We start from the raw sequence: 274,918 nt of genomic DNA, 5'->3' as shown, positions 1-274,918 counted from the left end.
TTAGGGGTGTGGGGGGGAGGGAAGGGCTCGGCAGGGGGAGTCCGGGTGCTGGGGGAGTGGGCCTTGGTTGGGTGGGGGTCTGAGTGCAGTTGGTTGGGGCTCAGTGGGGGGTTCCAGGTGTGGGGGGGCTAGTCAGGGTAGTCCAGGTACATAGGGTGTGGAGTTTGTCATGCTGGGGATTCTAGTGCGGGCGGGTTGAGCTCACCGGGGGGATGGCCTGGGTTCAGGGGTAGGGCTCCAGATGTAAGGGGGTGGAGCTTGGCTGGGAGCGCCGAGTGCAGGGGGTGAGGCTTGGTGGGGGTTCAGGTGTAGGGGTCTGAGTATGGGAGGGGGGTTCAAATACATGAGGGTGGGCAGACGGGGGAGCAGCTCCCCCGACAGTGACCCCTCCCCCTACACTGAGAAGCGATGGGGGCAGGAAGCGAGGGGTGTGAGGATGTGGAGCTTCCTGTAGCAGGGGAAGATTTCTGCAGGGGGGGTCTGGCCCGGCCACTTTGCGCTCTTCCCCCAGCCACGACTGGCCAGGGCGTCCCCCAGCCCTAGGGCTGGGTGCAGTGGGGGGCTCTCAGTGTGCGGAGGTGTTTCTGGGTGAAGGCAGGTTAGGCTTGGCAGGGGTTCTGGGTATGGGTGGAGTCTGGATGCACACCAGTTGGATGGGTCTGACCCAGCACCGGCTGGGGCGTCTTCAGGCACTGTCTCTCCACTTCCCCTAGCCCACAGTGATTTACCTCTCCATCGGCTGCTCTGGGTGTCCGAAAAGATGCACCTATGCTGCTGGGGAGGGGCATGTGACTGCTCTTGAGGCTTCCCTTTGCTTCCCCATCAGAGTGTCATTTTTTTTGGCAGAGAAGCAAAGAAATTTGTGGGGGGCATGAATTCTGTGCCCACACACCACCACCAGAAGGCTGCAGGGCCCACCAAGATCTCCTGAAAAGAGTGGTCTCAGGTGTTTGGCATCCAGGCAGGAGAGGTATCTCTGCCACCTTGATTGAGATTGCTCTGCCAATCAATGAGGCAGTCATGGAGCTCATCACGACTCTGTGGCAGACACCCGTTTCCCTGGCTTCAACAGCAAAACAGGGTGAGACGATACTTCACCCCCTCTAAAGGGTATGAATGTTTTTGCAATCACTCCTCCACTTCTCTTGTGGTATCTCAACTGCCAATGCGCAGGAAAGAAAGGGTGAACATATCTCCACTTCAGAGCAAGGACTCAAGAAGACTAGATTTGTTTGGTCATAAACTTTATTCCTTAGGGAGCCTGCAACTAAGATCTCAAACCAGCAGGCACTCCTGAGTTGATGCAATTATTCACACTGGGAGAACACTGCTAAATTCAAGGACAAATTACCAGAGAATTACAAACAGGAGTTCTCTGTAATGGTGGAGGGGGGTAAATTGGTTGCCAGAACTGCCCTCCAGGACAGTCTGGATAATGCAGTTTTAGTGGCATGAACTATGGCACCAGCGATTGCTGGGAGAAGGTATTTATTGTTGGTCATCCAAATTGCCTGCCAGAAGTACAACAGCTGATACAGGACCATCTGTTTGAAGGGCCTACCTATTCTTTGAGAAAATTGATGGCGGGCTTCATAGCCTTAAAGATTCCAGGGCTACACTTAAATCCCTGTGACAAAAAGGACGCACCTTTTTGTCACCATAGCTTTGCTCCCCGTTCCCAAGATCCGCCTAGGAAAACAGAGAAGGAGCTATGGAAGGCACCCTCCTCTTTGGTGTCAATGAGCTCATCACATCCAGCTGCCCCTTCCAAACAGGCATTTTGATTGGGTAGTGAGGACATTATTCCAGTCTCCTCACTTCTGTCTGCTCCCCCTTTTTTTTGTTTGTTTACCAAATGCTTGTCCCGCTTCCTAAGTACTTGGACCCACATAATGTCAGACCGGTGTGCCTTAAGTATGGTGGAACAGAGGTATGCCATCCAGTTTAATACACCCTGTGCCTCTCTATATACTCCCGCTCCCCCAGTCAGGGACCACTCTGGACCTCCCACTGAAGGACAATGTCGAGAATCTCTTTCAGACAGATTATAGAGGAAGTACCGTTGAGCCTCAGGAGAGAAGGCTTCTATTCCTGTTGTTTCCTGATTACCAAGACAAAGGGAGATCTCATGCCTATCTTAAATCTAAGAGAGTTGAACAAATTCCTGCAGAAAATAAAATCTCACACTGTTCCTAGTGTCAATTATCCCTTCCCTAGAAGGAGGAGACTGGTATGGGGCCCTTGACTTGAGGGACACGTACTTCCATTTTGCAATATGTCCCGACCATTGAAAATTTATCAGGTTAATGCGTGATATTCATCATGATCAGTTCATAGTGCTTCTGTTTGGCTTGGCAGCTGTCGTACCAGCTCATCTTCCAAAATTAGGTATCCATGTCTTCCCATACCTGAGTGACTGGTTGATCAGAGTCGCAGGTTCTGTCCAAGATATTTACTGCTCTATCCATATTCAATGCTCTGAGGCACTGAATGTATTGAGAAAAATCAGTATGGAAGCCTGTACAGACAATAGATTTCAGTGGAGCAATCCTTGACTCTACAGAGCCAGAGCTTTTCTAACACAAACCAAGTTCAAAACTATTTGAGACCTAATAGTTCGAATGAAGGCTTACCTGCTCATAACAGCACGTAAGTGCCTCAGGCTGCTACGTCATATGGCAGCATGAACCTATGTAGTGCAGCACGCCAAACTGCCATTCAGGAAGCTGCAAACATGGCTAACAGTATATGCCCTGAATTGCTACCATTTGGACAAAATGGTTCAAGTGCCAGAGCTAGTCGTGTTGTCTGTGGATTGGTGGATGGACCCTCTAAAAATTTGCTTGGAAGTTGGCTTCCTTCCCATGCAATGAACATGCACTCTAGTCGCGCACACATCGTCTCTAGGTTGGGGGGCTCACATTGGGTCCCCGAAGACACAAGGCCTTTGGTCATAAATGTCAGGGAGTTGAGTAGTACATCTCAACTCAATTGATTCACCTCAAAGCTGCTTACCTTTCGGGGAAACAGAACACAGTGGCAGGTCAGCTGAGAAGATCCTTCACCGATCAACACGAGTGGTCATTATGCCCAGATGTAGCCAGGTTTATTTTCCAACTCTTGGGGTTTCCCCAAGTGGACCTTTTTGCAACAAGACCCAATAGAAAATGTTGCTAGTTCTGTTCCCGGGGGTCTCAGCCTAGGTCCCCAACAGATGCCTTTCTCCTATCCTAGAATTCCCTTCTATATGCCTTCCCTACAATTCCTTTGTTCTTCAGAGTAGTATCCAAAAATAAAAAAGGACCATGCTAGTCTCATCCGTTTAAAGTACCGGCATGGCCCTTTCAGTACTCGTACTCAGCTTTCCTGATTTTGTCAACAGAGCCTCCTCTATTCTTCTTGTTGGATCCAGACATAATTTCTTGAGACCACTCCAGCCTCCACAAGCGCTCCATCTCACAACATAGCTGCTTCAAGGCAGAATCCCTTTGAAAGGTCCTACTCACGAGATGTCCAGAATGTACTTCTAAATAATAGAAGACCCTAACTGGCTAAAGACCCTTACTTGGCTAAATGGAAGTGCTTCTCCATTTGGGTTAATGAGAAATGTGTATCTACTTGGCAAGCACCCCTGAATATTGGCTGGACTATCTTCTAGATCTAAAACAGAATCTGACTGTTCTGTAAGGGTGCATTTGGCTGCTATCTAAGGCCTTGGCTACACTTGCGGATTCACAGCGCTGCCGCGGCAGCGCTGTTAAGCGCGACTGTAGTTGCGCCGCCAGCGCTGCGAGAGCTCTACCTCTCCGAGGGGAATAGCTTGCAGCGCTGTGAGCGAGCGTGCAGCGCTGCAGGCGCTGATTACACTGGCGCTTTACAGCGCTGCACTCGCTGCGCTCGGGGGGTGTGTGTGTTTTTTCACACCCCTGAGCGCAGCAAGTGCAGCGCTGTGAATTGCCAGTGTAGCCAAGGCCTCAGCTTTGATGTATGGGTGGATAATAGATTATGCCCTTAAGTGCAGGTCCCCATCCCTCCTTGAGATCTCACCTTAGTCCTGGCAATTCTAATGGGACCCCACTTTGAACACCTTGTGACTAGCTCCCTCCTTCACCTTTCTATGAAGGTGGCATTTTAAGAGATTTAGTTTCAGAACCCCCTTATACAGTTTTTTATAAAGTTAAGGTTTATCTTCAGCTGCAACAAAAGTTCCTTACAAAAGTACTGTCTAGTTTTCATGTTAACCAAATGATATATTTGCCCCTGTTTTTTCCAAAACTCCATCACCATAAGCATGAAGAAAGACTTCACTCATTGGATGTGAGAAGAGCATTCGCTATCTACCTGGAGTATACTAAATCGTTCTGGACTTTTATGCAGTTTTTTGTTACAGTTGCTGATAGAGTTAAGGGCCAAGCTAGTTTCCTCCTAGAGAATCCCTTTCTGCATCCATTTATGCTACCAGCTGGCTAACGTGACCTTGTCATCTGGAGTACTGGCATGTTCTGCTAGAGCACAAGCAGCTTCTGCGGCTTTCCTAGCTCGCGTATCACTTGTTGACATTAATAAAGCACCAATTTGGTCATCAGCTACACCTTCTCCTCTCATTACACCATTGATTATCAGTCCAGAGATTATGCCAGTTTTGGGCGGGTGGTCTTGCAATCACTATTCAGATAAACTCCAAATCCACCTCCATAGACGTTTGCTTGAGAGTCACCTACTGTGGAAATTATGTTCAATAACTCGAAGAAAAAACGGTTACCTACCTTTCTGTAACTGTTCTTCGAGATGTTTTCCACATTTCCATTCCACAGCCTGCCCACCTTCCCCTCTCCATCAGAGTATGTCCAGTACAAAGGAACTAAGGGAGGTTGGGTTGTCTCCGCCTTCTTACATCACCATGCATTGGCATGGGGCGGGGGCGCTCCAGCTATCTTGACGGGTAGTGCTGAAGGGGTTGTGGGGGGGAATGACATCTGTGCACAAAGTGCACACCCACCCACAATGGAGTGGGCATGTGCAACACATCTCAAAGAACAACAGTTACAGAAAGGAAGGTAATTGCTTCTTTTGTCAGTTTATAAAGCATATAGTCTCGAATTGTATGCAAAAGACATGCAAGTACAAATTGGGAAAATGTAGACCAGAAAGATACTTAGTTTTTTCCTACCATTGTAGGTATTCAATATGAATGCACCTGTTCCTCCTGTCAATGAGCCAGAAACCCTAAAGCAACAAAATCAGTACCAGGCCAGTTACAACCAGAGTTTCTCCAATCAGCCTCACCAAGTAGAACAATCAGAACTTCAGCAAGAACAGCTCCAGACAGGTAAACTTGTTAGACAAAATTAAAACATTCTTTTAGCCTAAAAGGGAGGCTTCCAGTGGAGGATAATCATGGAGACCAAATTCCAAGAAATCTGGCAGCTGACTTAAAATTAAATGGAATTTAGAATGCGTAAAATTTTGTTCTTCGGGGGAGTCTCTGCAAAACCGAAACTCTTAATGAGGAGAATCCAACTGAGGGGAAGTTCTGCATGCAGAATAAATTTTTTTTTTTATGGAGCAGTGTCGCTGCCTCTGGGCCCTATGTTTAGCAACTTCATGGAAAGATTGTGGAAGTCACTTGAGAATGTTTCCACTTGTTTCAGGCCTGTGTGGTGTGAAGTTTTCTTTCTTTGTCGATTTAAAAAAGAAAAAAACACCAGTGAAAAGTTTAATTGTACTAACTTGAGGCCTGCTGACACTGACTTCACTGAACACTAGACATCTTGCATTATTTTAATATTGTGGAGTGTGTCAGAATAGCAACTTTTAGTTCTGCAAACCATCTGTCTTTGGGTTCGTAAACATTTACTGCTGTGCTTGATGGTACTAAGGCAGACTTGATTGCTTTAAATTGATACCTTTCAGTGTTTGGGGAACATAGAAAACATAAACTTCCATTGTTTTTATTATAGTGGTTGGCACCTACCATGGTTCCCCGGACCAGTCCCATCAAGTGGCAGGTAACCACCAGCAGCCTCCACAACAGAATACTGGGTTCCCACGTAACAGTCAGCCTTATTATAACAGCCGGGGAGTGTCTCGTGGTGGATCACGCGGCACTCGGGGCTTAATGAATGGATACAGGGGACCTGCCAATGGGTTTAGAGGTAAAAAATAAATATATATATTTTATCAAAATTTTGAGACTTTATCTGAATTTTTTTTTTCAGGATCACAGAATGGCACGAGACCTTTGTTATGTTGGCCCTATTATTGTTTAATACAGAAACATATTGGGAAGATATTTAAGCTTGTGGTGGTGGTATTCACTTTGTTCTATCTTAACAAAGCAGTTTAAATTCTAGGCTTCAGCTGGACTATCTCTGAGAACTGAATGAAGAATCATCTTTTGTTCAGTGTTTGTGTAGTGCCTAGCACAACAAGGTTCTGGTCCATGACTAGGGTTCCTGGGCATATGGTAATACAAATAATAAATAACAGATTAAACATGTGTACTACAGATTATCAGAGAAACATCCTCAGATACCACCTCCCCAGTTTTTTTACAAGGTCTTAATGAGAAGATGTAGGTTATTTTACAGATGTTTACACAGTCTGCTGGCACACAACACTTTTTTTATTCAAGTTTTTTTCTTAAAAGTCAATGAAGTCCCTCAGTGGCCTTTTATGTGTGTAGCATAACTTATGAAGACAGGTTATGTGCCCTTCAGTAAGCATTTGTATTCTAATCCTTAGGAGGGTATGATGGCTACCGCCCTTCATTTTCCAACACTCCTAACAGTGGTTACTCGCAGCCCCAATTTAATGCTCCTCGGGACTACTCCAACTACCAACGGGTGAGTTGACATTTAAATTAAAATTATAGGAATAGAAAAATCAGTTAAACTAAATGAAATAACTTGCTTAAAATAACTGGTAAGAATTCTTCTTAGAGTTTTAATTGCAAAATCTCGACAACTCCATATCAAATGTGTTTAGTTTACAAGTGAAAGTAAAGCTCCCTGCTCCGCAACCATCCAAATGGCCAGTCTTATTCACCCTGGGATTTGAAAATAAAGCTTTTTTGTGACTTCACCAGTAAAAATTTAAATTTTTTTCTCTGTCATTTATCTGTGGGCAACCCTTTACACATAGACATACTGGAAAATATACTTTAATTCTGCAGTTGGTACTTGGTTAATGATTCTGTTGATGGATGAGTCAGAATGGAATAGTTTACTTTCTTACAAGTTTTGGCTCTGCAATGCTAACAAATAAAATGTAATAACTGTATTACTAAACAGATACACTCCCTATGTTTATATTTTTATATATCTATATGCTTGGCAGAATTTGCTTTTTTTATTTTTTCAGCTGCTAATATTTATTTTTAAGCATGTTTTAGATTTATCACTTTAAATTTTCACAGTTGCACAAAATTATGGACTTTAAGCATTTTTTAGATTTTTATTATGGCTGTCAATTAATGGCGGTTAACTCACGTGATTAACTCAAAAAAATTAATCGCGATAAAATTAATTGCCATTAATCGCACTGTTAAACAATAGAATACTAATTGAAATTAAATATTTTGGATGTTTTTCTACATTTTCAAATATATTGATTTCTATTACAACACAGAATACAAAGTGTACAGTGCTCACTTTATATTATTTTTATTACAAATATTTGCACTGTAAAAATCAGCAAAATAAATAGTATTTCTTCTTCGAATGCTGTCCCTGTGGGTGCTCCACTTTAGGTGTTCATGCGCCCCTGCTCTCGTAGTCGAGACTTTTAGTAGCAGTCCCCGATTAGATCGCACATGCGTGGTCCCTATCTCATGTTGCTGCAGGCAGTTTACCGATGCTGTGCAACTAACCCCCACTCAGTTCCTTGGCTAGGAGTGGGAGCAATCAGCAGTGCCTCTTGCTACTTTGTAGTTAGTTACGGTCTGTTGTTTAGTTTCTTTATTAGCAGCTACTTAGCTTGTTTCCCTTTCTCTTTTCTCCTTTCAAACAAACAAACAAAAAACCCTCACAGCCAGGAACTTCAGAAAGACAACTGTTTTGAGGGCTCTCAGCACCTTGCCTCCAGGCTCAAAGTGCTTGTCCCTGACAGCCACGATTGGTGTGTTTGCTGCCTGTGTGTTAGTGCCTCCAATGCAGGCACTAACAAAGTGTTGCATTGCCTCAGGCTCACAGAAAGGCAGGGAGTGGAGAAGTCTCTTGGACCTGTTGGGGCATGAGGCTTGGGACACCCCCTTCCGCCCCTCACCCCCCCCCCACACACTTCGCCAACCTTGGCTTCGGACAGGAATGCTTTCCCCAACCCTACATCTGAGTGCCACGCTGGGCATCACTTGAGGAAGCACCTGGATCCCCTCCACAGGGCGGGGGGGGGGACCCCCATAGCCGTCCCACGGATAATAATAGCACCGGCTGTGCTGTTAGTGCCAGGAGCTCAGGTGGCTGAGTGCTTCAGCACCGCTGCAGACAGAGACTTCGGGGAACGGCTCCAGCACAGGCACTGAGGGGAGGTTGGAGCGCCGTGCCTGCACGCCACAATCTATAGCCGCTCCGCCAGCAGGCATCCAGTGCCGGCATCGCCTGTGCTGTCAGTGCCGGGAGCTGAGATGGTGGTAAACTCCGGCACCGCTGGAGCCAGAGACTCTACAGGAGCAGGCTCCGATGCAGGCACTAAGGGGAAATCAAAACCCCATGCCTCTGCACCGCGATGTATGTTTATTCTGCGGGCAGCCATCCAATACTGGCACCAGCTGTGCTGTCAGCACTGGGAGCTGAAGTAGCGGAAATTCCTGGCACTGCTAGAGCCAGAGACTCTACAAGTCTCTGTCACGGCTCCGACACAGGCACTAAGGGGAAACCAAAAACCTGTGCCTCCGCACCACAATCTACAAACAGCAGTGCGGTGGCGCTACAAAAGACAGCTTCTTCAAAGGTGTACCCAACACGCACAGAGGCACAGCCAGCAGCGCCACCTTCTCCTCCACAGTCCTGGCACTGACAAGGAGGCAGCCCCAGGGGCCAATCAAACCAGCAGTTCCTTAGACAGAGGGTTCTGGTATTCAGCTCTGCCCCTGATCTCCCCCTATTTGCGGTACTGATACGAGAATGATTCTCTTGGCACCAAATCTCCCTGTGTCCCCAACATCACTCACTGTCTCGCTCCTTATTTGAAGGAGGAAGATGAGGAAGAACATCATCACCATCATCGGCTCCTATCCATCAGGAGTCAGTCAACCCAGGAGTCTCTCCTGAAGCATATTATGCTGTTCCTGGGTACTTACAGTGGTATGGGGACTCCCAGGCCACTCCCATGCCAAAGGGCATACTGGACTCCATGGGTCATAGGCCCCACACAAGGGGGGGACTGCCTGCCACGGCCAGACCCAGCACACAGTAATTCCCCATAGCTTCTGTACCAGCACCCTCAGTGGTACCAGGGGAAGAGGAGGAAGAACCATCCACTTGCCATCATTGTCCACGGGGGACACGTTAATGCCTCCTCCCTCCTAATATAGGGGATGATTTCAAATTGTTCCATGGCTTATTTGGGAGGGTGGCCCTCTCTGGATATTTCCTTTGAGGAAGTCCCTGTGATACAGCATGGGCTAGTGGACTTTTTTGCATACATCCGCTTCATTTAAAAAAAAAAAAAAAAAAAATTTGCCCTTCACATGAATGAGGCACTGATGGACCCTGTAAGGGTCATTTTGTGGACCCCTGCAGCTGCCTCTCTAGCCGGCAGGAGGTCCAATGGGAGGTGTGTACCAACAAAGGGCTTGGACTTCGCATCCAGCGCCTAATTGCTTAGTGATACATGCAGTCCAGCGACGTGGCATGCAACAACAGCCCTGAAACACAACTCGTGATAAGGACTGGAAAAAACTTGATCAGTTTTGGCAGTAAGGCTTACTCCTTGCCTACCCCTCACCTCTGCATAGCCAACTATGCAACATCATCTTGATGTTCGGAGGGCATTGGCTTCTTACATAGACAGGACTAAACCATCCCATAAATCACCCAGACTGTTTCTGTCCATCACTGAATGCTCCAAAAGGAGCATCGTCTCTAAACAAAGCCTTTCCACTTAGATCCATAATCGCACAAAACTCTATCATGAGTGTAACTGCCAATCCCTCATGGGAATTCGCTCACATCCCACTAGACCCTTAGCCTCCACGGCTTCCCTGCACAATGTACCTATGACGGACGTTTGTAGAGTTGCTGCCTGGGCCTCAGCCCATACCTTTAGACAGCACTATGCCTTAGAGCAGCCCCTCCCCCATTGTTTACCAGAGCGGCCGGATGAGCACCGAGAGCAGGGCAGGCTCCCTGCCTGCCTGCCCTGCGCAGCTCCGGGAAGAGGCTGGAACGTGGGGAAGGGGGGGCGGAGGGTCTGTGTGTGGCTGTTACTTTAGGCAGCGTCCCCAGCAACTCCCATTGGCCGGGAACGGGGAACCGCGGCCAATGGGAGTTGCTGGAGGCGGTGCCTCAAGCAACAGAAACGCACAGCCCCTCTGCCCCCCCCTTCCCCATGTTCCAGCCTCTTGCGGGGGGCAGGGCAGACAGACAGGGAGTCTGCCCTGCCCCCAGTACGCATCGGGCCAGATCCTGCTCCCGAACCCTTCCTGCAACCAAACCCCCTGCCCTGAGCCCCCTGCTGCACCCTGCACCCCGACCCCCTGCCTCACCCCGCACCCCTCCTGCAACCCAACCCACTGCCCTGAGCCCCATGCCCTACCACTCCTGTACCCTGACCCCCTGCTGTACCCTGCACTCCTCCTGCACCCCGACCCCTCTCCTGAGCCCCCTGCTGCACCCTAACCCCTTGCCCTGAACCCCCTGCTGCACCTTGCACCCCTCTTGTACCCTAACCCCCTGCCCTGAGCCCCCTGCCACACCCTGCACCCTGACCCCTTGCTGTACCCCACACCCCTTCTGCACCCCACACCCCCTGGGGGCAGGGACTGGGCAGAGTTGGGGTGGAGATTTCGGGGAAGGGGTTGGAATGAGGGCAGGGAAGGAGTGGGAAGAGGCGGGGCAGGGGTGGGGCCTCATGGAAGGAGTGAGTGGGGGCGGGGCTGAGGGCGGCGGGGGTGTGTGTGTGTGTGTGAGAGAATAATGCGGCCCTCGGACCAATGTACTAGTCCTCATGTGGCCCCCATGGTCATTTGAGTTTGAGACTCCTGCCTTAGAGCAACAGGCAACATCTGACACCTCCTTCAGATGCTCTCTACTATCAGAGGTCATGACTTCAACTCCGAAGCCCCTCCTTCCATCGGAGGGCACTGCTCTGAAATCACCTAAAGTGGAGCACCCACAGGGACAGCACAAGAAGAAGAAAACAAGATTACTCACCTTGTGCAGTAACTGAGGTTCTTCAAGATGTTTGTCCCTGTGGGTGCTCCACTACCCTTGCTCCTCCCCTCTACTTTAGAGTTTTCTTATTCGTCTCTGCAGTAGGGAAGGAACTGAGTGAGGGTTGGTCACACAGCGTCGGTTAACTGCCTGCAGCAGCGCGAGACAGGGACCACGCATGTGCGACCCAACCGGGCACTGCTACTAAAAGTCGCCGACAACAAGTGCAGGGGCTCATGAACACCTAAAGTGGAGCACCCACAGGGATACACATCTTGAAGAACCTCAGTTACTGCACAAGGTGAGTAACCTTCTCTTTTCAATTAACTTCATACAAGTACTGTAGTGCAATCTCTTTATTGTTACGGTGTAACTTACAAATGCAGGTTTTTTTGTTACATAATTACTCTAAAAAACAAAACAATGTAAAACTTTAGAGCCCACTCAGTCCTACTTCCGGTTCAGCCAATGGTTAAGACATACAAGTTTACGTTTACAGGAGATACTGCTGCCTGCTTCTTATTTACAGTGTCACCTGAAAGTGAGAACAGGTGTTCGCATGGCACTTTTGTAGCTGGTGTTGCAAGATATTTACATGCCAGATATGCTAAACATGCCCCTTTATGCTTCAGCCACCATTCCAGAGGACATGCTTCCATGCTGATGATGCTCGTTAAAAAATAATTTAATTAAATTTGTGACTGAACTCCTTGGGGGAGAACTGTATGTCTTCGGCTCTGTTTTACCTGTTTTCTGCTACATTTCATGTTATAGCAGTCTTGGACGATGACCCAGCACATGTTCATTTTAAGAACACTTGCACAGCAGATTTGACAAATCGCAAAGAAAATACCAATGTGAAATTTCTAAAAATAGCTACAGCACTCAACCAAAGGTTTAAGAATCAGATTTGCCTTCCAGAATCTGAGAGGGGTGAGGTGTGGAGAATGCTCTCAGAAGTCTTAAAGAGCAACATTCAAATGCATAAACTATAAAACCCAAACCACCAAAAAAGAAAATCAACCTTCTGCTGGTGGTATCTGACTCAGATAATAAAAATGAAAATGCATCGGTCTGCTCTGCTTTGGATTGTTAATCGAGCAGAACCCATCATCAGCATGGACGAATGTCCTCTGGAATGGTGGTTGAAGATGAAGGGACATATGAATCTTTAGCGCATCTGGCATGTAAATATCTTGCGACAATAGTGCCACGTGAACGCCTGTTTTTACTTTCAGGTGACATTGTAAACAAGAAGCAGGCAGCATTATCTCCTGTAAATTGTAACCAAATTTGGTTGTCTGAACAATTGGCTGAAATGGGACTGAGTGGACTTGTAGGCTCTAAAGTTTTTTACATTTTTTTTTCAATGCAGTTATTTTTTGTACATAATTCTACATTTCTAAGTTCAACTTCTATGATAAACAGATTGCACTACAGTACTTGTATGAGGTGAATTGAAAAATACTATTTCTTTTTTTACAGTGCAAATATTTGTAATAAAAATAAATATAAAGTGAGCACTATACACTTTGTATTCTGTGTTGTAATTGAAATCAATATTTGAAAATGTAGAAAACATCCAAAAATATTTAAGTAAATGGTATTCCATTATTGTTTAACAATACGATACATTTAAAAAAAATTTTAATCGCGCGATTAATTTTTATTCAAATTTTCACAACTGTGGTAAATTATATGGGGGAATGTCAGACTGACTAATGACAGTAAACATTGAGATTCAAAAAGTTAAAGCTTTATAAACTGTTAAAACGCATTGTCAATATCCTGTGTCCAGATATACAAAGTCAATATCTGTAAATCAGCAAATCATAACTGTTTTTACTATTCATTTGCTAGTCCATTTGTAACAAACCTAAGTCAGAAGTCTGAATCACTCGATTTTGACCCTTAAGTTCTCAAGTAGCATTTTTCTTTCTTTGCCTAGCTGTAAACTTTGATTATTTATCAATATTATTCATCGGTTTGTGTGTGTACAGTGACATCTACGTTTACCAATAAAAATTGTAATCCTTCCAAGCCTAGATATGTTATGTAAAGTTTAATCACTTAGTCTGTGAAAACAGTTTAAGATGTTTATTAGTTGCTAATGAACCTAACTCCTTTCTAGTCTTGAGGCAGATTAGGATTTCCTGTTAAGAATTACAATTCTGTATTTTGTCCGTGGCATCATTTAACTGAAAAATGGATGGGTTATTTCGAAATACTCTTGAAACTTAATATTTTTAATAGCAAATATTTAACTTTCTAAGGCACAACAAATGACTGCAGTGGTTTAATGAAGATACCTTAATTTACTTCTCACTTTTACACTTTCTTTAGGATGGATATCAACAGAATTTTAAACGTGGCTCTGGACAGAGTGGACCGCGGGGAGCCCCTCGAGGTAATACTCAAATTATATGTTCCTAATTCTACTGAACTGGAGTTTCTGATGCAATCTCTTAGAGGGTTGTGGATCAGAAAACATTTTACCATATACAACTAATAGGCCACAATTCAAAAATACATTTAAACTTTCCTGGAACTTTTGTTGGAAGTTGTTAGTTGGCTATTGAATGAAGTATTTTTGTTCGTAAGAAGTTACATTTGTCTGCTGAGATTTAAGTTTATCTTTGCATCCACACTATTCAGTTGCCTTTTTTCTTACTAAAAGAAAATGAGCCCTGAAAACTTGAAAATATATTTTTTGGTAAAGCTTTGCACCCATTTCACTGCTGCCCCTACTAACCCAATTCGGAATTTTAATTTTTTGCTGACAAGATTTGCTAGAATTTTGACCGCAGGCTTTTCTTTTGTATGTTTTCTAAAGCTCCCTTGACTTCTGAATTTGTATATTGATATTTCTTCAATTTCAATAAAGATGTGTTGCGTTACTTGCAGCCTGTTGCGGAGTATTTTTTTTTTTTTTTTGGTCAACATATTTACAAATTCTGCCTTTTGTTCATTTAGTTCCTAGAGTCTGCAGGAAAGTGATTATTTTTAAAGTATCAATTCCTATAGAGATGGGTATTTTTTCCCTTTTGTAAAAATCTCCTAAAATATTTGCAGCCTTATTTGCAGCTGCACAGTGTTTTTTATTTTGAGAATGAAACAAATATTAATATATCTCTACCCCGATATAATGCGACCTGATATAACACGAATTTGGATATAACGTGGTAAAGCAGCGCTCCGGGGGGGTGGGGTTGCGCACTCCGGTGTCAAGGCAAGTTCGATATAATGCGGTAAGATTTTTTGGCTCCCGAGGACAGCGTTATATCGTGGTAGAGGTGTATATTGAAATCACTCAATCATATATGAGCTTAAACTAAATGTTTATCAAATAGCCAAAGCTGTAGTTGAGCTAATCTTTTTGCATTTGAACTTGAAAAACTATGGAAGTATTGTTGAAAAGTAATTAAACAGGCACTTGGTAACTACGTTGCATGTTCTCCATTTCTGCTGCCTAAAATATTGAAATATATAACATTAGCCAACTTGTGGAAAGGTCTGTATGCGTTGTCAAAAGGAACTGTCCTAATAAATAGTGTGATGGGAATGGGGATTGAGAGCCTATTTAATCGTGGTGAAGTTATAGCAATGCTGTCCATAAATATATTCCAAATAGGAAAGTCCAGGGCTCATTGCCAGTAAAATACAGGTAAGTATTTTGCAGAAAGCTGGATTGATTGAAGATGGGTTTTTTTAAATTGATATGTCTATCTTCAACAGAACAATAGCTTGTGATCTATTTTCAGAATGTTGTTGAGACTTTCAAGTGGCTCGATACAAAGGAGCAGGAAAGTGAAAGTAAACCTGCGACTGGCTGTTTGATAATTTAAGAGACCCTTTAGCTTAATGGCTTTAAAATAAGATTTTTTTTTTAAATGCTAACCAATTATTTTAAAAAAAATCTTAGTTTAACTTACACTGGATCTGTTATCCCATACATGTGTGGGTGACTTGTATCAATAAGTTGCTGTTGGTTAACTGAAGGGGAAAATCACTTTAGAAGGTTAGGTTAAATTCATCTAAGATTCTGAGAAAATTCTGAAAAATACAAAGAAGGGGGAAAACCAAGGAATTGATTAGATGATTCAATAGGCATACATGTGCGATTGTGTTTCAATGGATAAGGATATTGACCATGTATTAGTGCAGTAAACATATACCTATGAATTCTAAACCAAAGTTATTGAGACCAAACTTGAGTCACACCCTTTATGAACTCTAAAATGGTCTGATTTGTTACAAAATTTAAATGCTGTTTTTATTTTCTAGGTCGTGGAGGGCCCCCAAGACCCAACAGAGGGATGCCTCAAATGAATGCTCAGCAAGTGAATTAAACTAATCCACAGGATTATATTAAACGCCAAAAACACACTGGCCAATGTACCATACATGTTACCAGAAGAGTTATTATCTATTGTTCTCCCTTACAGGAAGTTCATTGTAATGGGACTTTTTTCATTACCCATAAAGACAGGACTACAGTTGTCAGCTTTATATTACCTGGATATGGAAAGAAACAACGTTTACTCTGCATGTTCTGTCCTAAGCATCATCTTGAGCCTTGCACATGAGATTCAGATTTGTTATTCTTGCTATGAGTAAAGCAAAAAAGGCAATTTCAGGGTGATCAGATCTCCATGGTTAACTGAAGTGGCAGAAAAAAACAAGAATGCCTCACTTCTGACATTCTATAGTGATGCAACAAATAAAATCAGCAAATCCCTAAAGATTTTATTCTGATGGCAGTTGATAAAATTAAACTTTCTCATGAAAGAAGGATGGAAGAAGTGAAGTGTGGTTTGGCAGAGCAACTGCATTTCAGCTTTTTCATGTTTAAAATGAAGCACTGAACAGTTTAAGATGCATAATGATGCATATATCCCTAACTAGACAAATAAGCTGACAGCCAGCTTTTGATAGACAAGACACACCCTTAGCTACAGCATTCTCCATCACCAGGCTCAGTTTACTGTGGCTAAGGATACATAAATTGCTTTTGTGTAACTGCTGAAATAATTGTATAAGGTTTTTTTTAATCCTCCTCCCTCCCCCCCCCCTCCCAAATTAGCTTTGATTGGCACTTTAAAACTTTTGCAACAAATATGGGATATAATCTGGATGGCCACTTGTATATTTGATGTGAAGTATTTAGATATCTCTCTTGAACATATTTAAGTTTCTTTGATAGCAATGACTTTTGTAAGGATTGGTATTCTCTATCATTCCTTATGACTTGCACATTGTCTGTCACTAATACTTGACCTTGCTGTATTATCACCTAAATAACTGATACAGGTACTGATGGAAATCTCTAATGGATAATCATAACACTTTTGGTCACATGTCCTTTTGTCTTTCCTGCAGCCTGAAGGTTTTAAGAAATCTCAAATGCCCGCTGCTGCTGCCCTTTTAATTGCTATCTTTTGAAAAGCACCAGTATGTGTTTGGATCGGTTTCCCCTTTTAAGGGAAATGACAGCCAGCAGTTACAGTTCTAACGGTATAAGCAAGACAAATAAAACATGTTTATAAAAATTGTATTCTGGAACAATGGTTTTCAGCTACTGATGCAGACTTCACGTGATGGGGATAGACATTTCATAAGCTTATTCTCTAATTCACTTTACAGATTTACATAAGTCTTTTGTTCCTTTTTAAATTATTCCAGAAGTTATAACTCTCACACTTATTATCCGTTGTCTTAATCCATACTAATTGGATTAACTGGGAATTTTTTTCTTTTCCATGGAGACTTTCATGTTCGTCAAGTCAACATATGGTGTAGAAGAATTAGCTTGGGACTGGGAGTTGGGAACTCATAAACCTTATCCCAGTTTTGCCACTCACTTCCGGTATGATCTTGGTCAAATTGGTTTATCTTTGTGCCTGTTTCCCTATCTAAAATGGGGAGAATACATAGCTACCTCAATAGAGGTGTTGACTACAAATGCATTTTATAGCACACTGAAGATGTAAAGTGCTATAAAGGGTCATATTAAGCAACAGCCACATTATCGAACAGAGGATGTTTAATTATGAGGTAATGGTATTGCTTTTACTAAACCAAACTGAAGGGTTTGCTGTCATTTGGAGGATATTTTATACTGTGTCATGAAGTCTGAAACTTTTTTGACTTTATTATGAAATAGTCACATGTCTTGAGTTTGGGACTTTCACTTTGTCATGACCAGACTGTCAAGACCACAGAAATTAATTACAAGTATTGTACTTACTTGGAGGCATCACAGTTTTGTGGAAGCAACGGTAAACAGTCATCTTGCAAACACATTAGTTGCTTGGGATGGCACTTTTTTCCATAGCAATTAAATGATATACCTTGCAGGATGATGGCAAGTCACTCTTGTGACCATACAGCAAACTGCTGCTGGTGCAGTTCCATTTAGTGTTGTTGCTATTTCCTTACAGTTGGAAAAAGATAAGCTTTTTAATGCTGATTTTTAGGAAAATAAGGGAGTCTTCTCAATGTTTTCCTTTTAATCTATTTATAAATAAGTAGTAGACAAATAGCCGTTCAGCTTTCTGCTGCACCCCAACTGACTCTTAAATAATTTTAGTTTTTCATTGTACTTACAAAATACATAACTGAAGGCCATTGAATAGATCCGGACATTCCATTTTCCAAAAATGTGGGCGTATCCATTTACTTCCAATGATATCATTTAAGTGAACTAATAAAATGTGGGTAATTGAGACCTGTTATTTTGAGGTGTTAGCTTGTGAGCTTGTGTGTGAGAATGGCCTTTAGGCAGTATAACCCTTCTACTGTATGCTAATGATACATAGAAATGTACTATAATCATCTGTAGTACATAAAACAAGTGCTTTGAATACATATGTAGCCTGAATGTTCACTCTAATTCCATTAATCTTAACAGATGTATTGTTAATAAACCCCTTGCTGAAAACTGACCTTCTCCATCACATTAAGGTTCATAGATGCACTAACTAGTCTTCCAGCCTGCACTACAGAAGATAGGACCAGATATGTCCCTCATTGGCATAGCTGACCACACCTGTCTAGAGATGTTACTCTGCTTCTGTTCTGCCTCCATGGTGCAGACAGGACAAACTAGAACTCTCCTGCTACAGAACTTTTCTTTTTGAATTTCATTCTGTATTTAAGAATTTCAGAGCTCTTTAGCCTCTGCAGTCCCTGATTTGACTTCAGATTTAATTCTCTCCCGAGAGAGAGCATCTCCAGTACATTCTTCACTCCTGAGGATCCCTGACTGATACACAGCAGCCGCATATAGTTGCGAGTAAGCTTGCCGAAAAGGAAAACTGTATGCTTGGCTAGTCATGCTCTGGGGTTTAGCTGTGGCCTGTTCTTAGCGGGCACCAAAGACATCCGAATGAACCAGGCCAGGTCAGGTGGCATCCCACTCCTCGTCACCATGACTGAAGATGACCTGAGCAGCAATCAAAGCTCATCTGGAGATGCTACAAGTGGCGCCACATCACTGCACACCCCAGCTGTGTTGTGTGTGATGGCATTGGTTATACTGAGCCATCTGATTAACTGTTGTCACATCAAGCTCTTAAGGGAGTAGCTGAAGCCAGTGAGGAGAGCACCGCCTGTGCTGCTACTGCATATGGAATATCAGATAAGCTTCTCCCACCTCCCTTTGGGCTATGGAGGATCGAAGCCAAGCAGTCAGTCTCAATGGATACCCTAGATGGTAGTTAATGGTTTGTGAGGCTTGACTCCCAGCTCCTAATGTACTTTCCTTCAGGGCATATATCCGCGGATCTCATATGGCCTGATTAACATGGTCATTACCCTGAAGCAAATCACCCAGAAGCTTGGATTCTATGGCTGGACCTTCTCTGCCTGATTCTAATGCCTGTTGGATTCACCTGAGCTCCTTCCTAGGGACCTGCAGCCTTTAATATCTCCTCAGAAGAATCATTAAAGGAAGCAATCCCAAACCTAATGGGGGAGTTCCTCACTCCATTGCACAGGAGACCCCTCTTCACGAAGGCTCTCTTGGGAATGATTCAGAGAGGATTTTTTAACTTGTTTCTGGAGAGTTTTCATTCCTGATCCAATTAGCCCTTGAGTGAGTGAGTATGGTGGATTTCCTTGCCAAGGAGCCACACACAGGTGAGGGGATTTGTCACTTCCTAGGAACTTTGAGGCAAATATAGCAGCCCAAGAGACCTCTAGCATCCAGACTTTATGGATTGATGTCTTGTTTAGCCATTCCTCTCTATTCAGGAGACTTCAGGTTCTGGGAGCTTCTCTTCACAAAATGGCTTTGGCCAGTCACATTTTGTCCAGGGTCTCACTAGATGGTCAGTTTCTCTCGTGCCAGGTTTGGTTCAGATTCTGGAGTAAGAACACTCTTGCTAAAATTCTCTGTTTGCACAGGATCTTAGGGAAAGTGATCTCTGAGTTGGACAAGACAATAGAAATTCTATCCTCGTATAAATCCAATATTAAAGGACTTAGTGGCAGTACGGGAAAGCAAAGTAGCCTTTAACCTTCTCTGATCAAATATAACTGGATGAACGCCTCTGACAAAGTGGAACAGACCCAAAATTCAACTGATCCAGAAGAAACTTGGACATTCTACTTCTGATTCCAAGTCTTCTGCATGATTTCTTCATAGCCCCATCTAAGCCAAGTGGTCAGTTCTAAGCCCTCGGAACTCAGAATTCACCTAGCAGACGGTTGAATTCTATTCCCCTCAAACATGTTTTTTTTTGGGGGGGGGGGGCATTAAACAGCTCACTTTATAGAATTGTGCTGTTCTTCTCAGACTTCTGCTGTGTAACCAGTGTCTAGCCACTAGAAGAACAGGGACGTGAAGAAGACTATTCACTGCTTTTTGTGGATTGTGGCAATGGAATCAGTTACCTTCAGAGATGGTTTTTTCTCTAGTACAGTTGTTTTCAACCTGAGGTCTGCATGCCCCTAGGGGGCTGCAGACTGTCTAAGGGGTCCATGAAAGGTGACTATGAAAATAAGGTGAAAACCTGGAAGTGGTGTTGCTACCATAGAAGTCCACAGTTTACTGCCCTTTCTCACGCTGTGTCAAATGCTGGGCTGAGCACTTGCAATGTTTATAGTAGAATTCTATTCAATCAGTTTTCAGCCCAAGACTTTTATGATAGGGGTCCATGGACCACAAGTTGAATTTCCAAAGGGGTCTGCACCTCCATTTGAAATTTTTTAGGGGTCTGCAAATGAAAAAAAGGTTGAATACTCTGCTCTAGAATAACAGTGGAAGCTCTGACCGATTTATAATAAATGTTAATACACCTATAGTTTCAATAGGCTGAGCCTAGTGGAGATTCTGTATCCTGGATGAATACTCTATAGTGGAACAATGTGTGTATAAAGCTCTAGAATCTTTACTTGTCCTGAAACTCAGTGTTCCTTTTGGAGGCTGAAATTACTTAGGAGCTTGTGTTTATCTTGCTGTGTGATTGAGAATAAGATCTGTCAACTTCCTCTCAAAGCATCAGATGGTCTGGACATTTGTTCAGTGAAAAAACAGTTCTAACATGAGCTGAGGGGTGAAAACATTATGTACTGGCTGGAATGCTAGGATATCTGCTATGCTCTCATGGCCTTCTCTCCACCCCTCAGAAAGATCATGACCATTATTGTCAGCTCATCTAATATGGCATACGTTACCAAAACATTCCTGAAGGAGGCCTAACTCCTATTCATCTGGCCCGAAGAATATCTTTTTTTCTAAGGGATATATATATATAAAAAATATCAGAGGGACATTGAATTCTACAGCTAATTGGCTCACCTTATCAGAAGGTTGACCTAGCAGAATAATCATTTTTCTCAAAGGTTTTTGTAGAACTGATACCAATTTGGCACTCTCCAGATGGATCTGTTTGCCTCCCGTTAAATACAAAATCTCCCCAACACTTTTCCAGAAAGTGGGTCCCAACTGTAGGGGCATCATATGCTCTGTTTCAGAGGGACAAACAGGTTTTCTGTCTGTATTTTTCCCCCCCTCTTCAAAGAGCCATTTATCTGATAAAGCAAAATTGTCTCCTCCTGGCCCAGGAAGCCAGCTCTGATCTCAGATCTGATAAATCTAATCTCCAAGTAGGGTGACCAGATAGCAAGTGTGAAAAATTGGGCTAGGGAATAGGGGGTAATGGGCACCTATATAAGACGAAGCCCCAAATATCAGGACTGTCCTTATAAAATTGCGACATCTGGTCACCCTATCTCCAGCCCTCCAATATTCTTGTCAAGGAGTAATCTTTATCCTAAGACCCTGTTGTACCTACCTGGACAAACAGAGGGAGACTAGCTAACTGGACTTTGAAGAGAAATCTAAAGAATAACATTATGATGAAAAATGCATTCTTGGAAGCAATTGTGTATACGGATACTTAGCTTTGCTTCAGATCCTGATGTAACGGAGGACGATTCCCTATCTTCAGTGGGAATGAAACATTCTCTAAGATTTCTTACACTCTAAATATGGGATTCAAGCTAGCCACCCTGAGAGTTCAAGAGGTATCCTTGTCACCCATCTTGCATATTAGGAGAAGAAAGCTTTTGTACCTACTCAGACACTGAGCATCTTCTTAGGTAGCATAATTAATATCTTCTCAAATTCACCGGACTCTGCTGTGAAATTCAAAACTGAGTAGTCAGTGCTAATGATAAATTTGAGCCTTTGAGAGAAATCTCCCTTTAATTTCTTGAAAGTGGCATTTCTAGTAACATTGTTGTCCATTAAGGAGTGTCAGAGATTCTATGCTTTCCATATCAAAGGGGATCCAGTGGGCCATTTTGGAGGCTTCTGAAGTCCCACCCCTTCTATCCTGTGGGCTCATTTCTCTGAGCTATGAGATCTTCATGCACTTTTTTTTTAAATAAGGAAATTTGTAAAGTGACAAATTATTTTTCCCTCTGTTCTTTTGAACTGGATATTGTCACATCTTTTAATGTGGCCTTTTGACATTGAATGTTACAGGCAGTGGTTCGCTAGTTGATATACATTCATATTGTAAATGGCTCACCTCAGAGTGGAGCTGCTGCTAGTATTTTATATCCCAGTTTTTCAAAAGCCTTCCATGGATGGGTAATGTTGTTAAAATTCTGTTCATAGATCTGTGGACCTAGACTTGATGAAGAACAGGAAAGTTTCTTTTGCTAACTAGAAATTTTCTTCAAGAACCTAGGTCTTCAGATCTGTGTTTGGGATGTAAAGGGGGTTGTATTGAGAAATTGTTTGGTTTGACAAGTTTAGCTATTCCACTTCTTCTGAAGTTGGGTTTATCAGAATTGGATATTGTGATACTACTACTATGTAACTTTGAATGGTAACTTTCTGTACTCAAACTGAGCAGCATCTCCAGATGGGTGTAATTAGCCCACCCCACCAGTGGTAGACAAATCTCCAATTCTTCATTATTAGTTTTTAATCATCTGGGGGTTCAGTTTATATAGTTAACTACCTGTACATCTTTACAGTTTTTCATCTTCACATTTAATGAATGAATCCGCTCATGGCCAGTGTCAAAACTTAAAAAAAAATAAACTTTTTAAAAGTACTTTATGCCATCCTTCCCTCTTATGCGCACACATTCCACTTACATTTTATAGGACTGTCTTGTTACTACCACTTTCTTGTTACTTTGGTATTATCCCGGTAATTCAATTCACTTGCTCTCACTGTACTATTTTACAGACTTTATATTGTTAGCAAAAGTGGCGCTTTCATTAGTATTCCTAGCTGCATGGAAATAAACTACACTTTTAGTGCAATTCTTTATCTAAGAAGTTTGCTGTATTGTAAAACCCAATATTTGTTTTGGGTTAAAATCTCTCAAACATTCCCAGTGGAATCTGGATTTAAATGAATCCTTTTTTGGGATGGGGATGGGGGAATGGGGAATGTAGTTTTAAATTGCATTCGTGTACAAGAAATTTAGATAGTTGGAAATTCTTAAAGCAAGGGATGAGTTAAATAAGTATCTATGATACTACAAGTTTGAGGTTAGCAGCATTGAGAATAAATTAGTGCCTGTGCAGTCTTTTCCTGAAATTGATAACCTAGAGTGTAGGTTGGTAATTTTTTTTCGTATCACTGGTCCAATATGGTGAACTTGCAATTTTTGTATAAAAACTTGACAGTTGGGATTTTATTAAATAGAGCTTAAATATTACAAGCTTACCTAGTTGTATTGAATGAGAAACAAGAGTACCAAAATCTTTTGCAATCTTATAGTTTCTGAAAATTTTATGGATATTGAACTAGGTAGCATGTTTGCACCAGCACAGATTCATTGGAATGTATAGCGAGGGATGGATGAACAATGCATCCAGCAAATCCCATTGATTTCAAGTCTCTGTATTTTTCTGTCATTGAAAAGGAGTTACTACTTGGCTGCCCTGTGAGGTAGTAAATAGGATTAAAGAGGAATGTTTTTACAGGTTTGTGATAAAGGGCTCCCTCTGTAAATGCATGCTTTTTCTTCCATTACCTGTGGGGTAGGATATCAGAAAGAATTTTGGATTAAAACAAGCCCCACCCATCTCTTAAATCTGTCTCACAAAGCTGAAAAAGATAGGGAGACTTCTGATGTAAAAACAGGGGAAAGGAAGAGGATTAGGAGTGCAGGGAGATGTTTGGCACAAATGTTTTGTGTAGAGAAACTGACTTGAGAAGACAAGGAGAGAAATTACACATAATGGAGCTTTCATTCTATTCTGGAGATGACTTAGCAGTCTAAAGATAATGCTTGAAATACTTACCGTGGTATGACCAGTCCCAATCAGGTCTAGTTGGTTTAGACTGCCATGTTCAGAATAAACACTTTTCTGGAGTTCCATAGAATTTTTCGGGCCAGAACTGAAAGCTTGTAGCTCTGTTGGCTGTCTGTGGATGTGAAGAGTCAGGTTTGCCACATCTTAATAAATTTATCCTCACTTGTGTAGTCTTCTGGCCTTTCTCAAGAGGTTAATGAAGTTGTGGTGCTTCAGATCTATTAAGTGATACACAAATTAACGATACTATAGTATATTCTCGTTTATGGGGATGGCTCCCAGAAGGTGAGTATAGCCCAATGAGAGCGAATGGTAATATTACTTAGCTGAAACAGTATTAGCATTATGTTAACTAGTGGTTGACTAAGATGCTAATTACTCTCTGGCACTAGAAAAATGATACATTGGGGTTTTTATCTTGATATTTGGATAATTGGTGTTTCAAGACTTTTTTCAAAGACATGATGTAGCTCTAAGGGAGTTAAGTGCTCACAATAAACATCTTAATCAAAAAGGGTGAGTATTTTTTTTGCTGGTTTTTACAAAGTAACAAACAAGTTATTGAATAGTTTGACTACAAATCTTTTCCCTTTGTTAATAGCACTACTTTTACTTGTTTAGTTGCTGTGATGTTACACTAGTTTTCAAGTCATACAAGATGAGAATGTCTAACAAAACAAGAAGAAAACATTTCAGGTTGTCTTTATCGAGCATAAAAAAGTTAGGTGGGGAGAGAGGAGACAGAACCCTCAATCTTCTTCCCCCCCACAGCTCACTTAATGAGCCCATACTCTAATCACAGAAGCTAGGGCTCCAGCCTAGAAGGTGATACCCTGTCAGGGCAGAGCATACAGCCCACCAGTAGGGCAAGGATAGAATAATCTGACAGGAGTGCAGAGTGAAAGGTAATTGCTATGACTTGGCTAAACCTCCACAGGAAATCAATAGCAGGTTCAGGAGTGGAAGCCAGATCTGCTGCTGCTGTGCCTCCAGCAGAAACCTGATTCTTCTTTGAGTGCTGTCGCTGTGGGTGCTCCACTTCAGGTGTCAGTGCGTCCTGGCGCTGTCGATTGGAGATTTACGGTAGCAGTGTCTGCGCGGGTAACGCATGCACAGTAGGTGTCTTGCAGTGCACAGTTAGGTGTCTTGGTGTCGCGTCTAGCACATGCAGGACCCAAGCCCTTCAGTTCCTTCTCAACCATCCTTGGCTGAAGATGGCGCTCGGTCGAGTTCATTATTCTTGCCAATTTTTTTAAAAAGAGAGCAGTTTAAATAGTCTTCAAAAACTTATAGTTAGTGTTGGTGCTAGTTTTGGGGGGGAGGGGGGAGTTTACTTAACCAGTTTACCCTCCCCCCACCGGGGTCGGTTAACGTCAGATGTTTGGCTCCCCAGGCTTTAAGCGATGCGACTCTTGCCGTGAAGCAATGCCTGTTTCGGACGGACACTCTTCATGGGTCCGATGCAGTAATCTGAAAGCAAGTTCCCGGCGTGACCGAGATCTCCACTTGAAAATTATACTAATGGAGAAATCTCTCCAACCAGAGCCAGACCAACGGCCCTCCTCTCTGGGCACCACCCTGTAGGAACAAGAGACCTGCCTTCCTCTAAAAGACTGAGGAAGAGGGTGCAGATCTCTCCACAGAGAGCACTGCAGAAACATAGGTAGTCTTCTGCCAGGTCGCTATCACCGATGCCGACACAGGCTCGGGTGAGCACCTATGATGCTCCGGGTATGTCCTGCACTGCCGAGTCCCAAACAAAGAAGACTGAGTTGAAGCACAGACAGCAACATGCCTCTTCCATGGCACCGAATTCACCCTTAAGGGACCCAGTACTGAGCATTTCCTCAGGCCCTATGCCTCTGCCCCTGGCACCAACATCGCAGTTGGCACCGACTGCACTGAATACATCGACAGCACATCTGAGGGCACTGACAAGAGCATCCCCATTGGCACCAACATCAGAACTGCCACAGAATCTACTGCAACAGAGAGACTGATCGATGGCCTTCCCAATGCAATGGGCACATTGGGAACTGTGGGCAACTTACCGGGGTCTCCACTCTAGGCTACCCACAGCTCAGAGAGGCGAGCTGAGGTCTTATCCCATCTCTCCCAACGGAGAGACTACGGAGAATAAGCATGTTGGGGATGGCACAGAAACAGCCACTTATCTGGAAGCGACATCTCCTGCTCACAATTTTTCCTCCTCCCTGGATAAGGCAATCATGCCGCCGCCGCCACCACCTACCTTGGCGGATTACTTCAGACAGTTCCTGGAACTGTTTAAGTGAGTCAGCTAAAGCCAGGACATCCCGCTGGAGGAAGTGCATACAAACCAACAGAAGCTGGTACAAATCTTGCAACCTGCATCTATTTCCAAAATCACTCTGCCCATTGATGATGCGATCTTAGAACCAGCAGAGACAGTCTGCCAGACATCAGCCTGAATTCCGCCGACATGCGGAAGGTCGGATAGAAAGTATTATGTCCCCACCAAAGGGGTGGATTTCCTCATCTCGCACCCGCCTTCCAACTCTTTTGTGGTCAATGCTGCTAATCAATGTGGCAAACTACAGTTTCGATTGACCCCATATGACAAAGAACACAAGAGGCTAGATCTCTTCAGACAAAAAATTTACTCGGTGACATTACAATTCTGAGTCGCCAACTACTCAGCCTTGTTGGCAAAATACAATTATGATAATTATGGGAAACTCAGCTTGTTCACAGCAGAGCTCCCAGAAGAGAAACAGTCACAATTCCAAGCCATTGTAAATGAGGGTCAACTCATAGCTAAAACAGCCCTCCAAGCGTCTTTGGACATCGCGGACATGGCAGCCAGAACCACGGCCACAGCCATAGTCATGCGCCAGCCATCCTGGTTATAATCCTCTGGCATACCTAAAGAACTCCAAACCAAGGTTGAGGACCTACCTTTTGACCAAGAGAAGCTTTGTGAGGCAAGTGTCTGCTCAAAACAAAACCCCCTAAGAATTTTCACCTCCTTTGCCGTTTCCTGTGGGGTGAAAGTGAAAGAGGCTTCCCTCCAGGTGTGTTTCCTCCCAGCCAGCCCAAGCAGCCAGAGCTTCCCTTTCCCTGTGCTTCCAATTGGGGAGCATAGCTCCCTATGGGGTTCCCTGATGCATATCCTGCTTCTCCTTCTGTATGTCCCAGGATTTGAGGAATCCCTCCCCCAGAGCTCAAACTACTGCTGTTACCCCTAGCTCCTTGATTTTGTTGCCTCCCTCCTCCTTCCCCCTCCCCCCCCATAGGTGGGATTGGAGAAGGAAGGAACCCCTCTCACTAGTCAAGCTGATGGGCTCCTGTAACCTTGACCCTCCCCTAGGCTTGGGAAAGGGCAGCATCTCCCTTCTGATCCAGGTATCCAAGCGGCTGCTCTCAGTCCCGGTTCCCTCTCTGCTTCTGGTGGAGCAGTGTGGCCATAGGACAGCACCTGGGTCTGAAAGGCACAGCATAAAGCTCCCCAGGTCAGCCCCGAGGTAGGCAGTTACTCCTTACAGTATCCTCTGAGTTAACTTGTAAAACACCTGCATTTTATGGCAACTACAGCATCTATTTTTTTTAAAGTAATTATCCACGTAAGCCATATATTTTAAGTATAAATGCAATTTAATATCTGAAAGACCCTGCATCCTATGACCTGCCAGTTCTATGCAGCCAATGAGCAGCATACAGACCAGTATCCGATCTGGCCCTGGTCCCAGTTAGATCGGATAAATGGGATTCTGCTATATATGGATACTGTGGGAGTGGTAACAGCAAAAGAATGAAGTTAGGCCCAGATCCACAAAAGTATTTAGGCTCCTAACTTCTGTTGAAATCAAGGGAAGTTAGGAGCCTAAATACTTCTGTAGTTCTCAGCCTAGTATAATCTAAAGGCTCAGGGAAAAAAAGGCAAATTAAAAAACTAATTTCATGTAATTTTTAGTTATATAATTCATGATTTTTGAAGTCTGGTGGTTGTAGATCTACTTTCATTAAAAGTTAAAGAAATTTGCATTTGAGAAATTTCATATGAGAGAGTATACTACCTTTTGTGAATATTTGGAAACCAAGTTCTACACACAAGGAGCGAAATGTGAAAAAGCGTAACATAATGGAGTGAGAGGCAAAATAACAGCTGAGAAATGCAATTCCCAGTGCCAGATCAAATGAAACTGAAGAAGTTTTGACACACCCAGGAAATCAGTCAGCCTTGTAGTCGCATGATCCAAAAGAATAAGCCAGCAATGTTACAAATTTTTTTATTAGAAATTGCAAATTATAAGATGGCATGTTGCACTAGTCATACTCATTGCTAAAACTACTTACAATTATTAATATTTTGTTAGCTATTAAAATAAATCGCTACAATGGCATACACATGCATAATGTTAATAAAGATAAATGGAGTCCAATTTCAGCAAATCAGAACAGATATGACAAATTTGTGAAGTGCTACGAGACTTTATGCATTCATTTAAACACTAAAAAGTATGTGTATATTTTATTTTGGTAGGAAATATGTAAAATATTTCACTGACTCAAGTCTCCATTAGCTGTTCAATATATCCTTTCAGATAGGGAAGAGCTAGTTACCTAGTCTAGGCAGTGGAACTTACTGTGTCTTTAAGATCACAGCCCTGGGAAGCAGGTGCTGAGATGTACTGTGCAGGAGGGGGATCACCTCTGCCACCCAACCTCTATTTTTGTAAATTTTGCAGAGGGCTTTGCCCATGTTTGATACCCTTTATCCCCTTTACCCCTTCTTATCCTGGGTTTTTTCCCTGCTGGCAGTGTCTCTTAACCCTGGTTTCTACCCCTTTCTGTATCCTGAGGGGGGCCCCTTTTCATTAATATCCCATTACCAGTTTAATCAAAGCATGCACATACTGACTTACAGAAATCCACAATTAGTAATTTGCTGCAAACACCTTCAAAGATAAATAAATTGCTGTTACATTTTACTCTTTTCCTCAGCCGGCTCCAGGCACTAGCCGAGCAACCTCGTGCTTGGGTCGGCATTCCGCCCAATTGGAGGGCGGCACGGCCACTTTATTTATTTTATTTTGGTTCATCGCTCCGGCTGCCCTGTAGGGAGTGGAGGAGGGGAGCGCCCTGCTGGGAGCGGGCTGCACACTCTGTCTGCCCCAGCCGGTGCCAGGTCTGTAGCAAGCCTGGCAGGGCAGCCCGCGTCCTTCCCTCCCCGCCGACTGGAGCGGCGTGGAGCCCTCCCGGCAGGTGGCGTGGCGGTCAGGGCCACGAGGCGAGCGCCCCACTGAAGCCCTGGCTACCCCCCTTTTCTCTCTCTCTCTCTCTCCCCCTGCTCCTTCCCCCGCTAGTTGAGCACGTCTGCAGTGCAGGGAGTCCCCCTGGCTCTGGCCGCACCGCAGGTTTTTTTCTCCTGCTTTGCCTTTCCGGCTGTGCTGCAGGCGTGGTTTGGTTTGGTTTTGGGTTTTTTTTTGCTTGGGGTGGCAAAAAAGCCAGAGCCGACCCTGCTCTTTTCAGTGGGTAGTGACTGGAAAAAAGTCTGTTTTTCTTACCTTGTTCATTCTGAGTAATGGAGTGCTTACTGATGAATTCTTCTGTCACATCCTTGAAGTGTCTTGCAAATGTCACTTTCTGTGGACAGTGTAGCCAGTCCTACTAAATGTTCTTGAGAAACAATAGACCTCATAAGTTTTTATTAACTTAAGCTTTGAGAAACTTCTTTCTGCAAATGCCATGGACACTGGAGCTGTGAGAAACACTCATGGAACAATGCATGTGTTTGGGTACATCAGGGGCAGACCCATGCTGAAAATGAACTGAAGTGACTCAAGTGCATCCACGGACTTCAGCAAAACAGCAGAAAGACTCTGGAGTTCATGTACCAGTTTGCACATATCTACATTCCCAATACTGTCCTCAGAACTTGTCAGAGCTGATTACAGGTTACTGCACAATTTGTTCAATTCACTTGTTAGAAAAAAGTTTGCAATGTTTTTCACATCACACACAAATCCAACCACATCCATGTGTTCTTACAATAATTCAAAATATTCTCCCAAGCTCATGAGAGCAGCTTTGCCAGTGTCTATCACAGTAGTGAAGAAGTTAAATTGAAATCTCTTCTGCATCGCCAATAACTTGATCCTCTGCTTTGTACCTGCACAATTTATTTTCTGTGGAATGTTTCAGTTAGTTTTGCAGGCACTGACATTTCTTCTATATGTTTAGCAATTAACACCTCTTCAACTCCATTTTCATGATAATTCTGTATTTGGCTGAGTAGCTTCAAGTAATTTGCTGACACCAAGACCAAGCACTGTGCTCTGACATTATTTGCCTACTATAATAATTTTAAACATTAAGTTGTGCCAAACCACAAATGAGATAATGAACTTAAATGAGTGTTCATCCACCAGTGATCTGGCTTCTCCATATTCCCCATTATCTCTTGTCATTTCTCTTAATTTCAGCAGCGCTGATTGCGGACTCCATCTGAAACTGCAGAGTACTGCCACTTTAAAGTTTGCGCACTCAGCTTGTGTTGAGGAGACCTTAATGTTTTCAAATTGGATTTCTAAACTCTCCACCTTCTGGTTGAAGCTGCAAATATAGTGTACATTCATTAAAGAACACTGAAAAAAAGTTTTGACCAGTTTAAGAAGTTTGCTGTGTCACTCAACACTAGATTTAAGGAATGGCATCCTCACAGAAGAAAAATGCCTTTTTTTTGTTCTTTTGAATTAAATGAGCTTGCACACCCTGATGCTGTCCTCTCATGTTAGATCCATTACCATATCCTTGTCCCCTGTATATAGCATATGTCACACCATGTCTGGATAACTCCTAAAATATCTCACATGATGGAGCCTTTCTCCTAGTCTCCTGCACATTCAGAAACTATAGGAAATGCTCTTCAATGGTGGTACCTCTCTTGGATCTCAAACTGACAGACATTTGTTTCTTGTGACTTATCTCAAATGTGCAATTCAAAATAAAGGATTCTTCATCTTGTTTATGTTAATTGTATCTGTTACCTTTTTGAGATCAATACAAAATATTTTTTAGGGTAGGGCTTAAGTAATGGTGTTTCTTTAGTGAAAAATGATCTTACATGTTCTTTCATCACAGGCTCAAATTTAGCCACTTACTCAACTTGGCCTAAGAGGTTTCCATTTCCACACTTGGTAAGTTTTTCCATGGATCCATGAAATGGTAGTTTTGTTCAGCTAAATGAAGAACAATGCCACAGTTCTTTGGAATACAACTTGCAGGTGTTCTCTCTTCAGTGTGGGCAATGATGGTGAAGTCTGGTCAGTTGCATACTCAGTTTTCACTCATAGTTCCAATTCTCTTCCTTGTATTTTCAGTATGAACATGGCTTTTCTTGTGAGTTTGAGTTATGTGGCTATATAGCCATTTCCCAAAACCAACACCAATAAGGTTGCTTACCAACACCCCTTAATTTGCAACAAGCACAGAACACTAGTCCACATTCCTGGAATCTATGAGCTAGTTTGTATATTTTCTCAAATTTTCTTTTGTAAACAACCTTCTGTTGTGAATTGGAAAACGTTTACCTTTAACTTGCCCTAGTTGGTGTCCCTATGGTGGTGGTTGTTTTTGTCATCTATGAATCTGGGTCCAGTTGAAGGATCACTGATGTTAAAAAGGGATGCTGGAATTAGTGGAATTATTTCTGAATTATGCCTATCCTTGCACTTGTGAAATAGTGGTGTAGTTTAAATATTTCTTGCTCATTTTTTTCATGTACGTCTAAGCTTCTTCATTGGTTTTCTGGGCTAATTCTACATTCAAAAAGCTGCCAGGAGTCCAAAAAAAAAAAAAAGCTTAAGTGTATCTTGTATGTTTCTTAATCTGCTTTTTCCTCCCCCCCTCCTCCCCCTATGGGTTAGCTGTACTTGATCTAAATTTTTTAGAACCTCCTGACACTTGCGAATCGGGGCCAAGCTGTGGAAATTGTTACAACAGGAGGACAAAAATGGGGGTGAGGTTATGCTTAAGCATGCTCCATGAAGCCAGCTCTCTTACAAATCCCTGCTACTTACATACCTTCCTTCTTCTTTACTTTTTCTCATCATAATACAATAAGAGGATATTCAACTAAATTGAAAGGAAATACATATGTGGACTTAAAAGGCATCGTTTTAGGCTCCCCTTGGGGTAAGGGGTACAAGGCCCTTACCCTCCCTCGTCTAGTGATCCTGGGTTGGGCCTAAGCATTCTGCAATCCCTCTCATAAATAATAAAAATCTTTTCTGCTACTCTTGACCATATATGCCACGGCCCTACTTTTAAACAGCAGCACACTATGTAACTACTACCTGCAACTGTGTACCAAAAAGGCAATGTGTCATATCTCTAGGGCATTCATTATGCGTGTCTAACCGGTTCAACTACACTATCCTTTCCCTCTTCACTTCATAACCGTGGTAGCACTACAACTGCCCTCTTACATACAGTTAGGGTATGTCTGTCTACTGCTATTAAACTACAGCTGCCTGTTTAACTGCTGGTAGATGCAGCATGAGCTCTGGGACTCTCCCACCTTGCAGGGTCCTAGAGCCTGGATGTCTACACTGTAATTAAACCGCGGCCTCTTAGCCCTAGCTGGGCTCAGCTGACGGGCCAGCCCTGGGTTTTAATTGCTGTGTCCACCTCTTCTACTCTGCTCTGCAGCCATTGAAATAGCCTAGAAACTGCGGCGTAGCGCTGCGTCTCTCTGTAGCAGCGGGATTCCCAGCGTGTGTTGCGCCCTTTCTATTTAATCCGCCTCCCGCTCCTTCCCCTGCCGCCAGCTGTTTGCCCCTCCTGCGCCTTCAGTGCTCCCGCCCCGATGCTGCCCTGTAGCCCCGCGAGTAGCAGCCGGGAGGCGGTACCAAGTGAGGGCGGACTCCGGGCAGAGGCGTCAGCAGCAGTTACCGAGCATGCTCCGCTCGCCGCGCAACGTAGCGTAGCCTTCCCCTGCCTGGTCCTTCTTCCCCGGGCCGCCTGTCTCCCAGCCGGTTATCCACGTGGGTGAGTGCTCCGCGCCGCGCCGCCAGAGGCCGGGGCTCTGCAGGGACAGGAGCTGCGGAGCAATCGCCGCCGGGCTAGGTGAGGCGCGGGGTGGGTGTGATGGTGGTGTTAATAATGCCCCATCCGTCCGTCTCCAAGCCCCGTTGTCAGCGCTGGTTTGTCACGTCACGTGGCGGGGCGCTGGGCAGCGGCGGGGCAGTGGGGCTGCGGGTTTGGGAGGCGTGGGTGGGTTTGCTCCTGGAGCCGTTTTTTTCTTTTTTCTTCTCCTGTCCGCTAGAGTTTTGAAAATGAAAATGTAAGACGTTTCTGCCATGTGGCTCGCATTAGTTAGCCTGGCGGCCATGATCTCCGCCCAGCACTTTAGATCCTCCCCCAACGCTTTCACACGCCTGTTTATTTTCTTGACTCTCCCCCCGCCCCAAGCTTCTCCAGTTTTTTCTTCCTTCCTCCTTCTCAGTTTTTCTCAATGTTCCTGTTTTCCCTATCGGTCTTAGTCTTTCTTTCTCCCCCTTCCCACATTCGTTCTTCCCAACCAGCCGCAGTCCCATGTCAAAGTCGGGATATTCCTGAATTCATTCCCGTACAGCTCCCCTTCCTCGTTGTTGTTGTTTGTTTTTTTTCCCCCTGCTTTACATGCGGATCAGAGGGCCTGTGTAGTTTTGCAGTCACAACAGTGGTTGTGTCGGAGGGCACCTGACATCGTTTTTGTTTTGTTTTGTTTTCTGAAGAAAATATTCTGGTTTTATGGAGGTTTTTAGTCACCTTGGAATATGAAATTTACAGCAGTGAGCAGCCGGAACAGGCAGAGGATGGACTAGGTCATGGGTTCTCAAACGGGGTCATGACCTCTCAGGGTGTCATGCGGTTATTACATGGGGGTTGTGAGCTGTCAGCCTCCACCCCCAAACCTTGCTTTGGCTCCAGCATTTATAATGTTAAATATAAAAAACATGTTTTTAATTTGTAAGGCTGGGGGGGAGTCTCACTCAGGCTTGCTATGTGAAAGGGTTCACCAATACAAAAGTTTGAGAACCACTGGACTAGGTGATCAAATAGCCCTTTTCTGTCACTTCTGCTTCAGAGAATCTTGTAAGGATCTGATGTGCTGTGCGTGCATACGCTTGGAGAACAAAGGATACAATCTTTACAATTTCAGGTAGATTCAATGGGTCTGGGAACCTTTTTGCAGCCTATCAAAACAATGTATTGTGTATTGGCTGAACTACCTCAGTGCTGCTCTTCATTGGAGTTAATATAATCCTTTAGCTCACTGAATAGAGGTCTAAGTTTTGGAAATGAACATGCAAGAACTTTCATCCATCTGGATATGATTAGCTGACAGTCATGGTCTGTGTGTGTGTGTATGTGACTACACATAGTTAAAGCATGGAATAAATATTGATCCATTGCTTATTACACTGTCCTGCAGTAGTGTTCAAAAAGCACTGCTAGGCTAATGGTCGGCGACAGGGCAAGTCCAGCATCTCAAAAAACATTGGTGCTGTATACCATTGGAAGTGAAATCTCAGTTTTTCCAGCAGCATACTTCATTGATTTTAGTTTTGTCACCCCAAGGCCGGCTCTAGGTTTTTTGCTGCCTCAAGCAAAAACAAAAAACACCTCCCGGAATGCTGCCCCTGGAATTGTGCCGCCCCAAGCACGTGCTTAGTTTGCTGCTGCCTAGAGCTGGTTCTGTGTCACCCAATGAAGTACCTACACATAAAATGACAGTTTGATTACACCTTTCATCCTTCCCAAAATATTACCAAAGTTACCCTTTTGGTAACCTCAGGAGCCAGAAAGTGATTCTGTGAACCTAATACAACTTTAATAGCCATTTCCTCTCTGAGAATTTGGAATCCTGCTTCCCACTGGAGTAAGTCCTTAATCTGTAACTAGTGCATTGTGAAGTAACAGCTGCTTAAATCTTGTGATGAGAGTGGAGGAGAAAAAAGCAACATGGTAATCAGAATAAGGTGATTGTAAGATCTAATATTTCATTATCTTAGTGACTTTGTTGGAACAATACAAATACATCCAGTACTGTTAACTTAAGGGTTGGGCAATTGGAAGGAAGGTGCTGCCTTGCTCATTAAAGATATCTATTTACCAGTGAAACCCCATGTTGGAAAAATGCTGTCTGCTTTTTAATTGTATGACAAACCATTCTGAGTTATTGCACTGTGTTAAATGTTTCTTTAAAAGTCATTCTAATGTAAACAATCTCCCCGAGAAGTTGTCAAATTACTTTTTTAAATCAGATACTTAAAAAAAAAAAAATCAAATATGTGATTGTGATTGTTGGAAGATAGTGTCAGACTGAAAAAAGTCAAGAATATCTGATGTAAAAATCTCAACCATCTCATAAAAACTCTGGGCATCTTATGTTCTTGACACCGCTGTACATCCTAAACTGAAACATGCTGTTGTAGGTCGGAGACTGGCTAACTTTTGAAAAAACTTTTCAGGCATTTTTACTAACCATGCAGCGCAAGAAGGTAGACAATCGCATTCGAGTGCTAATTGAGAATGGAGTGGCTGAGCGACACAGGACATTGTTTGTTCTAGTTGGAGACCATGGCAAGGATCAGGTAACTATCAGCCTCGGACCAGATATTTTCAGTGGCTCTTTTTAGTTAATGTACAGTCTGAGTCTAGAGTGGTGGTTCTCAACCCACGGCCCAATCAGCACACAGCTGTGGCCCATGTGACATCCTCAGGGCCGTACAGTAGTATACATATTGTGTGGATGTGGCCCACAGTGATAAATAGGTTGAGGTATAAATAACTTGCACCTTTCATAAGGAAGGAAACTAATTTCTAGAGCAGCAGAGATGAGAATCTTATCTGACAAGTAGACATTCTGTAATTGAGTTAGTATATTGTTCATTTTTAGAGAAGTTTTTCTGTGTATATACTATGTGTTGTACCTAATAAGGATGTAAATGCTGTAGAGTGTGATATTTATATTAGTACAAACCGTGAAATAATAGAAACACAAGGAATATCAATAATGCTTGGAAGGATGTAACTATTAAGCATCATCTGCTATTTTTAAAAAAGTTCAGGAAAGATGAAATAAAGCAGGTAAAATAAAGAAGAATCTGAACTCTTCTTAAAGGAAAAAGATTCTCTACTCCCTTGCAGGCTGCTGAGAGTTTCCTTCATTTAATTTAAAGTGGTAAAATTATCCTAATATTCTCCTACAAATTGTGTCACCTTTGTGACTCAAGCCAGGTGTTACCTATCCAGTTACCCTTCAAGGCTCACCACAGTAGAAATCCTACTGGAGTAATTTGTAGAGGCAACATTGTATGGAAAGACATCTCCCACACATCTTCCCCTTTGGGCTGTCAGTGGTTGCTCTAGTGAGAGAGAATGACTAGCACTGCCCAAATTCAGACACCCCCATCTACTACATAGGGGTTGAATGTGCTGCCTCTGTAATGCTGCTATCGTCTGCTGATGCAGGTTTCAAGAGACATGGGGAAAAGTTACCTTTGTTTAAAAGTCTGCCTGTGCAATAGACAGTGAAGGCCTTGTCTAAACACAAAAGTTGTATTGTTTTAAATATGCTGCTACTATATTATACTGCACTAATATAATTCAGGTGGTACAAACAGTCTCTGCAGTGTAGACTCATTTATAGCTTATTCCTGTAGAGAAAGGAGAATAAACCAGACCAGTATAAAGCACTTTATAGTGATACAATCCCTAATGTGGATGTAGTTATACTGGTATAACTCCACTGATTTAAAAAAAAAAAAAAAAAAAAACTGCACCCCGAATTGACAGCTTGTACACACAGTTTATACACCAAGCCGTTACAAACAAGTTATTTGGAAGGAGACACCAATTTGTCTAGTAACTAGTTACCCATCCTTTCTTCCTTTATGCAGTGTGTAGCTAGACATTCAGCATACATACAAAGCTTGTGATGTTTGAGATTCATCTGCTTTGTATGGAGAATGCTTTATTCTATGTCAGATATGTTTTAAAAATATGGCAAAGTGGAACTATAGAGGAAGGAATAATTGAAGCAAAGAGTTGGTAGCCCTCACCTTGCACAGATCTGCTTTAATGGCTTGATGGGTTTTGCACTGCCCATCCAGACTTTAGAAAGGATCCCCTTTCCCAGCAGTTCTGCTCCATGTTATAATCTGTAGCATGCCTTGCATGGGGTTCATGTGCTGATGTTCTGGGGGGTAATACAAGGTGCTGGATGTGAGTTGTGCCATCTCCTAACTCCTGTTGATACTGAGCACTTGTGCAATATAAGTCTATTTCTAAAATCTGATATTTTCCACTTGGGATCTAAAAAAATGTTTCACTTCATGATTGTCTCTTCTCAATGCAGCTGTTGGTTAATGTGCCTTTTGATTTGTGCCTTTTGGTAGGTGGTTATACTCCATCACATGCTATCTAAAGCAACTGTGAAGGCCAGACCCTCAGTCCTGTGGTGTTACAAGAAGGAGCTGGGCTTTAGCAGGTAAGAAGTTTTTGTCTTTTACTCTTTGTTGGGAGTCTAATTGCACTCTAACTTGTGAAGCTGATGTAAGGTAGCTTCTTGTCAGGTCAGCTGTATGTAGGTCACATGATTCAATCGAGTGGAGACACTAGGCTAAATCCTGTGGTGATTGTTCAGAAGTTTCAGTGTAATAGAACTGCTTGTTTTGACTTGAATAGTGTGGCAGAAGTATGGAGCTGGGAGCCAGGAACTGCTGAGTTCTAATCACAGTTCCAATGCAGAGTCTGTGACCTGGTGACCCTCTCTACCTTAGTTTCTACACACACACACACACACACACACACACACACACACACACACACAAAACTTCAGTAACATTTAGGCATGGTCTATACCTAAGCATAGGCTGACCCAGCTGTGTTACTCAGAGGTGTGACTTAAGCCCCAGTATATGTACTGTTAGGTTGACAGAAGAACTCTTCCATTGACCTAGCTGTTGCCTTTTGGGATGGATTAACTACAGCATGGGAAAAACCTCTTCCATCACTGTAGCAAGTGTTTAGACTATGGCACTACCATGGCACAGCTGCAGTGCTGTAGCATCTGTAGTGTAGACAAGTCCTTAAAACTGGAGGCAGACTGTAGGCCCTCATGTCAAAATCCTCGATTTTAGAGGTATCTGAATCTGTACCTACAAATTTGGGTTCAGAATCAAAAGGGTACCTGTTTTGGGAATTTCTTTCAGATTTGGATATAAGACAACTGACATTTTTCAAGATCAGTTGATCCTATTTGATTTCTGTGATTTTGGGCTGAAATCTCTTAGGAACAGTTGATGAGTTCAGCACTGTGTAACCCAGACATTACCCCAGTTTACTCTAGAGCCTGAACTCTGGAACCCTCTTTTTTAAATCTGAACCAGATCTCAAACAGCCTCCTCAGCCCAGCCCTCTTCCCATGACAACTATAATCATTTTTGTTTTTTTTTTCTAGCCACCGTAAAAAGCGAATGAGACAACTACAAAAGAAGATTAAAAGTGGAACTTTAAACCTAAAGCAGGATGACCCTTTTGAGTTGTTTATAGCAGCTACAAACATTCGCTACTGCTATTACAATGAGACCCATAAAATTCTTGGTAACACCTTTGGCATGTGTGTACTCCAGGTAACAAATTTATCATTTAGCGTAAAAAAAAAAAAAAAAAAAAATTACACTAGAATGAGAGTCTTCTTTCCCCTGGACCATTTACTGCCTTTCTAGCAATTTAAATGCCTTACAGGAGAAATCTTTGTCTTGCTAGTATTTTTCAGTGATGACGGCTCAAGGTATTTTGCATGGCTTTTTGTGAGCACAGTGGATTTGTTGGCAGAATTGTAATTAGAAGCAAGAAAACACTAATGTTATAGAAGCTTGCCTTCCAGAAATATTAGAGAGAGAGAAGGTGGGTGAGGTAATAGCTCTTATTGGACCCACTTCAGTTGGTGAAAGACCAGCTTGGCACTCTAACCAACAGAAGTTGGTCCAGTAAAAGAATTACCTCACCCACCTTCTCTCTCTAATTTCTTTGGACTGACACAGCTACAACTACACTGCATACCTCCAGAAATATGTTTTATGGCAGTTTGATTCCTGTTAGCCGATGCCAGTTGTCTTGGAAGACTCACAACAACCTTGAATTTGTTTGTTACTGTGTGTTTTATTTTCTAGGATTTTGAAGCCTTGACGCCAAACCTGCTGGCTAGAACTGTTGAAACAGTGGAAGGAGGTGGAATTGTGGTGATTCTCCTCAGAACTATGAACTCACTGAAGCAGCTGTATACAATGACCATGGTATGTTTGATTAACAAGCACCTCTGATCCTTTCCCACACAGTGGTGGTCCAGAGTCTCCAGACATAGTGCATTTCTCTTCAACTTTATATTATGTGCTGAGTCATCATTTAAGTGCCCACCCCACCTTACTGTTCTTTCTCTGCCATTGTGTGTGTGTGTGTGTGTCTACTATTAGGCAGTTCTGCTTAATAAGGTGACTTGAATTTCTCCTAGACTGAGGGATCAAAGGTGAGGACGCATAATTAACAACTTAATTATTTAGATATAGAATAAGGGTTTGATTCTTCTCTGGAACCTCAGTGTCACAAAGTATTAATGATCTCGGTCTGGGCACTATACAGGCAAATGGAATGTACAATGTTATCCTTCTTGGCGGGGGGGAGGCACATTGGCTAGAATTTTATTAACTTGGAAAGAGCTCAATTTGCCAAATTCATACCTAGTGTTAAGTAGGAGCAACTTCACTACTGATAATATCTCTGAAGTGTAACCTATTTATGCTGAATATATTCATTTTTCAGCTAGGGAGTTTCACTAGTAGTAATTGAATCGGCACTTGAATTGGAGAACCAGTTTTTTTTTCTAGCTTCACTGATGAGGCATTCACCATGGGGTATTTAGCCCCTGCATGACTGGGCCATAAATTAGACAGTATGATGCAATCACATAAAGTTCAGGGAGTAGATACGGCTGGCGTGGAAATTAGTGTGGGGAAGGGTAAAAAGGTGGTATTTTTAAAGAGGAATTTGGAGGGTTGGGGAGATGCATGGTATACAGGAAAAGGAAGTTTTATGCCAGGGAAAGGAGAGGCATAGTCAAGAATGGATGGGGACAAAGGGATGTTTGATAGTCCATATGAATTATATTCCATATAAACTGTGCTCTAGCCCAGAGATTCCTTCATGTTTCAAACTTGTGAGACTGAGTGATCTTTGTCTTGTTATTTCAGGATGTTCACTCACGCTACAGAACAGAGGCACATCAGGACATAGTAGGGAGGTTTAACGAAAGGTGGGTTGTTAGGAGCTTGAAAACCTAAGTTAAGTCTACATTTGCAAGAAAGGCATCCACAGCAGTGTCTTGTTTCAGGATTGGCACAATGTCCTGTTAACTTAGAATAATGTATGTGCCTTCTTATCACAGAAGTGGCTGCACTTTGCTGGTGGGGGAGGGGTGTATATGTGTGTGTGTGTATGTGTATGTATATATATATATATATATATATAATGTATGTATGTATGTATGTATCTCTACCCCGATATAACGTTGTCCTTGGGAGCCAAAAAATCTTACTGCATTATAGGTGAAACCACGTTCTATCGAACTTGCTTTGATCCACCGGAGTGCGCAGCCCTGCCCCCCTGGAGCACTGCTTTACCGCGTTATATCTGAATTCGTATTATATCGGATTGCGTTATATCAGGGTAGAGGTGTGTGTGTGTGTTATATATAATAATATTAAAAAAAAAACCTTTGCATATCTTACAAGGGCTATTGTGGAGCTTAATGAGTTAATGTTTGTGAAGCACTTTGAGATTCTTTGATGAAGGGCTCTTCAGAAGCACAAATATCAGAATTACGTTCTCCCAGTGTTGCAGCTCTTGATGAGACTCGCAGAGCACTTCCACAGCTTAAAAATATGAAACTGTTGATGCATAGCTTCTCTTTATGGCATTAGATCAGTCTCTTGTAAAAGCCAAGAAATCTGCCTTACTGTACTGAATAAACAGTCTTCATTGCTATTAGGATATTTAACTAGCACCATCTTTCCCCCGGGAAGAATATAAAATGTTATTTAGCATGTAGCTGGTGGATGTGTGGTCTCATGGATAAAACGGAATCAACAACCAGTATGAGTGTAATTTTAGAATTTTACAGTGATGGGTACATGTAACTACTTCCTTGGGGTCAAGAATTGCCTGTTTACACTGATATTTTCAAATTAATTGTCATGTCCTATTCTGAGGCTTTCTTGAAAGATCACCTTAAATTGGTGGAATGGAGGTGAATGTCTCTGGTTTATAGAACATTCAGATGTTATAATAACAGGGCACACTAGGAATGTTAAGTAAAAGTGGGCTGAGTAACTAACTTGTCTCAGCCCAGCTATAAAACTGTGTAAAAGCAGGACCAGATTGTAAGTGCAGCATCTGGAGAGAAAGGGAGCCAGGGTAAATAAGCTCTGTGTCACCAGTGCTGTATTTGAGCTGGCTTTGTCTGATCATGCAGATTCATTCTGTCTCTGGCCTCTTGTAAGAACTGCATAGTGATTGATGATCAGCTCAACATCCTGCCAATCTCTAGTCACATTGCAAACATAACACCAGTTCCTCCACAGTCTCAGGTAAGTGTATATTACGTATTTGATTCAAAGCCTTTTCCAAGGCAAAGATGCAAACAGTATTTTAAAGTTTGATAAAGATGAGGTGGTTCTTCCCCCACTAAATAGCAAGTATTATTCTAACCTCAGACTAAAGGAGAGCAGAGCCAATTCTAAATTCTGGACTTGAAGATTCAACTGCTTCTTATATCTGGCAAGCAGTGTCTATCTGGGCACTGTAGAGAGCAGTGTCAGTGATTCAGCAGTGGGTGCTCTTTTGAATCATTGCTGAAAAAATTCTCTAGCAATTTGATAGGAAGCATTGTGCTGCTGGCAATGCCAGCTGTCAGATGAGAGGTTGATCACTTATGATGGCTGAATATCTTTTGGCATGTTTTACCAACATATCGGGGTTTAGCTCTCTGTCCTGAGAATATTGCTGTCTGGGTAATTCTGGTCACCAAAATTCCCTGCAGTATGTTGGATGCTTCTCCTAAACTGTTGAATAATATTGCTGTTATGCACTTATTGCATTTCACTGATGAAAGAAGTGTCTGTGTATAATCTGCAAAGTTTTGGAAGCACGGGGAACAGAAGGTGCTCTAAACTTGTATATCACTATTTACAACAGAACTTTGAGTTATTTGAGTCCTGAGAAGTTCTGATCCATAGACTGAAGATGACTTACCAAAAAAAACTTTAGAAAGATATCTAGCAATAATCTCCTCTTCTGAGTTAATACAGCCTATTGTACCAGTTCTCAATAATCTAGAACTGAGGCTGGGTTGATCATTCTTTTAATCCAAGTCCAGAGAGGACTGGATTCACACCTCACCTGTCCCTCATTCTGAAGGATGTATTATATGCTGGACCCAAATGTATGCCCCATCTACAAGCCTGATCCCAGTATAGCTTATTAAATTTGTAATAGAACTTCTCTTCCTGCCATATAAAGATATGACAGGTGTGGAGGTAGCAGCTGTGCTGAAAGGTCCCTTATTAATCCTGCTTTGTTAAATTCTTCTCTTGCTTCTAGGAGGATAGCCTCAGACCTCAGGATCTGGAGCTGAAGGAATTGAAGGAGAGTTTGCAGGATACGCAACCTGTAGGAGTGCTGGTGGATAGCTGTAAAACTCTGGATCAGGTTGGCATGGTGTTAAACTGGGAATGCTGTTCTCTTGACAGATGCCCCAACCATTCATGTTTTTGTCCCATACTGTTCCTCTGAATGAAAAGTTCACGAGCCAGTGCTGCCTCCTACAGGAAAGCAACTCTCCCTTGGCTTGCTTGGAAGAGTTAACATGACGGGGCAGCTCAAAGGCAGGTGTGAGAGGCCTCTTCAAGCAGCTTGACATTCCCTAATGAAAGGAAGGGTTAGAATGGAAAGAGGCTGAGGAGTTGTACTAGCAAGTTCACTTACTGAGAGGAAATGGCATAGGGCTCTCAAAGCATCAGATTTGCGTTAAGTGGGCAACTGAGCCACATGTTCAAATAGTGGCATGAGTTGACTTAGCCCATTTTACCATCTCTGAAGGTAGCTGAGCTATTACGTAACTTATTTTGTGTCTTACATTTAACAACTTAAACTCCAAGTCCAGTCCATGGATGATAAAGATTCCCAACTCTTTCAATTGAGCAAGGGCTTGTCTTGGTGCCCTTGTTCAAAATGTCCCGATCCCTCGTGTGGTACAGAGTGCTGGTTGTGTACAGTTCTCCTTGCGAAAAGTAACTTTTCAAGCATGTGATTTGAGAAGGGCTGTGAGATCATTCTGAGTGAAAGATGCTTTGTAAAAGGCAAATACTTATTACTCTTGCTGCTATTGTTTTCACCCTTCCACAGATTAAAGGGTGTATGTGTCTCTAAAGTTAAAACAGGTCCTACTTTGTCCCTTGCTTTCTTATGATGTCCAGTTTGTAGGGTTGGTTTGGTCAGGGAGTACACTTAGTGGTTAGAGCTGAGACTGGGATTTAAGATTCTTCCCATTGACCTGGTGTGTGACCTTGGGCAAGTCTCTAAACCTCACTGTTCCTGCCATCCCCCATCTGCACAATAGATCAGATACTTTCCTACCTTACGGAGGGGTTCTGGGACTTCCAAGGGGACTTAGGTACAAATGACAGTAAGATGCTTATGAAAATCTCCTGGTATAAAGTGATTTAAAGTTCTCAAGTAAAACATGCTCTTGAAATCCACAATATAACTATAACTATCGTTCTCTTGCCCAGTCCCATTTTGAGAGCTCAGGGTGCAAGTATGCTCAGAGATTGTGGTATTAAGTATCAAGCAGTTAAAAAAAAAACAAAAAACGGTATTTGGCCGGTTTTAATGTCTCTCTTCCTCATCGTTTCCCGTCCTGCCCCCCAATGCCTGGAAAAAGGGATGTGTCAGCTCCCACTAGTGATACCATTCAGTAAATGTGGACATGGCTTTATTTCTCCATTAGACACTGCTCCTGTGTTTGTTTCCTATTCACCAGGCAAAAGCACTTTTGAAATTTATTGAAGCCATTTCTGAGAAGACTCTGAGGAGCACCGTGGCTTTAACAGCTGCCAGGGGACGTGGTAAATCTGCTGCCTTAGGATTGGCTATAGCTGGAGCCGTGGCTTTTGGGTAAGCTTAACCTCAGTTGTCCAGGCTTTTATTTGCGTTTGTAAATAATGCGAAGGCTGAGAAGGATTTGAGGTGCATTTGTGTGTCAGTAATATACATATATTACGCAATCCTTTTTATGCATTTTGATGGATAGTTGTATTGATTTCCAAATCTTTCCATTTTTATACGAACAGGAAATTTTAAATCTTTAAAAGTCAGAATAATCACATTTAAAAAAATAAAATAGGCAACTAAAAATCAGTTATCAGTTGTGTAGTGAAACCAATGAGCAATAGAAGTTGAGGATATAAGTGTGGTGAATTCTGACAGCGTGCTTGGATCTGTATGTAGCATGGGACTATTCATGGGCTCAAAGTTAAGATATTCATAAGTATTCATAGGATCAGGGCTCTGCTAGGTAAACAACGTAATACTTGTGTACATTGGAGCAGGTGTCCCAGGAAATGGAAGGGCTTACCGTTTTAATTTTTTGAATGTACCTTTTTTTTTTTTGGCATGGTGGCTTAATGTGGATAGGGTTGTAGATTCATAACATGCAGAAATGATCATATTTCACTTTTCAAGCATCAGTCATCAAGAAGTGATGGATTTCGCTAGAATTAGTAACACAGGAACATAATTCTCAAGTGACTTGTCTGTACATCTTAATTTAAATATTGAGATTTATCTTTTATCTACTTTCGTGTGGAGAAAGAATTGTACTATTGCTGTATCTAACTGAAGTCACATCCGTTCATATAATGAAGTTCACTGTCCTTTGTATGTGAGCTCGAGTTTTATTAGATATCTGAGAATATTGATTTGCTTGTTTTAGAAATAAATGCACGTAATATATGTCCGAAATAGTAATTTTTAAGTAGTCATTCTCATCCTGATATAGTGATGGGGATATTACAATCAATTAAATAATTTGCTTTAGTCACTGATTTGGGTCCGTTCATAGAAGGGTAGATAGTGTAATTCTTGTTAACAGTAAAAAGAACTTAAGGTTAGATGATGATTTATTATTGATCACGGACAAATTGCTGATAGGTACAAAATGAAGATGGTCATTGGACCATACAGCTTACAGTCAAAAAGATGAGGTGGAACAGAGAGTATGCACTGGAGACCCCACTGGGAAAACTAAATTTGAAAACACTTAGGATTCCTACTTGTGGGCATTTCAGGAGAAGTAAGTGTTGAATGCAGGAGTAGAGAAGTGTGTGCTGCTGAATACTTTGGCGTAGTGGTACACACAGAAGTATCCTATAGGTGTGGTAGGAAGAATGTTTCACTTTAATTGTTGCTTTCTATTACAGTTATAAATCTGCCTTCTATAAACTCTTTGTGGTTTAAGATGCTTCGTATATGTAAAATTTCAGTGTTTGTAATATCATACGTGCTCCGTATAATATAAACTGAATCATTCACACTGCTTTGCATAAAAGGATTTAAAACCCTGTTTTGTTTCTTCAACAGTTACTCCAACATCTTTGTGACATCTCCCAGTCCAGATAACCTTCACACACTATTTGAGTTTGTATTTAAAGGCTTTGATGCACTGCAGTACCAAGTAAGGAGAGCAGGCTTTTACAGTGGTTTCATAAAATTGTGTTTAGGTAGGGATTTAAAACTGCATTTCTCATTTTGGTTTTTATGTGCTTATTTTAAAAATGATACCCTTTTAGCTATAGGCTGTTTGCACCTAAAAGCCTTTAATGCTCTGCAGAAGTATATAGTGAATCAGAGTGCAGTGATATTTTACATTCAGTATTCGTAAATCAGAAATATTGTGAAACTAGATTTCTTTGCATAACGAAACGGATATTGCTTTTAATACAAGATTTTCAGTTAGGGCCCTCAATTTAAAGTAAATGCTAGGAATACAAGTGAAATAGATTAAATAATTGACTGCTTCATTGCTAAGAAATTGAATTTATTCTTGGATCTGCTACTCCATGAACTTTGCAAGTATTGGAGAAACCAGCTCTCTGATGGATCTCATTGAATGGACGAAAGGGAACCAAAGTACTATTATATTTTTAATACTGTTTTCACTTTAGGAGTACGGGTAGGTTTAACCAGGTTGAGGCTTTCTTTACAGAATTTCTGTGCAAATAAACTGACCCTCAGGAGTGCAAGTCAGAATCTGAATGGAAGATTTAATATTAAACTAGGAGAATGTGGTGAGAAATACTTTGTTTTTCTCACAACCTGCTGTTCTGTTAGGTCTTGCATCTTCCTTTTGTTTAATCTCTTCCTTCAGGAACATCTGGACTATGAGATTATTCAGTCTCTGAACCCTGAGTTTAATAAAGCAGTCGTCAGAGTGAATGTGTTCAAGGAGCACAGACAGACTATCCAGGTAATTAATCCGCATGTCTCTTCTCCAGCCTCGCTATTTCCCATTCATGGCCACTTGAAGTATAGCATATAGTTAAGTTTTTAAACTTAAGTGTGTACATTTTACATAATGTATAACGATGTTACACACCATTGTGTATTCAGACAGGTTAGAGGAGGCAAATTGCTTCCTGATCAATGGGTTCCACAAGGGAAGCTATTTATCTAGCTCTGTGGAGATCTTGTAAGTCAAGAATCTTCATCTGGATTTGCACGTGCTTGTTTTTTGGTATGTATTATAACAGTGTCCAGAAAAGTGTGGTGGAGGAGCACAAATTTATAGCAGACAACAAAAATGAAGGAGACCTAATCTGATACAAATAAAGTACTTTTGTTGCTCCATAGACATGACATAAAGCATATGACCTGCTATTCCTCCTCCCTGGATTGGCACTAAAGTTCACCCAACTAGTTTACCACAGTGCCTGCTCTCCATTTCTCTCTAATCAGAGACTGGCACCTTGGAAGGAAACGGTTTTTATAGGGCTGCAGCTTTGCCTCCTTTTGAAGTCTCCTCAACTCCTAGACAGTTGCTCTGGATAGGGATTACCTTAGTAAAATAGCAGATTTCAGAGTAGCAGCCGTGTTAGTCTGTATCCGCAAAAAGAACAAGAGTACTTGTGGCACCTTAGAGACTAACAAATTTTATTTGAGTATAAGCTTTCATGGGCTAAAATGGTACTTCGCTCCTTGCAGTACATACATCCCGCCGATGCTGTGAAACTGGGCCAGGCAGAACTTGTGGTGATTGATGAAGCTGCTGCCATCCCCCTTCCTCTAGTGAAAAATCTACTGGGGCCTTACCTCGTCTTTATGGCTTCTACAATCAATGGGTAAGAGACTCATGCAGGCCTGCTTGTCTGGGAAGCAAACAGCAAGGGCAGTTTCTTGTAGGACCCTGCAGATTTACTGCTCTCATTCAGGTCAGCCCTTATGCTCTTTCTGCTAGTACTGACCCTTTTACATAACTGCTCTGTCCAATGGCTGAGAGCTGCCTTTGAATTGACTGTTGTCTTCATTCTCTTCTATGGGTCACTTTCTAGTCCAGCCTCATTAATTGCCTGAGCTTGGCATGAAGACATGATCTGTTCTGTGCCTGTACAAGGAGCAAATGTTTAAGCATGATGCTGAAGTCTGTTAGGAGGAGTGAATGTGTGGGGTTTGTGGAGAGCAGCCACTTTCTGAATAAAAGGAGATGAAGAAAATTCCAGCATTGTGGCTACAGTCCAGTATAGGTTATTGTATCCTGCCTGTTTAAATTCCCCTTATATTTCTACTGGTAATTATCAGTCACTTCCTGTCACATCACTGTAGTACCCTGAAAGAGTTGCTGTCTTTCACCCTGCAAACAGCTGCATTTCAGCGTCAGGTGAAGCAGTTTGTGTGGGAATAAAGTAAGCTTGTACCAACAGTGAGGCCGCAAGGGACCTAGTAATGGCACATGGCACCAGAACACAGATAAAGCCTGCAGATAAAGTTGGATTTTAGATCCCCACACTACATCTGCAGTTTTGTTTCAGCCTCATCTTACTTGCTTCTCTTTGATCTCTAATCCTGTAGTTATGAGGGCACTGGTCGGTCATTGTCCCTGAAGCTGATTCAGCAGCTCCGGCAGCAGAGTGCACAGGTGCAAGCCAGCATGACTGCAGAGAACAAATCTACAGCTACAGCTAAACTCGCCTCAGGTACCTCCCCATGCTGACAACTCTGAATAGGAGCATCTAACCCACAGTATGACGGCTGTTGTCTTGCTGTAGAGGGTGGGGGTGGAGGAACACGCAGGAAGCTTTAAAGAAGCTTGACTTGTAACTTGCCTCTTGGCTTAATATTATGAATTTCTCACCTTCTGAAATGTAACCCACTTGTAGGGGCATGGACTCCACCTGAGCAATCGAACTACCTTGATTCTATGTGGAAATAGGCTTAAGTGTCCAATTTTGGGTGGTTTGGTGGGGAAGTAGGTGGTTTGCTACTTTCAGTCGTTTGGACCGAAGCTATTGAAGGGCCTGATCCTGTTAGTGTCTTCAATATTTGTCACTTCAGACATGTTTGTTTTTTCTTTTGAATCTCTCCTTCCAGCTCGTACATTGCATGAAGTCTCCCTCCACGAGTCAATCCGATATGCCCCTGGAGACCCTGTTGAAAAATGGCTCAATGACCTGCTATGTTTGGATTGTCTCAACATCACCAGGATCATCTCTGGCTGCCCGCTGCCTGAAACCTGCGACCTGTATCCTGGCTGAAATTAATACATGCTTTAAATAATTTACTTCCAGCTGTGGCAGGGTGCAGTGAGCTCTTCCAGAAGAGACTAACAGCGAGGCTACAGTCTAAGGCCCCAATTCTGCACTGGCCCATTGACCAGCCTGTTGATATCTGTAGGGCTCTGTGCAGATATAGGGTCCTGCTTCTCTGTGCAGGATCCAATCAAAGTGCACTCAGGCCAGTCTTCTGAGCTCGATCTCTGAGCATGGCCTTTTTTTAAAAGGGGTGGGCTGGCAGTGTCTTATTACCATTGATGAGCTTCAAAGAAGAGTGGTGAGTTCTAAGGAAGGTTTTGAGCGAGGGCCAGAGTCAAAATTATGTGACCTTTTTTTTTTTTCCCCTGATTGATATGCGTGAAAGGGCGTATGCAGATCAGGCGTGAAGACTGTCCAAAGCCCTGATGTTGCTGTTTTTTGACAGCAATAGCTTAAAGAATGAGGAATCGGTGTTCCCTGTCTGGCTGATGAAGGCGGAATATAAGGGCACTGAGCCAGCTCATACTGTGATACTACATGGAAAATCACCTCAGACTGGGATAAATCAACAGGGGACGTATCTTTTGGCTTTGGCTGTTTCCTTGATCACCATACTTAGATATTATGTGAACAGAGACACCCTCTTTTGTTATCACAAAGCGTCGGAAATTTTTCTCCAGAGGCTGATGGCCCTCTACGTGGCTTCACACTACAAGGTAGTATTACAGCCGTGTCAACTGGGATGTAATGGAGAAATCTCTGCCGTTTTAAAGAGGTCAAATTGAGAAAGCTTAGTGGACTGATAACTCAGTAGCTTTTCTGTGCCTTAACAGATGAACTCCAGGCCCAACTTCTAGCTTTGTACATCACTGTCTTCCCAATTCCCTCCTCACCCAATAGGCCCTATCTCAAGATGGGTTAATACTGATTCCTGGCTGTGAAATCCAGGAGACCAAATCTTAGACATGCCTGTTGCACTAGCACAGAGCCTGATAGCTGAATTATATAGGGGAGAGAAGTGTAGGTGGTGAACAGGCTTCAGTAGCATTTATTGCATTAAATAAGAACTGGGTTTTTGAATGGCCTTAAATTTAATTTAAAAATACCGTATATACTCGTTCATAAGCTGAATTTTTTTAGTAAAAAAGGGAAGCACCAGAGAAGGGGGTCGGCTTATGAACGGGTCTAGAGAGGGAGAGGTGGGACACAGCCCCTCCCCCCAACAGAGGGAGCAAGGAGAGGCAGCAGAGCCAAAAGGGAAGAGGCGGGACCAGAGTGTCTCCGCTTCTGGCCATGCTGCTCTCCCCCCAGCCTCCAAAGCAGCTGCAACTCGGGGCTGGCAGGCTGCGTCCGTGCCACTTGGCCCCACCCTCCAGAGCAGGCTGTGGCCGCGCTGCCCAGCCCGCCGGAGCACACGGCCGCCTGGCCCAGCCTGCTGGAACATGCGGCCACGCTGCCCGGTCTGGCCAGCCAGAGCAGGCTGCAGCCACGCTGCCCAGCCTGCCAGAGCAGTTCCAGAGGCATCCTCCCCAGATGGGGTGGGGTGGGATGGGATGGGGAGAGTGTGGGGGTCCCAGGCTAGGGGTGGAGTCATGTGGGGGGTGGTCATAGGGGTTACTCCCCAGACTCCCAGCTTCCCCCCCCCCCCCAAAAAAAAAATTTCCCCACCAGTTGCTGTCTTGGCCCCTCAGGGTAAGCTGCTGGCGTGCCAGGACTCTTTGTTTACTTAGGTTTACCTCCTTGCCTGCGGACGCTTGAGGTAAACAAACCATCTCGGCCCATCAGCGGCTTATCCTGATGGCCCAGGAGCCAAAGTTTGCTGACTCCTGAATTATAGGGTCGGCTTATGAACGGGTTATTTATTTTTATTTATCCATCTTGGGGGGGGGGGGGGGGGGGGGTTGGCTTATAAACGATCTGGCTTATGATCGAGTATATACAGTAGTAATGTACCTGTAGATTGATATTATGGTTTTAAATCTCTGATAGATAATCCAATCCAAGTAATGTAGTCTAGGAGTGATAGCCTTGAATTGTTTTGAGAGTTTCTTCAGCTATCAGTAATATACCAAGGTTTTTGCTAGATCCAAATTCACAGGAGGGAGAGGCAGGATTCATAGTAGTGTTGAACTCTAAGCAATTACTCTCTTTGTGGTAGAACTTTGAAACTCTTCCCTCGTAACTGCAGAGAGTCTTGAGGATTGTTGGTCTGCAGATACACAGCCACCCATCTCACTAACACTAACTAGTAAATGATAGCGAATTAGCGCTGTAACTTGTTTGTTTTGTGGCCCTCTAGAATTCTCCCAATGACCTCCAGATGCTTTCAGATGCTCCTGCCCATCATCTCTTCTGCCTTCTGCCACCAGTCCCACCTACCCAGAATTCCTTGCCAGAAGTACTTGCTGTTGTTCAGGTAAGAGACAGAAAGTGGAAGCATACAGTGCATACAGAACCCTTTAATAAGGATGCAGTGGCAGGATGTGTGACAGTGACTCGTATCTGTAGAACTATATAGTAGTTTGTTTTGTGTGTATTATGGTAGTGCCCAGAAGCTTTAACCGGGGCCCTGTTATGCCAGCTGCTGTATAAATACACAAGGACATTGTTCCTTTCACCCAGCGCTTACAACCTAAGGAACGCATTTGTGCTGCAGGGCCAGCTGAGAAACCGAAGTACTGGTCACAGCAACCTCTTCCCCTGGGGAGAGTTGATCGCAGTACTTCTCCAATGTTGCTTGCATTCCTGTTACTTCATAGCATTGTATAGTGCTGCACAAATATGGACTCATTAGGAGATGACTGAATTGTGGTGCATTGATATTGAACCTTCTTGCATCTTATTTGCAATTCTTAACTAACATGAGCATTTCTACATAAGTATTTCTACATAAGTATACAACTCTTCCACCTCCTTGACCCTTTAAGTACCAGTAATCAAGGTTATGATCACCAGGGCAATGCATGCTAGTAAAGTCACAATCTACAGTAGGGAACAGGCCCACCCTAAGAGGAGAAATGAGGGAAAATCTAAGAGTGAAACTGGCTAGGCAGGTGGTGGGTAGTGATTAGCTGCTGTTGACGGGCTATAGATTGTGCACATAGGTAGTCTTTGCTAAAGCGTATTGTAATTAAAATGGACAGAATTCAGTTTGTGATTTTATAATTTTGGTGGCTATTATCAATGTTTATTTTTAAGCATTTTTTTATTTTTTTTCCATTTAAATTTTCACAGTTGTGTGAAATGGAGGTGTCAAAAAATTGGGGAGTCAGACAATAATTATTTAATAATAGTAGACGCTGAGATTAAAAAATTTAAAGCTTTATAACTGTTAACCCAAACTGTCAACAACACAGATTGAAATATGCAAAGTAAATATCCTTATATCAAACTCTTATGTTCCCAAGCAGCATTTTTCTTTGCAAACTTCAGTTACTAGTGATGGAAATATTTTTTTGGCAGTTTGTGAAATCAATGTTTACAGATAAAAATCGAATCCTTCCAAGCCTACTTATAATCTTTGTTACGCTATCCTTCTCCCGTCCCTGCCTGCTTATATCTTCTCTGTAGACTGAATGTTTTTAGGTCAGGGCCTGTCACTGCTTGTACTATGTGTTTGTACAAACTCCAGCAGAAGGGGATCCTAGTATGCTACAGGTTCTCCCACAGTATAAATAGTAGGCTAGATGTCTGACCAAGTGTTTTCTATCTTTATGCTTCTGCAATGGGCAGCTGTAGTATGGGACTAAACATCTTTCTCTGTTCATAACCTTTCCTTCTTTCTCTTGGCAGGTGTGTCTGGAGGGAGAGATCTCTCGCCAGACTATCATGAATAGCCTGTCTAGGGGGAGGAAGGCTTCAGGAGATCTTATTCCATGGACTGTCTCAGAGCAGGTAAGTCATTTGGCTGTTTGGTTATGTTCGAGTGAGGGGTGTTTAAGTGCTGATTTGATATTCTGAACACTCCAACTCTTTTCTTTAATCTGACTTGTATTTCACACGCAGTTCCAAGATCCAGACTTTGGGAGCCTCTCGGGTGGACGTGTTGTTCGCATTGCAGTCCACCCTGATTATCAAGGGGTAATGTATTCCAGCATTCTGTGATTATAGGTAGCTAGCAGTGGGACCACCTCATCTGCTCTCACAAGATGACCAGAATGTGGCTTGACCACTATTTGGGTGGGAGACTTCCAATGAAAGCTCAGCTTCTGCAGCAAGTGTAGGGGAATTGTCCTCCTTAGGGGTAGTACCAAACCAGTGCTCCCAGCATCTTGCTGGGCAGCGCTTTGCTGCTGGAGATGTGATATGAAGCATTAGAGCCCGTGAATTTCTTGTGAAACTAGAGGGGTTAACCCTGGTGTCCTGGGGTCAATCTTTCTGCCTACTTATGGGTCCCATCTTCCAGACCGTACATCAGTAAGTACCAGGACTTCGGTGGGTTACTAATCTGAGAGCTGCGGGATTGAGCCCTAAACTTCTGGTGGTAGCTTCAGTTGGACAATGCATCCTGCACCTCCCCTGCTATAAGCTGTTAAGTATGTAAGCGGCAGATGCGTTTTTTGTAGTGGCTGAATGATACTAGTATAGGTCATCTGTAAACTGCCTGCGCCCTCTTTAGCGTGAAAGGTGTTTTATAAATGTGAAGCTTTTGTGGTGAATGTGATGAGATAATGAATCTTCTTTACAAAAACAAACACACAGTTTTAAGAACTTTTTAATGTATTTTCATTTGTTTTAAATTCCCTTCCTCCTTCACAGATGGGTTATGGCAGCAGGGCTCTGACCTTATTGCAAATGTACTACGAAGGCAAATTCCCTTGCCTGGAAGAAAAAGTTACTCCGAAGCCAAAAGGAATTGCCACCGTAAGCAGTGAGGTATGAAGCTCTATGTGCTCCTGGTTTTTCTTGCTGTTTTAGGCTATTCAGTTCATATTGGAATATATATGGTGGAACCCTCAGTAGCTGAGTCTCATATATCCTTCCATGTTTATAGCTTTTGAGAGATTTAATCTGCAGTCACTGTGAAGACTCTGTTATTCGCCTGCTAACTTGGCTGCACTTTTTCCCTCTCTTCTCTCCAGACTGTCAGTTTGTTAGAAGAGGCTGTGACACCTCGGAAGGACTTGCCTCCTTTACTTCTCAAACTGAGTGAGCGACAAGCGGAGAATCTAGATTATCTGGGTGTATCTTATGGCTTGACACCAAGGCTGCTCAAGTAAGAGTTTAACCATATTTGTCATCTATACCAGCGTTTCTCAAACTGTGGTCTGCAGACCCCCAGGGTTCTCCAGGGGGTCTGTGGGCCCCGCTGATCAACTCCTCCCCCTCCCTCCCAGCTCATCCTTCATGCCGGAGAACAGCTGTTCAGCGGTGAGCAGGAGGCATTGGGAGGGAGGGAGAGGAGCAGGAATGGGGTGTACTCGGGGGAGGGGGTGGAAAGGGGCATGGGTAAAGTGGGGGCAAGAAGAGGTGGGGTGGGGGTGTGGCCTTGGGGGAAGGAGTGGGTTGGGGGCGAGGCCTGGGGCTGAATAGGGTTATTGGGGGTCCATGAAAAATTTTAAATCAAAATGTGGGTCCTGGGGTTGCTAAAGTTTGAGAACCGCTGATCTATACTAAGTGCAGTTGGGGGGAGCCCCTACAGATGAATGTATCATAGCACTTGGGTCCTGATATCTGTACAGGTTTCCCTTGCTCGTAATTCTGTTTCAAAACTGGCACAGCTCCATGCCCCCTTGTGGTGGGATCTGTACTTACAGTTCAGGATGGCTGGATGCTGGATACTTTGGGAGCCCTTCAGGATAATGCAGAGCTCTCCCTCCTTTGCTAGCTCAGGAGCAAAGTCCCCATTTACCACCTCAAGCTCTGGTTCTTGTATGGCCAGACTGCCCCAGTTCCATTGCAAAGCAGATCTGTGGTGCTGCGCACGCCCAAGGATACTGTTGTATTATATTGATGAAATAAGTGGGTCCAGGAAGTTAAAGGTGTTAATATTGCACTGGCAAAGTGCAATATTAAACCGCTCTTTGTAGTTTGGGGTTCTGAGGATAGTCTAGTCTCTCCATCCTGCTTAATTCCATGGAGCAAACACTATGAAATTCATGCCAAAATCTGGAAGTTTATTGATGGACTATACAGAAGAATCCAAAATATAAAGTATATAAAATTGTTTGTGCATTATCATTCAATCTTAGTCAAAACTTAGCAAAATGCCGTTTTCAGAGAGGATGTCAAACAGCCCTTCTAATGGGGAAAAATCTCATCTTTTTAACTCAGCTGTTGGTGCTTGTCATTATTCCTGCTTTTGACAAAACAGATACGAGAAGAAAGAAATAGGATAGTGAAAGGTGGGAAAAGTACAGCTTCCTGCTAAAATTCACAAGATCCAGTGCAGCTGATGAGTCCTAGATGTGTGCTCTGGGTAGGCGGGTTGGTCATGACAGGTGCAGCTCTGGACCCTGACTTGCTTCCTTCATCTGGAATGCTGTCTGGTCCCAGCAAGTTCCTTTTTCACTGATCCTTCTCAGGCTAGGCAGGGCTATCACAGGATCAGGTCAGGAGCCAAGTGTGTAGGGGGAAAGGATAGGAAGAAGATAGTAGTTTGGGGTTGGTAGGATACTCTGGGATACTCTTGGGTCCAGCAGTGATGATCTGGTGCCCTCACTAATGTGTTGAGGTCTGGAAATCTCTGAGGATTCTCGAGGTTCACAGATGAAGGGAAGAGTCTCTGGTGGGAAGAGTCTCCCAGGAATCCATGTTTTTGTTCACTGAAATCTGTTGGGTTTTTTTGTTTCTTTGTTGTTTTTAAGTCCCAAAATTTGGTGGACAGGCTGTCCCCTTATTATTGTCAACCAATTAACCCTTATTTCTGACACATGAATCTTGTCCACTTTCTGATGTCATAATCTAATGTCATAATCTTTTTGTTCATAAGTTATTATCTAAGTCTGGTCTATATCAGTAGCCCCTTTTCACGCCCTTTTGATTAACATTATTTGTTATAAGTTTACTGTTATGCCATCTGAACTTTGCTCCACAATCAGGATAGGTCTGCTGTCACTACTACTACTGTAGTGTTAACATCTCAATAATTTCCAGTGTGTATTTTTTTTTCTCTCTTCCGCGCCCCCTCTCCACCTCACCTCAGATTTTGGAAACGTGCTGGATTTGTACCAGTTTACCTAAGGCAGACTCCAGTAAGTATCATACTGTTTCAAGTATCAGAGGGGTAGCCGTGTTAGTCTGAATCTGTAAAAAGCAACAGAGGGTCCTGTGGCACCTTTAAGACTAACAGAAGTATTGGGAGCATAAGCTTTCGTGGGTAAGAACCTCACTTCTTCAGATGCAAGATGAAGAAGTGAGGTTCTTACCCACGAAAGCTTATGCTCCCAATACTTCTGTTAGTCTTAAAGGTGCCACAGGACCCTCTGTTGCTTTATACTGTTTCAAGAACCTGATCCAGCTCCCACTGATGTTAGTGAAAGCCTTTCCATATACTCTGATAGGATTTGGGTTGTGGGATTTTTCAGAAGCACCTCAGCAAATCGTTGGGAGTTAGGCACCTAGGTGCTTTTGAAAATCTTATAATAAGTGTCAGAATTTCACTGGGATTGTATGGTCATTTTTATCTTGTGGGTTTATGGGTTCACTAATAACTGGGCTAACGTATTTTAGGGTTTGGAAGAGGAGTAGTGACCATCTGTAATATCTTTTAGCTGTTTACTCTGCTTAAAAACTCAAGGCTAATGCCCATGTATGTAACTCAGGCAAGTGTGTGCAGATAGCCAGGTAGATGGCTGGTTGGTTATTTGCCCATGCATTTGCCACACTTGTGATGCAGCTGCAGTAGTTTTGAATGAAAATGATGTGCACACGCTTCTGTGTACATAATTCACACAATCTGGACCTTAAAAGAAGTTTTTAGAATGAAGTCAAACCCCATCACCATCTTACAATTCTGCTACTCTCATATCAAAATCTCCTCTCATGAGCCAGTTAGATGGAGTTTATCAAATCCCCAAGGCTGGTGAGATGTAAATTCCATAATGATGGTCAGCAGGGGCGGCTCTAGTTTTTTTGCTGCCCCAAGCAGAACCGGGGGACCGCCCCGGCAGGGGGCTGAGGAGCCGGGGTAGAGTAGCGCTAGAGGGAGCGGAGCCCCGGAGAGTGGGACGCAGCCCCGCACGGCAGCGCCCCACCCTCTGTGGCCCTGTTGCTGCTTCTGGCCGTCCTGCCACAGTCCCTGGGTGGCTCGGGTCGCTTCGCCCAGCCCCTGCTGTGGCCCTGGGGGCGGGGCAGCTGCCCTGCGGCATCTGCAGGAGGCTCTGTGTGCCCCAAGGGGCGGCACCCAGCCAGAGTGTCCCCCGCTAGGAGCCTGCCTGGCCCAGCCACAAGGTGCGGGCACTGCTCCCCTGCAGTGCGAACCGCAGCGGCCCCATGGCGACGTGCTGCTGCTGCCAGGGCTGGCTCTAGGCTTCTGCTTGCCCAAAGCAAAAAAAGAGACGGCCAGAATGCCGCCCTTGAAAATGTGCCGCCCCAAGCACGTGCTTGGTTTGCTGGTGCCTGGAGCCGGCCCTGATGGTCAGTGACTTTTAATACAACCCGTGTCCATGCAAGAAATTGGGTAAGAGGGATCCCAGTGTTTTAATTCTATTACAACACCTGTCTTTGCTTTTGTCACTTCAGTACATAATGCAAAGGGTGGGAATCTGTCTTCCTTCCTAGAATGACCTGACTGGTGAGCACTCCTGTATCATGCTGAAGATTCTAAATGAAGAAGAGAGTGAACAGGAGCACTGGCTCGCTGCCTTCTGGAAAGGTAACAGCTGGTTGTCTGTCCTAGTGTGAGAGGAAGCCTCCGTGTATCCTTTGCACAACCGTGCTGGTAACCATTATCTTTTCTTCTTGTCCTGAAGATTTCAGGAGGCGGTTCCTGTCTCTGCTGTCGTATCAGTTCAGCACTTTCCCCCCTTCGTTAGCACTGAACATTCTACAGAACAAGAATATCAAGCAGGAGTTGCAACCACGTGAGTCTCTAGGCTTCTAAAATCCCTTCAGTGGCTTAAGATCTTAACATGGTTTATCAAAAAGGTTCTTAAATGATACCTGTGAATGTTCTACAGCCTTTAGTAGAATGCTATAACTCCCTGTTGGTCAGTTCTGTTTGCTCTCTTCAGCTTAAAAATATGCTTATTGCTGAGTGAAAACTTCCAGTACTGTCTCCCTGATAGCTGAGATCAGAGAGCTCTACTTGCTCAAAGTTTTGCAAATGCTCTGAAACTAGAGGGCTCTTTAATTTAGCAGACAAATACATAGCAAGATCCAATGACTGGAATTTAAAACTGGGTAAAGTCAAACTGTGGACTTAAGGTACACAGTTTTCACAGTGAGAGCAACTAACCACTGAAACAGTTTATCTTTAGGCTGTGGTGGAGATCTCATCACTTGAAGTCTTTAAATCTGAATTGGATGTCTTTCGAAGAGACTTTCTAATTCAACCACAAGTTATTGATGTAGGAATTGTGGCCTGTGTAATATGGGAGGGTCAGACTAGATCAGGGGTCGGCAACCTTTCAGAAGTGGTGAACCTTTCAGAACCTTCACTCTAATTTAAGGTTTCGCGTGCCAGTAATACATTTTAATGTTTTTAGAAGGTCTCTTTCTATTCGTCTATGATATATAACTAAACTATTGTTGTATGTAAAGTAAATGAGGTTTTTAAAATATTTAAGAAGCTTCATTTAAAATTAAATTAAAATGCAGAGCCCCTTGGGCCAGGACCAGGGCCCAGGCAGTGTGAGTGCCACTGAAAATCGGCTCGCGTGCCACCTTCGGCACCCGTGCCATAGGTTGCCTACCCCTGGACTAGATGATCACAACGGTCCCTTCTGACTTAAAAAATCTATGAAGGCAAACTGTGGTTTCTTGAACGTAACAAGCTCAAGATCGCTCAAGGGAGCACAGGAATTAGGCTGGTTCGGTGTTTTGTTTTTATTTAATGAAAGCTGCTTAACCCCCTGTGCCAGAGGACAGCCACAGTGTGGGCAGAGTCAGTGCAAGCTTCCTGAGCTATGTGCCTCAGCCCTTGTAGAGTAAGAGGAGGAGCCCAGTCTCCATGGTCCACTGTTTGCCTAGTAGTAGGAATCATGACGGTAGTTGTGAGGTGTCTGTCCCCTACACAGATTTTTATTTAATCTTAAAATTTATTCGGAGAGTTTGCATGACTAAACCAGTTGAGGATTCAGTTATATTCATTATTGTTTGGTTCCTATATATACATTTCAAAGCAAATATGTGGGTTGTGTTTGTGGCTGTTAGCACACAGGGAATTGATATTCAAAGTGAGCTTGATTATCAAGTTCCTGAAGAAACATGAAGTGCAATTCTAATACTGCTGTTTTTGATTTGCTCAGCGATCAGCCGTCCTGAATTGGAAGCTGTGTTCATCCCCTATGACCTGAAGCGGTTAGAGATGTACTCTCGAAACATGGTGGACTATCACCTGATTATGGACACAATTCCCGCTGTCTCCAGGATGTATTTTCTCAGCCAGCTAGGAGACACATCCCTCTCTGCCGCGCAGTCTGTATGTACCATTTGCATTCGTTACCACCTCCTCCCTTCCCTGTTGAGATCATGTCGCGTCAATATTTCTGGAGCGAGTAACTCGCTCCTATGTAACCCTATCCCTGCCTACTTCTTGGCTCTTATTTCATGCTGTTGTTTAGTCTAACTTCTCCCTTTGGGATTAAGAGAGTCTCACCTTCTGTCTGCTTTTGTATCCCCTCCTGTACTCAGAACACACTCCCACTTCACATGCCACACTCCTGTTCCTCGCCTCTTTCACATCTCCAAAACCCCCTGTTTCAGCTGACTGCCTCTTCTGCATTCCTCGCTGCGCTGTCTCCTGCCTGTACTGGTCTCCCGTGTTCTGTATTTGCCTTGACTCTGATTGTAGGGACCCTGTTCTCTTACACATGCTGCAAAGCACTACGTAAGCTTAAAGTGCTGTGTAAATACTAGCTAAAAGCCCCAAGCCAGAGCAGGAGGTACTGCTGGACTAAACATGTATGTAGTGATGCCCATCAAGAGTGGAGCAATTTGGGGGAGTTCCAATACTTCATACAAAACTCTGAACCCCTCACCTGTTGTGCTTTGTATTATTTTGCTGGGCCAATAACTTTGATGGTAAAATCCAGGGAGGTGGGGAAGAACCTAACTTTTTTGTGGGTTTAAAAAAAAATAAAAATCTTATCCTCCAGGCCCTTCTTCTGGGGATTGGTCTGCAACACAAATCTGTGGATGTGCTGGAAAAAGAGATAGAACTGCCCAGCAGTCAGCTGATGGGCCTCTTCAATAGGATCATCCGCAAAGTCGTCCAGGTAATTGCATCCTGGTTAAGCTTTGCTCTCTCAAGTTGGGCCCAACGCGGTCCCAGGCCTGAGCCTTGTAGTGTGAGAAATCTGGATCAGAATCCTGCATCCTCAGCCTGTCTCTAAGAAATCATTAGAGGCTCGTTGTAAAGAAATGTCTTCTACCTGGTGGCAAACGTAGGTGGCTGTGGTGGTGATTTCTGTTGTACACTCCCCCTTACACTATGTAGATTTGTGTTTATTTTCAAATGGTGAAAGGCGATGAACTGAAGGCAGGAGGCTTTAGGATCTAATGTCCAGTAAGCAAGGTGGTGAGGAAGCTGATACAACAGTCCAGGCTCAATGTCTCAATCTGCCTTAGAATGGTCATCTCTAGGGTCACTGCAGGACAGAGCTGAAGCCTGTAGATATCCAGGAAAGGTTCTAGGTCAGGTCTCGAGGCTTACAGCAAAGGTGTCCGCTGTGGCGGTGGATGGCTGTCCATGAGGAATTTGACTTGGGCCACCAACTCCTTTCACTTAAATCATTATCAGATGGGTAATACTTTCCTTCAGTAATAACATGGGCTCGATTCAAACTGGTGCCATAGGAATATAAGGTTCCTCATCCATTTTCCAGTCCCCTGAGCAAGTTAATGCAATGACTTAATAGGCAGAGCTTCTGCATCCTAAAATGCAAGTCAGTCGCTTTACAGATGGCTTGCTCATCATAGAATTCTTTTAGTTGACATGAAGGAATGACTAAAGAGAGTAAATCTGTAGTACTTTCCTCCACACATTAATGGGTCAGTTGGGATTGCCTAAGTGAGGTTTTTGTAAACCACCAGCTCTCACGTTCGTGCAATTGACATTAGATGACTGACTTATTTTTTTATTAAGCTGTCTTTGCTTCTGCTTTCAAGAAGTGGCCATTGAGTCATTTTTTCACACGAAGTGGCCACTTAAACCCCCCGCCCCCCAAAAAAACAAACCCCAATTCCTTGTTCATATTTCAAAGACTACAGAAGTTCCATAGTGGGAAGGCAAAATATTCTTAATTCCTTTTTAAAGCACCTCTGTGGGAAAACACCAGTAACCCCATCACGTTAATTCCTTCCTTCCTTCCCCAGTTGTTCAGCAGGATCCAGGAGAAGGCTGTGGAGGAGCAGATGGCAGTTACAAAGGAAGTTGTAATGGAGCCAACCCTGAAATCTTTAAATGAGGACTTGGTAATAATAATCTTGCTACTAAAACTTCCAATATGCACGTCAGATCACTGTGGGTTTTCTCTAACTTAAGAGTCTCGTAAGGTGGATTTCTTCCAGTATAAGGAGTGCATGACATATGTGTCCTGTTATGGTAGTTATGGAACTTTGCAAGCTTTAACTGTGCCTTTAAAGCTTCATCATTTTTGTGCTTATGTTTCTCCTTATACTGTGATGCACCTCCCAGCCTTACCTTTGCATTTATGTTATGTTAACATAAAACAATTAAAAAGGGAAGAGTTCAGAGCTTGGGGCTTTTTGTTTGTTGAGCATACTGCCTTTTGGATGGGAGGGGAGTCAAGAGTTGTAATTTCTGACCTAGGAGACTACCTTGTAATACACGGGTTACTGACATACATAAAACTTAGTGTCTCTCTGGGATGTTTCAATGCAGGAAGAAGCAGCAAAGGAATTCCAGGAAAAACACAAGCAAGAAATGGGGAAGCTGAAAGACATGGACTTTTCACAGTAAGAATTTATCCACATAAGTCTCACCACAAATATTCCTAGGCATCTAGTTTGAATACCCAGGCTCCAGGAGCAGTACACCTTCGCATGTTGGGGGTAGGGCAGTAATATCTCAAAGACCTTGTGCTCACTTTCAAAGCAGACATCTGTGTCATATTGTCAGCCAGTAAATTGGAGCTTTGTGTTAGATCAGAAATTTGAAGTCATGGTGTTTGTCAAGACACACAGGCTGAACTTCTTATTCTGCAATATCTAATAAATGCTGTTTTGTCATGTTTTTGGCACCTGGTGATTACAGATTTGTGAGACTTCTGTTAATCACAGGTAATTAATAATGGTCTCTGTTGATAAATGCCTCTTGCTCTCAAGCTAACTTTCATTTTTTAAAATTAGTTTTGGTAATAGAAACTAGTGCTCATTGGCACTGGCCATCCATCTGTACTCCGTTCAACACATGAGCTAAGATTTGTGCCTAAGCAGAATAGTGTGGACAGGAACTTTCTAGTTCGCATCCTCAGCCTCATCGCTGAGTTCTCTTATTTAGTTACCTGTGACTTTTCCTACCAGCATTATTGAGCCATGTGCCCCAGTGGTAAAAGCAAATGACTGGGAGCCAGGGTTGATTGATCACATGGTGTGCGTGTGGGCAAGCGGTTTTGGCTTCCTTTACGTCTGCCTATCCAACTGTGCAACTGGATGGCCACTAGAGCAGCAGTTCTCAATCAGGGGTCCGCGAGCCCCTTCAGTGGGGCCATAGGCCCTGTGGCTGAAGCCCCAGTGCCCCCTGTGGGGCTGAAGCTGGGAGTGACACAGGGCTGAAGCTGGGAGCCCTAGTGAACCAATCCTCCTCTCCCCCCGGCGCCCTCCTCCCCCGATCTGAAGGGCGTGGGGATGAAGCTGGGAGCCCCAGCACTTCCCGCTGGCAGAAGCTCTGAGCCCATGGGCACAGTTGGGTGGCCACAAGGCTTTTCCCCCTCAAACTGCAGTGCCTTACACAGAGTGGTGTAGTCCTGGGGGCAGCTTCCCTCCCCCTCCCCCCCCACCATCTCCTCTCCCCCGAGCCCTGCCCTCTGGCCAGGTTATAGATCAGAAGCCAGAGCCAGGCAGTGCAGGATAGCTGCTCCCCTGGCTGGTGTGCCATGGAGCAGGCAACCATGGCATTCCCCCATCTGCTGCTGGTGCCCAGGGTTGCGGCTGCTCCTCAGCTTCCAGCCCCCTTTGACTTCTCGGGCAGCTGGTAAGAGCTGCCCAGACAGGGGGTCCTGACTCCAGGGCCAACAGAGCCCTCAGGGAGCAACCTCCGCAGGGGGAGCCCTCCTGGTTCACAGCAAGGGATGTCGTCACTCCCGGGGGCCCACCCAGGTAAGCACCTCCCAGAGCCCACCTCACCCCATCCTGTGCCTCAACCCCTTTCCACACCCAAACTCTGCTGCTGGGGGAGAGAGGGGGGGCACCATGGCCCAAGACTGCCCCAGCAGCAGCCGGAGCATCTGGTGCAGGGGCTGCCTGAACTGCCCTTGGGCCAGGCACACTAGCCGCTGTAGAAGTCATGGAGGTCACGGAATCCGTAACAAACTCGCAGTCTTAATCATTAACTTCCCACAAATCATGGAGATGGTCCCACTGTCTTTTACACCAGCTTAGGACTCCTGACTTATACTTGTCCTTCTCCACTATCCTTGGCTTCAGTGAAAGCACTAGTAGAGAAGTATCCTTGTCAGCACTGACTTAATCATTCCTTTTTTACCTTTTTTTCATTTATTAACTGGCAGATTAAACCTAATGTTGCCTGAAATGTCTTTGCACAGCTGCTTGTTAATTATTGTGGAGATAGTCAACTTAAAGGCTACTGAGCTGCTGAAGCTGAGAGTCTCAGAGAACTCCAGCAAACGTTTCTTCCTTCTGAGCTAACAAGAACCAGTCCTTCCCTTTATCCTGCAAAAAACTGTTTATTTGTTCAAAAAATATTGTTGTAGCAGTGTCTTCTATTGTGGCCCTAAATCAACCAAGCAAACGCTAACAAAGCTGAGAAGAGGAATAAAAGCTTCTTAAAATCTCTGGTTATGTTGTCTGTCTGATGTGACAGACGTGGATGTACATGATTATTTCAAACTACTTTCATTTCTCCTCTTAGCCCAGTGTGGTTTGCTGCTTTTCCTTTTAATTATTTCCCCCAGACCTCAACCTGGAAAAATCACCCTTATTCGATTTTTTTGAAGCCAGATTACGGAGAAGTACAGCAGTAGAGCTGAGAGAGCTGGAAAGGCTTTATCCAGCATTAATATAAGGTTGAACAGAGGCTAACTTCTGTATTGAGACCCCAGAGGCTTGGGGTAGGAGGGAATGAGCACGCCAGTTCTGTTGTGCGGTCCCTTAGTTAAAGCTGCATGCTGTGTCTCAAACACTTGGATACCATAGGGAGGGGCACAGGACAAGAGCATAAACGGACCAGAATTTGTCTTTCTGGCCTTCCTGCTCAAAGGAAACGTTCAAGTTATAATATCCTGGGCCCCTTTCTTTTCGGTCCCCCTGTGCTAGTGCTCAGTCTTACTCCTAGTCATTAACAGCGGAATGGCTACAACACCCCAGACCATCTCTACAATGGAGCCTCTCCTGTGTGTGCCATTGATCCAGGAGTTCTCTTAATTAACTAACTTCCCCTGGTGAATACTTGCTGTATGCATCCTTGGTCTTCATCTTTCGTGCAGCACTAACTTCTGCTTCTTTACATTTAAAAACAAACTCTCACAATCCTGTAAATGGAAACTATACGTTGGACGGATGTCTTCAATGGTGTGTGTAGGTCTGGTGACAGCTGCCAAATTAATAAAAGCCATGGAGACTGAAGACCTCTCTCTCCTTGGAAGAGTTTACTACTTGGGCAGGTGCAATGCATGTCTCCTATATGCAAAGGAAAACCACTGTGGCCTTGGCCCTCCACTGGAAGGCGGGGTGTGAGCGTGTGTGTCTGCTTCCGTTCAGTTCTCTGCCTCTGTGATGGGGCTGCCATAAAAGAGCAATTTGGTAACATTCATAATATGGGCAGCTGAAGGAACACCACTTGCTTCACATCTGTTACTGAACAGCTTTTGGATGATAAGTTCTTGGTCAGCACTGACCTAGTTTGGATTTAGACCAGTGATGTAGTCATGAATCGCTGTGTACTGCATTACAGATCCCCCTGAGCCATCTGGTTCTGCTTTGAACCAGCTCTTTATTTCTGAAAGGTTCTCTTCTGTGTGGATGCTGACACAAGCACTGGCTGGGTAGCAGTTTGTGGACAGAATTAACCTTAATTGTTCCCCTTTAAACAGACTTGATTTTGTTTTGTTTTCTCCTCTCCACCTCTCACTTAGATATATAATCCGGGGTGATGATGAAGAATGGAACGAAGTGCTGACCAAAGCAGGACAGAACGCTTCGATTGTCAGCCTGAAAAGGTTGGGAAAGTGTTGTGTGGTTTTTTTTTTTTTTTTTTTTTTGGTTTTTTTTTTTTTAAATCCATGCACCTCTCTTCAGTGGATCTGTCCTTCCCAGTTTGCTTTATCTTAATGCTTAAACGTAGAGTGAAAATGAGGAGTTAAAGGCACAGGAATTGTATATCTTGCTGCTCTACGTATACACCTAACGGGATCAGAGAGGGTAAATAGCAAGTAGGCTGGGTTTTCCCTTGAGTAGAGAAGATTGTAGTGTGGCTCTGAAAAACAGTCCTCCCTTTTTATAACTTGATCCCATCTTGGCTTTTATTTAGCCAGTATGGTACATCTCTCAATCCTAACTAGCCCCACTTTTTCACCCTGGCCATGCACCTAATTTGTCCTGATTCTCTTTGGTGGGGGTAATTCTTTTAAGAGTTACTCCTGTTCCATTTCATTTTCCTCTGCACTGGCAGCAGCTGACACCAGTGGAAGCTTGTAGAAATTCATCCTCTTAATTTAGGGCCTAATCCTCTGAGATGCTGAGTGCCCTCATCTTCCTGTGACTTCCTTAGGGGCAGATGGTTCAGCAGCTCATAGGGTCAGGTTCTTAATTGAAAATGTTAATCTCCCTAACATGGTTTTCATCCATCTTCCTTCTTTCAGCTCCTACACAGGTCAGCATGGGAGCTTTCCTGATCTGTGCCCCTGAGGATTTATGGGATGGCACTGTCATACATGTTGTTTTTCTTGAGGCCTAAGGACAGGAATAAATATGTTGGCCATCATGCATCTTTATTTTGCTTTGTATGCACACGCGTTGCTTCTGTGAATCCTGGAAGCAGTAAATGAGCCCCTACACATCTTAAAAAAACATACAAGGACCTTTAAAATGTAATTGAAATCAGAGATTCCACAGATTTGTTACATTTGATCCATCCACCCCCAGCCTAAGCCCAGTGCAGGACTGTTATTTGTATGCCTATGTTTTCAAGTATCTAATGATTTTAGGGTGCCCCAGTTTCTGTGCCGAACATGAGATGCCTTCAAGAGGCTTGACTGTAAGAAGGTTCTGAGCACCAATCCTCTGAAAATCAGGCTACTTTAAGGTGGTTCAAGTTGGGCACCCAAAATCACAAGACACCAGAAAATCTAGGCCATATTCCTTAGTGCTCTCACTAGTCCTGCTTTAAATGAGCCAAGAAATGGGATCAATTCTTTCCCCCCCACACCCTCTCCTTTGGGGACCTGGTAGCCAAGGTTTCTGTGGAGGCCTGTTCCCCTGTTGAATGGAAATTCTCTTTAACAAATGTTTTGTTCCTGTTTCTCAGTGAAAAGAAGAGAAAACTAGACATGGAAAAAGGACCAAAACAACAAAAGAAATTTAAGAAGAACAAAGATCCGAAGCAGAAGTGGAAGAAATGACTTTAAAAATTATAATGGACTTGAATAACCAGGAGCAAGCTCCTGTCTAGGGACCCCCATCCCCTTTTTTTAAAGCAAGGACTTCTCTTGAAGAAGCAGTGTCTGGAGGGGAAGGGCTTAGAGGGCCTTTTAAAGACTATATTAAGGAAAATGCAGTGACATCATCAAGAGATGCTGCCCATGGGGATTTTTATACTGTGTCCCTGGAAAGCCTTGTTTGAGGAGGCACTACACAACAAACTAGACTATTACAAGGGTGCCTGAATGGCTAGGAAATGTCAATTCCCAGGGCTAATCAATCTATAAACAACTTTCCCTCGTCTTAATGGTTGGTATTTTAATTTTTTTTTATTATTATTATTTTGGGAGGCCTTTTGGAGCACTTGCTTTTATTGTGCCTTACTATGTGGTGTGTCAGCTAGCATTTTAATACACCCTTCTCTGCATCGGCTTTCCGTTATGAATGACATCAGTTTCAAGCAGCATCATTTCTGCTTTCAAATTGAGCCATGAGCTCCATTCTCTGTGTGGGGCTTTGCTATTCACTGAGCACCAGCGGCGTGTTCAGTGCCATGTAAAAGTGGCCACAGTCAGGGATGGTTACTGCAATGCAATGCTAAGGAGCTTGCAGTGTATGTTTATATATATTTCTGTTTGGAAAGCAAAGCCTACAGCTCCTGCTTTTAGTTCTCCAGAGAAAGCCCCTAATAAGGATGCCTCTGTCTCATTCTTAGTGGCTTATAGGCCCCTTATCTCTCAGGTGGCTCAGGGGTTTGCCCTATGATATGCCTGGTAGATGGTCCTAATATTTCCTTACTCCCTAAGCTTGCTGTGACAAATAGAGAAGGCCCTGCTGGCTCCATGTTGCCTGGTATACTTTCAGCTATCGCTGTCTGCTTGGCTTCTTGTAGTCTGGAAATTGTGCAGAGGTTACCATAAAATCAGCATAGGCTCCAATGCCAGGAAACCAGCCTCCTCTCCTACGCTGGCTTCTCCTCAAGCGGCAGGGGCTGTCCAAGCAACTCAACAGGCCGCTCATGATGCAGGAGGTCTCTGCTTACCTGTGGTTTCTTTTTACGTTTGGGACCAGGTCTGTGTTGCCCAGGCTCATGTCGCCTTCTGCTGGGGGGTTTCTGTGGTGGAGCTGCTCTCTTCTGTGTCTGTGCCTATCACAGACTCCCTTGAGTGAGGCAGATCTTAGCTCTTGGGGAACTGCAGACAAATGCAGCAGCTGAAGTTCCACTTCCTCCTCCCTTCCTTCCACAGAATAAGGGTTCCTATTCCACTGACCCCTGTCCCACAGCCTGCTCCCCACTTTGCATCTCATGCTCATTCCCTCCCCTGCATGTATTTTTCTGTCACCCACCTTCTTTACCCCTGCTTCCCAGCCCAAGAGGACTGGGAGCTGCTAATGGTAGGCTGTATTGAGAGCCCTATGGTACAGATGGGTGAGAGTTACAAATGGCTGTAAATCCTGACCTGCCCCTCCCTTTGCTGCTGGAAAACCTCACTAACCCTTGAGTCCCTCCTACCTCCCTATGAAATTCTTAAAAAATGGTTTTCTCCACCTGGGCATGCATCAGTTTCCTCCCCAATAAGCTATTTGGATTTGAGAGGCCTGTTAACCAGAAGGAAGGGCTATAACAACAGTGCTTGTCTCCCTTTCATTAACAAATCAATTCGAAAGAATGCTTTGCAACAAAATTTCCTTTCCAATATATCAGGGAGCTGGGTGCCTGGAAAATTTCACTTATACCCCACCCCAAATACATAGAAAAGTTGCTCCATCAACTGGCAGAACAAGGTGCTACCATCCAGGAGGCAGGAGTTGGGTGCTGGACCTTGGTTATCTGCTTCTGGGTAATAGGGGCTGGAGTGTGCTGTGTTGTGCTCCAGGGTTCCCCTGTGGCTGACTCAGGATTGTTGACTCCAGGGGGCGCTGGATCTCATTGGTCTGAGAGATGGTTACTGCAGTGCAAGACTTTGCAAGGTGTGTCACAGATAAATTGCATCCTTTAGGCTTTGGGTGGGGCCAGGAGGAGTGGGAAAGGAATTGACCTGTGCACCTAGAGTTAGTCTTAATTGATTGGTGTGGAATTGAGAATGATTTAATTGATGCCTCTGCTTGTTTTGCTTGCTCCTCCAGAAGTGTGATCTGATTGGCCACAAATAACAGCAAAAGGTGCTCGAGGTACCTGTGTGAGGTCCTTATGGGAGACTTAAGCAGCAGTTTTAAATTATTTCAGGCTGAGCCCTTTGAGCAGTGTGCAGATTATTAGGACTCATTCCCACAGAAGTTGGTGTTTACCCTGTAATGGGGTGTTCACCTCAGAGCAGGTTACATTAGTTAATTAACCTGAAAGGCTGCACCTGAGGGAGAGCCAGGGCTTGAGAGGCTGATTGATGATGGAGCTCAGCTGAGAAGGAATGGGTGGGGCTGGTAGAAAGCTGGGAAGCAGGCTGCAGTCACTCCCTGGGAGAAGGGAGATGTGTTTGGGGCTACAGAGTTAAATAGTCTACAGTGACTCCCTGGGAAGAGGGAGTTTGGGCTGGTAAACCTGGGAGCCAGAAGATGTAGGAAGTAGTCCAGGAATTGAGTAACAGGATCAGGGAGAAAGCAGGCCACAGTGCTAGATATAGGGTCCCTGGACTGGAACCTGGAGTAGAGGGCAGGCCTGGGGTTCCCTACCAGCCCCATGGAAAGTGGCACAGGCTGAGCAGTGGAGCCAAAGACTGCCTGGGGCAGTTGTTCAATGGGACTTCCCTATGTCTGGAAGGGGACTACAGTGATCTGGCTAGAAGGCCAAGACATGAGGAGAGAACACCCTGAGTCATGCAGAGAGACCGATAGAAGCATGGCAGGGTGTGCAAATGAGTGGCAGACGGGGGCATTGGACTGGGAAGGAGCTAATCCCCAGAGCAGCCAGGAGGAGATGCCCTTGCGGTGAGTTGACCCTGTGGCATACCCATTGAATGTCTTGCTGGCTGTTATACCAGAGTAATGGGGGGTTTTTCCTATTGCACATCCCTGCTCAAGACCAGGAAACTTTAACTGAAACCTTTCCTCTTAAAATGTAGAACTGGTGAAAACCACTGAGCCTGTTGTAGGAATCCTTAAACGATGGTCCTAAAGGGTTCAGAGCTGTGCAGTTTAAGAGGAAATCTGTTATAGGGGCCCATTTGGCTGTGATGTCTATCAGAAGCAGCTTGTGTTAAAGGTAAGGCTAATGGGCAGAGGGTTGTGGGGTAACTAGGGAAGTTGATATTTATTTCCAAGACTAAAAATACCTCAGATGTGTATTATAAACTGTATCTTTATCCCTGTCTCTTCCAGCTATTTGTTGTTGCTTGTCTTAGATTGCAAGCTCAGGGACATGGTCTACCTGAGTTTGTAAAGAACCTCCCATGGCTAACCCTTTAGCCTGCTTGGGGCCTCTGGGTGCTCCCCTATTGTAAATGTTACCGGTAGCATCATGGTCTCATACACAGCGCAATAGACTGGAAGTCAGGAATCCTGGGTTTTATCATCACTCCTACCTACCCTGGACTTCCTTTGTGTCTTTCGGCAAGTCACACAAATTCTCTGTACCTCTGTCTGTTCAGGTGGGGATAGTACATTGATGGGCTTAATTAATGTTTGTAAAATGCTTTGTGAGCCTCTGGTGGGAGATGTAAAATATTATTCAGTGGAAATTAAATGATGATGTAGCTTGCTAAATCACATTGTCATGTTTTTTCAAACATGCTTCATTTTGCTTTAATAGCCAGGTATTGCAGGAGTAATGTATTACATTGGTAGGTTCCCCTACCTAGTTTTCAAATATTCTTTAATTCAGACTACATAGTCACAATATATGAAAATATCGTTGGTCAGGTGACATTTTTTTGAATATATGAGTGACATACTCTTACTGTAACAACTATTACTGCCTGTGCTGTTCAGGACATGGTTGTGGAAATGCCTATTTCTGGGGAGACCCTAAAGTGGGTTTTAAATCTGTTGTATCCTGAGTGGGTAAGATTCAGCTGGATTCTTTAAGCAAACCAGCAAATTGTAAGAGAGTGGACCTGTTAACTACTCTTCATCCAACTTCTTTCTTAAGCTCTCTCTAGTCTTCTCTGGTTATAGATTCTTGCTCTATTAAATGTGCATTGGATACAACCTAATTTCTCTGAAATTGGTAAGAGGCTCACTTATGAGATTTTAACGAGTAACTGCTCTAATCAGCTCATGGGATAGATACTATTTTATCTAGTCAGAATATTGACTGTTTTGCAAGGAAGGGAGTGTATCCACAGTTGAGCTGTTTTCCAGTTGTTTGGAGTATGTAAACTTCATGATCACTAACTTCCTTTGGATCCCTCCTTCTGTTCATCAGTCACTTGTGGAAAACTGGAAAACAAAAAACCTCAAGTGCTACAATAAGTGGCACCAGATTTTTACAAGCTTAATTGAACCACATTTTCCCTGTCTGTGCTTTCGATCAGTCAAGTAGATTAAATTGCGCTTAGAATAAGGACTTGTTGAAATCCATCCATTTAGCTTCATGAGAAGCTAAAATAAGGGCAGATACTCCTCTGGAGAGTTAGTCTAGTGTTTTACTTCTCAGACATTTCCCCCAGTTCAGACTGGGGCAACTTTCTTGGCTACTGAGGCTACAATAGCACCTTTGTGAGGGTTTCCTTGCTGCCCTGTTTGTATCTCCTAGGCAGAGCCAAGGTTTCATTGTTCTCCTAGCCACCGAGTGCCAAATGTTCCCCTTTTCCGTAAGAATCAATCTTAAGCACTTCCATTGTTGTTCTGTCACTAGTGCAGCTCTCCTGTTAGCTGCTCTCCTTGCCAGTGGTTTAAATGTCCGTGGCTGGTCTGTGCTAGTTGTAGCAGTCTCCCTGCAGTCTGTGCAGGCCTGGGCAAACGTGCATTTTGGTGCCCCGTCCCCTTTTTGTGTGTGGTGCCCCCAGCTTCCCCCTCATTACACCTGGCCTCTGTGGGCTCCGCAGGCTCCCCAACCCCTGCACTCTGCCCCCTTTGCCCCTAACCCCTGCACCCCCATCCTGAGCCCTGCTGTCTGTGCTCATGTGGGGAAACTGACCTGAATGCATGGAGCAGCAGGCATTGTTATTCAGTCGCACTCTCCCCCTCCCCCATGCTGCTCCACCACACACCCCTAGGGGGCAGTGAAGGGAGGAGCCATGTCAGGGCTCCCTGGGTCACTTTCACTACCTGGGCTGCATAAGAGGAAGGCAGCAGAGCAGCAGCTTCTGATGCTTGCTGCCCAGCCCAGCCCAGGTGGGGAAATTGACCTGGAGGCAGCGAGTGCTTGGTGTTGCTCCTCTTCTCATGCCCCCTCCTCCCCCCCAGGCCCTTGGAGGAGCATGGAGGAATATTGGGGGGTGAGCAGCATCTGAGAGTCACTGCTCCCCCTTTCCCTGCAGTGTTCCTCCATTGTGAGGGAGAAGGGAGAAATCTAGGCACCCCCTACACAGTACCTCGTTAGTCAGGAGCAGCTTCTGACTCCACACAGACAGTGTGCACCTCCCTCTTGACCACGGTGTCCCGGGTGGTCACCTGGATAGACGGCCCTGCTACAATGTCTCCTCCAAAATTAGAGCCCAGGGCCTCTTTGGTCAGAAATCTGTTGCTTCACCACTATCTCTCTGCGCTTCTAAATAGCCTCCCGTTACAGTCTCTCTAGTCCCTAGCTCACACTCTTGGTGTGACATTTATAAAGGAACTTCTTTCCATTTATCTAGTGGCTTCAGAAACTCAATTCCTCTCTTTGGCTTATGCGTTTCCCTTTAAACTCTGACTTTAATGCGCCCTCTTCCTTGCCAGCACCTGGCCATTGTACCCTGGCCTATTCTGACCCTTCACCCATCCCCCCCAACTCATCTCTGAGTGCACAATAGAATGGGATCTGTTTTTTCTTACTGACAAAAGTAAAGGTTCTCTCTCCCCACTCCACCCCCTCAAAAAAGCCCTTAACATTCATATCCAGGAGCAGAGTGCTTTCCTGTTACTCTTTCTGTGCATGTGTTCACCAGTGGAGGGCGTTATGGACACCCAGAAGAATCAGACATTCAGTCCCTTTTCTGCATGTGTTTTATAGCAGAGGGCCATGCCAGCTGAACTGCACATGCTTCTCCAGTAGCCCTCCCTCCCCTTTAGTTCTGACAGTTCCTGTAATGCATTTGGTGTGAGGGCTGTCAGACCATGTCTCTATAATACCGTTAAAGCCTCAAGGCCAGTCCTCCTATGGTTCAAAGCCATTTCCTGGTGCCTTGGCCCAGCATGTCAAGGCAGGAGCTGAGCTGTTGCTGTAGATCTCTCTCCCCTGTGTGCAGCAGTGACCCTGTCAGCCTGCGATGAGCGAATGCTCTAATTGGAAGGAAATGGCAAAGCCATGTATGAACTGAGCAGCTCTCTCAGCAGGAGGTGGATAGGCATGACCTAGTTGTCAGTGGAATCAGCCTGCCTTCTTGGAGACCTATGAGCTATTTTGACAGCTGGAGTGACCTACCTGACCTCTAGGAGAGGTAGCTTGGGTGGAGAGGAAACAGAACTGGTGCTGCTGTTGTGAATGCGGGTGGTGGGTGAGGGGGGAGCTGAGGATCTGCCAGGGTGCTCCTTTGGCCTGTTCTCCAGCTACAGGAGGTGAGTCCCCATGGCCCTGAGGCCTGAATGTGAGCAAGGTGCTAGAGTAGGGAGCCCCTCTGGCTCAAATAGCAATGCACACAGTAAGGGCGGGAAGGAGGGGAAAGCATCTTTATTCTCCTCTGTAGCTGTTTTTATACCACACTCATTCCTATAGTATCTGAGTGCCTTTCAGTAGGGCGTTAAGCAGCATGGCTGCAGATCTGTGTCACGTCGCTTGGTGTCTCATCCTAGGGTTGGGGATTTGACTGGACCAAAAATAATTAGTCAATTATATGGTTAAATATTTAGAGCACTAACTTCTTAGAACAGTAACAAAAAGAGCAATATTTTATGGTCTCGAATAAGTGTAGCCTTAGATACACACTGGTGTCTAATTGCAAAAAAAAAAAAAAAAAAAAATAACTAAGTTATGTAAAATGCAAAACAATGAAACAAGTTCTAAAAAATGAAAACAGCCCCATGCTACAACTGAATGGTGGGCTCCCGCCTACACCAGCATGTTCTTGCTGGAATAATTATTTGACTGTGGGCAAATAGGGGGTCAGCTGACCCGACAGTGACAGCTTGCAGGCCTATCTCCTCCCACCAGAGGGAGACGCATGTGCATCGGAGTGCATTGATTTGGTAGTATAGGAGGGGCGGGGGGTTGTTTGATGTAAGTGTACCTGTTGGTATTGGAGAAGGCAAGGTAAAAGTGGTGAGATTTGTTGGTCCTTAAACCTCTCCTCCATCTAGGTTTTGTGATAGTGTATCCTTAGGCTCCCTGAACATTTAGACCCCATGATCATAGGGCTGCGTCTGTATTGGTGACGCACCTAGACTCGTTTTCCACAAGGTGTGTATAGCCAGAAACTATGCCGGGGTGAGAGCAGAGTTGTGGAGGCAGGGGCCAGAGGCTGGCAGTCAACAAAAAAGGGCCTCCCCTGGCTCAGAGCAAAGCTGAGCTGAAAGTGAGGTGACAGTTGAGATGTAAAATCCTTTCCCCTCTCTGGGCTGTGGAAGCCCCTGGGAGACGGAGCACAGCGAGGTGAGAATTTCACTCGGTCTAATAACCTGCCACTCCTCCTGAGTGCAGCTGTGGGGGCAATGGGCTGTGACTGCTCTGTAAACCAGGCCAGCAATCTAGCGGAGGGGCTCTAAAGGGGCTTAATGGTTGAGGTCAATAGCAGCCCTGAGGTGGCCTGAATGACACTGACTACAGTGGGGGTGGGAGGAGTTTTGTTCTGAAATCTGCATTTGCAGTCCAGTTTTGGAAATAATCCCTGTCTCTGCCAAGCTGCATGAGCACCCCATCTGTGAAATGTCAGACCAGGCACTATGGACTGGCCCTGTCTCCAAACGTTTTGTCTTCCATGGCTGCTCTAGTGTAGGAGATGGGCATTGAAGGGAGTGCTTGAGAGCCAACAGAGTCCCAGAGGATCATGTGAGCTTTGGCCCTGTAATATATCATTAGCCAGTCTTATGCAAAGGGGTTTATATTGTTATGACTAAATGGAGCATGGATGTACCCCCAACATAAGGCAACTTCTCCCTCTGCTCTCCATGGGGGAAAACATAGTGCTTCCTCACCCAATCAGACTCTTGTCTAGCTGGGTCTTCGCTTCACTGGGACAACTGATTCTAGGTTTGTCACAGTACTGCAGTGCATCTGTCAGGAATTTTTCCTTAAGTCACCATGTCTAAGGTAGATTCCATCTTTAAACAAAGCTTCCAACCCACAGGGCAAATCACCTTGTTTTCCTTGATTCTATTTCATAACAGGAGCCTCTTTAGAGAGCTGTCCAGCTGTTCCACATGTGCAAATGAGGAAAGCACACAAGGAACCTGAACTAGGCATATTCCATTTTGTTAGCACTAAGGCACCATGGCAACTGGGGTGTTTCACCTTTGTTGTGCAAAGGTTTACTCTGAAATTTAGCACAAGCTTTACTGTAGTCTGGAGAAAGCAGCCCTTGAGTGTCTCTAAGCCCCTGAAACTCAACAAAGGACACCCCTGTGAGATGTATGTTCTGTGTATTTCGTTTGAAGATTTGTGCTTCTCCAGACAGCCCATGGACAGTCCTTGATTTGCGTAGACTAGAACAGGTAGGCAGGCAACATCCTGAGGGAAATACTTGAACTTACTTATTCCATTTCCTTGAGTAAAATGGGCCCCCAGGAAAATCTGTCCATCTTCAGCTGAGATTTTCCCACTATTTCCTCTGCTAGGTTACTACAGTAATTACATACATTTGGGCTTCTAGCCAAGTTGGCTATGTCATCAAACCATTTTCCTTACAGCCTGGCTTCTGCTGAGGATTTCCACAGCATCACTCCCTGCCCTGAGACACTTAAGAGGGCTCTAAGGAGCTGAAAGAGGAAAGAAATAGCTGCTATGAAAGAAGGCCCTACCTCAGTCTCTTCCTGAAGAAAGTATCAGAGGGGTAGGCGGGTTAGTCTGGATCTGTAAAAAGCAACAGAGTCCTGTGGCACCTTTAAGACTAATAGATGAAGTGGGCATTCACCCACGAAAGCTTATGCTCCAATACATCTGTTAGTCTTAAAGGTGCCACAGGACTCTATTGCTTCCTGAAGGAAGTTTTTAGTTGGATTTTTCTTTTTACTTTAATTCCCCTTCTCCCTGTTTGACAATAACTTAAGTGCTCTAAAACTAAGTGATTCTCAGGGAGGAAAGACAAATCCCCTCATGTTACCTGAGGTAGAACCCCAAACTCCTTCCCTCTACTCCCTTTGTACCTTCTTGGACAGTGGCAGGGAAAACATGCTTCCTACACCCCATTTTCAGACCTATTCCAATCTATGAAAGGTAAATGGTACACCTGTCCCCACCCACACCCCCCACCTTGTCTTCATGGGTGGAAAAATGTTACCATGTGGTAAATGCTCCCCCTCACCCCCCAATCTAATATGCTAAAATCCTAGTCTGGGGCAAGGCCCATACTTTTCCCTTTTGTCCTATAGTGTGCTCCCAAACATGCATGTGTACACACACACACACCTCATCCCACCCCCTATAACTGAGTCAAAACACAAAGCATAAATGTTACATTGTTAGCAAAATCCTGGTACATTTACATAAATGACAATGTACAGTTAAGACAATATTACAGCAATAAAACTGGACCTATGCTTTTGTACAGATAGCTGGAGCAGCTCTTTGAAATATTTTCCAGTCTAGGGCCTTTTGGGGGTTTCTTTCAGTGATAAAGCTGGAAGAGCCTCTGGCTCCCTAAGAATAAATAGGGTTAATGAAGCTGGTGCTCTTCAAAACTGTGTATTTATAACACAAGTCAGACCAACTCGTGCTCCCAGCCAATTTCCAACTGATAGTCTATAGGCTTATGGGTCCCTGACTAGCCAAGCACACTTGTCATGCAATCCGCCTGCGACTTGCAATCCTGTGGGGGCCTTGGGTTTTGACCAATTAACTGGAGATGCTGTGATCTGCCCTTCTTTTCCCCTCCTCTATCAAACCTTGACTTCTTTTCAGCTGAGCCCAAGCCTTCTCCCCTCAGCGTGTTTAGCATTTCATTGTTCAGATTTCTAAGAAATGCTAACTGGACAATGAAAGCTTTTTCTCCCCCCCGCCCTGCAGCCTAAAATGAAGCATTTTAGCTAATGCTTTCAGTATGTGTTAACACAGACCGGGGGGAATGGTTGTAGGGGGTGTTTTATAGCAGGATGAGTGGACATCAGTCACCATTAGCTATCACCTTACATCTTTGTTTCTAAGGCCTATGCTTGTATTTTTTTTTTTTTTTTTTTAAAGTTTGATAGCTTGCAAAGAGCAGAAACGTCTAAGAAAACATGGTGAATCTTAGGTGCTAGGGTTGAAGTGTCTAGTTTTAAGTATTGCAACCTCAATGTTTCCTAGACATAGAGAGCAAAGGTGTGCAAGTATTTTGCAGTATACCCTTCCCCCTGCCAGGAAGCAGTGTAGATGAGGAAGTATCCCCATTACTTCCATCTCCACAGCTGTAGAGAGAACTGACTTGCCTAAGGCCACAAGTTTGTGTCAGCCAGCATAGGAGTCAGACCTTCCTCTCATGCATGTTTCTCTACACCATGCCACCTCCAGCATGAGAGAGTACAGCATCAAGGAATAATGAGTTGTACATTTCTGCTTGGCTTTAAGGGAGTCCAGGTGGTACACACAATACTAAGATGTAGGCCCCTCAACACAGCAATAGGTTTTACTGTATCTCCTGCCACAGCATTTTTGAAAACCGCCTCTCATTGCATTAATCATGCAGGAGTGCACCATGTGCCATTCCCAGATGATTAAAGATGGGATGACTTGGGCACTACAAGACATTTGATCAAACCTTTACAGTGTAAATAGGATAGGCTATTTTCTTTCCAATGGGCCACCACTGAACACAGACAAGTAGATCAAAACTTGGCTAAACTCTCCAGCGTAGGTGCTACTGAAAAAAGGTAAGTGTTGAGGCCTATTTTAGTCTCTCACACTTTGTAACCCATAAGGCTGAGAGAAGGTATGTCTTAAGGTGCAAAGAATTTATGGGAAATAATGCTAAACTGGTGTTTATAGCTACAGCGGTAGTCTGAGTGTACTATACGCCTTTAGTCAGGTGATTGAATGCTCAGAAGTTCATGAGATTAGAGGACTATCAACACACCCTTGTATGTACACCAGTGGTGCTTGTAGATAGATGGTTTAGATTAGCATGTTAGAAACACCCCCAATGTTAGGCCTCATTCCACTGCATCTGCACTCTGTTTCCCTAGCAGCTTTCACCTTGTGCTCATGAAAATGGCAGCGTAGATCCGCTTTTCGGGCCAGGTTCTTCAGTTGCTGCCTCAGTTTTTCCTGTTGGTGCTGTCCTGGTATCGCTCCGATGCTGTGCAGCATAGAAGAAAAAAGCCACCTCCTCGCCTTTGTCATTAGATTTGTTGCAGCACCCTAACACGCTCCCCAGAGAAATCACTACTCTAAGGGCGTCAGCTTGTGGGGACTTTCAGCATGAGCCGGTGGTTCCATAAGACCGACCTAGATGCCCTAGTGTTCCTGCTGCTGCTTTGCCCCGCCTCACACTCTTGAGGTGATGTAAATAGAATGCAGTCGACTGGCCAGTGCCGTCTGCAGGTCCCGCAGAGGGTCCAGACCCTGCACCTTGCTGTTCCTGCCGTAGATGAGCTGTCGGAATGAGTCCTGTTCCAGCAGAGAGTTCATGTGTTTGAGGAAGAAGCCCTCGCAGAACGAGGCCAGTTCAGGTGCACTGTGAATCTGTAAAATAGAACAGGAGTCAGTGACCTTCTCTGTGAGCCCTACAGATTAAAGCAAAGCCCTTTCCCTCTGACAGCTTCATTGGGCAGGATGCCTGCAAAACAAAGGACTGTTAAGGGAAGGGGTATGTACGTAATTATGTAGTTGGAAAATGCTAATGGAAAGGACACTCGTGCTATGAATGACTCTCTTTCCTCTCCCTGTGTGCATGCATACAGCCGGAGAGGTTCATCCTACTGGGATATTTTCCAGGCAATAAAGTAAATTTTTTATTTCTAATCCTCTGATCTCCTGCTGTTACCTGAGCCACAGTCCAGTGGCTCTTAAAGGAAAAGAGCAGCTGGCTGATGAAATGGCCAAGATACCTGTTTTGTGTGAGCCTGGAGTCCATGTGTCGCATCATGACACAAGAAAGGAATCTTGCCAGCTGGTATGTAATATGAGTAGCCATAAAAATATGGTGTATATGATCGAATGCTCACTCCTAGACCAAAGCGCAGAATGAGATGGGGAAGAGCCACTCTAATACGGTGCCTCAGATTGTCCCATTGGCTCTATAGCTCCTAAATAGTCTCCTTTGGTTCGCCCAGTAATTATTTACCTAGTTACATCCACTTCAGCAGCATCAGAGAAGACACAACTACAATGGGGGGAAAAGCAATGAATTTTATGCCCAACATTTAGAAACTCCCAAAAGTTTTGGGGTTCTTAACAGGAATAGATTTATGAAAGTTACATAAGGAACTCAATTTACATTAGAAAATCAACCCCCCCCCCCCAAATGGAATAGTTTCCCCTTGGCTGTTGGGAACCCAAACATAGCAGCCTTGGGCAAGTGCAGAAGATTCCAACATTGAAACTGTTTAGTGACACTAGACTGACATAATACAAAAAAGTTAACAGGAAGTAAAATTAAAATAGCATGTTTAAATATTTTCTGATGTAATCTTTAGCAGCGTGCTCCTGCCTCTCTACTACATCCCACACTCGTGCTGACTTCCAGGAATGCTGAACTGCTCCTCTATGTTCCTACTGGTAACACATGTTGGGTCATTTTATATTAAATTACAGATTGGATACAAACTCTCATTTTGCAAGCAAATTTAGCGCAGAATTGGCCCAGCCAGAGCATGCCTGCATCATCGTGCACCATGACTCTTGTCCAAAATACCACACAGCAGCAAGCATGTGAAGTGCCTGTGTTCCTAGGCGTTTGTGGGGTCTAAACAAGACAGTTCGGCCTTTACCTTTGCATATTTATAGATGTTAACAGAGCTCTCCATGCTGATGGTCTGGGCACATAAGATTTCACAGTGTCTTTGGAGGCCATCCAGTTGAAACAGGCTGGCGGCGGACAGCAGCTATTGGGACAAGAGAGACGTTTTTCAAAAATCAAACTACATTCCTTCCTCAAAGGATCTTCTAACTCCTTCTCTTGAGGGCTAGCCCTCCTGTGAGAGCAGAAAGGCCAATAAGGAAGAATACGCAGAGCATCCTCTTTTCATTATTCAGAGTATAGCTCTGAATGAAGGTAGCAAGCATCTTCCTGCATTCTTAAATTTGTGCGCCTCCTGGTTTCCAAAGGGAATGAACAGAACAGGTAATCATTAAGTGATCCATCCCCTGTTGCCCATTCCCAGCTTCTGGCAAACAGAGGCTAGGGACACCATCCCTGCCATCCTGGCAAATAGCCATGGATGGACCTATCCTCCATGAATCTATCTAGTTCTTTTTTGAACCCTGTTATAGTCTTGGCCTTCACAACCTCCTCTGGCAAAGAGCTCCACAAGTTGACTGTGCATTGTATGAAGGAATAATTCCTTTTGTTTGTTTTAAACCTGCTGTCTGATAATTTAATTTAGTGGCCCCTAGATCTTGTGTTATGAGAAGGAGTAAATAACACTTATTTACTTTCTCCACACCCATCATGATTGTATAGACCTCTATTCCCCCCCCCTTAGTCATCTCTTTTCCAAGCTGGAAAGTCCCAGTCTTATTAAATCTCTCCTCATAGGGCAGCTATTCCATACCCCTAATCATTTTTGTTGCCTTTTTCTGAACCGTTTCCAATTCCAATATATCTTTTTTGAGATGAGGCGACCACATCTACACGCAGATCCCCTTGTTCTGCATAAGCCATCTGAAGTAGTAATTGCTTCCTATTTCAGATGACCCAAAACCACATCTCACCTTCCACAATTCCTTATTTTCTCCTAAAAGAATACTGGGTATTTTAACACTTTTCTGTGTGCATAAAGCAGCCACATGACACGTCCCATAAAAACACTGGTAGCTGCTCTCATCTTTCCCAGCAGTCACTTGTCAAGCAGTATTGACTATGTGCTTTGAAAGCATCTCCTCCTTTCAAAGCTCTAGCTTCTTCTGGCTTCTACACCCCATCATCCCTGACTGCATTTGGAAGAAAACGTTCTCACCTCTAGGATATCAGCTGTGGGAATTTCCATAGATTCTGTTCCTCCATAATATAAATACTGCATCAGCATCTGAAATGGGAAAAGGGCCAGGCCTGAAGCTGTTGTCAGTCAGGACACGGAGGAATTTGAACACCCATGCTGCCCTTAGGAAGCAAACAGAAATTGCAGCTCCAGCTTCCCGTGGGTCTTGATAACAGCTTTGACATTTTCTAATGGCCTGGCTGTGCTGCTTTCCAATGTTCTTTTCTTTCTCTGGCTTTGAAAGGGGCCACATCAAGGAATTTAGGCCAAGGGTGACAATGTGTTTTTGAGCAACTGCAAGGCCCCTGTAAAAAACTCCGGAGGGGTCCTGTTTTTTGTAACGCTGTGCAGGCTAGCCGCACCCAGGAGCTGCCAGGCAGTGAAATTGGTGGTAGGCTAGCTTAGTGCATGTGCACAGTAGGGCCTGCCAGATGGTGACACACTGCCCTCCCCTAGAGCTTCCAGTAAGCCTCCCCATGCCACAAGTCCTTCAGCTGGGAGGTTTGGGGCTGGGAAATAGAGGGGTGGTTTGGCTGAGGAGATAGGCCTGGTCAGCCTTTCCTCTTCTCACCCTCCCTACTGTTCCAAAACCCCTCTCCTGCCCCTTCCCCATGCCCATTATCAGGGAACTGATTTTTCACTTGAAAACCAAGGTCATCCCGTTTACTACTATTTATATTGCAGTAGTGCCAAGCAGCTGCAGTCAGGGTCCCATCGTTCTAGCAAAACCTGATCCCTGTGCCTGCTGCTGAACGGAACCCAGGTCTCTTGAATCTGTCTAGTGCTTTATCCACTAGGCAAAATTCTCTCCCCTAAACAGTGAAAATGATACCACTTTTAGTAGGTAATCTCGTGTCCTCTAAATGTGCCCCAAAGTCTCCCCACACATCTGCTCCCTCTCTACTTCGTTAGAAGGCCACCTTTAGTGGTCATTTCTTACGGCTTTCAGTGTATTACTTTTCAATCTACCACATTGTCCAGAGAGGCAAAATCCTCTCCCTGCCCCCTTTGGTTCTATGACACTGCAAACACCACAGCCTGAAAATCATGCCTTGGAGCTTCCCAAATCACAAAAGCCCATTGATCAGAGATCTTCTTCATGCTATGTTAAGGAGACCTGCCTTAATACACTCAACTTTATTCTCTTCAGGTCCTGGGCATGAACTGCACAGCTTGGATACAGACATTGCAATTGCTTTTCAATTCAAATACAAAACATAGGAAACCCTCTTGGGATAGAGCAGTAGGGATGTTTTTGTGCTCAAATTATTCCCATTGGATGCAGAGATACTATGTGGTGATGACCATATAGAGAAATTGTGAGGGAGAAAGCCAAGATGAGTCCTAAACACTTTAGTGAAACAGTTACAGACTTTCAGCAGTTCTGCACTTTCAGATTTCTCTATTCTGCACATTTCCTTCCTAATTTGAAATGCAGATCTGGAAAGCTGGAACAATGCCTGACTATTGGATTTCACTGACCTGCCTTTTTTTTATTATTTTTTTTTTTAAACCTACCCTCTTTTCATCATGAATGAACCTCCCTCAGGTCACTTAAATATGGAAACATCAACAAAAGTAAAAGTGGAATTCTCAACATCAAGTCTTTAAAGAGAGCCCCATAGACTTCTGATAGTCTGATCTGAATTAATGTGAAGCCTGGCAGTTCTCTGGCTCTAACCAGGCTTATTTTTTTGCTTAACACAGCATGAAAATTGTGCCTGGGAACTTCCAGAACTACAAAAAAGTACTCAATAAAAGACCTCATTTGTCCTCCTTTATGAAGGAGATCAGCTGCATTTAAAAAAAAAAAAAAAATCCAATCGTATTCTTTTCAGAGCTAGGCCCAAGCTGACAAGTTTGGATGCAGATCAGAACACACCTAAAAATGCAGAGATACTTGAATTAGACCAAGTGCTGCTGTTATCGTTTATCTCTGGCATTAAAACTTGTAGCCTTTGCTTCACAGCAAGTACAGGAGGAGACAAACAGTGCTAATGGTAAGGATGCACATAATTTACATACCTTGAAAATATTGTATTTCATATCACTAATTTCAACAGTCTTACTGCCTTGGCTGTCTAGTTCTGTTTTATTGGTCATCAGGGTCTTAAACCTGAGAAAATGGAGACAGAAGTTTGCTTAATAGATTCCTGCATTTTTGCCACTCTGCATCATCTTTGCTTGGATTAGTCGTCAGTAAGCAAAGGGGGGGAACTGGAGAATCTTGGTCCTAGTGTATTTGCATTTATACTTTATATTTTCCAAAACAATCAATCAAGATGTTTCCATCATCTTTAACAGCAACTAAACTGTAAACTCCCCAGGATTGAATTCACTCCCATGTTACTGCAGCTTTAAGGTGCTCTATTTGCACTGAAATCAGTGGCATTAGATTCACATAAAACTGGAGTGACACAGAGCTGAATCAAATCCCGAGAATTGTAAACTGCATTAATATTAATTTTAAAAGCAAATAACTGATCCTATAATAGAATCAACTGAACAATATCTCCATGTGAGGAGCAAGGACAAAATATATTGGGGATTCAGAGTATTTTGTTTAAAAAAAAAAAAACACCAAGGTACACAGTGCTAAGGAGCCACATTCTTTACCTCCCTCACTCCCCTTTGCTCCTGGGGTGCAAAAGAGGACAGAATCTGGCCTTAACACTTTTGCTGAGGACTTCCCTGGGGTGAGGCAGGCTCCAGTAAGTACAGAGCTAGAATAGCTGGCTCCTACACTGTCCTTCCCTCAGCCTTGAATGGAGTGGGGGGTGAGAGGCATGGAGGGGTGGAAAGAAGTGGCCAGAGCAAGCTACGCTCAGCTGTTGAACAGTTCCTTAGAAAACATTAACCGCTAGTGCATATCAGAGCAGCCCCCTTGTTGTTCTAACCTGCACTGGGACTGGGTAGAAAATCAGGCCTTACCCCACTCTCTAATGGTCTGAGCGTAGGCAAAGAATCTGGCTCTAAAAGTTTTGTGGCTTGGGCATGTAAACTCAAGTGAGTAGCCTTAACCATGCCAGTAGCCCCATTGAGACTATTGGTGATTAAGGGCTGCTCATCTGAGTAAGGGATTATGGGCCCCTGTCCTCCATTACTAATCTTCATTTAACATAAATAACACAGCTGCAGTTACTCAGTGTAGTACATGGAGGCGGACTCACCTGTTGGAAGCAGTAACCAGCAGGACTTTGTGTGCATAAAACAGCTTTCCTTCCACTAGAAAAGTTACGTCAGACATTTCTTTATTGTTTAGAAAGTGAGGATCTGTTGGAAAAAAAGATGGGGGGGTTAAAATGCTGCAGCACGGCAAAGAGAAAAAGCAAAACCACTGTGGAAACTGAGATAAAGCTGAGTATCTCACCAAGCCGGGCTGGCAACGTCTTTTGTATTTCAGGAATGTTGGGTATAGGACTGCTGCCATAGCAGTGGGTGAAGATGGCTGCAAGCTGCTGGTTGATAGAATCATTCTGTAAGGAAGAAGGAATTTATATCATTAGTGCTTAAAAGTAGGCTCCACAGGCTGTAATAATTTGCTTGCTGTTTTATAATAAGAATCTTCCTTTGCTGCTTTTACTGTTTTTAAGAACGACTCTGTTTATAAGGGCTCTGTGCAGAGGGGCTAACTCAAGACCTATGCAGAGGGGTCAATTTCACCACAACAATATTCTCAGCGAGTTTATGGCACACATCTATCAAAGAAAAATAATTAATTTAAAAGAGCTCAATCCTTATACAGCAAAGCTCCCCCAACTTCTACACAACAAAGTCCACAGCATAGCTTATCATCAGGAAACTCTGTTCCTAATGTATCCGTTTGTTGCTCAGCACATTTAAAGTTCAAATTTTGCATTAGTTTTTAAGCAGCCACTCCCTCTCCCTGCTATCTCCAGGGCGAGTCTACAACGATATAGGACTTGATCTTACTCCCACTGAAATCAATGCAAAAACTACCATTGAATTCAATGGAAGCGTGGTCATGCCAACTTTCAAAAGAAAGAAAAAAGATTGCTATTCACTAACAGCGAATAATATTGTTCAGAAAATTCCACGAAGGTAGATGACATGCTACTGACAGCCTGAGTTCCCCAGTATGTTGCAGGTAATCCCTTTCACTACTGTAAACGCACTCAGTTCCAGAAGCCAATCACGACAGTGGGGTTTATAGAAGGATTTCCATTAAATGGAGCATCTTTGACATCGAGGAAGCAAGTATTTGATCCGTTCTCTCTTGATCCCTGGTACTGCAATATTACATGAGCTTGGGTAAACACAGCCATGGCTGTCTGTACATCCATAATTCATTGGGACCCTGACACGGGTTTACATTGCTTCTAGTACAAACACTAACCAAAATTGTGAAACTCCTGCCTGAAAGGATTTGAACTTCATATTGTTAAAAAATGAATGATTACTTTGCTGGTCTTGAGGATATCAAACATTAGCTGCAGCCCTTCGTTAACCAGCTCTTCGTTATAGTCCTCTTCCTTAATAGTCACAAACTCCCTTAAGAGGTTCTGCACGACGGAATAGCGAGACTGGTAGAAGGTTGTCCGTAATGACTCAATCCACACATGAAGCTTCCACGGGATTCCTGTAACCAGACACAAGGGAAAGTGAGGGGCTGAAATAGCAGGCAAGAGGTTATTTCTTCTCTTGTTGTAATCAGCAGCAGCAGCATTTAAGTGGCTCTTTTTATTTTGAAAGTGCTCTACACTTTATGCAACTGTACCACTCTCCTCATTTTAAAAGTGAGAAAACTGAGTCACAGGAAAGTGAAGTGACTTGCCCATGGTCACAGAGAAAATTAGTGTCAGGACTAAAGATTAGAACTCAGGAGTTCCTGGTTCTTGCCAAGCCCGCTACCCTTTTAACCATTTCATGCACTGTTTTTCTCCGCAAGCATAGCGAAGCAATCTAAATTCTGCAGATTAGCTGCACCATTACAGCATAGGGAATAGCCAATCTTATATAAACCCACTGTGATTGCTATAATTCAGTATTGCGGGTCGCTTGTTCTGATGAGCTATCTTATCTAGACATGCACATTTCAAAGTCTTCAGTCGACTACTTACAGGTGTAAGAATAGGTGCACTCTGGGTCCTCAAATCCTATGCCTGGGCATTGGCTGTCTCTGGTTTTGAGAGCTCAACTTGAAACACTTCAGAGGGGCCTGAGTTTTCAGATGTGCTGAGCATTCACAACTCAGACTGACTTCAAATGTAGTGGAGTGACGGGCTCAGCTGCTCTGATCCTCAGGTCCCAGGCTGTTCCAGAAATTGGGGCATCCTAAATCAGTGGGTCCTTTAGAATATGCAGCTGAGTGATCAGTAAACAGTTTGATGTCATTTTCTATCTAAATTAGAGACTACCCTAAGCTCCCATCAATGTGTGTCAGGTCTGAATTTGATGGTGCAGGCCCTTCTCTTAGTGACCTGTAATCCCCGCTCTCACAGAGATAGGTTATTAGGTTCTAGCTACTTCGAACCTGCCTTACCGAGTACCCTGAGCTCCATGGTGATGTCCACGTAGCCATGCTCAGCACTGTAATACATAGCCTCCTGCAGGGCCTTCATCCTGGTTTTACACAGCCTGACCTGCCCCTCGTTGGAGCTGTCCTGGCTGGAGGTGTCACTCTCTACTCCCTCAGCTAAAATCTCCTCCAGCGAGAGAACATCTCCCTTCGACTGCTGGGGCTGGGTCAGGAGCTTGCGTAGCACGTTTCTGCAGAGGAAAAAGAAGAGGAATTGCTCTTTAATAAATGAAAGGCCCACAAACCAGACAGGCCAGGCAGGGTGATTTGGGCCCAGAAGTCCTGGAAGCCTGACTTCGTGACTCATTTCTTTCCAGAGATGAACCCTTCCTCCAGCAGTGCTGGAACAATTTTTATAGTGGGGGTGCTGAGAGCCAGTGAACCAAACTGTAAACCCTGTATATAATGGAAACCACTTCAAGCCAGGGCATGCTGCAGCACCCCCTGCCCCCCCTAGTTTCAGCACAGGGGGCGGGATAGCTCAGTGGTTTGAGCATTGGTCTGCTAAACCCAGGGTTGTGAGATCCTTGAGGGGACCACTTAGGGATCTGGGGCAAAAATCAGTATTTGGTCCTCCTAGTGAAGGAGGGGGCTGGACTCGATGAGCTTTAGGGGTCCCTTCCAGTTCTATGAGATAGGTATATCTCCATATATTATTATTATTTTTTATTACCTATGCCTTCCTCCTCCCCTCAGAAATGGAGTTGGTTCCTCTAATGATTGAGTCTTTAAACATTATTATGCAGGTTAGTCAGGACTGGTTTCATCAAATCCCACGAGTGTTTACTTTGTGTGGCTTGCAGACCAGCAATCACTAGCAATGGCTTGCCTCTGTCTAACACCCGAGGGTCCACTTTAGAATGCCTGCGTCCTTGGTTTTCCTACAGATGTGAGAAGCCTTAAGGGACAGATGTTGGCTATCCAAGACAATCAAGCCAACATAAGATGTTGTGCTGAATTGCCACTAGCTGGCGCTCTCAGTGCATAAAGAACTGGATTTTACCCTTTCTGCATGAATTGATACTACATAATCTCATGCCTTCTGATCACCCTCCCACAAAAATCATCCAGAAATAGGAGGCTTAACTTCATTATTTGCACAGTCAAAACTTGTTATAGAAAGAGGACTCTTACCGTGGCACAATTAACCCATCAGATGCTTTACCATATGACATTGCACAATCAAGGATGTTAACACTGAAAAGATAAGGTGCAACATTTCACATGCTCTTGGGTCATGGAAAGTAGCACTAGGAAAATGTTTGCCAGCATATCTACATCACTATAGTTCCTGGGGAGCCAAGCCTTAATGCAGATGTGCTGAACCAATATAAAGTGGGGTTTACATTGTTGTGATTCAGTCTGGTAAATTACCAGCATGTGCTGCATTGATCTAAGCCCAGTTGTACACTGCTGCAGTACATCTAGGTTAAGGGTTTGGAATGGGTATAACTATATCAATGTGGTTACACCAATGCTAATTTCTCTGATGGAGACTGGGCTAGAATGATTTCTGGATCAGTTTACAGATAATAAAATGTTATTTCTAAATACCAACCCTGCAAACACCGCCTGGGATGGAAGAGCCAAGCTGTTTTTTTGTTTTGTTTTTTTTGATTCACACATCATCAGTATTAAAGTTTCTGCAGACCTAATTCTGCCTCAGGTTACACCTTGGCAACCCCATTTCCATTAAATTCTGCCTCCAGTATACACATGCAACCCACATCTTCGGAATCGTGCCCTGCGGTTGGAACTCAACAATTCTGATGTTGCTTCCTGACCCAGAAACAAATCCAGCTCCTTCTCTCCTAGCTGTGGTGGCTCTGTAGTGCTACTAACAGGTGTGAAAAAAGCAGGAGAAACTTATTTGCTGACTTCAGTGACTAAAATATAGATCTGCAAACCCAGAGGGATTGCATCTGTTGAATAAGAAGGTGCCAGTTTTACACAGCTATTTTGGGAATAGAACCACTTAAAGTGATAATTACTTTCCAATGCAGCCCTTCAAAAGTAAATGCAGGGTCTGGCCACACTAGAGTCAGAATAATGCTAGCTACTCTACTGCATTAAAACATGGCTATAGCTGGGAGGGTTCTAGCAACACTTCCTAGACCAGTGTGGATAGGGATTTTTGGTCTGGGAACTGTACTGTAAAACCACGCTACAGCCTGTGTGCGACGGGGGTAGCCTATAACATTGTTCTCAGGCAAGAGACCTCAGTGAACCTGTACAACAATTGTATGTGAATCCCCGCACTGAGAGGGTCTTCATTTTAAGGCTGAGCTTGAACAGAGGTTTACCTGTGCCCATGTGCGGCTGAGTGACTAAAGCAGTTCATGTCTTCGTGAAGCGATGAGGACATCCCATTGACTTCCAGCATACTCAGGAGGGGGTCTGCGCCCCTGCTCAGTAACAAACTGACCAGCTCGTAGTTCCCTAAGAATTGGCAGAAAAGTAACAATAATTCCATTTTCCAGCATCCTTTAAAAGGCATAGAGTACTTGTCCTGGGCACTTCTATAACACCCCACAAGTATTAATTAGGCCTCACAACACCCCTGAGAGGGAGACAAATATTACCACCCCCATTTTACAGATGGAGGAAACAGACACAAAGAGGCTAAGTTGCCCAGTGCCACACAACTAGTTAGAGGCACAGCTCAGAAGAGAACCCAGGAGTTCTGGCACCCAGTTCTGTATTCTATTTAAAGCACAGGCACATCTTTATATATAAATGGGGGGGAGGGGAGAAAGAGGTACATTTTACTATTTTTTTAGAAAGTTACATTTCCCTCATGTGTTTCAACATCTTGAAGTCAAACTACACTACAAGCAGATGTACATGTATCTGGCTTCAATATGGCCAGATTCTCAGCTGTCAGCTCCTGCTGAGTGTAGCTAAAAGGGGGTCCAAAAGAGAATCTGGGGGCTGCTCTAAACTGTGCTAGCTGGCTATGCTTCCCCCCCCCCCAAGGGGTCATCCTGCAGCCGTGGATAACTGGAACAACATGCATTCCAGCCACCCTCCACCCCACTGCCAGAGGCTGCAGGGAATGGTGGTGGGAGAGCCAGCTACAACAGCTTTGGGGACGACCTGCTCCCTTTATACCACTGGCACAAAAAGAACAAACCAGAGAATCCATCCCGTAATAATCAAGCTTCAAATGATGGAGAAAGAACAGAGGGAAACCAAGATAGTAGGCTGCAGGTGATGGAGAAGAATAATGATCTTTGGGCTGGCACAGGTAAGTCCTTACATGCCATGTAAACCCCTGATGTGGCACCTGCTTGGAGAATAGGCCCAAAATTTTGTTTCTTTTTTAAACAAATGAGATAAAACACAGATCTTTGTACAACCTCAGATGTTTTTTCCCAGTGTGACTCGGGCTGATGAAAGGTGCTAGTCTGACAGCCATGGAGGCTGTTCAGCTCCAGGAGAGGCAGAGGATGGACAGTGGCAGCCTAACTTTCCCAGCGCTGCCCCATGCATGCTCTAAGAGTGAAAGCACACTGCAGTCCCACTCAGCACTTGGCTTCCCTGCTGAGGCTGTTGGCAGGAAGTGATAATTAGTGGCAGTGGTAAATGTGGACTGAGCTGATTCACAGCAGCACATTTCAGGTTGGGCACCAAACAGCAGATGGTAACAGCTCTCAGATACTGCTAACCTGGGCTAGGCTTCCACTAGTGATTTTGGCATAAAAAAAGTATGATATCCCATTATCTAACCCCTGAAGCTACCTAGTCCTCCACCAGTTCGAAATTTTCATTATATCTTTCATTGTTAATTGGCTTAAAGTACAATGCAAAGTAAATCCCAACTCATGTAACTAAAATCTAAGCATCTTTGACTCACCTGCTGCTGAAGCCAGTTGAAGTGGGGTCTCAGCATAGTTGTCCTCACCACTGTTAACGGCGGAGCCCTCAACATGGGCACCAGCATCCAAGAGCAGCTGCAAAAGACCAATCAGAGACAAGAAGTTCAGACCAGAGCAATTCAGAAAGACACAACAGAAGAGCCTGTGTGTTGGAAGGGAAACCCATTAGGTCCATAGCAAAGGGTGAAAAACACAAAGGGAGCTCAGCAAAAACTAAAGGAAAAATATCCATCGCAAGGCACACTCACCTCTCACATGCATCTGTTTGGTGCTTGAGTCTGGGACTGAAGCCTAGGGACTCATGGCTAACTTCTCTTTAGAGATTTAATAATTTCTTCTCTCTTTACTGTACTTTTGTTTTGTTATTATCAGTCTAGTTCTGGTGGAAGGTATCAGGTGGACAGGAGACTAAAGGCTGCTATTTATTGTTTCCCAATGGGCACATTTTCATCTGCTCTCCAGATTCAAAAGGGTTAGATGCTTCTGCAGTGTGGGAAGTCCCTGCCATTTGGTTACATGCTGTGCAGGAAGCAGACAAGATGCCTAACAGAATTTGCCACAATAGGCCGAACTGCTCTGCCAGAACCTCAGGCACTGCAGATTCTGGATGAGGAGACTGTGTCTTTACTTTGGCCAGGAGTTCACCAGCCCAAACCCTGGGGGAACTCTTTGCAGGCGGACTGGCGCTAACCCAGCAGTAACTGGCCATGAAGGAGTGGGGACAATATCCTTTTCAAACATTTGAAGTAGCAAAAAGTATCAAAGTCACATTGACACCATCATGCAGAGCGGGGTCAACTGGCAGGAAATGGAGGTTACTTAGCTGTAACTGGAAGTTCTTTGAGATGTGTGGCCCCTAGCGGCATTTGACACGTGGTGCACATGTGTGTAAATTCTAACAAGCATTGGCCTGCACAGGCGCAGTCATTCACCTTGGGCTCCAGACTGAGGACATAGGAGGCAGTGTGGTCCGATGCCTCTCCAGTTCCTCCTCATACCGCAAATCTAGTACGATCCAAAGCAGAGGGGATGGAGGGCAGAAAGGAACCACGCATCTCAAAGAATTTCCAGTTGCTGGTAAGTAACCTCCATTTCTTTTTCGAGTGCTGGTCCCTATCTGTATTCCACATGTGGGTGACTGACAAGCAGTACTCAGACTGGAGTGGGGGTGCAAGACAGATGCTTGAATTATTGCAGTTCCCACTACTGGGTCTGCACTGGAGGCTTAAACTAGCGTGTAGTGTTTAGTGAAGGTGTGAATGGAATTCCAGATAGCAGCCTGCATATGTCCAGTAATGATATTTTGTGCACTGATGCTGTAGAGGCAGTTTGTGCTCTGGTGGAGTATGCCCTTACCCCGTCAGGTGGAGAGATGTGCACTAATTGGTAGCACGTGATGATGCTCCCAGAAATCCATTTAGAGATCCTGTGAGATGGTGTAGCTTGTCCTTACAAACACTAAGCAATGGCAAGAAACAGCCTAGGAGACTTTCTGATAGATTTAGTCCTCGGCAGATAGAACGCCAAGGTGCATCTGACGTTGAGGGGAAGGCAGCTTCCTCTCCTCGACCGAGGTATGGGGTTTTGGGGGAAAAAAACAGATAGGTGGATAGCTTGGTTGACATGAAAATCTGAAATAACCTTGGGGAGGAATTTAGGATGCTCACGAGCTTTACGGGTTCATGGCAGAAAAGAGCAACAGATGCTGCACTTTGCAGCAACATGCATCTCACCCAAACAGTAGAGACAGTGTTGGTGATCATCACTCATGGTGAAGGAGTGAGGGCAGGAGACACAGTTCTTGAATGCTGGGATTCTGGGCATAGTGCCAGACCATGGAGAGGGAGTCCCCATTATAGGGAGGGAAAGCCTAACTATACCAAAAGCTCTAACTATGCTAATATAAACTATTTACAAATGTACTTAGAGAAGAAGGATAAAAGCTGGAGAAATCTGTGGACACAGGGATTCTGACACAGGCCATGTGGCGGTAAGAAGGAACTGGAGAGGTGATGGCCTGCACATGGCTCTTATGCCGCTGGTTTTAAGTATGAGGTGAACTACTGTGGAAGTGCAGGCCAATGGACACTACTTGTTAGAATTGCCAGACTCGGGCACGTGGTGCACATGCAGACCCACATGGGAAATACATATAGGGAGCGGCACTTGAAGAACCACCCTTCATTTAGAAGAATAACAAAACAGATTTGAACATTCGTATTTCCAGGCAGGGGCAGACACCACACTGACCATGCATAGCCACAGAAGGCAGCTAGTTGGGATTCTTCCTTCTGGGACAAGCACTGTTCCTCTACTGGACAGAGTCAGAATCATAAGCCTTATACTGCTGGTAGTTGTCATAAGCTATATGTCATAAGCCTTATGCTGCTGGTAGTTGATGGAGAGTCTCCTTTTAATTCATATGGCAAGAACCTGTGTTTTGGGGGCAGGAGGATCTGGGTTCTATTCAAGCTGGTGCTACAGCATGCATTTCCGAGCAGCCATGGTACGCAGCACAATGACAATCATTGAGCCCTAGGTGGTCACCAATTTATTACGTCGCTTGCCTCAGCACAGACTGGAAGCATGATTGTGCCTGGTAATTTCACATTTACATTTTCAGCATAATATTGCTGGTGGAGGACAATGATTTTTTCTACTAACTAATTTATTTCTCCCTTGATGGAGAAGCTAGATCTGGCAAATCCAGTCATGGATATCAAGGAAGAGGCAATTCCACTGGGCTTCACTACGTTCAGAGAAAGCGGAGATAGGACTCTTTCAGTGATGATCATTGTAGGGAAGGTTTTGACATTAGATTGAGAAGTTTAAATACTTAAAACATCTAAGTGAATAAACACTTACTGCAGGCAACATAATACAGCCCAGAGGAGCAGAAGGCTAAGTTCAGTCTAAGGAGCCTTGTTGATGTAATTCTCAGCACTGTCTCCTGAGAGCATCACATGTATTATCTCACATGTAAATTAAAATTGTACAACCTTTGAAATGCCAAAGAGTGCACTGGCAACTTGCCAAGGACATGAAGGATGGATCTAATTTGCATTAACATTTGCATACATTTGTAAAACCAAATACGAACCCCCCCCCCACATTAGCTTATAGTTGTGTCTTCCTTGAGAGCTGAATAGAAATTGCTTATTGCCTCACCAGCAGCGGAAAACCTCCTGTGGATCACTTTTGAACTCACCCTGAAGTTAGAGAGAGAGGGTGGGTACATTGGAGGGCTCCACAAGGCACCCATGGCATCCAATTCTGCATTTACTCTGTGTGAATTCAGCAAAGGCCAGCAATGAGCATGCACAGAGCTTGCAGGAAGGGAATCCAAATGTACCTAGTGAGCAAAGGAGTGGCTGGAAGTAGCAGCACTCCCACTGATGATACATTCAGAACCTATTCTAGGAGAGTCCCAGCTTTTAGGGCTGGAACATGCAACTTGCAGGGCATGCAAAGAGAGCACAGGGTGCTCTGCTTCTCTAGGAGCAGGCTTTTAAGAAGGAATGGACTGGCAACTCGATTTTTGCATTCGGGCCATAGCTAATATTTTCAAGAAACATAATGCCCAAGCACTCTGCCCATACTTTCACACACTCCCCTGAAAGCACCAGTTCACCAGACACCACAGTTAGTGGATGATCCACATTGTTCTGAGTCCAGAAAAACGTAAGAAATTAATATAGAAATAGTAATTAGAAAAAAGAATCAGAATTTGTAGGATGTTTCATTGTCAAAGCCTTTCCAGAGCTTAACGAATCAACCCCCAAAGCACTCTGAAAAGGCAAGTCAGATTCCCCTCATTTTACAGGTACATGGATAATCAGTGATTTAAAAAAAACCTGTAGACCACAGCCACAAAGGGAACCTGGGTCTGAGCTGGTTTTAAAAGCTAGGAGGTCCTGGCTCTCTTTTTAGGCTCTCCTATTTTAAGGATTCGTGACAACTGTGTCTCCCTCCCCTTTGCTTACCTGAACTACGGAGATGTGTCCATGTAGAACAGCAAAGGTGAGCGCAGTCCAGTGCCGGCTGTCGGGATGGACTGAGGGGTATCGGGGATTGCTGCCAGGAACCTGGGAACACGAAAAGCTCAGTTATTGACCATTGCAGTCTCTGTCTCTCTCCCATATTCTTCGGACTCTATTGTAACTGGCATTTCCCTGGGGAATAACAACCCCTGGTAGTGACAGACTGACACCATTCAGAGAGTGCTGCCAGTGCTAATCCTTGTGATCTATCTTCTAGGCTTCTCTAATGTGCCTGTTGATTTCCCTTAGTGGCTGCTCTTTCCAAAAGGAGACCTTATTTGCTCCCTATGTCAACCATTATTTCAGCCACCAAGTGCTCCAAGGGGCTTTGGACTTTATTTCTCCCAAAACCTTGAAACAATGAGCTCGGAAAGGAAGGCCCTTCCGTGGGTCTGGTGTACAAACTCCACAAGCTGGAGCTTTTGGTTGCAGGAGAGATTTCATAACCGATCCTGCTTATTTACAAGTCAAAGATGAGCAGTTTTCCTGGGTTTGGCCCTTACTTACTGGTATATCCAAATTTGCTCCGGCATCAATCAGCATCTGGACCATGGCTTCGTCTCCAGCAGCACAGGCGTACATTAGTGGGGTCATACCCTTCAGGAAGAAAAGTCAGCAACAGTTAGCCTTTATCTACATGTCTAACAACAGAGAATCCATCTGCCAAAGGGGCCAATGGGACTGGGTCTGCACTGTATGTATATATGTATATGTGCAGTGTGTGATGTACAACGTGTGCGCATGTGCACGGTGGATGTATATGTGTTTGTGATTTCTGCGTGCTGTGGGGGAAATCAAGACATTAAAATAGGAATGTGACGTGTCCTACATCGAATAAATAGCAGATGAGTTAGCAATAATTTTAAATGGGTTATTTAAAATCCTAATCTTTGCATTGAGTCATGTTTTAGAGGCAGCCCCTTTCCTAAGGCTGCAGGAAAGGAATAGAGCTCCTTGCATCCTCCTTGGCCAGGGGAACTTAAGCAGAAATTAGAAGAAACAAACACAGAGGTGTTTACTTGGCAAACACGATCTCCACTGGTAAAACAATATTTGTTAAAGCATTTCAGCACTGACAGAACATTTCTACCCATAAATCTCTCTCTCTTGCTTTCTCTCTGTTTAAACAATGACCAGCCAGAGATTACTCATGAGCTAGACTGGCCCTATTTACAAACAAATCACTCCAAAAATAGCCAAGCCCAGGATGCTAATGGCCAAAATGCTTTCATGATGAAATAAATTAAAGCTCACATCTCAGGTTTTTTCACTTTTCATTCTCTGGGCTTTTTAAATTTTATTTGACAGAATTTTTCACAGGGGGCATCACTGTACTAATCAAACAATAATCCAGCCTCATCCCCACACAAAGGGGCCTGAATCAAACCCTGGGTCCAAATGCCAGGTGCGGAGTTTGGATCCCACACACGCTGCTCAAGCTTCTCTCGGAAAAGGCCAGAATCTGAATGCCCCCAAATCTGGGACAGTTCTGATCTGGAGCTGGAACTGCCTTCTCTGGGAATGCTTGGAACTTGGGTTTGGCTTTGACGCAGGCCCATTACAAGGGTAGGAAATTCAGCTGTGGATTCAGAGTTAGAGCTGTGGTTTAAGTTCTGGGCCATCTCTATTTGTAACTAGAGCCCTGCCAAACTCAGGGGTTCAATTCTAAGGAGTTTGTACAACCCCATCTTTCCAGTTGATTCATGGGGGTTTTGCACTCCCCTCCCCACAATTTTTAATCTGTATTTCAGGTTCAGATAAAAACCAAGAACTCAAAAGGAAACTCACCCCAAATCTCCGAGTTTTATTTTTTCCCCACAAAACCATATGAAACCAATGAGTAACGAATGGCATCCATTGGAAACCATAAATCAGCCCAAGACCTTGCCCCAAGCTCAAACCTCCGTAACCCTACTCTGAGTATTGGGGCTATTACTAGAGCTGGGTCTGAGCAAACAATTTCAAAATCTGAACCTGGTTCTGAATGGTGGAGTCAGCGCCTGTCTCACTTCCATCTGATTGGGTGGCCTTTACCAGGAAAGTTTTGTCCAGCTCTGCTTGCCACGAGTGGGGCAGTCACACCTGCCTGTAATGTCTCCGATTCCTGCCTACTGTGTAGCATTTTAAGAATGATTCCCTTTAGCCAGGGTAAGTCTAATATGAATATATCAGCTGGGCTGGCTAGCTGTCTCTCTGGTTAGTACTCCACCCTGCTGTCCAATAGACCTGGGTTCTGTTTCCAGGCCTTAAAGTCAGTTTTCCGTAGGCAGGCTGGCTCTGTTACATCCCATTACAGAAACAGGTGCCAGCTGCAAAGTTCAGATCTGGATCCAGATCCCACATATGGTAGACTTGACATCTAGGGTTTTGATTTAATCCCATCCTTAGTTGGTAATGCAGCAGAGGAAGCATGCTCAGCCCCTAGGATTCTGAGAGAAGAGAAGAAGGGTCTCGCATTGTTTCACAGTGATACAAGTGGCTAATCACAGAACAGCAATGTCTCCCTAGACATCCTCCTCCAAGCCTGGTTAGTCAATAAGATGCCAGGATGCTGGGCTGTAAATTTGGGAGCGTACGCACGAAGTAAGCACCAGTACAGCGATACTTAACACTAGTTCAATGAAATCCTCCAATAGGATTGGCTACAATATGACATCAATTGGGTGATAACGAGACTATGCTATCAACTGTTTACAAAGTCTTAAACCTCTTAACTTGTGCTGTCAGCAAAACCCATCAAAGTGCAGAGTTTGGCTGAAAAACAACCCCCCACCTTCTCTCTGGCTGAAGGGAAAAAAACCCTCAGTCAAGAGCAATGGGCTCTGGGCTGTGATTTCTTTGGTGTGAGGATAAATAAATCAGCAGGTCACCAAACAAAGCATCAGAGGCAAAAAATATCAAAGATCTGTTTTGAAAGAACAAAAGTCCTCTGGGCTTTATATCCTGAAACCACAAAAATGTGAGGGGGAAAAAAATCCCAAGTGTCAGATTTTCATGAAACAAAACAGACTGGAGCCATCTGTATTGTTTTAAAAGTGGTGCTAGTCTTCCTCCAAGCTGCCCCACAAATGTGTGCTGTTGCCCCTATGTAAATCATCTAATAACTCACCTGTGCACAACCAGCTTGCATGTACAATGACTGTAAACAAGTAATTTTATTTTTTTTGCAGAAGCAATAGGTGTATGTGCATTTGTGAAGGTGGGTCTTTTTAAATATAGTCTACAAGCCTGCAATAATGTGCAACCCTATAGATATCTCAAAGTGATATTTTAATTCAAAGTAAATTCAGTGCAAGGAAAGGTATCCTGTACGGAAATCCACGGTTAATCATTGGGACAGAGTCAGCATGGGCAATTCCAGGCTATTTGGCTCATGTGCCTCAACTCAGATCTGAAGAGACCACTTCAGAAGTGAAAGGGTAGAGAAGTCATCTGCCTGTTGAGTTCTCTGTAGAGAGTTCAAACTGGAGCTTTTTGCATGTCCACTGGGAACTGGGCTAAGAGTAGGGTGACCAGATGTCCCGATTTTATTGGGACAGTCCCGATATTTTCTTACATAGGCTCCTATTACCTCCCACACCCTGTCCCAATTTTTCACACTTGCTATCTGGTCACCCTAGCTAACAGCAGCATCTAACTCACTTCATACAGGTCACCCAAAAGCCATCAGATAGTAACACCTTTTGGTCACTCACTGACCTGGCCTGAATTTCAACTGAAGAACTAGAGGTGACAGCCACTGGCAGCAAGCATGTAGGGATCTTAATTTTGCAAACAGTTAGGTGCAAGACAAAATCTAGCTTTCATATTCTATATCCTGAATACTAATCTATCCCCCATTTCTGCCAGAGACATGCCATAAAGTATTCCAGGGAATGAAGGGGCTCAGCAAGCAATGTAGAAACAATTCTCTTAAAGAGTTCACAGGCTAACCCAAGCTAGAACTTGAGAAAAACTCAGCTACATAAAAATACCTGAGTCATCATGCATTGATTTGCCTCTATAGAAAATATTTAATTTGCTCATGCAGGAAACTGTCTCAGGGTCTTCCCATATACCTGATCATCCATTGTGTTAACCCCATCAGGTCCCAGCGCCTCTATAGCTTGGTTGATGAGATCAGTCCTTCCACAATTTAACATTCGGAAACCCAGGTCCTGCTGGAATTTTTCAGTAGCAGCCTTAGCGTCCAGTCTTCGGAAGGAGCTAAAACAGCATTCAGGCCTGTTGAGGACAAAGGCCAAAAAATGCAGCAATCATTTCAGGAGGGTTTGTGTTTTAAATTAGCAATTAGTTATAGTACTGCTTCTCCACATGGCTTTACGCTCCATTCTTGGGTTTTTCTATTTTGCCTGCAGAAATGTTTATTTGTTATATAACTGTAATGCATCAAATGTATATGAAATCGTATTCAGAGAACAAGAGGGAGAAGAACTCTGTTGAAATAAAAATTACAAATATAGTTCCATGATAAATAATCATTATGGCTCTACATAAGAGCCTGGCTATTATTCCCAAATAAGATTTTGCTTATCAAGATTTTGCCTTTTATCACCTTACTCCCACATTTTTTCATCCCTGCATTATAATGAAGATTGTCCATATCCTCTTTTGGGTGGCAGACCATTCTCAGATCCACCCCAATAAAATCAATCTTATTCCTGGGACCTATATTTATATTAGGCTCCGATCCTCCCATTCTCATCCTCTTGACAACTACCAAGCTATCTGCTTCTAAACAAGATAAAGGAGTCTGGAGATTATTGCAAGTCTCCAAACTTATCTTTTGAGAGACATCTGAATTCCGAGCCTGGGAGCCTCTCTTGTGCACTGAAGAAACATCACCAGGTTGTAGGCATTTCCTATCTCAACTGGACCTTGACATGGTCACCAACATTGTGTGATTTCATTTGCTGCCTTTTCACTGGCAGCGTGTCCTGACACGGGCTCTTGCGCAAACTTCCAGCTACTGCAGTATTTGGCTGCCAACTTCCTTTGAAAAATTAGACAACCTCAACATATTTTAACCTCTTTTGAAAGTTTGCGTGGGCTGCCAGAGAAGTAATGCATTTATGGTTTTACTTAGAAGGCTGTGCATGAAACTTACTCAGGGCCTCAAACTTATCTGGTAACTTTTCATGCTCTTGTCTTTGCAGGTGGATGACAAATGGCAGCCAGATGCCACAACAGACTTGTCCAGTTAGCAAAGTCCTTCACCTGTCTAGTGGCTGGCCTGACTGTACATGGGAGTCCAGCACAACACCACAGCCAAAACTCAAATGAGGACTTTGGTGATCTACAAGCACCAGGAACAGTAGGTGAGAGTCCAATGTGAACCTCTATCCAGTGGAGCTAAGTAGGAAGATTGTTTTGGTTTAAGACTAGATACCTTCAAGAAGTTGCCCAAGGCCACACAGAATGGCTTCTTGGGCTAATACACTGCAAGAGGTTGCCCGTTTAGTTCTTAGGTGAAAACGTGTTACAACACCCACTTGGTTGGAACACCTTGTGCTTGTATTGCCTGTACAAAGCCTTGCAACAGCATTTTTCAGTGACCCCTGTCATTTTACAAGTGTTCGTTTGCAGTGCCTGGGACAAGGCCTTCAGCTCAGGCCCAGATGAACAGGTGCCACCTACAATGGTGTTTCTCCCCATTGTGGACAGAAAACCACACTGCAGCTATGACTAGATGGGTTCAGTGGGTCTTAACTTCACCCCACAATGCAGAGACTTACACTTGAAAATCACCTCAAATCTCCTGCCCCTAGCAAGTGGGACAGGTGCTTCACAGGTTATGCAAGTGTCCACGGGCTATCCAGAGAGGTGGCAACTATGCCCAGGGCAGAATACCATCCTTCAGAAAGGAGTTAATGTCTAAGTATTTCCTAGGAAAAATTCAGTAGGAAGGTAACATTATATAATCTTGGGATTTTGTTATTGTGAGAGATTTTTCATATATTAGAGCTTGTAGTTATTACAGCAGTTCAGTGAAAAGGTATGTGTGGAGGAGTGGGCTCTCTGAATCATCAGTCACTGGACAAAGATGAGCGCAGTAGACAGGCCAATAGCTACTGCCAGAGGTAAGGTAACAGGCGAAGGACCAATGACCACTGCTAGAGGCCACAAGTGGATAAACAGTCAATCCTGGAGGTAGGGTAAGTGATTAGATGGACAAGCAGACCAAGCTTCTATGATAAATGTTTTTATGATACTATATTCCTATGTTTCCCTGAGAACAATTAGCTTCTGTCAACTTGAAGTCTAGTGGATTTCAGAAAATGAATGAAATGTATTTTCAAGTGCCGTACTGGCCTTTGAGCTGCGACCTTACTCTGCTAATTTGGCTCTACAATCACATTGTCCTAGTTTCAAAGTAAGTGCTGTTTGCAAAACAAGGAGAAACTCATTAACCAACACCAGAGAAATAGTGAAACTGACTACACACAGAGTGCTGTCAAATACACCAAGTGAGCCATCTAGAAAAATAGAGAAATACCTTTGGCTCTCATCTCTCTGTTACAGTGATCTTAGCTATGACTTGAAACAATAGGTGACAATATCTCAGACAGCCGGGTGGTTTTTAAGTTGATGGTGTCCATTTAAGCAGATACAGTTAAAGTGAGGAGTGACGATGTTTATAGATCACTTTGAAATAATACATGGAGAGCATTGGATTGAAAATCTTATAGTCACTGTCTCACAAACAAACAGGTGTGGAGAACTATTTGTCTAAGGAATATTTATCAGAAGATAGATAGATATACAGTTTCAGGACAGAGGTCATTATAACAACAGCACTTTGCCCTTCACTGCCTTTCATCCACAAATCCCCTCCAAGTGACAGAATCCTTCTGCGAGGTGGGAATTATCATCGTACTTTGAGGGACAGAGCAGTTGTGATTTGCCTAAGGTCACGCATTGAGCCAGAGGTACAGCTGGAAATAGAACCCAAGAGTCCTGACTCCCTGCCACTTGCTCTAATCACTACACAATTGCTTCCTGTAAGTGAGAAGGTCATGTCACGTGCCTTAGAATAGTGACACCTCCCTCTTTTCAACATTTTTTTCCATGCAGCATAGACAATGTTCCCAGCTCCAAAAACCCCATCATGGAGAATACTTAGGGCCTTTGGGATAACAGCTTATAAAAGAAGGGTCAGAACAAACAGCTTATGAAGCTCAATTCTGACTTACGATTTCTGCCCTCTGCTGCAAACATGATGTGCATATTTGATGCAAAGGCTGACTGGTTGCATAGAAAGATTTATGTATGTCATGTATGTCCTTGGAGAGGTTTGGTGAAAGGTGCGAGAAAATATATGGTTATGGGAAGGAAAAGCACCTGGTTTTTCTTACAGATTTTTTCTTTTCCCCTGTAATCAGAACAACATGGATAGAAACCTTCATCAGACTCCTTCCAAGAGCCAGTTATGAAACTCCCCTCTCAACAATCAGAATACAGAATTGAATTCCTGTATATTCCACATGTTGTGGCTGAATCCCTGTCCTCTTTCCTCTCCCTCACCCCATTCATTCATATGAGTATCTAGATTGCCTGGGTTTCTAAAGGTGGCTTTGTTTGGTAATGACAGTGGCCCTGTAAGGCTTTTAACCTGAAGTTTATCGGTATGTACTCTCAGCCTTAATTCTACCTTAGCAAAGTTTTTGTCTAGGAATTTCCCTTTAATTTATATCAATACACTTCTGAAATAGAACCTGAAAAACCCTTTCCTCTTTTTTCTACATGTAACCTAGAAATTAAGGAGCCATTTGTATTTTATACACAATCTCTCTCTATTGGATTTACAAAAGCCTGTGGAGATTAAAACAGCACAGGGTACCTTTGAAGTGGGAAGTCTCAGACTGTGTTTTGAACAGTTCATTCAATCTAGAGGAAAGATTGAAAAAAGAACTATGAAACTAAGATTGAAAGGAGAATTCCTGAAACTAGCAAGAGAGCATGCTGATAGCTTGCCCTTCTGCAGTGCCATGTGAGAACCTCAGAGCCTTTTACATTGTTTATTTCAGCTTTGCAACATCTTTTGAGGGTGGTAAATATTGAGGCACAGAAAAGTTAAGTAATTTCTCCTATACCACACAGAAAATCAGTAGAAAAGCTAAGAATAGAACTCAGAAATCCTGACTCAAAACCCCTTGCTGCAACCATTAGATCAACCTCCCTCCTTCACACAAAAGACCTAAAAGTAACGGTACATTTTTTCCTTACAAAGTATGTTACAAATATCATTTATTATTATTTATGTGTCCACTGCAAAGTCATCATTAATTAAATGCAATGGGATTAATTTAAGGAGGAAAAATTCACTTTGCACTAATGTGTACATTTCTGGCTGGGGAACCACAAAACAGTTGCACAATACCAAAATCAGTGCTAACACCAGTAAACTTAGCAGAACATAGACAATGAATGAAACACAAATGAGTACTAGCAGCACCAGCTTACTGTAAAATTATGAGCAATCTGTGTAGAGGAAGGCTCTCTTTAAGTCTGAGACTTTAGATTTAGGCTCTTCACCAGGGTATTTAAAGAGGCAAAGAATGATCTTGTGGTTAACACTGGGGCCTGGGAATCAGTCTCCCTATATTCTCAGCCTGTCTCTGCCACAGACGGTATGCATGACAAAGGGCAAGTCACAATCTCTCTGTGTCTGATCTGTAAGATCAGGCTAAAACTTCTTAGCCCACAGGAGTGCTGTGAGGCTAAATTCAGTGATGTTTATAAAGTGTTTTGAGATCATCCTCCCATGGAAGGTGATACAGAAGGGCAAAGTGCTTTGATTATCATAACTGACTGTAAAGATAAGCCCACATACTTCAGCTGCCGTGGTTCGCAGTCCAGTCCCGGTAAGAGCAGCCTGGCCGTCTGCCTGATATCATCGCTGTCCACAGTTAAACTGCGCCGATGCTCAGCGTAGGTGATAGCCACTCGCATCCACTCCATCAGCGGGGGCAGAAGCATGAAGGGCCTGTGCAGAGAGTGAAGAGACCCGTTACAGTCAATGCTGGTTTGTTATCTTGTACGGTGAGATAAAATGTACTCCACAGTTTCCTAGACATGACTGTTGGGATGCGGGCCAGAAGGCTCCCTGTTTTATCTCTTGATAAAACTCCTCCTGCAAAAGCAAAGTCTGCCTCTTTAGCCGAGTGCAGCTGACTGATAGTTCAACAGGTAAAAAAAACTGGATTTGGGATGAGAGTTTTGACAGCTCAGCCCTGATTATCTGAACTTCAGTTTACCCCAGACGGAGTCATGTTGAGATATGTGACAGTGCGTGAGACTGAGTGAACAAAGAATGTTGCCTCCTGGTAACTGGGCCGCAGAAGGTTAAGGGGCCTGCTACTGCTCCTAGCTACCGATGGGCTCTTTTAGCTCAAGTGGTTGAGGCTTGTGGTTTTGGAGCTGAAGGGTTTGTCCTAGCTCCTCATGTGTGAGTGATTTATATAATAAATACACTGTTGCCTCTAGAGAGACAAGGTGGGTGAGGTAATATCTTTTATTGGACCAACTTCTGTTGGTGAGAGAGATATTACCTCACCTACCTTCAGGGCCGTCCTTACCCATATGCAAATTACGCAACTGTGTAGGGCACCAGGAAATTTGGGGCACCAAATTTCCTGGTGCCCTGTGCAACTCCGTGCTGCTCCAGCCCCTGCTCCGGCTCTTCCCCAAGCCCCCGTCCTCCTCTGCCCCACCCTGTCCCTTCCCCGCCTCTTCCCGCCCCTGCTCCGCCCCAGCCCACCACCACCCCCCTGAGCTCGGCAGCATGGCCAGGCCTGCACTCACCGGCGGCAGGAATTGCAGACCTGGTCCCAGCCGTGCCGCCGGTGAGTGCTGGGGCGTGGTTCCCCATTACCCCCCAAGCCAGCCCCTCCCCCACGGAGGACTGGGGCCCACTCCCCCTCAGAGGCCTGCCCCCCTGCGGGGGGAGGGGACACTGCGTAGGGCCCCAGAATAGCTAGGGACAGCCCTGCCTACCTTGTCTCTCTAAAAGCCTGGGATCGACATGGCTATAATAACTCTGTTGTCTCTAGCACATGGGCTTTGTTACAATGATCTGACCATCCATTATGACATTGAAAATATCCTTGATTATTCAATTAACCAAACTTACTCAAGGCTCTCCCTTGACATTCAGTTAATCCATGTTTTGTGCTGTTAATATCAGTGGCTTTTCTCACTCTACATTTCTTGCACACAGAGATGAGGTCTCCATTTCTACACATTTGGCCCTCTAGGTCTCTACAGAACTGTTAGAGCTATGTGGCAGGTATGTTTTTCCACAGACAAACAGCAAACACTCACTAGGCTTCTGTCTCATTCCAGAATGTGTGGGATTCCCTCCTTTGGTGATGTGACGCCAAGGTCAGTCACAAAGTCACCAGCAGACCTTGAATTTGAAGGGCTTGTGGGATAAAAAAGTTTCCTGATCTGAGCAGAATTTTCAAAGGCTTTAAATCTCACTCCTGAGCAGGAGGTAGGTCACCTAGTGACCAAGAAGGAATGACTTCAGATTGTAAAAAAGCTGATCTAGTAAAGGGTTTGCTGGCTTGCTGGCTGCTCTTCTAATTTTAGTTGCTTTGCTCTTGTCCCACTTACCTACTTGGTAGGTAATTTAATTTAAAAAAAGGAGGACACTCCACGGGGCCCCGCCCCAACTCCGCCCCTTTCCTGCCCCCGCCCCTTTCCCAAAGTCCCCGCCCCAACTCTGCCCCCTCCTCTGAACGCTCCACCCCCTGCTTCTCCCCCTCCCCTGCTTCCCGCGAATCAAATGTTCGCGGGAAGCCTGAAACAGGGAGGCAGCAGGTAGGCTGGGGCGCGGTGTGGCCCAGTCCGGCCGAGTGGCTCCCTCTGGCGGCAGGCTGGCCCAGGCCAAGAGGCTCTGGCCCCGGCATCTCCCACCCGGCTCGGCTCAGGCCCCGGGGCGCCGGCCCCCGGCCCGCACCACCGGCCCCGGACAAGCACCCCCGGCCCAGACCCCGGCCCGGGTCCCGCCAGCCCCAGCCCCGGCCCCCAGGAGGAGCAAATGAGTATAAGTGTCATTTAATGGAGAGCATGTGACTAAGACCCGGGCCTGCTGGGAGGGCAGTCTGTGGGTCAGTCAGAGGAGAGACTCCAGTTAGAGCAGACCTGAGCATGAGTGCTCTAGTCAAGAGCAGGGAATAGCCAGGAAAAGACCAGAGAAGGGGCCCAGGCTGAGTAACTCTCTAAGGTGCTTAGGCAGAAGGCCTGGGAGAGAAACACTCAGATTGTGAGTTTCATTAACTAGGGAAGAAGGGAACATGAAGCAGCAACCAGACCAGGTAAGCTCTGCTACAGTCACCCAACAAATCAGTGGCAGATTAGAACCTCAGACTCAACTCCCAGCCCCTTGCTTTAGTCAGCAGAAAAAAACTGCTTCTTTTAATATATAGTTGTGTATGAACACACAATAATATGCACAGTGATTTAGAAAATGCAGGCTAAGACATGTTCCTGGCTCCAAAGGACTCATATTTCTTTCAAAGTCCAGATATTTTTCTCTCCAGGAGACCTAGCAAGTGTGCTGGGACAGGAAGATAGGAACTGCTATACTGGATCAGACCAGAGATCTGTCTCAACCAGTGTCATGTCTCTGACATTGGCCAGCACCAGATGTTTCTAAGGAAGGGAAAAGGAGTTGCTTAATGGACAATTGTGGAATAGACTGACCACCAAGGAAGCTTCTTCCTAAACCCCGTGAGTTTCTGGTTGGCTCATATATAAAAGCATGAGGAGGGTTTAATATTCAGTGGGTGTTATTATGCATATCAATGTCTAAATTTTTTTTTAAATACCACGAAGCTCTTGATGTTGAGATCAGAAGCAGTGAGTTCCACAGGTTAGCCATGAATTGTGTAAAGAATATCTTTTTATCAGAAGTTGTCAGAATGACCCCAGCAGGATTTTTTTCTGTAATGTAGCTGTTCTTGCAGTTTTCCCCTTGAATATGCAACACAAACAAGCTAGTCCTAGAATATCTTCAACCTAAAAGTTCAGCTCTGATCTTATTAAACCAATATTAAAACTAAACCAAAGTTGACTAGAAAACATGACAAAGTTGCTGGGTTTGTGAGGAACTGGTTATGGATAAAAAAATCCTTGAGTGTGCAGCCCACTTGCAATTTACTATAATTACATTTTTATACACTGCACCTTAACTCGAAAAAGCTCCCCCTTTCCAGGCTGAAAGCAAGCACTCTTTCTGCTCTGGAATGTGCCATGCTTCTAATTAGAAAACCAAGTCTACAACATCTGTATGCCACCAGAGAGAGGGCTCTAGCTCTCTAAACAGAGAACATTACAAAGCAAACTGTAGCTAAAACTGTGTTCAGTTTCTGGTAAACATAAGCAGAGGCCTTAAGCATAAACACTGCAGGTTATTGGCATGGCCTACTTCCACCCATCCTTCCACATGCACACGCAGTCCTGTGCTGACTCCTGGGCCCCTTTGATCTCCCCACTAGCACTGGGACTGGTAAACTACCATGAGTCCAGAGCTCTGTCCCCTAACAGTGGAAGCAGAGGGGTTTGTACCCAATTCATTTCTTCCTCCTGATCCCACTTACCCCCAGGCCCCACCCCTATGGCAACTTGAGGCTTTTCTGCAAATTGTAATGCTGATCCTGTACAGATGATAATTCTGGAAACAAAGGAATTCTTTTGTGTGACTTTGGATAGAAGTGTTGGACCAGATCTCCAGCCTTAACCTAAAATTAACATTCATTTACATATTTAATTCACCTTAGCAAGAGGCAAGTGCAACTCGTGTGGCTGAACTGTGCATCTTGTGTGTGTTAAAGTTCCACTTGTACACACCGAGGAAAAGCTTTGCCAGCTATCTACTGCCCTGACAATCTGTGCTATCCAATGAACACTTACAGCCCAATCCTGCTGGCCTCCTTCTAAAGGACTGCAAGATGCACTCCCTAATCCTGCCTCAGACTGGGCAAGTGCGTCATCAGATTGTTATTAAAATACAGGTTCTTCACAGGACAGATTAATGTCTCTCACCAGGTCAGGATCTCCTTAAACCAGTTCTGTGCATCATGACCTGACCAACTGTCCCAACTCCTATAGTGATATCACAGTCTATAGCCATGTTTCCAGTACTGGTGAGTGCAAGGGTAAGTTTCCTCTTTCTGGGTGGAGCCTAGGCAGGCCCTACCCTCAGGGATGGTTGCACTGAGGGAAGCAATGGCTGCACCTGCTGAACAGGTGAAGCAAGGGGAACTCCTCCCTCTGTTTCCCCCTTACCCCCAGGCTTTATATGCCTGAGCAGTGTTCATGAAGAGGCATAATCTCCATGCCTTCCAGACACTACTACTTTGGCATTTTGTTATTACAGCTCTAAAAGTCCTAGGTCTAAGTGACTTGCCTAAGGTTACACAGGAGGTCACTGTCCTAGTGGGGACTACAACTCCTGGCTCTCAGCCCTGTGCCTTAACCAAAAAGCTAGCCTGCATCCCCTTCTCTTGTAGATTTATTCTCTTTTCAAAACCCACAATTAACTAAGGATGGGCAAGCTGACCTGAACCTTCTTCACCTGTCCCTCAAGCCAATTCAAACCAAGAATCTGTAAACACTCTCTTCATCTTCTGCCACCCACCTCCATTTCCCCCCATTTCATGCACCAACTGGAAATGAGAAGCCTTGGAAGTCTCATGAGAAAGTCCATTTTTTGTGAGATTTCCAGGCTGGTTCTTCAGCCTAAAGGCTCTTGGGAAGTTTGGATTAAGGTCCAAAAAGCTTCCAACTTTTTGTTCTTGTTCAGACCAACCTAGCCCTTGGTGGTCCCATGCCAAAGAGTTTGTCTGTATAGCAGCTGGGAGCGAGCCTCATAGCCCAAGAAAACAGACTTGCTGTAGTGGAGCTCGTGTTAGCACCCTAAAAATAGCAGTGGAGATGTTACGGCTGCTGCAGCTTGGGCTCTCAAGTCCACCCAACTCTCTAGGCATGCGAGCCCAAGTGTTTGCCAGGGCTGGATGGCTCAGTCCCACTGCAGTGTAGACATACCCTAACTGAGTTCACTTAAGTTTCAGAGGGGTAACCGTGTTAGTCTGAATCTGTAAAAAGCAACAGAGGGTCCTGTGGCACCTTTGAGAACTAACAGACTAACTGTTGAGTTCCCTTAAGAAATACTGCCAAGTGCTACAGGTACAAAAAAATGCATAGAAAGAAAACCATGTATACATTATTGATCCTAGCATGCATGCAAAGAGATGCCTTAGAAGAGGGATGGTGCTGCACCGGCATGCTACATGGTTGCCATATATGCAGGAGGGTGGAAAGCCTAAAATGGGGTGGTCTGTTGCTCCCGCACTAGCATAGATCCTGTGGCCAGGAAAACCAAGAGCTGACTCCTATAGTCCACTCCAGAAGCTGCAGTAGAGGACTATGTGAAGACCACACTGCCTGCAAACGGTTTCTGAGATGGTCAGGGCCGCATCTATTGGGGGATGGTGTGGTTTTTCAGCATGTGACTTCCCCTTCCTGATTTTTGCCCAGTGTCATGATATCGTTCACTATAATTCCCAGGAGCACCAAAGGGATCAACAGAGACAACAAGCCTTTCAGTTGTGACTCAGAATTTTGCCAATTGTGTATTTTAAAACACATGTTGCTTCTGGAGCCAAGGACCTGTTTGCCAATTCAATTCCAGAACAGATTTTCAGGGCCCAGTTGCAAAACCCTGAAGATGGGCGATTGCCCTTCTTAATGGAAACTGCTGACAGCCCCTAAATTACAACAGTGTGAACAAAGTATCAGTAAGATGCAATTTTTTTTTTTTGCAATACTGAAATATATAAAGCCATTTCATTAGTTTTAACTGTAAAACAAACAAAGACAGTCCTGATTTAGACAAATGGTTCTGGCAATAAATAGGAAATTATTTCCAGTTAGCCTACAGCACCAGCCAGAACATAATTAATATTTCAAAAGAGAATTTTCCAACACAAAACAACATTGTATGGAGCACTAGACTGTCTGAGACTAACAGGAGACTCTTTAATTTAAAGAAAGAGGAAAGGCTGATACCAGCAATGCTTATTCCTGAAATGAAACTACATTTTTTTTTTTTTTTTTTTTTTTTAAGCATTTGATTGATGTTGCATTTGTGTGCAATGTGCTGTTGCTGCAAGCGTGGCCTTTGTGTAACACAATTCCCATTTGATGTTGATGCCAGCGTTTTCCTAATGAAAAGTTAATTTTTCGGTTGTCGATAATTAGCTGGAGTCTGAGAGAAAGAGTTCCAGAAACTGACTTAGCCTGGAGGTGTGAGCAACCATTTAACACACGCAGATGAAGTGAACAGTGTGCGCTGCTCAGTGCTGAGGTACTGCAATAGAATATGTGGACTAAATCATGTACTCACTCCACCCAGGCCTGCTACTACTTTACTCAGGCTCTGGCAGTACTGTGCTGTGGTCTCATCAAGCAAGCAGAATCCAAGCAGGCCTTTACTTGGACAGGAGACCACCAAGCTGCTGCAAGAAGTGGTGGTTATGAATCAGTAGGGGATGCTCTTCTTTTAAAGTGATGAATCAATGCCCATGTGTGAGGTTACTAATGTTACACACGGCATCTTTTTAAATGAAAAACAAGAGGAAGAGTCTGATCATTTGTGGTCATGAGTTACTATGGCACTTTTTGCAAAAAGCACAAATGTTAATGTTGGTCTCCTAGCCAAATGCCAGTTTCAAATAGATTCCATATTATTCTTCAGTTCCTGTCCTCAACTGTTGTGCAGAGTTGCTGTGCACTCTTGAACAGCTAGCTATTCAGCTTCATCCAGAGGTGTTTGCATGTCAGTGGGGAGCAAAATGATCCCTATATATACACGCCCCCTTTTGTCATGGAACTTAATTAACTAATGTTTGCCTAATGCACAGAGATAATTAAATAAATGGTAGAGACTGAGATTAAGAGGTATGATTACTATTATTAGTAGTAAGAAGGGCTCTGAATTTAAAGAGGACAAAAGCTAGGTGCCCTCTTGCTATACTTAGCTACTGATCATTCTGAGCCAAGCTTGAAAATGTAGTGATGGATTAATGAACCCCTTCTCTTCGCTACATTTAAGGCAGAAAGGAAATCTCACAATTTCAAACCCATTATGTTTGTTTCATTGTGCAACATACCTCCAGTATCTCTATGAAGGCCAGTCACAGATAGAAAGTTAGTGACAGTTTTGACAGACATAACTGGAGGGATTCCAGCGCTACAATTTCAAACATAGTAAATTTGTACTTTAAGCCTCAGACAATCAGAAAGTGGCACCCTGAGTCATAGCCACAGATTTCAGATAAAAAGAACAGGAGTACTTGTGGCACCTTAGAGACTAACAAATTTATTAGAGCATAAGCTTTAGTGGACTACAGCCCACTTCTTCGGATGCATATGATTACTTGCTGTCTCAGCCACCTTTAAGTGTATAATAAAAAATTGTATGTTACACACTGTCTTTGGACAGAGTCTTTTGGCTACTATGCCATAAGAATGTCCATAAACAGAAAATGCCGGTAAATGTCAAATGCTGGTTTTATACTTGGATGTTTTACCACACATTCTCGTGGGAGCTTTTCAGCAGATAACAGTTTGGCCTTATGAAGAATTTAGGCAGGAGACCTTCAAAGCTATGCTGTGCAGTTTTTGGCACCTATTGGATAATATGAATCTGCCACCATCTCAAATGAATTATTAATCATGATGCTTTTTTTCTTTTGGATAAATAGCATCAAAAGTCATACTCCTCAGGTTCATAGCATGAGGTTGCCAAGCTCCTGTTGTAATGAAATCTATGTGCTTCAGGCAATAGCCCCAATTATTAGATTAATCACACACTTGGGTTCTCCTCCAGCTTCTTAAACACAACCTTTTACCATTTGAGTTTAAGGAAAACTCCTTTAGCTGCTAACAGTAGCAGGTCCCTTAACCTCTCTGTGGGCCAGCACCAAGAGGGCAACATCCCTCACTCATTCACACAAAGCCAGTATATTACTAAAAACAATCAACCTGCTGGAGAAACTGTAGATAGCTCCCTCTCCTCACTCCTACTCAACAACACACGTATTTCTAGGGCACTGAAGACTACAAGCCAATCTCACTAGCTGGCACTAATGATATGGGGACTCTTTATGAACTGAATCTTGTAAATAAATAAATGACATATAGGTCCTGATCTTCAAACATGAACATGCAATTGTGTGCACCGTTACCATGACTTCTAGTGCAAATGAGGTATTTGCGCACTCAGATGCATAAGCAATAATTGCATGTGCTCCTCCTGCATACCAACTAGTGAAACTGCCATCGTTTTGTACTTCTGGTACTCTGTGTTATAGGTATGCAGATATCATGAAGAGCAAATTGAGTGAGCATAGCACTTGTAGTACAAGCTGCTCATAGGAGTGTAAAATGACTTCCCAGGCACCTCTCTATATCCATAAGCTATCTGTACCTCTGATTTTTTTAAATGTATATTTAATTTGTAGAGCCCTGCATGGATACACAAATGCGTATCTGCATTCAATTCACAAAAATTATCTGTGCATATCCGCGGATTTGCAGGGCTCTACACCAGGGGCCAGACTGAGGCTCTGAGGCACCCCCACCCCTCCAGAACCTGGTCGGGAGAGATGTGCTGGCAGCTGAAGCGAGCTGCAGGGGACCCGCCACCTGCCCTGGGCAGGGGGCCCGAGCAGCCCCCGGCCCCTGTCCCAGTCCCCCGCCCAGGGCAGGTGGAGGGACCCAGACTCCAGCTGCCAGCGTGGCTTTCCCCGACCCGGCTCCGGTGGGCGGCTCAGAGCTGCAGCCCGTCCACAGTAAGAGCTGGGAAGGCTGCTGTGGGGAGCCAGGGAGGACCCTCCACTTGCCCTGGGCATGGGGCCCGAGCAGCCCCCAGCCCCCGTCCCTGCCCCCACACCCTCTGCCCAGGGCAGGTGGAGGATCCACACCACGGTTCCTCACAGCTGCCCGCCGGCTCTTACCGTCAGAGCCCTGCAATGGATACAAAATTTGTATCCACATCCGCAATATCATCTGCGGAAATGGTCCATGGATAGAAAGTGGATACCTGCAGATCTGCAGGGCTCTATTAATTTGCTTTATTTGTTTAGGCCAAGTGAACCACCATTCTCATGCTTCCCGTGGGGAATTTCTTATACACAACTAAAACGGACGAATGATCCTTACGTCGTCCTCCGCTATCTTCACCTCCAGAAGGTCCTAACTGATCAATGCTCTTCATTCTCAAGTGTTCTAAGAGCACAGCAAAATGGCAGCTCCAGCAACGCAAGAGGCCTTCCAACCTCTGGCTAATAGATGGGCTGAGGTCTGGCCTGCGGTGAGATGAAGATGTTGGTTTCCCTTGTTGCCAAATGACAAGGATATTTTTTCCCCATTATGTCCTGTTCAATCTCAATTGTCAGAAAGCACATTTAAAACCAATGAGGCAACAGTGAGAGATCGAATGGCATGAAGTGAAACCTGTACCAATCCTGCTGCTAAACATAATACAGGTGATTTATTTTTCTTAATTTTTTAAATTTAACAATTCTGTTTTACCATTCAAAAACTCTGTACTTCTCTGCACTTCTCTGCACCATCTGTTTGAATAAGCTGCTCTAGTCATCATCCAGGTGTTTGTGTTCCAGACACAAAGAAAGAGTAAGCAATCCAATGTGTGTGGGAGATGGGAACGAGGAATTCCTCTTTCCAGTGTTGGTTCTGACACTCAGAAAAGTGAGAAAACTAAAATAAAATAAATTCACCCTCCTCCTAACCCCATATCACATCCAGCTGTGGTAGCCCGACTTGGTGGTGACCATTAATGACTGTGGCAAGAAGTGCTGCAATGTTGTAGCTAAACAGTTGGAAAATAGTGGTATGAGATAGGACTTCTGCCAGTGAGTCCTCAAGTAGCCTGAGAGTGTAAACAAGGCGTTGATCTAGTGGTACAGCAGCAATAGCTGAAGCAGGCCCAACTCCAACTAATTTCTCTGATCACTTCGTATTGCTAACCCACATCACCTCTGAGCTGAGTTACAGCAAGCTGCAAATTACGCCCTTGTGAATCACATAGGCGTGCCAATAGGTTTGACACAATGTGTGTGCAAAATAAAAAGAACTTCAATAGGGATTTAGCTGAGAAATCTGGGTGAGCCACATAAACCAGGATTTTCTCGACCAATTGCTGAGGAGGGCGTTTTATAGGGCGAATGAAAGCTGCTATACAAAATAAGAGCCTGATCCGGTAACCCTTATGAATGGTCCTTTCTGAGTCCACTACTGAGTTGCATGAACATGGGTGGCAGGATCAGTCCCTAGAATTACTTGATTACACTGAATTTCTAAATGTGTTGGGTGCCTCTCCATCCAGGACCAGGACCAGCCACAACAGCTACACTCGTCAGGTACTCTGAAGCTATCAATTATAAAAGATTTGTAAGAACCAGGGATCAAACTTTCTCACCAGAATGCCCACAGCTCTGAAAGTCCTTTCAAGAAGTCTTGAGCCTGACCACAAATGTAACTGCCTTCCTATCTTAATGTAAATCCCACCTGCTGTTTTACTTGGCCTGTCCATGATAATGAACAAAATGTGGGGAACAAAAGACAAAGAAGAAAATGTACTCAGACCACATCCGACACAGAGAGAGAGAGAGAGAGAGAGAGAGAGAGAATAAGAATAGAGTATTCTTCATGTTGCTCCTTTTCTCCTTTGTGAGATATCATAGTGATGGACTCAGTAGAAGAATACATTAGAAAGTTATATTGTATTTGTCATATGATCAAATCTTACTAACTGGTCTGTACATTCAGTTGTGCAGGAATGATGTTTAACCCCGGAGGGAAATTTGGTGCAGCCGCAACAATTTCCATAGTCAAAATATTATTAGAAAATATAAAATCCCATTTGTGGGGCATAGACATTAATGCAGAGTGCACATGGGGGTCTGAGTGTAGAGTCTCCAATGTGTGGGAAAAGGACCTGGGCAGAGGAAGTACGTGAGACTGATAGCCCCAGACATATTAGTGAAGGAATCATAGGCTGATGTGCCAGTGTTCCTGAGTGACCTGTCTGGGAAATAATTTAGTTCATTTCTTTTGAGACTGATCCTAGCTAGGCTCCTTGGCTGCTGACTGTGAATTCCACCCCTGCCAGCTGACCCATCAGAAATGCTATTTTTCTTTTCCATTTCTCAGCTGTAGTTTCCCTGCTTCTTCTACACTCTTCCGGTTCATTTAATGTTCACTTTCTCCCAGGCATCCTAGCTCTGACTGGGAAGGTAAGAGGGCGGTCTCCAAAGTTTACTCTGCCGATTGCTTAGCAGAGGGGAATTACTCAGCCTTTGCCAATGGCTAACTGCTGCACCCAACATCTTTTTGGCACTGGCAGCCTCTGCCTGCATGCATGGGAATCTGGAGGCTTGACAGAACTTCTATCAGAAGATCGTGCTGACTTGGTGCCATCAGACAAGTTCAGGCTAGATTCACACACTGCTCTTCACAGCCAGTTCTTTCTGAGGGCATTGAGTTGCATGTGTCCGAAGTCAGTCCTGGGTACAAGAAAAGAAAGCAGCCGCTTCAGACCGTAATCATTTGGGGACCCCTTAAATAGGGGAAGCCGGCCAGTTTCTGCAACTCATTGGCTGGCTCTGGCTCTTTCTCTGGCAAACATACCCACCTACTATTGGGGTGGTAACAATGTGGGGGAAAACTGCCCTTCCAGCCTCCCTCTCCAGTCATTAGATCCAAAGGGAAGGGGGAATCTCACAATAGCTACCCCATTCTTATAGGGGTGGGGTCACTGGAATGGATGGTCACATGGTCTCTTCTTTCCAGAAGCCTTACGTTCCACCCGTGCTTGGTTCTTTGTATGTGTTACAGCTGGTGATGAGATGCACTGATCAGTTTTCATAGCCTGATGGGGATTCAGAATGAAGCACTTTGATCACAGCCTGTTAAAAAGGACTCCTGCACACAAACCACAAGCTATGCTGAGTGCGCTGTGAGCATTCGCCTGTGCACTAGTCACTTAGAAACACAGTGTTGCCAGCTCCTGTAATTCTGATGTCACCAGTAATGAGATTTTTGGCCCCTGCTGCAGGCCGGCTCACCATGACTCAAGATGCAGCAGCCGCCTTTGTGTGATTTTCAGACTGCCAATTCCCACGAATTTCAGTGGGCGTGAGGAATTACAGCATTTGGCGCTTCAAACTTGCAACACTTGTTAGCTCATGTTTGGTAGCCCCCAAAAGTTTGACACAGGTCAGATCAGTATTTTCTGTTTACCATTAGATAGCAGTTTGCCTTATGATTTCTCGCTTATTAGACAATGTTGGCAGTAATTGTTGTACTTGCAAAATAAAGAAATTCACAGAACATTCTCTTGTACAATATTGTTTTTAACCCCCTCCATCCCCAAACCTGATTCAATGCCCATTAAAATCAATGGAAAGACTCCCACTGATTGCAATGGGCTTTGGAGCAGGTCCCCTACATGTATTAAGGTGTTTTAAAACTGAAGAAACACTTTTCAGCTCTGCTTCTTAGCAAGTAAGAAATAGCTAGTGTCTGCAAGTTACCCATTTGCAGTTCTTGTAACTACAATTTCAAGATTGTCAATCTTAAACTCTTTGCTATTTGTGGATTAAGTTTCCAGCTGTTCAGATGAAAATGAAAGTGTGTGACAATGAGGGAGTGCCTGGGTGACTAAAGGGCACATTTGGAATGTATTCCCAGGGCTGGTACAACCAGAAGTCTCCAATACTAGGTTCCCTTTATTGTTCATTGTTTATTATTCTACAATACAAAGATCAGCCTAACCAGTACACATCACAAAGGGAGGGAAGGAAACTTTTTAAAATTGTTGGGGGGTTATTTTACTGCAAAGACATTTTAGGGATGGCAGAAGGTGAGTGAGGTTTAGGACCCCTGGCTTCTCTTCCCAGCTCTGGGAGGGAGAAGGTGTGTAGTGAACAGCACAGGGGACTGACTGGAGTTAGTCTTGACTCAAAGGTTCTCTTCCTATGTTACTGATTTGCTAGCATGTCATTTAACCTCCATCTGCTTCAATTATTCTATAGGCGTGTGTCATGAAAGATAATATAAGAGTTTTGCAAAGCTCTATTAACTAATGTGGGTGAAGGGCATAGAGCGCTTTGGTTGAATGCACACTAAATGTAAAGAATGATGATGGAGCCAAGTTTCTTCTCTGGGCCACCCCCACAATTGCTATTCCTAATTGAGGTTAATATTTCCTATTGGAGTATATTACAGACCTCAAGTTGCAGAACTTGCCTGTTTCCTGAGGAAGGAGTTGGTCAGTGCTTAAACAATGTCAGTACTAAATAAAGGACAGTCTGTGGCCAAGTGCCCCTCAGCAGTAGTGGCTAGCAGGTTGCCTTGGCTTCCTCTTTTATTGTTAAGAACATCTTCATAACAAAGAAGGAAGCTAACAGCTAAGCTGTTCTGAAGGGTGAACGTGACTTGGTATATTTTATGACAATAGCCACCATCACCTCACTCTTTGACCCTGCAGAGATTAGAAACTAAACTCCCACTGGGGTAATCCTAGATTTTCACAGGAATATCTTTGAAAGGAGGCCCTAGCAATTTGTGCTTCACAGTTCCTTATTCATGACTGTGTGCCTCTGTGATCTGATAGTGGATTATTAAACCCAAATATACTGCTTTCATCAAATGCTTACTGTAAATGCCAGGTTAACGGTTTAAAAAAGGATATCTGCTCTGCAAGACAAATCCCACTCAAATGAGTTACATGTCTGAGTTGATTCAAATCTCCTGTTTGTGGATTACACTGGGGAGAAACCACGTTCCGTTGATGGAATATATTCTAGTCTAACATATTTGCTGAAAGGTAGGGTTACCATATTTTGTGCCTCCAAAAGGAGGACACTCCACGGGGCCCCGCCCACGCCCCAACTCCGCCCCTTCCCCAAAGTCTCCACCCCCTCCCCTGCTTCCCGCGAACATTTGATTCGCGGGAAGCCTGAAGCAGGTAAGGTGGGGTGTGGGGGGAGGAGGCGCGGCCCAGGCTGGCCTCCCCCGGCGTTTCCAGCCTGGGTCGGCTCGGGCCCTGGGGTGCCGGCTCCGGGCCCGGCCGACCACCCCCGGCCCGCCCAGCACTGCCGGCCCCCGGGCCCCCGGCCGACCACCCCCGGCCCACCCAGCACCGCCAGTCCCCGGCGGCCCGGTGCACCCGCCGGCCCCCGGCGGCCCGGCGCACCTGCCGGCCGCCCAGCACCGCCAGGCCGGTGCAACCCCCGGCCCCGGGCCAGTTCCTGGCCCAGCGGTGCTGGATTTTCCCGGACATGTTCGGCTTTTTGGGATTTCCCCCCGGATGGGGATTTGAGTCCCAAAAAGCCAGACATGTCCGGGAAAATCCGGACGTATGGTAACCCTATGAAAGGGGAAAGAGAGTGAGCCACGTTCTGCTTTCAATCCCCCCCAGTCTAAATCTGGAGTCACATCACTGAAATTCATGGTGTTGCGTGGCTGCAAATTACAGCAGGAAGTGATCCAGTGGTATCTCTGCAACTCAAATTCTTTCTTAAATTCTCCTTATCTACATTAGGAAGCATAGCTTAGTAGTTAGAGGCCAGGATTGGGAGGTAGGAGATACAAGTTCTTATTTCTAGCTCTGATGCAGACTTGTATGTCACCGGTGGCAAATCACTTACCTCTCTGTCTCAGATTTCTGTAATTGGGTGCCCAAGGTCCATGGTCAATTGGAGGGCTCGATTTTTGTCACCCCTTCTTACCTTGAGTAGTACTGTACAAGTCATTCTGGAGTTATCAGTGGAACTACTTGGATAGGGCCAGACTGCGATACCCTTACATACACTGACTTCAGTGAGACTGCTGATGGCTTAAGGAACTATTCAACGTGATTAAGAATATCAGTCTGGTCGATAGTACAATACTACTCAAGGCAAGTGGCTCAATTAGGGCCCAAGCAATTCTCTACCTACTTATGTTATGCCTCACATATATAATCATATGTAATAATTTCCAGAGACAATTCACTGATTTACCATGCAGTGTCATGGTAACCATGCCTCTAAATTCATTGTGCAAATAAACAGCTAAGCTTATAAAAAAATATCTCCCATAAATTTAAAAACAAAAAAATCTAATATTTATCAGCTTCTAGAACTTGAATGAAATCAACTCTCGAAGTCCAAGTTGAAATATAGAAGCTCTTTTTTACAATATTGTATATTTATTGGGCATATCCAAGTAGTTCCACATGCCTGAAAAATACATGGCTACAGCTACCCTTAAGCTGAAACTAGATTTGGACATAAATCAAAATAAGGCATAAAACAAGATGCAGTTTCCCAATCAGAAAGAGAAAGACTAAACTTTAGAGTGAACTATGGGATGACACACCCATAAAGCCAGTTTCTCAAGTGCTTGATGAGGCAGGCCTAGAGAGAACAGCCCCATCAGACAAGAGCTTTCCAAATGTAATTTTATTGCCAGCAATCTCAGAAACATGGCTCATTGAGCTGAATGTATCAGACTGTGTTCTAGATGGGCACAGTGAGCAACGGGACAGGGCTGTAAAAAAGAATTTGGACACAAATATCTTCATAGAATATTAGGATTGGAAGAGACCTCAGAAGATCATTTAGTCCAATCCCCTCTTCTACCTGCATTAGGGAGAATTCTTCCAAGGAGATCCAAGAGACAGCTTGTGGTTCCACTATTGCACTACATGACACTTCATGAGACCAGAGTACTTCTGTAAAAGTACTGCTACTGAGGTCAGGTCTATAAACTTACATCAGTATAACTACATCACTCAGGGGAATGAAAAATCCCCTCTCCCTCGCAAAGATATATCAATCTAAGCCTAAGACAATGCTATGCCAAGGGGAGGGCTTTTCCTGTCGACGCAGCTGCTGCCTTTCGCAGAGGTGATTTAACTATGGCAATGGGAGAAACTCATGTCAGCACAGTAGTGTCTTCACTGAAGTGCTACAGCAGCACAGCTGCACGATTGCAGTGTTTTAACTGTAGACCTACCCGGGAGGAGGGGCGGGGGAGGGAGGGAGAGAAGCCTTTTGGTAGTCAGTTGAGAACCTGTAAACATCTACCTGAGAAATAAGGTTCTCCTGAAAAAGCCTCTGCTAGCTTGATAGTTAGTGACACTTCTCAGGGGCCTTGAAAATGCATCTCCCAAAACCAAACAAACACTGGTCAGAGCAGCAAGCTCAGAAAATTCACCCCAGTAACTGTCATCAAGGTAGGGGAGTGTTCTCTAGTGGTTAGTCACGACTCCTGGGTTCTCTTTCTGGTTCTGATAGTGGATTGCCATGCAACAATGGCAAATGACAGGACCTCCTTGAGGCAAGCTACATTAATAAGTGATGATGTTCAATTAATAACACAGATTCATAGATTTTTAAGGCCAGATGGGACCTCTCTGTGATTACCCAGTCTGACCTGTATAATGGGCCATAAAACTTCACCTGCATCAAGCCTAAAACATAAATATTTAGAATGCAGTCACGCTCTTATTGGCTAGATGTCTTCTATACACAGAGGAAGAGAACATCTGCCAATCAGGTAAGAGATTGAGAGGCTTAATTGACATTATCCCTAAGCACTTCACCAATGAGGTGAAAGGGGTGTATAAGGACAAAAGTATTTTTATTTTTTTTTTGTTTCAAAAAGCAAAATGAGAAGCTTTTCCAGGTGGGTGTCCTAAGACTACAGGAGTAGCCATGCTGGAACACTGTGTATCCTGTTCTGTGTAATGCTGGATGCTTCATAGGAAGGTGTAAATTCCATATTAAGCACTTCAAGATGCAATACTATCCAGTGGGGGAAGACTTCTCCCTTTTGTTAGCACAGGTTAACAATAGTAGTGAAGATGTGGTGGCATGGGCTTCAGCACTGGATAGTCACCCCAGTACAAGCCCACTGGGGACACTGGGTACCTACCAGAGTTGCTGGCCCCCCTCTGAAGTCCATGCCACTGCATTGTTACCTGTGCTACCTAGATTAAAGATAGACATACACAAACTACTGTGTATACAATTGGCGGACCACCAAATCTGAGCAAACATCAACTTTAGGCATGTCTGGACTGTGGTTAGATTGTGGATCTGGACTTAATGACTTGTGCCCATCTCTGGTTTCTCTCCTAGCTAGTGAAATCTTGGCTCTGGCACTTTGTCAAATAAATGTCCAATTCTTTAGTAACAAGCTAAGCCATTCATCTCAATATTTAAGGGACATTTAATCCTGAGAGAAGCTAGCACCATAAAGTGCTGGTGTCTTTCCTCTGGGTTCTGGGAGCATCAGCACTGCTGCATTTCCCCACTGAACCGCATTGCAGAGCAGGCATTGCTGCACATACTCCATACAGCAGAAGGCACAGAAGGAAAACAGCTAGTCTCAACCAGTCATCCTTTCTTCTGCTGCCCAGCAAATCACAGTGTGCACTGAGAGGCAACAGATGATGGCAATAACGTCTATACATTTCTCCAGTTTGGCCCTTTTGGCAACTGAGGCTTGAATGTTATTCATGGCCGTTGGTGCCAATGAGGTAACAGATGGGAGGGGCTCCTCTCTGAAGTAGGAAATTCTTAGGTCACTTTTGAACCTGGTACATAGAGCAGCTGCCCAGCTGAAAGCAGAAAGAGCATCAGCCATTCTGAGGCATTTCAATGCAACTGGGGGTGGGGGAGATTGTTTGACTGATAGCAGCCTGGTTGGCAGTCGCTTCACAAACAGCCCCCTCTGAGTGAACAGCAAAATCTGACATAAGCATTCTGAACACCTCCAGTGGCCAGCAGTCAGAACCAGTTTCTCTTGTTCCTATGAGCTGGGCCCCTGTGTAGTCATGGATGGCTTTTTGCAGTGCTCGCAGCTTTTCCAGCCGAGAAACAGTCAGTTTCCATGAAGCTGGCAAGTCCTGAATTTTTACTGCTGGCTGAATGGGGCCTTCTCCATCAGCTCTGGAATAAAATTTTTACTGAGAGATTCAAATGCATGCAGAGACTGTGAGCCTCTGCCGACACAGAGTGTTTTATACTCTCTGTCATTCAGAATAAAATAACACATTGCAGAGAGTGTGTAAATCATGACACAAGTGCGACCTGGACAGTTCATAAAGCCCTGACAATACTGGCTCCACTGACAGTGATAATAGACATGATTCGACTTTATTTTTAAGTATTCCGAAGTGCTTTACAAAGCAGTGCTATCAAGAGACAATCACTGCAGAAAATTGGTATCTTGGGCTTATGGGTTTACATTCCACCTGAGGATCTCAAAGCATTTTACTAAGGTGGGGAAGGTATCATATTCCCTTTTTACAAATAGGGAAGTTGAAGCACAGGAAGAACATAAGAACCACCACACTGGGTCAGACCAATGGTGCATTCAGTCCAATATCCTGTCTTCTGACAGTGGCCAATGCCAGGTGTTTCAGAGGGATGAACAGAACAGGCAATCACTGAGTTATCCGTCCCTTATTGTCTACTCCCAGTTTCTGACAATCAGAGGCTCGGGACACTCAGTTGGCTAATAGCCATTGATGGACCTATTCTCCAGGAAAGTATCTAGTTCTTTTTTGAACCCAGTTATAGTTTTGGCCTTTACAACATCCCCTGGCCACATGTTCCACAGGTTCACTGTGTGTTGTGTGAAGAAATACTTCTTTTTGTTTGCTTAAACCTGCTGCCTATTAATTTCACTGGGTGACTCCTAGTTCTTCTGTAACATGAAGGAGTAAATAACACATCCTCATTCACTTTCTCCACACCATTCACGATTTTATAGTCCTCTCTCATATCCCAGTCGTCTCTTTTCCAAGCTGAAAAGTCTCAGTCTTTTTAATCTCTCCTCATATAGAAGTTGTTAACTGACTTGCCCAAAGTCACATAACAAATCAGCAGCACAATAGGGAATAAAACTCAAGTTTCTTGCATTCTACTTCTTTGCTCTAAGTCCTAGAAGATCATGCTCTCTCCCCTGCAGCAACCATTGAAGGCATGTGATAACACGCCCACAGCCTGGACACCCCATCCTCTTTTGGAGGCAGCATGGTCCAGTGGTGAGCAGACTGGCCTGGGAGCTACATGGGGCCCATGGTTTCTATTCCTGGCTCTGGTATGGCCCTGCTCTGCAAACTTGGCCAAGTCATTTCACCTCTCTGTGAATCAGTTTCTCCATTTGTAACATGGGGATGATGACACCTTTATTTGTAAAGCACTTTGAGATCTATGGATGAAGAGATAAGTATACCATAAGATCTATCATCTAAGAGATAAGTATTATTATTGTATTGACAGAGGAATCTTGGCCAGATACCAAAGTTATCTTCTACTCCTTTGAAAAACACCACACTATCTTTAAATTCCACCTGGAAAGCTAGCAGAAGTGGGAAAAGGGCCCTTGGTTTAACATGGGATAGTCCTCCTCAAAGTGCAGTGCCCCATAGTCCAACTATTAGCATGGGACATGGTCACAGAATGTAGAATGCTACCCTCCGAGCCAGTGTTTCTCAAACAATGGGTCCTGGGAAAGGTCTAAGTGGGTTGCACATGCCCCAGAGGTGCTCCCTGCCTTGTGTTCTCACTTCCCCTGGGCAGCAAGAAGAGGCCTGTGGAGCGTGATCCAGACAGCAGCAGCATGGAGGAAGCGCCTCCGGGGCGCACACAGTGGGGACAGGCTGCTAGCTGTCTGCTCCCCGGCGCCAGTCACTTCCTACATGCTGCTGCTGCCCCCTGCTCTCACTTCCCCAGCAGGCAGTGGCACGGGGAGCAGGACCCAGGCAGGAAGTGGCCGGAGTCAGCAAGTGGACAGTCAGCAGTCTGGTAGCCATGGTGGCCTGGCTGTCGAGAGAGAAGGGCTGGTTGGGGCTGAAGGAGGGGGCAGGGCTGGAAGAGCCAAGCGTGGGAGGAGAGGGAAAGCAGAGGGCTGAGAAGGGGAACAGGGGTAATGGTGGGTCTCCCCCCAAAAGAGACAAAATGCTGTTGGTCGCCTTAGTAACAAGTTTAGGAACCACTGCTCTGAGCCATACTGACATCAGCAAGGGGAAAAAACAGGGCAGGAGCTTGGGGAGTGAGCCACACCTCTGTTTGTTCTTCACACAACGAAAATATGTTGATTGCTGTGTGATCTTTGTGAAACCCAAGAGATATGAGTGCCCAGTGCATACTCATTTTTGCCAGTGACTAAGGCAGATGTGTTCTGATATGACACGCGTGAGCTCTGACGCCCTCAGGCAATCTGGGATTTGTTGCTATGCAAAGACGTTTTACTCACATCTCAGATCCTTGTCTAGTGGGTTTGCCATATTTCACAGGTGTGGCACTTTGCAAATTGCAAAACACCTCCCCAGATGTCTCATTTGGCACAATGCAGCAGACAGTATTCTGCATGTGCAGAGGATGAGGCCAAGATGGGGTTCAAAGTCAGTCATGTAACAAACATGACGTTTTCAACAGGGACAGTGTTTCAAGGCTTTTTACTTACTGATGCCTGTTTTCACTCTCCTACTCAACCTCTTCACTGCTGCCTTCTGCCTTTGGACAGGAATCAGAACATCACAGAGCCTCATCACCAGCCAACAAGCTTCCCCAGGTTTCAATGTGAAAATATACACTGGAGTCCTAAATAGGAGGCTCCTGCCACTTTGCCAACCTGCAGAGAGGCTCCCAGGCTTCTCTCACTCCCACATGGCTCTCACTATCTCTACCCCTTCATTTACTGCCACCACTTTTGGTCTCATCAATTTGGCTGCTAAGGGAGTTACTTACCATGGACAAGGAGGTGCAGTTTGTATGTTCTTGTGAATGGAGGTGGCCTAAGTGTGCAGGCCACTTGCATGGGGATTCTCACACGCAGTTTGCACTTCCCCTTTATATGTGCATTCTCGCAACCCCTCACATACACATGCATTGCACTCAGAATGAGTTGGTTATAGGGTGCTGAGTAGGGTGACCAGATAGCAAGTGTGAAAAATGAGGATGGGGATGGGGGGAGGGGTGTCATAGGAGCCCATATATATATAAAAAAAAGCTCCAAATATCAGGACTGTCCCTATAAAATCGGGACATCTGGTCACCGTAGTGCTGAGTCTGCATGTATGAGCAGCTCTGTAGTTTGGCAATATGTTTTTAGCACCATTTTGATAGCCTTGACATGACAGCAGCCATCAGGGATGGTTTTTAGGATAGTGAATTATATATTCCCCCCAATGTCAGAGGAAAGCACTAAAAAGTCCTTTCCAACCCTGATTTTGCAATGATTTTCATAGCATGCCCCTTCGTAAGTGTAACGGGTGGCATAAAACGTATTGACAAAGCACTCATCTGATAAAGCAAATGGCTAATAGGTTGTGAGCTTTGAATGGGCAACAACAATTCCCACTGAAGTAAATAGGAGTTGTAGGTGCTCAGAGCTTCTCAAAATCAGTCCTGAGTTTACATGACTAGACCTGTAACTCTAATAATCGTCTCCCTCCTTGCTAAATTTAGGGCTTTTTAAAAACATTGATAGATTTTGCATGGCAGCCCAGGAACCACAGCACAAGCAATTGCAAAGCATTTCAGCATTATTGTCCAGGTTCATGACTGAGATTTTTCATTAGAAAATAGCCCAGATTTGCAGTACACATTAAAAGCATATTCCAGAGCGACCATAAATGCACAATAGAGCAATGCAGAGTTTGAAGCTGATTTAGCACAGCTCAGTAAAGAATAAAAGGGCTGGCTACACAGCTTTGCCAAGCCAGAGTAGATGAATCAATGCCTTCATCTATCACACTGCGCCCTGGCACACTCACATGCAACCTCGACTGTCTTTTCCCTTTAGTTGGGAATGAATAAACAGACTCATGTACAAAGTGTCCCCAGCAATATTTACCCCACTAGCCATGTTAAATAACAGGGATTGGAGTTAATGGGGTATGACACATACAAACATATCCTGGAACAGATTCCATGTGGGGTTGGAAGTTAGTTGCTGTTGGTATATCTGGCCGTTTGATTTACACAGGTTCCATCAAAGTTTGAAGCCATTTAATCTGGTGTATTCAGGCTCATGGGTTTTTTCCCTAATGCCAAACTTTTGATTTTTTAAAAATTATCACTTTTAATTTCCTGTACACCTAAGTCTCGATCCGAAGTAAGTGGTGGAAATATTCCAAAAACCTGCTGCTGATGCAGCATCTAGTATTGATTTAAACATAAAATAGACATACAGCTTGCATTGAAATTTTGATATTGCATTCTCTAACCCAGCTCTGGGGATCATAGAAGGGATGTAGGCGTGGAGGAAAAGTGGAAAACTGGGACGGCATTCATGTTTTAACCCACATCAAACTCTGATCAACTACTCTGACTGGGTATGTCTACTGTAGTGTAGACGTACTCTGCGTGACCTTTTCAGATTAGTAGGACAAACAATGTGGCCAACTTTGCAGTTATTACATTTGCATCCCCTTCCCTATTTTAACCATGTAACTTTTTTCTTTATCTTTCTAGATAAAACAACTTAAAATGAAACCTGCTGCATTCCTTATTTCCTCTTATTTCTATCACAAGCTCACACTGGTTCTCTCCAGTTGCTTCTATTCCCACCAGACAGATCTTTTTAAGGTTGTAGTTTCTTCTAGAAGAGGATCAGTCATCAGTACAGGGAGAATTATTATTTTGGAATAGAGTAGCATAGCACGCCAATCAAACTGAGACCCCATTGCGGTTGGTGCCACACAAGAACGTAGTAACAGACAGTCTGCCCAGATGAGCAAAGGAACCTTCCTGACAGTCTTCTAAGGGGTAGGGTTGTGAGGGGATTCAAGAGGGAACATCTTTCAGACTGAGATGTGCATTCTGCTTTCCCCATCAGAGAGATTTATAATTTATAATTGTGCTCTCTTCATTTGCCGTTTTTTAAAATCTATAGGCTGAAATTACAGCAGTTGAGGTTTGGATAAAGTGACCAGATGTCCTTTTCCCCCCCCCCCAAGACTTCTGCATTCTGTCCTGGAAACCTGGAACCAGGAAATGGGACACCCATTTTTATGTTCAGCTTCTCCCTCACCCATGGGTCCTGCTGTGGGCTCTGCTCAGAAGCTGTTATCACTAGTGCCTGGGGAGAGCAGCTGCAGCAGGCTTGGAGGCACCACCCATCACCACCAGGGCTTGGCCAGGGGCACTGGGACCACCATCAGGCCTGGAGGAGTGAGGCCTGGCTGGCAGCAACACTCAGGCTTGCAAAAGTGCGGCCTGACAGTGGCACCAGCCTAGAAGGTGATGAGAAGGAGTGAATGCATGAAATGGGCTGCTTCGTGTCCACACTGGGAAAAGGGGGGGGGGGGAAAGAAAGTCATGAAGGACCCTGTCTGCGGGTGTGAGGAAAGGCCAATTTGTTGTGATTTATAAACTATTTTCTCTGTTAGTGTTATTAAAGTGACATTCAGCTAACTTTTAAAAATGACATTAGATGTTAAATTTGTTATTTTATTATTTTTAAGTGAGAAAAAAATTGTAAGTTAAAAACATCTCTTTTTAAATTAATGGGAGCTTGAGAGTGATAGTAGAAACTGTTTTTATCATATCGTTATGGCAGGTGTCACTTGGTGGTGCTGTTACACACAGTCTTCCAAGTTCTTAGCCTGCAAGCAAATTTTGGACAGGCTGACACGTAAGTCTTGGGAAGCTGTGCCGGGTTGTTGTTAGTTTGGATTATGCAAGGTTGAATATAGAGGCAGCTTGGGTAGACAGGGAACCGTGTGAGCAGGTGAAGAATTTGCTGTCTGCCTTGGGCTCTGATAAGAATACATTCTTGAGGCAGAGTTGCTCCCTGGGAACATCCTTGGGCTGAGATGCCTAAAAGAAGGGACTGCCCTGCATGCTGTTTGACCATCTCATCCCAGGACTGGCGAATGTGTGCAAATAAAGCAAATTTACATTTAAGAGTATATCCGGATTCCATATCACCGATTTCTCTTTCACTGGAGAACTGACCTATAAGGCCCTGGACGTCTGCTGCCACTCAGCACAAGGGGGACACTGGGGTCAGTGGAGGACATTGGTGTTGGAATAAGGGGCCGCAGTATTAATGAATCTGTGGCAGGTATCATCCCTTCCCCTGCTCCTGTGCCTGACGGATGACCTGCGTTTTCATTCTGAGAATGTGGCCACCTAGCATGGGAGTTGGAATTTAACACGTTGCAAGCCTAGGATGCTTCTCAGCCAGAGATTGCTCTCAAAGGGGGCAAAGGGAGATGCTGTGTGCCTGACTTTTTGCCAGGCTCACAATGCACCACACAGTAGAAGCCACATTAACATGTCCTGGGTACAGCTGGCCAGAAACTGGAATTCCCGTTCCATGGGACATTCAGAAATTTTAAAAAATAATAATTCCAAAACGGAACAAAAATGAAATTTCAACATTGTTTGTGGAATGTGAATACCAAAGTTTTGTTTTGCTGAAGAGCTGGGAGACTGGAAGCCCTAGCTCGGGAGCAATCCATCTGGTGGGCTGCCCCGAAACCAGGGACCCTGGGAACCAGGAACACAGGAAGCCCTAGAGGTCCAGGCTGGCAAAGAGCTGCAAGTCTAGGAGCTGGACTCCCAGGCTCCCCATCAGCCTGCTAGGTGGGCTGCTGAGGAGCTGGGTGGGTGAGTCAGCAGGAACCCAGGCAGGTTTTGAAACCTGGCTGCCAGGCAGGGCTGTGTCAGAAACCTGTGTGGTTTGTGTCAGAATTTAGTCAAAAATCAATACATGCCCACAGAACGTTCCAATTTAGACAAATCAACCTTTTCTAATTAAAAAATATTCCATTGGAAAATTTACAACCAGGTCTAATAATAAGACTACTTGCAGAGACAGGTACTGCTTGGCACGAGTAAGGGTGGCCCTTTTGTTTTTATTTGGGTATTGGCTTCTTGTGCAAGTTTCCCACGTACTAGACACGTAGCAGCAACTGAAATAAGTCCCCGGAAGGGTGGTCATAAATCCCTCTCAGGCTCTCCACTGCAATCAATCTTCCTATTCCCAAGAATGATGACAATCATTAATCAGTGGTATTGAGAAGGTAACGTTTTCTTTGGTAAGGTCTTTACTGCTTTAGGACGCCACATGCACTCCTGGCAATGGCCCTAGACAAGCCTTGCTGACTATATACAGTATATGTCTTGCTCGGAAAAGACTGTCTGAGAAAGCAGCTTGCTTCCCAGCTCCAATTCTAACACTTTGTAAACTTGGCAAGGCTAATGACACATGCTGGCTGGGCAGCAGGAATAACTGATGCCTGATAGATAACCTCCTGCAAACAAACTGCACTGCACATAAGCCCTGAGCTATTCTGCAAAAGGAGGCCTTGTTGGCCTGACTTCTTTACTGCTAACAGTTAACAGACTTCCCTACCGTTCATTGTTCAGGGTCATCCTTGGCGGATCCAGGTTGGGGTTCTCCATGGACTCCATCTGAGGACAGCGTAGGAAGTAGTAGAGGGTATGGAGGGCATCAGGGGACCAGGTAATGGGCTGCTGTTGCCTGGTTTGCCGGATAGGGCTCATGCCGGGGCGGAGGGTGGTCAAACATTGCATGTGGTGCATTGCTCGCGATACCAAGTCACCTGCACAAAAGGGGACAGGAAAAGCATTTCTGAACGTTCATCCAAACCCGTATGCTTATTTTCTCAGCCAAATAAACTCACTGGCAACTGAGAAAGCCTTCTTTGTGTGTAATTATTATTTACCCACTAAGCCAATAGGCAGGTCCTGGAGCTGCCATTTTATAGTTTATTGCAGTGGTTCTCAACCTGCGGCCCAATTAGCACAGAGCTGCGGCCCATGCGACATCCTCAGGGCCACACCGGTAGTATTGGATGCAGCCCACATAACACATTGTGGGCCACATATGTGACCCACAATGGTAAATAGGTTGAGAACAACTCGTTTATTGCAATGGAAATTTAATTTCCTTTTAAATTCCTAGCCATTAGACAATGGTAGAATTAAACTACTATTTCAGTTGCTAAACTTGCCCGTCATCAGGGATAGGTGTGATGACTTTGCATTATTTTTTTTCTTTGCTATTTCAATGCTGTTTCTTTTCTTCTGAAGCCACATCCATGGGTTCTTACCTGCCTTTGGCTAATGAAATACATTTTGTAAGATCCTATGTCAGCACTGGGTTGGGAACATAATTTATGCAAGGGGACAGAGGCAGTGTCCAGGTAGGTTGCGTGTTTTGGTTCTCCCTGTCCTCTACATGTTATGAGGCCAGACCAGTTCCCTACATTGGAGCCATCTGATGCCACCTAACTAGCCCTCAAGTCCCAGCTTTCTGCCCAGGTTCTTATGACAGAGAGAGGGAAAGCCTCTGTCCTAGCTGGAAGTCCCGTCTTGTTGGTGTCTGCTTCTCTTATCCTCCTCACTGTTCTATAGCTGAAGATTGCTTCCAAGGAGTAACAACATCCATCTCCCTTATTAAAGGGTCAGTCCTTATATTTCTAGCTCTCTGATTTTCACAGATCTTGCTGGAAGTCTCTCTCTGATGCGGATAGAGGTCTAAACCCAAGGAGAAAGCATCCATCCGAGCTGCTCAGTTCTTGGGGATTCTGAACCCTTGTCAACCTTCCTGTGTCAATACATTGGAAGACTCCCTGACCAGGCAACTGGGAGAGGGAAAGTTTATGTTACACAGCTGCTATTAAGAAGATACTAACCCTTCCCCCTCAGAACAGGAAGCTGCCATGGGTTAGCACCTGCAGAGAGCACCTTTGGCTATATAAATCCCAAGTGTTCTTCATTTGACACTTGCTTTAAACATAGCACACACCACATTACAAACACTACAGTCGCCTGACAGAATACCACTACTGTTACAATTTACAGTAGTGGTATTCCTGTAGCACTAGTCTGAACCACTACTATAGAATATTATATATGCATAGGATCTATTTATTCCCTGGGAATCTTCTGTTGCTTTATGTTCTACAGTCCTCTAGAATCCTCACAGGAAATGTTCCTCCATTGTGTTCTATGATTACAATGCTGGGAAAGGATGGAATTGAAAGAGCCACCAACACCAAGCTGGGTCTGAGATGGCGCCGTGAACTTAGCCACACAAAATGTGAATTCATCCCCACCCCAACTCCCAGTGCAGTTCTTAGGATGTTCTTAGGCTAATCCACTTAGGTCTAACAGCAAAAAGACCAAGTTTACTACGATGCCTCCAGCGGAACGCTTTAGGGATTGATATTACACATGCTGGGGAAACACATGGCTACTGTATGTCTGAGCATTATGCAGTTATTAGTGAGTCAGATCGATGGGGTGTTAAAACCTCACTTTGCAACGTGAAGCTGTGCACTCATTCTTTGCATAGTAAATTCATTTTACAAGTAGACTCCAGAGAGGAAAAAACCTCCTAATGTCTCTGCCTTTCCATTTCTGCAGCTCCTGAATCTTTCCCTAAGACCCAAACATTCTTACAAGAGTCCTATGCATCTTCTAGCTTTGGTGCTAATCCTGAATCCCACATGATCAGAAAAGAAATGCATCTGGAATTCAAATTTTCAGCAAAGAATAACATCCCACTCCCTACTTCTTTGGCAAGCTCCAGACCATATTTTAAAATCAGTAGGTGACTATATCAGGACATCCATTCACTAGACGTAATGACTAAGCTGGCCAAAGCAGGGACTAGGAAAGAGGGAGAGGAAGCTGCATTCAATCATGGGCCCATGCTACAAATGCTCCCTTGTGTTCCAGCATAAATAGAGGTGTGTTAAAAGAATTTGAAAAACCTCAAATTAAGGCAAGTTGCAAAATAAATGGTGAAACCACAAGTTCTGGGCCTGGCCAGCCCCTGATATTCATTAGCCTTCAGATGACGGGGACTGGGACAGTGGTGCCAGCAGAAATTTTGCAAGGAAAAGCAGGCCAGGAAAACACAAATCATTTTGGTTTATTTTAAAGCGGCACTATCACGTAGTTTAGGCCCAAACTCTGGGGTTTGTTCACAAAAAACAGATTTACCAAATTCATTATATTAGAAGCATTTTCAGGATTTCCCTTCTCCCCATTTTTATAATTTTCAGTTAAGCAAAAAACTTTCCCCTGAAGCATCAACTAGTGTACAACTAGAAAGTGAACTTGTGGCCATTTGACTAACTGCTGTCAATCTGGTGCTCTGACATTAGGCTGATGAAAGCCATTTAAGCACCTACATAGCTAGAAACAGATCTTTCACCAGCATTGAATTCACTAAGACAAAGAATAAAATGCTGGAAGCAGGACATTTTATGCATAAATTAAGCATAAAACATCCTAGTGGCATAATCTGATTTCCATGAACAGCACCCTGAAACAATTACATTTTACATAACATGGAACCAATGCCGCTCATGCTGAAGCCAATGACAAAACTGCCATCGACTTCAATAGCAGCTGGCCTCATATTTTGTTTAAACAAACGATCAGTTACAGCTGAAACTCACTTAGTTCTGAGATGCTTCCAACACAAGTCGCCAAGAGAGACTGTTCCAAGGTTCGGAGCTCCAGCTGGGCATAAGCATCGGCCCGTCCATCACTGCTTATGGAGCCATCATTGTAGGGGCTGAAGTAGGCAGGCAGAGACAGCACACCTGGGGAGAGCAGAGAACAGGCCTGTTACAAGTGAAATCACAGGGGCAGGGGAATACTCCACCATTCAGGGATGGATGGAAATACTGAAAGCACTGATTTCTGTTTGTAGTGTGACTGGGGAATGCAATGCATGCTGCTCACTCAGCCACAGCGCTCAGAAGGTCTTTGGAACCAATTAGTGCTGTTGATTGGCAGAAGCAGAGCAGCTGGGCTCTAGGGAGCAAATGCAGATATTGTTTGCAGCCTGTAAATGCTGGAAACAAGGAGTTTGTAAAATTATTTTATTGTAAAATTACAATAAAAGCTTTGGAGAGTCTAAAGAAGCCTTTAAAGATATGTCTACACAGTAAAAAAAAAATCCCACAGCAGTGAATTTCAAATTTGGGTCAACTGACAGGCTTGCATTTCAGGGCCAAAAATAGCAGTGTAGACGTTTGGGCTTGGGCTCCAAAGCCCTCCCCCTTGCTGGGTTTCAGAGCCCGGGCTCTCGCCTGAGTATCTACTCTGCTATGTTTAGCCCCGCAGTGCAAGCCCAAGTCAGTTGAACCAGGCTCTGATACTCACTGCTGTGGGTCTTTTATTTATTTAGCTGTGTAGACATACCCTAAAACTGTATATGCAAAAATGAGATTGTGTGCCCAGAGGCTGAACTTGCATAGCTGTAATCAGATTGTTGGATGCAATGACCTGATTTTTAGGATTGCTGAGCATAATTGCCAAGTCCAGCTGAGGTAGGATTACCATATTTTAGTTTTAAAAGAGGAGGACAGTCCACGGGGCCCCGGCGCCACCCCAACTCCGCCCCTTCCCCAAAGTCCCCGCCCCAACTCTGCCCCCTCCCCTGAATGCTCCTCCCCCTCCCCTGCTTCCTGCGAATCAAATGTTCGCTGGAAGCCTGAAACAGGGAGGCAGCAGGTAGGCTGGGGCTGGGTGCGGCGCGGCCCAGTCCGGCCCCCCTGGCCAAGCGGCTCCCTTTGGTGGCCAGCTGGCCCAGGCCAAGAGGCTCTGGCCCCGGCATCTCCCGCCTGGCTCGGCTCGGGCCCTGGGGCGCCAGCCCCCGGCTGAGCACCACCAACCCTGGCCCCAGCCGAGCACCCCCAGCCCCGCACCCCTAGCCCCCGGCCGAGCACCACCGGGCCCTCCCTCCCTATTTTTCCGGACATGTCCGGCTTTTTGGGATTTCCTCCCGGACGGGGATTTGAGGCCCAAAAAGCTGGACATGTCCGGGAAAATCCGGACGTATGGTAACCCTAAGCTGAGGTGAATGGGAACTGAAGATTCTCAGCAGCTCTGAAAACCAGGCCATTAATGATCTCATTTGGACATCTGACAGCAGGCAGTTTTGAACGCACACGTTTAGATTTTTTGTGTGTATGTGCACATTTGGGCATGTAAGATTACTCTTGGAAGCTGATTTTGAAAAACTTGCCCATAAAAGCATTTATTTGCATTTCTACAAATGACCGAAATAGAAAGTTCGATTGGAAACACCTCTCCCTCTGTCACACACACGCACCCTCTCGCTCTCCTCTCTTTCTGGTCGTTAAGCATGTTTCTAAAAACGTTTCACTTTCTTTACAAGAGCATTGATGTAAAATGACTAGTTGGGTCAATAACATAAAAGTAATTTATATAGTGGTGATCAGAACCCACAATCTGCTTTGTGTATCATTTCACAGTTCTTCCTTTGTCTATAACAAAACAGAGCCAAATTGGGTGAGAGTTTGGTGCGACTGGAAGCGAAGGGCGTGAGTACCGTTTAGAACCTGTCATAATATCGCAAGCACTGAGCGAGCTTACGCAGGCAACTCAACCATTGCACTGGAATCCTTATGTGCAGCAGCTCCCATAATTCCACTCCTGAATCTATCACACAACTTCACCATTGTATCTCAACCCAGACCTGCTGAATTCCTTGCTATTCCAGACCTGGGTCCGCATACACTTCTCTTCCAGCATACCTCAATCTTGATCTGTGGCACCCTAAGCTATTCAGTCTTTTGTCCCCACACAGCTCTGCTAATGCAATACCCCAGCTGTTCCAGTCCGAGGTGTAGAGAGTACTTCATTCTAATTCTGCAGCCACCTCCTGTCATGTCAGTCCCCTGCCTCCCCATCAAGCAGATAATTGCCAATTAACCTGCACCACATTGGGAGAGCTTTGTTACTTTGTCTTTATGTTTTCTTTTGAGATTTTATACAGAATTGATCTCTTCCTCCCTCTCCCATTCAGCGGGACACATCCTCTTCGCATCCTGCTCAGTGGCACAGCCAACGATTGCATCAAGAACTTCCTGGATATTCTGAGGATAAGGGAATGATTTATCCTGCTGTGTCTCTGCACTGTACATCACTGTTAACTAATGCAGAAAACCCTGCCAATGGTCTCTAATCTGTTTAATTAGGAAGCTCAAGTTCTAAGAATTAATAGAAGCAACATATGCAAACTGGAAGTGCCACTACACTGCACCCCTACACAGCACTACACTACCCCTATACAGAGCGTGAGCCCATTTTCCTTCTCCCAATGCTGTAAATTCAATCCATATGCCTTTAAATGTCCTTTCATAGGATTAACATGGAAAAAGGAAATGGGCTGATTTGTTAAAAGTTTCAAATGGAGCACATAACTCTACAAAGGTGGAAACAGAAATGGGCACTTACATTAATAAAATGGGCGGGGGAAAAAACGCTTTCGGAGCAGATCACCCCCCTTCCTACCCCTCCCCGCCCCCGCTTTCCCCCCAATGGTTTCAACTGAAAGTTTGTTTGTTTGTTTGTTTTACTTACAAATAAAGATTTTGTAGAATGATTTAAGCTGGGCAGACAAATCAAGCAAATTTTCTCAGCTTTTCAGGTTATGGCTTGGCAGTTGTGGATAGTCGGAAATAAAAGTGATTTATTAACTGGGAAAAGTACTTCATATCTGCCCACAAAAGATAGTAGTATTAGAGGGTAAAATATTTAGGGTCTAGTGCTTCTGCTGGCTAGGAGGGAGGTATGCCTGTTACTTAAGTGGGAGATGAGAATGAAATTAAGTCCTTAAGGCCTGATCCACAGCCCATTGATGTCTGTGGGGGTATTCCATTGATATAAATGGGTTTGGGATCAGGCCCTTAAGACACAGCAATAGCATTTATAAAGTGTGTTTCCTGTTAATCTAGCAGTGTGTGTGTTTTTCACCATTGAAGGGTACCGAGTCCCTGACAGAGTCCTGAGAACCATCCCCTATCCCCCTTTTGTAGCCTCCCCTTTCTGCAAGGCTCCATAGCATAACAGCCATCCTTCTGAAAGAGCTTCCTGTGTGGCACATCAGCACCCTTCCTTAACTGGCCAGAATAATACATCCCATTCCCCCAACAAGCAACAAGCTTGCTGGCATCTGAAACACTTTGTGGCCTGGATGAAGGAAGCGAAAGGCCAGAAGCCAACTTCAACGTAAACAACTGCAAATCCATTGACATGAATCTCCTATATCTATTGCCATATAGGGCCTGTGATACATATGTGAGCAATTCTGATTCTCTTCATTAGCGAGCAGTGCACACATGTACCCGTCTTTCATAAGGGTCTCATTTTTACTCATTACTGCATTTTACACTCACTGCATTCTTTCTTGGAGATGAATGGGTCCTGTAATGGAGAGGAAGAGCGCTTTTGCTCACAACATTTCAAGAGACTAACAGGAGTGACTGACTGGGCAGCGAGTACAATATTCGCCACAGCTTGTTTTACAACCTACTTTACTGCGTTAATTTTGGTACTCCTTCTGTAGTCCACATCACTTCATGGGAGGTAGGGAAGTACTGTTAGCCCCACTTTGCAGATGAGGAACAGAGTCCCAGATGGATCTGTAGCCAAACTGAGTCCATTAGAGTTGGACTCGTGTTACTGGGAGCCAAATTTGATCTCGTATCTTTTAACTACAAGAGTCAAACATGGTTTTCATGATGGATAGAGTCAACTGCACTGCAACACGCTATTCTAACTTCAGATATCAGAAATGTTCTGTAGCAGAGATAACAACACAGTCCCACCCAGAAGTGGAATAATTTTCTGAAATAGTGTTAATTTGACAAAAAAGCAGAAACTCAGACAGATGCTTCACTTCACTTCTCAGAGATGTGGACAATGTATAAATCTCACTCCGAGCTGGAGATGCTGATGGTGATTCTGATTTGGTAATGTCACATGCTTTTACATACCACTGGGATATGTTATTATGAATGGGTCAGACTGTGAACACCTTATTCACCTTACTTTTGTATCATGACTTTGTAAAGGTGGAAGTGGAGCATATGCTAAGTGGTTAGAAAAGGAGTTAAGAGTGGCTGTGCCACTCACTGACTGCCAACCTTGGACAACTTGCATCACCTCTCTGTGCCTCAGTTTCCTCATCTATAAAATGGGGCTAATTGTGATTACTGATGTTAGAGTAGTGCTATAAATCTTAATTAATATTAGTAAAAGTGTTTTGAGATTTGCAGATAAAAGAGAATATTTTGCATTTTTATAGTAAGTGTAAATTGTTCTGATTCAATTTGTAGGGCCTGTTTATGAATTTAGATTTGGCTTTATATATTTTTATTGATGGTTATATTGATTTTGATCAAAGCTAACTAAATAAGCAAAATATAACTCAATTAGATTAATTTGTGCCTGAACATTCTCTTTTTACTTGCAATCTGGGAGTAAAACTACAGTTGACATGAATTTCAAGGGTATATTTCCCCCACAAAACAACAACCCAAAGCAACCTTTAATTACTATGCTGCAAAGATCCATCAACAGCTCACTTTGTTGTCTAGAAAATATTTTTTTCTTGTATGGATTATGTTGTGTGCAGGGCCAGCTATAGGCACCAGCTTACCAAGCAGGTGCTTGGGGCGGCCACTTCGGAAAGGGGAGGCACGTCCAGCTGTTCGGTGGCAATTCGGCGGACAGTCCCGCCGAATTGCCGCCGCAGATCGCGATCGCGGCTTTTTTTTGTTTGTTTGTTTGGCTGCTTGGGGCGGCCAAAACCCTGGAGCCGGCCCTGGTTGTGTGACTCTCATCCATTCCTGGCCAGGCCCTGGTATTCTGGCCACAAAATTATATATATATTTTTATTGCCAAAGAGATTAAGGAGCTAATCCAACTCCCAATGATGTCAACATAAGTCTTTCTACTGATTTCAGTGTGGGATGGATCAGAACAATTTAAGCAGCAACCTTTTCTGACATTCCTGGGAGGTAGCACTACACACAGCAGCCCAACTGAAAGCACCTTCATAGTTCTGTGATCAAGGCAAGGTGTAACAACAGTAATTAGTTCCTGGTATTTCCATAGGTTTTGAAATAGCAGCTGGGAATAAAGCAAGATTTATTCTACCTCACTTAATATACGAAATCTGTTCCAGGGCTCTTAAAAGGCAGTTACTGGGTGGAGTTCCAGTAAGCAGTTCTTCAGAATGAAACTATTCTGCTAGCCTGAAGGTTTTTGAATTGTTGTCTGCAGGGCCAGCTCCAGACACCAACGTAGCAAGCAGGTGCCTGGGGAGGCCAATGAAGAGGAGGGCGGCACGTCCGGCGGCGGGGCCGTCACTCGCTCTGGGAGCAAAGGACCTGCCTCCGAATTGCCGCCGATAGCAGCTTTTTTTGTGTGCGCGCGCGCTTGGGGCGGCAAAAACGCTAGAGCCGGCCCTGGTTGTCTGTAATCTGATGCTTTTTAAAAGCAGATTGCAGAAGCATTTTTCCAGTTGAGTTGGTTCAAGGGACCAGAAAACAAAAACCGTTCACACCATTCGACATCTTGTTGCTTTTAGTGGTGCAGTGGGGATGCTGTTATAGCTGCTGGGCCGCACTTTCCAGGCAAGCTGGTCATGCAACTTTGCAGTTTCCACCTGATGTGGGGTTTGGTTCAAGCTCAAAGCTCAGTCAGGTTTGTAGAAAGGTTTGAGAACTTTGCGAGTGACTCTTGGGCTGAGTTTTGAGTGAAGCTGGGATAATTTACTGTTTGGCATCAAAATCACGTGACAATTATGGTTTGGCATCAAAAGAAGGTGAACTAGGAGGTTTTGACTAGATTTTGTTTGGAGATTTCAGGCTAGAGGGATCAAAACCCATATCCATGACATTTTATCTGTATGTTGTTACGCTCTCCGGGTTGTTTGCATGTGATGTTTATGGAAAAAGGACCCTGCAATGGGAAGATTTTCATTGTGTTTTCTGGACTTCATAGCGCTTTAAAGCAGTTGGTACAGAAATCTGCTGTAATCTAAATCTTTCGCGTTGGAGGACAGCTTCCTGACTATTTTATCAGCTCTTTGAGGTCTTCCAAATGGTTACATGATGTTTAGAGGTTAAGAGGTGGCCTTCTCAGAAGTGGTAAAGAGCCAGTGAGACTGGTCTGAAAAGCAATGGAATTTTGCCATCTGGGATTTCTTCTGGAGATTGCATAGGGCAGTAACTCTATATGAAAGATGTGACAAAGTCTAAAAAACTTGGTTCAGGATATATTAGGTTACAGAACACAGATATTGCTATCCCACGGGGCATATGTTGGGAAGTATGGAGGGAAGGAGAGGGTTACGTGTTGTGCTTGAACTTGTTTTTAGATAAAACCAATAAAATTACAATTGTTTTAAATACCTTTCCTCTGGGCAGAACAAAAATAACCTCTTTGGAACAAGGACTGTCTTTTTGTTCGGTTTGTACAATGCCTAGCACAGTGGGGTTCATGACTTCCTAGACATTACCATAACATCAACAAACAAAAACAAACATGAGATAAAGATCCATTTCAGGAAATTAAACCTAAAGATGAATTTTTGAAAGCTCTGGGAGCACTCACTAGATTCAGGATCATATTTAGCTATTTACCTATCCTTAATCATGATACATTTTGCATGAGTCACATACGCATCAAAACAAAAAATGTAAATAATACATAGGATCCATCAAGAGGATCAAAAATAAGAAAGAAAAATGTCTTCTGTCATGGGCATTAAGACAATTTTGCAATATATGGCTTGTGATTAGTTCCATACGGAACATTTACAGAGGTCAAATGTTACCTGAATCCAATAGGCTTGTAGAAGTAACATTTTAGAGACAGAAGGGTGAAATCCTGGCCCCATTGAAGTTGTGGCAAGACTCCCATTGATTTCAATGGGGCCAGGATTTCACTTAGGAAATCAAGCAGACTCTAATCCAGTGGTGGGCAACCTGCAGCCGGTCAGGATAATCCGCTGGCAGGCTGCAAGACAGTTTGTTTACATTGACCGTCCGCAGGTACAGCCACTCGCAGCTCTCAATGGCTGCCGTTTGCCATTCCCGGCCAATGGGAGCTGCGGGAAGAGGCAGCCAGCCCGCACCACTTCCCACAGCTCTCAGTGGCTGGGAACGGCGAACCACAGCCACTGGGAGCTGCGGGCAGCCGTGCCTGCGGATGTCAATGTAAACAAACTGTCTCGCGGCCCGCCAGCGAATTACCCTGACGGGCCACAGATTGCCCACCACTGCTCTAATCCAGTTGCAACTCTAATTACCCATACTGGAGTTTGGGTGGGACACAGAGACAGATGTCCTTTTTCTACAAAAAGTGCCATAAATCTTAAACATCATGAGTGGTGAGGGACTCCATTAATTTCTGTCTCACACCGCAATGCCATGCTACACTGATTCAGAACTAACTGAGAACAAAGAGCACCACTTACCAAGTCAATGCCATATCCTGGAGCCCCTTGTTTTTCTCCTTGGCAGGCTCTCATCCAAGTACTATGAAAGCTCAAGCCTGCTTGGTTTTATGAAATCTGACATCATCACAGCCATAGTCTACTGTTCCTTCTGACAGCAGAGTACACCAAAGAAAACCAGCCAGCTAAAGTGTTCCTCCCATAACATATATAAATGAAAACATGTCATGTTCTGAGATCAGGTACAGTCACGTATCACCCTGCTAGGAAGACAGGAGTTGGGAAAGAAGCTTGTGATGGGAGAAGAGTGCTTATAAGTGCTAACTAATAGGAAAGTAACAGTTTTGCATGAAGTGATTACAAAGCAGATGGGCACATCGTTCAGTGGGGCTCTGTCAGCAGTAAGAGAAATCAAAACCAGTCAGATGTATGAGCATCCACATTTAACAATCATACCTTAATTTAAAACAAATGGAGGGAAGGAGACAGGGGAAGGGAGAGAAAGGCTTAAGCACTAAGACAGAAGGGTCCCTAAATTATCTACAAGTGCTCAGTGGTGCACAGTTTACGAGCCACTGTCTTAGCTGTTCAGTTCTGGAAACTGCTGGGTAGAGATCAGATCACTTCACACACCCACACATTAAAATGAGTTTTGTGGTCTCACACGGATTGTTTGTGGCCATCTTTCCAAGCCACTCACATACATACACAATCTGGCACAACTGGCAGCCTCTTCTGAGGGATAGCCAGGGCTCCATGTGACAATACCAGTCAGGACTGTGGTGCACAAGCATAGCCAGGAGTGGGAGAGTAGGGGGTGCTGTAGTCAGGACACTTGTAGAGATGAGGGGATAGAGATTTGGGGGCTGGACTAAAATAGCAGAAGTGTAGGTCAGGATTTAGGGATGATGGCCGGGGTGAGGGGTTGGTGCCAAGATTGGAATAGTTATGGGTGTTGAAGGTCATGACTGTTTGGCAGGGGAGTGTGGGGAAACTTTTACAGTGCCCATCTGTACTACATTTAGCTCTAGGCGGAGCTGACAGTCTCATGAGTGGAACATACTTTGTGACCTAATGCACGCATCAAAGACTAATACTGGCAGCCAAAGTTTGTCTGGGCTTAAGTAACGTTATCAAGAGCCAGCATTGTCTTCTAGAAAACAATCTGGTCATTATTTACAAAATATCAATAGGCATTATATGGCTCAAGCATAAAGATGCCCCAAAACTGCAGGCTTAAGGACACCCTGAAAGTCAATTATCCCTCTGCAATAACCTGGTTCACCAGTCCCAATATTCCATAAATATGTAGAACAATCAGAGTTTACAGATTCTGCAGCTCTAGGTGAGCTATTACATTACCTTTTGGTGTACATTATGGTACAGAAAATCTGTAAGGCCACTGTCAGTCAGCACAAATCCTTAAATGCCTGGGTAATCTCACAGAATTAATCATGCTTTCTATTAATACTGGACTGTCATAAACACTAACAGGTTTTTATTTCACTCATCCTTGAAATACAATCATCTCTGGGATGGAACATGGCTGCCATGCTACATCAGCAACAAATAACTGTTTTGGGAAAGGGAGGTGACCATTGAAAATGCTGGAGTTGGGGTGGAGGTGGGAGGTATAGGTAGGATATTGGAAGCTCCATGGTGTGGCTGGGACAAATGGCATTCCAGATGATCAAGAATGGATAGAGCCTCTTTTTTACATCGTATTCAAAAGCTGACATGAAGATGGCAGAAGAGCAGCACACTACCAACAAACACAGCAACAGGGCATTGGTTATTGATGCAGAGAGAAGCATGCTACTTACTCAATCACCAGTCCTACTTCCCACACCACGGTGAGTTTTCCTTGGAGGTCTCCTGTCCAACCACTGACCTGATCCCAATTGCTGAATTTTACATAATCTGATGAACTCATATCTTGAACTGGTATTTTAAAGGATCCTGGAAAACCAGGTAAGTTTCCATAAAGTTCATCATAAACATAGTTTGCAATCTGGAGCAGTCAAAAAGGCTAATGGAAAGTTAAGAACCACTAGGAAAAGGATTGGGAATGGCTGAGCCATTACAAACATTGACTATCTCCCCTTGTAAGTATTCTCACACTTATTATCAAACTGTCTGTACTGGGCTAGCTTGATTATCACTTCAAAAGTTTTTTTTCCTCTTAATTAATTGGCCTCTCAGAGTTGGTAAGACAACTCCCACCTGTTTATGCTCTCTGTATGTGTGTATATATATCTCCTCAATATATGTTCCATTCTATATGCATCCGAAGAAGTGGGCTGTAGTCCACAAAAGCTTATGCTCTAATAAATTTGTTAGTCTCTAAGGTGCCACAAGTACTCCTGTTCTTCTTTTTACTAGGAAAAGGATAGATAATAAAACAGAAAATATAATAATGCCTCTATAGAAATCCATAGTATGCCCACTTCTTGAATACTGTGTGTGCAGTTTCAGTCATCCCCAGCTCAAAAAACACACATTAGAATTGGAAAAGGTACAGAAAAGGGCAACACAAATGATTAGGGGTATGTAACAGCTTCCATATGTGGAGAGATTAAAAAGACTGGGACTGTGCAGTTTAGAAAAGAGATGACTAAGTGGGGATATGCTAGAAATCTATAAAATCATGACTAGTGTGGCGAAAGTGAATAGGGAAGATGTGACAGGTTGGATCACAGAAACCCCTTTAGGATTGCCACCCAATGTGCCTAGACTGCCTCTGAGCCCATTTTCCCTGACAGCTTGGGAATTCAGTACCTTGTCTTGTTTGAGCCAGACACACTTGCCTGCTGCAAACACAGATCCAAGTCTGTCCCACAAGCTGCAGGCTTAACTGAAAACAGCTTAAGAAGTGCTCCTGTCTCCAGCAGTCAGATACCCAGCTCCCAATGGGATCCAAACCCCAAATAAGTCCGTTTTATCCTGTATAAAGCTTATACCCTGTATAAAGCTTATACAGGGTAAACTCATAAATTGTCCACCCTCTATAACACTGATAGAGAGATATGCACAGCTGTTTGCTCCCCACTCCCACCAGGTATTAATACTTACTCAGTTAATTAATAAGTAAAAAGTGATTTTATTAAATATAAAAAGTAGGATTTAAGTGGTTCCAAGTAATAACAGACAGAATAAAGTGAATTACCGAGCAAAATAAAATAAAACACGCAAGTCTAAGCCTAATACGGTAAAAAACTAAATGCTGGTAAAGCTCATCCTCAGAGATGTTCCAATAAGCCTCTTTTACAGACTCGACTTCCTCCTAGTCTGGGTCCAGCAATCACTCACACCCCTGTAGTTACTGTCCTTTGTTCCAGTTTCTTTCAGGCATCTCCTAGGGGTAGAGAGGCTATCTTTTGTGCCAGCTGAAGACAAAATGGAGGGGTTTCCCCAGGGGCTTATATAGACGCTCCCCGACTTACGCAAACTCAAATTTTGCATAAGTCGGAAATGCATCTCCGACCATTAAAAAAAACAAAAAATAAAAAAATCACCCTCCTATTTCTAGCTCACGGAACTTTTTCCGTAAGTGCGGATTTGCGTAAGTCAGGTCTTGAGTAACCCGGGGAGCGTCTGTATAGTCTCTCTTTTGTGGGTGGAAACCCCTTCCCCTCTCCTATGCAAGATCCAGCTCCAAGATGGATTCTTGGAGTCACATGGGCAAGTCACATGTCCATACATGACTCAGTTCCTTACAGGCCGATGCCACATTCACAGAAAAGCTCAGATGTGGATTGGCATCTCTCAAAGTTCATTGTTAGCTTAAGTGTTTCTTGATTGGGCACTTACTGAGAATAGTCTTTTCTCAAGAAGCTGACCAACTGCTTCACTGAGGCTATTTAAAATCAAACAAGTACCTAGCCAATATTCATAACTTTGAATACAAAAATGATACATGCATACAAACAGGATGAATATATTCAGTAGATCTTAACCTTTGCAGAGATGTGTTACATGGCATATCTAGCATAAAACCTATTCCAGTTATATCATATTTACACTCATAAGCATACTTCTATAAAGCATTATGGGGTGCAACGTCACAGAAGGTGTTATTTACCCCTTCACATAACACAAGAACTAGGGGGTCACCCAATGAAATTAATAGGCAGCAGATTTAAAACAAACAAAAGGAAGTACTTCTTCACACAACGCACAGTCAACCTGTGGAACTCATGACCAAGGGATGTTGTGAAGGCCAACGTATAACTGGGTTCAAAAAAGAATTAGATAAGTTCATTAGCCAAGACAGTCAGGGACACAACCCCATGCTCTGGGTGTCCTGAAATCTCTGACTGCCAGAAGCTGGGACAGGAAGACAGGGGATGGATCACTCAATAACTGCCCTGTTCTGTTCATTCCCTCTGAAACATCTGGCTCTGGCCACTGTTGGAAGGCAGGATACTGGGCTAAATGGACCATTGGTCTGACCCAGTATGGCTATTCTTTTGTTATTATACATCACCTTTTACCTGAGGCTCTCAGTGCTGTGGCAGGAGGGCCACCATCATTACCTCAATATCATAGGTGGGGAAACAAAGACAAAAAAGAGCTGAAGTGAATTGTCCAAGCTCACAGAGGGAGTTAGTGCCAGATCTCTGCATTGCCCACATCTCCTCATTCAAAACCCCTGGTTAGACCAAAGTTGCTGATATTGAATCATTGTTCTATTGTCAACTAGCCCAGATTTTAAATAAGTGGCATGGCTGTGTTTTAACTTGGGTCTGGAAAACTATGCTTACTGTTTTACAGGCTATGATGAAGTCATTTGAAAATGTGGTCTTTGATGTCACTAAAAAGAGACAAAGGAACTTTAATATTTTCCCTCAGTTTCTAGAAATGTAAATTCCTTGTAGTGCAACCATTGCAGCTACTTGAAAAGAATCCGATGTGCTGTGGGTGCCAAAACACCATCCTTAACAAACACAATCTCCAAGCGTAAGGCCATTCTCTCTAAGATCACCAGCATTCATGGCATCAGAATTTCCATGTGGAATTTGAGGGTATAATAGGACCCTGCAGCTCGGCAGTAACAGTAGGTTTTGGAATAAACCCTCTGTGCTTTTACAAACTTCTGTTTTCAGATTCCAATTAGACTCATTAAAGAGCAAACCCTCTTCAGGGCTGTAAATATCACATCGACAAACGGAGAGAAGCTTTATGAGGCACAGTATAATTTGCCACAAGCCTTCTGGAAGAAGTGAAGAAAACAGACTCATTTGCCAACAGTGAGTGCTGTCTAATGGGTAGAGCAGGAGACTTGGTGTTATGCTGCCAAGGTTCTATTTCCAGGTCTGACACTGACTTGCTGTGTGACCTTGGCCAACTTACTAGATCTCCCTGTTTCTCTGTTCACTTAACTGTAAAATGGGAATAATACTTCCTTCCCCTCCAGGGTGATTTGACAGAAGCGGCTTTTTTAAATCTCCTTGTCATCTAACTTCTTCCCTCATTCAGAATCATACATATACATCTCAGTAATGTCCCCGGTACCGACAGTAATTTTCTTATGGTCCTTTTTTAGTTAATAACATTAACATCTTTCATTCAGTTTTACCCCAAAGAATCCCAAGTGCTTTGCAAAGTGTGCATAGGGATCACCCCACCACACCTGAAATGCAGCTACCTCTGGGGTGAAACACAGTAGCTCTAACATTGCACGACAATACAAACACAACAGCTTAGGACAGGAAGAGACAGGGTTTATCCAGTTGAAACTACACAGGGGAATGAGGGAAGGTCGAATGGATTTTAGGCAGGTAAAATAGATTTTGGCTAGGACTCCGGGATTACATAGTTACTCTTACAAAACATGCCATAAGAAATTTACTTGTTATCTAGGGTGACCACCCATCCTGTTTTGGGCAGGACAGTCCCAAAATGCAGAGTTCAAGTCCCGGTTCCAGGCTGAATGACTCCCGGACAGCATTTGTCCCGGATTCCCTGCAGCACCGCTCCGTGCCTGCCCGAGGCTCAGGGGTGGCACCAATCTCTTCCCAGTGTGGGGGAGGCTGAGGTGGGCCCTAGTCCCTTGCTCAGGGAAGATGGAGGGTCCGGGGCTCCATACAGCGGCCTGGGCTCCCTGGGCATCTCTTCCCATGGCCCGGCTCCAGCTTTCAGCTTGGCCAGGGCCACGGAGAGGGGTGGGTCTCCTTCTTGTTTCCCGCTTTTGCCTTTTGAAAAGGTGGTCACCCTAATCTCATCTGAAAGATGGCAACTCCATGTCCCATAGCACCACATTGAGGCATAAGGCCAGTAAGCTCAGAAGGAACAGTGTAACACCACTTCCAGCAATCCACTTTTTTTGTTTTTTTTGGTAAATCTCCCACCTAAATACTAGTGTAGCATAATTGTAGCATAGTGTAGCATGAGGTTTGAGCAATGGCCTACTAAACCCAGGGTTGTGAGTTCAATCCTTGAGGGGGCCACTTAGGGATTTAGGGCAAAATCAGTATTTGGTCCTGATAGTGAAGACAGGGGGCTGGATTTGATGACCTTTCAAGGTCCCTTCCAGTTCTAGGAGATAGGATATCTCCATTAAAAAAAAATCTTAGTTTGTGATAGCTGGGGTGGGAGGGAGATCAAGGTACAAGCTGGCACAATTAGAGTCCCACTGTCTTTTATCCTTGTTAGCCTCTGAACCACTCCTGATTCTTCACTCTCCTTCCTGAAATAGAGGTGCTTGAATTGTGCCCAGAGAAGAGGTCTCATTAAGATCTTTGTACAATGCCATAATGATCTCACTTCATTTGGGTTTAGTTCTACATCCTATTATCTGCCAGACAGTTAGAGTTAGTTTATGACTTCCAATTCTTTTACTGTCTACATGGAGAAATTGACTGGAATAACTACTGCAGAATAAAAACTATTCCACAATAGCTGTTCCAGAATTGCTCCTTGTATAGACACAATTATGGAATAATTCTAGAATAATTAGTGGTCTTCCAAAGTGAAGGGATTTTTCTGGAATAAAGTGACTATTGAGTGTCCATGAAAGAATATTCTGGAATAGCTACTGTGCGTTAATGTATTCCACAATAGTTATTCCAGTTAATTTCCCTGGGTAGTTAGGACCTTAATCTGATTAAACTAATCCTCATTCTGTTTTTTCCTGGTTGGATTTAATATACCATCACAGTAACATTAAAAATAGATCATCTGTTAATCAACATCAAAACCATAATTACATCAATCATTTGGAATTCTCTAAACATGAGAAATAAATAATTCTGTACATCTCAAATTAAAAAACAAAGCTTTACAAAAGGATTCCCCCCCCCCCATTTTACAATTTAGAATGCACTTTTAACTAACTCCCAATATTTAGGAGGCTGTAGGTATGAGCTGCTTTAAACCACTGTAGGTTGCCACTAATGGTATCTCACTCTACACATATTTTAATACCTAATGTTGTATCAAATCCATGACCAAATAAGAACTTCATGGTGACAGAATTCAGATCCTCCTGCTCCTAAAAGACAGGCGACTACCACGTGAGCGAAGGATAATCTCCATTCGCAATATAGTCCCTATGATGCACAGTAATACCAGACAGCATCAGAACTGCTCAATACATGATACTGTCATTACAATAGATGAGTAGAAATGGGTAACATTTTTCAGACAAATAGATTGCATTTTTTGGTGAATAGTTTCAGTTCACAAAACTATTTGTGAATTTGACACAGATTTGCTAGATTTGGGGGACGAGGGGGAGAGGGAGAAGCAGCTAGATTCACAATTTGCCAAAAATGTCTGGATTCAATTTAACCTGAACCACATTTTTTCTTGATATTTTTGGAACTGCCAGTGAACTGAACAATTGGTTTCTCGCTGACCTCTGTATATGAATGAGTAAGCTCTAGCACCATTGACTCTGACTCAGTTCACCTGGTACAGTCTATGAAAGTGGACTGTGAAGGGTCAGGCTGATGTCTCCATTAGATAGTCATGTGCATGTCATATAGGTAAACACAAATGACTCACAAAAGGATGGGATTGTCAGTCATTGACTCAAGCTAATCTCTGTGTCTAGCCGACAAACTCAGGGAATGTTCATCTCTAGGGCCATTTGTTTTAAAAAAGCAATTGAAATAAATGACACATACAGTACATTGCAGTTTCACACACAGAGTTAACCTCCAATGTACTGTACTCTATTGACACTCTGACTACAATAAACAATATAATCAGGAGAGGTAAACTGGCCAGACCAGCATTAACCTGCATGCACAGCTCATTAATCACGAGACCTCCCCATCTTTACAGAACTTGCCTGGAGCTCACATTAAAATGTCTTGGTGAGCTCAAGTTTTGGAATAAACAAACATCAGCACTTCCCACTCTCGAAAGAATGTTTGTGTCTGAAAACAAAACCCATGTGCCTCTTGACAGGGTTATTTACATGGTCCAGAATAATTTGGATAGTGCTAAAGGTCTGTGTCAACTGTATATTGAAAAAGAATCCATTTGTCTTTTGATTCCGATTTACTCAAATAAATACTTGGAAGTATTTGGCAGGCCACTTTTTCTACAATATGGGATGTCATTCTCTTAATAATAATGTTTTGCACTTCTATATCTCCTCCCTTCCAATAATCTTGGAAAACTTTATCAACAAAGGCAATTACAAAAAAGGCTCACAAGAACCCCAGAGTCAATGAGAATTACACTCATGCAACAGCCGTAGGCTCAGGCCCTCACTCTGCTCTTTGATGGCCTCTCTCCTACTCTCTCAGTGCTGCCCTGACCTGTCTCCCCTTATCTACTTCCATGCTCACTCCTCTCTTTTGATCTTATTTCCCTCCATGACGTGTCTTAGTTTCTCTGGCTTTCCTGGGCCTATTGTATTCTCCTTCATTGCTTCTATGCTCTCTCCCCTCATCCACACCACACAATCAGGGATGCTGCCTTTCCGCCAGTGCCCAATATGTTGTATACACAAGAACGCCCGCTACCTATTTTTGAACAGTGCCGTTTCCCTCTAGAGACCCTTCAGTGATGATGGGACAATCAGAATTTGGCAATATCTTTAGAGCCCTGCATTAAACATCCATTACTACGCCCTGTTCTTGCCCTCAGATCATCTGAAACAGAGGCACTTTTTAATCCATAAATCCTTGGTCATAGCCATTTATAGTTTGTACAACAAGCGTAACTTGTGCTTCATCACCAACGGGCAACCCTTAGCATCCATTAGGGCTCTAAATATAACTCGTCCAAGCAGCAATTCAGTTTCCAACAGTGCCTCTTTGAGTTTTGTTTTTAAAAGAATGTTTGGACACTGTTTTATTACTAGACATTGACATTAAGAACAAAATACTTGGTTAAGTAACTGGTCAGAGATTAATAGATTCATAGTGTTATTTTAATACTCTAAATAGTTCTTCAAAAAAACCACACACACAAAACAAAACAAAAAATTCCACCAAGGGTTGCCTGAGTTTTTATTATAGAACAAAGACCTCTTTAAAAAAGAAAAAACAAAATCAAAAAACCCCCAAAACATGAAAAAAGCAACACTGCTAACAACCCTCAGATTTGACAGTTATTTAAAGAGCTTAGAATCATTACCACATCCCAAGTTGCTAACGTGCCAGATATATTAGAGACTGAGAATTAGTATCTCATGAATTTTAAAAACATGAGAGAATACAGTCTACTGCAGCCATTGTATTTGTGCACCGGCCCATTTTGGACTCAATTACTTATATACTTTGCCAATGTACCACCTTGCTGTAGTTCAGTGGTTTCCAACCAGGGGTCCGCAGTGTAGTTCAGTGGTTTCCAACCTGGGGTCCGCAGATTATGCCTAAGATTTCCAAAAGGGTCTGCACCTCCATTTGAAAATTTTTAGGGGTCCACAAATGAAAAAAAGTTGACCACCACTGCTGTAGTTTTTTCATAATGGAGGGTGGTGCTAATTAGATTGTGCTTCCTAGGAAATATATCCAGAGAGCCTGACCTAATTAGAGATTTATGCCATTGCCAGGAATTCTTTTATTGACGCTTGAAGTTCAGCTCTTTGTGGAGAGGACCTCCTTTGGCTGAGGCACTGAGCACAATGAATCAGACTGTCACATGGCAGAGGAAAAAGAAAACGTCTCTACAGGGCTAGGGCAGGACAGGTTCACATTGTAGCACAGACAGCACACAGGGAGGACAGCAGCCCCCACTGAGGAAAGGGATGGCATTCACACACACACACGTACACACCTACCACTCTGTGTCTCACACTCAGACAAAAGCTTTAGAAAAAGAGGAAGATGCCTTGGCAGCAGCGTATTGAGTGTTCCAAACACAGAGGCTACTGACCTCACAACTCTGGATGTTGATCTCTAGTGGACAGAATCAGAACTGCTGCATCCTGACTCATAGGTCCTCTACTAATACAAGATGAAGTGTCTGAGGCTTGTCCTTCGGGACTAGGAAGATCAAGTTCCATGCCCATTGTGATGTTGTCCAGTCTATATGGTTTTATAAAAATATGATAAGTGAATATAATGTAACTGGAATATGCTTCATGCAAAAGGTCTCTTGTAAGATATCATTACAAAGCTTATAATCTACTGAGTGTGATCATCTTATTTCTATAAATGTACCACTCTTGTATCTAAAACTAGAAAGATACAACTCTGAGAGCCTATTGTAATTAAGCAAAGTGTGGGCCATTAATGGTGGTTTGGAATCTTGAGGACTCCCATTAACCAGGACCATTGTCTGCAGATGGCTGTGTTTTATCTGTAAGTCTTCCTGTATGTGTGTGTACTGGCAAGTGGGTAATGAAGTCTTGCAGTGACATGTGATCATGTCACCTGAACTGGAATCCATCTTTAACCTGGTGCTTTTCCAGTGAGGGGGGGTGGAAACCCAGAGGGACAAAGGGTTCCCGCCTTATGCGAAAGATATATAAAGGGGTGGAACAGAACAAAGGGAGAGAGAGGAGCCATCATGAAGAATCCCCAGCTACCACCTGAGCTGGAACAAGAGCTGTACCAGGGGAAAGAATTATGCCCAGGCCTGGAAGGTGTCCGGTCTGAGGAAAAAACTTACTAAAGCATCTCTGAGGGTGAGATTATCTGTATTCAGTTTGATTAGACATAGATTTGCGCATTTTATTTTATTTTGCTTGGTGACTTACTTTGTTCTGTCTGTTACTATTTGGAACCACTTAAATCCTACTTTTTGTATTTAATAAAATCACTTTTACTAATTAACTCAGAGTATGTATTAATACCTGGGGGAGCAAACAACTGTGCATATCTCTATCAGTGTTCTAGAGGGCGAACAATTTATGAGTTTACCCTGCATAAGCTTTATACAAGGTAAAACGGATTTATCTGGGTTTAGACCCCATTGGGAGTTGGGCATCTGAGTGCTAAAGACAAGCACGCTTCTGTGAGCTGTTTTCAGGTAAACCTGCAGCTTTGAGGCAAGTAATTCAGACCCTGGGTCTTTGTTGGAGCAGACGGGAGTGTCTGGCTCAGCAAGACAGGGTGCTGGAGTCCTGAGCTGGCAGGGAAAACAGGAGCAGAGGTAGTCTTGGCACATCAGGTGGCAGCTCCCAGGGAGGTTTCTGTGATCCAATCCGTCACACCCATTCCTGGGTGACCTGCCTGGGTGCAACAAAGGGATAACTGCAAAGTCTTTCATGGTCATACATTTGTTACAGTATTTTCCAGTCTGATAAGCAACTTTCATCAAAAGCAACTCAGAGATCTTTGCAAATAATCATGAATTACACCTTGGAACTTGCCCTGCGATGAGACAATAGATGTACAGAAATTGAGCCACTTGCCCAATGTCACAGCAGGTCAGTGACAAGGCCCGAAATAAATCCTTGAATCTTGTTCAATACACTGGAAGCGCTACGGCAGCTGCGCCGCTCTAGTGCATCTGATGAAAGTGTTTTGCCAACAGGAGAGAGCTCTCCCACTGGCATAATAAAATCACCTCCCTGAGAGGCGGTAGCTATGTCGGCGGGAGAAGCTCTCCCGTCAAAATAGTGCCATCCACACTGGTGCTTAGGTCGGTGTAACTCAAAGGGGTAGCTTATTCACACCCCTGAGTGACAAGTTATACCAACATAACTTGTAGTGCAAACAAGCCCTAGGACTACCACAGTCCATCAGAAGAAATGAGTGAGAGGAGGGAAAGAAAAGGACTTCATTAGAAGGCCAGGTGGCTACTAATGCTGTGCACTGCACCATTGCTTCTCACTTTAGACAAAGTGTCTGCAATGCTGAGCACAAGCACCAACATGACCACTATGCAGGCATTTGGCTAGCAATAGCTTTTATAGTATTTCAGCAGATAATAAGAGACACTGAATCTTCTTGATATCCCTACAGTTGGCAAGAGAGGAAAGTAGGCTGTCGAAGGAAGATCTTTTTATTGCCAGGGATGTTAATGTGACTAGATTATTCTGTTAGGTAAATGCTTACAGCAAAAGATTCTCTCTTTAAAAGGCTACTTTATGAAATAGTCAGGTTACACTGTAAATTAAAAGTAACAGATTCCCACTCAGTTATCCTTTTGTTGATCCCCCAGTTAATGCGAGCGATGATGCTCTGGGTAGTGATCCCCTCCCAAATGGTGATTACATAGTATCCAGCACAGCCTCACTACTGATGTGCAATAAACAAGCACACCATGGAAGTGCTCCAGAACCAATCAGTAATCTACTAGATGAGAAGGTGATATCAATAGCATGTGACTGATCACCTTTTGGATCTAACTGCTTTTTCCTAGTGACATTAACAGCCCTGTCTGCTGCCAAAGAGAACTCTTAGGACTGGAGACTGCTGGGTCTTCTACGTCATGGGAAAAAAGGAAAAGCTAGACCAAGCGAGAATGCAGATTGGCTGAAGAGGTTTAAGTGTTGTGAAAGTCACATTTCAACTGACTGGACGGTCTCTGTTCCTAGTCCCAGATATTGCTCACAGTAGACCAAGATTTAATGAGAGAGTCTATGGGTTTATAATCCTAAAGCAAGGCTAACTTGGAAGGACTAAATTTTGCCTGCTCATCACTTCTTGGGTCTGATTGTGAGGTCATTCCTGTTAGCAAGAGATGAGTATTTCTGTGCACAGTACTGAATCGCAAGTGACAGGGAGAAGAGAACATCGGGGGAGGCAGTTCAGTGCAGCCATGCAAGGAAAATTGAAGTGCAGATGGAATGACTAAAGAGCTGAATTGGGCATGAACCACAGTGTTTAGGACTGGATCTAAACTTCTTTATACTTCAGAGGTATTTGGATTGGGGGTTTTGGTTCAGGTCCATCTTTTCTGGGGGGAAAAAAAGATGTCCAATGGAAAGGGGGATATAGCAAAGAGAGGATAGGAGGGGTATGGAACAGAGGGAGAGGTTCTACAGCAGTGGTTCTCAAGCTTTTTTACTGGTGACCCCTTTTACATAGCGAGCCTCTGAGTGCGACACCCCTTATGAATTAAAAACACTTTTTTTATATATTTAACACTCTTATAAATGCTGGAGGCAAAGCGGGATTTGGGGTGGAGGTTGACAGCTCACGCCCCCCATGTAATAACCTCACGACTCCCTGAGGGGGTTCTGACCCCCAGTTTGAGAACCCCTATTCTACAGGAAGTAGAGGAGAAGGAGAACAGTCGGGAGCAGAAGGAAAGGTTGCATGAAGGAGAGGTCAGTCAAAGAGCAAGTGGATATTAGGAAAGACTCCAATCAAGGGAGAACATCTCCTCTTTAGATAAGCCTGGGAATAATTTTCAAAACATCCAACTTTTAGAAAAAGTTTGCAAGGTTCTGAGGAACTCGTTACACTCCCCATCCACTAACCTGCAATGGTGCCTCTCCTTATTCCTACAGAGGGAAATCCAGCAGAACTCAGACATGCTTCATTTTAACATTGATGGTATTTGATGTGTGCTTTTGGGGCAAAGCAGTTTTGTTTGAGTCCCTGCATTTTTGATGTGCGCCCTTGTGGCTACATTTCAGAGATCACCATACTCCAAAAGAAACTCAGGCAAAGGAATCATTATTTAATACTATAACCTAGAAGTCAGGATAGGTTTGGAGCTTCATTCCTTCTGGGTAGGACAGGCAGGCAGGCATGGACAAAAGATGCTACATTCTTCTTACTACCAACTTTCCTCAACTCCCCCCACACACACTCTCTACCCCATTCCTTCTAATAAATCATTGATTTATTACAACAGCCCTCAAGGCACAGCTGCTACTCCTTCATCGCAGCGGGAGCCAAATGATGATTGAGGTGCCAATATATTAGGCTGGCCTGATTCACAGAAGGATAAGGAACAAAGCATTTGTGTAGAGCAAAGAGAAATGAATTTAAGTTGATTGCAATGCAATTTTCTGTGATGGATTAGCACCTTTCCTTTGACCTAATCATGTCATGCCATCTTTATGCTGACAGCAATTAATGTGCAAATATTTGTGCTATGTGCATCCTGTAGGAATTTTGGTTTTTCAGTTGTATAGTTATTTTCTTGGATATTCTGCTCATATGGAAACAATCAGTTTTACATTTCACCTTGAGAACTGTATGTCATTATATTGTTCTAGCTATTGCGGTTATATTTTTGTCCAAGAGTATAGGGGACATAGAGAGATCTTTCACAACATAGAAAGAGTCCTCTCTAAAATCCCCTGCTTTAGTCTGTAAACCTTGAGGTTCTGAATGACAACTAATATGCACCTGGCCAAGCCCAGGACACTAGACTTTCTTCAGTACCTAGCAGTTATATCTCAATTAGCTATAGGGATCAATGATAGGCTGACCCTAGAGAAATGTTCTACCTTCCAAAGTGATCCCAGCACATTTTCTGAGGAGTAGTTGACAAGGTTTAGAATCAAACAGATCTCCCACCTGGCAGTACTGGGTGCAATGGTCAGCCAGCAGGTTGTCCTGATACCATTATCTATATTCCTAGTTAATCAGATTTGGCATCCTCAAATCACTGCATAAACATTACCTAATTTATCCTCACAGCACCCCTGTAGATATTAACCCCATTTTATAGATGGGAAAAATGTTTGATGGTTACACCAGGCCACAATGGGTGTCAGAGGCACAGGCAGCATTTAGAACTCAGGAGCTTCTGATTCCAAGGCCCATGCTCCCCTCTACAGACCAAACAGCCTCTCAGTTAGACAGCAATCCCTCCACAGGTACCAAAAATGAGAACATGGAGGCCTACTGCATCATCATCTGCATAACTGATCACCAGGGAGCCTGCTCTCACTGAAGCCAGTGGAAGCTTTGCTAAGTCCTTGACTTCAATGGAAGTTGCCAATGTTGAAGACCTCTCAGGATTTGGCCATACGCAGTGCCAACAGGTACACTTAATTAGCGTTCAACTGCAGATAACCAATGCTATCCATTTCCATTTTTGACCAGTGCAATAGCTGTGTTGGGATTCCAATGGATTCCCAAGTAGCAAACACATCAGAGCCTGACTGCTCATCTTTACTTTCCTCTATTATCAGGCCTTACTTTTCTCATCTCCATATTCTAAGAGGTGTCATAGCTTGTCTAAATTGTCACAAAGTAGAGCAATGTTTCTTCTGTGTTTATGTTTGGTAGCTGTTCTTTCCTTATAAAAATGACCACTATTCCTTTGAAGTGTTTCAGAATGATGGGGAAATAGCCAAGCATCAATGGATTTTCTTTAAAAGCAGAGCATGCACATTGACACTCTTGTTTCTTATTTATATTGCAGTAGTAGCTACAGTCCTCAACTTGAGATTAGGGCCCCCTTGTGTTAGGTGCTGTGAAAACACATGGTAAGAGACAGCCCCTGCCCTGAAGAGCTTGCAGTCTAAATGGATGAGACAATCAAAGGCTGAGAAAAAGTACAATTATTCTCCTCATTTTACAAATGGCGAGCTGAGAAATTAAATGACTTGCCCCAAAATCACACAGGATGTCCCTAGCAGACCCAGGAATATAACCCAAATCTCCTGAGTTCCAGTCTAATGCTTTAATCAATAAAACCACCCTTCCTCTCCTGTTATACCAAGGAGTTTGCTAATTTGGGATTTACTGCATCTGCATGTCTCATGGTATCCAGGCTGATGTAATATTTTGGCCACAATAAAAAAAATGGATCATAAGACATTTTCTGGAAACATCACCATGGCCTCCACCTCCAACCTTTTCTGTTGCTTTCCTTCTGAACAACCTTTCACACTTGGCAAATTCATTTTGTAGCAGGAAGACAAAAATAAGAAAATTTGGGGAAGGAGAATGCCCCCTGTAAATTCTTCTTTTTAACTATAAAAACACATCCTTTACCTCTTGTCTCAAAAGCAAAATAAAATACATTTAATTTAGGTTTTAATTCTCTGCACGTGAGTTGCCCATTCCTGTATGTACATTAGCAGCTGTAGCCCAGCACAGCCTGACTATCAGTGCAATAAACTATGAAGGCAGTTCTAAGGAATAATGCAGGTGTTGAGCCTTCAACTCATTTTTAACGCTTTATGGATCCTGCAGAGGTGTTAACCCTAAACTATGTATCTGTATGGAATGCCTAATCTGACCCATAGTGCCTTTTAATGGAGACCTCTCATGGGGCCATTTCTTTAGAAAGAGTGAAAGGTGATTCTGTCTCCAGACACAAGGGGGTAAACTTTTCCCCCCAAATGAAAACTGAGATTCTCATGTAAACATGTAACTCCAGGAGCTGGGACCCTAGGCACAGGCCTTTAGTACCTATGCCTCACTCCGGCCTTGCTTGAAGGAGATACCTCCGTGCTTAAGTATCTGGGGTTGTTAATGCTGTAGGTGGCATTCTTCTCTTCAGCTCGGTCTTGAACTAACTCACCAACAGTGCTGTTTGGGAGCACTGGGCTGCAAACAGTCCCAACCAGCTGTGGTCATTAAAGTTTCTGTGGCACTTTGTTTCTGACTGTAGATGTGTTAATGTAACGTCCAAATTGGGCAATTAGTCTGTCCAAATAGCTGCAGTTCACAGTGTTGTTCACTTCCTGTCCTAAAACTGCTGTATATAGAGTTGCCGTGTGCTGTTAAGCAGCTGCCATGTTCTACCCCAAAGGCTGCTGCATTGCAGGGGCAGTCAATGGGGAGGTGCTGATTCTTAATTACTAACTGATCATTTTAAAATACTTTGCAATGCTTGGATTAAACGCTATGGAAGTGCTAAGTATTATTGCTACATTAAGAATACTTTATGGAACAGAAAGCTGGTCTACATGGTAAGGGCCTTCATTATGTGGCAAGCCAGGGTAAAGGTCTAGTTTGCCACACGATAACATCCTGTGTGGACAATGCTACAGTGCACTAAAAGTTCCATCAGGCATGCTGATGCACTCATTTCAAACAGCAGTATGTCACACTACACTGCAGAATTGTTTGTGTGCTGTCACATGGGACACTACTGCATGGCAAGCTAGTGTGCTGTAGTTTCACACCCCGTGCAGTAATGTGCTATGTCAACAAGCCCTGAGAACAAAGCTAGAGGTCCAAATTCTCCTCTAAACTACATCCATGCAACTGCAGTGCCCTGCTGTGGTGAACATAACAGAATATGAGTGCCTGGATTTGAGGGCTGGATGAGAACCTTTATGTTAGCGTAGGTCTTCCATCTTGATGGAATAAATGCTACTATAGATTAAATTGTTTCTTTACAAAGAAGTCTTCAACCTGGCATCCCTTCTGTAAAAAACAAACCCAAGAAACAAAAAGCAACTCTTCCACCCCCAGGGTGCAATTTGATGCAGGAAGTCCTGGAATGAGATTCCGCTCCTGATCACTTAATTCTCACGAATCCTCTTAAAACAGCTCCTGCAATCTCCCATCAGAGCTGACATTTTGAAAAAAACAGAAATAATCTCTTAAGCCTTTTGGGCTTGGTGCAGTTCAAGGATGCAAAGCTGGACTGAAAGCGCTTAGCGTTTGAGGTTGGGTTTGAGTTTAAGAAATTGGCAAATCATCAGAAAGCTGCCCTAGGACACAAAAGGCACTCCAAGTTATCAGCAAATTTCCATTCTCTATGCTTGCCAAGGAGCTTCCCCAAGTGGTGACTGAAAAGGGGAAGATGCAGATAATACTTTCAATCATAAAAAATGGGTAGCTAATGTAAAATGGAACATAGGACATTTCAGGCACAAGAATAAGTCACCCTACCAGACAAGCCAATGCTTCTGGGGTTTACATCAATCCCCGTCTTCTTGATTTCTCACCACACTCCTCCGTAGTCTTCTCTATAAGCAAAATTTAGTCCTTTTTTTTATGTGTTGCATCATTTTCTCTGTTTGTTTCCCATATGTTTTTACTGCGTTTGTAGCAGGAATGGAAGTAATTGTGCTTTAGATCCCACTGTTGGCTTTTTGTTTCCAATACCAAGAGGAAAGACGTATCTTGAGTCAAGACGGACCCAAGCTGCAAAACTGGGAGTGGGTTGAACTCTGGTTCCAAACAGGTGGGAGAGGAGGGCATTAGGACTTGGCCCCTTTTTAAAGATACGGTCCATTTGTGAATCAGATCTAGGTTCAGATTCAGACCTCAAAACAGCTTCCTCTCTAAATATGGGGAAGGATCAATCTTAGGTTTCAAGCCAAGATGGCATCTTTAGTAACAGTTTCCATCTCTGTCATAACTTTGAACATTTGTTAAGCATCCTGTGACGTTGTGCAGTCTATATGGTTTTATAAAAACATGATAAGAAGTGAATATAACGTAACTGGGATATGCTTCATGCAAAAGGTCTCTTGTAAGGTATCATTACAAAGTTTATAATCTGCTGAGTGTGATCATCCGATTTGTATAAATGTACCACTCTTGTATCTAAAACTAGAAATGTAAAATATAACTCTGAGGGCCTATTGTAATTATGTAAAGTGTGGGCCATTAATGATGGTTTGGAATCTTGATGACTCCCATTGTCTGCAGATGGCTGTGTTTACCTGTGAGTCTTCCTGTATGTGTGTGTGCTGGCAAGTGAGTAATGAAGTCTTGCAGTGACATGTGATCATGTCACCTGAACTGGAATCCATCTTTACCCTGGTGCTTTTCCAGTGTGCGGGGGAGTGGGGGGGGGGGGGGGTGGAAACCCAGAGGGACAAAGGGTTTCTGCCTTATGCAAAAGATATATAAAGGGGTAGAAGAGAACAAAGGGAGAGAGAGGAGCCATCATGAAGAATCCCCTAGCTATCACCTGAGCTGCAACAAGAGCTGTACCAGGGGAAAGAATTGTGCCCAGACCTGGAAGGTGTCCGGTCTGAGAAAAAAAAACTTACTGAAGCATCTCTGAGGGTGAGATTATCTGTATTCAGTTTGATTAGGCACAGATTTGCGCATTTTATTTTATTTTGCTTGGTGACTTACTTTGTTCTGTCTGTTACTACTTGGAACCATTTAAATCCTACTGTCTGTATTTAATAAAATCACTTTTTATTCAGTAATTTACTCAGAGTATCTATTAATACCTGGGGGAGCAAACAACTGTGCATATCTCTCTATCAGTGTTATGAGTTTGCATAAGCTTTATGCAGGGTAAAACGGATTTATCTGGGTTTAGACCCCATTGGGAGTTGGGCATCTGAGTGCTAAAGACAAGCACACTTCTGTGAGCTGTTTTCAGGTAAACTTGCAGCTTTGGGGCAAGTGATTCAGACCCTGGGTCCATGTTGGAGCAGATGGGAGAGTCTGGCTTAGCAAGACAGGGTGCTGGAGTCCTGAGCTGGCAGGGAAAACAGGAGCAGAGGTAGTCTTGGCACATCAGGTGGCAGCTCCCAAGGGGGTTTCTGTGATCCAACCCGTCACACATCCCTCAAAATCTCCTCTTTAAAACAAACAAAACCAAAACACACACAATTTTCATAACCTTTCCTCCCAGTGGTCTAAGCATCAGGCCAGAAGTACCAATTGGGTCACCTCCAACTTTCATCCTTCTGAAACAGATCGGCAACAAGTGGGAGGCTTTGAGTTAGGACCTTAAAATCCAAATGTTCTTTCCTGCTTTGTATGAACATAAGTGATCATATAGCAAGTGTTGGGTTGTCCTCAATGTCGTTGGCCACAATTTATCCCACCAAATGCTATTGTGTAATATGCTGCGTGCTAACTGGTTGCCACTCTCCTCCTCAGAGCTGGTTGCATTTCAGTGACACCACATGTGTCTAAATTATGAAGTACATTGAGATGGAAGGTGCAATGTAATATATCAAAATTTAATTTCTTGAAATTTTTTTGTCTGCCCTTTGATTCATCCTCTGAAGTTCACCCTGTCCAAATCTTTATTGGGTGACAGTGACCATATTGCCCTGCACTCAGTAATAAAGGTGGAGTCTAACAAGTGCCTTATGCATTAATCATGTCATCTCTTTCATTTTCTTTCCCTCTGTTAATACAGTCTCACTGTTTCATTTGTTTTGTTTCATTACCTCTGTGTACCGATCTGATGATTTCAAAGATTTTTCTACACCCCTCAAATCCTTTTCCAGTGCAGTGTGCTGGAGATGTTAACTTTCCCAGTTAACACACATTCCAAACTTGGCTCCCTCACTTCCAAGTTAGTGAACAATTAAATCTACATAGATTAGATATAGTGTTTGTATGTTAAATAATCCACGGAGAGAAGCTGATTTACTGTAATCTGGATGGGGGCATATGAACACTCTCCTGTTGGATGGTCAAGGCTGGGTCAGACTGCTGTAGAGTTTTCTAGCAGGGGAAAATTTAAGGTAAAAACTTGGGGCAATGAGGGGAGGAGGAAATCATGAAGATGACTTTATTCTCTAAGAAAAGGGAAACGTTCTTGAGGCAATATTATAAATCATACAACTTGTACCATCCATCATTGGAATTAGAGCCAAAAGCACATGAAAGATTGCAAAGGCAATTGTAGGAGGAAGTATGGTTTAGTACTCAGTGCACAGGACTGGGAGCCAGGAGTTCTGGAATTTATTTCTGTTTCTGCCACTGTCTTGCCATGCAATCTTCGGTAAGGCACATGCCTCAGTTTTCCATCCATAAAACAAGTAACAATAATGCTTATCATGGCGGGGGACATTATGAAGTTTCATTCATGTTTGGAAAGTGCTTTGAGATCCTTGGGTGGAAAGCAATCCAGAAGTCTAAACTACTACAGTATTTTCAGCTGTCAGCAGGAGGTAGTAATTAGACGAGGACGTGGCTCATATTAAACTCATGGCACACTTAATCTTAGCCAAAAGGCCAAGAAGTGTTAAAGTCACTGCCTTACAAGGCCAGGTTTGTTGTTCACCTAAAGGAGACAGATAGAATTCAAAGCTAATATGCTCTTTGCCTGCTCACAGCCCAAAAGGAAAGAAGTCTTGAACAATTCAGTAAACCCCTTTTTAAACAACCCCTCTTCCCCCCCCCCCAAAAGAAAGAGCAGCTCCTCCATGGAGCACACATAATGGAAGATGCTGGCAGGGTTTATTTCTAATGTGAGTTTCACCTCTTTTTTTTGCAGATAGAAGATTTTATCACACACAGTTGTTAAATGAATAAACAGCTTCACAACAATTATGAGATAAGGCTGAAATCCATCAGTACTCTCCAGCCCCTGGGAAGCCTGAGTGAAAATGGAATACAAACCTAGGCATGCTAGCTGGAGAGCAGGCACATAATTTTGTATCTCACAAGACACACATATTAGAAGCACTTCCAATTGTCAGTGAGTGACTGGAATAATCCACTGTGGTTACTGACTGAAGGATACCCAGAGAGCTTCACGCCCAAACCTCAGGTCTTACAGCAAAGGCTGGAGTGGGAGATGCTTTACCAGTCTCTGGTTAACATAAAGGAAGGATGATCTTTTAAGTGAAACAAAGGAGTATCAGTATCCCATTCCTGCCACTCACTCACAGTGTGGCTTTGGGTAAGTCACTCAGGTTCTCCATGCCTCAGGTTCCCCATCTGTAAAATGGGCAATAATAGAGCCTTCACCATTAAAGAATTCATATTTTCTAAAGCAACAGTTACCTGAGATGCGGGAATGTGTTCTCTACAGTACACTGAAAGCTGGTTTCTGCATCAAAGCAACATTCTAGTCTACTGCCTAGTTTTTATTTTGACTTTGAAAACTAGATGAATCAGACTGAGTGTGAAGAGAGCAAAAGGATAAATAGGAAGAAGGGACAAGCATGGCTGAACCAGCAGCTGGAGTGTGTATCTGATAGGAGAGCTGGTTTCTGTGGGTGCTGAGAGAACACAGCATCCAAAGAGGCTAGTTTACCACAACACTGCAATGAGTAATGAGCCCATGTGCCTTCCAGCAGGGAGCATGTGATCAGCTTGAGGGTTTGTGGGAGGAAGAGGTCTTTCTCCACCATTCCCTAATTGGATTGTTATCAACAGCTATTCAGTTGCCTAAGATCTGCTCATGTGCGCCATTGTGACCTCTTATGTGGAACCAATCCACAGTGAAATTACATAATACTGCTCACTTATCCTCTGGTTTAATTTGCTTTTGACGTAAGCTGTCATCTTTAAGTGGAAGCCGTTTCTTTTCTTTCCACACTCTGAGCCTGATCCTGCAAGGTGCTGCATGCCTTTAACCCATTGCTAACTCCAATGGCTCAGCACCTCATGGTCCCTGGCTCCATGAGCATATAGCACCTCCGGGAGAAACTGGGACTGGAAGTCTAAATTGCATCCCAGCCCTGTTCCAGCCTGAGCTGTCCTTGCTCAGATAACAGCCAAAGAAAAATGGCTTTTCATCTGAAAGTGACTGATTTTTATCTACACCGATTTCCTAACCCTTCATTAAAGGCAAGAAACTGGTCAATTCAGCTTCTTTGCTCCCTTTCACATGGTCTATAGCCATGACTAAGGCTTGGCAGGCTCACAGCCAGGCTGTGAAATGGATGAACATTTTTTTCTCTCTTAAGAAGCATAACCACTTGGCCCACTTTAATGCCTCTTTAATCTCTTTTCAATAGTCACATATTTTCCAGTCCAACTAGAAAGCAATATCTGCTGCTGGATACTGTATTATTAGTATTTAAAAAGAAGAAACAGCCCTTGCTGGTTGATTATTCAGCATCATCTGACTGATCCTGCAATATGGAATCAGAACAGTTTTTGATCCAGATAATTGAAGCCAAATAGACCAGTTTGAAATTTATTTATTTTTAATTTATTTTACAGCCCATCATCATGAGCAGCTTAAAGCATGCTGACCACAATAGCCTGCCACGTATAAAGCCTGGTTAGCTCAGGTATCTGCAAAAGAAATATACTAATCATAGTTCATGACACTGGAAAGAAAGATTCTCCCTCAGGTTATTTCCATATTTGCAATGCTCCCAAATAAAAAGATCACTTGCTCCATTGCAGCATGAAAAGACTGTTTCCATGGGAAATCATGCAAACAATCAGAGGGATTTCTTTAAGTGTTAGGTTGACTTACTGGCAGTTTCACACAACCATTGGTTTCTCTGTCTTGACAAATATTCAAGAGGAAAGTGAACACTAAGTAGAAATGTCAAACTTCTTCTGCTAGGCACAAGGAATGTCAGTCTCTTTCTCACTCTGCTTTCTAGCACTGCCCTTTTAACCTGCCACTTCCCCAGGCTGTCACGTGCAAGCAATGTTTAGGGGTCTCAGTGACACGGGCAGCTTGAGACCAGTCTCAAAAGGGTTTTACATCAATTTCAGTGGAGTAACACCGGACTTACTGATTTCACTTAGACCACTGTATCAGATTCCTTATGTCTTTTACTAACTACACCAGGCGGAACCTGGAGTTAACAGAAATCACCTAAAGAAACAGGAACTGAAGTGGTCTCTTGGAGATCCTGTTACATCCTCCTGAGAAATAACGCTGTGGGAGAAAGGTTGTCCTTTAATTTCTCATCACTGCTGAAACAAACAAAAATCCTGCTGGCACTGCAGTGCCAAAGGCCTAGCTATTGCTGATAAAGACTCAGGAAAAGAAAATCCTTCTTTGCCACAAAGGAGAGTGTTTTATTGTCAGTAAACAGAGACCATCGGCTTGAAGCCATTTAAAAAGGAGGAAGAATTTTAAAAATGTTCTATTTCCAGTGTTCCAAATTCCCCTGCAGTTTTTGTGGATTTTGCAGCCACATTTTCCTATTTTTAACAATGATCATCTCTGCCCTTTTGCTGGGGGGAAAGGCCCACACAAACAAGGAAATGGACTAAATGACATACACAGTTTCATTATTAAAAATCAACCTCACGCTTGATTGTAGAAGATATTAGCTAGTGACTAAGTTTGAAAATTCTGGCCTACAATGACTTGCTCAAAAATGAGAGAGAAGGAACAGAAGTGGGAACAGAACTCAGGAGTCCTGACTCCCACTTTCCTGCTGCAATCACCCAACACCACTTCCAGGAATTAACATGAGTAGTGTTAAGATAAAGCCCAGCCTAGCTGTGCTTTACATCTGTCTTTGGAGTTCTGATACCTCTACACTATATCTAGGTCTCCTGTCTGATACTGGAGCTGATGAGCATCCCTAGGCTGGTATCATGAAAATGCCAACACTGGCTGCAGCATCCTGCTGCTGTTTGCCAGTTCTTTCAGTTGACAGTACTGCCAGTGACACTGGACAGAAAAGCAGCAGAAAGGGACATTGTAGTCATGTTAAAGCAGCACCCACCACACAGATGAAGGAGGATGGTCCAACGATAAGGTGATAAAACTAGGTTTCCTTATTCCTAGGCTAATTTCCTGCTGTGCTACAGACTCCCATGTGTGACCTTGGGCAAGTCACTTAGTCCCCCTGTACCTCAGTTCCTTGTTTGTCTAATGAGGCTAATAGTACTGCCCTACTTCACCAGGTGCTGTGAGAAGCCACACATTAAGTGATTGTGAGGTACTCAGAAACGATAGTAAAAGGAGCCGTATAAGTTCCTAAAACAGACAGGTAGCATGGGGTCTCTAACTCAGCTATAGTTAATGTTACTAATGCAGTAGCCATACAGTTTAGACAGTGTAGTGCCAGCCAAACTCCTGTGCGCTTGTTTCTGCAATGCTGACAGCAGGGACAGCATCTCATGCATAGAACCTGCAGAGCACTTTGGAGAGAAGCCTATAGGGAAATATGGAATGCTGTCAAAAGTGCACATAACAGGATTTGAGTTAGTATTGGGGATGTGGTGCGATGCAATGTAATTGGAGTCCTGGCTGAAAAGGAAAGACAAGGCAATGGGGAGGGTATGTGTGTACACACATGCACAGGGAGGGAGGAAAGCCAGAAAAGCTTGTCATAGCTGACCGCTCTTGCTTCCCACAACCAAAGCTTCCTGCCATCCGTTTTTACTACAACAGAAACAAAACCAACGTAAGCATGGGGAGAGCCATAAATGAATTCTGTGGGCGTGAGATCAGGATGTATGAGCTATGACGTAAGCTGGTATTGCTGCAGCCTGTGAATCATGCAGGACAAAAAAGAGAAGTTCTTGCCCAGACAATACACACAGTGTTAGACTGTGTGTAGGCCACGAGTGCTGAGCTCACAGATGAGAGCTAGAAGTCCTTTACACCTACACAAAAACACAGACAAATGCAGTAGAACGAACTAAAAATGAATCCAGGACACTATAGGGTTATATATTTTCTTTCAATCATTTTATTTCCCACCAGGAAATTGGAGTCTCTGACCTCACCACACATAGCTCCTCTGCTGAAAAACTGGTCAAAAATCTCAAATATTATATATAAAATCATTGCTGTGCACTTTGTAAGATTTAAAGGACCAGATCCTCCACTATACTATAGCGCCATCAAACAGGGATTTTCCCCATGCCAAGGGCATCCCCAGGTAGCATAGCTACATTTGCCAGGTTTCTGGCTAGTTTGTACTACTGGACCAATGCAAAGCATTTGGGAAGCATGGGGCCAAGGATTCAGCCCTAAGTGCCTAAACCATCTAGTGGCCTAATATTTAGGTTAGAAATACTTTTTCTGTACCCCCTGGAACCGGACGTTTGAATCTCAGCACAAATTGAGTTCCATGTGGTTTATTACATGTAGTCCTGTCAGATAAGACCTTAAGAGCTACACTCCTGGCTGCAAGGCATGGATGTTAGCGATTCCATGGCAGGACAGAGGTTTGCCCTGGTGTCATTACCCAATGTTCACCATTCCCTTGATAGTGTACAGGGTACTGCGTGCCATTTGGCTGCTGCTTCTCCCCCCAGAAGAGTTTGTATTTCAATAGTACTGGAAGGCTGTCAAATGACATTGAGCAGCGTATATCATTTGAGGCACTGAAGCAACCACGTAGCTGCAAAATATTATTGGTACTCAGATTCTCCCCCAATCCCATAGGCACAATGGTGCAGGGATGGCAGAACAGATACAAAAATGGCCTGGCTGATGTGGAGCTACTAGAGCAGGGGTAGGCAAACTTTTTGGCCCAAGGGCCACATTTGGGTGGTGAAACTGCATGCAGGGCCATGAATGTAGGGCTGGGGCAGGGGGTTGGGGTGCAGGACAGAGTGCGGGGTGTGGGAGGGGGTGCAGTGTGCAGGAAGGGGCTCAGGGCAAGGGGGTGGGGCAGAGGTGGTGTGCGGGGTGTACAAGGGGGCTCAGAAAGGGGTTGGGGTGCAGGAGGGGTGCAGAGTGCGGGAGGGGGTTCAGGGCAGGGGGTTGGGGTGCAGAAGGGGTGCGAGATGCAGCAGGGGGCTCAGGACAGGGGGTTAGGGTGAAGGCAGGGGTGTGAGGTGCAGCAGGGGGCTCAGGACAGGGGGTTAGGGTGAAGGCAGGGGTGTGAGGTGCAGCAGGGGGCTCAGGACAGGGGGTTAGGGTGCAGGCAGGGGTCTCAGGGCAGGTGGTTGGGGTGCAGGCAGAGTACGGGGTGCAGGCTCCAGCCCGGTATCACTTACCTGGAGCGGCTCCAGGGTGGCAGCGGCGCACACCAGGGCCAGGGCAGGCTCCCTGCCTGCCTGCCCTCGCCCCAATCAGCTCCTGGAAGCGGCCGGCACCACGTCCCTGCAGCCCCTGGGTGGGGGGGCAGAGGGCTCCATGCGCTGCCCTCGCCTGTGGCTACCTCCCCCAAAGCTCCCATTGGCTGCGTTTCCCTGTTCCCAGCTGATGGGAGCTTCAGGGAGGTAGCCACAGACAAGGGCAGCACACGGAGCCCTCTGCCCCACCTCCCCCAGGGGCCACAGGGATGTGGTGCTGGCTGCTTCTGGGAGCGGCACGGGGCCCGCGGTGCCATGGGGGTGGCAATCCTGCGGGCCGGATTCAAAGCCCTGAGGGCCCGGATCTGGACCACAGGCCCTAGTTTGCCCACCCCTGTGCTAGAAGATAGGAATGCCTTTCCTTGGGCTGGCAAGGCTTCCTCCCTCATACCTTCTCATTGGCTGTGAGCCACTAAACTTTAAACCATGGTGCACACATTACCACCAGCCAAAGTGGGGAAACATCCATCCTGTTTGGGGCAGGTGAGTGACTGCCAGGATGCAGGGTCACATCTGACCTACTTTGGAGGGGACCTGTGGTCAGCCACAGCAAGCATGCCAACACTGGTATGGGGCCAGCTAACTGGACAGAAGAGACAGTATGTGTCAGATTCTGAAGGAAAGGGCCATACAGAGATGAAGTTGATGCTTGAGTCACACAGAAAGCCACCAAATCCCACCTATTTTGTGCAATATGACACTGAATTTCCAGTGGGCCAGATCAGTCCATCTTTACCATGTTTAGTGCAGTTTTACACACACACCCACACACACACACACACACACACCCCAACCTAATCACCCTGCTGCTTTGTGAGGGAGCTCAACATGACTCCATTTGGAGCCCTCTGGCTCCTCACTGGACATAGAAAGAAGGGATTATTACTCCCTTACCCAGCCCAGCTAGAAACAGAAGTCCAAGCAACTCAATTTCTCAGGCTCTTTTCAGATAAGAATGCAGATACAGGAGTTGCTTATCTGACCTCACCTGGAACTCAGGAAATTTGGAGGTTTGGAAGAGTAGCTGCAACAAATAAAAGCCCCAGTCAGAAGAGGGATTGGCACTGAAGTCAATGGGAGCGGAGGGGGCTCAGCATGTCATAGGATTGGGCTCCTAGACAGCTGGTGCTGTGTACTTGGATAAAAGAAAAACAAGTCTGGGCTGTCACCTCAGAGAAATCCTAACACCCCATGAAATGAAAGGAGGTAACACTCAAATTGCAAGGAATATGCCTGGCCTGAACTGTAAACACAACAGCAGCAGATTAAAATAAATCACAGCTGAAGCAGTCTCAATGAAAAAATGTGAGTATAATAAAAAACAGACAAGAAAACCCAATATAGCCTGGTCAGTAGCAGCCAGTTTGCTCTGCAGCATTTATTTTTCTACTATGGTGTCCCCAGTGAGTCCTACAGAATAAATCTTACCATGGAGCTATAAGAAAGGGCTCTTTTTTGTGTGGGTGAGAACCGGATTTTAGGTAATAACACAGTCTATGGTTACCAGAGAGGAAACAAAATCAGTTTTGTCAGGCTGCTTTCTCCAGCTCCCCTGTAACAACATATCAGTGTGGAGGATATGCTCCTTAACAAAACTCTCCCCAAAGCATTTCTTCTTACAAATTAAAATATACATGGACTAAATTCTGCTATTGTCATTTTTAACTGCAGAAATGGAACTCCACTCATGTCGCTGCTCTAAATGTAAAGGGCTAATTCTGGTCCCTCTACTATACAGGGACAGATGCACAAGGGGGAAGGTGTGTAGTGCAGTCAGCAGCCCTATGCATAGAGCTGGTTGGAGTTTTCTCATCAAAATATTTTTTCGATGAGAAAAGCAGTTTTTGCAAAAAAAAAAAAAAAAAAAAAAAAAAATGCAGACTAAATTTCTACAAAAATTTCCCGTGGTTAAAACCTAAATGGAAAAATTTCCAAAATGAAAAATAAAAATTCATTTGGAAATATCTTAAATTTTATTTTTAGTTTTATTTGATGAGGTTTTGCATTTTTATATTTTTACCTTACTCATGACATAATATAATAATTGTGGTTCTCAAACTTCATTGCACTGTGACCCCCCTTCTGACAACAAAAATTACGACATGACCCCAAGAGGGGGGACTGAAGCCTGAGCCCACCCAAGCCCAGTCGCCCCGGGTTGAGGGGCTAAAGTCGAAGCCCAAGGGCTTCAGCCCCAGGTGAAGGGCCCATAACCTAGAGCTGAAGCCGAAGCCTAAGCCCTTGGGCTTCGGCTTCAGCCCCAACCCCGGGTGATGGGGCTCAGGCTTCGGCTTTAGCTCTGCCCCAGTAAGACTAATGCCAGACCTGGGGACCCCATTCAAACCGGGTCCCAACCCACTTTAGGGTCCCAATCCACATTTTGAGAACTGCTGAGTTACACTATTCTTATTTTATTTTTAAAATCATTAAGGGCAGCTGCTACTTAGTTCTGACTGAAACATCTTATCTGCTTTCCTAGATCAAACGGTCTCCTGTTTGTGATGTGATCAGACAGTCTGACAGAGTATCAAGCTGTATCACACAGTATTACATAGCAACTGCCCTTAATGATTGTAAAAATAAGAGCTGAAATATTCTCTTATTTGCTATTGCATTAGATCACATTATGGCAGGTCATAACATGTAAAAATCAAAAATAAAATTCAAAATGAAATTTCAAAATTTCAAAAGCAAAGTATTTCCAAACACTGACATTTTCAGGAAATTCCATTCTGTGGGGAAACTTCAAAATATTTGTTTTTGCTCTGGTTTGGAATGAAAATAAAATTTTAAATATGGAAATTTTCTGTGGAATTTTGAGTTGCAACCCTCTCTACCTGTATGGATAGCACAGGCTGCGTTAGTTGCTCTGGGAGGTAGAGAACAAGGGAAACCTACAGGGAAATCCTGTGTCCAAAAGGCTCAAATAAACAAATCCTCTTTATAGTCATTACTGCAAGTGCTGCCTCTTTGCTACAGGAGATTTTAAGAAACCTCACCCTAACTTGCACATCCTAGTGCTTGTGCACCCTCAGTGACTGGAGAAATCACAGAGCTGCCAGTAGTAGTAACTCAAAAAGGGGCACAGCCAGGTGAGGGTGAGGCCATGGCCTGCTCTCCTCTGACATCAGCTAGCAGACCAGAGTCGGTGCTGGTAGAAGGAGTAGGGGTATACAAGCTCTGCATTCCCACCATCACTACACTCATAGTAGGCATTCTGCTAATCATCTCCCTTGCTCACTTTCGGTTTGTTACACACACTGATCATATCCCTTCTGAAACCCAGACAGTAACCTCTTTGGGACAGGGGTTGTCTTTTTGCCCGTGTTTGTACAGTGCCCACCAAAATGGGGCCCTGATTTAGATTAAGACTATTATAATACTAATAAAAAATACTAACAAGAGGAGCTGACCGTTACAGTCTACAAAGAGGGTTCAACAGAGAAGAGTGAGTGTTAGTTCCTGTCTAAACTGTAATATCTTTTACAGGAAAGGTTTTGGGCACAATCTGGTCTTCCAAGCAAGGAAGGAACTGTATCATATTTTAACAGTGTCCAGAACTGAGCCTCAGACTCAGTCCTACTAAAACATGGTTTGGTCCTGTCTTTAATGCAAGACCAAAATGTGTTTTAACCTTGGTGCTGCCATTTGCAGCTGATTCATCTGTGGTCCCACCAACAATGTAACAAGTGTCAAATTGAAAAAGGCAGAGAGTTACACCATGTCTGTGGTTGCACTTGGGACAGTGCAGAGGGGAGGTTAGAATATTCAGCAAGTGGCAAAGGACTTGATTTTCAAGAGGTGATATTTCCACAAGCTGCTGCATTGGAGATGTATGCTCTGCTACAGCAATAACTACTACCCCTGGCACTGTTATCCTGAGACTGTCTACACTACAAACTAGGGGTGCGATTCCCAGCTCGCATAGACATACACCTGCTAGTTTTCATTGAGCTAGGACACTAAAAATAGTGTAGCCACAGTAACACAGGCAGCAGTGAGTAGAGGCACGGGGTAGCCACCCTGAGTACAAACCCACCTGGATCCCATGGGTACATACTCTGGACGGCTAACCCATGCTGCTGCTTGTCACTGCCCATGCTACTGTGCTTACACTACTATTTTTACCATTCTAGATCAATGAGAGCAAAGGCAAGTATGGCTACATCTACACTGCGAGCTACAGGTGTGGTTCCCCCGCTTGGGTTCACGTGCTCACGCCAGCTCTCATTGAGCTAGCACTAGCATTAATAGCAGTGTAGCTGTGGTAGCACAGGTAATGGCAATGTAGGTAGCACAGCTGAGCCGTGCAAAGTACAAACCCACCTGAAATCAATGGGTACGTGGTTTGCAAGCTGAAAATCACACCCCTAGCTCCAAGTGGAGAGACAGCCCGAGAGGAGAAGGATCCCCTACAGGAATATAGAAACAGATTCTCCTCTTGTTTACACCAATTCTACAGTGGCATAACTCCATTGACTTAGGTGGAGTTACTCCTTATTTACACCTGTGTGAGAAGAGAATCAGGCCCAGACACTACCCAGGCAGGCAGAGGCTTTGCAAAAAAGATGGTTAATATTTGAGCTACACAGTAAAACACTACTATCAGCAGACTCCGCATAAAGCTTGAGTGGCCTCCAAATCTCTTATCTCAAAGAGTCTATAGAATCCATCTGCTTCACAGCCTGGTAATCAAGTGCTAGCCAGATAAAATAAAGATGGGCTCAACACGTGCCCTTCTTTTCTTTCAAACCAGGGAATCTTCCTAACTCACTGTGCAAAAAAAGAGAAAGATAGAAGTCTTTCATCAGTTTAGCATTCAGCCACCCCACATTCCTTGGCTAAAGTGGCCAAGCAGGTTAATACACCAACATTTTGCTTTTGATGACCCAGGTTCATCTGTCTTACTCATCTATCACAACTGAAAAAAGCTTGGTGCAAAGCAGTGAACTTTTGTTCATCTCACACAGGGTGTGGGTTAGGAATATTGAGTTGTTACAGAGGAGTGGATGCGAAGCTTGCAGAATAAGCACCGCATAACCTGTTTGACATAAAAGATCTGCAGGGGCTTTAGGTTAGCTCAAAATTTGGCCAAGTGTGTTTACAGCAAACTTAATCCATACTCATCCTTACAAGCAGGTTGTAATTCATACCAAAAATCGTACACTGAACTGGGAATTATTTAAAAAAAAAAAAAAAACACTTTTTTTTTTTTAAGACAGAATTATTTATATCATTTAAGGAAATTATTTATATGGCTTCAAACCAGCTGCTTAAAAGCCTGTGCCCACGCAACAAGCAGCACAATACTAGCTGACTGAACTGATGCTCAAAGAAGCATTTCTGCAGGGAATTAAGAAGAGCTAAGAAGAGGTACAAGGAAAGAGGAAGAAGCAGAAGAAAACTTTTTTTGGGGGGTGGGGCGGGGAAAATAACTAACCTGAATAAAAAACACGAATACTTGCTTTCTGTATGGTGTTTGGCATAGTGAATAATAAATCCCATTCCCTCGGTGCCCTTCTTCTTCCCCCCCCCGAAAACAAGGAAATTCAATCATGGATTTCTCCTAACACTGAGGGCCATTTGATCTGAACTTTCACTGCTACTCTGTGGCAGAAGAACCCCAAGATTGAATTACGCCCTTGGATTTCCTTTGGGAAAACTGCATGGTTATCTGACTTACTTTTTCAACTCGAAGAGCAAAAGGGCTTGTGCTGTGCTTTTGCCGAATTTGAATCCACAATTATCATGCTGATTGGGAAATGACTGAATAGTTACAAATGTCAGCATAGATACAGGAACGGATTTAACCCTATGAATGCCAATGTGAGCTAGGTCATATTTGCTTCTAGATATGCTTTTCTCTCCCCCATATAGCAGAGCCTGAGGAGAGGCATAGGCTTTTGGCCTTTACACAGGACTGGGAGAGCCTGGAACTCCACAATTCTAATCCCAGCTGCAGCAAAACCACAGAACAGCTCTAAATCTATTAGTTTTCAATTCTAATCTTACGAGACCAAGTTTTTTTTTTTTTTTTTTTTTTTTTTTTTTTTATAAATATAAAGAGTAGTACTTTTATAGACACTTGATACTGGGTCAGATTTACATTGGCATAGTATCTCTTTAACGGCAGAAATACTTGACATTGCATGTTACGTACACGTGAGCAAGGAAGGTAATTTTTTTTTCTGTTTCATCAGAGATCCCTGAGGCACTTAAAATGGATATAAATCATCATGATAGAAAAACAGGAACAGAGAAGTGAAGTTATTTCCCAGGTTCACTAAGCAAATCAATGAGAGCCAGGAATTAACCAACGAGTCTCGCAACTCCCAGTCTCCAGGTTTAATTACTTGACCCCACTCTATCGCTAAAATGAGCTTCCTTTCCAGCTGGGTGCGGTAATATCTTTTATTGGACCAACTTCTGTTGGTGAAAGAGAAGCTTCTGACCTACATAAGCTCTTCTTCAGGCCTAGGAAATGTACACAGTGTGTCACAGCTAAATACAAGGTAGAAGAGATTGTTTAGCATAAGTAGCTAACATATATTCTAAGGGACAATTCAAGGCCCATTAACACCACTGCAGTCATAGGACAAGAAAAAAAAGGGGAGGGGGCACGGCTTAATGGGTTACAGATTGTTGTAATAAACCATAAATCCAGTTTCTTTAAACCATGGTTTTACATTTAAGCTCCCAGGCTCATCTTTTGACGGTATTGTGCAGGTTTCCTTTGAGGACGAGGACTGAGAGGTCAAATATGGAGTGATCATTTTGTGAAAAATGTTGGCTTGCTGGTGGTATGATGTTTTTGTCTTGTGTCATTTTTCTGTGTGAGTTCATTTGACAGCATAGTACTTGTCTGTTTTCACTCAAACAGTTGTTATTGAGGCATTTAGTGCACTGGGTGAGGTACACCTTATGTTGTGAAGCCTGGGTAAGATCCATGAATCTTGAAAGGTATGTCATGGAAGATATTGATCATTGTAGCAGTGATGTGTCTACAGGATTTGCATCTGTTGTTCTGGCAAGATCTGGTACTGCTTTGAGTTGGTGTGTCCTGGGCTGATGATGAGCTTGGCTAGGTGGGGGTGTTGTTTGAAGGCCAGAAGAGGGAGTCCAAGAAAGATTTCTTTCAGGATGTGGTCCCCATCTAGTATGGATTGTAATTGTTTTATGATAGCTTATGTGGGTTCCAGTGTGGGATGGTAGGTGACAATTAGGGGTGTGCAGTCAGAAGTTTTTTTGTTTTTCTGTATTGAAGCAGATTCCTATGAAGCCAGCAATGATTAATACCCCCCACAACACAGCTTTCAAGATCCACGGGTCCTATTCATGCCTATCACACATGCGGTGTACCTCATCTAAATGCCCCAACAACAGCGATGTGCGTGACACCAGACAATCTCAAATGAACTCGCACAGAAAAATGATACAAGACAAAAACACCATCTCACCTGTGGGCAAACATTTTTCACAAAAACTATCACTCCGCGTGTGACTTCTCAGTCCTCTTCCTCAAGCAAGCCTGAACACCACTTTCAAAAGATGAGCCCGGGAACTTTATAACTTTGCTAGACACCAAAAATCATGATCTGTAACCCACTAACCCTCCTTTGTCCTATGACTGTAGAGGTGTTAAACAGTCCACTTCACCTTGAATGATCTCTTTAACTCTATCTGTTCCACCCTTGTATTTAGCTGTGACACACTGTGTACCTTTCCCAGACTTGAAGAGGAGTCTGGACAAGCTCAAAAGCTGCTCTCTCTCACCAACAGAAGTTGGTCCAATAAAAGAGATTACCTCACCCACCTTGTCTCTCTAATATCCTGGGACCAACACAGCTACAGCACCACTGCAAATAATAATGGGGTTTGTCAGACTGACTAGCACTGGCAATTTCATATCAGAGCCATCAACAAGTGATGCCTTCAATCTAAGGAGGAAGACAAAACAAGCTTTACCTCAGAGAGCCGCAAAAAGGAATAATAAAAAGGAGTTAAGAGATTAAATCAGCCCAAATCGATAATAAACTCCAGGTTTGTTTTGAACTGAGCTCACTCCCAAACTGTGGCTTTTGTGTGAAATGATTCAGGGGATTGGCTGAACCAGGAATGTTTTGATTTTTACATTCTGGATTTCATTATCTCCTTTGGGAAAGTGGATGCATCTGAAAGCCTGAAAGTTCATTTGTAAAAATCCTGCCATAGCTAGACAAGCAGGAGTGAAACCAAGCAGGATCGAGTGCACGCTGGTGCCTTTGAGGCAGCATTCAAGTCCTGCTTTGCTTCAACATTCACTGAGTCTGCAATGGGGGAGCAAAGAAAGAGGCTTTAATTACAGCAACAACACATCAGCATGTTTGTGGGGGGCATTTTCTTTGTCTCACCTTTACATTACACAAAAAGAAGAACAGGAGTACTTGTGGCACCTTAGAGACTAACAAATTTATTAGAGCATAAGCTTTCGTGGACTACAGCCCACTTCTTCGGATGCATATAGAATGGAACATATATTGAGGAGATATATATACACACATACAGAGAGCATAAACAGGTGGGAGTTGTCTTACCAACTCTGAGAGGCCAATTAATTAAGAGAAAAAATTTCTCTTAATTAATTGGCCTCTCAGAGTTGGTAAGACAACTCCCACCTGTTTATGCTCTCTGTATGTGTGTATATATATCTCCTCAATATATGTTCCATTCTATATGCATCCGAAGAAGTGGGCTGTAGTCCACGAAAGCTTATGCTCTAATAAATTTGTTAGTCTCTAAGGTGCCACAAGTACTCCTGTTCTTTTTGCGGATACAGACTAACACGGCTGTTACTCTGAAACTTTACATTACAGCATGTAGAAGAAGCTCATTCTGTAACACAAATTCCTCTGTTCCTCACCTTTGCCTCACCTTCCCTATCAGCTGGTGGCAACTTCTGAGACCTCAAACTGAACCAGGAGAGTGTTTATACCATTCCCCAGCCCCCATGGAAAACTTGTTGCTTCAAGCCCACCACAGTTAACATTCCTCCTGCAGAGGCTCAGTAGTTCATTTAACACCATGATAATTACACTACATGGGCTTCCAGAGACAAGGGTGTACCTCCAGGGAATCCCTCACTGATATTTATCTGAGTTTTCCCCCCATGGTTAGGACCGAGAAGAAAAAATAGAGCCAGAACACATTAGAGATAACACTGCCCAGTCAGAACACCCCTGAGGTGTGGAGCACTGGAAAGCAGGATTGAGATCCAAATGTCACAATGAGATCTGTGTGATTGATGGGTGCATAGACAGACAGAAATCTACATTCTGCATCACATCACAGGCCAGCCTCTAAAATTGACTCAAAGAAATAATGTTGCAGCTATTTATCTACTCCTTAGAGCCATCATTTCTCAGGGTGCTCAGATCATTGATAATGATCACAGAGGTGTCCCTGCACTAGTCAAAAAGAGGACAGGACTGACAACAAAAACACTGAATGAGCGCTCTCCTTACACAGGATTTTACATCTGAAAAGTATTTGGCCCTGTAAAACATGAGAGGGAGATACTTTTCTCTGTCCCACCATGCCGAAGCTCCATACCTACTGCACATTGAAGTTGTTTAGGTTTCAAAGACAGCTGACAATAATATTCTCATTTATAAAGCATGTACCCCCCATCCCCAGCAAGGGACTCTGGGTACTGCGTGAGCAATTACACTCAGTCACAATAATACAGTAGACTAAAAGCTTAATTAAAAGATAATAAACATATGACAGGAATTGAACAAACACTTTTGAAAAAAGGAGTGTTGTCTTTCCTCTAGCAATTTCTTTATGAAAGCATGTTTCGTAGCTCTCCTTATCAATGCATTTTGCATATTAATCATTTGGCTTAGAGAAGTGTTATTATTTCCTTTTTTACACGAGGCAATTGAGGCACAGAGATACCTGGCCAGATTTTCAAAAGAGTTCAGCACCAAACAGTCCCTATTGTTTTCAATGGGAGATGCTGGGTGCTGAGCATGTTTGAAAACCTGGCCTCTTCATTTAATTACCTAAATGGAAGATGGGCTGTTTTGAAAACATGGTTCTGTGGGTATGTCTACACTGCAATTAAAAACCCATGGCTGGCCCGTGCTGGCTGACAGGCCTTTTAATTGCCATGTAGACATTTAGGCTCGGGCTGGGGCCTGGGCTATAGGACCCTACAAGGTGGGAGGGTCCGAGAGCCCGGAGTTCAGACTGAGCCCCAACATCTACACCAAAATTAAACAGCTCCTTAGTCTGAGTCCTGTGAGCCCGAGTCCAGCCACAGGTTTTTAACTGCAGTGGAGACATACCCATTGTGACTTGCCCAAGATCACACAGGAAGCCTGTAGGAGAGCTAACAATAGAACCCAGATCTCCTGACTCTCTGCCTGCTATTTAAGCCCCAATATCATCTTCCCCTTCTCTTCAACAACCCAAATCAAAGTAGTGTCCATGAACAATCTATAACGACCCTGCTGTGAGAGTATTTTGGTCAGGTGGTGTCTGAGACCCCTTCATTGAGCCTGTCCTGACTAGTCTCTGCACTCTGGTTCCAGCCACCTTTTAGGGTTTCCATCTTTGTGCCTTGGCTCAGCCAATGACCTGGGTTTTTGCTGTTGTGGCTGCTAGGAAGTGTAAGTCACTCCTACTGGAACATCTGCTCCAGCCCATTCTTCTCCTCCCCCGCATCAGTTTTTATACAATATCTGAAAAAAGTATCATTACTGTTTTCAGAGTAGCAGCCGTGTTAGTCTGTATCCGCAAAAAGAACAGGAGTACTGGTGGCACCTTAGAGATTAACAAATTTATTTGAGCATAAGCTTTCATGAGGCATTGAGGCCTAGTGGACAGGGAACTGAGCTGGGATTCAGGACAGTGGGGTTCCATTCCCAGCTCTGCCACTAGGCTGCTAGGTGACCTTGGGCATGTCACTTCTCTGTGCCTCAGTTGCCCCATCTGTAAAATGTAGATGATACTGACCTCATTTGTAAAGCTCTTTGAGATTTAGTGATACAAAGAACTAAGTATTATTATTATGTGGACTTTCTAGACACTCGTTTCAGAGTCACAAATCCTTCACAGCCCATTCACTTAGTTTTTTGGGGTTCAGACTAAAATAGCTAATGACTAACTTACTGAATAAAGAAATGCTACTGTACTCCTTGAAGTATTGCTTCCTGTGCCTCCTCCCCCATCCTCAGACATGTGTTAGTAGTTAGGAGCTGTTTGCTGAAGCTCAAAGTTTGGCAGGGGTGGGGGGAGAACTATGATCAATGGTCAGAACACAAGAGTACTAGTAAAAAAAAAAAACAATTCTGATGAGAGAGACATACAAATACTTTGTACATTTGTACTTGGCGAAACAGAAACAATGACAGAGAATTTAGATCTTGATAACAGACACAAATCTGCAGCAGAAATGAGACTGAGCCAGTATGACATGGCACTCTGTACCCCCATTTCTCTGGGGGTCCTTTGGTTTGTGCAGGATTTAAACAAACAAAACACTTTTGAATATGACCTGATGCAAGGCAATGCAATTCCAGAATCAGCAGACAAAGAACTTGAAACACAAGCTGAAAATTTGGAAGGGCCTCATAGGGTTAGCTCTGAGCTGTCAAAATGATAATGTAAATGTCAGCATGGTTAGCTATTTTACTGATAATCATTCTACAGCAATATCCTGCTCTTATGCGACAATGGGAGGAGCTGAAGCAGAATACTGTCAACTCCACCTGCCCTGAGCACGTACTGGAATATGACACAAGCATGTCTATAACACTGAGGATGCAGGATGAATCCCAGCTTTTGGGTGGCAAGTGAATGTCAGTTATCATTCATGTACCATTGGAATGTAGATACAGGATGAAGAGGCTGTGGCCACTTCTTTTTAGCTCTATGGAAAAAAACCACAACCAACAATGAAACCAGCAACTTCTCTGCATCCCCCAAATCAGAAAATAGCCAACAAAAAGTTAAAATCAAGGCCAAACAATCCATAGATACCAGTCTTTAAAGCATCCCTTCCTCCCTGATCCCTAGAAAAATTGATTAACTTTGCTGTGCCCCTTAAACTTTGACAAAGTTGGGGCATTTCAGTCCAAAGTGGAGCCTCCTCATAGAGAATGCCTTTCCAGCAGGGTCCTCTCTTTCTCTTAAAGTGAAGTGGCTCCAGCTCGAGATTGGCATTTCAGCCTGGGGAGACAGATACTCTCTCAAGTAGGCAGGTTCCAAGCCATTGGGGGCTTTTAAAGTGCAAACCATGTTATCCTCGTTTGGTCCAAGAGGATTATATATTTAATGGAAGACTTCTGTGTCTGTTTGCTAAAGTTTGCCAAGTACCTGATTTCGAGTACCAGCAGGGACTGGTATACAGAAAATAAAATATAGACCTACAGAAACTTAAGATAATGCTAAGTTTCCAGGCAGGATTGTTCCCTCTAGCATATTTGAGTGACTTGTCTAGTCTTGCCTTAAAAGTCCCAAGTGATGGAGACTCCCACACATCCCTAAAACGACTATTCCCCAACCTAATGCATCTCAGTGTCAGGAAGTTTTACCTATTGTTCATATTTTTCTTCGCGTCATCCTATTTACTTTTCAGTTATACCTTCTTTCTCTTCCCCCCTCCACTCCCGCAATAATTCTTCCCCTTCATTGGTGTTACACCCTTCGAATATTTATACTGGCAGGCTATTACGTTGCCTTCTTTGGCTTTTCTTAACCAGGCTTCTTTAATATTTAGCTTCTTTAATTGTTCTTTATCATTCAGCCCCTCCAGTGTCCTGATAATTTTTGCTGCTTTTCTTTGAACTCTCTCCATTTTTTCTATATCTTTTTGGTATTGATGTGGTGCCCAGAAATTAATGCAATATTCTAGATGCACTAACACCAGGAGCCATATATAGCAAGATTACTGTGACGGGTTGGATCACTGAAACCCCCTTGGAGCTGCCAAGCAATGGACCAGGACTACTTCTATTCCTGCTTTCCCTGCCAGCTCAGGACTCCAGCACCCTGTCTTGCTGAGCCAGACGCTCCCGTCTGCTCCAACACAGACCCAGGGTCTGATTTACCTGCCCCAAAGCTGCAGGTTTACCTGAAAACAGCTCACAGAAGTGTGCTTGTCTATAGCACTCAGATGCCCAACTCCCAATGGGGTCTAAACCCAAATAAATCCGTTTTACCCTGTATAAAGCATATGCAGAGTAAACTCATAAATTGTTCGCCCTCTATAACACTGATAGAGAGATATGCACAGTTGTTTGCTCCCCCAGGTATTAATACACACTCTGAGTTAATTACTAAGTAAAAAGTGATTTTATTAAATACAGAAAGTAGGATTTAAGTGGTTCCAAGTGGTAACAGCACAAAGTAAGTTACCAAGCAAAATAAAATAAAATGCGCAAATCTATGTCTAATCAAACTGAATACAGATAATCTCACCCTCAGAGATGCTTCAGTAAGTTTTTTTCTCAGACTGGACACCTTCCAGGCCTGGGCACAATTCTTTCCCCTGGTACAGCTCTTGTTCCAGCTTAGGTGGTAGCTGGGGATTCTTCATGATGGCTCCTCTCCTCCCTTTGTTCTGTTCCCACCCCTTTATATATCTTTTGCATAAGGCGGGAACCCTTTGTCCCTCTGGGTTTCCACCCCTCCCCCCCCAATGGAAAAGCACCAGGTTATAGATGGATTCCAGTTTGGGTGACATGATCACATGTCACTGCAAGACTTCATTACCCATTTGCCAGCACACACATATACAGGAATCAGAGGGGTAGCCGTGTTAGTCTGAATCTGTAAAAAGCAACAGAGGGTCCTGTGGCACCTTTAAGACTAACAGAAGTATTGGGAGCCTAAGCTTTCGTGGGTAAGAACCTCACTTCTTCAGATGCATCTGAAGAAGTGAGGTTCTTCTCATATCTGAAGAAGTGAGGTTCTTACCCACGAAAGCTTAGGCTCCCAATACTTCTGTTAGTCTTAAAGGTGCCACAGGACCCTCTATTGCTTTATATACAGGAAGACTCACAGGTAAAACAGCCATCTGCAGACAATGGTCCTGGTTAATGGGAGTCAGCAAGATTCCAAACCACCATTAATGGCTCACACTTTGCATAATTACAATAGGCCCTCGGAGTTATATCTTTCTAGTTTTACATACAAGAGTGGTACATTTATACAAATAGGATGATCACACTCAGTAGATTATAAGCTTTGTAATGATACCTTACAAGAGACCTTTTGCATGAAGGATATTCCAGTTACATTATATTCATTTATTATCATGTTTTTATAAAACCATATAGACTGCACAATGTCACAATTACTACCTCCTTCATGTAAGGATGCCTTTGCATTTAGAACTGACAATTGCACTGGAGTTTTTTGCAACTATCTCACACTGAAAACTCAGGTCTAATTTGCTTTCCACTCTCACCTCTACAGTAGAACTTTCAGCATTACTGCTTCCCAGATTTCTCTTCCCCTACTAAATGTAAATTTGGAGTTCCCGTCTCAAAGATAATTAGCTGGTTCTAGCAAGGTTAAATGAAACAAATGTCATGTTTAAATAGTCCATATTTGCTAAGACAACAGGATGTGACTATGACCTATTCAGGGTCTCTCCAATGCCTAAGTTTTGTTGCAGGGCTGATGGGATACAAAAACTCAATCAATATGAAACCATAACCAGTCATAGCTTTATCTCAAAAACTGTCACATTGTTACAATAGTAGATTTTTCTGAAAGCCTGCCAGACATTCCAGTTTACAAAAGGGGCTTTAAGTTGTTGGAGCTGCTCCCTGTGCTCCTATAAGGGACATTATTCTCCACTCTTGAGAGCTCTGCTTGAACTCCTCCTCACAAATACATGGAACCAGAGTCTGATCTCAATTACACCAGCATAAATGGGGAGTAACTCCACTGAAGTTAATGAACATCAGGCAAAACATATGTTCTCATCCTCTGAGTAAGCTGGATGGTGTGGGTAAGTCATTAAGCTTCAGATTTGGAATCAATTAATTCCTTTGACCAAATTTTGGACACCCTTGTTTTTAGGTGCCCAACTTGAAATATTTTAAACCCAAAATTATTTACCCCCACTCTCCTGCCCATACACACATTATATTTAAGCCAAACTCATGATATTGAATGCTTGTGGTTGGCAGTATTGGAAGTGTGTCCACTACACCATCACTGAGAAGAGTGCAATGTGCATTTTCTGCTGTGTTGTCTGGCTGCAATTGTGCCTGGCCTCTGGTTAGCTCCTTGCACCCTCATCTTCCATTGCACATCCATGCAGTGGCCAGACACTCTGCCCAGGATTTGTAAAGCACTTTAAGTTGTACAATGACCTTGAACTGTCAGCCAGCTACTTTGCAGATCAAGGATTTGAAAACTATAAACCTCTCTCTCTCCAACTATCACTGATGTGGTGATCTTGAAGAGCCAGTGTACTTTTATTGGTTTTAGGACAGCATGAAAAATGTTTACTTCTTGAAAAATGACCAAATAAGTGAGTGAGAATCATACACGTTGACGCAACATTTTTTAGCGTGTGAGTGAGAACGTGGAAGAAATGAGCAAGCAACGTGCAAAAGGAAGAAATGGCTTTAAAAAAATATAATAATCAAGCCAAGGCATGTTCTATTCAGCATCTGGCCTCTTTCCACAGCTGCTGCTCCTCCAGTCAGGCATGCAGCAAGCTCACTGCCACACACCCTATGAATTCGGCATCACCAGACCGTCAAACAACACTGTTTCCAAAACACAAAGCATGAATTGAGCTAGAACCAAATGTTGATGCTTTACAATACTACAGAGATTCTATTGAAAGTGAAGAAAGGTCCTGCACCAAGTCTGATCGATATACAAACCTCTTTTCAAATCTGCACCTCTGAAGACTAGTTTCTAAAAATCATTTTTCTTCCATCCCAGGATTTCTAAGCATCTGAGAGGTATCCCAGGTTCTTCAATTGCATTCTTGGACATGTCATGTGTTGATAGTTGCTTCATGACTTAAAGTGATCTGTGCTCCAGAGGGTCATAGGTCTGGACAAAATTTCAGGGGGTGGTGCTGCACTGTAAAATGTATTTGAACAAGCCATCTGAACCCTCACACCAGTGAGGAAATAATGAAATTCCACTGCCTGCCTGCGAGAGACCTCACTCCTACCTCTCCATAACAGTATAAGGAACACAGTTTGCAAAGTAGTCAAATGGAATGTAGGATTAGGGATAGAATTAGGATACACCTGGGGCTAAAATCACTCTCATTTGAACATTTGGGCTTCAGACTTTTTATAAGCAAGGGAAACGGCCTAGTGCTCTGACCACAACATTTACAGCAATGAAAATTCTGAGTTCTAATCTCTGCTCTCACACTGACTCCCCTGTGGCTTTAGGCAGGATACTAAATTTCCCAACCTATAAAATAGGAGCTAGTAATACTTACTTCCCTCCCTCCCAGTGATGTTGTGGGGATTAGTTCATGTTCTCAGAGCACTTTGATGTGCTCTTGTTCTAAAGTGTTTACAACGGGATCTAATTGTACAGATTATTTTACTCGATAGCTCAGGAGAGACCACACCTAGAAGTTGCCTTCAGTTGGGGGAACCTGAATCTTCAGAAAGATTCTAACAGAATGGCAAGAGTTCAGAGAAGAGCAACAAAACTGAGTAAGAGGCTGGAGGGATTGTTCATAAAAGTAATATTAAAGGAAATGAATATGCATGGCTTGGTTGAAGGCCAGTCAATGGGGGATGTGATAAGTATGTTTGAATATTCAAAAGGCATAAATATTGAAGGAAAGAATTTGCTTAGGGTAATCCCCTGGGGTGTAACCAGGTAATTGGCAGAGAGATAAAAGGAAGCAAAAAAAGAGCCCAAATTTCAGGGGTGGGTGAGGGAAAATCCTGACAGTGAGATCTGCTACACTGTGGATGAGACTTGCCAGGAAAACAGTGAAATCCCCAACATATGGGACATAGAAAACCCCTTGGGGGTGGGGGAGACTTATTGTAGGGAACTATCCTGAACAGACAGGAGTATTGACTAGATGTGACCTAATAGGTATTTTCTCTCTCTATTTCTTTGATTCCTCCAGAAAGCTATAAATATATATTTGTTTTGCAAGTAGCACCCAGGGGTGCCAAACAGGGGATCAGGTTTCCATTGTGCGAGGCTCTGTACAAACACACTAATGCACTCATATCTATCTTTCTAACTATATTATAAAATCAGTGGCATCCAACCGTCTGTCCTGGTAGCTGACTGTATTACTTCAAAAAGTCAAAGGGACACAGTCACTACTTTGGAGGGAGGCAACAAAGAGTCCTGTGGCACCTTAAAGACTAACAGATGTATTGGAGCATAAGCTTTCGTGGGTGAATGCCCACTTCGTCAGACGCAAGGAGGGGATTCTCTGCCCTGTTCCATTCTTTTGGAACCACTCACATAGCAAGAAAGGAACCTGCTGGGGAGAACAAAAAGTCAGGAGTGGCTCTGCCACTGCAAAGGCTGCAAGAGAAACTCCTTCTGCCTCCTCCACACAAGAACAATTTTGGGTGTAGCTCAGGGAACACATTTTCAATTCACGACCAAGTGCAAGTTTTCTTCTTAACACAGTAGCCTTTGAGGGCCACAGGTTCGACACAGATCTTCGAGATATAGAACTGCATCAAAAATTATCAGAGCGATCCAAAGCTATGGAGAAATAGACCAGGAAGTGGTGTAGCTGTGTTGGTCCCCAAATATTAGAGAAACAAGTTGGGGTGAGGTAATATCTTTTATTGTAGTAACTTCAATTGGTGAGAGAAGTGACCTGAAGAAGAGCCCTGTGTACGTTCAAAAGCTTGTCTCTCTCACCAGACAGAAGTTAGTCCAATAAAAGATATGTCGGAGAAAAACAGAAAATAAAAAGTATCTAATTTGCTGCACCCAACCAAAAAAGTGAGAACTCTGTTTTTCTCCGACAGATATTACCTCACCCACCTTGTGTCTCTGAGTCATTCGTTCATGAAAAAAAAGTGGAATTTTCAAGGTCATTGTGCAAATCCACATCGCTTCCTTAAGTGTTTTGTTTCTCAGTGACCATATTAGCTCACATACCTGTCATGAAAACAGTTGCAGCAGAGACTACAGAAATATTTGGGCTAAGGCAATTTTGCCAAGTAGGTAAGGGCGAGCCTAGGCACCTGATGGAAGCTCAGACTAAACAAAAGTGAGTTCCATTTAGTTCTGGCAGGTGAAGTCCAAGCTCTGGACTTTGGGATTAAGCAGAAGGCCTTAGACAAGCTAAAGGCCATGACTGAAGTTAGGGCGGAGTTTGAATTGAGGACTGCTTTGAGTTCCTCTTGTGAAACAAAACAACTTCAGAAACTCGACTGATTTGTAAGTCTCTAAGGTGCCACAAGGACTCCTCGTTGTTTTTGAAGTGAGAATGTTCACAAAGCCATTACTATATGGAATGGGAAGTGCCTGCTTTATTCCTGTGGTTAGGAGCATTCATCTGTTTGGAGAAGAGGCTGAAGAAACTATTTGTCAACTGTTTTAAGTTTAATGTGGGAAGGGATCTGCTCCATCTAATGTCTGCCTCATTTAGCGGGAAGTTGACAAGCTGCTGCTTTATCTGAGAAACCAAAGGACATCTTTCACTATCATTTTCAACAAGGCTAGGGAAAATCTGTCCCCCACAAAAAACAGGAAGCCTGCCAAGATCTTATGCATACTGGGTAGCCACATGCTTACGTCATCTCCTCTCCTTCTGGAGAAGCACTTGAATTTATGGCCCAAGGGATTTTTCCTCAGAACACGGTAATACATGGCCTCTCCGAGGGTGATTCAGCCCATTATTTGGGCATTTGCAGATTTGTGCACAGGATAGTGCAACCCAGGGACTGTGCAAGATTTACCCACACATTTGGAACCCAGCACTTCAGTACCAGCCTGCAGCATCCACCCCACTACCGATCTTGCCCTACTTCCCTTCCCCATCACTTGCAACAGCACCTCATCGCTAACCTACAGCTCTGCTATTTTAGTGCTGTGCCACTCCTAGGCTGAGCTGCCAACTCTGTCAGCCTGTGCAGTGATTTTGTCTAGTACGGGGTCAGCAACCTGCGGCTCCGGAGCCACATGCAGCTCTTTGGCTGCCCCCTGCCTCTGGCCAGGAGCTGCTTACCACAGGTGGCTCCTGGCTGGTGGTGCAGCAGGGCTCTGGCCCCACACTGCTCCCAGAAGCGGCTGGCTGCTGGCATGTCTCTGCGTGCCTCTTGGGGGGTGGAGGGCAGCGGGTCTCCGTGCGTTGCCTGTGCCCACAAGCACCGCCCCCACAGCTCACATTGTCCAGTTCCTAGCCACTGTGAGGACGGTGCTGGGGGCACGGCAGCACGCAGAGCTGCTGACCCCCCCCCCCCCCCCCCCAAAGGCACGCAGAGACGTGCCAGCAGCCAGCCACTTCTGGGAGTGTCGTGCAGCCAGGGCAGGCAGGCAGCCTGCCTGAGCCCTTCTGTGCCGCCGGCCAGGAGCCGCCTGTGGTAAGTGCCTCCCAGCCAGGGCCTGCACCTCACATCCCCTCCTGCACCCCAGCCCCCTGCCTCAGCCCAGAGCCCCCCCCCGCACCCAAACTCCCCCCCCCCCCCCCCCCCCCCCCCCCCCCCCCCCCCACACTCCAATCCCCTGCCCGGAGCCCCCTCCTGTTTATATTCAAATTCAAATGGCAGAAGTCGCATTAAAAATATTGTTGAATAGTAATAACTTTAATATGTTCAATTATTATTAGTTGATGAATTCTAACTCTGCAATAAGCTTTGCATGTGATGTGTGTCAAAATATTTTGGTCAAAGACAAAAACAAAAAATTGGCTCGTTGAAAGGTTGCCGACTCCTGCTCTAGTGGAACACTGTACTTGGTAGAGTAAGCAGAGACAAGACCAGACAATTCATTTTATCTTGTGAACTAAAACAGATTTTCATGCAACTCTTCACATGTGTAAAGGCTACAAATAGAGCTACAAGGATTCTAACAAATGCAGGCATTTTGCTATCTGCCTGCAGCAGTCTGAACAACCTTTCTGCCTCTCTCCTGGAAGTACCACCTCCTGTAGGCCATATTTCCAAATGATATTGGAATCAATAATCCTTGTTTATATAAAAGTTGTATCTTAAAAATGTTTTATAAACAGTCTTCACAACTCCTTTGTAAAGCAGGTAAGTTAATATCTTCGTTTTACAGGTGAAGAACTGAGATACAAAGAGATTTAAGGCTTCTCTACGCGGAGCAGAACTTTGAATTTGCACTATATATGCCAGTCAGTGGGCAACACATTGGTGCACTTTAGAAATTACTCCCCTTTAGTGAGCATTGCTGCTCCACGTAGACAAGCTGTAAGGCCTGTATTTAATAAATGAACTACAGACATCTCAGTTTTGGGGGACTGAACTTGAGACAACAAGAATTGACCAGCTGAGGTACTGCACACCCACAGCTCCCATTAAAAATAATTGGAGCTGCAGCTGCTCTGCCAGAACCCCTCAGTCCCAAACTACAACCTCGTGCTGTTCTAGTCCTGGGTCACCCCAGTAAACGAACACTGGGCACCTTCAAATAACCCATGTATATCAATAAGCACTGTCCATGTGACAGGTTACAAAGTAGCAGCCGTGTTAGTCTGTATCCGCAAAAAGAACAGGAGTACTTGTGGCACCTTAGAGACTAACAAATTTATTTCAGCATAAGCTTTCGTGGGCTACAGCTCACTTCTTCAGATGCATAGAGTGAGAGAGAAATGTGTGATCTGGAGCTAGGTATTCATCTACCAGAGTCCCTCTGAAATTATGCATCACAGAAAAGCTCCCGAAATCATTATTGTAATGCTGGCAGACCAACTACCAGCTCATCCAAGGACCCTAGGTCTCAACTGAACACTGTTAGTATTGTTAAAACTGGTATTAAAATTCTAAGAATGCGTTTAGACTTTATGAAACGCTTGTAAGTTGGGGCATGCATTAGTCTCATTTACAATATCTGTATCCCAAGGTTAATATTAAAGTGTTTGCTCTGTAACTGTAAATTACCAGTGGAGACCGAGGAATTAGTGTGAAATGCTGGTTTACAACAAAAGTCATCTCCTGCCCAGCAAAGAAGGCCCATCAACACCAGACAAACTATAGGTATTGTGGAACATCAGAGAACAAAAGGCTTTGTTGATTGCTGTCCCTTCCCTCCACCCCCATGAAGAGAAGACGTACAAGTGAATTCCTCCCATCAACTAAGGGCTCGTCTACCAAATTGCTACAGCTGCACATCTGTAGTGTTTCAGTATAGACACTTATGCTGACAGGAAGGGTTCTCCCATCAGTTTAGGTAATCTACCTCCCTGAGACATAGTAGCTAGGTTGATGGGAGAATTGTCCCGTTGACTAGCGCTGTCTGCACCAGGGGTTAGGACATTTTAACTGCGTCGCTCGGGAATGTGGATTTTTCCCACACCCGGAGTAATTTCCTAGTGGAGATCAGGCCTGAATTTGCAACTCAAAGCAGAAGAGAAGAGAGAATAAAAAGCCCCAACAAGGAGAAATGGAATCTCTCTGCTGCTTGGACTCTCAAGGGCAAGGTTTTCTAGGCATAAGCAAGAGATCACCAGTGTTTAGCCTAGGTTAGCCCTAAAGGGATCTAAAGAGCTTGCTTATTATAGCAGCTTCTATTTCCCTTTGATTCTTAAGACTGGAACTCATTTGTGTATGTAAGTTTGCCTGCTTTAACCTTGTAAATAACTCCTATTTCCTTTTCCTAACTAATAAATCTTTAGATAGATTATTATAGGACTGGCTACAAGTGCTGTCTTTGATGTGAGATCTAAGATACAATTGACATGGTATAAGTGACTGGTCTTTTGGGACTGGGAGTAACCGGAATATTACTGTGATTTTGGTGTAAGGGACCATCGTTCACAAAGGCAAGCTTAAATGGGTGGCAAGATAGATCAAAGTACCCAAGGGAACAGTTTGTGACTCCATGGCTATTATAGTGCCTGAGGATTTTATACTTGATAACTGGTTGCTGAAATCTAATTATAGAACTCACAGCTAATTTGGAGTTTGTGCCCTGCTTTTTAACAGTCTGCCCTGAGGTGGGTACTCATGCTCTTGAACCACTGCAGGACAGCTTGACAATTATTCCTCTTAAAATTAACTCATTAAACAGCCCAGGATAATAATTGTGGGGGTTGCCTAAACTGCTGACTTCAGGTTCAACCCATGGTGAGCAGAAAAAAATCTGTTTGGCCCTGATTCAAACTACATTCAGCGTGACAGTGCTGTGTCACAGGACACCTGTGAAGGAGTCAAGGCAGTGACAGCTGTTCTCTCCAGACTATTTTAGCTTTCCTTAACCAGTCATTACCATTTGTACATTGCAATACACCCCCTGCATCTCACAAGTAGCACTATTCTGAAGTGAGGAGATGTGATAAGTAGTAACAGGGCTGCTCCTTTAACAAGATAGTGTTATCATTAAACCATAGTCTATCGGAGTTGGCTGAATAAGTGGCCTATGAGCATTAAGCCAACAACTCTGGCACATCCTGCAAGAGAGATTTCCAGGGAAGTGAATAGGATAAGGATCCTGTTAGCTCACCAGTTTGCATCCAGGGGGATAGTGACCAGAAGTTACCATCATCTGCAGTGACCTATGTGAAATTAAGTGGTGTCCTAGGGGACAGGTGTCCATTGTAACAAGAACCGTGACTGCAGTTGATCCCCATGCTGGCAGTCTCACAGAGAAACCAAAGACTGAAACCAACCTATCCTCTTATGCCTAGAACTAGTCCCACCAGAACAGTAGGAGGCACATTGCTGGGGGACCCTTGTACAGTGCTGATGCTGTTCTGTGGCTACAGAATTTCAGCAACTGCTTCCAGCTGCCCCTTTGCAACAACACTAAATGCAATGAAAAATAAAGTGTTATAAAAAATACATAAGGGATGCTATGTCTGATGAGAGGCTCCAGAACACAACTGCTCCTATATTCATAGATTCATAGATTCTAGGTCTGGAAGGGACCTCGAGAGGTCATCGAGTCCAGTCCCCTGCCCGCATGGCAGGACCAAATACTGTCTAGACCATCCCTGATAGACATTTATCTAACCTACTCTTAAATTTTTGAAGTTGTGTAATTTAGAACAGGAGCAATAAATACTCCAAGCTTTATTTTATTGAAAAACAAAAAACAACAGGCAATCATGTCTGTTGCTGGAGAGGGCTGGAAATCCAGTTGAGGGGATTTCATTTACGCTGGAACCAAACCTTTCTCTGGGGAATCTGCTTCACTAAATTGAATACAATACCTCTATTCATTCATTGCTTTTGCCATTAGCCGCCTTGCTTTAGAGCATCCATTCTCTGCACAGCCCTCACTCCCACCCCAACACCACACTCTTGTAACTATCACATGGTCACTTTGCAAGCTGTAGTCCTTTCTTTCATTGTTATCCTTGTGATACATGTTTTATATGCTTGGCTTGCAGAAATGACGTCTGTTTAGATTAAAACCATGTTGTAATTTGGAGGAAAACATCCACAGCCACAGTTGAGCATGACAGGAGGAAGCTGCCCCTGATTTTGGAAGCAGCAGTATCTCCCCATTGGGAATACTCTAGTACCACGTTTATTGCTTTAATCAGGAACAGGGGAAATGGCTGATGTTTAGCTGACCTTTCCACCCAATACAGTGCGGAAGCCATTGCTCATCCCCCAGCTATATGGGGCAACCATTTTACAGGTACTCTCATTTCTACTTAATGTCTCTTCCATTTGTTCTAATGGCTCTCTCTACTTCTGGCAAGAGCATCATTTATGGAATCCACAAAAACGAATGGATTACACAGTTAATGAATGAATCAAACACACCAAGAAAGGCCAGATCATATGATTGATTAAATGGGACAGAGTTATTTAAATGGAGCTTCTGTTACATGTATTTTACAGTTGCTTACACTGTAGTTTCAAAGAGGTTGAAGCTGGACATAAATTGCATTACCATTAATACCAGGAGTGTACTTCAAATTAGATCTGCATCCTGTAACATCTTTCAGCAGTGAGTGGTCTCAGAGTGAATTAGAAAAATATAGTGACTGTTTGGTGATGGCTCACACACTCCTTTGGACAGAAGAGCCATGGGAATGTTCTGTTTATCTTAGAAATTCCTAAGGCACCTAACATTTTAATTTAGAAGCCTCTCTTGGATTCTGGGGTTCTATCTGCTGCTCTTTTCAATTAGTAACTTGATCTTCCAATCTGGCTGTCTAGGTCAGCAAAATGTTCATTAGCTCTTTGTGGCTGGCAAGGGTTTAATATTTCCTAGCTGACCTACAGCAGCAGAAACTCTAGAGTGGATCCTGTCTTCAAGTCCCACCTGGATACCTATGATGAATACCTGACTCCAGTGTCTATTCAGTACTTAAAAGGGGAAGCCCCCACATCATAGTAGTATCTGAGCACCTCAGACTCTTGTAAGGATAATACACAACACCTAGGGTGACCAGATGACAAAGATGAAATATCGGGGGGGGGGGAGAGGGGCCCCCGGTGGAGGGGGAAAAAAAAGCTACCTAACCCCCCTGCCCCTGCCAGGCAGCACAGCCCCGTCTCCACCCGACTCTATGGTGGCCACAACAGCTGAGTGCGTCCCGGCCTGGAGCTGCCAAGCCCATGTGCTGCGCTAAATCCCCGGGGCAGCCTGGCTCGCTTCCCGGCCGCCCTCCCCGCCCGGGCCGGGCCGCTCCATGAGCCATGGGCGCAGCGCAGGAGGCCCAGGCCTGCCTCGCCTTCTACAGGGGGCTCGGGCGGAGGGAGCCGCTGCGGGATCTCTGCCAGGCCGTGCTCACCTTCCTGGAAAAGCTGGACTGGAGCAGTTCGCAGGGTGAATGCTGGGGGGCACCCCCTCCCTCCAGGCTTGTGCCATTATACAGCTGATCAGCGCAAGCCTGGGAGGGAGGAGGAATGCGGCGTGCTTGGGGAAGAGGTGGGGATTTGGGGAGGGATCCAATGGGGCGGTGAAGGGGCGGGGCTGGGGGCGGGGGCAGGGCCAGGGCCAGGGCAGGGATTTGGGGAGGGATCCAATGGGGGAAGGAAGGGGTGGGTGGCAGCAAGAGCCCCTCCGGGCTCTGCCTGTGCGCCGGAGCAGAGGGCAAAATTGCTTGTTTGTCCAGTGTCCCAACCGAACATCAGTCGGGACGCAGGACAAACAAGCAAATATCAGGACAGTCCCAATAAAATCGGGACGTCTGGTCACTCTAACAACACCCCTATGAGGAAGGGAAGTACTGTTATCCCCGTTTTATAGATAGAGGATTGAGGCAGACAGAGACTTTGCCCAAGGTTACACAGCAAGTCAGTGACAGAGTACAGAATTGAATACTGGTCTCTCAAGTCCCAGACCAGTCCCTTAACACTGGACCATTATTTTTTTCATTTTTCTCCTATTGTCAGCATGGCTCAATTAATAACACACCTGCCTTACCAGAGGCAGGAGTGCTTTTAACTGAACCACACTGACACTTAGGGTTGAATAGCATAACTGTCCTAACGTGGGGTCCCAGAAGTAGAAGAGAGTAGTTCTGATAAATGCATTTTCCCCCTCATGCTGTTTCCCTAAAGTTACGTTTGTGTGGTTTTTTTCCCTTTGACTTCTGATTTTTAAATGAATCATCAATTACAAATGAGCAAAGCCAGAGTGTAGTTTTGGTTTTGCAAAACCTCATGATTCAGGTTTTGGTTTTCTATAATCAAACCCAGGGATGATTCAGATCCAGCTCTCATTTTATTCAAATGCCCAAGGTAATTTTTTGGAAACTGTGGCGGTTTGATAATAGTTCCAATTCTGACACATTTTTACAATGCAAAGGTGGTGGACAGTTTAAACAAAACCAGGAAGATTCCAAGCCCTGCTTCATCTTATTCGATCACTATCATCTGGTCCAGATCTATTCAGTTTGTGTTCCTAAAACCAGTGTTTACTCAATACTCTCCTTTTTGTAGAAGAAAGGTTAATACAACACCAAAGGGAGTGGAGGGAATTAATTGCAAGTTGGAATCTTAGTTACCATTATAATCTTCTAAGCTCTGACACTGAAGAGAATTAATGTTGAAGAAACAGAGAGGTTGTTGCTTATTTGTTAATACTGTTTGTAAAACATAAGAACAGCCATGTTAGGTCAGACCAATGGCCCATCTAGCCCATTATCCTGTCTTACAACAATGGCCAGTGTCACAAGCTTCAGAGGGAAAAAGAGAACAGGGCAATTGTTGAGTGATCCATCCAGTCATCCAATTCCAGCTTCCAGCAGTCAGATGTTTAGAGACATCCAGAGGACGGGGATTGTGTCCCTGACCATCTTTCGATTATCTAAATCATGGAAGACTGGAAAGATTCCAGAGAACTGGAAAGGGGCAAAGATAGCACCAATCTATGAAGAGGGAAATAAGGACAACATAGGGAATTACAGACCAGTCAGCTTACCTACAGTACCCCAAAAGGTAATTTGCCAACACTTACAAGAGAATACAGTGATAAGTAACAGTCAGCATGTATTTGTTAAGATCAAATTGTGTGAAACCAACCTAATAGATTTCTTTGACAGGGTAACAAGACTTGTGGATGGGTGGAAAGTGGTAGATGTGGTATATCTTGACTTTAATAAGACTTTTGATATTGTCTCAGATGATTTTCTCATAAACAAACTAGATGACGCCACTATAAGGTGGATCCATAACGTTCCCAGAGAGTAGTTATCAGTGATTCCAAGTCAAGCTGGAAGGGCACATCAAGTGGGGTCCCATGGGGATCAGTTCTGTTCAATATCTTCATCATTGATTTAGATAATGGCATAGCGAGTACACTTATACAGTTTGCGGACAATACCAAACTGGGGTGTGTGTGCAAGTGCTTTGGAGGATAGGATTAACATTGAAAATGATCTAGACAAACTGGAGAAATGGTCTGAACCAAATAAAATGAAATTCAATAAGGACAAATGTAAAGTACTCCACTAAGGAAAGAACAATCAGTTGCACACATTCAAAATGGAAAATGACTGACTAGGAAGGAGTACTGTGGAAAGGGATCTGGGGGTCATAGTGGATCACAAGCTAAATATAAGTCAACAGTGTCACACTGTTGCTTAATAAAAAAAAAGCAAACATCATTCTGGGATGTATTAGCAGGAGTGTTGTAAGCAAGACATGAGAAGTAATTCTTCCACACTACTCCACACTTATTAGACCTCAATTAGAGTATTATGTCCAGTTCTGGGCACCACATTTCAGGAAAGATGTGGACAAATTGGAGAAAGTCTAGAGAAAAGCAACAAAAATGAAGGTGTAGAAAACATGACCTGGGAGGGAAGACTGAAAAAAATAGGGCTTGTTTAGTCTGTACATGAGAACAGTTTTCAAATACATAAAAGGTTGTTACGTGGAGGAGGGATATAAATTTCTCTCATTAACCTCTGAGTATAGGACAAGAAGAAATAGGCTTACATTGCAGCAATTGCAGTTTAGGTTGAACATTAGGAAAAAATTCCTGTCAGGGTAGTTTAGCACTGGAATAAATTGCCTAGGGAGGTTGTGGAATCGCTGTCATTGGAGATTTTTAAGAGCAGATTAGACAAACACCTGTCAGGGATGGTCTAGATAATACTTAGTCCTGCCATGAGTGCAGGGGACTGGATTAAATGACCTCTCAAGATTCCTTCCAGTCCTACAATTCTATGATCTTGGCTAATTGCCAGTGATGGACCTATCCTCCATGAACTTATCTAATTCTTTTTTGAATGCAGTTATACTTTGGCCTTAACAACATCCCCTGGCAAGGAGTTCCACAGGTAAATTGTGCATTGGGTGAAGAAGTACTTCCTCATGTTTGTTTTAAACCTGCTGCCTATTAATTTCATTGAGTGACTCAAGGATCTTGTATTATGTGAAGAGGAAAATAACACTTCCTTATTCACTTTCTCCACACCATTCATGATTTTAATAGACCTCTATCATATGCACCCCCCCTTAGTTATCTCTTTTCCACGATGAACAGTCCCAGTCTTCCTCATATGGAATCTGTTCCATATCACCACTCATTTTTGTTGCTCTTTTCTGCACTTTTTCCAATTCTAATAGACCTTTTTTGAGATGGGGTGACCTGAATTGCACACAGTATTCAAGGTGTGGGTGTACCATGGATTTACGTACTGGGATTATGATATTTTCTATCTTATTATCTATCCCTTTACTAATGGCTCCTACCATTCTGTTAGCTTTTTATGACTGCTGCTGCACATTGAGGGGACGTTTTCAGAAAACTATCCACAATGACTCCAAGATCTCTTTTTTGAATGGTAACACCTAATTTGGACCCCATCATTTTATATGTATAGTTGGGATTATGTTTTCCAATGTGCATTACTTTGTACATTGAATTTCATCTGTCATTTTGTTGCCCAGCCACCCACTTTTGTGAGATCCCTTTTTAACTCTTTGCAGTCTGCTTTAGACTTAGCTAGTTTTGTATTATCTGCAAACTTTGCCAGATAATCTACAAATATTTCGAATAGCACTGGCCCCAGAACAGATCCTTGGGGGACCGGCTATTTACCTCTCTCCCCTATGAAAACTGATCATTTATTCCTACCCTTTGTTTTCTGTCTTTTTCTCTTATCCCTTGATTGCTTACAAGACTGTGGTGTGGGGCCTTGTCAAAGTCCACATACACTATATCAACTGGACCACCTTTGTCCACATGCTTGTTGACACCCTCAGAGAATTCTAATAGATTGGTGAGGCAGGATTTCTATTTTTAAAAAGCCACATAGATGAACATGATTTGTTGGGGAAGAGTCAATATGTCTGATCATTCTGTTTTTCGCTACAATTTCAACCAATGTGTCTGGTATGGAAGTTAGGCTTACTGGCCTGCAATTGCCAGGATTGCCTCTGGAGCCTCTTTTTTTTTTTTTTTTTCTTTTTTTAAATGGCATCACATTAGCTGCCCTTCAGTCATCTGCAGAGTCCTGCAAACCTGCAGATATCTGCTTTGGTTTTGTGCGAGTAGAAAGTTGGCAACCCTAACACCCTTGCCCTGGGTGAGGGCTCTGGTTGGGGGTGTGGGCTCTGGGATCGGGATGAGGGGCTTGGGGTGCAGGTGAGTGTTCCAGGCTGGGATCAAGGGATTTGGAGGGCGGGGGGAATCAGGGCAGGGGCAGGGGCACGGGCACGGGAGGCGGTGCAAGCTACGGGAGGCGCTTACCTCAGGCGGCTCCCGGAAGCAGTGGCACAGCCAGGCAGCTCTGCACGCTGCCCCGAGCACAAAGGGAGCTGCAACAGGAGCTGCAGAGCCAGTGCCTGGGGTGGGGGCAGCATGCGGAGCCCCCTGGCTGCCCCTATGCCTAGGAGCAGTGGTGAGCTGGAGCCGGTTCGCCCTGGTTCACAAGAACTGGTTGCTAAATTTAGATGCCGGTGGAGAACCAGCTGCTAAAGGGCCAGGCGGGTGGGCAAACAACTCTGGTTCATGGGCCACATCCGGCCCGCGGGACCGTCCTGTCCCCCACCTGAGCTCCCACAAGTCCCAGCTGAGACCTTCCCCACTTCCCCCCATCCCCCAGAGCCACAGCGTGCCGAGCTGCCGGCAGCTCAGCTCCCCAGACCTGCTGCCTTGAGCAGCCACCAGCAAGGTAGGGGGGGCTGTGAGCTCCAGGGCCGCCCGGGGGAGGCAAGTGGGGCAATTTTCCCCAGGCCTCAAGGGGCCCCCACGAGAATCTGAGGCTCCCTCCGCCTTCCCCCCCCACCCCACCTCCCCCGTTCCCTGTCCCCCGGCCCCCCCCCCCCCCCTCCCCCCCCCCCCCCGCCCCGGCCTCATACCATGCGGCTTACCCCCGCCTCCCCCCTCTCCTGGAGCCTCAGCGCGCCACGTCCAGGAGCAGCCCTGGACAGTGCTGCAGCGGCATGGTGGCTCCAGCGGGGCTTAAGTTCCTCCCGCTCAGAGCCGCGTGGTAAGGCTGGGGCGGGGCTGCGAGCTCCGTGCCAAGCGGCAGGAGCTCAGGCCCCGCTGGAGCCACCACGCCACTGCAGCGCTGTCCAGGGCCGCTCCTGCTTCTCTGTAACAGCCTTGTCTTCCGGCAGTGCTGCTTTTTGCACTTCAATCATCCAGTGGCCCCACTGACTGTTTGATAGGCTTTATGCTTCTGCTTTACTTAAAAAGTGTTGGTTATTAGTTTGTGTTTTCAAATTCAATTTTTGGCCGCCAAATTATACTTTTACTCTTGACTTGCCAAAGTTTCTCCCCTTTCTATTTTTCTCAGGAAGTCTTTTTGCCTGTAAACACCTCTTTTACTCTCTTGTTTTTAAGCCATGATGGCATTTTTTGGTCCTTTTATAGTTATTTTTATTTGGGGTATACATTTAGTCTGAGTCCATTACAGTGTTTTTAAAATATTTTCCATGCTGTCTGCAGACATTTCACACGTGTGACTGTTCCTTTTAATTTCCATTTAACTAGCTTCCTCGTTTTTGTCACATTCCCAGCCTGGACACTGAAATCCACATCCCCCACAGGACAAATACAGCACAGATAGCAGCATCAGCAGTGCAAGCTTCCTCGTGCTACTCCTTTAGAGTCCCTTAGCCCTACTCCAGCAGGGTAATCTTTTCAGGCACCAAGTTTATTCAGTCCTTGGCCTCTCTGTTGAGACTACCAACAAGGTGGCCAAACAGTGGCCATTTTGGTGGCGGGCTGTGTGATGTGAACGTATGGCTGAGAAAAATGGGATTAGCAACTCAACTCATTTCACACAGGACACTGGTGAGAGGGACTCTCCACAGGTCGGTACTGAAGACCCAACTCAGCAACTCAGCAATGGAAGGCTCCCTAACTTATTACAGTCCCTTGAGTCACCTTGTCTCTCCAGAAATAGAAGCCTTTTCAATTGTGATACTCTGTGCCTCAGGGGAACACCCAGCAGCCCCATGTTCATCCTTTTAAAATGATTGTATAGTATCCAAGGGAAAGTTTGTCATGTTGGGTGTCTTCGGAAGGCTCATGATGCACTGAGCATCATTGTTAGTTACAGTAATGTTATAGGATGTACGTTCACGTATATAGTTATGAGGCTGAAAACATGTCCTCATGGCTTTAAAGAAGCCCAGGTAAAAACTTTCCAAGAGCAGAGAGGCAGTTTACACCTTGTCAGGGCATGTATGGGACAAACCCAGCCCAGCCTCACAGGAACAAAGGACACTGGCCTAGGCAGAAACAAAGGATCTGTTGGACTGAGGGAGTCCCCCCTCTTCCTTTGGTCAGTTTGGGACTGCAATGATGTAATGCTCACCTGACTCTGAAAGGGTTGGGGGGGCAAAACCAAGAGGGAAGAAAGAACCTGATAAAAGGGAGAGATGTTTGCCATGCTCTTCCTTTCTCTTCCACCTCCTTCTACAGACATCACCACCAAGCAACTGAAGCGCTGATCAAAGTGGAGAGCCTGGCTGAAGAGCAGCCAGTCTATGGTGAGAAGCATCTAAGTTTGTAAGGACACCGAAAGTGTTAAGATCAGCTTAGAATGTGTTTTGCTTTTATTTCATTTGGCCAAACCCGACTTGTTATGCTTTGACTTATCAACACTTAAAATCTAGCTTTGTAGTTAATTCTGTTTATTCTACCTGAAGCAGTGCGTTTGGTTTGAAGTGTGTCAGCGACTCCCCTTGGGATAATAAGCCTGGTACATATCAATTTCTTTGTTAAATTGACAAAACTCATAAGCTTGCAGTGTCCAGCAGGCATAACTGGACATTGCAAAATGGAGGTTCCTAGGGTTGTGTCTTGGACCGGAGATATTGGCTAGTGTCATTCAGTTGCACAATCCAAGGAGCAGCTTACATACCCGACGCTGTGCGTGAACAGCCTAGGAGTGGGGGTTCTCACAGCAGAGCAGGGTAAGGCTGGCTCTCAGAGTCAAGGATTGGAGTGACCTATCAGATCACCGGTCCAGATAACACCAGGGGATCGTCACAGTACCCAAATCAGCAACCCAGCAGTGGAAGGCTCCTTAACTTATTACAGTCCCTTGAGTCACCTCGTCTCTCCAGAAATAGAAGCCTTTTCAATATCAACTAAATCTCTCATTAAATAAAATATGTCCTGAAGATCAGTTACGACAAAATACTAAAACTCACTACTTCCCACTTGCATTGATACTACAAAAAAATATTTCTATTCTCAGGGGCTAATGTAATTTATGAAATCCTACTCTGTAGTTTATGCCACGTGGAAAAGTGGCAAAAGGTACTCTTTCCCCTCCCCCCAAGTCTGACATTTCATTTCATCGTGCTGTTTTATTGGCATTCACATCTGGATTACATAAATTTAAAGCACAATTTTTAATATCAGTGTTGCTTAAGGTTACAGTATTTGACAAATCCTGTTTACCAGGCTGTCAAATTGAATTAACATGGGAAACAGAGGGGGAAAATAAAGAATCAAGAGATTGAAGCTCATTTTATTCCTTTGTGTTCAGAAAGGAAGACAAAATTAACCCTTATAAGGTAGGGCGCTGAGCCCCAGAGACAATTCTGCCACTATATGGTAGCTGGCAGTCTCCCAGTAACACACAAGAAGGCCAAGATTGAACATTTGCAGTCATCCAGATTAACTGACCTTTCAGGGGCCATCAGATTCCTACAAAGAGAAGCCATCCTCCAACAGGAAGTCATTTTTTAAAGACAGCAATGTTTGTTTCTCTACTATCCGCCGGTTGTTGATTTGTTAATAAAATATAAAATGTGTTTTATTCAGGACGATTCTGTACCACCAGCCTAAAGGGCCTCTTGTATTCAAACAGCAGCTTCTGAAAGACACTGTGCGCTCACCAGAAGGCCATAAAGACTAACTGATCTCACGCTTGCTCAGCTGACATAGGCATTTTAAACTCTCCAATGATGCACTTCAAATCAGCCCTTTGAAGATTCTTCCCATGCAGTCGCCCACACTGTATCTTTTTAATCTTATCACTGAGATTCCTTCCTGATGGTCTTTATGCTGAAGTCATGCATCAGTAACTACAGGCTGGAATGATTAGTCATCCCTCTCTTCCCCCCAACAGACCCACTGCACAACACAAACCAGTCAGAAGTCAGACAGCTGATCTGTGCAAACCAGCTCCATTGATCAGATTTGCTCAAATCCAGCAAAATGCTGACTAAACAGGTGGGCAAGATAGATAACTCTCAACTAACATGAAGCAATCAGCTATTTAGCATATTTGTAAGGAACAAATCCTGGATCACGAGGTGAGCAAGTGGTGTGCTGAAGATCTTTGCAGGGGACTAAGAGGAAGAAATCTTGTCCTCAGACTACAGAGCAGCTCCACGGACACTACTGCAGCTCTGATGCTCTAGAAGCGCCTTCAAGTCCTAGGCCTCCAGTGGTGGCCAACAGTAAATCCACCAGCCTGATCTCCACTTCTTTCCCAACACCACCTTTATATAAACACACAAGGAGCACTTGTGGAACTGGGATGTAGATCTTTCTCCAATTCTGCTATTTCCCATGCAATGGAACTGTGGAAGTTCCATTGTATCTGGGGAGAGTCACACTGGGGTGTGGTGGAGAGGGAAGAAGGTAGTCGGGGAGGCAGGATATGACCCTAAAGATGTTAGTGGAGAACCACTCCAGGTTCTCTCTAGATCATCAAAACAAAATGGCATGATTTCAGAACCTCCACACTTGCAGATGAAGGTCCAACATCAAATGTTTTGTCTTACTGTACAAACTACCCTGTACCCTGGTTCCCCCCACCCCCAACAACAACAAAAAATACAAGCCAAAGTGCAAATCTAAAAGGACCAAATCAAATAGGTGGTTCACTTTTATGCTGTTTTGTACCCGCCTCTTCAGGAACAAATATATATATATATGTGGCCTGATCATTAAGAGTTTATTGTGGTTATCGACACAGCAGATAGACATGCAACTGTTATCTTCTTGCAACTTCAAAGATCTAGTGAACTTTCCTTGGCATAGCCACTAGTACCGTTAAGTAACCTAGAATATTAAAAAGTAGCCCACACAGTGCATGCTGCTATCCTGCATCACACTGAACTGATGACACTACAAGGAAAGAAAGCAGGCAATAGAGTGAGGTGAGAATGGAAAGAGGCATTAGTGCAGAAGGTAAATGTGAATGAGGAGAGTATGCAGTGTTGTTGTAGCCGTGTTGGTCCCAGGATATCAGAGAGACAAGGTGGGTGAAGTAATATATTTTACTGGACCAACTTCTGTTGTGTGAGAGATTTTGAGCTACACAAAGTTATTATTCTGGTCTGGGTACCTTTCAACCTGTGGAACTCTTTGCCAGAGGATGTTGTTAAGGGTTCAGAAAAGAACTAGATAAGCTCATGGAGGATAGGTCCATCAGTGGCTATAAGCCAGGCTGGGTAGGGATGTAAAACTATGCTCTGACGTGTCCCTAGCCTCTGTTTGCCAGAAGCTGGGAATGGGCAACAGGGGATGGATCGCCTGATGATTACCTGTTCTGTTCATTCCCTCTGATGGCCACTGTTGAAAGAAAGAATACTGGGCTAGATGGATCTTTGGTCTGACCCAATATGGTCGTTATTACGTTCTCTGTGCAGCTCAAAAGCAACATAAGTTGGTCCAATAAAAGACACTACCTTATGCACCTTGTCTGTCAGAGGGGAATGTCAGATATGCACAATATACCCACAGATCTTTAACAGGATTTGGGGCATTAGTTCCATGAACAAGCTCTCAAAACTCTTTCTACTCAGTGTAATGTTAAGAGAGGCAGGTGGTACAAATAAGCATGTCACAGAGAGTTGGACAAACTGATCAATGTTTTATTTTACTGGTCTAAAGGAATCCTTCTCAACAACATTATTGGGCCTATAAAACACTTCTATACTTGGCTAATTAGGACAGAAACAAAGAGCGTCAGTGCAAAAAATAACTAACCACATGAAAGGAGGAGATAAACTTGACAGCGGGTAATAGATCACTTGGCTGAAGTGCGATCAAAACTTACTCCTACAGTGCTGGCCTGTGCTGATGTTGCTACTTAATGGTTTCAGAAGTGGTAACAGGCGTTTGCCCATCCTGATCACCTGTCTATTTATATTGTAATCTCTTTGGCGCAGAGATGGTCTCTCATTACATGCTTGTACAGTGCCCAGCACATGGGCACCCAATCTCAGTTGGGGCTTCTAGGAGTCCTGGCATACAAATAAATATTCAGTAGGTGACAACTGGAAACGTATTTCAGACTTATTAAGAAGAGGAGATTTAGTGACAGATCTTTGCATGGACTATTCTTGGGTTATTTTATTTCCCATTAAGAACCTCCACTTTATTGTAGATCAATCAGACTAGAGATTAACCTTTTCCAAAAGTTACGGGAAAGAGATGGAAGCTCTGTTGTGCGGTCCCATCAGATAGATCAAACAAAGCACCAGACAAACATACAGTGGTAGATAAAAAAAAAAAAAAAAAAAAAAGCAGGGCATCATAACAGTAAGTTGCTGTTGCACATTTTAGAAAGCTCTCTCCAAGACTAGTAGAAAAGCTGGCCCTAAGTGCTATTTGTTATACTCTGGTCCACCCCAGAACAATCCCAAAACACAAGGAAACAGAAGCCACACATGCAGTTAGATGGTCAATCAATGCATGTAACAACCATGAACTAGTTAACAACAGTCCAAATCACAGGTAAATAGCAGCAGACCCAGAGTAACTGCACGTGCGCGCGCACACACACACACACACACACACACACACACACACAGTTCAGGGAGCAGGAACCAGGACAAACAGGAACAGGGAGCAATAAGCAGGAAGTCACCACACAAGTAAGAACACTATTATACCTAACTTATCAATAAAAAACTAATATAAAGAATGGACTAAGCAGGACAGACGTATAAATAGCCAGAAGCCTGGGCCACACCACATAGTGTCCTCTCTGTGTCCTCTCCCAATATAACAAGGCCAGTTCTGCTAACATGGGATCCTACACATTTACAGAGGAGGGGGCAAAATTTACTCATAAGTGTCACCAATACTGACCTTTACAGTATATGGGGAAAATTAATAAACCATGGATCCAAACATCTTGAACGCTAGAAAAGTTCTGATCCAGCCAGTTTTTGTAATCTGGGCCCACCAGTAGTGAAAACAAAAAGACCTCACACCATACCAGGAAAACACCACACAATGAAACAGTGTTAAAAGAAAACAAAGACACTATTTCATAATGTTCCCTGAATCAATTGTTTATAGTATAGTACACGGAAATGAAATGAAAGTACAACTCCATTATTCTTTTCATATTTATCCTAGACATCAGCTATTTAGGTATCATTGCTCGTTTATTGTTGTACAGTGTTGGCTCAAGGCTAATTTTCTCCGATTGCCTCAAAGGCTCTGCATGGCAATGAAACACCTCCCCACTAAAGTGAGTGCTGCAGTGTACACTGTAATACTCCATTCTTAAATAAACAGACATGAAACAACTATCCTTAGGGGGCACAAACTCGCCTTCTGACAGCAACAACTTTCACACTTCTCTCCAAGTTTTTTCTGCTTTTCTCCATTATATTTTTGTATCTATAGCAGCAAAGATCCAGACTAACACGGCTACCCTTCTGATACTTGTATCAATAGGTTATATTTTGATAAATCAAAATGATCATTTTCAACTTCTAAGATGTCAGAATGTGAAACTAGAAAATCTGGCTTGTAAGTAACAAACATAGAAAGACAGCTGGTTTTCATAGAAAATGAGAGTTTGGCACAATAATTAGCAACGTTTTGCAAATAGTGTAGCAAGATTTTCAAGTTCTGGTAAAAATCCAACATATTTGTGAACACTCCCAATTTTCTCCTGAATGAAGGACCAAGGAAGATCTGAATTTCATATTCCCCTCCAGATTGTTCAAGGTTAGATTCAGATCTCATATTGTTGTGACACCACACATTTAGGTGGAGTTACTCCGGATTTACTTTCATGTAAATGAGCAGAGTCTGGCCCTCAAACTTCTCTCCCTCCTGCTTTTCAGACAGTAATACTATATTGAAAACATTTTCTATGACATCTTTAATCTCAGGATCCCAAAACAACTTGCAAACATTAATGAAGCCATGTGAGGCAGTTAATTATCCCCATTTTATAGATGAGGAAACTGAGGCACAGAGATGATTTGACATGTCCAATGCCACATAACGAAGCTGACAAAGATGGCAGTGTCACTCTGGTTCCCTAGGCATACACTGAGGTAGGCACTGTAGACTCTAATTTCTAGTGCATTATATCTCCTTGTAGCAGGGTGCAATCTGGTCTTGCCCTGACGCCCCACAGAAACAGACTGAGCAGACTCCACCAGCTGTATATCCATTATGCCATTCATTTGAGTTCCCTCCACCAACACCTTCACAGTCCCATGCCACAGTACTATTTAGAACATCCCCTGTGCTTTCAGCCCTAAGAAGGGTAGAGGTCTCCCTTCCCTAAGGCCACTGTGACACTGGGCTCAGCTAGCCCTGTTCCTCTCTTCCTGGCACTTCCTTCCTGTGCCTCTTTACCAGTCTCCAGCTGATGGGCTAATTGGCTTGTTAGCTCACCCAGCCTGATTAGATAGTTTTTTTTAGTTACCCCAATTAGCTTTCTCTGGGTGAACTAACAGATGTCAGGGTGCAGGCTCACCAGTTCACTCCCTGCACTCTGTCACACACCTCCCCCACACTTGCCTACCCACGAGGCTATTTTTCCCCCAGGCCCTCCCTTCTTTAGAGGAGGTGCGGGGCTCTATTTCTGCTCACACTCGCCCACAGGATGATTGTCCGTTCTCCACCCACCCAAAGAAATCACATTTTGTGGGTAGGGTTCACTCCCCTAACTCCATTTCTGCCCACAGGTCCTCACACCAAGGGCAGCCTGTTTTCCCCACTCCTTTTACCCTCTCATCCTTTGGTTTGGGGTAGAGCCCACTACAATTCCTCCTTTTGTTCCTCCACTGGGGACCCTGCCTCCCACAGCCCCACAGACTGGTCCCAAGATTCCTCCTCCCACTGTTCTGATGGTGATGTTTTTCTGATCTTTGTCTGCAAGCTGGGGTTACTATTTTCTCCTACCTCTTGCTCTGGGCTGAATGTTTCCTTCCTTCTTCACTTTACCTAGGGAGGTCCTATTTTCCTCCTGGCATGTGTCCTTAGGTCTCGGGTTTCCTGATTTTTCCTATATCTTGCCCTTTGACCCAATTTCTTGTTAACCCCGCTTCCAGCCACAGGGGATTCCAAAGCCCATTTTCCTCTTATAAGGGAAGGGGCTCCTATCTGTCCCTATAACAACTGGACGAGGCAGCCCATCTACCATGCTGACCTGCTTCCACTTAAACTTCCCCTTAATCTCTAGGGATCTCTCGCCTTGCTGTGGATATATTCTAATTTTAAGCTCCCACCTGGTAACATCCAATGGAGTGTCACACTTCACCAAATCACTTCAGACCAATGAACTGAAGCAGTGTCCACCAGTCACCTCTTCCCCACCTTTACAGGGATGATAAGGATTTTCTTTTTCCACCTACAAAATTCTGTGAACCCACATTCCATAATTGGTCAGTCCCACTTCATGTGACCCGGTGCCCACACTGGTAGCAAGGCTTGCCCTGGTTACCTGAAGGAGTTCCCCTCATCTCCTTTTTCTTTGCGGTTGTCCTTGGTGTGGCAAAAGTCACCCCCTTCCCTAAGTCCGGTCCCTGAAATGGACTGACTGCTTTCTTGGGAAAGTCCACGTCCACAAACTCTCCTGCAAGCTTTACCCCTTCCTGTGGGGTCACTGTGCTTTTGGGGAAGCTCTGGAGAAATTGCTCCACTTTATCATATCTGTTATTTCCCACACATTTTGGGCATCTGGCTTTAGCTAGCAAGTCACCCAATCTGTTAATTTTTGTGTGAACGCCCTGGGCTGCACATCTCCCATCCATCTAGCGGCCAGAAATTTCTGTCCATATTTTTCAAATAAGAGGCCACCCACCCTCCTCTCCATCATAGTTCCAGGCCTACTCTTCACTCAGGGCCATATAGGCCACCTGGGCTTCCCCTGACAAATAAAGGGACCACTCATAGGGTTCACAATCTCTTATCCCATTTGGCTCTCATTACTACATTAGAAGTTACTAAAATATGTCGGGGTCATCTGCTGGACCCGCTTATGCGGGCTCACCTCATGTCCTACTGCTGTTCCCTGTTGCAGGACGCACCATACCTCATATCAGTTGCTACTGCCCCTGCGCCTGTTCCTTTACGTACTCTTGCAGGCTCTTCTGCTGCTCAGCCTGCCACACAAGGAGGGACTATCTTTCCATCTGATGGGATTCCTATGACAAATACACAGGCTTCTGCATCTCTTTTTCTTGCTCCACCAGCCATTGTAGAGCCTGCTCCATTGCCCAAATCCTCATACCAGCTCCCCTGTCTTGTCCTCAGCCACCACGAATAGGGGAAATCACAGTCTAGGACAAGCTTCCACATATAGCAGGGCACGGTCTGCTCCTACCTTCTAGCCCCACAGAAACCATCTCAGACTCCACTGGCTATGTATCCACTGTGCCATTTGAGTCCCCTCCACCAACACCTTGACAGCACTATTTACAATATGCCCTGTACTTTTGGCTCTCTCCTCAGGACCTGAGAGGAGTAGGGGGTCTCCCTTCCCTGATGCCTCTGTGAGACTGGGCTCAGCTAACCCCATTCCTCTCTCTCCTTAGTACTGTCTTCCTGTGCCTCTTTATCAGTCTTGAACTGATGGGCTAATTGTCTCATTAGCTCACCCAGGCCACCACCTTTAATTACCCCAATCTGCTATCTCTGGGGGATCTAATGGGTGTCACAGTGATCAGAGTGCAGGGTCACCTGTTAACTCCCTGCACTCAGTCACACTCCTGTTTGATAGTGACTTCAGTGCCAAGGAGTGAGTGTTTAACAAAGGCAGATGTCAGAACTAGCCACAAAGCAGGGTAATGCAAGAAAGCCCTATTTATTGGATTCTGTAATCAAGATCATTGTTGGAATGTGCTATGATGCCCTAATGCACAGCAGGAGTTTTTGAAAAAATCCTGACAGCCTTTTTTAGATTTTAAGTGGGCATTATCCCGGTCTGCTTCCTCATGGGAAGGGATAAGGTGAGATTAATACAGGTAATATTTATAGCAGGGCCTTGCTCGTAAGTAGTTTAACTTACTTGTTCCCATGCACTTTTCTTGCAGTATCCCTCACTAGCATAAAATAATGAATGCAACTTATGCCAACAAACTGTTACTAATTCTAACCTCTCTGCAACCCTTGCTTCAGTAAACCGCCTTACCATAGCCTATGGAGTTTTTTTCTGGAGCCAGGCCTGCAAAAATCAGGCCCCATAGACATTGTGCAATTAAAAGAGAAAGCTGTGCCCATTTTACCATCAATGTAAATACAAGAAGTTTAAATTTCATCCTTTACATCCTGCATATGCAGAGATCAACACAAAGAATGTACAGGAGGCACTTGTGAATTTCAGAGATGCTAGATACTGTGGGTAAAGGAGAGCTTGGGTATTTGGAGGTGACGCAGGGCATCAGGAGACCTTAGTTTTCTGTATCAGGCTCTGCCACTAATGCTGCCCTACCCCCTCAGTTTTCCAATGGGTAATATCAGTACAATGAGAGAGTCAAGAACTTTGATTGAAATATGTGGGTGAGAAACCCTACCAAAAAATACTAAAAATACAAACTGTATTTAGTATCTCTAAAATAAGGGAATTTCCCTCATTTTCTATAACACTGTCCTTGGAATCTGTTAAAAGAGATACAATGCATAAGCTATTTTAAATTGCGATGCAGGACACATGAAAGACAGACCCAAATCTATCCCTGGGATAACTTAGTTGATGTCAGTGACTTTACACCAGGGATGAATGTGGATCCCCAGATTAGAAAGGCTTTAAATATAGAAGAATATTGTACCAAAGACCATTCTGTAGTGCTGGCAAGCAAATGCTTCGGGTGTGAGCCATGAGTACTTGAGTGGTCATAGTAAAAGCTGGGAAAAAGAGATTTGGGGGAGGGAAGAGCTCAGGATGAAAGGAGGGGAGCAGTGTGGAAGGAAGAATAATGTAAGAAGCTAGAAAAGGTGATGTGAGTGTGAGAGGAGGAGATGGTACATAGCTACAGTCAGATTGATTGTAGGAGAGTTAAAGCCTAGACAAGTAAAGGGCTGATGTAATATAATGTAAAGTAACAATGCTAATGATTAAAATTACCATCCTAAAGTTTCTCATATTCATTCTCCGAAGAACCATAAATGGAAAGAGTAATAAAATTCTCCCAATACAGTATTTTGTGCCATGTAAAGGATGAAGAGAGCAAAATCCCTTTTAAAAGGTCCACACAGGAAAGCAGCAATCAACATGATCCTTGAAAACCAATTCTGAAGATCAGATGTAGCTTTTGCCAATATTTCCAGTACCTTCTGTGCTCAGAAGAATTTCTCATTACAACTTGTATATTAATGAACTTCTAATCTAAGACAACCCCCACACAGGTCCCCGCGGAAAATAGTTTTAGCATTGACAATGTCTATATAACCCAGCATATTAAGGTAACAATAATATCGTTTCCATACCAGCTCAAAAGACACTTTGATGTTCTTACTCTAAACTGATCAGCTTTAGTACTGTTGGCTGACCTCACACATTGGACTGATTAAATCTTGTGTATGTAGCATATTTAATAGTTACTGCAGTGGGGGATGTAATAGAGTTATACAAATTCCTAGGCTAGGAAATAAGAACACATACTACAGCTTTATCAGCTGGATAAATCTGTAATGTATCCAGTACTTACATTGCCAAATTCCCCAATAGATCTCTGCAGAGCAGCAACCTTGAAGTTACAAGCATGCACACCCTTATGTGCTCAGAAATAGCAAGTGCCTAATGAGGAAAGACAGCACCCTCAATTTTTATTAACATTTCTTAACAAATGTTAAAGAACATCCTAGTTATGACTGCATGTGGCCTGATTTTGATCCCATACACACCGTTTTTATGCCACTATAACTGCATTGACTTCAGTGGAGTTACTCCTGATCTACACTGGAATGAGAGCAGAATCAGGCCCATTGGCTTCAATAAAAACAAGATTGGGTCTCTCAAAAAGCTTCTAGCTGAGATACAATCTAAATGCGGGGTCCATTCAAATGTTTCACATTTTTGTAAATCAACAGATTTAGAAAAGTTTGAAGAAGTCAAGAAGACAAAGCATTCGTATCCATTCTGGACACTGGCATAATCAGCAGGGGACCAAAGCAGCCAGCTTAACAAGAGAAGCATTCAGCCAGAGAGAGCTCTCTATTTAGGGTAGGCAGCACCAGCCTCTTGCTGGTCTGAGCTGAATGAAGGTGTTAAATGATTTGGTCCACACACACTGACAAAAAGTTATGGCCAACTGTCCTGTGCTGTGGGAAAGGTTTCGTTTTCATGCTAGAGAATAAAAAGAGAGGAGCATGATGGACCAGCTCTGTGCTGCAGGGTAATTGCATAGGCAGTGAGTGATTCAGAGACGCTAATGATGTTATTTAGCTATTCACATGTCATTTGTTTCAGTGGCACAATGTGCGTAAAGGCTCCTATGCCCATCTAGAGTATTTACTGGGCAGGTTCTATGTTATTAGAGATGATCCTATTACATAGCTGACACCTTTTAGAAATAGCTTATTGCTCTATAAGTAACAGACTCTGGTTGCTTGTTTTCAGCAGAAGTGGGAAGATTCTTTAGCTTCTATGACAGTGGTTCCCTAGCTGTGGTCCGCAAAGCACTTACTCATGGTCCACAGAAAAAATGTCTGATCAGAGTGTGCTAGTTCCTCCTCCTTATTTCCAGCCACTAAATCTCATTTAAAGAAAGAAGCAAAACAAAACAAAACAAAACCTTTTCGAATATAGTTTTTCTCATATCAGCAATTACCATAGTTGACACAGAAATATATGTGGTGAGACATGGAGGAGGTCCAAAGGATTGTGACTGGAGGGTGTCCATGAAATAATCTCTTGATTAAGATGTAGCCCATGCTATGTAAAAATTTTGAGAACCTCCCCCCCCCAACATATGCCCTAACTGGATAAAAACAGGACTCATCCAAAAGCGTGCTGTTTCACACAGAGGGCTCTGAGCAGTATTGTAAAAAATAAAAGCAGTGTTGCCAATTCTCCCCATTAGATAGTGGGTGTTGGATACTTGGTGTTTTCCTAAAAACCTCAGCTGTTGGAGTCATTTAATTATGGGAGAACCTCTGCTTTAACTAAAAAATAAAATAAAGGCTTCTACTCTTCATGGTTGAGGGGAGAAGCTTGAAAATATAAACCCTAAAACTTAAAAAAATTATAAAGCCAACCTCCTCCCCCAAATTTATTACTTTAAAAATCTCATTCTTTTAAACCAGTCTCATGATTTTGGGGGCCTGACGTATAATTTTTAAATACCTGCGTTTGGCAGTACTGAAAAAATAGAAGTATCTGCTCCAAAAAGTTAAAGTAAATCTAATTGTAATAGTCTACCAGGATTTGCCATTAGGATCTAGGCACTCCAGTTAAGCCAACCAACTGTATATTTTCTGTTAATAAAAGTCATTCTAACATCAGTCAGATCAGAGAATATTCATTGATAAATCTATTATATCATTAAAAAACAACTCAAAACATAAACCTCTCATATTAGAACTCCTTTTCTCTGTACTAATCTTTTTATAAAACGGAAAGAATTCTAAACATTTAAAATTATTTTATACCACTTATGCTATGTATTTATTACTTTTTATTTTTTGCACTTCACTGGGTTTGGAAAACAAACCTAGATTTGACTTGTCAGTTTTGCTTTCTGGTTCTAGTCAGTTTCATGTTCCTCCTCTCAAGCAATAGCAGAAGCTTGTTAAGATTCACAACTCTGTTGTGGAATATTGAAATGCTTCAAGTATCCCATTTCTATGTTGTTTTTCAATTGGGTTTTCAAAACCTTCTCTGGACAGAAACATTTTTTAATTTAAAAACAAACAATCTTGATTTGGGACCTAAACAAGTTGACAATGCCCTAGCCAAGCCTGAAGAAGAGCTCTGTGTAGCTCGAAAGCTAGTCTCTTTCACCAACAGAAGTTGGTCCAGTAAAAGCTATTACCTCACCCACCTTGTCTCTCTAATGTCCTTTAAAAAGCAGAAGTAAATCTTGAATGTGTTAAATGACTTTCACATTTATCTGTTCTCCTTTTACCACAGACAATAGCATGTAAAGCTGCCTGAATTTAAAGTAGGCATCTAATTCCCATTATAATGGACATATCTTTCTAGCAGATGTTGTTTGGAATATCTAGCGATTATAAAATCTACTGACCAGAAATGATTAATTAAAATCATCTGAGTAGAGGAAGAAAAAGGGGTGTTTGATTTAAATTTTCACAGGTTTAGTTATAAACACTACGCACATCAATGCAGGGAGCCATTTGTGGGACACCGTTAAAGCTTAAATTCTAGATGAGCAAGGAAGTGCTTGACATTATTGTACAATCTGAAATTATACAGATTTAGTGAACAGACCCTCTGATCTCTGGGCCAAGATTTCTCAGCATATTAAGTTTCCTTATTTGGAAGAACTGCTTATTTAGAAAACTGTGGCAACACTGCTGGAAAACCAGGAAGACAGTTGTTTGAAAAAGCAGAAGCTGACTTGGATTCATCTGAGTGCCAGAGCCAGAACTTCATCTGCTAACTGTAACATTTAGTAAGCAGTCTGGAGAGAACTCACAGAATTTATAGTAACAACTGCATGAGTACTCAGTTGATTTGGCATTTGCTTAGCCTTTGGTAGCCTCTACCTCTCATTGGGCATGTTCAGAAGTTTAACATAGGTTTTGGAGATATCCTATCTCTGGAAGGGACCTTGAAAGGTCATCGAGTCCAGCCCCCTGCCTTCACTAGCAGGACCAAGTACTGATTTTGCCCCAGATTCTTAAGTGGCCCCCTCAAGGATTGAACTCACAACGCTGGGCTTAGCAGGCCAACACTCAAACCACTGAGCTATCCCTCCCCCACCACAGTCCATCCCATAGTAACATTATCTAATTTGCATAACCTCTCCCATTTTAGTAATTTAGGTCCTAATCCTCCATCAATTCAAGTCAATAGCAAAGGTCTCATTGACTTGGACTGTGAAGGGTCAAGCCCTAGATTCCTATATCCCCACTCAATGATTTCACTCATCTGCAGGCCAAACTTGACACAGAAAGTTTGAGGTAGTTCATATAAGGGTGGGGGGATTGTTGTTCATTTGTTTTTTGCCACACTATGGAAAAAAATGTACTTTTTTTGTATTTTCTCTCTTTTTAAAAAAATTTACTTTTCTTCTTTTTTATAAAGAATAATGGGATTCCCACTGCCCCACTTCACAGAGCTGACTGCTTGTAGCTTTTTACCTTAGGCTCCACCACTGGGCAATCATGCAGAAAATATATAAAGCTTGGCATCTCCTCTTAATACAAATATATAGCAAATAAAAACAGGTTGCTGAGTTAGGAAAAGCAGGATGTCTTTCCAGATTATTCAGAGTTAGTGAAGCATGCGGGGTTTTTTTAATTGCTTTTGCTAGGAGCGATCCATGTTCCTGTGATAATTAATCTTTGTTTAATATTAATTCTGCAAACCCTCTCCTCCAACTGACTGTGAATACTAGAAAATTAAGAAACAAGTCACAACCTATTCTTGAGTTCAAAGTGACTTAAAAAAAAAAAAAAGACTGAACTCAGCTTTGGGGAGTGGGAGAAGCCCCAAAGGCCAAAGCCGTGATCAGAATAAAATGAATGTGCATCAAGTATTTAACAACTAGATTTCAATTATAAAGCCCAGAGTTTAATTGTTAACTGTCCTAACGCATCAGGAGTTAAAAAAAAAAAAAAAAAAAAAGAGGGCAGAAACTAGCCTTTGATGGTAGCATGAAGGTTCCTGAGCTATTAATCATTGGTTATCAGTTTGCCTTGAACAACTAAAACTCATTAAATATAAATGAGAACCCTGAAAGGATCACATTAGTATGCTATCAATTTGTTTCATAATCTATAGTACTGAAATAGCTACATAAAGTAAAATACTTTAGCTAGGCAATATCACACGGTTCATGGAAGAATAATTTGGCACTACACCTCTACCTCAATATAACACTATCCTCGGGAGCCAAAAAATCTTACCGCGTTATAGGTGAAACCGCGTTATATTGAACTTGCTTTGATCCACCGGAGTGCGCAGTCCAGCCCCCCCGGAGCACTGCTTTACCGTGTTATATCCAGTCGCATTATATTGAGGTAGAGGTGTATTAATTTTACTCAGCTGACTGTCAAATGTAACAGAGAATGATGGATGCACAAATCTTAGCTCTAGTAGCTTCCCCCCACATTCCCTTTAATTTGTTTGTTTTTCCCTATCCAGAATCTGGTGTTTGATGAATCAACCAACACAGCAAACATCCAGATTCCATTTTAAGAAAGTGGAAGGTGGCTATTCACTAATGCTTGGTAATACTTCCACTGACATCTCTCTCTCTTTTGATTATTTCCACAGGCCATGATATTCCATTTTGAAGCCTTTCAACTAAAGTTGCTCAAACTGGACCTGCTTCCACTTCCACTGAAGTTGGTGGAAGCTTTGGGAATTCCAAGCAGATAGAACTATAGGCCTTCAGCAATGTTGCAAAGGGCAGCTCAGTCTGAGATATGTTTTTTAAATTACTTTTCCTTTTCAATAGATTTGCATCTCATCAACGTATAGCAAGTTGCAAATATTTCCTATTATTGTATTACTTTTCTGCCCTTTAAAGTTCATAAATAAGGACTTTCCCCATATTTTTTTTTTTTTTTTTAAATACCGAGCAGGTAAGGATTTGACTGTCATTGATCATTTACTAAAAGGCAGACTACTAAATTGTGTGCAACACTTCTGGGCAAGATTGCCCAACTGTCAAACTTTCATTCCACGTGGCACTTTTGTGCTTGTTTTTGGCAAACAGAAGAATGCAGAAGTCTTATGCAATGAGAGCACCCTGTAAGAGAGTTTATACCAAGTGCCTGGTGTCCCCTCACTAGGATGTTACCAGATAACAGAGAAGTACAAACAGTTGGGTATTTCATTAACGCTCCTTTAGTCTGTTTGAAGGCTAAATACTCCAGAAATAACCCCCAGCAAAGAGAAGTACTGATGGGTTAATGCACTAGTGTCGGAGAGCAATATTCTTGTTCGCTTTTTTGGGTAGCTGTGGTCTAGCGATTAGAGCATATGCATGGAAGTCAGGAGACTTCCTATCTTCCCACTGAATTGCTCCCTTAGAGGTCATTTTTCTTGCTCACTCTGCCTCAGTTTCCCCATGTGTAAAATGGAACTAATAATACTTAATTATCTTTGTTGAGAGCTACAAATTAAAAGCAATACATAAAGGTTAAATATTTTACTATTTAAAGACTACTGGGCCTGATTCTCCTCTCATTTACATTGGTGTGGCTCCATTAAATTCAGTGGAATTATTCCTGATTTATACCTGTGCAGATAAGGAGAGACAAGTTCATTATTTTTAAAAAATACATTTTTTCGCTTTACAGAAAAGTAACATTAACTTTCCCCCTCCACTCTTAGAGGAAAACCTGTGAACCAACAATCATCAAATTCTGCAAAGTTCAAAGGACTGCAAAATATCACTCAGGCAGGACTTGCTTAATGCTGCACTATTTTCGATTTGGATTACATGAGTGCTCCTTTAAGCCCTTCCATACAGCTCTTTCACTAGACACATCAGCATCTTGTGTGTATTATCCTTTTGGGGGAGACTCCATCTTAACAGTAGTTTTGAACAGATAGTACAAATGCTTATTAGTAAGGCTACGATTTAGTCATGGGTATTTTTAGTAAAAATCATGGACAGGGCACAGGCAATAAACAAAAATTCACGGTCCAAGACTGTCCATGACTTGTACTATACACCCCTGACTAAATCTTAGGTGGTGGGGAAGCCCTGCTTTGAGGGGTCGGGGGGGGGGGCACTGCTTGGGGTGGGGTGGGGAGGGCAGGGCAGGGGTCAGCAGCATCAACTGCCGGGAGCCACTGAGCAGCAGCTTCTCCCGCCACCCCCAGGGCCACTCACCTGCCGCTGCTCCTACCAGCCCTAGGACCGCTGGTTTCGCAGCCCCCAGGAACAGCCGCACTGGCGGCTGCTCGAGCAGTCCCCAGGGCCGGCTATCCGGGGTCACCCGAGCAGTGGCCAGTGTGGCTGGCCCCAGGACCGCCTGAGCAGCTGGCTGCGAAGCTGCTCCAGCAGTGGCCAGTGTGGCTGGTGCTCAGGGCCAGCTGCTTGAGCGGTGCTGGGATCAGCCACACCGGCTGCTGCAGAAGTCACGGAGGTCACAGAAAGTCATGGAATTTGTGACTTCTACGACCTCCGTGATGGACATGGAGCCCTACTTATTAGTAACTCAGCATGGACACATTCCCAACCACTACATTAAACAGTGAAAGTGTCTAGAATCTAAAGAACTGATACTGCTGCTCTCACTACTTGTGTTACCCTGCTATCACAGGGGCCTTGGTTGCCTGTTTTTGTATGTAATTGCCAACAGTAGTGTAACTTTCAAGGACATGCCACTAAAACCAAAATGGAGCTGTCAGGCCCAAAATCTTTCATGGAAAAAAAAATACAACTTCCAAAGAAAGAGGTAATAAAAACACCGAGATCTTATATAGCACTTTTCATCCATAGATCTCATGGCACTTCACAAAGAAAGTTAGTATTATTACCCCCATTTGACAGATGGGAAAACAGACCCAGGAAGGGGAAGTGATTTGCCCAAGGTCACCCAGTAAACTGGTGTAGACTAAAACACAAGTTTTCTGACCCAGTGCTCTATCCACAGACTAGACCATACTACCATGTAATGCTTTCCACTTTCAAATTATCTTCTTCCGTTCAAAGATCTCAGAACACTGACCAAATTTTAATAAAGTAAGCCTCATAGCCTGCCTACGAGTGTACTATTATCCCCATTTTACAGATGTGTAAACTGAGGTACAGAGAGAGCTTGGGGGAGGAGGGTGGTTAGTGCTTGGCCAAGGTCACACAGTCTGTGCTTGAGCTGAGAACAGTCTGTAGGTCCCCTGACTTCCAGTCTGCTGCTATACCACAAGATATTCCTTCTTCTCTCTCTCTCAAGGGGAAGTCCAGTTTCAATATTAATATACAGGTAAACCCCAATTAACCGAATGTCTCAGGAGTCATATGAAACATTGAATCAGATGGAGTTATATGAATTAGAGTTACAGAGAAACAAAACCAATTTCTAGATGAAATCTGGATTTGGGGGCATGTTCAGAATTCTGGTGTCATTTGTACCAGAATATCTTGATCTATCTTGCAGTGTTTATTAAGGGCCTGGTACAGTAAACCCGTAAGCACAATTGACTTCAATGAGACTTAAGTGTTTTGCTAAAAAGGGACCCATTTCTCCCAAACTCTGTTTCCTATTGCAATGGCATAAATCTAGAGCAGGGGTTCTCAAACTGGGGGTTGGGACCCGTCAGGGGGTCACAAGGCTATTACATGGGGGGGTCGTGAACTGTCAGCCTCAACCCCAAGCCCCGCTTTGCCTCCAGCATTTATAATGGTGTTAAATATCGAAAAAGGTGTTTTTAATTTATAAGGGGGGGGGGGAAAAATCACACTCAGAGGCTTACTATGTGAAAAGGGTCACCAGTACAAAGGTTTGAGAACCACTGATCTAGAGTAACTCCGCTGCTTTCAGAGAAGTAACTGTGGATTTACATCAGTGAAATGCAGAAGAGAATTTAGCCCCTCCCATTCCAAAGTTTGATATTGAAGGAGGATATTTCCTGCAGTGTCTGAAAGGACTTCAGATAGCTCAGTGGTTTGAGCATTTGCCTGCTAAACCCAGGGTTGTGAGTTCAATCCCTGAGGGGGCCACTTTTAGGGATCTGGGGCAAAATCAGCACTTGGTCCTTCTAGTGAAGGCAGGGGGCTAGACTTGATGACCTTGCAAGGTCCCTTCCAGTTCAAGGAGATAGGATATCTCCATTAATTTATTTAATACCACCTCTTCCATCAGTTCTGTTAAGGTCTGTTTTGCTTGTTCAGTTATTTTCAGGGATAAATGAGAAGAGGTGAAAACGGAAGGGCCTGAGAGGAAGGGGACACATTACATTCTATCCTTAGTGCTGACAAATCCTTTCACAACATCGCAATAGCAACACCATGAAGTGGTAGTAAAGCCAGGCTAATCGTTACCACCTGACCGTTTGGCAGAAGTGTCTACCTATTAACAATAAAGCTTTTACATAATTGTCTGACTCTAGGGGGCCTTCTGAAACCTGCCTTACTTCCCACATATTTATTAGATTAAACAGAAGAACCTTAGCATATTCACACATGTAGTGTCCTTTGGAAACTGCACCCTGATAGACAGGAATTTGGTTGGGAATGTTCCTTGGGGAAAAAACTGATAAAAAAAAATGCCCCACCAAAGCTGCATTCTAATTCAAAACGTTAGGGGATGGTACTCTCTTCTTCCTTCCGTTCAAATGTGATCTTCACAGCCACCAAACCAAGAACCTATTTCCATTTTCTTCTTGGCTCACTAGGTTTTAACTATCTGCCCCTTAATAAAGCTGCTCGGGACTCTCTCGACCGGGTCCTGCGAGAGGAAACGCCCCGCCCACCCTCCACTCCGAGCCCTCCAGACTTTTTTCATCGGGCCCCTGCCCCGTGGACCCAACCGCACGCGCCCCCCATCCCCCAATCCCTTCGCCATGAGCCAGCTGCACAATTTGCAGCCCGTTCTGTTCCGGACCGCGCCAAGGAAACATCTATACACGCTCGTGCTCCATGTTCTTCATGTCCTCACCCTCGCGTCCCGCCCCAATACGAAGTGGCGGGACCTTCTGCCACCTCTGGAGGGTGAGGAGCCCCGGTGGGCCAGCCTTTATTCTACTCTGATCCCGAAGCCCACCAGGGACATCAGTTGGCGGCTCCTTCATGGAGCCATGAGCACGGATGTGTACTTGGCGCGGTTTACCCCGTTTACCCCATCCCAGACACCTGCCCCTTCTGCGGCGTGAGGGAGACCCTGGCACATGTTTACCTGGAGTGCGCCAGGCTGCAGCCCCTATTCCCGCTCCTCAGGGATATTTTGTTAAGATTTTGGTTGCACTTTTCTCCTCACCTTTTTATTTATGCACTCCCTATCTGTCGCCCCACAAAGTCACAGGACCTCCTGTTCAAACTCCTCCTGGCCCTAGAGAAACTGACCATTTATAAAACCAGGGAGAGGAGGTTGGCCGATGGAGTCTCCTGTGACTGTGGGGCCTATTTCCGGTCCTCTGTTCGTTCACGTATCCAGGCAGAGTTCCTCTGGGCGGCGTCCACTGACTCCCTTGACGCCTTTGAGGAGCAGTGGGTGCTGTCCGGGGTTCTCTGCTCAGTGTCCCCGTCTGGTTCACTTCGTTTGACCCTTTGACTGCACTCCTGTCCCTGTTCTTTTTATTAGTTGTCCCTCGTAATTTTTTGGTCTCCAGGTCCTCTGGACCCCCCCTTAGGCTGGGGGGGATCCTTTAATAGTGGGGGGGCTTTGCCCACCCACATCCTGGATCCCAATAGAAAAAAAAATAAATAAAGCTGAAGATTAACCGTGAAACGGTATGGTCTTTCTTTGTGGTGTGAGTTCAGCATGTAAATCTCTACTCATCAAGATAAGAATATGCCCCTAAATATTTACCCCTCTCTGTTATTTCATATTCACTTTCTATCTAGTAAATGTGACCTTCATCTGTGTTAGAACTACAATGGTTACTGTCAAGGTTCCTTCCCCACTCTGAACTCTAGGGGACAGATGTGGGGACCTGCATGAGAACCTCTAAGCTTAACTACCAGCTTAGATTTGGTTTTGCTGCCACCACCCAAATTATTTATGAGTCATTTGGGAAACACTGTCTACCTCCCCACTCAGAATATCTCCCTCCCAGGTACTATAACCCTTCCCTGGGTAGCCTTGAGAGACTTTTTCACCAATTTCCTGGTGAACACTGATCCAAACCCTTGGATCTTAAACCAAGGAGAAATTAACCATTCCCCCTCCTTTCCCCCCACCAATTCCTGGTGAGTCCAGATCCAACCCCCTTGGATCTTAAAACAAGGAATAATCAATCAGGTTCTTAAAAAGAAGGCTTTTAATTAAAGAAAGAAAGGTAAAAATCATCTCTGTAAAATCAGGATGAAAATAACTTTACAGGGTAATCAGATTCAAAGAGCCCAGAGGAACCCCCTCTAGCCTTAGGTTCAAAGTTACAGCAAACAGAGGTAAACCCTCTAGCAAAAGGAACATTTACAAGTTGAGAAAACAAAGATAAACCTAACATGCCTGGCCTGGCTGTTACTTACAAGTTTGAAATATGAGAGACTTGTTCAGAAGGATTTGGAGAGCATGGATTGATGTCCTGTCCCTCTTAGTCCCAAGAGCGAACAACCCCCCAAAACAAAGAGCACAAACAAAAGCCTCCCCCCCCCTCCCAAGATTTGAAAGTATCTTGTCCCCTTATTGGTCCTTTGGGTCAGGTGTCAGCCAGGTTACCTGAGCTTCTTAACCCTTTACAGGTAAAAGGATTTTGGTGTTTCTGGCCAGGAGGGATTTTATAGTTTTGTACACAGGAGGGCTGTTACTCTTCCCTTTATAGGTATGAGAGTTACTATAGAAACTCTAAGGCCTGTTCAATAAAAAACGATTTCTAAATGAGGTTTCAAACGCAGGCCTTGACCATCTGTGGTCACTAAAGGTTCCATGGCATTTTTTGCAGGATTAGCTAATTTTTATAATTACATTCAGTGTACTTACAAACTCTACCCTTTGACTTCAATTGGCTACAGCACTATTCTTTACTTCCTTTCCTAAGCTGTTGTGTTGTGTCACCCTGTGCTGTGAAACAACTGTCATGTTCCACCCCAGAGGTGGCCACATTTCAGGAACAAGTGTTTTTTGGATGAAAGTCACTATGTGACTTTGTCATTATACTCTCTTCTTGTTTTAATCTTTTGAAATATAGGATTCAGCAAAAGCAGAACTCTTGCTAGGAAGTTTAGCAGACAATACACAGAGGATATTTGAATCTTAAAAGAAAAATGAAACAGTGGGGAATAATAGGTAACAGGCCATGTGTTTATAATATTATAAAATGCACCACATTTAATTTGTGAGTGGTATAATAATATTTTGCATTTACATAGTGCTTTTCAGATGAAGACTGCAAAGGATTTTACAAGTGTTGATTAAGAAAAACTCAACACATCTGCACTTGGGACAAACCATCCTGGATAAACTGATGTACTAATGACATTGATATTATGCACATGGATAGACTAGATGGTCCATTTGTGGTTCCTTCTAGACACAGAAATGCTGTGGATAATGTATCAATTTAAAAATCAGCAGCCCCAAATCTATAAACAACATTCAGTGCAAGTGAATAAAGAAGAAAAAATTTATCACTAGGAATTGGTGAATAGTGAGGCATGTTAAGCCACCAGTCCTGGTAATCTCTCATGTGAGTCAAGCATCACCATCATATGCATGCTCTTCCAATGGCCTTTGTAACTGGTTGTAGCTATATAATTAAAAACAAGAGAGAAGCTTTCCCTGTGCCAAACAGAGAATTATTGAGAGTTATCATCTGTAGCCTAAAAAATTAATATATACCAAAACATCTAGAAAGCCTTGTAAAAATGCATGCCTCGGTTTCATCTAAGAATTTTTAGCCAAGATAGAAGTGCAGCACAGGAAGAGATAAAAAATGAAAATAAAGAGTCCCTCTAGAGAAATGATGAGCTGAAGTTGCCAGACCTACCTGCTATCTTCCTGCCACCATGGTTCCAGGAGGGTAACAAACAACGTGACAGAAAGCATAGTTTTGTGATTAAATGTCATGTCTTGGAGACGGGAGACCTGGGTTCTGTTTCTAGGTCTATTGTGGATTTGCCGTATTACCTTGGACAATCAAATTAACCTCAGACTTAGTGCCTCATTTTCCACATGTCATGGGGTTGCTGAGAAGCTTAATTCTTTAATGTCTGTAAAGTTCTCAAGATCCTCGGATGGGAGATGCTGCAGATGTGCAATGTACTTAAGGAAAGAATAGGAGGAAGAAGAAGGCATAATGCCACATGTACTATTTAGCAAAGGGAAAAAAAATAAACTTTTTTCTCAATAGTGATTATTTAAAAAACAAAAACAGAAACCCCCCCACATTTTTCAAGACAAGGGAGCGTTCACGACAGAAATGTCATCAAATCCACATTCCCCTGTGGTGTCAGAGAACAAAATGCCTTCCAGACACTTAAAGGTGGTCTGTCAAACATACGCCCTGGGTGTATTCCAAAGTCGAGAGAGAGAATTTAGTGATCTCTCAAATGATAAACCTCTTCCCTTCCCTTCCTATGCTCCTGGTAAAAATAAGTGTGTTTGGAGTATATATCCATTTTGAAAACATATCTGATGATAATGGAAATTCAGCATCTATTTTAGATGCAATTACCACTTGAGGAGTGCTCAGTACTGCTAAAGGTGATCTTTGATAGGACCAGTACCTGCAACACACACTGGCACTCAGCTCTCCCAGGAGCAAGTGGTGCTTTAAGTTGCTAATTATTGTGCTACCACAATTGCTCCATTCTGATATACTGGAATTACATTTCAGATCTACAAGGGAAAGGCTGTCTGTATGGTCTGGGAAGAAGGACAACTGGAATACCACAATCTTACTATTACTTTGTGGGGGGCGGGAAATCAATTGTTTTTAGCCACAAGGAGCCCATTTATTAGAGACTGCTTTTTGACAACTTGAACCTCAAGAGTTTGTTGCTGTTGATTTTGAAGAATTTCATATTATGTCTATTAATTTTTGCCAGCAGTACTTATGGTAGTGGTGATTTAGCATTCATGGCCCCACTTTTTGTCAGCAGCCTATGTAACGGATATATTTGTCCAAATTTTGTAATTAAAGCACCTCCTGGAGCTGCTATAGCAACAGGTGCCTTTAATAATCAACTGAATAAAATCAATCAAAAATGAAGTTGTATTGTTTGTTTTAAAAGTTTTCTTAATGTGGCTGTATCAAGAACATTCTGACCAGATTAATTTCTCTTAACTCCCTTGGAGTTGTGGCAGGAATGAATTTGCTCCACTATCTCTTGATAAACATTTCACGCAAAAGAAGAGCAATTAAAAGTTGATGAGAACTGGACTAGTGTGAAAGTCAGAGGTGAAAGTAAGCTGGTACGCGCTGGTGCCCCGTACTGGGGCAGCCCGGCTTCCCCCAGCAGCAATTTAAAGGGCCTGGGGCTCCCAGTAGTGGCTGGGGCTGGCTCTGACCCCCACCCATTCCCGCTCCTTCCGGGGACCAGAGCCGGCCCCAACCCAGCCCCATACCAGTAAGTCCCTATTTCTACTTTCACCCCTGGTGAAAGTTAATGGTTACCGTTCACCAGGGATTTTGCAAACATCTTAGTCAGTTTTGGTTCAAGTAGTTTCTGACCTCTTGGGTTTCAATTTTTAAACAGTGTGTTTCTACTTTGAAAACTGACTGGATAAATATGGTAACTTATTACACCACAGCTCTGCTCCCTGCTGCCCTGGGTGTATTCAGAGTCAGATTTGCTGAACACAGAGACAAAAAAATTGCTTTTTCCTGCTTTTCATACCTGTTAACGCTATAGGAGCCAACATAGTTAAGGGCAGGTCTTACACTAGAAAGTTGCACTACTTTAATGATACTGATAGACAGTATATGCAGTTTTACCAGTAAAAAGGCGCTTTATACCAGTATAGCTATTCCTATATGAGAAGGGGAATAGCTATGCTTGTATAAATCATCTTTATTTCCATATACTCGCATACAAAGTAGAGCTTTACCAGTATAACTATATCAGTAAAAGATTCACCTCTAATCAAAATAGTTATAATAAAACTCTCAAGTGTATATCAGGCTTAAGAGAAAAAAATGAGCTAGATTCTGTTTCTCCTTGTGCATCATCAATAGTATTGCTGTTTATCAAGTTCCATGTGAACAAATGTACTGACTGCATTGGTAGTGCACAGGTTTCACTGAAAGTATAACTGGAAAACAAAGAGGTTACACATTGAAGGTGTTTCTGAAGGCATAATTTTGCACTGCAGGACGTTGACTACCGGTGATGACATTTGGGAAGGAATGAGCCCAGCTTGGTTCTCAGAGTCAAGACTGTATTTGTAGGCACACCAGTTAGAAAAAAAACAAAAAACACATTTTTATTGATAAATTGACCATATAGGATATGTGCATTGTTAGGACTTCATAATCAGGGAGACCCATAATGTCATTTTCCCAGAGCCACTTTTCAAAATAGGACCACACTTGCAAGATACAGGGCCAAATTCAGCACTGATGTAAGCAGCCACATATACCAGGTGTGAATTTGATCCACAGGCTTTCCAACTCCCCAGTGGTGAAGATGAAACTCAGATAAAGCTGATCTTTTTAGTTAACCTCTATTATTGCTTATGGGCTAGTGACAGTTTGTTTGACTGAGTACACCCACCAGACGACCAAAACCAAAACATGAATCTGCACCTGTGCCCCATCCAGAGACAACAAATGTTTTATGTGCCCCTCCTACAATACCTACTCCACTATGACAGGGTTCATTTTGGTCTCCTACTGGAGGCAGCCATTTTCACGATACAACATCATACTTCCCTACAGGAGGTGCAGTATCATGCAGTAGATTAGGACTGAAAATTCAGGCCCCATCAGAAACTAGTGGAATTCAGAGAGCTTCAAAACTTTTAATGTAAATTCTGTATTTTAAAATGTTTTTGTTAGCTTAAGTTGGCTAAAACAACTACTAAATTAACTTTTTAAAAGCAAGAAAATGGTGTTTCAAGGTAAACTCTGATTTCCAATAGTTCCTAAGATTTGGTACAAACATATATCAGTATAACTACATCACTCTGGGAATATGCAAAATCCACATCCCTGAGAGACATACTTATATCAACCAAACACCCCCCGCCCCATGTAGACAATGCTATGTTGACCGGAGAGCTTTCCCCCACTGACATAGCAACCGCCTCTTGGGAAGGCAGATTAACTACACCAATGAGAGAAGCTCTCTCCTGTCAGCGTAGAGCATCTTCAATAAAGCGCTACAGTGGCACAGCTGCATCGGTTCAGCTGTGCCAGTGCAGAGTTTTAAGTGTAGATGTGCCCTAAGAGGAACTGCTCTTGTTTACCCTTATCCGCCTCACGGGCCTATAGAGATGGCAGCTTCCCATTTGCTTTTAATTATCCTTTCTAAAATCATATTTCAGACACTTCTAACAACTAAGTTTGCTTTGTAATTAGATGCAGTGGTTGGAATAGTTTTTATATCACATTACAGTTTCCCTGTCCCTAACGTTTCCAATACAATTTAGCTGGATCGTTAGATAAATAGCCAACTTTGCAAGGCAACTGTTTTTTAACTGGTTTCTGGGGTGGTTGCTTAAACAGGTTTCACTGGAAATAAGGTATGCTGGTCCAGATTCTGGTTAACTCATATAAAAATCTGGGCCATTTTTATTAAGTCTGAGCCTGTCTCTTCTCTGAATGTGAGGAAAAGCAATTGTTTGTCTTACACCTATGCTCTGTAGCTGGGCAGATTTAAACATAGAAGCACTACCATGAATATGAAAGCTAGAATCAGCTAAGCTTAAACATTTCTTTGGGTTAAAAAATAATAGTGAAATGCATGTTTTAGCCAGCTATTAATGACTGAGTCTTTCTTCACCTTAATATACAGCAACTAAAACAGTTCTAATTTAACAAAATGCTAAATTGTGTTCAACCCTACAAGGATCCATAAACGCTGCAAAGACTCAGTTCCATGTCTTGACACTTTCTTTTTTTGGCAAAGCTTTCCGAGTGAGAGAACAGTGAGGTCTTTATGCTATCCCCACACATGCATCCCCCACCGCCCCGGCACAGAGAATACAGGAAATAGATACAGCCCTACACACTTGATATAAGGTACAGAATTTACTACTGGGGCAGTAAAACTTGGAGAATTTTCATTTTGGGAAAATCTTAATGGAAAGTCATTGAGATTCCACTTTCATCTGTGAAAGGAATTTTACCACCAATTCATATAAATACTGGGGGGGGGGGAACATAGGGTTTGATCCTGGCTGGAAGGTGCCAAGCATCTCCTGCACTCCTCGGCTCAGCACCTAGCAGGACCAAAACCTTTCTACTCAGTTCATTGCAAGGGGCTTTAAGCAGAGTAGCTCCAGCAAACAAACATTCATTTGAACTGCATGGTTAATGCCCCACATGTTCAGCAAAGCACAAACCTCAATCTGTGGACTGCATTTACAACAGAGACTATCCCTTCTAACACAACTGAAGAGATTTCAGGAAGACAATCTGAGCTGGAAAACTGATGCCTCCTTACAGAATGAGCCAAACTCTGTTAACTATTTACTAACTTAAAAAAGATAATGATCCTGACTTCCCTCGTGTATAATCATTATTTGTAAGTATTCCTCAAATAGTTTGAACTAATCATTTTTGGACTACCAGTAAATGGCTCACTTTGACTATCTGCAATTGTGTGGGTGGTCCTGTAAATCAGTGGCTCTCAACCAGGGGTACTCGTTCCCCTAGGGGTATGAAGAGGTCTTCCGGGGGGGTACATCAGCTCATCTAGATATTTGGCTAGTTTTAAAACAGGCTACATAAAAAGCACTAGCAAAGTCAGTACAAACTAAAATTTCATACGACTTGTTTATACTGCTCTATATTCTTCTACACACTGACATGCAAGTACAATATTTATATTCCAATTGATTTATTTTATAATTATATGGTAAATATGGAAAAGTAAGCAAGCAGTTTTTCAGTACTAGTGTGCTGTGACACTTGTATTTTTATGTCTGATTTTGTAAGCAAGGAGTTTTTAAGTGAGGTGAAACTTGGGGTACGCAAGACAAATCAGACTCCTGAAAGAGGTACAGTCGTCTGGAAAGGTTGAGAGCCACTGCTGTAACTGACAAGGTATTGTTTCTGCTTCCCGAGATTGGATGGCTAGTACTCAGAGGCCCCAATCAGGAGGAGTAGGGCCCCATTTTGCTACAGGCTGTACAAACAGTTTAAACACAGTCCCTGCCCTAGAGAGTTTGAAAAAATATCATAAAATTGTTCTCCTCTACCGTGTGTCTGGGAGGAAAAAAAATACATATCCAATAGCACTATCAGGTGCTCCTCCTCAATAGCACATAATTATTTCGGACCTAGTGCAACACCCTAGGGGGGTCCTTTCATTGTCTTTAATGAGTGTTTGATTGGGCCCCCGAGTATAACAGTACCGAACATCTTTCCTTCAGAACTGCAATATTTCCTCTGAAATCTCCTAATATGATGCCCAGTGTAAGCCAATGGAATGAAGAACTACTGTGAGGGAAGTACACACTGTTCATTAGAACTCCACATACACCAAAGATTATTATTAACCTCTTAAGTGGCTGGGTGATACTATGGATAGTCAGATATTTATATCGAATGTGCAATCTAGCAGCAGGTAATTCTGCCTGGAGAAAACAAAGTTCAAAGCTTTCCGCATTTCATGAACATGCTTCTTTAATGGATTTGAAGAAAAGCTCTTTTTTTTTCTTTGCTGTTTATTCTAAGTTTAGAAAGTTCTAACAGGCAGGAACTTAAAAAGAAATGTGAACATGAATCTCAAATGCACAGCAAAACAACTAGACTTCAGTAAGGTAGGAAGCATGTCTAGTGGTTAAAGCAGAAGACTAGAACTCTGGACTCCTGAGCCAGGACTCAGCCAGATCCTCAGCTGCATCAGAGCTCTACTTAGTGCAATCAAGGAAAGGAGTGAGGGTCAAAGATTACTTTAACTTATTGCACTACCCCAATTTCCAGGGCTGCTGGAGATGCTTTGGTCCCTGACATAACTTATAGCAGCCTGGAGGCTGCTTATAGTTTGCTGGCTTATAACAGCTCCCTACAGGCCATTATGCTTGCCAGAGATTGCTGGCACTGGAGGGGAATGGCATAGAGTTACGGTGGCTGTACACCAGAAACAATTCCCTGATATTAGGGGAATCCTCAGCTACCCGTTCAGCAGCAGCACAAAGGAGCTATATTTTTTATTTCCCCAGCTCTGCCATTGAAGTATTATGTGACTTTCAACAAGTCACTTCACCTATCTGTATACTAGATATAATTATATTTATCTTCCTTGCAGTGGAATAGTGAGGTTTAATTATATTTGTAAAGCACTTTCAGATCCTTAGACAGAAGACGCCTTGTAATTGCAAATTATTATATAACAACCACCTTTACAATTCCTGGCTTGGGTGCTTTCTGGAATACTGTGCAAGCAGGGTGTGAAATTAAAGCAATGCACTAAAAAACTTTGGATGTGTGTCAACTTATTCACAGAAAGTTCTCCACCTCTTATTATGCACCCACAAAGCTTTAATGATCATTACAAATGTAGTGTGGCCTAATCCTACTTTACTGTATAGCAGAAGGAGAAGAGGGTGGAAGGTTTCTTGGCATTCACAATATTCAGAGTAATCGCAATGTGATACCAACCACAAAGTCCAAAAATAAATAAAGAATATCCCCTGCATCAGAGAGAGAGAGACTTTCCCATAATTCACAATAAGGAAGCTACCTTGGTTTACCATCAAAACAGAAGTCAGAGATGACAGCTTGCCATTGGGCTGAGCAATCATTTGTCACAGGATGGATTATGCGTAGGTCGTGGCTGGATGGGATCTGTGGTGAACTGAATGAACATGTTTTGTGTAATGAGTATGTGTGGTGGTTTGTAATAATACTACCATGGAAATGTTGCTCAAATGTGGGTAAGTGGGTGGTGAGAAATATTCCCAGTCATTTTGTGCTAAATTCATCTCTGATAGAATTCCCCTGAAGTGAATGGAGTGGAACTCCCCTAAGTGAATTAGCTTTTTATATTTGACAATACTGAAGATCTGATATGACATAAAGGGGTATTTATTCCAGACCTGGAGATCTAGGAGGAGAAGGATCTTTGACAGGACAACTATCCTTACTGTTAGGTGGCAACATGGGTAAAACTATTATCTCTTATTCTGTTTTTCACAAAACAAGGATAATAAAAACAAAAACTTCTGGAAGTCAGGACTCCCAAATTTTAATCCTGGTTCTGCCACTGGTGTGAATTGTGGTCTTGGGCAGGCCAGCTAAACTCCCTGCACCACATCTGTACAATGGGTATGATTATAATGTAACATCAGGGTTATCCAAATTAAATAGATAGGGCTCTGGCTGCCGGCAGTCTTTTAACCGGCAGACAGAGCCCTCACACAAAAAGGCCCGTCTCCCCTCTACAGGCAGCACCACACCCCAATCACTTATATTCACTTTTTATTTCCCCACACCCAGTGTGACGGGTTGGATCACAGAAACCCCCTTGGGAGCTGCCACCCGATGTGCAAAGACTACCCCTGCTCCTGTTTTCCCTGCCAGCTCAGGACTCCAGCACCCTGTCTTGCTGAGCCAGACACTCCCGTCTGGCTCCAGACACAGACCCAGGGTCTGAATCACTTGTCCCAAAGCTGCAAGTTTACCTGAAAACAGCTCGCAGTAGCGTGCTTGTCTTTAGCACTCAGATGCCCAACTCCCAATGGGGTCTAAACCCAGATAAATCCGTTTTACCCTGCATAAAGCTTATGCAGGGCAAACTCATAAATTGTTCGCCCTCTATAACACTGATAGAGAGATATGCACAGTTGTTTGCTCCCCCAGGTATTAATACATACTCTGAGTAAATTACTAAATAAAAAGTGATTTTATTAAATACAGACAGTAGGATTTAAGTGGTTCAAAGTAGTAACAGACAGAACAAAGTAAGTCACCAAGCAAAATAAAATAAAATGCGCAAATCTATGCCTAATCAAACTAAATACAGATACTGAAGCCTCTCTGAGGGTGAGATTAAGTTTTTCTCAGACTGGACATCTTCCAGGCCTGGGCACAATCCTTTCCCCTGGTACAGCTCTTGTTGCAGCTCAGGTGGTAGCTAGGGGATTCTTCATAATGGCTCCTCCCTTTCTCTGTTCTCTTCCCCCCTTTATATATCTTTTGCATAAGGCGGGAACTCTTTGTCTCTCTGGGTTTCCACCCACCCTCACTGGAAAAGCACCAGGTTAAAGATGGATTCCAGTTCAGGTGACATGATCACATGTCACTGCAAGACTTCATTACTCACTTGCCAGCACACACATATACAGGAAGACTCACAGGTAAATACAGCCATCTGCAGACAATGGGAGTCATCAAGATTCCAAACCATCATTAATGGTCCACACTTTACACAATTACAATAGGCCCTCAGAGTTACATTTTATATTTCTAGTTTTAGATACAAGAGTGGTACATTTATACAAATCAGATGATCACATTCAGTAGATTATAAGCTTTGGAATGATACCTTACAAGAGACCTTTTGCATGAGGCATATCCCAGTTACTTACATTCACTTATTACCGTATTTTCTCTAAAACTATCTCAGTTACATTATATTGACTTATTATCAAGTTTTTTATAAAACCATATAGACTGCACAACGTCACACCCAGCCTCTCTCAAACCACATCCTCACCTGCCATCCAGCTAGCGGGAAAGATGATATCTATTATGCTACCTTTCCTTCTTCCACATATCCCTGGGAATATATTTGTTCCCAAATGTAGCCTCCTGTTCTTGCACAACAGATCTAGAAGTTCCTGACCACCATGTAATTTCTAAGTCTTGGCCATGGTTTGCCGTGCCTATAACTGGGTATACCTCTAACTCTTCTCTTCAGATCCAAACACCATGGGCAAACATTGGGTGGTCTGCAAAGCCTCTGAAGTTGACACAGGGGCTGAGAGTTATTCAACATGTGTTCAGCAGCAAACATCACATCTGGAACAATGTGACCGTTCACTTTGGAAGACCTCAGATTTGGCAGAGCTAGCGCTAGTCCTCTTTTTTCCAGTGCGGACCCCACTAAAGAGCTCATGCCTGCCCCCTATTGGGTCAATAAATCCAAGCTTTATCCTTTATTCCTGGTTCCCTTTAGTTTCCTTATGTCTTGCCGACAGTGCCTCTTTTGCAGGTTGTCCTCTTCATTTTTGAGGGGCAATTCTGAGCAAGATGGTCCAATTTCCTGCACCCCTACTGACTTCACTCTGCTGTTTTATTCATATCCAAACCCAACTTTGTAGACAATTACCAGCTTTTACACAACATGGAAGACCAAACTTATTTTTGAGGAACATTACACCCCTCAATGTTTTATTTAAGGTACAAAATTATGCTGGTTATATAGTATATGCTCCTTCCTATGCTTATTGCTTGAAACCTTAGTACATATCAGACCACATGGTTCTTAGTAACTGCCTATTGTACACAGGTACCTGTTAAGAGGTCACTTAAAATAGAGGACAATATGTTTTTCCTATTAAGACTACTTAAAATATTTTATTATTGCTGCCTTGATTTTGTTATTTAGAATAAAGCTGTAAAGGTGAAACATCTCATTTTCAAAGGCCTGGAGCAAACAATTATTGGAACAGATGGTGCGTTTTCTGTTCAAGAACAGCTGATTTGAAAGGAGGCAGTAAAGATGTGAAAATCAGAGTGGAAAATGCCAGCTCTGATTGAGGAAGTGGGTGAAAAATCTGAAGAGCTCTCTCCAGTATGGAAGGTAAATAGATTCTCGGATACATAGAAAATGCACCAGATTCAGGCCAGCAACAAACGTTTCTCTTAATGTATGTGAGTTTCTACAAAAGAGAAAAAAAAAAAAAAAAAAAATGAATGGCTACTGCCATCCCAATTTTTTGAAAAGTGGACTGAGGCAGCAAACTATAGAAAGCCAAGTAGAACATCAAGTGCATCCTAATGCCAGCTGCACTCTTAATTCTGGGATTTTAAAGTCTTCTTAGCATACATCCTTGTCTGGGGAGGCAAAGCTCTCACTCTGATCTTCCAGACTACTAACCTCCCACTCCAAACCAACATCTATCTGAAAATTAAAAGATGAGAGGGCATCAACTGGGAAATTTTTTACTGTTTAAGTAACTTAACCTAGAACTGAAGACTGGAAGGGGAGTGGAAGGGGACAGCTGTGCCCAGGACAAACACTACAAGGGATCGATTTTTGTTTATAATCCAAAGATTTGCACAATTATAGGTTATCTGATGAAGCACCACTACTCTTCTTTCTCATTTCAACATCCGTTTCTCTTGGAAAGTTTTTTGTGTGTGTACAACAACAACAACAACAACAAAAAGGAAAGAAAGAAACAGCAGAACAGCAGCTTCTGAGCCAATACCGACAGCCGTGACATGTTTCTGATCTCAGGACAGTCACAAACATGTGGAGGGTGCATATGGGTAGTGTAATCACAAACAGGGTCAAATTAATGCCCAGTATTAACTCCACTGAAATGAAAGGGATCAGCGCTAAGAATCAATTCTACATTGATGGGGTTTATACACAGCTCTGATTAGCATGGAGGTTGTTCCTTCATAGTCCCATCTTTAGAGTTTAGGAAGGACTAGAAAAAGCTCTTTCTGCATGATTTTGCAAATACCAGACCTGAGCAAAGAAGCAGTCAAACCTCTCAAGTCACAGTTGTTCTGTGAGAAACTGCAGGAGACAAACAAACAACAATCCACAGAGTCTGTGTGATGGTGTGGTGCAATATGAGATTTTTACAGGCACCCAGTGGGATGACTTGCACACCGTGTGGTGGCTTTGCTGCTCATGAGTAATGTGGCCAGCCCAGTCTCATGCTAATAAAACTTTACATCACACCACACCACTAGTTAGTATTTTTTATGGCACATATGACACAGAAAGGCTATTTTAGAGCATTTTAAAGGAATTGCTTTGGTTCTATTTGCATACGCCACCACCTGTGCCATGAGTGACCGAAGCCAATGTCACCAACTGTACAGAGAGAGAGAGAGAAAAAAATAGTACCAAGAAGCATAAACGCTGAGCCTTTCCAGGGAGAGCTTTCTATTACATATGAGTGGGATTGGAGGGATTAGATTTTTATTGATAAATGTCAATTTCACCATACACGTACTAATGACAAAAATATGTCCATGGAGGATAATTAAAATTGGCAGATAGTAAGCAAAATGCTCCTTGAGAATTTGAATTAAGGATATTTATGTTGCATGTTTTGACATGTGTGATGTTGACCATTTGTATTTTGAAGATTGTAAAACTTTAGTTTGTTGAACCTCAACATGTCTTTACATTATTGTCTGACTCCCATCCCATACATTCTTGCAGTTGTGAAGATTTAAATTGATAAAAAAGTTAAAACTTACAAATAATCTGTTGAAATTATAAAAAGAATTAAAATAAAAGTTGAAATCTCCGAAACCTAACTACGAGTTGAGGAACCTACCTGCAATCTCTCCTCCCACTGATGCCCCCTTCCCAGCCAAAACAGCCTGTCACATCACACACACACACGCCCCAGCTGATTACCTCAACAAGTTCCCCTCTCCCCCAACTGTATGGATTTGACACCAGCCAACTAACCTGATTATTCCCACTCCTCATCCCAGTGAACGGAGCCATGCACCTACCGTAGCCCAGGCAGAAGTCTGTGGTTAAGGCACTGGTCTGGGACTCTAGAATTCTGCATTCATTCTTAGCTCTGCCACAGACTCCCTTTATGACCACAGGCTCATCACTTCTCTCTCTGTATTCTAGTTTCCAATCCTCATACGGCTGTAGGGTGACCAGACAGCAAGTGTGAAAAATCGGGACGGGGGTGGGGGGTAATAGGAACCTATATAAGAAAAAGACCCAAAAATCGGGACTGTCCCTATAAAATCGGGACATCTGATCACCCTATACGGCTGTTTTGAGGATAAATCCTCAAATAGTTATTTAACTATGACAAGGTTACAACAGAGTTAAAATGTAGTGTCTATGAGACTTAAGTAAGCCTTTGGACGGATCCAGTTAAGAGTTGCCCATTTAAAGCCCTGTCCACACTACCATTTTTAATCACATTGTAACTGTGGCCTCTGACTCAGTTGTACTATAAGTGGGGCTTTTGGGTGGGGATGTGGATTTAAAACCAAGGTCTTGGCATGAATTTTGAACCTTGGATTCATCCTGTTAAAAATGCAGATGTGCAACATTTTAAAACTGGCACACAGTCCTGACTCTGACTTTTCAGCTTGAGCATCCTTGTCTGTTTGTGAGAGAGGAGAGAGAGCTGGCAACCTAGGAGGGGAATGGATTTCAGTTACATTCAAAAAGAGAGAATTTTACTCAAGAATGCTTTTCCTTGAAGAAGAAAGTGCTGAAAAAAACCTAATATGTGGTGCCTATGTTTCTGTAATGGGAGTCTGTGTGTTTAAGAGTCCCCTCTGGATAATCTGCATGTAAATGAGGCAACATTAGTGGCAAATGTCTCTGGAAACTTAAACTTGCTGCACATTCTGAAGCTTAAGTAAAAACAGAACCATCAGAGAGAACCCCTAATTACCACATTGCAGGAGCACTGATTGAAACCATCAGGGCAGAGTTCCTGTGTTTCACTAAATAAATACACCAAGTTCAGCTTTATTGTTATTTTAACAGATGAAAGAAAAATAAAGTCTACCTCCACGTGCATGAAATTACCTGAATTTAAAGACCTATTGGCAATGGACTCAGAATGCTGCAGGATTTTCTTCTCTCTCTTTTTTAAATGTTTGCATTTAAGTAGCCCAGTAGGGTTGCTTGGGTTAATATGAAATACTGAAACACGATTAACCCCTTGGCTTTTTAGCATTTTATGTGGAATCGTTCCTTTGAATTTTAAGTTCCAGAGAGTAATTAATAAAAGCAATTCCAGAATTATTTTTAAAAGTAACCATTTTTATTAAATCAAAGCAAGGATGTACTGGAGAGCATTTTGGTATAATAGATAATATATTTTAATACCACATTTATTCTCTTGGCCATTGTTTTATTACTGCTCTCTGGCTGCTGCCAAGGACTAAGTTATTCATAGGTGACTGATAAGACTTTCTGTGAATATCCATTGTGAGGTTATTTCTGAGTAATAATTTCATCGGCAGTTCATTCCAATTAGAGATAAATGGACATAAATTGGTATGTAGGGAATGAGTCTCCTCTTGATGCTAACACACACTTGATCCAATTACACTAATGAGATTTATAACTTATTACTGAAAGAGGAAGACACCCTAGAGATTCAGTTACTTTCCTGGGCACATCACTGTTCGCATTCTGTAAATCACTACTAAATAAAATGAATCAGTCAGAACAATATGTATGGACATTTGCAGAGTTTGTAAGTAAGTGTCTTGAAAGTGCAAACTTTACCCTTTTCTTCTCCAGTCCTCTAAGGTTTGGAGTGCCTTCAACTCCCAGTGCAGGTCACTGGGTGTTGATGGTACTTAGCACACTCAGCACTTTATAGGACCAGTCTCCAAATTTGCGAGAGAGAGAGAAATAAAAAACTTAGAATCCTTATTGTTTATTCATTTAAACTGCAGTAGGGCTGAAAGTGTATGAGGTATTGGACCAACTCATTGGGAATACTGATAATTGCAGACAAAAGTTTGGGGTCTAAAACGGACAACAAGATGAAAGATGGGGAAAGGGATGCAACATACATACCAAGTGGCTACTCATATCTCCACTCTGTCCATCTTGTTTGTTTATGCAGGATAATAATAATGCTGGAACTATCTTCGACTGCTCCCCAACCTAGTCATTATTAGTCCCTTAATTTCTGTAGGTAATGCTGCACAAGTGGGTTTTAAGGGTTACTTGAATAAAGGCAGGAGTGGAGGCTGGTGCCTCTTTTAATGGCTGATAGGTGAGAGCAGGTCAATCAACATCTACAGGCCTGAGAAAGAAGGCAAAGCAGATGTTTAGGACCACATTTTCAAAGAAATCTCAACTAGGCCCCTGGAAACTAGCACAATTTTGTACATCTCAGTTTTTGCACATGCAGAGATCGAAGCTCTCAACGTGATTTTTAGACAATTAATGAATGCATCCACCCCACAGCCCATGTAAAGTAGGAAAGAATTATCTTTTTACAAATGGGGAAACTGAGATGCAGAAAAATTAAGCATTTAGTTCTGCCCTCACTGATCAGGGTGCAAATCCAAATCCAATTGGAGTTTCACCCAACTAAGTAAGGAAAGAATTGGGCCCTAAGTGGCTTAATCAAGGCGAGTAAGTCTATGCTGCAATCCAAGGTTGGACTGCAGCTCAGATAGATATACCCACACCATCTTTACCCACGCTAGAATCACTACGAGGAGTTGGCACAGGCATCATCATGGGCTGCACGAGACCCTCCCAGAACCCTGAGTACCTATTTGCATTGCTGAAGCCCGCATCACCACATCTAAAGTGATGCTTTTAGCCATGCTAGTGTGGGTATGTCTGCCTGAGCTGCAACCACAGCTCAGACTCCTGCGTCGATGTACCCAAGGAAATAGATCCCGGGAATCCAAGCTCCCAGTCCAGAGCTCTAACCAACAGACCACACTTCCCTACTACTGTATCTTAAAAGTGTGACCAGGTTTTATTTAAAATTGGTAAAAATAAACTCACTGAGACCAGACCTTAGCTAAGAGTTGTCTTAATAGGCAGTTTACAAACCTTGGCATGCTGTAAGAAGTATAATGGAACTACTGATGCTGCATGAAATATAGCTGCACAAATACCATGTTGTAAGACAACACATTCCTGAAGGGGAATTCAGCGGAGAGAGTTAAAAAGTGTGTGCAGGAACAAACATGCAGTTGGGTTTAGTACCAGCTCAGCTGTGCTTAGATTTCAGAAGGAGATGCAGCATGTATTTATTAAATATGATTGATATTCTGCTGACCATACAAAAGAGTATCAGGAAGCTACTGGGTGCAAAATACTGCTCGTAGAAACTGCACACCCTCTCTTGAGCAATGATTTCATTTCTCAGAAGACTTTCTAGAGCAGCTGAAGTCTCAGTCTCATGCTGGGGCGGGAAAGGAAATGCGGCTTTTCAAGTCCTGTGTTTTGCTGCACTTGTTTACTATGAATAAAGTCACAATCTGGCCTAGTACAAACATGTAGTTCATTCCCTGTTTACCAGCAACATTTCATTAGCATCTACAGATGCACCCAACTATTGGAGAGAACCCAAAGAGCCCTCCCCTCCCTTTATGGTATTGCTGACACCACGGATACTTTGGAGTTTTTCATGACAACAGTCAGCTTAATAAAATTGGAGTAAGTGTCTTCCTTCCACAATGCTGAACATACTTCTTTCAAACCTAGAGATCGAGCAGCATTAGTAAGTGTTGGGACGTTACTATATAAGAAAGGCAGTGACTAGGGCACCAGACTGGGACGCAAGAGACCAGGGTTCTATTCCTGAATCTGCAAATGACTTGCTGTGTGTCCGTTGACAAGTTACTTGATCTCTCTGTGCCTCTGCTTTTCCTCCCATGCTTTGTCTCGTCTACTTAAACTGTAAGTTCTTTTAGATGAGGTCAATGCACAAAGGGCTCAAATCCCAGTGGGGACCTCTAGGCACAACTGTGGTACAAACAACAGTATATTGAATTACTGAACGTATGACACCAGAACATAATGGAAGATGTCCTATAAAATGGGCTGGAAGTTGAAAACTAAGTCTGGATTCAACATGCGACAGAGTGTGTGGATGTAAGATAATGGTACATAATAATAAACACTTGTGCAGTTTCTTTGAAATCTATAGATCTCAATAAGTGCTTTACAAAGGTAAAGTATCCTTAGCCTCATTTTATAAACAAGGAAAACAAAAGCAAGGAGTAGTTAAGTGACTTGCCCAAGGTCAATCAACAGGTCATTGGCAGATTTGAAAACAGAACCAGGACTCCAGATTCTAGTTTAAGTTCCTATCAACAGGACCATATTATCTCATTCAATTGCTTCAGCAAGGCACCCAGAGACGTGTGATCTCTTAACACCCGCACACTCTGCAGATAATTATTTCACTTAAGTTATTTTAAATATTCTGTTTAAAACACTAAAGATTTTTTAAAAAGTTTTATGAAATGTGTACTTTTGTCTAAATTAACCCAATCTATTACAAAATGTCTATTAGATATTACTTTAGATTAATTATACTATTGTCACCCCTCTGTCAAGTGGTAGCGTAACTCATTTTATTTACACTGTATACACCTGTTCCTGAATGGAGGTGGTCAAACAGCAGGCAATGCCCTCTTTCAGAAAGCTCAGCCAACACCAAATCCTGCTTTCCAAGACACAACTCTGCCTCCAAAATTGACTCTAGTTAGAGAAATTAAGGCAGAGAGCAAACTTCTTGGTGCTTGCAATACCTCCCCCCAAATGAGCCTGCAGGATTTGCTGACACCCAAGATGGAGCTCAGCAAAGTAGGAAGCCTGTTGATGGTTGTACAGGTTTGATCTAGTCCGAGATTCAAGATCATTCTTATTTATTTTATTTAAGCTAGTTCATCCCATCACTAACCAAACCACACAAAAATCCTACTTTCTTGCCTTTCACAGATTACTGGGCCTTAAGTCCTGTAGGTCCCTGTAGACCAGGGGTCTCAAACTCAATTTACCTTAGGGCCAGTGCCAGTCCTCAAATTAACGTCACTGAAGATGGTGTTCGGAAAAGAAAACGTTTATATTGTATTTTTATTTCGAATTTCTTAGAATTAAACTGTCATAACTTTATACAATTCTTCGCCTGCCAGAGAGCTTTTAGTGTTTGCCACTTAATCCCCCTTCTGCCCTCCTCAGGCTTGACCTTTCATCCCTCTCTGAACATTGCCCAGGCCTCCCTCCCTGGAAGCCCAGATCCTGCCTGGTTACCAGGGTTCACCACTGGCAGTTGCTCCAACCCCAAGTGGCTGCTCTGTCTCTCTCCTGGCCTCCTGCCAGACTTCTCTACTTAGAAGAGGCTCCCAGAACCGACTCCCTCCCTGGATTTCCTCCTTGACCCTCCCAGTCTCACCACTCCAGCTGAGCTTCATCTCTAATGAAGCCTGGCCCACCCTCCAGGCGCAGCCAGGTAGCATAATTGGCCTCTCATACCCACATTAATCTTTTCACTGTTGGAGGAGGGGTGAGAGGTACAAACTCCACCATAGCTGCTATATTGAGAATAGCTATACAGAAACATGCTCAGCAAAGAAATGCGACAGATTAGCTATCACACTCAGGCTACGTCTACACTACGGGGGGGGAGGGGAAATCGATTTCAGATATGCTACTCCTGTAGCTGAATTTGCGTAACTGAATTTGACGTATCTGATCCGACTTAGATCGCCGCGGCTCCCCCGTCGATGGCGCTTACTCCTACTTGGGCTAGTGGAGCACGCGCGTCGATTCAGGGATCAATTATCGCGTACCGACGAGACGCGATAAATTGATCCCCGAGAGATTGATTTCTACCCGCCGATCCGAGCGGGTAGTGAAGACAAGCCCTCAGTCCACCTCGCCACAAGACATTCTCTCTATATCCATTTCACAAAAGCTTTTAGGTCTATTTCAAATTAACCCGCTCTCCTACCAACTCTACTGTGCTCTTATAATAAATCAACAAATAAACATGGAACTATGGGCCAACTTCTGCTTTTGGTTACACCTGTGCAACCTCACTGATGTCAGTGGCATCGCATGGGGTTAACTGACAGCAGAACTTGGCCCATGTGCCCAGGACATTAGAAAATCTGAAACATACTTTCCAGACTCGGTGGATATGTCTACACTACAATTAAACACTCGCGGCTGGTCTATGTCAGCTGATTCGGGCTCGCAGGACTTGGGCTACGGGGCTGTACAACTGTTTGGACTTGGACTGTAGGCCAAGCTCTGGGAATCCAGCTCAAGCCCCGCAAGTCCAAGCTGTGGGTGTTTAATTGCAGGGAACCCTGTGTTCCCAAGCGCTGCAGGGCCCCTTTTGTCTCTTTACTTGTTACAAGCTGTGAAAAACAAAGCACAAAACTCACTGCTCATAAAAATGTACTTTTATATATTAAGAGCCTGAATATTTGGAGCAGTCAGATACTGGAGTGATGCTTAACGTCTTCAAACACTAAAGCTTGCTCTATCTGAACGTTGTTCCAACTAGTGGCTGATTACCAGCATTAAAGCAAGTTGATGCCAAGGACTAATGGTTCCCAAAGCAGCCAACTGGAAATTCTGAACAGCTGTGTTATTGCTGTACATGAGGCTTTGTGGAAAAGCAATGGACCTCTGTTACTCCAGTGTAAATCCAGAGTCCATTCCACTGAAGACACAGAAAACTTTGTGTGTAAACAAGATTAGAGTCTGGCCCACAATCCTTGGAACAGTAGCAAAACAGAATTCACCCTTAGTGTAGGTACAGAAAAACCACAATTCAAGACTTACTATATCTCTATTGACCTCAGCTATTCGCTGTATAAGCCATGTACCCTCTCTCTAAGGGAAAAGAGATGATTCAATCCCCAAGAGATCTCATTTTGGTTTACCTCGTATGCTTTTACTGACAACTATGCCTAACTGGGACTGCTGGGTTTGTGGACTACTGTGTATTGGAGACCACAAATCTGATTGTACCCTAACAGAAATGAAGATGCTGATCCAGGCTTTCCCTAGAATGGAACAAAAGGCTCTAACATGGTGGACAGTGGGTAAAGCAATAACTGCATTTGCAGGAACAGCTGATTGCAATGGGCCCCAGCAGGAGCACAGAATAGACCCTAAAGAAAGCACAGTCTCTTCATCAGACTCACCCGTAATCCGCTTCCCCCAACTCAATGTTAGTTTAAATAGTAGTAGTTCTAAGTGGTCCAGAAATCTCCACGAGGCAATAACATGATTATTATGTATTAAGTGCTTATGATATGCCTGGAGCTGTACAAGGAACACAAACGTCTCTGCCCCAAGAAACTTACGATCTGAAAAGACAGACAAGATGCTCTGGGAAACTTAGAGATGGGATGTTTTCTTCCTATACAATTTGTCATTCATTCATTCATTACTTGCAGGCAATGTGAAATAAATGAGTCTTAAGGGGAGATCAGGAGCAGGGGAAGTAGGGGAGACAATGAGGTAGGGAGATGCAAATCAGCATGGGTAAGACAAAAATTTAACATGTCAGCATTTGAATAGCTTGGCACAAAATTTCATAGCAATCTTTCACTTGGACAGGTCTCATTCTTTTCATAATATGAATGAATGGACTTCTAAATTTTTCAGCATGATTCCACTTTGGTTCTTTTTACTGAAGCTTTAATTCAACTTTCTTTTAACCTGTAACACTTCTTAAGAAAGGGAAAATACCAGAAGAATGGAATAAAAAATTTGGGGTGCTCACGTTTAAACACAAAGGAGATATTTCACTCTATACGATCACCCACTTACACTGATGTTGCACGCTATGTAAGTATGGGAGAAGGTTATTGCAAAATGTCTGCATGGAATTGTTGAGATTTGGAAGGGTCATATTTGCACTACAAGTCCTCGTGCAGAAGTTCAAAGGAAAAAAAGATGGCAACTGGGCATAGTCTTTGTGGAACTTTTTGTTTGCGGTTATCACAAATGTGATAAGTGAGAAAATACAAATGGAGCCACCTTGGAACATGCTGTTTGCTGATGACTTAATGATACACACGGAAGATTGAGAAACCAAAGCCAACTTTGAACAGTGGCAACACCACAGTTTTGAGCAGGCTGGATTTAGCATGAAGGTTGTAAGACCAAAGCTATGATAATTGAGAGAGGACGACTCACCATAAAGGATATCACATGCAGAGAGTGAAAAAATTTAAATATCTAGGATCAATGGTTGCTGACAATGGTGCCCTCCTGAGTGATGCCTGGCATTGTACTAAAGCTGCTTGGTGCAAAGGGTGGGAGCTGACCCCAGTTTTCTGTGACACAGAGATGCCAGTAAAGTTAAAAGGTTGAGTTTATATAAACTGTAATTTGGCTGACCTTAAATGTACAGAACGGACTCTTGACCATAGGAAAGGAAATCACTATTCTCTCCAACACAAAGTGAAAATGTTTAAATGGTCGAATGCTTGGATATTTCGTAATAGGAAACGAAATGAGGTTGCAAGGGACCTAATGCAGGTTTATCCAATTGAAGACAAGTTGAGGGAGGCTAGGCTAGGCTACGCTGGTATGGACATATCCAGCGGAGACTGGAGAGTTATATCGGTAGGATGGCTCCTGCAATGACTGCAGACGGACGATGACCAAGAGGGAGACCAAAGAACAGGTATATGGGCCAGATATCGGCGAACCTTAGAGAGATCAATTCTCACGACCACCTGGAATACAATCATGAGTTTGGAAGAAGGCTATAAAAATTGCCAACCCTGAAGAGAGAAGTACCCCTCCACCCCGATATAACGCGACCCGATAGAACACGAATTCGGATAGAACGTGGTAAAGCAGCGCTCCAGGGGGGCGGGGCTGCACGCTCCAGTGGATCAAAGCAAGTTCGATACAACACGGTTTCACCTAAAATGCAGTAAGATTTTTTGGCTCCAGAGGACAGCGTTATATTGGTGTAGTAAGAAAGAAGACAATGACTGAATATTTAGATGAAAGATTTAGCATCATGCTCTGCAGAACAAATGCAGGAAAGCTTTCAAATAGTAAATCCTACTTAAAATCTTTATCAATTGAAGGTCAAATTGAATGATTAATGGGTTCTTTTATATTGACTTTGGTGCACAATAGGCAGCTACTTTATGTAAACTTGTACATTTCTATTTGATAGCAGCCCCAAAAGAAAAACAAGACACTCCCACTTAAAATCCTCTAATGCTCCTGCTATTCCTTTGTCAGATAAAAAGCAGAAAAAAATCCCATTATTCCCGATCAGAGAAGCATCATCCGCATATAAGCTAGCGTTGTGTAATGTGTACCATATTTTAATGATGCTTATATCAGTTCATCAAGTGAATCATCTTAGGAAAAAGAAAAGAAAATAGAGAAAACAACAAAACAAATTAAATGAGTTACAGTTACTCCAGATTTACAGCCATGTAACTGAGATGAGAACTTGCCCCGACATTTCCAACTGTAGACAGGTGACCAAATTAATGCCACCTGTAAACTCAATGAATTCATTGGAGTTGCGCTGGGGTGCATTTGACCCATGATTACTAACATGAACATTTTCATCTCCAATCTAATTTTTGCTGATTAGCGGACATTGACAATTATCTAAAAAGATTGCCTTTGGGATGCTGAAGTTCCCACTATCGTTCATATTTCAAGTTCATTTTTAATTGGATCTTTAGGTGACCAAGCTGATTGAGCCAAAAAGTAAAGAAATCAGAAAACAAAAATCTCAGAAAGACTGGATGGCTCAAAAAACCTAGCAAATTTACAGAACCTGCCACCTCTAGGCAGGGCTCAAATTGGAAATATATAAGTGACAATACACTCCCACCCTCATGATGACAGAATCAGATTCAATTCACAGCAGATTGTTTAGCTCTTATAATTATGAGCTTTCATCAACAATGAAATAATTAATGCCAAGACTGAAACTATCATCATTAAGCTCCTGGTCAACACTCTTGATATGAATAGGATCAGTTCACACCTCTCAGATTTATTGTGGTAGGCTGCCTGCTGACTCAGCAGATGTTGCTGTGCAAGTTTACACACGGTTCACATTTTAAAGGTTATTTTTTTACAATGATAAAGCCTGGATATATATATATATATATATATTTAAATAAAAGCCAAGATTTTGCAGGACAAAGAGGCATCTGCCTGGAAAAAATACCAGCTCAATGAACAAATGTGATCTGGTGCATTTAACCCCTACTTCAATGTCAAATCCAGCTCAGGCTGTATGACTGCCTAACTGATATGACTCAGTTGTTTCAATCCAGTTCCTAGCAGTCAAGTTCCCATCACAAAAGCTGCCATCACAATTGGTAATATTTGGCACCTTAAGATACCTGATTTTGGTGAGGCTGTGAGTAGTTGCACTGACTTCAAAGAGATTATTTGCCTGCATGAGGCAAGTAAGAATTGGGCCTTACCAATCAAAGAGGCCAAGGATGTAATGGGCATGGAGAATAAACAATCCTCAAATTCTTACTGGAAGTCCCTATCAAGCAGAGTTGAAGCACACTGGGCAAAATTGTTGTGGGTTTTGGGATTTTTTGCTACTAACCATGCTGCATCTGTACTGTGGAAGGAGACCATCTATCCGTCAATCACAGCCATCAATCCAGAGCCCTTCATCTGTACTAAATCCACTTTTATTATTATTTCACTTTTTCTGTGTAGAGAACAAAAAATAAACATAAAAATCTCTATTCTGTCTCCAGGGAACTGTCAAAGACTGCTTCATGGGATAGCTTTAAAGAAAGCATCCAGCTCAACAGTTGTACTTTTTATACATCCTGGAAACTTTGCAAATGATATAATTTGTTATCTGACTATGACTGTGCTTCATGTCTCACCAGTGGTTAAGAGATACTGTGAACTCTCGGAAGCAAATCACCCATACATTTGAGGTTCCAGGCTCTGACTCCCAAGAACATACATTCATAACTCTGGCCATAGGAAGCCGCTGGCTGCCTTTCTTTGGATTTTAGCAATACTAACTCATAGCTACTGTCATTGATCCTATTCGGTTTCAGTTTGAAAACAAAGTAAACTATGTATGGAACAACAAAAGTGAATCATCACTATCAATGACAGCTCCTAATGACATTTAGCTATACCTTTCACTTGCACTGAATGCCGACACAGAGACATTTTATCATGAGCAATTGTATTGGATACAGACCCTGGTCTAATTCTGCTCTCAGTTACACTACTTTAAATCCAGAGAATCCCCAATGAAGATGACTGTGGAATTACTCTAGATTCACAACAGAGTAAATGTCAGTGCAGTGTGGCCCCCGAAACTAAGGGCATGGCTACACTTGCAGAGGTAGAGTGCTTTGAGTTAAACCAGCTTTCGTAGAGTGCAGCAGGGAAAGCGCTGCAATCTGTCCACACTGACAGCTGCAAGCGCACTGGCATCGCCACTTTAGCAGCTCTTGCAACAGCCACAGAGAGCAGTGCATTGTGGTAGGTATCCCAGCATGCAAGTGGCTGCAACGTGCTTTTCAAATGGGGGGGGTGGAGTGTGACAGGGAGTGTGTTGTGTGTATGTGGGGAGGGAGGGAGAGAGAGTGGGTTTTTGGGAGGCTAAGAGCATGTCAACATGCTGTCCTGTAAGTTCAGGCAGCAGCAGCAGCCCCCCCCTTTCCTCCCACCTCTCTCTCTCTCTCTCTCTCTCACAGCATTCTCGGAGCCGATAAGCATACCGGCTGTCAGAAACGGAGCTTTCGAAGGGTATATCCGTATTCCTGCGGTGATTACAAAACAATGACAAGAGTGACCACTTGATTTAAGGGGATTATGGGACGTTTCCGGACGCTGATCAGAGCGCAGTAATGCAACACCTCTTTCACACTGACGCCCGGGCGTTTCAGCCAATGCGCACCAAGCATTAATCTTCTCACCAAGGTGGAGTACCAGGAGCGCTCTAGCCCTGGAGTCAGAGCTCTCTACGTGCTTTGTCAGTGTGGACGAGTAGTGAGTTAAGGCGCCTGGGGCTGCTTTAATGCTCTCTAACTCACAAGTGTAGCTAAGCCCTAACTCTCATGCTAGTGATTTAAATTTACCAAACGAGTAATTTGTAGGGGAATTTAGAGGAAGACGCAAGGGAAATGGCATTTTAGTCTCTCTTCTTTACTTGAGTTTATACTTAAGATAGCAATATTCCCTCTTCAGGACCCATTCAGACTCTAAAAGGCAGTTTTACCAACATGCCATCAGAATATTGACCGTAAATCTGGACTGAGTGCTTTTCTTTTGTAAAAAACAAAGAATACATGGTATCCAGCAAAAAAAGTCTGAGCTAATAATTCATTGAGATCTAAAAGTACACAGACAGCTTCCCATCCTCTTCTGTTATTAGTTGTCCTTTGAGACTTGCTTCAAATCACTTTATATAATCAGAAATAATTTCATATATAAGAAGTAATGCATTTGGTTTACTAATGGATATCACACAAAACCTGTGTCTGTTTTTCCCAGTTGAGAAATGAAGCTGCAATTGAGGGAAAAAAAAAAAAAAAAAAAAAAAAAAAAAAGGTCCAGATGAAAATCTCTTTTTTCCTGCCCTGGTGGTCCATAATGAAAGCAAAATATTTCAGACAGTGCAACAGACCTTACATGATCCCCCCAGAGCTCAGTAACAAACTGTCAAATGGAATTTTGGGATCCTTGAATGTGCTCTAAAAGCTGTCATCCCAGATGTTACCCAGGGTCCCCAAATTCCTAAAACCATCCCTGTCGTATCAGAGAACTTAATAAAAGTCTCCCTAAATCTGGTGCCGAGGTCAGAGAAGGTGTTAATATAGTGAAGCCTGCACTATACAGCCAGCAGGAAACCCTGTCTCATCAGGAGGTTTGGTTTATAGTTTAGATTCATACCAAACTTGCTCAAGATTGAGGCTGTGGGCCCTCAGTGTGACAGCTCAAGCCCACAGTCATGAGAGATCACAAGTTCAGTAACGCAACATCCCTTCAGAAACAGAATGACTGAGATCAGAAAACCGTGACTTAAAATAGCATCATCTTCAATAATTAGCAAGCATACTGAGGGATTTATGAACAGCAAGTTAAAAGATTAATGGGACCATGCTGAAGTCTCAGACTGGAAACTTTACCAAAGTATGGAAGTCTTTTGACATTTCCAAAGCTACATCTGCAAAGCACATGCAGCATCCCTTTTCCCTCCCCCCAGGGATTCCATTTGTGTGTAGTAACTTCTCAAGACAGATTAAAAAAAAAAAGTATCTCTTTATGAATGGGAAATTTTGGTTACCTGGCTGGCAAGTTTCAAGGAACTTGCATTGATGGCTGCTGTGCATTCAGGAAACTCTGTTTTTTTCTGGAGGCTGAGGCGCTATGAATAGGGAGTACTGTGCATACAGAGGAGCTTTCTTCTGTAATAAAGTAAACCAACATCCTGGGCTTCATGCTGCCCAGTGCAGGTGCTGAGCATGCAAGATGAGAAGTGATAAGCAGAACTAGGAGTGCAGGGGCACCCAATCCCATTTTGGAGTGTTGCTGTGTGGGGCAAAGTTTAAAGGAGAGAGTCACAAAAGCAGGATGAAGTCTGCATTTAAGCCCTTGTCTCCTCAGATACGTCCATTCTCTGCCCTGTATTATCCTGCACACTGGTGAGTTAACAAACAAACAAAACAAAAACCAGACAGAGCGCTTGAGACTTATTCCATCTTAGACAATGGACATCTATTCCCAATTCTCACTCTTAACTGTGCCCAGGCATAGCCTAGACTCACATTATGCTAAAGCACAGGAACATTGTGCTCTCCACTCACACCCTGTAGGGACTTGCAGAGTCAAGGCCTGTATCTATACTACTCCTGTTTTAGGGGATTGTAACTCTACGGATTCAATGGAGTCACACCAGCACAGAACTAGAGTAACACATTTGTGAATCAAGCCCCAGATATATAAACGGATCACTTGAAATTACACAAATATTGCTTAATGTGGAAAAATTCAAGCTTTAAAAACTGGTATATAAAGTATAAAGAGACTTAAAAAGAAAAAAAAAAAAAAAAGCAGCTAGATTTACTTTGCACTGCTTATTCAGTAGAACAGATAGCCCGTTCTCTTGCTCTCTTTTAACTGCAAACCTTATACTAGTTGTGTATATTTTGGATCCTTTCCCATCCTGCCATGATTTCCTGTCTGAGTCTGCAGCCCATGGCAACAGCAGAAAATTGGAATACAGGCTTTGCAGATGGTGCTAGGCCAACTGATTCATGCCAATTTAGTATCTTCTTCCATAACAAACACATTATCTATGTCTTGGCTCTGTGGCAAGAATTACCGTTCTGCTAATAAATTCAATCTATCTTAATTTATAAGCTGCACTTGCCTTAGGGCAGCTCTGACCTTTTGTAGTTTAAAAAAATACAAAGTGTGCACACACAAGATAGGGGATATTCTGAGTCGCTGCAAGGCAATCAGGAAACTTAACAGTTTTATCACTTGTAGTCCCAACGGTATGTCACCTAAGGGAATTAGATTGATTTATATATATTTTAACTATCTATCCATCTAGATATAGATATAGATGTGCAGCACATACATCACCCTGCAGAATAACCTATGACGAAAGCCACAATTCCATGTGTCAGCAACAAAAATATGAGACCCAAGCTTATATGCAGGCAAAAGGTGCCAGAAACTACATTTCCCAGTGGAAAGAAACTTTGGAGTAGTGTTAAAACGACTCTTCCTAGAGTCGTTTTAATGAAAGACTAAACATCTGGCATTGCAAGAACAGAAAAACCTTAGGTGTTTTTCAGTGATTAACATTAAGGACCATGTGTTCATAACAGCTACAGTCACTGATGCATCCACAAACCTCCCTCTCACAACACCAAAACAACTTTGATAGATGCCTAAAACACTGTAATTGTGTACATATTACAAATGCACACCCAGAATTCATTCCATAAAGGACCTGGATATTTTAACCTATTATCTGTGACTCTCTCACTATGAAGTATAGACTTGTACAGAACTTTTCGATACCGAATACTGGGCCTAATTCTGCCTCCTCCGATAATGCATGAGCTTCAGTCCCATTGATTTCCACGGGAGCCCTATGCAGCCATCATAAGACAGAATCTCACCATTTTCAGAAGAGCATTAGCTTTTCCAGAACAACCAGAGAGCATAAACACACTTGGCCAATGCATTTCTCGCTGACGCAGGCAGAAATGGAGGTTTTGCCTTCAGAGCAAATTTAAAAATTTTATTAAGATGATGTTAAAAAAAATAGTGAACAGAGTTTGAGCATAGAAGTTTCTGGTTATCAGGGAATAACACAGATTATAGAGGGTGCAAAGTTTGGTTTAAGATAAGGTGGCATGAGGAATACATAATCTGCAATATCCCCGATTGGGGGTAAAAGGTTGATGGGTCAAAGTACAGACATTGAGATATGAGGGTATGAAGTTCATAAAGTGGCTATGTTCGGGTGTGGATTATAATGAGTGGATATGATGATGAGGATGGATTGACCCTCATTTGGTGAGATTTAACGTTCAGGGAATTTATGGTTCCAGTTCATATGATCCAACGGAGAAGGTCACTTGGTCCCTTTCTCGTAGTAGGAGGACGATGTCACTCTGGCTCACGCCTCCTGGTACTGTCGGTGGCCGGTGATGTGCTCGATGTAGATGTCCCTGGACCATCGGATGGCATCTGAGACCATGAGGTGCCGCATGAGACGTGCTAGTACACAGACAACATTCTAGAGCCTCAGCTTTCACACATCATTAATTGCACTGTCCTGCCTTCAAAATCCAAGGTAACTAAGGCTATGTCTACACTACAAGTTAGTAGACAATGTTTTCACCCATCAGCTCACAGAGAGCCGAGAAATTTACAACACTTGGGGGTGCGATGTAAGTTAGACCGACCTAAGTTAGACAGACCCATGTGGAGAGCACCTCTTGTGGAGATGGGAGTTATTAAGCTGATGAGAGCGCTCTCTCCCACTGGCACAGCATCTTCACCAGAAGCATTACAGCAGTGCAGCTGCACTGGTAGAGCGGCACTGCTGTAGCTACTGTAGTGTAGACATAGCCTAAGATGGGGAGCATTATTTAAAAAAAAAAAAAAAAAAAAAAATGCAGGCTCACAAACCAAACCTCTGAGCACAAGTGCAGGGTCTGCAGAACAGCTCTGGATAATGCTTTTCATCACCAAAAATAAAACTGTTTTTCCAAAGAGATGTGTAAACATTTAACAGTTAAGAAAAGTTGAAGGAAAAACATAGGCTCTGGTATTTTATAATGACCAGTACTGCATTCTGATGGATTGAATCAGATTTGCTCAAGTATGTATCACAGACTCTATACTGCTAACCACTACTGCAGATTCTCCTTCAGCTAAAGTGAAGAGGTCTTTTGATTCTGGAACAGGAAAAGATAGGATTTTTAACTTGACAAATACTCTCATTGTGTTTTCTAAAAGAGTATGATGAGGAATCACTGATCAATCAATCAAAGCTTTCTTCCTGTGCTTCTCTTCTTCCTCACCAAGTAAAGTAGAAAATGTGGCAATTGAGTTGGTTAGACCACAGGTTATGATCAGAAGAATGATTATGCAAAAACAGCTCCTCCTAGTCACTGAACAGTGAGATTTGCTGTGACTCAAAGTCACGTATTTATTTACATTAATTTTCATTGCCGATAGCCTTGCAGAGCCAGCATGGACCATATTCCACTTTGTTGTGTAATTTAAACTGTGGAGAATCTTCACCACTGTGCATGAGCTGCAGTGGGAAGCAGAGACAGACATCAGGCTAATTTCAGAATCAGCTTTGAGCTTGTGGGGCCGACAGTCCAAGAAGTCCAGCCAAATATCTGAATTACACCTGTGCCAAATTGGAGTATCCCCATTGACTTCACTGATGTAACTAAGAATTTGACCAACCATGTATTAACATCTAAACAAATAAGCAAAAATAAATATGAAACCCTACCATTTTTTCCTGATTACAGCTGTATCAAGAGACAGAACCCAGTACCAAGAGGACAAGAATGAACTACGGTACTTCTTACTCTGGGGCCTGATCGAAGCCCACTGAAGTCAATGAAAAAGCTTCCATTGGCTTCAGTAGGCTTTGAATCAGGCCTGTGGTGAGTAGAGACTTCCATTCAGACACTGAGCTTGCTTTTACTAAGGATCAGAGAAAATAATTTAATTGGTTATTTATGATTTTACCAACTCCACCTTTAGTTATTTGTAGTTCAAACAGAACTCTGGGCCACAATAGTTATCGGTAACAACATTTGTGACCACCATTGCTTCAGTATTGAGAGAACTTCTTCTGAGTGTCTCTTGAAAATACGGCATTTCATAGATGGCCCTTAAAAAGACTTCCAGTATTTTGAGGGGAAGGGATTAACAGAAACAACCAAGTTGTTTAGCTTTAAATTGGCTACCAATTAACATCAGTTCTCGTTCTTGCTTGCTCTAAATCAGCCAGACATCTAAATGAGAATATCCATGGAAATCAGTATGTATTTGGTGTAGCAACTTGAAAAATGATAATGCAAGTTAAGTTCATAGTAAAATTATGTCAGTCCAAGTCTATGGAGATGTTAAAAATCTCCAGACTAAACAAACCTGTCAGTGCAAGTAGAAGACAAAATGAATAGAATTAAAAAAAAAAAAAAAAAAAAAAAATCACTATCCAAGCACGTTGCTATACAACAAGCCAAAGAGAAGAAATTCAGTACATAAATAACTAGAAATGAAATCCACCCATAGGAAGAAATAAATTTGGCATTTAAGATGCTATAGTACTCTTACTTTGCTAAACTTTTGCCTAGACATTGAAATATATATGGTCATCTATCAGAAAGTCCCACAAGACTGAGCAATGGGAAATCTCTCTTTAATCACTTTGGATAAATATGTGACTAGACAAGCAATTTTGAGGAAACACTAACAGCACTATACTGTTGTACACTGTTTTTAAAGAACCACATACAGGATATGTAACATTGTCCAGTGCTGTAGGAAGCACCTATAGAAAACCAAAAGCTGAGTTAAGAATCATGCAAAGGCCAATATACTTCTGTAGGGTCATGCTGATCCCCCTTTGCTGCACCAATACTATATGAAAACTCAGCATTCAATCCATCCAAAGGGTTCCCCCACCCCACACAAATCAAAGCACCTCTCTACTCCCATCCTACCAGAGTGCTGTGGCATTCCTGGCTGCCTGCCCTACCATACTGCTGCCTGTTCCTGAGTCACCACAGCACTTCCCATGCGTCTCTGCATACAAACTCTATGGGTCCAAGGGACTCTTCCCAGCCTAGGGCTCAGATCTACACATACATGGATGCTCCCTTAATCTATCAATCCCTTCCTGAGCTTCTATGTTCTCTCCTTAATGAGCTACATCTCTCTCCATCTGAGCCGGGGTAGTACTCCACCAATACCACCATTTATGTTTTGTAAACAATCAGCCCAAGGAAAAAGAAGGCATTGTCGTATTTCACATTTAAATATAGTATTTCATGATTTTAAGCCATGCCAACCGTTAGGATATAGATATTCAGGCCTCTCTCTAAAGGCCTATATTTTAAGAATTTAGGTGTATTTTTATCACTTAGCTAGTCATAGAGGTATAAAAGAAAGAATCAAAATCACTGTCTGCTGTTGTAAGGGCCTTCTCTTACTGTGACAGTCTGAGGCCCTGTTCTTAGGCTAAGTAAGGCCTTTGGCTAAGCAGCAGAGGCAGCCATAAGCTGCGAAGTGAAAGGTCACATCCTCACATTCCAAACTAGTCACATTGAAAGAAGGTGCTATTGGGCTGTTAGGAATATAATCCTGTCCTGATATTCCTGTCACCTCCAGAGAAACGGAAGAGCCTAGAAGATGTAAAAGGAAACTTAGTTTGATAGCATCCTGTCTGGCAAAAACTCTCTTATCAATGACAGGTTTCAGAGTAGCAGCCGTGTTAGTCTGTATCCGCAAAAAGAAGAACAGGAGTACTTGTGGCACCTTAGAGACTAACAAATTTATTAGAGCATAAGCTTTCTGCTCTAATAAATTTGTTAGTCTCTAAGGTGCCACAAGTATTCCTGTTCTTCTTTTTTCTCTTATCAATAGCTGGGATGTGAAATCCTCATTTCTGTATTATTCTATCACTGTAGTCTCCACTTCCCTATTGTTTGTCTGTATAATCTCTGTCTAGTTCTGTGATTGTTTGTCTGCTGTATAATTAATTTTGTTGGGTGTAAACCAATTAAGGTGGTGGGATATAATTGGTTAAATAACCATGTTACAGTGTGTCAGGATTGGTTAGTTAAATTTCAGTAAAATAATTGGTTAAGGCATAGCTAAACAGAACTCAAGTTTTACTATATAGTCTGCAGTCAATCAGGAAGTAAGGGAGGGGGGAAATCGGAACAGGGAATGGAGGTGGGGGAATTGGAATCATGTTTTGCTAAGGGCGGGGAATAGGAACAGGGAATGGGACCAAGGATGGCTTCATGGTGTCAGAGCTGGGAAGGGGGACACCGAGGAAGGAAACTGGAATCATGCTTGCTGGAAGTTCACCCCAATAAACATTGAATTGTTTGCACCTTTGGACTTCGGGTATTGTTGCTCTCTGTTCATGTGAGAAGGATCAGGGAAGTGAGAGGGTGAAGGAATAAGTCCCCTAACACCAACAATCAAGACTGCAATTATTGGACTGCAGGATCATACTACAATGTGACATAACATAGTTCCACACAGTTTTGATTATATTACAATGGGCCAATTCTGCATGGTGCTTCAAATGCAAATGAACATCACCAGTTATATAAGTATATATAAACTAGGGCTGTCGATTAATCACAGTTAACTCACGTGATTAACTCAAAAAAATTAATCGCAATTAAATTGCACTGTTAAACAATAGACTACCAATTTAAATTTCACTTAGTGTAAAGAAACATTTCTTAAAGGTTCACTGAAATGACAGTATTCTAAGGAAACTGTGGTCCTTAAGAGTAGGGGTAGTGTTACCAAGATACCTAGAGAAAAGTGATGAAATGTGTTTCTGGTAAAATACTGGACTTTACGTTTACTTGACCTCACTTTTGCAGGTGCAATTTTGCATGCTTCGGTCTCAAAGAAATTTACATGAAAATTTGAATGTCATGTCCGGTGAGTTGAACAAAGTGCTATGGAAGAATGATTTGTGAGGAACCACAGTTTGTTCACTGGGCAGTCAAACTCAAAGCAGTCTTTGAAATGAGGGCTGTCAAACAATTAAAAAAATTAATCTTGATTAATTGAGAGATTTTAAAAATTAATCTCAATTAATCGCAGTTTTAATCAAACTCAAACAATAGAATACCAATTGAAATTTATTATAAATATTTATGGATGTTTTTCTATATTTTCAAATATACTGATTTCAATTAAAACATAGAATACAAAGTGTACAGTACTCACTTTATATTATTTTTATTACAAATATTTGCACTGTAAAACACTCATATTTTTCAATTCACCTCATACAAGCACTGTAGTGCAATCTCTTTATCATGAAAGTTCCACTTACAAATGTTGACTTTTTTGGTTACATAACTGCACTCAAAAAACAAAACAATATAAAGCTTTATAGAGCCTACAAGTTCACTCAGTCCCACCTCTTATTCAGCCAATCGCTAAAACAAACAAGTTTGTTTACATTTATAGAATTATAATATTGCCCGCTTCTCACTTTCAGGGGACGTTGTAAATAAGAACAGGCATTCGCATGGCACCTTTGTAGCTGGTGTTGCAAAGTATTTACATGCCAGATACGCTAAATATTCATGCTTTGGCCACCATTCCAGAGGACATGCTTCCATGCTGATGACATTCATAAAAAAAAAAAATAATACATTAATTAAATTTGTGACTGAACTCCTTGGGGGAGAATTTTATGACTCCAGTTCTGTTTTACCCGCATTCTGCCATATATTTCATGTTATGGCAGTCTCGGATGATGATCCAGCACATGTTCGTTTTAAGAACACTTTTACAGCAGATTTGACAAAACGCAAAGAAGGTACCAATGTGAGATTTCTAAAGATAGGTACACCACTCGACCAAGATTTAAGAATCTGAAGTGCCGTCCAAAGTCTGAGAGGGATGAGGTGTGGAGCACGCTTTCAGAAGTCTTAAAAGAGCAACACTTTGATGCGGAAACTACAGAACACAAATCACCGAAAAAGAAAATCAACTTTCTGCTGCTGGCATCTGACTCAGATGATGAAAATGAACATGCATTGGTCCACTCTGCTTCAGATCGTTATGGATCATCAGCATGGACACATGTCCCCAGGAATGGTGGTTGAAGCATGAAGTGACATGAATCTTTAGCGCATCTGGCACATAAATATATGTTGCAATGCCGACTACAACAGTGCCATGTAAACGCCAGTTCTCACTTTCATGTGACGTTGTAAACAAGAAACGGGCAGCATTTTCTCCTGCAAATTGTTACCAAACTTGTTTGTCTGAGCTATTGGTTGAAGTAGGACTGAGTAGACTTGTAAAACTTTAGAGCCTCCATTGTTTTATTTTTGAACGCAGTTATTTTTTGTACATAATTCTATATTTGTAAGTTCAACTTTCATGATAAAGAGATTGCATTACAGTACTTGTATGAGATGAATTGAAAAATACTACTCTTGTTTTTTACAATGCAAATATTTGTAATAAAAAAATATAAAGTGAGCACCGTACACTTTGTATTCTGTGTTGTAATTAGCAACAGAGGGTCTTGTGGCACCTTTGAGACTAACAGAAGTATTGGGAGCATAAGCTTTCGTGGGTAAGAACCTCACTTCTTCAGATGTGTTGTAATTGAAATCAATATTATTGAAAATGTAGAAAACTACCATTTATTTAAATATTTTTGGATTTCTATTATTGTTTAACAGCCCGATTAATTTTTTTAACCACATGACAGCGCTAATATAAACTTTGTCTTACATATAAAATAGCAGAAATTACCTGATCGTACTTGCCATGTTTAATAGGATGGTGCCTAAGAGAGTACAGGAGAGGGTAAAGGTTCTGTAGGATGAAGATGGATATGCTGCTGGTGCTAGTGTTTGCAGGAAGGCAAACAGCCTTCTCTTTTCTTGGAAGTCTGGAATACATAGGGTTTTCCCCACCATATATATATCAGCATCACCGTTAAAAACCTGCATGATGTAATTGTCGAGTGACATTTAGAAAAACTTTTCTTCAACTCATATTATGAGTTATCCTTTTCTAGATTTCAATTATTTTTGTTTGTACTTCTAAACAGCTAACAGCTGGAAGACTTAATGGTAAATGTAGGAGTGTGGGGATTTCCAAAAGGGACTACACAGGGGTAATACATTGTAGGAGAGACTGAATGGCACAGGTTACTGATAATGTCCAGGATAAGTGATCACATTCAGATGGAGGTACATTTTTCAAAATTGACTGGGGTACTTAGTAGCCTAAGTCCCATGGACTTTCAATGAGACTTTGGCTCCACAAATGCCTAAATCACTTTAGAAAAGGGCTGCTGAAGCATCTAAATCACTTTTGAAAATTTTACCCCAGGACAATAATGACCAAAGTCATAACCACTGTATGACATTAATGTTCTTAGTCCAGTTCTGTGGGAGGGGAGAGAGGAGAGAAGTGAGGAGAATAGCAGAAAATTAATTAATTAATTCCAGCACAATCGGTGATGGAATTAATTATCATCCTTCTTAGCCCTCTCAGAAGAAGTGTCAAGCTACTGATCAACATCCTCTCAGCCACAGGTTAGGGATGGAGAAGACTGTATTGCCATTGCCTGCACCTGTTCTGTGGATAGAAAATTTCCGTCTGCAGGACTATCACTCAAGACCTTTTTTAAGCACTGTGTACATGTTCTTTGTCTCCAAACCTCATAAAGATCCCCTCACTGCACGACTTCCATTAATATTCAGAATTACAATCGCACATTGAGGGAAAAGAAATTTCTGCACTGAGATGGTTGGGTTGAAATACAGAGGGCATCAAGTACACATGCGCAAACCTGCACTGGAAAAACCTAAGCCAACTGACATGGCAATATGGAAAACCTTTTGAACGGAGTTTAACGCTTTGGAAAGGTTGCATCATTACCAATTGGAGTGAACTAGGTTACAAAGCCAAATCCTGAGCAGTGTCCTGGTTGACTTCAGTAGGTGTTCTGGTTATTCAACATCTTGCAGGATTTGGCCCAGAGCAGCACAGAGATTTTTATTCTATAGTTTAAAAAAAGTGTCTAAACTACTTGTAGCCACACTTTTTTCAAGTCCCTGGATTAGTCTGGCAACTGTTCCTTTTTTACTTCAGGCTGTCTCAGCATAAGGTTTCCCAGCAGCCTGGACTGCATGGAATAGTGGATAGTCACTATTTTAAAGGAAATGACTTGAAATCCTAATAAAAAAATATCAAGATTCCCAAATCTGAGAGAAGCTTGTAAAAAAACCAAACAGCTGGCCTGCTTCTCTGCTCTAACCACGAAGCTCTGCCCCTTCAGCCGAAAGAGAGTGAAACGTCTTATTCCTGAGCTACAAAAATCTAGAGATTAAGCAGAAACCTACCACTATCATTGTGGAATTCATCAAAAGCCAAAGAAAGCTGTAAAGGTCCAGGAAAATACTTTAAGAGACAACCATCTGCATCTGCTTGTTTTACTTTTTGTTGATGTTTGAATGCACAAGAAGTCCCACATTAAACACACAATAAATGTCTTGCTTTATTCTGGCTGCAAGATCTTCAGGCTCAAGTCAGCACAGAAACTGCGAAGAGGTCAAAGAATGCAAAGGGTAAGTAAGTTACACAATTAAAATGCCCAGTGCAGACTGTAATATTGTAAACAGAGAAAGGGGGGGGGGTCACAAATGGCTAACGTTTTCCATCTGTTTCTCCTCTAAAATATTACAAGGAACCTTTGTACATTTCCTGTGAGCTTATTTAACCCATGCCCTGAAATATAAATGCAGGGCCAGATCCTGAGCTGATGTAAATCCATACGTCTCCATGGAAGTCAATTTACATAGACTGAGGATGTGGCCTAAAGAATTTGGCTGGGTCCAGACTTGGGGTTGTATCGCACAATCACTCCACATTTCGCCTTCCTTGTCTAGCCTATTCTGGTATCACAATTGTATAGCTAAAGCAACTATGTATTTAACAGAACATTCAACAATGTGAGGTGAGGAGGTCTCTTTTTATTCCTGCTTACTCTGAAACTAATTCATCTGTTGGCCAAAGAGAGCTCAATGCAGCTCCCCTCATGTAAGTGTTTGTATAGTTTTGGGGTCTAAAACATGAATTAAAAAGGATAAATCTTTATTACCTTGGGTTATTCATAAGTGACACATCACAATCCTTCCCCTAGCATTCCCCAACGTCAATAAACCCAGCACTCGAAGTCTTCAACTTCATATATTAGCTAAATAATTAACTTAACAGATCCTCTAACTAAAGCGCTTTCTGCCATTTGTGCTACCATGCTGGTTATCTGCTTCATGAAGTTACCAAATAAACTAGGAACCATGTACCATCTATATAAAATAGCTTCAGTAATTAGCTTGGAGAGAAAGCATCACGTCTGTCATGAATGATAAAGGAAAATACTTTGTCCTCTATAGAACCTTTAATCCCACAGGCTCAAAACATTTTACAAACATGAATAAATTAAGTCTTACATCTTTCCCCAGAAGTTGGTACCATAAGATCATCACTGTATAGATGGGGAAACTGAGGCAAGGAGAGACAATGGGACCTGCTGAAGGTCAAACAATAGGTCTACGGCAGAGTAAACAACAGACCCTGAACTCTTGACTCTCAATCATTTTAGAAAGACCAGAACAGAGATGGACAACTTCTGCCCACGCATTCAATTTTGGCTGTGGATTTTCTGATGTGTGCCTGTATTCACCCCAGACACTTGCATTTAGCCACCAGGGAAAGCTTGAATATATTCACAATAATCAGCATAATCTGATCTAACTAGACCCTAAACTGATTGACAGAACTGACTGATTTTACAATTTGTTGGGTGACTAGGCTAGAGGAGATCATCCTGTAAAGAATATAAAAGTGGAATTTAAGCCCACCTACCTAATAGAAAAAGAACCACAAAAGAAATTGCAAGCAGGAATGTAACAGAATTAAGTCATGTAATTAATTAAATAATCAGTTATGATCCCCGGTGCAGTAAGATCACAATTTTAAAGGGCTGAAAGAAGGTCATATTTCAAATACAAGAAAACACTCAAGCATATAGACTTTCATAAGTGGGTATTTTATAGTTCAAAATTCCACGTACCTTGATTTAAAAGGGATGATTCTTAGTTTCCACTGCTACAAAAGTTAGTAATTACAGTATATCCTACCTTCATTAGAAGTCACTTTTTTATACTTATTCTAAATTTAGTACTCAGGAAAGTAAAATCTGCAGCCAGGTATTGGGCAGGGCAAGCACTCAACCCACATAAGCTGTGCAAAAAACACCCTAGTCCTGCCCTGCAACACAGTTTCTATTCCAGTCTTGGGCCTCTTCGGATCAGAGGTTGTTAATTGTACATAACCATGTGGAAGTTGTGACACATGGACAAGTATTCACTAGCGACTAGAATAAGATCACGAACTCCATTTTTACTTATGACCTACGCTAAGATCTGAATTCAGACCTCTAGAGGTGAAATGCACAGATTCAGATATTAATTTGGTCCATTAATGAGCACCCTTAAGCCTCACCCTCTTATAACACCTTCTATTTTCTTCTTTTCCCTTTTATAAAGCCTAAGCTGCCAGCAAGAACAAACTTTCCTTTGGACATAACCACAACTTAATATTTTTCACATTGCTTCTCTCCATCACATGTTTTTGAAGGGTGTAGCACGTTTCATAATGTTTCTAGCTCTTGTGCTATAAATATCAGAAGTCTGGTAAGAAATTTTACAGTCCTGACTTTTAAAGTAAGGAAACAGTCACTGCTGAACTGCTTTTAACCACTGCCTCAGGCCTGCTTTGATTTAGAGACAGATGTCAAGTGTTAAGACACTGAGATGTTCAAAATAAACATTCAGATTCATCCTATTAAATAAAAGAGCAGGGAAATGCTCCTCTTTTTTCTCTCCATCAGAATCCAGCAAGGTACAATGTTAACAACTTATGGGATGTGTCTTCGCTGCAGTATTAGCTCAGTCTATAACTCCAGGTGTTGCCCCTAATATCCCCTTCCATATGCACAGAAAAAAACTCTAACCAAGGCTTGAGGAGGGGGCTTTGGATCATGCTAGCAGGCACACCTAAGGGTATAGGCTTGAGCTTGGGTTACTTTTCAGCCCAGGCTGGCAACCCACCTACTTTTCATTGAGAATTCAGGTCAATCAAATCTGGTGCTATTAGTCCTTCAATCCTATCTCACAATTCCACCTGGGCTGTATTTTCTTGTCTACTTTTCTTCCACACTGCATTTTAACCTCGTGTTTCCCTGCTCCATTTCTGCTGCATTTGAATAGAGATGCACCCAAGAAACATTAAGTTGACCCCAGCCATCTGGTAAAGCTGTGGTGTGATACAAATAAGACTCAATCTGGGGAGATGTACCCACAGTGACATTTTCATTTGTAATGGACAGGAGAGAAACAAAGAGGCAGAAAAGTCAGTCGAGCCAATAGTTTGCAGACTGAATTTCTTAATGACATTCTTATTAAAAAGTTCTTGCTGCCATATGCAGTTTGCTTTTGCCTTTGGAACTATCTGCAATAATAGTATGTACGTAGCTTCCAAGTGGGGTTAAAGTATTGTTCTCATGTCACTGCCACAGACAACAGCTCCCTGCTAGGGTAGAGACAAAAAGCACCCTACCAATGAATTCATAGAGCAGCCCAGTTTAACATACTGTTAAAAAACATGGGATATCCCACCAGAAGTCCATGCCAGCACACAGTTCCATTGTGGACACAGTTCTACAGGTCTGGCACGCGTAGTGCTTTGCAGTGAAAACACTCCCCCCATGCTAAGCTAGCCCAGGCTAAACTAGGCTAACCCAGCCCTTCCTAGGCAAGCTTAGGCTAACTCTGCCATGAAGACATATTCACATTTATTTCTTATAACAGAAGGAATATTGAGGTCAGAGTTTCTGGTAATGGCCAGGGCATACGGCTGCAAATCCAGACTCCCAAGTTTTATTCCCTGATCAGCATTGATGTGTTATGAGATCTTCCACAAGTCCTCTGTGCCTCCCTTACCCATCTTTGAAAAAGATCTGTACATTACTTATCTGTCACAAAGGAATGATGTGAGACTCAGGGCTGGTCTACACTAGGAACTTACATTGGCATAGCTATATCTCTCCGAGGTGTGAAAAATCCACACTCCTGAGAGACGTAGTTGTTCTGATGTAACTGGTGTAGACAGCACTAGGTCAACAGTAAAATTCTCCAGTGCCCTAGCTACCACTTCCCGTGGGCGCAGGTAGTGTCTACACTGAAGTGCTATAGTGATGCAGCTGCAGCAGTTTAAGTCTAGAAATACTCTTAAGGTTTGCAAGAAGCAGCAATGGCTTCAGATAAAAAGACACTGCACGTGCAAAGGACTATGCCTAGAAAGCTGCTCAGGAGAACATTAGGAGCTGCTGGGTGCTGAGCAATTTTGAAAACTCTTATTGTATTTGATACTTCAAGTTATTGTCTGTACTTTTTCCCTTTTAAATTTCATATGCAAAGTCAGACAAACCCTGACTCCTTCCTCAAGCTAGACTCCCATTGATTTCAGTGGGAATTTAGCCTGAGTGAGGACTAAATAGCAACTAAGCAATGTCTACTATTCTTGATCTCATTTTTCCATTTTCTTTCTCCTACACCACCGAGATGAGCCCACATTAAAGGAAAAATGATAACTAGCTTTAGGTCCAACATTTAGATTTTGGGTCAAATGTTCAAAGTTCTATTTTTAAAAGGGATGCAAATACTTTTGAAAATGTTACCTTTTGTTACTAAGAGAAAGGAAAGGGATCTTACAAAAGCTAGCATGAATGTAAATATTTTCAGTAACACTGTTATATTTCAATGAACCCAGACTATTTTTATGTATTGAAACATTCTCCCTGCAGTGTTATGTACCTAAGCACTGCAACACTGTACTAGTACAGGAGAACCAGAAAATGAAACTGACTATAAAACAAGAGTGAAGCTGATTAATCTATTTTCATTGCCCAAACCCAGCGAAATGCATAAACTAATTTAAACTTTTTAAAATGTTCACTCTTAATTAAAGGTGATATTAATACACAGATAAAGATTTATTCTTTACACATATGAATTCCATGTTGAAAGCATGTGTTTCATAAAGAAAAGACAACCTATTCAAATTTCACACAGCCTTGCAAAATATACTTGGGTAGAAATTAATTCTGAAATGTTAGAAAACTGATGTGGATTAGGGCTGCTCTCTATTTACAGTCTTTCTTTATCTTGCCACAGCTTCAGGTGCATAGGGCATTCAACAGTTTCCACCATTTATTCCAGTCTTGTGCTGGTGTGTTCAGGCTTCTGAGTGTCATGTTGATGGATCTGTTTTCCCTCCCCCTCTATTGTTCTACATAATGTTCCTCTAGGTTATCCTCTTTTTCTCTTTCTAGGTGGTGCCCATATTACTACTTGCCCTGGAAGTCATGCTGGTCCCGTCCTTAAAGAGTGTCCTAAATATGTCCATCTTCTTCTTACAATATCTGATACTTTAGATTGGTTTGCTCTACTTAGGATTTCGGACGTTGCAAGAAACTCCTTCCAATGGATTCTGAAGATCTTCCACAGACATTTATTTTGGAATGATTTGATCTTCTTCTTGTGCATTTCTATGACTCTGCTCCACAAAGGAGGACAGACATTCCAGTGTTAAAAATTCATATTTTTGTGCCCGTGCCAAATCTTTTCAAGTTTATGAAAGTTGTTTGCTGCTTCTGACATTCATTGCTTCACATCTAGCATGGTGTCACCGTCATTGCACATCTCATCCCCTAGATAGATTGTTTACTTCTCATGTTTCTTCATCTATTCTAATGGTTACTTCCAGAACACTGAAAGCCATAAATTTTGTCTTCCTCTTGCTGATAAACAAACCAAATTGATTTAATGTACCTGCCAAAAGCTGGGTCTTCCCCCCCCCCCCATTAAGTGATGTGTTGAACTAAGCAGGATAATACCATCAGCAAAAATGAGGTCATCCAATTGCGCTTTATCATTTGTCCATAACACTCCTTGGTTACTTTCTGTGGTTATTTTCCTCATGACACAGTCAATGATCAATGCAAACAATAGTGGAGACATACTATACCACGGGTAATCAATTATTTTTTGTCTAAGGTATAGTCAAGGTCCAGACTCCAGAGAAGAAAAATGATAATAAATAAAAGAAATAATAAATAAAAAGATTACAAGGTCTGTTCAAAAGCGTCTGGTGGTGTGGATTTGGCTCGCAGTCCACATATTAACTACCCCGGTAATATACCCTTGTCTTACTCCAGTTGTCAATGCAAACCATTGGCTGATGTTGTCACCATCTCCGACTCCCACATTCGGCATTATCATATAGATGCTTAATTATTCTAATTATTTTTACTGGTATTCTGTAGTATGCCATAATTTTCCAAAGACAGTGTCTGTGTACACAGTCAAAAGCCTTCTGGAAATCTACACAATTTATCATAAAAGGTGCTTTCCACTCCAAACTTAGTTCTATAAACTGGCTGAAAACAATATAATCTGCACATGATCTAGGTGATTTAAAACCTGCTTGTTTGTTTCTAAATTGAAGGTCTATTTGTTTCTTGATACGTTACAGGGTGATGTTACACATGATTTTCCCAGGAATGAAGAGTAATGTGATTCCTCTCTAGTTACTGCAATTGGTAAGGTCATCCTTCTGTGACAATTTTATTGTAAGGCCTCTCTTCCACTGGGCTGTTTTTTTCCCCCTTCATTCCATTTTCTATCCAAAAAACACAAGCACAGTCTGCTTTAAGCATCTCTCCAGTAACGTCATCCTCTCCAGCTGCTTTCCCATTTTTTAAATTTACCAATGGCTTTTCTAACTTCCATTGTAATATCTCAAATCAGTATGAAGCTCTAGTAGTAGTAGGTTTTGATCATGTATTTCTAGTAGTTTGCTAGGGCTTGGTCTATTTAAAACAGCCTGAAAATGTTCTGCCCCTCTTTTAGTACTGAAGAACAAAGGAAGAATCTTTCCATTTGCATCTTTAATAAGGCCTCAATTACTGCTAAAGTTTCCTGTTAGCTGTTTGATTGTCTTATACAAGGTTCTAAAGTCATCTCTTTGGCTAGCCTCTTGGCATTTTCTATCAATAGTCTCTTTTAACTCTTCTAGCACTCTTTTTTAATCTCTCAGTCTAGAGCTCTAGAATCTTCGTGCCTCTTGCTCATCTCTCCACATCTTATTATTCATTCATTCATTCACAGTATAAATACAATAGCCATGCACTGGGTAGAGTGCTAATCTTCTATGTAATTACAATTACTAAGAAAGTTGACAATTGAAACAAAATTGAAATTAATAAAATAAAAAACACATTCTTTTGCACTGACATCCAAGAGATCAGATTGGTATTTCAGAGTGTCACACCGGTATGATGTCTTGTGCGCTGGAATGATAGGTGATAGAGCTCCTACAGTTATGAAAATACAAAAACCCTGTCATGTATTTCATACTTACAACACGATTAGCTGGATGTAATCCAATGAAATCCTCATCCCACTCTGAACAGCATATAGTTAGTTCAAATATACACACTCACTGGGACTATTGGTAATTTAACAAGCAATAAAAACTTTATCCTAAGTATGACTGTAACTAGGGTTTTCCCTGCAGGGCCTCTTCTGTCTCAGTTTCTAGTTCCCTTTGTTTCAGATGGATGCTCCAAACCCTATTACATCCAAGTTGGTGATAACAAAATCTATCTACCTGTATGTGGCCCTAGTAATTAATCTGTTAGTTTACAACGTTCCAGCACCAAATCTTAGGGTGACCAAACAGAGAAGCCCTATTACAAAGGATTTTATTGTTCAGACTAATCTTTAGTGTAACTCCAATGAGTTCAAGGATGAATTTGGCCCAGAATTGTCATACTATCAGTTTCATGGAATGAAATGAAAATCAATCACTGAGGGCCACATTTTCAGCTAGGCCTCTACCCAAACTCCACCTGCATGTATGCAAAATTGTGAGCATGTATACATGCCCTTTGCAGGTGCAAACGTGGATGCACACTTTAAAAATATTGACACCTATGTGCATGCAAGTAAGAGTTAGCATTTGCAGCCCTAGAACATTGTCCCACTGGGTTCTGTGGATACAAATTCTAACATAGGCGTATACAGGTATTAGAACTGTTCACAGCTATGCAAGTGTTACATGTCCACAACTGAAGGCTAGGTACCCTTCTGGGTAAAAATGTACCCTTCTGGGTGAAATTCACCCATAATCATATGGTTGTGAAAGGTCCCAGTGCACTGGAACTACCAAAGACCTGCTGTTTGATTTGTAGGCAGCAGGAATCTGCACATCCTGCAGGTGGTGGCCTGCCTGAGAAACAGCCAAGGAGTTAGAGCAAGCCAGAATAGAGGTGAGGTGCAGTCACTGGGTATACACATATAGCCACCTGTCCAAAACCACAGCACAGATTTTGTTTAAGGATAGCAGCCCCTCGTGCAGCAAAGTGGTTGAACAGAGGAAAAAGTTCAATTTTTAAATTGATTCACAGCCCATCAAAGGTGACAACTAGAAAAGTTCAGTAGCAGTAACAGTCCTAAAACTTTTCGACTCCACTTATCATATTGATCATGTTTGCAGCTATTATCTCTCAAATATACACTTCCTGATAACATTCAGCTTTTCTGAGCAGTAGTGAGATAATTCGTTTATTAAAATTAATGAGACACTATGAACACTCCAATTTTTTTTGGCTCAGATAACCAGAAAGCAGTTTGAATAAACAGCACACATTACAAGGTGTTTTCTTTATTCAATGCTTAGGCACTATCGATGGATCTCGGCAGGGGGTTAGCACCATGATGACATATTGAAGTACATAAACTCATCTTAAATATTTGATACTAACTCAAAAAACAACTTTAACAAACATGAATAGTGCTACACTACTACAAGAGTTAGGAAGTTAAAATCAGGGCTGTTAGGCCATTCTTAATTTATGAGCATGGAGAAATATAAAGCAAAATGGGGTAAGTTACTGACTGAATATGGGGCTTTTAGTTTCCAGACACTTGCTGCTTTGTGCCTCAGTTCTTAATATCATACTAGACCAAGTATCAGGGGGTAGCCGTGTTAGTCTGTATCTACAAAAACAACAAGGAGTCTGGTGGCACCTTAAAACTAACAGATTTATTTGGGCATAAGCTTTCGTGAGTAAAAACCTCACTTCTTCCATCCGAAGAAGTGAGGTTTTTACTCACGAAAGCTTATGCCCAAATAAATCTGTTAGTCTTTAAGGTGCCACCAGACTCCTTGTTGTTTTTGTAGATACAGACTAACACGGCTACCCCCTGATACTTGGTCTAGTATGATATTAAGAACTGAGGCACAAAGCAGCAAGTGTCTGGAAACTAAAAGCCCCATATTCAGTCAGTAACTTACCCCATTTTGCTTTATATTTCTCCATGCTCATAAATTAAGAATGGCCTAACAGCCCTGATTTTAACTTCCTAACTCTTNAGATGCATAGAGTGAAAGTTACAGATGCAGGCATTATATACTCAGTATATGTCAAATGGTATATGGAACTCAGTATATAATGCCTGCATCTGTAACTTTCACTCTATGCATCTGAAGAAGTGAGGTTTTTACTCACGAAAGCTTATGCCCAAATAAATCTGTTAGTTTTAAGGTGCCACCAGACTCCTTGTTATACTAGGCCAAATTCATCCCTAGTGTAACTCCACTAAAGTTACATCAGCAATCAGTTTGGCTACATTTTTCTAAAATATCCTGTAAGAAAAGTTCAGGGTTGGTGGGTTTTTTTTTCATTAATTATTATTATTATTATTAATAAAGAAACCAGTATAGTTTGTGCTGGAACCTTAATCCCTTTGCTTTGAAGTACCAATATATTAGCAACAAAGTTCCTATGCTGAGCATCACTTCAGCTGCCCCACCTGCCAGGTGTGTTTGGGAGCACTCAAACTGTTAATGACCCTTTTGCTTTTGAATTCTGCAGCATTACCATCTATGGAATGCTAGGACACGGCGTGTGCATTCTACTTGGAAATCCCAGGAACGTTCAGGAGTATTAGGTGGTTAAGTACAGTAAGTGCTGTGCTTAACAGAGTGATGATGCCAAAAGCATTTCTGGAGTTCTTACAGCTCAGCATAATGAATTATAAATGAGTCAATTCATCTACAACAGAGGAGAACACACACAGCAGCATGAAAACTGCCATATTGGATCAAATCCATGGTCCTTCTCCTCAAGTAAACTATCACCAAGAGCGGCCAGTACCAGCTGCTTCAGAGAAAGGTACAAGAAACCCTTCAGGTGGTAACTATGGGGTCATCTATCCCCAAGGAAAGTTTCCCCCTACAGTTAGAGATTGGTTTTCACCCTGAAACAAAGTAACTCCAGAAATGCTAGAATAGGTTCTTAATATGTACAGCTACGCTGAAGACAACTTAAACGGAGATCCTGTCTATGCATGCATCATTAACAATCCCATCTCACTTTTTCTAAAGATCAAGTGTTTGCTCCTGTGTCCCAGGCTAATGTTTCTGGAAAATATCTGAAAATCTCACCCACCTAAAAGCCTGGTTTATAGTTTTAGCACATGATCCTAAAGTTCTTGCACATTTGTTTCAATAAGAAGTTTGAGTATGAAAGGACTGCAGGACCAGACCACAGCAAATCTATGTATCAGCAGTTCTAAACTGGAAAAAAAAAGTCTATATACACTGAAGATTGACGGCTTTAACCAATCTTCTATTGATGGCATTTCTTAAGATTTTTACAATTTAATTAATTTCATCTTCCACATCTGTGCTTTAGCTTCCCTTTAACCAGTTTCTATACTTAATTTAGTTTTGTCTTTGAAGATGCCCAGTTGCAATAATAAACTGCAGCTATCTCTACTGATGAGCCATACAGGTGTTTGTATTGATAGAGCAATGGGCAAATAACTAAATTAGCACTTATTAGCTCCCTCCACATTTCCTTATTGGGAATCAATGCCTAGAAGGAGTGACTCCTTTTGTATACTAGCTCTTGTTTGTTAAGTTTTCCAGATTACTGAGCATAATAGGCCAAGTTTTTCTCTCAGTATTAGTGTAAACATCAAACAGCAATTCCACTGAGTTGCTCCACATTTCCACTAATATAACCAAGAGCAGAATTTGGCTCAGTGGCTAAGCTTCTTATACAGAAATTAAATGCATTGACTCAACCCACAGCCTGTTGTTGCAGGATCTATTGTACTATGTTGGTTACATATTCATTTGACCCATTTCATATTTTTAGCCAAATCTACAATGCAGTATGTCATCTTTGACTTGTAATTGCAAGAATGGACATTAGAAGAGTCACAGATTCTTATGCTTCACATAAATGGTCACATTACATTGAATTAAACACACCTGAAGACACCCTATACTCTGCAGGTATAAAAAAGGAAATTCATTTATTGAAAGAAATGTTCAGCAAGACAGAAACCACAAAAAAAAGGCTAAAGAAACCAGTCTTTTCCATGGCCAGTCAATGCTTAGTATTCAATTGCAAGAGCTGAACACTTGGCGTTTTGAATATTTAGAACAGTTTCCTTGCATAGCTGTTTATGTTTCCATCAAACACCAGCCTCCATTCATTCATTGTTATTATTCCAAAAGGAGATTTCTGTTCAGGCAAAGAGTCTTTATAAGTCAGCAACACTAGGGATTAGGGTAACCAGAAGTCCCAATTTTATAGGGACAATCCCGATTTTTGGGTCTTTTTCTTATATAGGCTCCTATTACCCCACCTCCACCCCCTGTCCCGATTTTTCACCTTTGCTCTCTGGTCACCCTGCTATGGCTTAACACTCAGTTATCTCAAAGACAGAAATTGTGTGGCAAAAACTGAACACAGAATATGGTTTACCTAGAGGACAAACCTTTCCAAGTAGAACCACATGAAATATTTTACTCCAGATGACAGGGACAGGGAGAAGAGGGTCCTCCTGTCCTTTCACATAGATCCTCAACTACAGATGCTCTCATGGCCTGCACAGGATTATCTAGTATTGTTTTGGTGGCAGCCAAAAATGTACTAGGCATTTTCCCAGCACAGAGGATACAGTCCTGACACTAAAGAGCTGAGGTTTAAAAAGGAGGTGAATTCATTTGTGTATTTCACTTGACCTAATTTGCAGTTATGTATTCCACCATGCCAAAGAAACATTCCAAAAAGCCACACTGTTTAGAGACAACTCTGCACATATAACATATTTGCTGCATTTCTCTACCACATATTGGAAAACTCCAGCCCATATCTAATAGACACACACGTTCGGGGCGAAGGCATGGAGTGATGGCGGTTCATGCATGTGGTGGCTGTGCTGAACAGGCTGGATCAAGCCTAGCTAAGGAAGGGAGAAAATAAATTGTGTTCAGCTGTGCCCACAGAAATTAAGGCTTCTTCCTAGTGCTCTGAGACACTGCCTTATTGCTAATGTAAGGGGTAATGCTAAGGAGGTGAGGAGCTGTCTCAATTCTTTTCCTTAGTACACCTGTGCAGCACAGAGCAGGATTTGGTCCTTAGTAATGAAATATCATGCATTTAAACAAACATTCACATGAGAACAGGATCTTTATTTCTTAAGGGTAGATCTGCTCCTTTTGCTTGTCCCTCAATATGAAGTTATAGATGTCACAATTGTTTATGACTTCAGATGAGGACTAAGCAACCTGAACAGATGAACACAAACTAAACAACCTTTCTTCGGGTACTAAATGCTTCTCAAACATTTACATGGGACATCAGTTGCTCTTTAACATTCAGTGACACAGTTCAAAGACGAATATTGCAAGTTTCCCCAGAGAACTGTCAAAATTTATTTTAAACCTTGTATCTTTCAGTATCACAGGAAAATGCCAGTATTCTACTATCTGCTTATTCACTTACCTGCCTAAAGACTCTCCTAATCAGATTACAGGGGTAAGTATCTTAATACTATGTTTTTCTAATTAATCAAAAACTATCCTATAATCCTCAATTTGGTGAGCTGAGTGAAAATTGGTATAATTTACATATACATACCATGCACTATAAGCTTTACACCAACAGATCCTAAATAATTGTTGTTTGCTCAGAAGTTGTACAGTTATTTTTGAAAAAAACAAACAACCTCATAGTTGTTTTCCTTCTATAGGTTGTATCTGGGAAAAAAAACATGCTTAAGATCACAAAGTTTGCCCCACAAAGCTCTCAATATCATCCTTTATATGATACTGGCAAGCTCTTCAGAAAAAAGTATGAGGGTACTTTTTTAAAATCAAAATAAAGTTCAGAAAGTTTGTTAATGCAACTTTCCCTTATCAATATTGAGGTACACATACACTCATTCTTTCTTAGTAATGCTAATAAGCTGAGAGTGCAACTAGTAGGAAGTTAATGGCAGTCTCAAATGCCTTTATTTTTGTTGATAACAAAGGGCCTGTTTTTCCACTGCTGTTGCACCGTGTGTAGTAATTTACACCCGTGCACAGTGATTGCAATATCTTCATATTCTGATTTGGTAATGTTTTGCATCTACTTTTTACAGGTGCAAAGCAGCCAAAAATCAGGTCTACATCTATCACAGTAGTATCTGCATAACAACAATCTTTATGGTAACAGTTGCATAACTTGGACTTACCATTAGCATTTTTCCCACAGATGAGATGCTCGTAAGGCTGCAGTACTCCCCAAAGTTCAGCATCATTGTTGATGACCATCTCAAGGATTTCAGAGGAGATCTCCCCCACTCCTCCTCCATCTGGGCTCTGACTCGCTAGAACCCTGCCTTTGATTTCTTCCACCAGATTCTCCATACAAGACGTCAAAGAGATAGCTGCATACTCATGAATCCTTACCGAGATCCTAGTGTCCACCATCCACCTGAAAAACCTCCCCACTGAGAAGGTGAGGCCACATCGGGAGGACTTGCCTTTCCTCAATCCATCTCCTGCACTCATGCTGTACAGGGAAAGAGCCTTGACAGTAGCCAGGACACAGCTTTCTGACAGTGACCAGCTCTGGATGAGCTTGATGGCACTTTGGACCTCAAATCTCGTGCATTTGGAATGCATCACACTCAGACGTTGGGCCTCCCTGGAGATCCTGATCAGGGCTCTCCTAAGTAGCTGAGAGAGTCTCCTGACAGCTTCCTGAGAAAAGTTTCTGGTATTTCCTTCCCCCTTTCCTTTTCTGAGTATTTTCCCAATGTCTTCATCGGTCCAAGGGAATTCCTCTAGATCTGGCAGTTTAGGACACTTGGAAAAGATGTCTGCAACTTCAGGGTCTTCTGGCAGAACAGTGTTCACTGTATCCCAGCTGTTATTCCTACTATTCATGGAGCCTGAATAGTACCACCAGTTGCCCCTGTGCTGAGATGATGTGAAGGCTTGGGAGTTGGACTTAGAAGAAGAGAGACTAAGGGATCTGCAGGAATCCCCTGCCCCATAACCAGAGTCCAAGGTTAAATCCTCCAGGGTCTTCAGAGTAGAGCTGTATATCCCAGCCATAGGAAAGACTTGTGATCCAGCCCCTTAGAGGCACAGAAAGGTGAAGATGAAATTAGATCCCTGCAGCAGTTAGTGGACCAGAGAGGCTGGCACCACAAAGAGAACCGCTGAGCAGCTTATAACATTGCAGAGGAGAAGCAAGTTCACACTTCAGCTTCAGAGGCTCCTTCAGGCTCTGCTGGGTGCCAGCTGACTCCATTCCACAGGCAGGCTGAGATCATGCATTTTCCGTCTGGAGCAAGGATGGAAAGTACGGGGAGGGAGGGGAAAGTGTCAGTATCAAACACTCCCCAACGTGCCAAAGGAGTCTCCACCTAGCAGGGCAGGTCACGTCAGAGACACAAGACAAGGCCAACCCCACCTCTCCGGCGAGCCGGGTGGTTCTGAAGGCAGCGAAGGGCTGATCAGGCAGGAAGAGGACGGATCCAGAAGACTAGCCCAAAGAATCCTTCTCCAAATCGCTACCCAGAGCACAGCTCCAGCCCATCAAGGGAGCGCGGCAGCAGGAGCGCCCAAGAGCAGCTGCAGGCTCTGCTCCAGCCGGCGCTCCGGACACTTGCAGAAGCTTTGAGCAAACTCCTCTGTTGGGCACCCCGTGTGCAGACGGCATGCAAATAACCTGGGAAAAACACCAATCAGCGGCTCCGGAGGGGGCTGAGGCAGCCAGTGAAATCCGAGCTGAGCGGCCCGTATGTAAAACGGACGCAGGAAGAGGGTCCACTGGGAGGAGAAAGCCGGGGGGCGGGGCGGTGGATTTCTAAACTCAACGCGTTTGTGTCAATTTGCAAAACTCCGCGCCGAGTAGCCGGGGAGGCGAACGGAGCGACTTGTGCACCACCCCGGGGCTCTCCGCCCGCTCAGCCCCGTGCAACGGGTTGCTTTGCGCGCACAGACGGGTGTGCGGGACCCGAATGAACGAGTCGGGAGGCTTGGAAGGAAGAGGGTGGGGGAGTGGATGTAGGACAAGTATCAGGGGGTAGCCGTGTTAGTCTGTATCTACAAAAACAACAAGGAGTCTGGTGGCACCTTAAATCTGTTAGTCTTTAAGGTGCCACCAGACTCCTTGTTGTTGATGTAGGACAACGCGATCACCTGTAGGCAATGAAAGTGCATCTTTCCCCTCCCTCTCCCCACGCCATCCCGAGTACTCTCTGCCTGCAGGAGACCATCAGAAACAAGGGGGTTCACTCTGATTTTCACTGGAGATTTCTTTTTCCTCCCCTACTGGAGGATGAAAACTGTCCAAAGTGAGGATCCCAGTTTCTCAGTGAAAGACCAAACACGTGTCCCTGAAAACAGTGATTAGACTCATTTCATTCAGACGCATAATTTATACACAGAGCTGTACTAACAGGCGATTCATCTACCTGTCTCCTCCTCCTCTCCGGCGTAGAAAATGAATAGGTAGATTGTAAGCGTGTAGCCTGTAGCCACTATGCCTACTCCTGAAAGAGGGCTTTGTATGTTCTGACATTGAACCATCTCTCGTTTGTGTCTTTCCCTCACTCCAAAGTAATGGTCTTATTTCCCTCTCTAGTTTGTTTTATATACATAAAAATAAAATTGTTGCACTTATTATTTACTTGATGCAACAGCGCCGCCTTCCGGTAAGAAAATCAATTCAGACCAGCTTCCTTATTTACAAGCTTTCAGGGCTTTAATTTTTAAATGGTACTATCCGGTTGAAAAGAATATATTAAAAAACAAATATCTTTGCCTCTGCCACATTCTTAAAACTGAAAGACGTATACATCTGTTTTACTTTCTAATGTATTTCTCAGTATATATACTGGCTTTTTGCAAAGTAAACAAACCAAAACCATTATACCAGCCAAAAACTACAATACATGTCTATGTCTAGACTGTAAAAAACTTCAAGAAAAACATCTCTCTTTTGCATATCGTACAGCATTGATAACATTAGCACTAAACAACAGAGATGAGTGAATGAAAATAAGCTCGTCTGTTTTATATCTGTAGACAATTAGTTTGTCATTAGTCCTTATGCACTAGCAAGAGTTACAACGATTTGTTTGTTATTGCTTATTTGTTTTAAAAGTGCTGTTTCTAATTCACTTTAGTTTAGTTTAATGGAAACATTACTATTGGTCTTATTCTCTCAAATACACAACTCTTTACTTCAGATTTGTAAATTTCACAAGACCTCTGTGGCCACTTCTTTCTCTCCAGATTTATATTTGGTATTTAAAACTTCTTGCCACAGGTTTTAATTTTCAGTTACTTTGGTCATTAGTTTAGTTTAAACCAGGGATCAGCAACCTTTCAGAAGTAGTGTGCCGAGTCTTCATTTATTCACTTTAATTTAAGGTTTTGCATGCCAGTAATACATTTTAATGTTTGTAGAAGGTCTCTTTCTCTAAGTCTATAATATATAACTAAACTATTGTTGTATGAAAAGTAAATAAGGTTTTTAAAATGTTTAAGAAGCTTCATTTAAAATTAAATTAAATGCAGAGCCTCCTGGACTGGTGGCCAGGATCCGTGCAGTGTGAGTGCCACTGAAAATCAGCTTGTGTGCCACCTTCGGCACGCATGCCATAGGTTGCCTACCCCTGGTTTAAACTATTAGCTGTGTTTTGCTGCATGAAAATCAGTCCAAACAAGCCAGCAGTTCTGCATATCTTCAGTAGATGGCACCCTTTATCATTCTTCTGAATGATGTGTGATATTCAGAGGAGTTATTTAAGTTAAAGGCCTATGTTGGCACAAGAACAACTGGACATCAGCTGCTCATCAACAAGTTCAGGCTTGAAATTAGGTGAAGGTTTCTAACCATCAGAGGAGTGAAGTTCTGGAACAGCCTCCCACTTGGAGCAGTGGGGGTCAAAAACCTAGTTGGTTTCAAGACTGTGCATGATAAGTTCATGGAGGGGATGGTATGATGAGATTGCCTACAATGGCATGTGGCCCATCTGCGACTGCTAGTAGTAAATATGTCCCCGAGGTGGGACACTAGATGGGGAGGGCTCTGAGTGAATTCTTTCCCAGTTGTCTTGGTGGCGGGTTATGCTGATATGCTCAGGGTCTAATTACTATATTTGGGGTCAGGAAGGAATTTCGCGTCCCGATATTTGACCTGGGTGACTGGGTGATCTGGTCACCCTATCTATGCAACTTTCCTTTCTTCATATTTCAGCACCTTTGTTTTCAGAAGTGACACAGGGCAGGGAGGGCTCATGCTCTCCTCCCCTCCCCCTGTTGAGGCGTGCCTGCGTGCTCCCAGGTGGAGCTCTTAACTACAGCACAGCATTAGTGTGTAATGTGAGTTCTGCAGAGGAGAGGTGCCCCTGGGGCAGGGAGTCTGTATTTTGTTTACAAACAGAGGCAGGGTGATTAGGATAAGAATGGGCTGGTAAATAAATTAAGGATCTGGCCAGTTAGATGAGCCTGTAAAACAGGAATCCCTCTGCAGGAGGTGGAGGTTATTGAAGAGAGAACACAGGGAACTCAGAAGAAATACAGCCAAGCCCTCTTAGCCAAGGTTACATTCAGAAAACAGGGAGATTTGGGGGCATAGGTGAAAAGGAGCCAAAACGGAGGGAAGGGATAGCAGTGGTATAGAGAGGTTCCCACTCTACCTGTGGTACTTATGTGGCCCCCCCCCCGTCACCATAGTATCTGAGTGCCTCACAATGTCTAACCTATTTCGCCTCACAGCACCTCGCTGAGGTAGAACAGTGCTGTTATCTCCATTGTAGAGATAGGGCACTGACGCACTCACAGACTGAAGGCCAGATATTCAAAGGTATGGGATTTTCAAAAGTGCCTAGAAGGTTAGGTGCTTTTTGACCCCACTAGATGCCTAGTTGCATCTTTGGGTGCCTAAAAGGCTTTGAAACTCTGTTCCTAAGGCACTAGTCTGAGGTCATACAAGAAGTCCATTGGGGGAGTAGAACCCAGGTCTCTCAGGGCTAGCTCCCTACCCACTGAACTAACTTATCTCTCTGCTGCAAAAAAGAGGACTCTGATAGATGGGAGCAAAATCAAGAAAGCCAGTTTTCTGAGACTCCAGGAAATGGTCCCAGGTGGTTGGGAAGGATGTCATGGTTGATAGCATAAGAAGCAGCACAGAGGTCAGGCAGGATGAAGAAAGAAAAATAG

The 274,918-nt window shown here is 43.2% G+C and overlaps 3 protein-coding genes across 7 annotated transcripts in view; 2 read left to right on the top strand and 1 right to left on the bottom strand.

Annotated features, from left to right (window-relative positions):
- Positions 1-16,926, top strand: part of CAPRIN1 (cell cycle associated protein 1) — a 93,548-nt gene extending 76,622 nt beyond the window's left edge. For 2 of the 3 annotated variants that reach the window (XM_034769703.1, XM_034769704.1), the window contains exons 15-19: positions 5,179-5,329; positions 5,961-6,155; positions 6,745-6,845; positions 13,716-13,779; positions 15,657-16,926. In XM_034769703.1, the coding sequence (XP_034625594.1) occupies positions 5,179-5,329; positions 5,961-6,155; positions 6,745-6,845; positions 13,716-13,779; positions 15,657-15,721 (576 nt within the window). In that variant the 3' untranslated portion in view covers positions 15,722-16,926. The remainder of the gene's footprint in view (positions 1-5,178; positions 5,330-5,960; positions 6,156-6,744; positions 6,846-13,715; positions 13,780-15,656) is intronic. The other variant, XM_034769705.1, reaches the window with a different exon arrangement.
- A 16,171-nt stretch (positions 16,927-33,097) lies between these two features.
- Positions 33,098-67,298, top strand: NAT10 (N-acetyltransferase 10). 3 transcript variants are annotated; one of them, XM_034769701.1, is made up of 30 exons: positions 33,098-33,269; positions 34,273-34,347; positions 35,660-35,782; positions 37,589-37,680; positions 38,653-38,824; positions 39,368-39,490; positions 40,442-40,503; positions 41,722-41,836; positions 42,849-42,956; positions 44,290-44,423; positions 45,888-45,981; positions 46,675-46,773; positions 47,508-47,644; positions 48,372-48,496; positions 48,891-49,041; positions 49,671-49,767; positions 51,351-51,467; positions 52,844-52,945; positions 53,057-53,131; positions 53,810-53,926; positions 54,133-54,266; positions 56,196-56,244; positions 57,773-57,866; positions 57,964-58,074; positions 59,461-59,633; positions 60,310-60,429; positions 61,529-61,627; positions 62,058-62,131; positions 65,488-65,571; positions 66,879-67,298. In XM_034769701.1, exons 3-30 carry the CDS (start codon positions 35,675-35,677, stop codon positions 66,970-66,972), a joined length of 3,060 nt encoding a protein of 1,019 aa, XP_034625592.1. In that variant the 5' UTR covers positions 33,098-33,269; positions 34,273-34,347; positions 35,660-35,674; the 3' UTR covers positions 66,973-67,298. The 3 variants fall into 3 exon arrangements, with proteins under 3 accessions (XP_034625592.1, XP_034625591.1, XP_034625593.1); XM_034769700.1 differs by lacking the exon at positions 34,273-34,347; XM_034769702.1 differs by lacking the exon at positions 34,273-34,347 and having other exon boundaries at positions 33,137-33,191.
- A 10,870-nt stretch (positions 67,299-78,168) lies between these two features.
- Positions 78,169-271,392, bottom strand: ABTB2 (ankyrin repeat and BTB domain containing 2). Its single transcript, XM_034769699.1, has 17 exons — positions 269,929-271,392; positions 132,335-132,481; positions 129,253-129,463; positions 103,625-103,777; positions 98,850-99,015; positions 95,299-95,388; positions 94,735-94,836; positions 90,730-90,826; positions 89,177-89,312; positions 86,838-87,064; positions 85,756-85,934; positions 84,705-84,810; positions 84,505-84,607; positions 83,360-83,450; positions 81,314-81,382; positions 80,126-80,239; positions 78,169-78,878 (listed from the first exon to the last, which is right to left on the bottom strand). The coding sequence occupies exons 1-17, from the start codon at positions 270,794-270,796 to the stop codon at positions 78,681-78,683; spliced, it is 3,057 nt and encodes a 1,018-aa protein (XP_034625590.1). The 5' UTR covers positions 270,797-271,392; the 3' UTR covers positions 78,169-78,680.
- Between the last annotated feature and the right edge of the window lie 3,526 nt (positions 271,393-274,918).

The sequence above is a fragment of the Trachemys scripta genome, chromosome 4 (genome assembly GCF_013100865.1).
Source record: "Trachemys scripta elegans isolate TJP31775 chromosome 4, CAS_Tse_1.0, whole genome shotgun sequence".
Lineage (NCBI taxonomy): Eukaryota > Metazoa > Chordata > Testudines > Emydidae > Trachemys > Trachemys scripta.
Note: the sequence above shows the minus strand (reverse complement) of the source record. Positions and strands in the feature narration are given on the sequence as shown.

Excerpts from the sequence above, each read along its gene's own strand:
- NAT10 (XM_034769700.1), top strand. The coding sequence starts at position 35,675 with ATGCAGCGCAAGAAGGTAGACAATCGCATTCGAGTGCTAATTGAGAAT. Across the intron at positions 52,946-53,056 it reads CATGGACTGTCTCAGAGCAG|TTCCAAGATCCAGACTTTGG; the intron begins GTAAGTCATTTG and ends TTTCACACGCAG. Across the intron at positions 53,132-53,809 it reads TCCACCCTGATTATCAAGGG|ATGGGTTATGGCAGCAGGGC; the intron begins GTAATGTATTCC and ends CCTCCTTCACAG.
- ABTB2 (XM_034769699.1), bottom strand. The coding sequence starts at position 270,796 with ATGGCTGGGATATACAGCTCTACTCTGAAGACCCTGGAGGATTTAACC. Across the intron at positions 132,482-269,928 it reads CTGTGGGAAAAATGCTAATG|GTGTGCTGTCTCTGCCTGCC; the intron begins GTAAGTCCAAGT and ends TGCTCTCCCCAG. Across the intron at positions 87,065-89,176 it reads TCAGCCGCACATGGGCACAG|AAACGTGCTACGCAAGCTCC; the intron begins GTAAACCTCTGT and ends TTTCCTCTGCAG.